Source organism: Pristiophorus japonicus, chromosome 15 (assembly GCF_044704955.1).
Source record: "Pristiophorus japonicus isolate sPriJap1 chromosome 15, sPriJap1.hap1, whole genome shotgun sequence".
NCBI lineage: Eukaryota > Metazoa > Chordata > Chondrichthyes > Pristiophoridae > Pristiophorus > Pristiophorus japonicus.
In genome coordinates, this window is record NC_091991.1 from 166312566 (window position 1) to 166565413 (window position 252848).

The 252848-nt window shown below is 45.8% G+C and overlaps 1 protein-coding gene and 2 pseudogenes across 2 annotated transcripts; 1 reads left to right on the plus strand and 2 right to left on the minus strand.

The window, feature by feature from the left end:
- Nucleotides 1-4613: 4613 nt before the first annotated feature.
- On the minus strand, nucleotides 4614-231785 carry rnf216 (ring finger protein 216). Of its 2 annotated transcripts, XM_070901275.1 has the most exons (18): nucleotides 231624-231785; nucleotides 204189-204512; nucleotides 194625-194737; nucleotides 190286-190407; nucleotides 186707-187315; nucleotides 176972-177048; nucleotides 169897-169987; nucleotides 169320-169484; nucleotides 166256-166370; nucleotides 165227-165366; nucleotides 159502-159552; nucleotides 157412-157549; nucleotides 155153-155301; nucleotides 149512-149590; nucleotides 54683-54780; nucleotides 41425-41647; nucleotides 15602-15671; nucleotides 4614-7516 (listed from the first exon to the last, which is right to left on the minus strand). In XM_070901275.1, the coding sequence occupies exons 3-18, from the start codon at nucleotides 194689-194691 to the stop codon at nucleotides 6981-6983; spliced, it is 2730 nt and encodes a 909-aa protein (XP_070757376.1). In that variant the 5' UTR covers nucleotides 194692-194737; nucleotides 204189-204512; nucleotides 231624-231785; the 3' UTR covers nucleotides 4614-6980. The 2 variants fall into 2 exon arrangements, with proteins under 2 accessions (XP_070757376.1, XP_070757375.1); XM_070901274.1 differs by lacking the exon at nucleotides 204189-204512.
- Nucleotides 101957-102158, plus strand: LOC139226095 (U2 spliceosomal RNA; annotated as a pseudogene).
- A 12005-nt stretch (nucleotides 231786-243790) lies between the features above and the next one.
- LOC139226100 (U6 spliceosomal RNA) lies at nucleotides 243791-243891 on the minus strand (annotated as a pseudogene).
- Between the last annotated feature and the right edge of the window lie 8957 nt (nucleotides 243892-252848).

The following is a 252848-nucleotide window of genomic DNA, read 5'->3' on the forward strand; positions in this document are numbered from 1 at the left end:
AGGGGGGGAAGAAACACGAGGGGGGATGGGAAGGGGAAGAGGGACACATGGTGGGGGGTGGGGGAGGAGAGAGAGGGGAGGTAGGGGACTCGGGGAAGACGGATCACTTTCTCAGGAAGCTCGGTGCATCAGGGACATCATTGGAGTGGATGAGATCCAGAAGTTACGACATTGTCGCTATTCACTTCATACCCAATAAATCTGTTAACAATCCGTGACCTACTCACTGTCCCATCTACGGTGGGCGGGTAAGGTTATGCACTGGGGTAAGGGACTTTGGCTGGGGGGAGATAGCACTTCCGCTGGGGTAAGGGACTTCAGCTGGAACTTGTGGCTTTTGTTGGGTTGTTCGAGATCTGTCCTCTCTGGCTTCTGAAGTCAGCATGGAGCGAATTACAACTTGGAAAGTCAGTCAGAACTTGGGCTGGGCGGTTCCAGTTACACATTCCAGAAGAGCTTCAGGGTGTGGCTTATCCTCCAAGGGGACCAATCAGCAATAGGTCATATGATAATGGAGAGCCACTCAGAGACACGGTGCCCATTTTATTAGTACAAATAAACACATCCATATAATAGTTTGAATTAGGCACTGAATAGTTACGGTGAAGAATAGTTAAAGGTTTCTACATTGACAGCTGATGGTAGTGTTGTGCTTTGCAGAATGAAGAGTTCAAAGTGTTTCATCACAACTTCTCAGCTGGTTCGGCCTGAGTAGCGTGTCCAATTCTGGGCACCACACTTTAGGAAGGATGTCATGGCCTTGCAGTGGGTGCAGGAAGAGCTTTACCAGAATAGGAGCAGGGATGAGGGACTTCAGTTATGGGGAGAGATTAGAGAAGCTGGAATTGTTCTCCTTAGAGCAGGGGAAATTTAATAGGGGTGTTCAACATTGTTAAGGGTTTTAATAGAGTAAACAGGGAGAAACCGTTTCTATGATTGTCGGTAACCAGAGGTCACAGATTTGAAATCATTGGCAAAAAAATCCAGGGGGAGATGAGGAGAATTTTTTCACACAGTGAGTTATGATCTGGAATGCAATGCCTGAAAGGAGATTCAAAAGGGAATTGAATATATACTTAGAGGAAAAATGTAGGGTTATGGGGAAAGATCGGGGGGGTGGCGGGGCAGGGTGAGACTAATTGGACAGCTCTTTCAAAGAGTCGGCATAGGCATTTCCAGCAAAGATCGATGACTGATGAACCCTGGCCAATTTAATGTAGTAACATGTCCCCAAGATGCTTCACAGGAGCATAAACAGCCAAATCAGACATATTAGGATAGCTGACCAAATGCTTGGTTAAAGAAATAGGTTTTAAACAGCGTCTTAAAGGAGGAGAGAGCGGTGAAGAGGTTTGCATAGGCCAAATGGCCTCCCTCCTGTGCTGCGAGAGTCTATGGTTCGTTAAATCTGTACACTGCCCTATTTTATTAAAAGTCCCTCAGTATTAAGAGCTGCTCTTCAACAGCTGATTGCAGTCGCGTGGGTCTTCCACAGACAGTGCCACATCAACATTAACCTGCCCAATTACTCCAGACCGTCACTGAGGAAGATCAGCCTTGTACCAGGGCCTTCCTGATACTTACTGCGGTGGGGGTTGGCTGGTGAAGTAACTTCGATAACATTTGCACGGAAGGGACCAAGAATACTGGAGTAGAAGAGATGGAGTACTGGGCATGTTTTGCTAATAGATACAGACCAACAATTAAAGTATATATATATATATATATAAATAATCACTGGTTTAGCTAGAATTTCACAGATTACCTGCAAATATATTTAAATCCATTGGCAGACAGCACATAACCTATGGGGAAGTGTCTCTCGTGAAAAGCATCTTATATTGTGGTTAGGTGTACAGCATAATGGGGAGAGCATTCTGCAGAAACACAGCTCTGTTCGTCCTTGATTAGAAACAAGATGGATCAAGGTTTTCAATTCTGTTGCAAACCCTTCCAAATATTCCTGACTTTTTGTGAATGGAATTTTACAAAGGCCCACCTCTACCTTCTGCCCAAGATCCACAAACAGGAACCCTCTCTCGAAAAGCCACCAGTGAAATCTTCATGATTTATGAAGATCAGGAATCAAGAATCTCAATTTTAAAATCATCATCCTCGTGATGAACTCCCTCCATAGCCTTGTCCTTCTGCCTCTGTAACCTTCTCCAACCCTACAACGGACCACGATTTATTCGTTCATCCAACTCAGGCCTCTTGTGCATCCTCGATTTCCTTTGTTCCACCCTTGATGGCCATGCCTTCCGTTCGTTTGGACCCTCTGCAAACCTCTTCACCGCTCTCTCCTCCTTTAAGACGCTGTTTAAAACCTATTTCTTTAACCAAGCATTTGGTCAGCTATCCTAATATGTCTGATTTGGCTGTTTATGCTCCTGTGAAGCATCTTGGGGACATGTTACTACATTACATTGGCCAGGGTTCATCAGTCATCGATCTTTGCTGGAAATGCGCATGTGTGAATCTCAGGGGGGGGACAAGATCAGGCGTGGACATGATGTGCCCCGTGGTCGAAGAGCCTGCTGACATAATTCACACCTACCTACTTGGGTGAGATACTAGAGGGTATCTCGTCTGTGGAACTGCACTGCTCTAAGGATGCAATGGCTTCAGTAGAGCAGGGAGAGAAGATCGCGGGTTCAATCCCTATCCTGCGCGTATTCTAACCAAAGGTATTAAGGGATATGGGCCAAAGGGATGTGGAGTGGATCGCAGATCAGCCACAATCTCATTGAATGGCGGAACAGGCTCGAGGGGCTGATATGGCCTGCTCCTGTTCCTAAAATAGCATCATGCCCCAACCGAAGAGGCCAATTAAGAGCCGGATAATATTTGAAAGAGATAAAGACTCGGGTGGAGTGGAAATCGGAGACAACAGGTACCACAAATAAATGTTTTATGACTTGAAGCAAACTAAACTATCTCAATTGTGTAAACGATCTCATTTACAAGCAATCTAAGGGAAGGGCTATGGCACATTACAAGTGATCCTGCCCTCAACCAGCACAGCGGATTGCCGCAAATGTTTTTCCAACTGGGGAGGGGGGGGGGGGGGGGGAGGGGCGTGTCACTGGATAGTGTTCCTGAGTGGGAACTCTCCCTAATCTGGGTGCAGAGGCTGTTTATCGTGTCCCTACAGCTACTCTGGCTAAAATCAGCAAACATCACACACCAGGGATCAAACCTGGGCCGACTTCATCTGTGCAGCCCAATTATTCATTACATAAACCTCCTAAGCCATTGGAAAAGTCACTTCACTTAAGCTAATGGGAGATGGGGACTGGAGTGATCAGCTGGTTTCAGATAAAGCTACCAGCCACAACGGGTTTCAGAGATAAAGAACTTGTATTTTATATCGCACCTTCCATGACCACAGGAAGTCCCAAAGCACTTTACTGCGTAGTCACTGTTGTAATTTCAGAAATGTGGCAGCCAATTTTAACACAAGCTCCCACAAACAGCAATGAGGTAACGACCAAATAATGTGTTTGCATGATGATTGAGGGATAAATATTAACGAGGATACTGGGGAGAACTCCCCTGTTCTTCTTGGATGTTGGATGTAGTGGTATGGGATCTTTGAAAGTCAAAGGACAGATGGAGCCTTGGAGCAACGTCTCACCTGTAAGACAGCGCCTCCGAAAGTGCAGCACTCGCTCAGTACTGCACCGGAGTGTCAGGTGGAGAAGAAAGGACATGTGCATCCAGATTATAAGCAGCATCAGGCTCAGCCTACAGTCAACTTACTGTGCGACATGGTCGAGGCTTACATAAGAGGAGAAAGTTGACAAGCAAGAATAAATCTGGAACAAGCACTGATTTGGAGCATTCCTGGATGCCTGGTACGTGATCTTTTCAAAATCCAACTACATTTTTCTTCCTCCCCTCATCCACCAATATTGCTGCTTTCCTCCATTTTGCCAATCAGAATAGCTTCTTCAGCGATGGTCCTTTCCCCATTGCTAACTTTTTCAAAGCCATCACCATAATGATCGTGTGTGCAGTCAGTCCAAGGCTAGCTCTCTTGGACAGAGTGGGGCCAAGATAATAGCGAGCCAATTATTAATGGTGATCCATTTAGCAGGTTGGCATTTGAAATATTACACTTAAATCAACGCCACCCATCTTGAGGCACTGACTTCATGGTCGGGCTTGGGTTTTATAAGTGGCGCACATTTCACCGAGACAGTGAGTGTTGTCAGGCTATTCAGCTATAACGGCATAGTGGAAATCAGAGTCAATTCTGATTTCACCAAATGTCCATACACGTCCACACAAACTTGCATTTATATAGCACCTTCAATGTAGTAAAACGTCCCAAAGCACTTCACAAGAGCGTTACCAGACAAAATTTGACACCGAGCCAAATAGGGAGACATTAGGGCAGGCGATCAAAAGCTTGGTCAAAGAGATAGGCCGCATCCAACAGTGGCCAGAGGATAGTAATCAAGAAGGTAAATTCTGAATGATATTCCTTGCCTTAACCCAGAGGTACTGAAAGGAGATTGTACGACTTCTACTGTCACCTCAGCCAAGATCACGTAATTCGGCAGAGAACCTTATGTTACTCATTGAGTGAACTGGTCAAGCCATCAGGAATCGCACTAAATTTATTTAAAAAAAATCATGTATTGAGAAACCCAAGTGAAGCCACCAAAACCCTGTTACAGAAAACCAAAGCTGAAGAATAGAAGTTAATACAATTACCGTAAAGGAGTCAAGGGTTATGGGGAGTAGGCAGGGAAGTGGAGTTGAGGCCATGATCAGATCAGCCATGATCTTATTGAATGGCGGAGCAGGCTCGAGGGGCCAAATGGCCTACTCCTGCTCCTATTTCTTGTGTTCTTATGTAAGCAGAAATCTTGCTGATTTAATTTTTTTTAAACAGCTTTCAAAATTTAATACTTTTAAAAGATAATGCTGCACATAATGCTACCAGATAATTTTGTTGTGAATAATAATGATTTGTATTTTATTACAACTCAAAAGGAGCCCCTTATTTTTGTGGCCTCAAAATATTCTTGCGGCTGAGCCTGGCTGTTACACGTAGTTAGTTTCAAACTGCTGATGGTCATAATTTAAACATCATCGATCCCCAGAATAAAGAACGGCAAGTGAGAGGGTGCAGGACTCTTATATTATTGAAGGCCTCCAGTACAGTAAATCACCTCCGTCCCATGAGAAATTACCGTGACTCCTTTCAGTAATGACTGTTGACAAACTGCTGTGACTTGAAGATCAGAATAGATTGTATGGGAACCAGGAGAACGTGTTTATATCACTATTAAACCCAAGGGAACTCCACAAACAATTCTGCTCCGCGCAATTAACTCTCAAAGTAATAAATTTTAGGTTAGAGTAACGAGTCTGGGCTTTCCTGGTGACTCAGTTGGCTAGTTGACCGTGTGGTGTGGCACGAAGCCACAGGAGGGGCCCCAAGCTTGATCTCCCTGCAAAAGAGAACCTGATCTCAGCTCATCATAGGCAGTCCCTCAAAACGAGGCTGACTTGCTTCCACGCCGAGAACGGATGAGTTCACAGGTGTTTCAATGATATTCCGGATCCCGAACTACATGCTGAAGGGTGGAAGAAACCTGTGTGGGGATTTTTTTTTTTAACGTGGGGTGGCCGTTGCACACCAGCCACCACACAGGCTTGACAGAGTTAGGCCTTGGTCCAGTGGCAAGGATTAACCAAGACGATGAGAGACCAGCTCTGCTGCACGGACCGAGTGCGCACACATATCGCAGTGTGGGCTGGCCCGTGCTGCCCCTGGGCCCCGAACTCTCGCCTCTCCTGGGCCCCGGTCACATCCCTTTATGAACTCTTGCCGCTCCTGCCCGCACTGCAATCAGCGACCTGGCTTCGCAGCCGTGGCCCTCCTGCCGCAGTACGCTGCTCCCTGTAATGGCCCCGGCCTGCTGATGGTCTTGCAGGCCGGGACCATGCCGATTTCTGGGCCGGGCCGCTGCACGCTGCTCCCTCTAGCTGCTCTCAGCTAGAATGGTGGCAGGGACACAATTGCTCTGGGTGAAGGGGGGGGAAATTAGTAAGACTTCCCGCTCTGATCGCGATCCAGGGATCTAATGCAGGAAGGTGCAGGTTTGTCAATGTTGGGTGAGGAAACGATCATGCTGGACTGTCGTGACTTCCTACACAATCCTACTCAGACGAGATGTTAAACTGAGGCCCCGTCTCTCTCTCTCTCTCCTTTCAGACGGACATTAAAGAGCCCATGGCACTATTAAAAGAGCAGGGGAGTTCTCCCCGGTGTCTTGGCCTAATATTTAACCCTCGACCAATATCACTTAAAAAAAACAAGATGATCTGGTCATTGCAGAAATGTTGGGATTAAAAATGCATATTTTCATTTTCTTCAATGTAAATAGCCAACTAGCACACTGCCCGAGTTATAACGCAGAAAGAACTTGCATTTAGATAGCATCTTTCACCACCTCAGAACATCCCCAAGTACTTTACAGTCAATGAAGTGTTTTTGAAGTAGTCACAGTTGTAATCTAGGAAACGTGGCAGCCAATTTGCACACAGCAAGCGCCCACAAACAGCAATGAGACAATCTGATTTAGTGATGCTGGTTAAGGGACAAATATTAGTCAGGGGTCACCAACCAACAATGGCTACGCGAGCCTGAGTACCGTAAGTACAACTGCAATGTCCCATCGTGTGTTTGCTAAAATCGCCTAACCCAGCACAGAGTAGGGATGGAACCAAAGATGACCTTTTATTCTTTGTCAATATGCCGCTTAGTAAAATTTTGTTCATTTTTTTTTTAAAACCAGAACAAAATCTTTTGTCTTTTGCAAGTGGAAAAAAAGCATTGTTTATTTGATCAGTATTTACAGTAAATCTATCTGTGGCCTTTCATTTAAACATTCACCAAACAACAAACACCAAAGATCTCTTTGGCTCAAAATAAAGTCTAGGGAGGGGGTGGGAATTTACAGTCACCGGAGGTTATGCTGCTCTGGTGGCGGTCCAAAGTTGAACAAAACACGGTCCTGTGGCGGCTGATAAACTGGCGGCACGTTTGGGTGTCCATGGGGACCGTCGTGGTGGTGGTGGTGAGGAGGGTGGTGGTGAGGAGGGTGGTGGTGATGGGGGTGGGGGTGGGGAGGGTGGTGATGGGGAGGGTGGTGATGATGCGGAGGCTCAGGAGGAGGGTGGTGATGGCGGTTGTGCGGATGGCGATGACGGCGGTGATAGGGCTGCGGACCAAAGTGCATGGGGTATTCGTGCTCAAAGTTGATGTGCTGCAAAGCATCGAAATTGAAGTGAAAGATGGGCGCAGGGGGAAAGGCGACCTGCAGGTGAGGGGGCACCGGCGGGATAGGGGGGAATTCAGGAATCATTGGCGCTGGTCGAGGAAGGTCATTGCGATTGAAATTCACTCCAGGATGCATTGCTTGGCCTCTCTCTTCAATTCTTGCATTCTTGGGAGAAGGATGCTCTGACGGAGGCCCAATCCTTTTCACAGCTTGCTCTAAAGTAGGTGTGAACAAAGAAAAAAACGTGTTACTGCATAAGAACACGGATATCCACCGAGAATATATGATTCGCCACGTCAGAGTTAGAGTTTTCACACTAGATCATTTCTCAGACTCAGCTCCCCTCAAGTGGACCTTGGGTTCCATGCTATCCAAGTGCATAGACCCGGAGGGATTATTTGCAACAGTTTTGTGTGTCCTTCTGCGAATGCGTGCCCTGGGCTCCGCCCCCTTTTTGTGCAAGCGCGCATAATTCGGTTGCTCGCGCGCGGTCAATCCGGGCGAGCAAGAGCGGTGCGACATACGGGGAAGCCGGCAGGGGGGGGCTCAACCAAGAACAGCTCACTGCCGCTGGAGATGCTTCTCGGGCTTTTGGATTACTTCCAGGACTTTTGCCTAAAATATCGCTGTGATTATCGACAAGTACATTTTCGCGGCCTCCTCAGAGAGAGAGAGAGAGAGAGAGAGAGAGAGAGAGAGAGAGAGAGAGAGAGAGAGAGCGCAAGAGAGACGACGGGGTGGGGGGGGGGATGGAGGGGGAGGGAGAGCGAGACACACGACTGGGGAGGGGCAGAGAGACTGGGGAGGGGAAGGGAGAGCGAGAGAGACTGGGGGGGGGGAGGGAGAGCGAGAGAGACTGGGGAGGGGAAGGGAGAGCGAGAGAGACTGGGGGGGGGAGGGGGAGGGAGAGCGAGAGAGACTGGGGGGGGGGAGGGAGAGCGAGAGAGACTGGGGGGGGAGGGGAAGGGATAGCGAGAGAGACTGGGGGGGGGAGGGGAAGGGAGAGCGAGAGAGACTGGGGGGGGGAGGGGGAGGGAGAGCGAGAGAGACTGGGGAGGGGGGGAAAGGGAGAGCGAGAGAGACTGGGGAGGGGGGGGGGATAGGGAGAGCGAGAGAGACTGGGGGGAAGGGAGAACGAGAGAGACTGGGGGGAAGGGAGAACGAGAGAGACTGGGGGGAAGGGAGAACGAGAGAGACTGGGGGGAAGGGAGAACGAGAGAGACTGGGGGGAAGGGGAGGGAGAGAGACTGGGGGGAAGGGGAGGGAGAGAGACTGGGGGGAAGGGAGAACGAGAGAGACTGGGGGGAGGGGGAGGGAGAGAGACTGGGGGGAGGGAGAGCGAGAGACTGGGGGGAGGGAGAGCGAGAGAGACTGTGGGGGAAGGGAGAGCGAGAGAGACTGGGGGGGAAGGGAGAACGAGAGAGACTGGGGGGAAGGGAGAACGAGAGAGACTGGGGGGAAGGGAGAACGAGAGAGACTGGGGGGAAGGGAGAACGAGAGAGACTGGGGGGGAAGGGAGAACGAGAGAGACTGGGGGGAAGGGAGAACGAGAGAGACTGGGGGGAAGGGAGAACGAGAGACTGGGGGGAAGGGAGAACGAGAGAGACTGGGGGGAAGGGAGAACGAGAGAGACTGGGGGGAGGGAGAGCGAGAGACTGGGGGGAGGGAGAGCGAGAGACTGGGGGGAAGGGAGAACGAGAGAGACTGGGGGGAGGGAGAGCGAGAGACTGGGGGGAGGGAGAGCGAGAGAGACTGTGGGGGAAGGGAGAGCGAGAGAGACTGGGGGGGAAGGGAGAACGAGAGAGACTGGGGGGGAAGGGAGAACGAGAGAGACTGGGGGGGAAGGGAGAGCGAGAGACTGGGGGGGAAGGGAGAACGAGAGAGACTGGGGGGAAGGGAGAACGAGAGAGACTGGGGGGAAGGGAGAACGAGAGAGACTGGGGGGAAGGGAGAACGAGAGAGACTGGGGGGGAAGGGAGAACGAGAGAGACTGGGGGGAGGGAGAGCGAGAGACTGGGGGGAAGGGAGAACGAGAGAGACTGGGGGGAGGGAGAGCGAGAGACTGGGGGGAGGGGGAGGGAGAGAGACTGGGGGAGGGGGGGAGAGCGAGAGTGGGAGAGGGGCAGAGAGAGAGAGAGGGAGAGGGGCCGAGGGAGAGGGGCCGAGAGAGAGGGAGAGAGAGAGAGAGCGAGCGCGAGAGTGGGTCAGAGAGAGATAGAGGGAACTCAGGGAAGCCGGTTCACATTCTTCCAACCCGCCCCCTTTATACCCACACCCGATTTATCGGAAAGCTCAGTGTGTGTGTGAGACAAATGACATTGGAGTGGATGAAACCTGAAAGTGACAACACTGTCACTATTCACTTCATATCCAATAAACCTGTTAACACTCCGTGACCCCCACACAATGCCCCATCTATGGCGCGGCTGCGGGGGGGGTGGGGGCAGGAACTTGGGTTGGGATGGGGGGAGGAGTGGTAGAGGAAGATCTTAACCTGAGAGTGAGTTCTCTCCTGTCTGGAGTCGGCAGTCAGAATGGCTCAAATTATACTTTGCAAAATCACTGATTACGTAGGCAGGACGGTTGTAATTACACATTCCAGAGAAACTGCTGGGTGTGTCTTGTCCTCCAAGGTGACCAATCAGGTCTTGTGATTAAAGGGGACCCAATCAAAGCATTTTTCTGTTGCAAATAAGCAGATCCATATTGTCCTGCCCACTATCTCGATAAACAGCAGCATGTCCCAGGGATCGTAACAAAGGAAGAGAAAGAAACCGCTTGCATTTATACGGCGCCTTTTATGACCTCAGAACATCTCAAAGCGCTTTACAGTGACCGAAAGTGCAGTACATTTTTGTTTTGGGGGGAGGATGGAGAGGAGAACAGCCAGAAGTCGTGGTCCATGCAGGAACCAATTACACAGGAAGAAAAGGGTTGAGGTCCTGGAATCAGTGTCAGGAGCTGGAGGGCAAGTTTAAAAGCGGGACCTCAAAGGCTGTAATCTCTGGATTACTCGCATTGTCACACGCTAGTGAATATAGGAATAGTGGGATAAAATAGGGTAATGCGTGGCTGGAGAAATGGTGCAGGAGGAAGGACTTTGGATTTCTGGGGCATTGGGACTAGCTCTGTGGCAGGAGGGATCTGTTCAAGGTGGATGGGCTGCACCTCAACCGAGCTGGGACCAATGTCCTTACGGGAAAGTTAACTACTACTGTAGGCGGGGAGGGTTTAAACTAATTTGGCAGGGGGATGGGCATCAGGGTGAAATATTAGTGAGGAGAAGCAAGGTGCACAGAGGACTGGGAGAGGCAACTAGCACTAGAGTAAAGAATAGTTCAGAAATAGAAGGGATCAGACAGGGGGAAAATGCGAGGCAGGATAAGATGGGTTTGGAGTGCCTGTACGTAAATACACAGAGCGCGGTAAATAGGGTCGGTGAGCTGCAGACACAAGTCGCCACATGGGACTATGATATCGTAGCAATAACAGAGACCTGGCTCAAAGGAGGAGAGGATTGGGAAATTAATAACACTCCTGGCTACAATGTACCCAGGGAAGGGAGAAAAGGAGGGGGGGGGGGAGGGGGGCAGTGACAGTATTGATAAAATAAACTGTTATAGCACTGGAGAGGGATGATATAGTTGAGGCGCCAAAAATAAAGTCTATTTGGTTAGAATTAAGGAACAGAGAAGCTATTACACTGCTGGGTGTACACGATAGGCCACCAAATAGTGGGGAGGAGAGAGAAGAGCAAATTTGCAGGAAAATTACAGAAAGATGCAAGAACTACAGAATAGTGATAACGGGGGACTTCAATTATCTTAGTATTGACTGGAATAAAGGGCAAAGAGGGGGAGGAAGTCCTGAAATGTGTACAAGAGAACTTTCTTAATCAGTGTTTTTCCAGCCCAACGAAGAAGCAAAGCCTGATATAGTTTGGGGGAAATGAAGTGGGGCAAGTGGGAGAGCATTTGGGGACCAGTGATCATATCATCAGGTTTAGAATAGTTATGGAAAAGGACAAGGTACAATCAAGTGTAAAAATACTTAACGGGACAAAGGCTGACTTTAGTGAGTTGAAAAGATATCTGGCCCCAAGTGGAATGGAATCAAAGGTTGGGAGGCAAAACAGTAACTGAACAATGGGAGGCCTTCAAAGAGGCGATGGTTAGGATATAGAGCAGACACAAATCCATGAGGGGGAAAAGGAAAGGCATCCAAATCTACAGCTCCCTGGATGACTAAAGATATAGGGGCCGAAATTAGTGAAAACCGATGGGTCCGCCCATTTCTCGGCGGTATGCCGGTGGTATGCCGTTTCATACCGCCAGGTACCGCTGGGTGCTGTGTGCAAAGTTCGTCACTTTTTTCTCGGTGGTATGCCGAGCAGAGTGCAGAGGGTGGTGTGCGGGCGGTGAGTCCTTTTCACTCGGGAATCTTCGGGTCCCGAGTTGTGCACACGCGATGCTGCCGTCAAACTCCCCCCCCCCCCGCCCCCCAAGAGACACCGACCAGAATCGACAGAGACTGCCGGCCTGAGCGTACTGTGCAGGTATGTGGTGGTGGTGGGAGGAGGAGGGTTGGGTGGAATTTGCTGCTGTTGTGTTGGGGGGTGCCGAGAGGTAAAAACATTTTCACAGGTAAAGATGTATACCGCCAACTGAAGATCGACTTAAAACCACCTTTTCCAGGGCGGTCTGCAGTATGTCGGTAGTAAGTGATCAATTTGGCAATTTTGGGCAGTATGTCAGCGGTGTGCTTGGGCCGACTGTATGCCCGACGGTATGTCACTGATGAATTTCCCGCCGGGCGGTACGTAGGTATTTTTTGATCAATTCCGCGATTTTGGGCGGCATGTTGGTGGTCTGCATGCGGCAGTATGCCCACCAATTTCAGCCCCATAGATGTTAAACTTTCTTTTCCTGTCTCATTTTATGACAATTGTCAGGTCCATAATACAGTAGAGAACCAAGTTGAATACAGAAAGGAGATCTTAAAAACAGGGGAAGCAGGGGAAGAGGGATAAACCCGACAACTACATGCCAGTCAGCTGGTGGCGAAGACATTTTCAGACAATAATCTGGGACAAAATTAATTGGTATTTGGAAAAGTACGTGCTAATAAATTTAATTCAGCACGGATTTGTCAAAGGCAAATCGTGTTTGCCTAACTTGATCCGAGTTCTTTGACGAAGCAGAGGGGGTAGATGAGGGTAGTGTGGTTAATGTTGTGCACATGGAATTTCAAAAGGCATTTGACAATATATTACTTAATAGACTTGTTCGCAAAATTAAAGCCCATGGGAGTAAAGGGACAGTGGCAGCGTGGATACGAAATTAGCGATGGGACAGAAAGCAGTGTGTAGTGGAGAACGAGACTGGAGGGAGGTATAGAGTGGTGTCTCCCAGGGGTTGGTATTAGGTCCACTGCTCTTTGTTATACATTAATGACCTGGACTTTGGTATACGGGCATAACATCAAAGTTTGCAGATGACACGAAACTCGGAACTGTAGCAAACAATGAGGGGGGGGGGGGGGGGGGATAGCACCATATATCAGGAGGCCACAGACAGAAGTATGAAGTGATACATTTTGGAAGGAAGAATGAGGGGTGCAGGAACAGAGACACCTGGGGGTGTATGTACACAAACGTTTGAAGGTTGCAGGACAAGTTGAGAAGGCTGTTAAAAAAGCATACAGGATCCTTGGCTTTATTAATGAGAGGAATAGAGTACAAAAGCAAGGAAGCTATGTTAAACTTTTCTAAAACACTGGTTAGGCCTCTGCTGGAGTAGTGTGTTCAATTCTGGGCACCACACTTTAGGAAGGATGTCAAGGCCTTGGAGAGGATGCAGAGAGATTTATTAGAATGGTACCAGGGATGAGGAACTTCAGTTATGCAGAGAAGCTGGGGTTGTTTGCCTTAGAACTGAGAAGATCTAATAGAAGTGTTCAAAATCATGAATGGTTTTGAGAGAGTAAATAATGCTTCTAGTGTTAAGAGGGTCGGTAACCAGAAGAAACATTTTTTTTACACTGCGAGTTGCTGAGGTCTGGAATGCACTGCTGGAAGGTCGGAAGGCCTCCTCGTAGGACTGCTCCTGGGCATGACCAAGGGGGCCATTAACCAGTCCAGACAGCGGGTGGCCGAGGGGGGTCGTTCAGCCCAACTGCCTGCCTCTCTTCCACAGTTACGTTCAAGCCAGGGTGTCCCTGGAGATGGTGCGCGCGGTGTCCACTGGTACGCTCACAGGCTTCCACGAGAGGTGGGCACCGGAGGGACTGGAGTGCATCTTCATCCCTAGCAACCAAATTTTAATTTGACCATTTTAAGTTAAAAGTTTAATTTGTCGGTTTTAATGCCCCTTTAATAAGGGGGCATTTGATTTATTGTTTTACTAAAATAGTTGAAAGGGTGATGGAAACAGATTCAATAGTAACTTTCAAAAGACAATTGGATAAATACTCGAAGCAAAAACATTTACAGGGCTCTGGAGAGTCATCGTTGTAATGTAGAAAACGTGGCAGCCAATTTGCACACAGTAAGGCCCCACAAACAGCAACGCTGTGACCAGATCATCTGTTTTTTTAAGTGCTGTTGGTTGAGGGATAAATATTGGCCAGAACACCGGGAGTACTCCCTGCTATTCTTCAAAGTTGCGCCATGGGAACTTGAATGTCACCTGAGGGGGCAGACGGAGTCTTGGTCCAAGTCTAACTTGAAAGTTGGCTCCTCTGCCAGTGCAGCACTCCCTCATTACTGCACTGAAATGCCTGGTTCCCTCCCTACAGCTCCCACTCCCCCCTTCCCCCTTTCCCCCGCCACATTGTGTAAACTGAATAGAACATCTTATGAAAGAAGGCAACTGATTCCTGTCGAACAATGGATTTATCTTTAACAAAGCAAGGGGTTTTGGATTATAAATGAAAGCTCTTTTGGGATGATTAATTAATACCTCAGACCCTCCCTTCCCTCAAAACAAACTGCGAGAGCCAGAACAAACTGTATTTTGTGCCGATAGCAGCTTGCCTGCAGAAGCTTCGGGAGTTAAGCTGATTCTAGCAGCACAGAAATACGTTAAAAAAATTCAACACAGGCAAAGATCCATTTTGCCACAACGTTTAATGTTGAACCAAACTAATTCTTATGGCAAATAAGTGCATCATTGCCTGCACAAGGTGATGGGGCCAGTCACCAACTCTCAAAGACTACAATAGAAACTTTGTACTCTGTGTTGGGGTGACTGTCCTGTTATTCCCCCGCTTCCAATGGGGAAACCATCTAGCCTGCAGTTATCCTCACTACCCAAGATCAGGAAGGCATTATGCAGTGGACTGCAATGCCCATCCTTTCAACAATGAATACAAAATCAAGAAAAGTGACCATTTCTGCACAACACAGTCATTTGAATAAATCACATCAATGGCGGAATGGTATTTTGAGACGGTGTGGTCCTCGAGAATGAGTTGAATAACATCCGTCCTCCAATAGAGACAAATGACAGGACAAAACCCACAATCTTCCAAATGATTTTCATTGTGGACCCAAAATGCTCAAGCAGTTGACTTTGGATTTGCAGAGAGCACCAGCAGTAATTAGATGGAGCAGACAGACTCATGGTATTCATGCGTTGAAGTGGAGTGTTCGCCAGCACTGCTCATACAACCAGTGCGATGACAGTGAGTTTATTTGTGACAGATTCAACTTTTAGGGTAAAGTGTGCCACTGATATACTTTAAGTAAAGGTGTGAAAGGAAAAAAAACAATTTCCTTTTACTTTCTGCAACTACCCTAGATGCAACTTATTTGTTCAAAGGGATTTTGTTGAAATGGAAAATGGATGGAAAAGTTAAATTCTGTCTGAACTTTGGGGAAGCGCTTGTTGGTGTTTAACTTAAATTTTGGCAATTTCGTCAGTAATAGTGAAACTTCATTTTTAAATACTGTGCTTGGTCAGTAAATCAAACCCATTTATATTTCTCACAAGCCAGGCAGCCTGACAGAGACTGCCAATGTCGTGTAACGTTATATGATTCAAACACCTATGAATCTGCTGTAATTCTAGCCTTGTAGCTACTGAGATATCAAATTTCATCAAGAATCAATACAATCCAAAGACCCAACACAAGGGAGATGGGAATAGAAGGCGATGCAGATAGGGAGATATGAAGTAGAGTGGAAGGAGGTTCGCGTGGAACTTAAACGCGAGCACCAGTTGGGCCAAATGGTCGGTTTCTGTGCAGTAACTTCTACGTAATGCGACCATGTAATGTGGCTCTTTAATTAGGTGACTCACCGCCAATCCTTTTCTTTTGTTCATTTTCAGCTTCACTTTGAATCTCTCTGATGAGTCTCTCGTCATCTTCCTGTCAGAAAATTACGAGGTCATTATCGACAGTGACAGGATCAAGATACTCAACACATTCAAGATTATGGTAGCAGTTTTCCCCGATTGATCAGTTAGTACAGGCAGCACAGGTCAGAGGGTCGATACCTGTCTGTTTGAAACTGGACATCGCGTTCTCTCTGAGCTACAGTGAGAGTTGCTGTCAAGCTCTTTGTTAAAGCTATCATTCCTTGTGTGTACAACCAGACAGTCGATACCGGGAGACTATTTGATCCTTAGAGACACGACAAACAAACCCGACTCTGTTCTCAATTTTTACAGATGTCAATCAGCACTAGGCTTGTTTAAAATTAGATAGAAATATAGATCGAAAGAAGGAAATAGATAGATCACAAGAAAGAAAGAACTTGCACTCGTACAACGCGTTTCACAACTTCAGGACGTCCCAAAGTGCTTCACAGCCAGTAAAGTACTTTTGAAGTCTAGCCAGGATTATAATGTTGCAAACGGGGCAACAAATTTGCGCACAGCAAGCTCCACAAACTCCTCAGCAATGAAACAAATGACGAGAGATCAGCCCTGATCTTATTGAATGGTGGAGCAAGCTCGAATGGGCCAAATGGCCTACTCCTGTTCTTATTTTTTATGTTTCATTGTCGTAGATGCTGATTTTCAGACGCGACGTTAAAGCGATGCCCAGTCTGCCATTCTCAGGTGATGTAAAATATCCCAAGGCACTATTCGAAGAGTGGAAAGGCAGGTTCTCTCAGTATCCTGGACAACATTTATCCTCCAACCAACACCACCAAAAAATGATTATCTGGTCATTATCTTATTGCTGTTTGTGGGAACGTGCTGTGTGCAAAATTATCTGCCTCTTCACCCAACATTACAATCGTGACTACTCTTCAAAAACACTTCATCGGCTGTGATGCCCTTTGGGACGTCCTAAGGTACAAGTTATTTCTTTCTTTGACTTACGGAACCGGAGAATATTACAAGCATATCATCTTCCAGCTAAATAATGGAATAAATTGTAAAATAACCAAGAGCATGTGCAGTCAAGTTCTGCGGAAGTATTTCATAAAGGAATGTTTTTGCTTCGCTATTAATTCTTGTTGTCAGTGTCAATTATCAGCTGCATGTTTTATAACCCCTACAGCCCAAATGACAGCACAATGCGCAATAGGACTGGACGGTCTCCAGAAAATACAGCCACTTGAACACAAGATACTGCTATGAAACAAGAAGTGTTTGATAATGTTAACTGCTTTTAATAATACGCCAGACATTTCTCAAAGACATGTTTTCCCATGGGGAGTGGGAGAAGAAAAGGTGGTGGTGAACAATGTGTCTATTTAGTAATCGCAGGATCAGTCATTTTTGGTACGATTGTTCCTTTGCACGGAGAAGCAGCAGGCAGAAGGTCTGTTTATTTTGCCGCCAATGGGTCATTTGATCCGCCGGTTCAGAGGTGCTGAGGAAGCCCAGGTAAAAGTAGGCTTGCGCTGTGGATGGAGTGAATCTGGCAAGTTTACATTGCGGTGGCTGTTAGCAGAGTGAGTTCAGTGCTTTTGAAACTGGCAATGGAAACACCTTACTCAGGTTCTGCTTTCTAACTGCTTTAACTATAGAACATACAATTAACAGTTAAGGTGGTAACCAAAGTTACTTGTCACACTCTGAGATCCCTTCTCAAACAGTCCCCCGGAGTCGACAATGACTTGCTTCCACACTAATGAGTTCCAAGGTACTCGACGCTCCAGGTCCCGAACTTCATTCTAGAGGGTGGAAGATGCCTGTGCGTGAATTCTTTTAACTTGGGGTGGCCATTGCACACCAGCTACCACACGAACTTGATAGAGCGAGGTCTTGGTCCAATAGCAAGGGGACCCAAGACAATTGGAGACCAGGCTCTGCTGCATAGGCCTAACACACACACACATTCCCACACACACACATTCCCACTAACTCCTTCCCTCCCTCCCTCCCTCAGGTCCTCTCACCCTGATTTTCAGGGAGCGCAGTGTAGGTGAGCACCCTGAGCTTGGAGCAGCCCGTGAATGTGTCCAGCTTAAGCTCGCTGCTCTCCATTCGCAGGCTCTGCTGCGAATTCTGAGAGATGTATAACAATTGACTACCTGGTGGCTGCAAGAAAGCAGGAAACAAATCCTGAACTTGTGTGTGACAGAACCAGTCAGTCTCGAGCAGTGACTGTCGCTGCATAGCGGCTATAGTTAGCTAGAACATTGCAGTACTCTATTCGGTTGGAATTAGGGTTTGAGTTGAAGGCCGATACCCAGCTCTATCTCGCCACCTCCTCTCTCGACTCCTCTACTGCCTCTGTGTTATCAGACTGCTCGTCTAACCTTCAGCCTTGGATGAGTCACAATTTCCTCCAGTTAAACAGTGGGAAGGCCGAAGCTATTGTCTTCAGCCAGCGCCACAAACTCCATACCCTTGCCACCGATTCCATCCCCCTCCCCAGCTAGTGTCTCAGATCGAACCACACTGTGCACAAGCTATTTTGACGCCATCATCATCACAGGCAGTCCCCCAAAATTGAGGAAGACTTGCTTTCACTCTAAAAGTGAGTTCTTAGGTGACTGTACAGTCCAATACGGGAATTACAGTCTGTCACAGGTGGGACAGACAGTGGTTGAAGGAAAGGGTGGGTGGGACTGGTTTGCCGCATGCTCCTTCCGCTGCCTGCGCTTGTTTTCTGCATGCTCTCGAGCTCAGCGCCCTCCCCCGATGCTCTTCCTCCACTTAGGGCAGTCTTTGGCCAGGGACTCCCAGGTGTCGGTGGGGATGTTGCATTTTTATCAAGGAGGCTTTGAGGGTGTCCTTGAAACATTTCCTCTGCCCAGCTGGGGCTCTCTTGCCTTGTAGGAGTTCAGAGTAGAGCGCTTGCTTTGGGAGTCTTGTGTCAGGCATGCGAACAATGTGGCCTGCCCAACGGAGCTGGTTGAGTGTGGTCAGTGCTTCGATGCTGGCCTGATCGAGGACGATAAAGTTGGTGCGTCTGTCCTCCCAGGGGATTTGCAGGATCTTGCGGAGACATCATTGGCGGTATTTCGCCAGTGATTTGAGGTGTCCACTGTCTATAGTCCAGGTGACTTTATATAGTCTGAGCCATATAGGAGGGCCTGTCGACCATGAACTTGGTGCCAGATTTGAGGGCCTGATCTTCGAACACTTCCTTTCTCAGGCGGCCGAAGGCTGCGCTGGCGCACTGGAGGCGGTGTTGAACCTCGTCGGTGATGTCTGCCCTTGCTGATAATAGGCTCCCGAGGTATGGAAAGTGGTCCACGTTGTCCAGGGCCGCGCCGTGGATCACGATGACTGGGGGCAGTGCTGTATGGCGGGGTCAGGTTGGTGGAGGATCTTTATCTTATGGCTGTTTTGTTTAAGGCCTATGCTTTCGTACGCCTCAGTGAAGATGTTTGACCCCAAGCTGATCTTCTGATCCCATACCTCTCCATTACATAGACCGCTTGCATAAAATTTACAGCACAGAAACAGGCCTTTCGGCCAACTGGTCTATGGCCAACATTCCCCATAAGGTGCACGGCTCGGTCTCGCGCAGTCCAGGACCGGCTTTTTCACGGTCACGATGAGGCAGCGCACCCAAAAAATCAAGAGGGAACTGCTGCTGAATCCGTCATCCGTGCGTTGCCTCCCTCCAGACCCGAGGACATCGCTCCCCTCAACCATCTGATTTCCCTCCTTCCTCTTGATGTGCCTTTGTAAAATGCAACTGCTCCCTCCTACTTTTTTAGTACAATGGGATGTCTGAGGCACACAAGAGGGAGCAGAATAATGACTCACCATCATCATTTCCCAATAATTCAAATGGAACCTCCCGTTACTATCTCTGGAGAGACACATAGAATCATAGAAATTTACAGCACGGAAGGAGGCCATTTCGGCCCACCGTATCCGCGCCGGCTGACAAAGAGCTACCCAGCCTAATCCCACTTTCCAGCTCTTGGTCCGTTGCCTTGTAGGTTACGGTACTTCAAGTGCACATCCAAGTACTTTTAAAAATGTGGTGAGGGTTTCTGCCTCTACCACTCTTTCAGGCAGTGAATTCCAGACCCCACAACCCTCTGGGTGGTGAAGACATTTTCCCTCAAATCCCCTCCAAACCTCCTACCAATGATTTTAAATCTATGCCCCCTGGTTATTGACCCCTCTGCTAAGGGAAATAGGTCTTTCCTATCCACCCTATCTAGGCCCCTCATAATTTTATACATCTCAATAAGGTCTCCCCTCAGCTTCCTCTGTTCCAAAGAAAACAAACCCAGCCTATCCAATCTTTCCTCAAAGCTAAAAGTCCAGGCAACATCCTCGTAAACCTCGTCTGTACCCTCTCTGGTGCAATCACATCTTTCCTGTAGTGTGGTGACCAGAATTGCACGCAGTACTCCAGCTGTGGCCTAACCAGTGTTTTATACAGTTCAAGCATAACCTTCCTGCTCTTGTATTCTGTGCCTCGGCTAATAAAGGCAAGCATTTCGTACGCCTTCTTAACCACCTTATCTACCTTCAGGGGTCTGTGGTCATATACCGATGATCGGGCAAAAGATAACAAATGGCTGTGAAACAGTCAAATTAATGCGGAGCCCCAACCTGGTAACTGTATGAGAAGGCAGAGGCCGATTATGCTCCCCCCCACCAATTCTCCCTTTCCGTCACTGTGGACACACCTTTGCCTCTGCTTGGAGGGAATTACAGGGTAGAACTCATGGCACACGATGCCACACTGAAGCGCCAAAACGTTTACTGAGGGAGGCAGAGGGAACAAAAGAAATCTATTTGCTTTCAAACCACCGTCAGTGAAACTGGAAATCAGCTCGCCTGTGAGCAGCAGCTCCGTGGAGGTGACAAGGCCATTGCTGTCACAGCAGCTCAGCGTTGTGTGAACAGGACATTCTGTTGCAGCCGCTCCTATCAACAGGAGCAGATTGCAATCAGGCACCGAGTGCTGCTGCTGCCCACAGCCAGTATTTCAGTAATTATGTGTTGACACTTTAATAACCGACGACCACATCCTCGGAGATGGGAGATTGGAGCATTAAAATAGCACACACCACTTCATGCGGATTATTTAGCTCCACTCGGTTTGGAGCTTAAAATTATCAGCCACTCGAACAGCAGGGTATGTTCTTACATCCTCTCGTGACAATACACTCAGTCAAACTTGCCACTGCACTAGAGCTGGTATTTTAAAATTACAGGCGTAGGCCAGTTGTAACAGGATTGCATTTCTTTTATTAACAATTTACTTCCACGTTTCACACAACTGTGCCCAAGGAAAATAAAGTAATCCTGGATTCACTGGCTCCCAGTTGGTTACTTGAAAGAAGCTACAGATGGCACAGCATACTTAAAAAAAAAATTGTTCTTGGGGTGTGCGTAATGCTGGTAAAGCTTAATTTAGAATCTCATCCCAAGTTTTCCTGAGATGGTGGTGGATGGGCCTTCTCCTTGAACTACTGCTGCTCTTGTGGTAGTAATGCTCCCTCAATCTTCTTCGGTACGGATTTCCAGGCTACTGACTAACTGGCAACAGAGGGATGGTGATTATGTCCAAGTCAGGGTGGCATCAAATACTCATGGGGAGGTGACCCAAAGGAAAGATTGGAAAGACTGGCTAATCAATTTGGTTGACTCTTTCATATCTCCATGTGTCTGGCCAAAGAATAAGCTATTTGTGGAGGGCAGTTGGGAAGGTGCATTGTATAGGAAGGTTTTGGAAGTGGTGGGGAAAGCTATAAGTAAACTTAATGAACCTTACAGCGATGAACTATCATTTTCTAAAGGACAACGGATCAGGATTATGTGCACTGATCTGAGTGCACCTATTCTTTGAAAGGCAGCCATTGCAAAAACGCAGACCAACTCTGAATTTTAAATCAACAAAGTGATACAAGGCTATCCTTCGATCAACAGCATTTTAACAAACTTGCTTCCTCCTCACATTACCCAACTAAATCAGGTCATTTCTGATTTCACATTTATATTTCCATAAAATAGGAACCTTATAGAATTAAATCCTGGATTGCAGAAATTTTCCATAAGGTCAGTTAGGAACCTTTGTATTACTGACCTGTGCACAATATAAACTTGAAATGATAAATATAGGGATGTTGAATAGAAACCAGACTTCTATTGCAACTTTCCTAAATCAACAGTTAAAATTGTCTTCCAACCTAAAATTAGATGCTGGTTGAATGAGAGGCACGGAGTAGGAAAGGCTAGAGATTAAAGGATACGGATGACTCGGGATGCATTGACATCAGGTGCCAGGCATCTGGGACATAACCAAAGTTGCAGACGGCCAACCACGAGGCACACACTGGATACATTTAAAAAGCGCTACTCAGATCACTGATGAATGATCTGCTAGCTTCGATGGTGGATAAGGCTGGGAGCAAATTTATTTTGAGGTCCCAGTGATTGCAAGCTGTGTATTGTGGTTGGAGCCCTAGGCCTATAGACTTTCTTGCTGTGACTTAGATGAAGGAGTAACCAATTTAGCTTCTGCTTCAGATGTGGTGGCACAATAAAGGGCGATACTTGTCCTGGAGGATTTCTGGAGTAGTAATATGTTACAAAACTGTACTTCGAGCTTCCAATAGATGATATATTCTTGCATTCACTGACTGTCCCATAGGATATAGGGCTTTCTGCAGTGTGGTTTTGATCAACAAAGCTGCTTTTCTGTTATTCTGCAGAACCGTGGATGTTTTCAGCACAGAGGGAGAGCATTTGACGCACAGTTTCTATGCCAGCTCTTTGCAAAAGCAACTCAAAGTAATGACTTTCTGGTGCTCTCTCTCCCCATATACTTCTGCCACTTCAAATGTTTGGACAGATCCCAGGCCACTCACACAGCTGAAATTAAACCATTCAAAAAACCGGCACTCTGTTCAACCTATCTCTGAGCTTCAAATGCCACATCCAATTCATCACCAGACCCATCTCAACTTCTCTGTCCTTGAAACTTTTAGTTTGGTATTGAACTTTAGTTCAGTCACGATACATAAACGATTGAAAGATATAAAAACACAGAAAATAGGAGCAGTAGTAGGCCATTCGGCCTTTTGAGCCTGCACCTCCATTCAATGGGCCCAAGTTTCCCCCCCTGTAAAAACGGTGTACCGACTTTCTAGACTAAAAAGGGCGGCAAAAAGTTACCTTCCCTTCTCCCCGCTCCTCAGGACATCTTCGGCCTCGGCGTGGGGGGGCAGAACCAGGTCCCGGCGCTGAAAACAGTGCCGGGACCTCTGCACATGCGCGTTAGAGCGTGCGCGCTGTGCAGTAACTCCTCGCAGCCTGAATCTCTGCAACGCTATGCAGGCTGTGTGGGAGGGGCCCGAAGCACGCCGCCCCTAGCCCTGGCCGAATGGGCTCCCTCACTGGCGGCCCGCTGCGTTCCCTAACACTGCCGTGGCTGTGGAGTTGCGTGTTTTGAACTACCCAGGAATATCCGACATATCTCTCTGCCCAAGCAGAGCCTGCAAAGGGGCTGACTTTTTGCGTGTCATATCTGAGCTGCCGACAGCCTTCATCACTTGGATGGCTTTGCCAATGGCAGTCAGGCTCATCGCAGCTCTGATGTGCCTCGGCCTAGTTCCCAAGCTGCAACAAGTCAGTTCATAGAGACGTGAAGTGCGTTACTGGTGTGAATGGGGCTGAAGCGGAGGATGGCCACTGAGACGAGCAACTTCATCACTTTCCCCCTGAAAAGCCAGCAGCAGAATGAAAGGGCACAGCGTTTATTTTTCCTCTCTGGCCACCGACAGCTTCGGGACGTGGACTGGCGAGGGGCAGAGCCACCAACTCGACCCACATCCAGGCAGCCTTTAGTTGGTTTGACAGAGTCGGAGAGCCTCGATGTGCTGCAGCAGTAACGAGCCTCCCGCCCCTAGCCCTGGCCGAAGGGCTTGCCGGTGGCACTCAGTCGGCAAGGTAAGACTTTTTATTTTTTAGCAATTGATTTATTTTTCATTTATTATTGATGATGTTGTGAAGGTGTTTAGTGCTTTGCAGAATCCTCTCACTTCCCTCCACCCCCCCACCCGCATCTCTGGCTACCTGCGCTGATTTCTTAATTCACCGCAAGGTTTTTCTGAGCGGACACAAGTGGCCTCATACGCTGGCTTAAGTTAGTTTGGAGTAATTTTTAGCTGGCTAAACTTGCTTAAATGGCCAAAACAGGCATAAGTGGCTGGTAACACCCCCTTTTGAAAAAAAAACTAAACTAAAAAAAAAACCTAACTAACTCACTTACACTGGAGCAAGTCAGATGGGGAGAATTGAGATTTTTAAATTATTCCAAAAAAAATCTTGTTCCAAAAAAAAAGAGTAACTCCTGGAGAAATTTGGGCCCAATATGATCATGGCTGATCCTCTCTCTCAACATCATATTCCCGCTTTCTCCCCATACCCCTTGATGCCTTTTGTGTCGAGAAATCTATCTATCTCCTTCTTAAATATATTCATTGGCCTCCACAGCCTTCTGTGGGAGATAATTCCACAGGTTCACCACCCTCTGAGTGAAGAAATTTCTCCTCTTCTCAGTCCTAAATTTCCTATCTCATATCCTGAGACTGTGACCCCTTGTTCTAGACTTCCCAGCGAGGGGGAACATCCTCCCCGCATCCAAATTTGAAAGTCAGTTTTATTCACAAAAATCATGTCCCAGCTGAAATCAGTATACTGTTGCAACAATCAATTGCCACTCAATTCAAATACAAACATGCTGTGTAATTTGTTCAAGTGTGTGGTTGATTGGCAGCTTTTTGAATGAACAGCTATTTAAATTCTGCTTGGCCTGAGTGACTATCTAGTAGGGTGCTTATCAGTCTAAGTATTAAAATTAAGAGTTTTACCTGGAATCTGTCTGACTGCAATCTCTCAGCAGAATACGAGAAGCCAGACAACTTACACAGTAAGGAAGAGATTTTTTTTAAAAAGCATTAAAAAAATTCTAGTTTTAGCATTTGAGTTGCAAACCATTTATTATAGCCCACTACACAAAGAGCTAGAAAGTTCAACAATTACTGTAAATATGCGAGATATGTTTCTGCTATAAATTGCTGACTCCTTTATATGTTTGATACCTAAAGCATGATCTAGTGTTAATGCAACTCCACTACCTTTTGCAGCAAAAGCAAAATATTGTGGATGCTGGAAATCTGAAATAAAAACTGAAAATGCTGGAAATACTCAGGTTTCTCTCTCCACAGAAGCTGCCTGACCTGCTGAGTATTTCTACCTTTTGTAGCAAATTTCCTGGCTGCAGAAAAAAAGGATTAAAAAAAAATTGAAAGATCTAACACTTCTCGGACTTTTCTTTTTGAGAGGGGGGGGGGGGGGGAAAGAGAAGAGAGGGGGGCAGGGGAAACTTGAAGGTTGCAAATCACTAAGATTTTAACAACCAATCCTTAATTATTATGCATGTTTTCAAAAACATTATGTAGGTGTACGTAAGATCCAACACTAAATTTCTAAACATTCATCTCTATGCGCAATTCCTTGTATATTGTGGGTGAAATTGGATCGGAGTCCATTTTGGTCCTCACGCAGTGCCCGCACGCCTGGTCCCTCCTGCTGTAAGGTTGGAGAACGGCTTTACTTCCCCCCCCACCTTAGTCAGGAATGCTACCAGAGGTCATCGAACTCAGTGGAGACCAGGGGTCTGACAGTAGGCATGTGGTGTAATGCCAGATCTCTTTGGTTTGTATGGATCAGTGCCGTGTCATGTTGTCCATTTGTGCACAGAGGCACCATGGGAGACATGCAATACAGTCTGAAGTGTCCGTAATGACTTAGCAGCTTAGATTTTCCGATTGGTTTGCCCAATTTGCAGACATAAATTAGACAAGTCCAATTAAAACTGCGTGGAAGATCTGGTGTTACATCACAGACCTATTTTTGCAGTAGGCCGGGGCCATTGGACGGTGCAACTTGCAGCGGCCCGGCCCGGAAACTGGCTCGGTCCCAACCTACAAGACCATCAGCAGGCCAGGGCCATTACAGGGAGCAATGTGCTGTGGCGTACCACCGCAGGGAGCAGCGCGTGCTGCTGCAGGACGGCGATGGCTACAAAGCCAGGACGCCGATTGCAGTGCGGGTAGGCACAGCAGGAGTGGCGGCAAAAGTCCGGAGAGGGAAGTGACCGGGGCCCAGGAGAGGCGTGAATCTGGGGCCCAAGAGCAGTACGGGCCAGCCCACACTGCGATGTGTGCGCATGCTTGGTCTGTGCAGCAGAGCTGGTCTCCAGTTAGTCTTGGATAACCCTTGCCACTGGACCAAAACCTAGCTCTGTCAAGTCCGTGTGGTGGCTGGTGTGCAACAGCCACCATACGTTAAAAAAATCCACGCACAGGCATCTTCCACCCTTCACGAGGTAGTTCGGAATGTGGAATATTCGGTCCTTCATTGAAACACCTGTGAACTCATCCCTTTTTGGCGTGGAAGCAAGTGATCCTCGCTTCGAAGGACCGACTATGGTGATGATTTTTTGCAATGCAAGAGATCAGGGGCAGGATATGCAGATCAGGAATGATATGCAAATGTTAAATTAGCCCCCCTTTCAACTTCCCAACTTTCAGATGTAATATTTTCATTCATAACTACATCCATGTAAAGTGGGTGCCCAGGTAATGGTACGTATAAAGAACCTCATGTAAACGGCACAGTAGTGTGGAGGAAGTGCATCAATTTCATAGACTCATAGAATGATACAGTAGAGTAGGAGGCTATTCGGCCCATCGTGCTCATGCCAGTTCTTTGAAAGAGCCATCAAATTAGTCGTATTCCCCACAGCTCTGCAAATTTTTCCCCATCAAATATATATCCAATTCCCTTCTGAAAGTTATTAGATCTGCTTTCACCCGCTTTCAGGCAGAGCATTCCAGATCATAGCTCGCTATACAAATAAAATTCTCATCTCACCTCTGGTTCTTTTGCCAATTATTTTAAATCGGTGTCCACTGAAAACAGTTTCTCATTTACTCTATCAACACCCTTCATGATTTTGAACGCCTCTATTAAATCTCCTTTTAACCAGCTCTGCTCGAAGGAGGATTTATTGACAGTTTGTCATCGGCAAAAACTCACGAACTCCAGTGTCAGTTGTGCGAGATCTTTACCATTACTGCCACCAATGAATTTCCCTAATGAGAATCCCCCTATCCGATCTATGTGAAGGATGCAGAGGAATCAATGGAGGGCTGCGGCAGGTACAGGATTTCTGTACTCACCCACCCAGAACTCTCATGTATGGAACTACACAGGACACACACCTTGCAGAGGATCAGCATCTGTCGAGGCTCCTATTACCAATCGAAGCTGGGGCAACAAACTGAATGTCATGAAGAAGATACGTGGAAGACACGCAAGATGCCATCAAGCACTATGTACAGGTATTGTCACATTTACCTCGAAACGACCGTGGGGATCTGTCTTCACAGGACCAGATCAGTCGACAGCTAGATGCGGAGATGTGCCATCTGTTACTATGATACCTGCAGCTATCATGGAGCAGAGGACACCCAATGATAGTACTGTCCAGCTGCAAGCTGAAACCTGCTGCCATCTCCTTCTAGGCATGCTACAATACTGACCTATGGTGATGGTGGCAGTCATCCATTTTGCAACAACCTTGTGTAGCATCACTTTTCCTTCAGCAGCCAAACAGGGGATCGGTTGATGGACATTTACCTGCAACTCGTGCCTGCACTTTGACTTTGCTTTCATTTCATTCTTTCCCCCATCAGTCAGTCAGGGTAGGAAATTTAGGACCGAGATGAGGAGAAATGTTTTCACTCGGAGGGTGGTGAGCCTGTGGAATTCTCTACCACAGAAGGCTGTGGAGGCCAAGTCACTGAATATATTTAAAAGGGAAATAAATAGATTTCTAGAAACAAAGGGGATCAAGGGGTATGGGGAAAAACCGGGATTATGGTGTTGAGAGAGGATCAGCCATGATCATATTGAATGGCGGTGCAGACTCGAAGGGCTGAATGGCCTACTACTGCTCCTATTTTCTATGTTTCTATGTCTCAGTCGTGCTAAGACCGACATTGGATTGAACCCTGCCTCTTTCCGTAAAGACTGCTGTCCCCTAATCTAACACTAGCTATTTGCTGCATGCATCCCGTGACATTTTACCTGCAATTCAATTTTCTACTACCATCACCTAGTGTGATCACTGCAAGTATACAAATCTTTGCCAGAAGCTATGCATAATTACAATAATTAACTGTCAAGCAAAATTGGGTGCAAGCGCACTTTAAGCCCCTGTTTCAAACTGCATCCAGACTGGGAAACCTACCCTCAGAGCTTCCCCTGCAACCAGGAATGAAGAAGCTGCAGAAATGATTTAAAAAGTGGACAAGACATAATGGGAAGAGCATGCAGGTACATGTGGAAGTAGAGCTTGTCATTTTTTTTAAGCAGCATTTTTCATCAGCTTTTTAGCTTGAAAATTATTTTTAGTTCATTTTGCACTAACACGAGGTAATTTAAATATGGTGGTTTGTTTAATTTGTTCAGTTACTGAGTTATTGCTCTTGGTTTGACAAATTTTTACCTCATTAAAGAAATTCTCTTTTTTTTTAACATTTTCGGAGAATTTCTTTGCGTCGGTCTTTGAGACCTGATAACAACTGACATACATGGCCAGCAGGTTGGCGCACAGCGAGTCTCCCCAGAATTGAATGTCATCACAATGTTCACAGACACCTGACTGAAGCAACAACAATGTTTTCTCGACAGCGACACAAACATAATAAAATAATACATGGCTGCGTGGAAGAGCCTTTCCGTCTCGCGCGAGGAATGAGGTGGAGAAACATTTGATCTTGTGCGGCATGATTAAAGGGTTTCAGGACAGGATTTCAGGCAAATTACCGTGCATATAAAACAACGCAAGAATAAACCTGCATCAATTGACAGCACGAAAAGATCACAGGAAGTGACTCAATCTTGCATCCGGGGAGTTTTTAAAATGGAATTTAATTTTCACAAGGTCCGAAAGCACCTGCTTTCTGTCATTCGCTCTAAACGATGACGACATATAAAAATAAGTCATTTCACATCGACACCATTGTGCACGACAACTGTTGATGTTTATTTAAAGGAGGTCTTTCGGGACATTTCTATTGACCTCATGTTAGATGGGATGTACAGCACTCAACATATGTAGTGGTCTCTCTTGTTCAAGATTAGGTAGCAGCACAGATAAAAGTATCCATGACATTACTGAACTCCTTAGCTTGTTTGTTTTGTGGTGTCAGTCACACTTCTGTACCTTACCCAATTGACCAACCTGCATTTTGAAGTCTGCACACGAATGTCGTCAGGCCTTTGGGTGTGGGAAGTATCACAGTCAAATCTAATCTTGTCCTCACGCAATTCATTGGTCTGAAAATTGTGGCCTCGCCGGGTGCGTACAAAGTGAGCATGAACCCAGTGAGGCCTAGCAAATGCTGCTTCTTGGCATGCGATGCGCATGTGCCGATTACCGGCTTTTCTGATCTGTCAAAATTTCTTTTGACAGATCCAACACACCCCGCAGGTAGGACAGCTGCGGGCGGGGCAGAGATTGGGCTATTTGCCCAACTCTTGCCCAGCAAATGTCCTTCAAACTCTTACACTTGATAAAAGCAGGCTTGTAGCCTACTCTTACCAGCGTAAGAGTTTTAAAACAGAGAAACATTAAATTTAATCACTCATTTTAATATCAAAAACCCCGTCCATTAAGGCAAGTTTATATTTAACCATATTTTTAAAAAATCAATTTTTTTTTTCGAAAACATTTAATTGCAATTCATTTTAAATATGAGGTGCTTTAAAAAAAATTAATTGTGCTGTATTTCTTGTTTTAAGGGGGTATTCTCATTGATAGTAATGGGAGCTCTGAAAAGCAGAGCTCCCACTATTGATGAGAATACGACAGTGATTGGTGATCCTGGCCCATGTGATTCCAGGATACACATCGGTATTTGGAGGACATGTTCCCGTACGTTGCACAGTGCATGCAAACCTCCGACCGGAATCCTACGTTCCTTCGGGACCACTAGGAATTTTCGTAGATTTTTTTCAGTTCGGAAGTGTTCGTCCGAAGGAAGCCTCCCGACCGCAATTTTCCCCCCATCGAGTCCCTTAACCCAATTGCTCGCCTACTTAAGATCAGCGAGCTCAGCACACTCCCAGGATCAAACCCAAGATCTCCCTGGGCTGTATTGTAGCACCTCTACTACTGCCTCAACAAAAGTGAGTTAAGTTCAACACAAACTGGAGGCTGAACCCACAACCTTCCAGTCTAAGGTTCAGCTACTCACTGCTTAACCAAATGTGCCATCAGGGGAGTCCCATTTGTTTCTCATTTTCAGTTTTCTGTCTACATTCTTTCTGGACTATTTCCCTGATATCTATGCTGTATATCTCTAATCTAGTTCAGCCTCACAACCCCCCGAAATATCTGCGCTCCTCAAATTTTCCTCAGATGCTGCTCTTGAGCATCCCTGATTAAAATCGCTCAACCGTGCCTTCAGCTGCCTGGGCCCTAAGTTCTGGATCTCCCTCCCTAAACCTCTCCCCCTCTCTATCCTCCTGTACGACGTTCCTTAAAACCTACCTCTTTGATCAATGCCATCATTTCTTATGTGGCTCGGTGTCAAATTTATTTGTTTTGTCTTATAAACACTCCTGTGAAGTCTCTTGGGATGTTTTACTGCCTTAAATACAAGTTGTTGTACAATGGATTTTCTCTTCCCTGAATGAAGGGACTCATTCTAATTGTGGAGGAAGGGGCTATCCAATGACTTTTTAAAAATAAAACTAACTGATTTTAGAAACCATCAACAAGCAAATTATTAATGCAAAAATCTATAGTCCTGTGAATACGACGACATTTGATGCTAATTGTTTTTTTTTAAAAAATGGGTATTGGCAATTTCCGAATTAGTACTGAAACACCATGTTAAAGCTGACTGGATAACCCCAGCACAACTGCTTAAAATCACTGCTGTGGGGGAGACCAAGGAACTCAAGACACGCTTAAAAAAAAAAGAAAAAGACAACCTGCAGAGATGTTCTTGTTCATATTAGCTTTTGATATAGTTTTTAATTCTTCACCAAATAGCACAAAGCTGTGACAAAGTTAAAGAGCATCTAACTTTCCCAGGGAAATATCTTTCTGGACGTGTGATATTATTAGAACAAATGCACCATTATGCCTGAGATTAATGGAAAAAAAAAAAATCGGATTTTAAGAGAAAGGTGGCCTCAGACACAATATTGTAATTGGGCCCACTGTCCAGACCCACTGGTTTGCCCAGAAATGATTTGGAATCTGTTTTGTAGCACACCGGAATGATCTGAAAGGAACACCTGCCAAAATGTGTAAGCTTTGATTTATCTTGCTGTTTGGAGCCTCTGAACTTGGAACCTGTTCAAAGAGGCAATACTCAATTACTAGAGCTCCTGCCATCATCATTCTCAAACGAACGCAGATTCCACGCGTCAGCTCATGAGTAAGTCACCGATGTTGACTGCCCAACAGTCGACTGGCAAAGTGCCAAGGCACCTGCAGCGAGTGCCATTAGCAACCTGGGGCTGAAGAGGGATTATCTCCATTGGCTTTAATGTCAGAATGAGTGAACGCTTTCAGCGAAAAGATCAACACAAATTGGCTAAAAGAACACAAGACACCAGCTTGCAATAGTGAGCGTTGGTAACTGCAGAGGTGCATTTTTAATAATTATGCATAGCACATTTATGTACAGACAAAGATTTAAGTCTAGTTTTTCTGATCAGACTTTAAATACTCAAATTAAAATGTTAAAATAATGCCAAATCTCGGCGTTAGTCCCTACAGAATCTTGGTAACTAAGATTGGTGGTCAATACAGAAGGGACAAGCACATCAACACAGGCTATGATTTGAGTTCAATTAGTGCCATCAGTTTATACATTTTGCACTTTCAAAGCTGTAGGAAGAAAAAAATGTGGCGAAATGTGAACAGTTAGAAAATACACCGCACGAAATATAAGAACATATGAAATAGGAGCAGGAATAGGCCATATGGCCCCTCGATCCTGCTCTGCCATTTAATACGATCAGGGCTGATCTGATCATGGAATCAGGTCCACTCCCCTGCCCGCTCCCCATAACCCCTTATTCCCTTATCGGTTAAGAAACTGTCCATCTGTGTCTTAAATTTGTTCAATGACCCAGCTTTCACAGCTCTCTGAGGCAGCAAATTCCACAGATTTACACCCCTCAGAGAAGAAATTCCTCATCTCAATTTGGTGGCCCCTTATTCTAAGATTATGCCCCCTAGTTCTAGTCTCCCCCATCAGTGGAAACATCCTCTCTGCATCCACCTTGTCAAGCCCCCTCATAATCTTATATGTTTCGATAAGATCACCAGTGAGTTCCAGTGAGTAGAGGCCCAACCTACTCAACCTTTCCTCATAAGTCAACCCCCTCATCTCCGGAATCAACCTAGTGAACCTTCCCTGAACTGCCTCCAATGCAAGTATATTCTTTCTTAAATATGGAAACCAAAACTGTATGCAGTATTCCAGGTGTGGCCTCACCAGTACCCTGTATAACTGTAGCAAGACTTCCCTGCTTTTATACTCCATCCGCTTTGCAATAAAGGCTAAGATTCCATTGACCTTCCTGATCACTTGCTGTACCTGCATACTATCCTTTTGTGTTTCATGCACCAGGACCCCCAGGTCCCGCTGTACTGCAGCACTTTGATAGAGATGGCAAGTCAAATAGTAGTCAAAACGCCACCGGTATGCACAAATGGAAAAACAAACCCGGAGATTAAAGGGGCATTTATACTGTAAGTACTGGTTTGAGACGGGTAGTTGCTGGAGGGGTTATAGTCAGGCAGTAACCTACATCAGATTATTGTCTGAGAGATGTCTGTCTTACTGGACAGGACAGCCATGTGCGGGTGTGCTGACGCAGAGCTCCTCTTTCGGCAGTCACAGAATGAGGTGGGCAGGTATGTTTGAAAAAGTACCGACAGCATCCAGGGCACCTACCCTGGACAGTTAGTCAACAACATACTGGAGTTGCAGTACATGCCACATCAATCACGCAGCGATACGAGACTCCCACCTTGGGAGCTTCGCCCCGATTCTCCCTGAATTCGGAAATACTGGTTTGGCTGAGGAAACTGGCCATAGCACACACAGTGCATGCTGTCGTCAGTCGCGAACCAATTGCTTAGGCACTAGGCCCGACGCCAGTGCCAGGCGGGCACCCTGGACGACGAGAGGACATCCCAAGCAATATGGTGTGCGCGCACTTCCGCCATGGACTGAGAGTGCACATGCCACACTGGACGCTTCTCACCAGCTTTTCACCTGAAAAGACTGGGTGGCTGCGCAAACTAATTTCTACGTCTAGAGGCCAAAGTTTGAGGAATCTGCTCAATATCTTGGCCAAAACATATTTTCCACTCTTAATTGAAAACAAATGATGGCACAAGGGAAAACCTGGGAAGTATTAGCAAACATATCAAGAGGGGAAAATACATCCTGGAAGATCCGAATGAAGTGTTTCCAATTTGTCCTCAAAAGCAAGTCAATTATAAGTAAATCTCTCTTTCCATCACAGCCTTTCTTGTCTATTTTAATCACTACTACTATGGTAAATACGCTTGTAAACTTTCTTGTCCTTTGTTTAGCTACAAAAGTCAAATTTGCCTGTCAAAAAAATGTTTACGAGTAGAAATTATTCAAGGTGGACAACAGGGACCGGTGCAGATCAGTCGGAGGCCCATGTTATTTTAAATTTTTCTCAGCGAACCTGACAAGGGGAAGACTAAATTGTGTGGGAAAGTAAGGTGCACTGAGAAGGCGGAAACTGTCCAAAAAGGATTTAGAGAAGCTTAACCAAGGAAAGGTGAGCGAAAAATAGGAGTAAATATTTATAAAAGTAAGGTAATGTACAAAGCCCCTCTAAATAAGAATTGCACCGACAGTGAGGGGTATAACCTTGCAAAACATGCAACAGTAGAAAGATGTTGCAGCAATAGTAAAGCAATTAAAAATGTCTCCCATGAGTAGTGATTGGTCAAAGGCAGGGCACTGGCATGGCACATACACTTCTAGGCTCACGTGTAGAGAATGTGAATGAAGGCGAACGATTAGACGATTTGTAGCATACCAGTACCATACCCCAGCATGAGTCACTGTCTTCAGAAGATGGGGAAAACATCAAGGAAGAATTGCATTACCTTCCACAGGACCTGCAATGTGTCCGTGAGATTATATGGAGTTGGCTGATGGTATTGTTGCAAAAAGTATCGTTACCAGTTATGATCTGCAAGAAAAACTTCACAGTATGCAGTAGATTGTTGGAGCATGAAATGCTTTGTGACGGAGTAGCTCAGGGAGAGCCCATTGCCTCTTTTAAGGGTGAGGTGGATAAATATTTGAAGCAGTGGTAGATACAGGACGACAGGGAAAAAGAGCAGGGCGCTAGGATTAGTTTTGGATTGCTCTAGTAAAAAGCTGGCATAGACACACAGGCTAGGCCAAACTTCTATGACTCTATAATCATGAAGAACAGGCCCCATGGCAATAAGTAAAGCTGAGCTTTTTAGTGTGTAGATGGGGACAGCCCTAAAATGGATACCAACACCACCAGACAAAAGCCATTGCTGGTTTCATTTTTTGTGACCATTTAATGCATCAAGCTCATGTGAAAATTAAGCAAAGGTGTAAAAATAGCAGTCAGCGCAACCACCAACAACGTCTGGGTTATTTTTCACAGAGGAAAGTTCTTAGCTGCATTTCAATAGAAATGTTCCCATATGTCCTCAATTAGTTCCTTCTAAAGCAATATGTTAGCACATGATCAGTGTAAGAAGCTTTTGAGTAAGGTCATCAGTTACCAAACAATAAGATCAGTCATGCGAACGCTGCACCATTATGTTTTCAAAGGTCTAAAGACTGATTCTGTCATTTAAGAAAAAATGGATGAACCCATCTGTGTGGGAACCAATTGCTTGGGTTTGAAATATCCAAATCGATTAGCTGAATTCTCTTCCCTTTTATACCATGTCAGACTGGGCTGAAAATTTACAGAAATTTTACTTCCCAGACACAGTAGGGACATTGTAGCACTCTCAATCATCTGTTACTCCTTGTTATATATATTATTTGGTATCATATACACCAAAACATTCTCAATTATGGTCCTTCCCAATTGCGAGTTTTCACAGGCACAGTTTGAGCAAGGTCTTGCTTCAATGCACAGTTTGTGAATGTCTGTCTTCAAATTTTATCTGCTTTTCTTGGTGAATAAAACAATATACATGTTATTTGTATCATATCTGTCCACATTCATATGTCTCTAATACTGCTGTACATGCAAGATCATTATGGGAGAAACCAAAGGATTCACTGTACAGAATATCCAATCTGATTTCGGTCTAAACTGATAAAATGCATAAATGTTAACATGGGTCCACTCAACCAACAGTTCACCTCAGCTCACCTGCCACTGAAACCCTCATTTACATAAGAAATAGGAGCAGGAGAAGGCCATACAGCCCCTCGAGCCTGCTCCGCCATTCAATAAGATCATGGCTGATCTGATCATGGACTCAGCTCCACTTCTCCGCCCGCTCCCCATAACCCCTTATCATTTAAGAAACTGTCTATTTCTGTCTTAAATTTATTTAATGTCCCAGCTTCCACAGTTCTCTGAGACAGCGAATTCCATAGATTTACAACCCAGAGGGAAAAAATTTCTCCTCATCTCTGTTTTAAATGGGCGGCCCCTTATTCTAAGATTATGCCCTCTAGTTCGAGTCTCCCCCATCAGTGGAAACATCCTCTCTGCATCCACCTTGTCAAGCCCCCTCATAATCTTATATGTTTCGATAAGATCACCTCTCATTCTTCTGAATTCCAATGAGTAGAAGCCCAACCTACTCAACCTTTCCTCATAAGTCAACCCCCTCATCCTCGGAATCAACCTAGTGAACCTTCTCTGAACTGACTCCAAAGCAAGTATATCCTTTTGTAAATATGGAAACCAAAACTGCACGCAATATTCCAGGTGTGGCCTCACCAATACCTTGTATAGCTGTAGCAAGACTTCCCTGCTTTTATATTCCATCCCCTTTGCCATAAAGGCCAAGATTCCATTGGCCATCCTGATCACTTGCTGTACCTGCATACTATCCTTTTGTGTTTCATGCCCCTAACCCCAGGTCCCGCTGTATTGCGGTACTTTGCAATCTTTCTCCATTTAAATAATAACTTGCTCTTTGATTTTTTTTGCCAAAATGCATGACCTCACACTTTCCAACATTATACTCCATCTGCCAAATTTTTGCCTACTCACTTAGCCTGTCTATGTCCTTTTGCAGGTTACATAGAAACCTAGGTGCAGGAGTAGGCCATTCGGCCCTTCGAGCCTGCAATGCCATTCAATAAGATCATGGCTGATCATTCCTTCAGTATCCCTTTTCCTGCTTTCTCTCCATACCCCTTGATCCCCTTAACCGTAAGAGCCATATCTAACTCCCTCTTGAATACATCCAGTGAACTGGCATCAACAACTCTCTGCGGCAGGGAATTCCACAGGTTAACAACTCTCTGGCTGAAGAAGTTTCTCCTCATCTCAGTCCTAAATGGCCTATCCCTTATCCTAATACTATGTCCCCTGGTTCTGGACTTCCCCAACATCGGGAACATTCTTCCAGCATCTAACCTGTCCAGTCCTGTCAAAATCTTATATGTTTCTATGAGATCCCCTCTCATCCTTCTAAACTCCAGTGAATAAAGGTCCAGTTGATCCAGTCTGTCCTCATATGACAGCCCAACCATCCCTGGATTCAGTCTGGTGAACCTTCGCTGCATTCCCTCAATAGCAAGACTAGATCATCAAAACTGAACACAATATTCCAGGTGAGGCCTCACTAAGGCCCTGCACAACTGCAGTAAGGCCTCCCTGCTTCTATATTCAAATCCCCTAGCTATGAAGGCCAACATACCATTTGCCTTCTTTACCGCCTGCTGTACCTGCGTGCCCACTTTCAGTGACTGATGAACCATGACACCCAGGTCTCGTTGCACCTCCCCTTTTCCTAGTCTGCCGCCATTCAGATAATATTCTACCTTCGTGTTTTTGCCCCCAAAATGGATAACCTCACATTTATCCACATTATACTGCATCTGCCATGCATTTGCCCACTCACCTAACCTGTCCAAGTCACCCTGCAGCCTCTTAGCGTCCTCCTCACAGCTCACTCCGCCACCCAGTTTAGAGTCATCTACAAACTTGGAGATATTACACTCGATTCCTTCATCCAAATCGTTAATGTATATTGTAGAGCTGAGGTCCCAGCACTGAGCCCTGCAGCACTCCACTAGTCACTGTCTGCCATTCTGAAAAGGACCCACTTATCCCGACTCTCTGCTTCCTGTCTGCCAACCAGTTCTCTATCCACGTCAGTATATTACCCCCAATACCATGTGCTTTGATTTTGCACAACAATCTCTTGTGTGGGGCCTTGTCAAAAGCCTTCTGAAAGTCAAAATACATCACATCCACGAGTTCTCCCTTGTCCACTCTGCTAGTTACATCCTCAAAAAATTCCAGAAGATTCGTCAAGCATGATTTGCCTTTCATAAATCCATGCTGACTTGATCCGATCCTGTCACCGTTTTCCAAATGTGCTGCTATTTCGTCCTTCACGATTGATTCCAACATTTTCCCCACTACTGATGTCAAGCTAACTGGTCTATTATTACCTATTTTCTCTCTCCCTCCTTTTTTAAAAAGTGGTGTTACATTAGCTATCCTCCAGTCCATAGGAACTGATCCAGAGTTGATAGACTGTTGGAAAATGATCACCAATGCTAGGGCCACTTCCTTGAGCAATCTGGGATGCAGAGTATCAGGACCCGGGGATTTATCGGCCTTCAATCCCATCAATTTCCCTAACACAATTTCCCGCCTAATAAGGATATCCTTCAGTTCCTCCTTCTCACTAGACCCACTGTCCCCTAGTACCGAGAAGGTTAGTTGTATCTTCCTTCGTGAAGGCAGAACCGAAGTACTGGTTCAATTGGTCTGCCATTTCTTTGTTCCCCATTGTAATTTCACCTGAATCTGACTGCAAGGGACCTACGTTTGTCTTTACTAATCTTTTTCTCTTCACATATTTATAGAAGCTTTTGCAGTCAGTTTTTATATTCCCTGCAAGCTTCCTCTCGTCCTCTATTTCCCCCCTTCTTAAACCCTTAGTCCTCCTCTGTTGAATTCTAAATTTCTCCCAGTCCTCAGGTTTGTTGCTTTTTCTAGCCAATTTATATGACTCTTCCTTGGCTTTAACACTACCTTAATTTCCTTTGTTAGCTATGGTTGAGCCACCTTCCCAGTGTTATTTTTACTCCAGACAGGATGTACATTTGCTGAAGTTCATCCATGTGATCCTTAAATGTTTGCCATTGTTTATCCACCGTCAACCCTTTTTTTATCGTTGGCCAGTCTATTCTAGCCAATTCACACCTCATACCATCGAAGTTACCTTTCCTTAAGTTCAGGGCTCTAGTTTCCGAATTAACTTTTCTGCTCACACATTTCTTTTCCTCCCACCTTTGTATCGTCAGCAAACTTATCCATGCTAATATATTACCCCCAACCCCGTGAACTTTTATCTTGTGCAGATGTGCCTTCGTCGTCTCCAAACTCAATTTTTCCATTGCTTCCTTGGCCGGCCATCTGGATATTTCATTCAGAACTCTCTGCCAATATCCGAGTCAACACCAAGTCCTACTTCCCAACACTCCTTTCTTTGCTGACCGGTCCCCAGGCAACTCAAATCTTAAAATTCTCATCCTTGTATTTAAATCCTTCCATGGCCTCGACCCACAGTGTCAGCTGTGGCTCCGTGGGTAGCGCACTCTTGCCTGAGTCAGAAGGTTGTCGGTTCAAGTCGCACTCCAGGGATTTGTGCACCAAATATCTAGGCTGACACCCCAGTGCAGTGCTGAGGGACGCTGCACTGTCGGCGGTGCCATCTTTTGGATGAGACGTTAAACTGAGGCCCCATCTGCCCTCTCAGGTGGGCATAAAAGATCCCATGGCACTATTTCGAAGAAGAGCAGGGGAGTTATCTCCAGTGTCCTGGTCAATATTTATCCCTCAATCAACATAACAAAAACAGATTATCCTGCCGTCATCATTTTGCTGTTTGAGGGATTTTGCTGTGTGGTAATTGGCAGCCACGTTTTCTACATTACAACAGTGACCACACTCCAAAAGTACCTGTAAAGGCTCAAAGGCTGTAAAGCACTTTGAGACGTCCAGTGGTCGTGAAAGGCGCTATATAAACACAAGTCTGTCTGTCTTTCTTTTTTTTATCTCTAATAGCTTGAGCCCTACAATCGTCCCACCCCGAAATCTCTGTTCCTCAGACTGCAGTTTATTGCACATCTCCCCACTTCACTCCAACATTATTGCTGGCTGCACTTTCTGATACCTCGGCTTCTCACTCCAGAATACCCCCACCTTTTCCACTCCCTTTCTTCTTCAAGACCCTCCTTAAAACTCACTCTCTGACCAAGCTTTTGGTACCCATCCTAATATCGCCTCCTTTGGCTCAATGGTCATTCTTTTAGTTAAGCCTCTGAAGTGCACTGGGACCTTTTACTACATTAATGGTGCTGTACAAATGCAAGCTGTGGTTGTTGCTGCGAAAAGAGAAGACAAAGATCCCAATTGCCACAACAAAACTTTACGATCCGGTTTTGAACCACACGAGGACCCCGGTGCTTGCTTGACAAAACACCAAAAGTAGCATTGAGTTTACAGTGAACAATCATCTTAATTATACAGAATGTACAACAGAGGAACAGGCCATTCGGCCCAAACCAGTGTTTGTGGTCCATACGGGTCTCCTGCACCCCTCTTCATCTAACTCGAGCAGCATATCCTTCTGCTACGAAATGTGAAATGGCTGCATCCTGAAAGGTTGATTCAAACACCAATGCGTAGAATGTGTATTTCAGTTTTAGAACCTGACCTGAAACGGACTGCATACTTTGCAGCAATAAAAAGATTCCAGCTATTGTAGATTTCTGATTGAAAACACAGATATTTATCGACAGGAGGAGCGAGTTCCATTGCTATTGTTGCACAAACAATGGAATATTAACTTTCTTTGGGCTGTCATTTGCGGCCCCTACATGCACCTACGAGCTCGTAGGGTCTGTGCAAGTTCCGGATTTTCGCATGCAAAGCGCAGGCACAAAAACCCGGAACTTGTGATCTGTCAAGAAAATTCATCCATCTCTCCGGGAATAGAGCACCTGCGGATGGAGAGTTGGGCTTTTTGCACAATTACTGCCCAGAAAATGCCCGTGAAATTCTTACGTCTGGGAAAAGCAGGCGTACGGCCTGCTTTTACCAGCGTAAGAGTTTGGAAATACCAAAATAAAAATTTAGAATTTATACATTAAAAACCTTGTGCAATAAGGTAACGTTTATTTTTGGCCCCTTTAATACGTGTACATTTATTTTTCAAAAAATGTATTTTTTGTTTTAAATATTTAATTAAATGGCATTTTAATTTTAAATAGGTCATTAAAAAAATGTCTTTTAAGTGTAGATGTATTTTTGAGTTATTCCCATTCACACTTGCGGGGTTTCCGTACGTACGGAATCACTATAAGCATGAATGGGGATTCCATTGTGTCATTGGTTTGTCCGGCCCACGTGATCCCAGGGGAGCTTATGAACTAACTGCACCCGAGATACGTGGGCCTCTACCCGCGGGTACCGAGAGGACAAAGACCGCGAATCTCCGCACCTCCGGGACCACCAGGTACACAGGCATTTTATTTGCGGATCGGAGGCATTTTCCCGCTTCCGCAAATTCAGGGCCATTATAATTAGACACTCATCCCACTCTAACAAGGATGCCATCACGTTTATTAACATAGCTAGGTGAACCGACACTTTGAAATTATTTTATTACAGGTACTTGAGTTTATTTTAAGCAATTCCACAGGAGCATGACTAGCTGTCGGTGTTTCGATGGATCATTCAAGCCCAAATGTCAGACCTGCTAAACTTTCTGTGCGTGAAATACTTTTTGAAACCCTTGTAATACAACTGAAATTTTCTATTTTCGTACAATGGGCCCAGCTCTGGAGAATCTATAAACAAGGCTAGTTCTGACTTTGTCTGTGCTACATTAGAATGTTAATGCTAAAACATTAACGGCCACATTGTCCGCATGCCCAACACAAGACTCCCAAAGCAAGTGCTCTACTCGGAACTCCTACAAGCGAGCCCCATGTGGGCAGAGCAAACGATTCAAGGACCCTCCAAGCCTCCTTGATTAAGTGCAACATCCCCACCGGCATCTCGGAATCCCTGGCCCAGGACCGCCCCAAATGGAGGAAGAGCATCCGGGAGGGCGCTGAGCACCTCGAGTCTCATCGCTGAGAGCATGCAGAAACCAAGCGCAGAGAGCAGAAGGAACTTGTGGCAAACCAGACTCCCCACCCACCCTTTCCTTCAACCACTGTCTGTCCCACCTGAGATAGAGACTGTAATTCCCGTATTGGACTGTACAGCCGCCTGAGAACTCACTTTTAGAGCGGAAGCAAGTCTTCCTCGATTGAGAGATTGCCTATGATGATGATGATGATGAATGCTAAAATTAACGATATTGTTTGAAATGCACAGAACCTTACCTTGGGGTCTGTCCATAAGGAGCATCTCTTGCACAAATGACAAGGTGCTCCTGGAGACCGTGGGTGTTGGCAGAAGTGGTCGTACCCATTGATTGGAGCCCGGCAGAGATAGCAGATCTGCGCCCCACAGCGACAGGACATCCTGTTGCAGCCTTCCGATTTAATGAGGCCCATTGTGCATTTGTGACATTTCCTGATTGCTGCTGCTGTCATTTTCTCCTCACTGTAACACAAGAGCACGATGGGTAAAAAAAAAAGCAGCGATTTGCAAAACCAACATGCGAGAATTCTGAATTCATCCGATTTGGCCAACACTGACCATCTTGATTCCCTTCTTTTTAATGTTCACCTCCACTTAGCAGAACACTTAGCTAGTAGCTTGCCTAAATGACCTTCCTTCAAAGGTGCACAAAGATATTATAGAATGGGGGAAGGCGATCATCGCAGCTAAGAGTGACATCCACAAGTGTACCCTTAAGCCAAGTATCACTAGCTCGGAATCAGAGCGAGAACCCTGGTTAATGTTCCCCATCCCAGCCAAGGGAACAGAGGCTTATTCTTACAGAACTATAAGGAAGTAGAAAATCAGAGTTTGCAAAACAAAAGCTGCCGCCAAATGCATCAATTGTTCATCTTCCTTCAGTCATTAAAGAAAACTCGCTGGACTCAATATACAAATAGCTTCTGCAATATTTTGTTCAACGTTTATTGTGGCAACAGCTGCATTTATACCACCAACAAATGCAGAGCTGCACACGCTACAAGGAGAGGAAAAACAAACTGCAAGTGCTGGAGATCTGAAAATGCTGGAAATGCACAGCAGGTCGGTCAGCGTCTAGAGAGAGCAGTGTACATTGGCAGTTTGTTACTTTACGCACAGTAACATGGAGACCATTACCTGGAATATCAGAGGAGGTTCGCCTCATCTCTTCCGTAACTTCAGCAGATGACCAGTGGAGGCCTTGGAAAAATGGTCTGGGGATCCAGCCCAAGTTACAGTGGAAGGTCTGGAGAACCCGTTGGACACTTTACCCCCCATCTGTTGGTATGTTAGCCACATTAACCGTGGCTCAGTGGGTAGCACGCTCGCCTTTCAGTCAGAAGGCTGTGGGTTCAAGTCTCAACCCAGAGACTTGAACCCAAAAGCTAGGCTAACACTTCTGTCCAGTACTGAGGGAGCTGCACTGTCTTTCGGATGAGACATTAAACCGAGGCCTCGCCTGTTCTCCTCTGTGCATGCACGAGATCCCATAGCACAATTTCGAAGAGCAGGGATGTTCTTCCCAGTGTCCTGGCCAATATCTTTCCCTCAATTATCAATAAAACAGATTATCTGGTCATCATCATGACTGTTTGTGGCAGCTTGCTGTGCACAAATTGGCTGCCATATTTCTTACACTAGAACAGTGAATACACTTCAAAAGTACTTCATTGGCTGTAAAATGCTTTGGGATGTCCTGATGTTGTGAAAGGCGCTATATAAATGCAAGTCTTTCTTTCCATAAAGTCCAACATGAAGCTGACAATACATCTGCACAACAAATTTCAATGACCGCATTCTTTTCTGTCTGGGATAAGGGAGTTAAGTGAAAAAGATCCTCACAGCCATTCAAACCAGGAAGGCATAATCTTTGATCGGTGTTGAGCTGATGTCAGCAGGGACAGCACTTTGGCTTCAGCATCTTGATCTGGGGAGGGCTACTGGAGAGGGGGCATCATGGGGGTCAGCGAGAAGGCCGGGTCAAGCTTCGCCGTGATGCTCCCGACATTCACTGTTGAAGTCTAGCAGTGAAGAGTGGCCACTTGCACAAGGTACAGTTGGCTGCCAGTGCCTGTGGAACCATTCCTCAGTCAGTCAGTGTCTTCAGAAGAGGGGAAAGGGAGAACATAACGTAAGAAATAGGAGCAGTAGTAGGCCATTTGGCCCCTCGAGCCTGTTCCACCATTCAATATCATGACTGATCTAATCCTGGCCTCAACTCCACTTTCCTGCCTGTTCCCCATAACCCAAGACTCCCCTGTACTTCAAAAATATGTCCATCTCCGCCTTGAATATATTCAATGACAGCTCCACAGCTCTCTGAGGTAGAGAATTCCAAAGATTCACGACCCTCAGAAGAAATTCCTCCTCATCTCCGTCTTAAATAGGCGATCCCTTATTCTGAAACTATACCCCCAAGTCACCTGGGAATCCCTGGCCCAAGACCGACCAAAGCGGAGGAAGAGCATCCGGGAGGGCGCTGAGCACCTCGAGTCTCGTTGCCGAGAGCAAGAAACCACCAAGCCCAGACAGCGGAAAGAGCGTGTGGCAAACCAGGCCCCCCCAACCACCCTTTCCTTCAACCACTGTCTGCCCCATCTGTGACAGAGACTAATTCCCGCATCGGACTGTACAGCCACCTGAGAACTCTCTTTTAGAGTGGAAGCAAGTTTCCTCGATTTCGAGGGACTGCTTATGAGACGAGACCCCTTTGTTCTAGATTCCCCACAAGGGGAAACATCGTCTCAGCATCTACCCGGCCAACTCCCCTCAGAATATGATAGGTTTCAATAAGATCACCTCACATTCTTCTAAACCCCAATGAGTATAGGCCCAATCTAAAGATTAAGACCACCCGCCTGTCCCCAAGAATGATTTGCAAGTTGAGAAATTAGCTTGAGGCATTTTTAATATATTTTTCACATTTCTTCTAACAAAGGGCAAAGTCTCCTTCACATTTGAGAACAGATATCCTGTTTTGTGGGAATCACTACACTGTAGTAATGGTGTATTTTTAGACTCAACTAGGAAAGTTCAATTAAATTGGGCTACACAGAGGCCCACAAAAAAAAGGAATTAAGTAATGACTGTTTTTACATTAGTATCACGTTACACCACCAGTCTGGAACAGCGCTGAGAAATTTTACATTTTTCCCAATAAAGGTTTTTCTTCGCTTTGTTGAGGTTGCCAAGATCATGCTAAGAACACTTTTTATTGGTGTGTTCTGAGACGCCAGTGCCCCAGTCCTTGCTTGCAATTGTTTGGATGTATTTACAATTTCTAATTGGTGCATTTGTGAGTAGAATCATTTTCTTGCAATGAAGGTCTAAATGATTCAGTTTTGATGCACGCTGTGAAGGATTTATATCCTTGATAAAAAAAGTTAATCTATCACTACGAAGGCTAATGTGAGGGTCATCCTTTCTGTACAATCTGGAGCTCTCATTGAGCCACGCTGCACCTTCTTGCTACCGGCTGTAGCTCTTCCTGCTTGTATGCAGCAGGATGCATTAGAAGCTTAAAAGGAAACCACATATGACACACACTGCATTCGGTGTTTAACGTCCTCAGGAAGATGGTAAATATATCCCCCATTTCCTAAATTGCTATCGCATCTGCGCAGCTAGAAAACAATATTTTCAAACGGCCGTGAACAATTCTAAACAAAGATACAATGAATTTCCTGACCACAGTGACTCTTAAACAGTGTCTGAACATACTGTACAGGTTTCAATTGGTGGCCTGAATTGTAGTTCAATTTAGTACCATGACATGTAAATGGAAATATCTTCATTACGAAAATAAAGCTAAGGAACAGCACAAGGCTGCTTTTGTTATGAGCTGGCACTGCATTCTGCTCTTTCCCTCCCGCTCACAAAGTTAGCACTTGTTTTGTGACATTTGCCTTCAGGACACTGAAGATTTGTTTTTAGAAATAATGAAAGACTTGCATTTATATAGCAGAGTGATTATTTGCACTAGTTTTTTTTGAGCGTCCTTCTTGCCTTCGCGCCCTGGACTCCGCCCCCGACACCTACGCATGTGCAGACTCCTCGAGCCTGACACCGGAAGTGGGGCCTGTATTGTGAGGAGCTGTGCTGCATGTGTCCAGCTTTTGGATTATCTTCAGGACTCTTGCCTAGAATATCGCTGTGATCAGAGCATTGTGTTAGTGCAAATAAGCACAACCTCTATATAGAGCCTTTCATGATCTCAGGGAATCCCCTGACTTTACAACAAGTACTTTTGAAGTGTAATGTGGGAAATGCAGCAGTCAATTTGCATACAGCAAACTCCCACAAACAGCAATGTGACTGTCACTGGCATGTTGCCACCATGCAATTAAAAACCTTCAGAGGATTAGCTGAGAATTCTGCACCATTTCATTGAGGGATTAGTCCAATTTATTCAACTCCTTCAATAACATAAAAGGAGTCTCAAAGAATTACACTAGAGAGAAAAACCATCATTATCTTTAGACAGCAACATGTAAAATATCATCCTCCCCTTTACCATCGTGCTTATCCTACACTGAATTTCTCCCTAACTGACTGGCTATATACACTTGCTAAAGTTACTCAGACACCAATTGTAGATATTGTCAAGGGAGATTCTGTACATCTACTGATGTCCATCACCCCTTATTACTTTTTCTCTGCTTTAAAACATTGCAGTGAGTCACATTGGGACATGACTCATTCCCCCCGACCCCACTGAACACCATGAATGCTTCAACATCCTAGACATTTTCTTGCTTTGAAAACTGCACAAAATCACATTAATTTTGACACTTAAGCCTGACATTAAGTATCTTTTAAATAAGCATCAAACTGATCTACTTTCCATGGGCTCATGCTTGGCTCAGCCTCATGTTTATTTCAATGTTTATTAGGTAAGAATTAAAATTGATCGACAGATTGGACCTCAATGAGAGGCTCCAGTAACAGTCAGTCCACATTTCAGAAGTTCATTTATGGTTGATGTGGAAAAGCCAGACAACAGTTTTTTGGCAACCATAAACTTGTGTTTTTGGGTGTGTGGTGAAAGCAGTAACTTTCAGTATGGCTGCTCGCAGAAAGTGTGATCTGTAACTGGACACAATCAAAACATGAAGTCCAGTTTCGTTACTTAAATTGGATTTCAGATGAGACGTTAAACCGAGGTCCCGTCTGCCGTCCCAGGTGGATGTAAAAGATCCCATGGCACTATTTCGAGGAGGAACAGGGAAGTTATCCTCAGTGTCCTGGCCAATATTTACCCCTCGATCAACATCTAAAAAACAGATTATCTGGCCATTATCACAGTGCTGCTTGTGGGAGCTTGCTGTGAGCAAATTGGCTGCTGTGTTTCCTACATTACAAGAGTGTCTACACTCCAAAAGTACTTCATTGGATGTAAAGCGCTTTGGGATGTCTTGCTTTTAAAAATGGCACAGCATGCAAAATCCACAGCGATAAAGAGCATGCCCAGGAGTCTGTTGATGCCGCTTTTAACATGCTTGTGTCTGATATCAAATGTACACACAGCTGAGTGGTCTGATCCCACACAAGATGTTCTCGACAATCTACTGCTCACCAGCGTGCATCTCTTTGTTAAAGAAAGTGTCTATCCAATTAAATCACAGCATTTTGCCTCCCTGATGGCTCAGTTGGTAACTGCACTGCCAATGTGGAACTGAGATCAACAAACCAAGGTGGTCCACATTTCATTGCTGTTTCAAGGCCTCCTTGGTAAGGTGCAATATCCCCACTGACATCTGGGGGTCCCTGGTCAAAGACCGCCCGAAGTGGAAAACGAGCATCCGGGAGGGCGCTGAGCACCTCGAATCTTGTCGCCGAGAGCATGCAGAAAACAAGCGCAGGCAGCGGAAAGAGCATGCGGCAAACCAGACACCCCACCCACCCTTTCCTTCAACCACTGTCTGTCCCACCTGGGACAGAGACTGTAATTCCCATATTGGACAGTTCAGTCACCTGAGAACTCTATTTCGAGGGACTACCTATGATGATAAGATGCTGATCTGGACTGAGTAAGCTGATCATTGAGGGTAGATGCTTCTGATTATGATCCAATAACTACTCGGGAAAATACAAGTTTGTGAGCATTGGAGGAGGCCAGGCGTGGGTGAGGGAAGGGCAGGAGAGGGTATGGCTGTGGTGATCCCCTGTTATAGTTCAATAGCCTGTTGTTCATGAAAGACTCCTGTTATATATGTAAACCTGTATATACCTTTTATAGCCACCAGAGTGCTCATCCCCTGGAGTCCCAAGGGATCCCACAATCCTTTGGGAGCACAGGTACTTAAGGAGGCCTCACAGGCTGGAGAGGCACTCTGGAGACCTGCAATAAAAGACTAAGGTCACACTTTATTTTGAACTCTCAGTATCCAGAAAGACTCTTTATTCATACACAACACCCAATTGGACAAGCTACCAAAGGACTGCTTCTGTAAACATGCCTGAATATGAAATATCAGGAGAGAAAGGGGATAAAAGAGGATATTTTACGTTTAAACGTTGCAATCAGACAGCTGTTACCTTTGATAGGTTTGAGATGCGTTAAAAAGAGGAGGGGATGAGAATGACAAAGTGGAAATTTTAAATAGAAAAAAATGGTTTCCTGCAATAATCAATCCCTTTGGGATACACGTACAGCACAAAGAGGAAATGTTGAGCAGGGTGAGTGGGCAAGTGGAAATTTCAAACCCTCATGATTAATGACTTGCCTGACATGTTTTTTAAATACTCTATATAGCTGCGTTACACTAAAGCACTGACTTTGGACAGACAACATCTAAATTAGGCTCCCACAGCTCATCCAAAACTCTGTTGCCCGTTTCCTAATTCGCACCGAATTATTGTCTCAATCACATATTTGCTCCACTGTGAGTTGTCAAGCTGCTTGTTCAACATCCAATCCTGAAAGAGCCAAAACTTTCTCCAATTAAACATTGGGAAGACTGAAGCCATTGACTCCGGCCCGTCACAAGCTCTGTTCCCTCGCCACAGATTCCATCTCCCTCCTTGACCACTGTCGCAGGCTGAACCAGAACAAGCTCAGCATACTATTTGACCCCGAGTTGAGCTTCCGACCCCAAATCCTCTCCACCGCAAAGACCGCCTACTTCCATCTCCTGAATATTGCCCGTCTCCGTCCCTGCTTCAACCCATTTGCTGCTGAAATGCTCACCCATACTTTTGTTACCTTCAGACTCGACTAGTCCAAAGCTCACCTGGCCGGCCTCCCATCTTTCACCCTCCATTAACTTGAGCTCATCCAAAACTCTGCCTAATTCGCACCAAATCCCATTCCCCCATCATCCCAGTGCTCACTGATCAACATCGACTCTTGGTCAACCAATGGCTCTCGTACTCATTGTTCAATTCCCTCCGTGGTCTCTCCCCTCTCTATTTCTGTAATTTCCTCCAGCCCGACAAAGCTTAGAGATCTGTGTCTTGCCAACTCTGGGCTCTTGTGCATCACCCACTTCTGTGACCCAATCATTGGCGATCCGGTATTCAGCCGTCTAGACCCCAAGCTCTGGAAATCCCTCCCCTAAACCTCTCCGCCTTTCCAACGTTCTCTCATCCTTTTAAGATGCTCCTTAAAACCTCCCTCTTTGCCTGTGCCAACGTTGTCCTCTTTGGCTCGGTGTTGTTTTATTGTCTGATTTCGTTCCTGTGAAGCACCATGGGACGTTTTACTGCATTAAAGGTGCTATACAAATGCAAGTTGTTGTTATTTGACTACAGAATGGCCAATGGCAGGGTCTATAAATTTGTGAGAATGATGAAACTGTGCTGTGATAGCTTAAACAATGAATTGTGCCAAGAATACATTAGGAGATAGGAATCAATGTTTATTTTTTAAACATTTTCTCTTCCCTTTTGATCATATCGCTATTGCTTCTTAGTTTCACCCCCCCACCCACTTAGCCAAGGTCAGATTTCTGTAACGCAGGCATTTTTGACTTGAGCACACAATCTAGGCTGACACTCCAGTGTCTGTCCGCCTTCTCAGGTTGATGTACAAGATTCCATGGCACTATTTTGAACAGGGACAGGAGAGTTCTCTCTGGTAATCTGGCCAATATTTACCCTTCAAACAATGACTTAAAAATACAACAAATGTCAGGCCATTATCACATTTGTTTATGGGATCTTGCTGTGTTCAAATCAATTGCTACATTTCCTACAGTACAACAGTGATTAACTTCTAAAGTATTTCAGTGGCTGCAAAGTGCTTTGGGGCATCTTGAGGTTGTGAAAGGTGCTATATATAAATGCAAGTCTTCCTATACTGTACTACATTAACCTGGAGCTCTGGGTTCCCAGTGACTGCGAGACAGCTCTCAATGTTTATGCTGCTAAATCAATTTTGCATTGCCTGGTGTCAGACTGGTAAATGACTGAACAGGGAATACTGCTCAAACGAGGATAAGCAGAGCAGCGATTCAAAGTCTACCTGGGAATCCAATGGTTTATAATTACACTTACAACCTGCCCAGTGTTGCATATTTATCCTTTCAGAATTAGGTACATATTGAACCTCCCTTATCCAGCACTCTCGGGACCTGGCCTGTGCCGAACGAGGGATTTTGCCAGATGAGGGGAGGTTAGCGGCCCGAGGTCAGGGGGGGAGGGAGGAAGGAACAGATCGGCACCCCAGGCAGGCCCGAAGTGTCGGCGCGGCCCCAGTGGGCCGGGTGTCGGCGCGGCCCCAAAGTCGGGGTGGAGATCGGCCACGTACTGCGCATGCGTCCCCAGAATCACAGCGAAGTGTAGTGCCGGATGAGGCAGTCCAACCTGTACCACCCATCAGAAATGTTCCCACAGAAAGTTCATCAGAACAGAGGTAAGCCATTGGAGCCCCCATGAGCCTGTTCCACCATTTCATTATATGATGGTTGATCTATACCTCAATGTCATGTGCCCGCCGCTGACCCATATCCCTCGCTGTCCTTACCCAACAAAGATCTCTCAATCTCAGTCCTAAAAGTTTCAATTGACCCAGCATCCACCGCCTTCTGGACTGGCCGGGGGGGGGGGGGGCGCGGAGAAGGCGACTTCCCGATTTCTACTACCCATTGTGTGAAGAAGTGCTTCGTGAATGGCTTGGCTTGAAATTTTAAGCCCTCCTGTTCTGGATTCAGTTTCCTGTAGTATATTCTCCCTATCTACCTCATCAAATCAATTAATTGTTTTAAACACCTTGATTAGATCACCCCTTAATCTTCACACCTCACCCCTCCACCTTCCAGCTCAGATGACAAGTGCAAATTCGAGGAGAGGACAGGACAGGAATGCCTCGTTTCAATAGCAGGTTTGCGCTGAACTCTACCTGGATGGCAGTTGGGTCAATACAGTTGGCCTCAATACTCCTGGGCTCTGAGGGAAAGGTAGAAATTCATCCTATAGCGTCTCCTCTTGGAAGGTGGCCGTGTGTTGGCACTGGGTAAAGACCAGGTTACGATATCCTGTTGCTGAATAACCTACCGCTTTAACAAGACGGCAGAAATCAGCTGTTGCCCTTCTAACTGTACCACTGCTTTCATCAACACTTTTGGGAGAGATGGGGAAATAATCAAAAAATAATGTTGTCAAGCTGGGACACAGATTGCATCCCTGACTCATTCCTTTAGACAACACTACTTAGCTCTCCAGGGACAGAATCATCACCCAATGCATGCCTGGACCATATAGAGCAGACGGTTCAAGCTCAATTCCTGGCCTGTGCCGAGTGAGCTGCTCTTAAACAGGGCAACAGGTTGGATGGAGTAAAAATCAAGAAATAATGGAGGCTTGTAATAAAGGAACAGCAATAAGAAGAAAATAAGAACATGAGAAATAGGAACAGGAGTAGGCCATACGGCCCCTCGAGCCTGCTCCGCCATTCAATATCATGGCTGATCTGATCATGGACTCAGCTCCACTTCCCTGCCCACGCCCCATAACCCCTTATCCCCTTATCATTTAAGAAACTGTCTATTTCTGTTTTAAATTTATTCAATGTCCCAGCTTCCACAGCTCTCTGAGGCAGCGAATTCCACAGATTTACAACCCTCAGAAGAAATTTCTCCTCATCTCTGTTTTAAATGGGCGGCCCCTTATTCTAAGATCATGCCCTCTAGTTCTAGTCTCCCCCATCAGTGGAAACATCCTCTCTGCATCCACCTTGTCAAGCCCCCTCATAATCTTATACATTTCGATAAGATCACCTCTCATTCTTCTGAATTCCAATGAGGCCCAACCTACTCAACCTTTCCTCATAAGTCAACCCCCTCATCCACGGAATCAACCTAGTGAGCCTTCTCTGATCTGCCTCCCAAGCAAGTATATCCTTTTGTAAATATGGAAACCAAAACTGCACGCAGTATTCCAGGTGTGGCCTCATCAATACCTTATAAAATCATGGGCGATTTTAACCTTCATATTGATTGGATAAAGCAAATAGGCCAGGGTAGCCTTGAGGATAGTGTATCCAGGATAGTTTCCTTGAACAGTATGCTGTGGAACCAACCAGGGAGCAGTCTATCTTAGATCTGGTACTGTGTAATGAGACAGGATTAATAAATGATCTCGTAGTAAAAGATCCTCTAGGAATGAGTGACCATAACATGGTTGAATTTCAAATTCAGTGGGAGGGTGAAGAAGTTGAATCTCAACACAATGACCTAAGCTTAAATAAAGGAGACTACAAAGATATGAGGGAAGAGTTAGCTAAAGTGAACTGGAAAATAGATTAAATTATGAGACGGTTGATGAGCAGTGGCAGACATTTAAGGAGATATTTCATAACTCGCAACAAAAATATATCCCAATGAGAAGGAAAGACTAAGAGAAGGGATAATCATCCGTGGCTAAATAAGAAAATAAGGGAGGATATCAAATTGATCAATCAAGTGCTGCAGTACAGAGGGACCTGGGGGTCCTTGTGCATGAAACACAAAAAGTTAGTATGCAGGTACAGCAAGTAATCAGGAAGGCAAGTGGAATTTTGGCCTTTATTGCAAAGGGGATAGAGTATAAAAGCAGAGAAGTCCTGCTACAACTGTACAGGGTATTGGTGAGGCCACACCGAGAGTACTGTGTACAGTTTTGGTCTCCGTATTTAAGGAAGGATATATTTGCATTGGAGGCTGTTCAGAGAAGGCAAGTAATCAGGAAGGCAAGTGGAATTTTGGCCTTTATTGCAAAGGGGATAGAGTATAAAAGCAGAGAAGTCCTGCTACAACTGTACAGGGTATTGGTGAGGCCACACCTCGAGTACTGTGTACAGTTTTGGTCTCCGTATTTAAGGAAGGATATATTTGCATTGGAGGCTGTTCAGAGAAGGTTCACTATGTTGATTCCAGAGATGAAGTGGTTGATTTATGAAGATAGGTTGAGTAGGTTGGGACTATACTCATTGGTGTTCAGAAGAACAAGAGGCTTCCTCTGCTATCTTGCCTATGTGGCCATGCTTCATATATGAGCCCAGACTGCATCTCACAGCAGGCTATTTGAAAGGGAGGCTTCTGAACTAAGCCTGGAGCCTCCTTCCCCGCAACATCCACACACAATTCCAGCAGGAATTGCTGGATATCAGTCATGAGTTGGAACCCAGACTGACTAATTTTTCCTTCTCTGGCTGCGGCCTATTTCCACTTATACGGGAAACTAGAATTAGGGGACATAGTCTCAGAATAAGGGGCCGCCCATTTAAAACTGAGATGAGGAGGAGTTTCTTCTCTGAGGGTTGTAAATCTATAGCACATAAGAAATAGGAGGAGTCGGCCACCTGGCCCCTCGAGCCTGCTCCGCCATTCAATAAGATCATGGCTGATTTAATCATGGACTCAGCTCCACTTCCCTGCCTGCGCCCCATAACCCTTTACTCCCTTATTGCTCAAAAATCTGTCTATCTCCACCTTAAATATATTCAATGACCCAGCCTCCACAGCTCTCTGAGGCAGAGAATTCTATAGATTTACAACCCTCAGAGAAGAAACTCCTCCTCATCTCAGTTTTAAATGGGCGGCCCCTTATTCTGAGACTATGTCCCCTAATTCTAGTTTCCCCCATGAGTGGAAATATCCTCCTTGTCGAGCCCCCTCATTGGGCCCAAGTTTCCACATGATTCGCGCCTGATTTTTAGGAGCAACTGGTGGAGAACGGACTATTTTAGAAATCGCAATTCTCCACATTTTTTTTTCTGCAGTTCTAGTCAGGTAGAACAGTTCTAGTTTAGAACAGAATTTTTTCTTCAAAAGGGGGCGTGTCCGGCCACTGACGCCTGATTTGAAAGTTTCCACAGTGAAAATGTACTCCAAACTAAAGTAGAATGGAGCCAGTGAAGATTTTCACTGTGGGTGTCGGGTCTGGTCCGGAGGCAGGGGGGAGCGGGTGTCGGGTCCAGTCGGGGGCAGGGGGTGGGGGGAAGAGCAGGAGCTGGCCGTGGGAGGAGCCTTATTCACGCAGCCCCAGTGAGACCATTCAGCCAGGGATGGGGCAGCGTGCTTCGGGCCCCTCCCACACAGTTCGACGCCTGGAGCTACTGCACTTGCGTGCCGATTGTAGCGCGCATGTGCAGAGGTCCCAGCACTGTTTTCAGCGCAGGGACCTGGCTCCGCGCCCCCCACAGCTCGTGCCGGCTGCGCCGAGGGCCAGAGGACCTGTAAGTAGGTGGAGAATACCCCTACTCCCAGCTTGGAGGGGCGCCCGTTTTTTTTCTTGTGGAAACTTGGGCCCAATGTATTACCAGTTAGCACCTTCAAGAGAGGAGAACACTGCAAAATACACTTAAGTAATTCAAATAAGTTAAACACATATACAAACAACACTGATTAATGGATCATTCACCTCACTGAGATTGTGCCACTATTTCTCAGTGCAGTTGCTGGAGTGGGTCTACTTAATTTATTTTAAAGCAGAATCCTCATGTTTTGGAGCAAAAATATATTTCATTTTCCAAGTTTGCAAAATATTGTTATAACCAATATAACCAAAACCATCTTGTGACAAAGAATACATGCACTGCTCATTCTGAACTCTGTCCCTGGTGTGTGTCTCTCTCTACATCCCTTCTCTCCATCTCTCTATTCATCCTGCCTCTCACCGCCTATACGAGGCTCTCACTCATTCCCGTGTCTCTCTTCTCATTCCTTTCTCTCCTCTGTCCCTTCTACAGGGCGTCTCTCCTCCATTGGCTCGAGATGCCTCTCTCACTACTGCCCTTCTGTCCCTTTTCCCTTTCCCCTATTTGCCACCTCAGAGTTCTCAGAGTCCTTTTCTGGATTGTGCACTCTCAGCTGCAATTTGCTAACTGTTAAAGGGACTCTCATATCAGAAATTCACATTTCAAAATTTGTTAAAAGAAAAAAAAAAAGCAAATTTCCGATCGATTTCCACTCCTACAATGTCACTCCATGGGAAAAGGACCAAAATCTTCAATTTAGGTGATGCGACCGCCACAATATTAAACCTTTTTACAGACTGGCCGTACAATCAGATACTTACAACGTAGTTCTGAACTTGATCTCATCTTTCTCGACCACCTGATCACACGACAGCCCAGCATGGTCCTTCCACAATACCTGGCACTTCCTGCAGCTTTCCTGCAAAGAGCAGAAGAAACGATTAATGAGACACAGTAAATTGCATTCACCTGGGTAGGAAACAACAACTTGTATTTATATAGTGCCTTTAACGTAGTAAAACGTCCCATGACACTTCACCGGCATATTATAAAAGAAAAAAAACTCGACACCGAGCCACATAAGGAAAATTGCAGGTGGACAAAAGCTTAGTCAAAGAGGTAGATTTTAAGGAGCATCTTAAAGGAGGAGAGAGAGATAGAGAGGTGGAGAGGTTTAGGCAGGGAGTTTCGGAGCTTAAACAGTAACATATCATGTACTTCATACAGTATACATCCTGTTACAGTTTGGATTCTGCCATTCTGGGAGTTAGTTTTATCTTTTCCCAGGGGTGGGACGGATCTCTAGAGACTAAAACTGTTTTTGTTAATACACAAGCACGTTTACACAGATTAAAGGGGCAGAAATGGAATTAGCATCTCTTAAAGCAAGCTTAGAAATGATTATTAATGGACACACTTTGCATGTCTTTCACATTTTAACAGAAGAATTACCCATTTTAAAATGGATATGCTAACGTCCCTAGTACAATAGTATGACAGGCCTTGGTTGCCCTCTGCTCCCTCACCCAAGTCGTCCTTACTCAAACACAAGCCTCGACCGAGTGGAGCAGGCTATTCACTCGCAGGGAGCATCACACCCACAACAACCTCTTGCATTTACATAGTGCCTTGAACTTAGAAAAATGACCCAAGGTGATGCACATCGGTGTAATCAGGCTAAAATGGACACCAAGCCAAACATGGAGATATTAGGAAGGGTGACCAAAAGCCTGATCAAAGATGCAGCTTTCAAGGAGGGCCTTGGAAGAAGACAGGGAGGTGGAACAGGCCTAGATGGCTGAAGGCACGGCCACCAATGGTGTGGCCAAATGAGGGAGGGACATACGAGAGGCCAGAGTCAGAGGAATGGAGAAGCCTGGGAGGATTGGAACCGAGCGTGGTCTGATCCAGTCCATGCCCAATGCACGCCTCCAGGAATCGCTATCAGAATCTGAGTTTAGCTAACTCAGCATAGATTGGGATCAGACCTGGGACTGTCACAGTGTGTACGGCCGAGCTGCTCACAGGACAAACTCGCTGGGACAGCACGCAGTGCTTCGGCCAGCAGGCAGTCAAAAGCAGCAGTTGACAAACAGCGAACAGCCTAAGTGTCTTCACCTCCCTCTCCTCTTCCAAGACCCTCCTTGAAAACTAGCTTTTTGATCAGGATTTTGATCACCCTTCCTAATATCTCTCACTTTAGCTTGCTGTCCATTTGTGCCTGATGATGATTCTAAGCACAGTGAACTGCAGCACCAATGTACTTGTTTTCTACTAGGCACAAAATAGTTTAAAGTATTAAGTGAAAACAAGATATACACTTTGCTGAAAGGCAATGAATTTATTATGGCAGAGGGCAAGGTTAGCATATCAGGAGAGAGGCGCGCTGGTCGGTGCAAATAAAGCAACTGATTTCAGCTTGAAGTCATGAGGGGTAAATATTCATTCATTTTACAAATACTGAATGCATGCTTTAAAATATATATATATCACACACACACACACACACACATACACACACACAGGCTGAACCTCCCTTATCCGGAACCTGGCCAGTTTTGGATCAGGGATTTTTCCGGATGTGGGGTGGTCATGTTAAATTGGATGGTACAGGTACTAAGCAAGGGGATATTGGGGCTGACTGGCTTGGGGCTGGGAGTGCGGCAGAGAGATCATTGGGGCTGGGGGGGGGGCGGCTAGTGGATCGCGGGGTCAGGCCAGCCATTGCGGGAGCAAGAAAGGACTTCGATTTGTTCATGTCGGAGTCCTGCGCATGCGCCACCCGGTGGTCGGGAATGGTTCTGGACAAGGAATGGGGAATGGTTCTGGACGATGAATGGGGAATGGTTCTGGACGATGAATGGGGAATGGTTCTGGACGAGGGGTGGTTCTGGATAAGGGAGGTTCAACCTATATATATTATCTTTTTTACTTTTTACGTGGATAGAATTAAGATTAATTTCAGCTTCCCTTAAAAAGCAAATCTTCATGCAAGGCTGACCCAAGGGAACACGCCCGATCCAAGTGAATGTGACCAACAGTTGGAAATCTGTGACACATAATATGTTTAAATGAATAGCCAGTCTGGATGGATAATCACATTAATAGAGTGCAGCCACTATTATGGGTGATCTGTTAGTGAAGCGATGGTACATTTTATTAATTGTCTCCAGTAGACAGTATTTTAAATTTACAGTAAATATTGTACCTTTCAACAACACTAGACAGCTATTTTCTGGATGGAATACCAAACATGAGAAACTGGAATCATTAACCTAAATATATTCTACTTTGTACATGCTCGTCTGTATTACCAGCACTTCAGCTGTATCGGTTAGGCTCAGCAGGCTGAAAACGACACCATGCTTTCGACACACCATGACTCAACCAGTAATCACCAAAACCTGAACATGTTCCTGATGAACATTGGTCACTCGCACCCCTATTGACAGGAGGCATTTCTTCGTCTTTGGGCTAAGCGCAATGAGATCTCCTATAGGCTGTTAGGTAGACCTGAACCACATCACGCACAATGCATCAGCAAAACTATATGGAGTGAAAGGTGCACAGAAGGAACAGAAAGGCATTTGTAGATGGTAAAAATAATTTCAAGACAAGTGAACAATCTTCCGGAGGCTTTGCTTCTAAAAGGGCAACGTACATTGTGCAATCAGAGTCTGAGGAGAACAGTGAAGGCCGACAAAGCACATTTGTGGCTTCAGCTGGCTATGCAGCAGCCCTCTATTTCAGGGGTATCCATACTGTGGTCTGCGAACCATACTTGGTCCTGAAATGCCGCTAATCTCATGTATGATATACACGAAACTTTCATATCTATTTAAGTTTGCGCTTCATACGCACTGGTTTGTTTTTTTTACAACTGGAGACATATGCAAACTAATGGGAACACCGATGAAAACTTTGAAGTATCAGGTTGGTGGCAATCTCACCTGCGAGATTGAGTCCAGTGCCATTCTCGGACTCGAGCATGTAAGCTAATCTCAATACTGCATAGTCAGAGTTGCTGTTTCGCAGACAAGATGCTAAACGAGGCCCCATCCACTTGTGCAGGTGGATGGAAAATAAATGATCCCACAGCACTATTTGAATAAGAGAGGGGAGCTCTCCCAGCGTCCTGGGAATATAGGAACAGGCGTAGGCCAGTCAGCTTTTCCGCCATTCAATTAGATCATGGCTGATCTGCATCTTAACTCTATTCACCTGCCTTGGTTCTGTAACCCTTAATACCTTGGCCGAACAAAAATGATTCAATCTCAGTTTTGACATTTTTAATTGACCCCAAGCCTCAACAGCTTATTGGGGGAGAGTTCCACTACCCTTTGTGTGACGATCACCCCTGAACGGCCGAGCTCTAATTTTAAGGTTATGCCCCTTTATCCTGGATTCGTCCACTGGAGGAAATAGTTGCTCTCCATCATCCTGGCCAACATTCATCCTTCAACTACTAAAGCAGATTGACTGGTCATTCATCGAATTTGTTGTGTATGGGACTTTGCTGTGCAGCAAATTGGCTGTTGTGTTTTACCTATAAAACAGCCACGACACTTCAAAAGGTAATTAACTGGAGCTGCAGTGCTTCTGGACATGCTGAGGACAAGCAAGGCATTATGTAAATACAAGTTTCTTCTTTCCTCAACGTATGTGACCCACATGGCCCCATGGTATGCAGCAAAGTGGTCCACAATGACGGAAAGGATTGAACAGTTCAGCTCTATTTTATCCAGAAAACCTACTATTCCCAGCATGGTCATTTTATCCTACGACACTCTTTGAAAAGTGCCATGGGATCTTTTCTTTGTCCGGCTGAATGAGCGGACAAGGTTTTACTTCACACCTCGCCTGAAGGACAGCACCCACAGCAGCCGAGTGATGTGGAGATGCGGAATTTTACGGTTATGCTGTGAGGCTCAGAGTCATAGTTAGTCTATTGCAAAAATGATACCCACTTGATATTGTGCTATATCGTCCACTTAGTCTATTCTTTGGTCATTGAGATAGAAGTGATGGGAGTATTTTCCGAATCTGGGAGGGGTAGATGCACTTCAATGATGCTCTCGGGTCCTTCATATTCCTATGCGATACTCTACTACTACGATTCGTCACCAGATTACAGAAATTCATTGCATTGAAAATAAATATTTAATTTGACATCAATTGGCAGCCTTGCTCAGAGAGGACGACAGATGGCTAGTGGGAATAACAAAGAAAGATGCGCCTTTCATGACCACTTGAACGTCCCAAAACGCTTTGAACATAAGAACATAAGAAATAGGAGCAGGAGTAGGCCATACAGCCCTTCGAGCCTGCTCAGTCATTCAACACGATCATGGACGATCCGATCATGGACTCAGCTCCACTTCCCCGCCCGCTCCCCATAACCCCTTATCGGTGAAGAAACTGTTTATCTCTGTCTTAAATTTATTCAATGGCCCAGCTTCCATAGCTCTCTGAGGCAGCGAATTCCACAGATTTACAACCCTCAGAAAAAATTCCTCCTCATCTCTGTTTTAAATGGGTGGCCTCTTATTCTAAGATTATGCCCTCAAGTTCTCATCTCCCCTATCAGTGGAAACATCCTCTCTGCATCCACCCTGTCAAGCCCCCTCATAATTTTATACATTTCGATAAGATCACCTCTCATTCTTCTGAATTCCAATGAGTACAGGCCCAACCTCTTCAACCTTTCCTCATAAGTCAACCCCCTCATCTCCGGAATCAACCGAGTGAACCTTCTCTGAACTGACTCCAAAGTATATCCTTTCGTAAATATGGAAACCAAAACTGCACACAGTATTCCAGGTGTGGCCTCACCAATACCTTATATAACTGTAGCAAGACTTCCCTGCTTTTATACTCCATCCCCTTTGCAATAAAGGCCAAGATTCTATTGGCCTTCCTGATCACTTGCTGTACCTGCATACTATCCTTTTGTGTTTCATGCACAAGTACCCCCAGGTCCCGCTGTACTGCAACACTTTGCAATCTTTCTCCATTTAAATAATAACTTGCTCTGATTTTTTTTCTGCCAAAGTGCATGAGCTCACACTTTCCAACATTGTACTCCATCTGCCAATTTTTGCCCACTCACTTAACCTGTATGTTCTTTTGCAGATTTATTGTGCCCGCCTCACAAATTGCTTTTCCTCCCATCTTCGTATTGTCAGCAAACTTGGCTATGCTACACTTTGCAGCCAATGAAGTACTTTTCTGAAATGTAGTCACTGTTATAACACAGGAAACGCGGCAGCCAATATGCGCACAGCAAGCTCCCACCAACAGCAATGTGATAACGAGTAGATAATCTGTTTTAGTGATGTTGATTGAGGGATAAATATTGGCCAGGACACCAGAAATAACCTCGATGATCGTCTTATATATAGTGCCATGGGATCTTTTACATCCATCTGATGAAGCAGACGGAGCCTCGGTTTAACGTTTCATGCGAAAGACGGCACCTCTGATTGTGCAGCATTGCACTGGAATGTCAGCCTAGATATTTATGGTCAAGTCTTTGGAGTGGGTCTTGAACCCACAACCTTCTGACTAAGAGGCAAGTGTGCTACCCACTGAGCCACGGCTGAATGGAAAAAATATCAGACTTGTACAGTATGTGGTGCTCTTCTGATGAGTATGCCTGACATGGGCATGAAGGCATATTATTGGGGTAAAATAAAGGGAGCTATGCCCGACTTGGCAGAGCTCAATGCTGATGACGACACAGGGTGCCTGGAATGAAGAGTTCCATTTTCAGCACTATGATCCCGAATCGCAATAATGGAAACATAATTCCAGGTCAGTCCATGTTAGTGATGTGACTGGGAGGAATTCATCATCACAGGCAGTCCCTCAAAATCGAGGAAGACTTGCTTCTACTCTAAAAGTGAGTTCTCCGGTGACTGAACAGTCCAATACAGGAATTACAGTCTCTGTCACAGGTGGGACAGACAGTGGTTGAAGGAAAGGGCGAGTGGGACAGGTTTGCCGCACGCTCTTTCCGCTGCCTGCGCTTGCTTTCTGCATGCTCTCGGCGACGAGACTCGAGGTGCTCAGCGCCCACCCAGCTGCACTTCCTCCACTTAGGGCGGTCTTTGGCCAGGGACTCCCAGGTGTCAGTGGGGATGTTGCATTTTATCAAGGAGGCTTTGAGGGTGTCCTTGAAACGTTTCCTCTGTCCACCCTGGGCGCGCCTGATGGGTAGGAGTTGCGAGTGGAGCGCTTGCTTTGGGAGTCTTGTTAAGCAACAGGCGACAGGAAAGGGGGTGAGGGGTTATTGGGTTAGGATATATCAGGGTTGTAGATGACTCCAACTGTGTTTGCTGATGTTTAAATAAATAGTAAATGTGACTAAATAAATAGTACGATTTGTAACGGAGTCTCTTCTAAACTCAGCTTTCGTTTATTTTGTATACTGGGTGGCACAGTAACAAGCAGAGAGGGCATAGATTTGACCCTGGCAGTTGTGGAGAAAAACTTTATGAGAAACGGAGGTCCCAATGGGCAAACGTTTCATGGTTTTAATGCAACCCTGGTTCAGTGACTGATTGCCTGTTATAGGCAGGGAGTCGGATACAGAGTTAATAAAGGTTCCATTGTCTGGGAGAAAGCATAGGCAAGGTGTGATGCATAAATTTTTGACCTAGATACATGTACTAAGATCGGAGATAAACTTTGGTGCTGCTTTGCATATAATGTTGTGGTTGGGATCAATCCTCTATAATCGTCTCCGATGTAGATTAAAGTTTGGTGAACAATCCAGACCACTGGTCTGGCTGGCTTCAGAGTCCAGGAAGGTTTTCACTGGATCTCTGCCAAATGGGGCTGCAATATTTCATCACCGAGCAGACACAGGCTGCGTAGAACATTGCAATCGTTGATTGTGATAAACAGGGGCAGACACAGTTACATACATGGACGCTGTGGCCCTTAATCTTTGTGGATTTTTTTAATTACAAGTCAAAATTGTTGATATCCAGAATAGCAGAGATGATCTTTGAATTATACAGATGTTGACTTTTGTTGGCATTTACTAGGGAGGGAAAATATATTGGCCAGACTTCCACTGCTCATCACTATCCAGTGACTGCTCCTGGAACAGAACACACAGGATCATGCTCCCTTGGGCAAACAGCCTGCCAGCACTCATTGTGAAAGCTCGCATGTGAATAATGGTCAACCTGCTTGAGGAAAACAAAAAATATATATTTTTTTTTAAAAAGGAAAAACTAAAAAGGACGTAACCACCGTTCCCTCGAAGGTGCCCAACAAACACCAATGACTTCACGGCCCTCAGCACATGCGCGGCATTGCGGATCCGCACCCGATCCCCTTTTGCACATGTATTGTTTTGTCGAAGCAGTACATGCCACGGTTTGCAATGAGATGTCTGGGTGATAGGGAGAAGAGCGAGGGGGCGGGAGAGCGAGCGCGAGCGAGGGGGCGGGAGAGCGAGCGCGAGCGAGGGGGCGGGAGAGCGAGCGCGAGCGAGGGGGCGGGAGAGCGAGCGCGAGCGAGGGGGCGGGAGAGCGAGCGCGAGCGAGGGGGCGGGAGAGCGAGCGCGAGCGAGGGGGCGGGAGAGCGAGCGCGAGCGAGGGGGCGGGAGAGCGAGCGCGAGCGAGGGGGCGGGAGAGCGAGCGCGAGCGAGGGGGCGGGAGAGCGAGCGCGAGCGAGGGGGCGGGAGAGCGAGCGCGAGCGAGGGGGCGGGAGAGCGAGCGCGAGCGAGGGGGCGGGAGAGCGAGCGCGAGCGAGGGGGCGGGAGAGCGAGCGCGAGCGAGGGGGCGGGAGAGCGAGCGCGGGGAAGGGGGAGAGCGCGAGCGGGGAAGGGGGAGAGGGCGAGCGGGGAAGGGGGAGAGTGGAGAGGTATTGGGACTATTATCACTATAACCAAAAAAGCTGGAGATTTAAGAGCTTTTTAAAATGATGAATAGTTTTGATGGCGTGAGTCGGGAGAGACTCTGGATGATGTTAGTAATAAGGGGGCATCAATATAAAATTGTCACTCTCAGTGAGGAGAGACAGGAGAAATTTTGTTTTGAGTTTTTAGTGCACAGAATGGTTTGCCTTGGGCAGTTGAGGCAGAGAAAGGGATATATATTTGAACCAGAGATAAATACAGGTCTGTAGGGAGACAGCTGGGCAGTGGGGTTAGTTTTGGCATGCTTTAGCAAAGAGCTCTCTTTCTTTTATCGTGTGAGCCCAGACAGCGACCGATAGCAGGCTCGTCAACTGGGCAGCATCACAGCTAATCACGGTCTGGTGCTCAACATCTACACGTCAACATGGGTCAGTGAATGGTGGACGGGAGTAGACGGATTTCCACTTCTTGCCCACACTCCTTAGCCCAGGGTTGCTGAAGCTAGCTGTAGTAATTGTACCGCTGTCCCACTCAGCATAACCTGGGACCTTCCCGGTCTGTACCGCACAGTTCGATAATTACTGTGACTACTCGAGCGGGTCAGAGGCTGGGTATTCTGTGGCGAGTGTCTCACCTCCTGACTCCCCAAAGCCTTTCCCCCATCTACAAGGCACAAGTCAGGAGTGTGATGGAATACTCACCACTTGTTTGGATGAGTGCAGCTCCCACAACACTCAAAAAGCTCGACACCATCTAGGACAAAGCAGCCCGCTTGATTGGCACCCCGTCCACTACCTTAAACATTCACTCCCTCCACCACCGGCGCACTGTGGCTGCAGTGTGTACCAGCTACAAGATGCACTGCAGTAACTCACCACGGCTTCTTCAACAGCAGACCTATACCGCCTAGAAGGACAAGGGCAGCAGGCGCGCGGGATCAGCACCACCTCCAAGTTCCTCTCCAAGTCACACACCATCCTGACTTGGAAATGATATTGCCATTCCTTCATTGTCACTGGGTCAAAATCCTGGAATTCCCTCCCTAACAGCACTGTTGGAGCACCTTCACCACATGGACTGCAGAGGTTCAAGGCAGCAGCTCACCACCATCTTCTCAAGGGCAATTAGGGATGGGTAATAAATGCTGGCCTTGCCAACGACGCCCAGATCCTGCAAATGAATTTTTTTTTTTAAAAGTGCTTGTACTAAATAACAACCATTTTATACTTGGTGGGTTTAACTATTAGGCAGACTGCACAATGCATTCCTACGAGGGGAGGGGAATGGGGGAAAATGTCAGCTCTAGTTTGATCAAAATGAATTTGAACGCACAGCAGAATTCCATCAGCAGGCTGCTGAATTAAGATACATATCCATCAGTGACCAGGTCCTTCCTGCACCAGTGCGATGGTGCTAAATAAGCAAGCTGAACTGCCCTACACGTTTCCTGGCCTTTCCTGCTGTTCTGTATTGTGAGCAAAATAACCAAACAGCATGCAAACTATGTGCTGTTAGTATATTACACCTTATAAAAGGCTTTGCATTCACTTTAATAAAACTTGTATTTTTTGTGGGATGGGGGGGCGGGGGGAAGACAGAGTGCAATTAATGAAGAAAACTTTTATTCAGAGAACAATGAGGATTGATACGTGTCTGATGGTCCTGTGTCTAATTCCAGTTAAGTATCAAGCATCAGGAATTCGCACATTATTTTACAACGGCCGTAGTCAACTGGCTCTGTGAATGCAAACACTGTGACATGTATTTTTGCAAAATTTATTACAAATCATCTGTGCAATACTCAAAATAGGGATTTAATGGCACAGTGGGGAACCAGTGACTGCTTTCATTACAAGGAAAGCTGTGATGGAAAGTGTATTATATAAAAAACAGATTTTCATGAAACTCCTGTTAATGTTCTTAAGGTCGTGGTGTCCATTTTGAAAAAAGGTGGCACGCGAGTTTCAGATTGAAACTCAGGCAGAAACCCCTCCATACCAGCCATTTGCTTTTAAATGTCTAAGTTCCTGGTTTGCTGAATTGTAAAAGTACTTAGCAACAACTTGCGATTATATAAGCACCTTTATTGTAGTGAAATGTCCCAAGGTGCTTCATTAGAGTGTTATAAGACAAAATTTGACACCGAGCCACATAAGGAGAAATTAGGGCAGAATGAGAGAGGTTTTAAGGAGCGTCCTGAAGGAGGAGCGAGGTAGAGTGGCGGAGGTTTAAACAGGGAGTTCCAGAGCTTAGGTCCGAGGCAGCTGAAGGTACAGCCGCCAAAGGTTGAGCAATTAAAAATCGGGGATGCTCAAGTGGCTAGAATTATTGCACAGACATCTCAGGGGGTTGTGTGGTTGGAGGAGATTACAGGGATAGGGAGGGGCGAGGCCAAGGAGGGATCTGAAAACAAGGATGAAAATTTTAAATTGAGGCAGTGCTTAACCGGGAGCCAATGTAGGTCAGCGAGCACAGGGGTGATGGGTGAGCGAGACTTGGTGCGAATTAGGGCACGGGCTGCCGAGGTTTTGATGACTTCAAGTTTACAGAGGGTAGAATGTGGGAGGTTGGCCAGGAGCGCATTGAAATAGTCAAGTCTAGAGATAACAAAGGCATGGATGAGGGATTCAGCAGCAGATGAGCGGAGGCAGGGGCGGAGACGGGCGATGTTACGGAGGTGGAAATAGGCGGTTTTAGTAATGCTGCGGAGATGTAGTCGGAAGCTCATTTCAGGGTCAAATACGACACCAAGGTTGCAAAGTGTCTGGTTCAGACAATTGCCAAGTAGAGGGAGAGTCGGTGGCTAGGGAATGGAGTGTGTGGTGGGGACCAAAGACAATGGTTTAGTTTGAACACAGATTCAGCAGAGTATGAATTAAATCCTGGAAAAAAAAAGTGAACGTCTTGTAAAAGCAGCGTACATAGCCACGCCTGCTCAGTGCAGCACTGCAGTAAACACTGCTTTTCAGTAGTGACTGAGCAAACCCTAGTGGTGAAAGAGGATTCACATTTCTGACACACACTGCTTCAGCTGGCCATTGCCAACTCCAAAATTGATATAAAATGACAAATATTTTTGAAGTCCAAAATCCAACTTGGACGGGGTGGGTGGAAACAGAGTGTGTTTTGGCCCATTTTCTCTAATCTTTTACTCATCACCTTTACTGAAGTCATTAAACGTGGACACACCTGTACAATGCTGCTGTCTGGTCTTACTATTTTGCTCGAACAATGGTACAGAAAACAACAATGAATCAGCACCGAGGCTTATTCCCTAAATAGATGTTAGCTGACCTGTTTATGCAAGCTTTCAACTCCTCAAATCTCATCGTCAGAAGAGTGCAGTAAAAATTTATCGGCTTTCTTGGAGATCCTTGGCTCCATTTCCATCTTCTCTTCTTCACTCTCCGCAATGAATATAAACCATCTTTAATAGCATATGCTACAAGCTGTGTGTTCACTTGTCTTCCTCCTTATTGCAACTCTGTCCCCGCCTCAGCTGAAGGCACAGGTTGTTATATAGGTCGATGGGCGTCAGGGGCTCTCTGGTACTTTGCCCAAGTAACGTTCTTCACGTGCCAGTCGACACAGCTGGTCTTCAGAAGCGATTCAACTGCAAAGGGTTTCCTAGCCCAGCTCAATCCTGTCCTCATCTGATGCCTACAATCAGGCACTTTACAACAGAGGTCAAACAAATGGCAATTCGGAAGGGAACCCTGGATGATCTCTCCCGCCGGCCCCCCCCGCCTAGCTCAAGTGTGTGGCAATTGCTGTCCCAGCTGATTTAGCACATGGGGATTGAACCTGGGACCATCTAATCTGTATGGTTCAATACTGTAGCACACGTCCCTCCCCCAGCTGAAGTCCCGTACCCCAGCACAAGTGCATCCTCCCCCAGCACAAGTGCATCCTCCCCCAGCCGAAGTGCCTTACCCCAGCGCAAGTGCTGCATCCCTCAGCCAAAGTCCCTCCTTATACCAGCACAAGTGCACGACCGTACCCCCCACCCCCACCTCCATAGATGGGGCATTGTGTACGGATTAACAAGTTTATTGGGTATGAAGCGATTAGTGACAGTGTAGTGAATTCTGGATATCATCCATTCCAACGCAGCCCCAACCCCCAGTCTCTCTTCTCCTTCCCTCCCGCACCCCACCACCACCCCCCCACTCTCTCCTCCTTCTTCTTGGCTGCCCGCAGGATAGGGGCCACTAGATGCTACAGGTGAGCAACTACAAAGACAGATTAATATCTCTGCTAAACGTATTGTTCAGCTACTACCTGCAGCATCAGGGGGTGGGAGGATCGGATCGGGGGCAGGGGCTCGACCGGGGCGGGGACCGGGCCGGGCGGGAGGGCCGGGGATGCCACAGATCCTCCACAGTACAAATAGTCACATCGGCAGGAAATCCACTGAACCACTGTGGAGCACCAGTTCAAATCATGTCACAAGACACCCTGTGTCTGTATGTACAGCTTGGCCCATGGCGCCAAATGCTATATTGCCATACTTGTCGAGTGAGATTTACACAATTCAGTTTAAAATACTCAAATGCGTGTCACTTTTATCAGTAAGCAGAGCTACATATATTTAAACAAAATATGTAATCTGTTTCACTCATTATAAATCTCATTCCCAACACCTCTGCATTATGCACCTTCAACTCTCAGGCAAGTAACCTGACCTTTAGGCCATTTCAATTCTGAATTACTGTGTGAGAGAGTATTAGGCTGTGGCTCAGTGGGTAGCACACTCACCTCTGAGTGAGAAAGTTATGGGTTCAAGTCTCACACCAGGGACTTGAGCACATAAATCTCGGCTGACACTCCAGTGCAATGCTGAGGGAATGCTGCACTGTCGGAGATGCCGTCTTTCAGATGAGGCATTAAACCAAGGCCCCGTCTGCCCTCTCAGGTAAAAGTTTCCATGGCACTATTTAGAAGAGCAGGGGAGTTATCCTTGCTGTCCTGGCCAATATTTATCCCTCAATCGACATAACAAAAACAGATTATATGGTCATTATCACTTTGCTGTTTGTGGGAGCTTGCTGTGTGCAAGTTGGCTGCCACATTACAACAGTGACTACACTCCAAAACTACTTCATTGGCTGTAAAGCGCTTTGGTCATGAAAGGCGCTATATAAATGCAAGTCTTTCTTTTTATGTTACTGTTTGGCACCATTCGACCAGTAAAATAATACCTGATCAATATTTGGACCAAACTGAATACCCTAAATAAAAAAAACACCAGAAACACACAACTAGGGTACCAGATAACTAAATACTGTGTTGCTCTTGTAACCTTTAGATCCTGGATTCAAACCCAGTCCTGCCAGAAGAGACAAAGGTCTCCTCTGGTGCTAACTGTTAAATCCTCAGTGCCAGTCATAGCACTTGCAGCAATAACCATATGGAGTTCTCCTTTAGTTAGCGGGTTAAAAGGTCAAGAGTTGCATGAACAGTTTAAGTCCATATCTTAAAAACCCCTCTCAAGATACGTGAGGAAAAGCAGCCCACATCTGAATAAAAGTACACACAAGAACTACATCACATGCAAGGCAAGTCAGGCACACATCCTATCTCAGAGAACAGTCCTCAATAAAAATGCAGAAGTGAGCACAAATCTCTTGGGCGTGTTGCAGAAAATGAGTAACCAAGTTCTAGTCGGTGACTGACTTTGGATTGAGCCACCATTCTAAAATTTAAAAATCAACTCCAGTTGCTGAAGAAGGGGGTCAAGATTCTTGCAGTCGAAAGTAATGTTTGTTGTGGGAAGTGAGAAGCAGCGAGTGCCATCAACACATCAAGCCGCTCTGGCAACTGGGGAAAGACTGCAAGCACTTTATATACAGGTGCTAAAAATAGCCCGCAAGATCAGCGTGATGTGGCTCTAACCTCACCCACAAGTTCTGTGACCTTTGACTGTGGGTAGGAACTGCAATGAGTTACACACCTATGCTTCAAAACTGTATAAAAATTATTTTGACTTCCTATCAGCCAGACTGACTGAAAAAGTCTCTCTGACCAGCTGACTCTTTGAAGGAACGGACAGCACCACATGCAGTGCAGTCTTAAGGAGGTGTGCCTGTTTAAATTTTTAGATGACGGAGTCTTTATACGATGCAATTTGCCTGACCTCGGTCATAAAGGGGATGGAACGTTATGTATATCCAAATAAGGACATATGTGCAACAGCACAGATTAGAATAGAATAGGATAGAATAAAAGGAAAAGGAGGTGGGGTAGCATTGCTGGTTAAGGAGGAGATTAAGGCAATAGTTAGGAAGGACATTAGCTTGGATGATGTGGAATCTATGTGGGTAGAGCTACAGAACACCAAAGGGCAAAAAACGTTAGTGGGAGTTGTGTACAGACCTCCAAACAGTAGTAGTGATGTTCGGGAGGGCATCAAACAGGAAATTAGGGGTGCATGCAATAAAGGTGCAGCAGTTATAATGGGTGACTTTAATATGCACATAGATTGGGCTAACCAAACTGGAAGCAATACGGTGGAGGAGGATTTCCTGGAGTGCATAAGGGATGGTTTTTTAGACCAATATGTCGAGGAACCAACTAGGGGGGAGGCCATCTTAGACTGGGTGTTATGTAGTGAGAGAGGATTAATTAGCAATCTCGTTGTGCGAGGCCCCTTGGGGAAGTGACCATAATATGGTGGAATTCTGCATTAGGATGGAGAATGAAACAGTTAATTCAGAGACCATGGTCCAGAACTTAAAGAAGGCTAACTTTGAAGGTTTGAGGCGTGAATTGGCTGGGATGGATTGGCGAATGATACTGAAGGGGTTGACTGTGGATGGGCAATGGCAGACATTTAGAGACCGCATGGATGAACTACAACAATTGTACATTCCTGTCTGGCATAAAAATAAAAAAGGGAAGGTGGCTCAACCGTGGCTATCAAAGGAAATCAGGGATAGTATTAAAGCCAAGGAAGTGGCATACAAATTGGCCAGAAATAGCAGCGAACCTGGGGACTGGGAGAAATTTAGAACTCAGCAGAGGAGGACAAAGGGTTTGATTAGGGCAGGGAAAATGGAGTATGAGAAGAAGCTTGCAGGGAACATTAAGACGGATTGCAAAAGTTTCTATAGATATGTAAAGAGAAAAAGGTTAGTAAAAACAAACGTAGGTCCCCTGCAGTCAGAATCAGGGGAAGTCATAACGGGGAATAAAGAAATGGCGGACCAATTGAACAAGTACTTTGGTTCGGTATTCACGAAGGAGGACACAAACAACCTTCCGGTTATAAAAGGGGTCGGGGGGTCTAGTAAGGAGGAGGAACTGGGGGAAATCCTTATTAGCCGGGAAATTGTGTTGGGGAAATTGATGGGATTGAAGGCCGATAAATCCCCAGGGCCTGATGGACTGCATCCCAGAGTACTTAAGGAGGTGGCCTTGGAAATAGTGGATGCATTGACAGTCATTTTCCAACATTCCATTGACTCTGGATCAGTTCCTATGGAGTGGAGGGTAGCCAATGTAACCCCACTTTTTAAAAAAGGAGGGAGAGAGAAAACAGGGAATTATAGACCGGTCAGCCTGACATCGGTAGTGGGTAAAATGATGGAATCAATTATTAAGGATGTCATAGCAGTGCATTTGGAAAGAGGTGACATGATAGGTCCAAGTCAGCATGGATTTGTGAAAGGGAAATCATGCTTGACAAATCTTCTGGAATTTTTTGAGGATGTTTCCAGTAGAGTGGACAAGGGAGAACCAGTTGATGTGGTATATTTGGACTTTCAGAAGGCGTTCGACAAGGTCCCACACAAGAGATTGATGTGCAAAGTTAGAGCACATGGGATTGGGGGTAGTGTGCTGACATGGATTGAGAACTGGTTGTCAGACAGGAAGCAAAGAGTAGGAGTAAATGGGGACTTTTCAGAATGGCAGGCAGTGACTAGTGGGGTACCGCAAGGTTCTGTGCTGGGGCCCCAGCTGTTTACACTGTACATTAATGATTTAGATGACGGGATTAAATGTAGTATCTCCAAATTTGCGGATGACACTAAGTTGGGTGGCAGTGTGAGCTGCGAGGAGGATGCTGTGAGGCTGCAGAGTGACTTGGATAGGTTAGGTGAGTGGGCAAATGCATGGCAGATGAAGTATAATGTGGATAAATGTGAGGTTATCCACTTTGGTGGTAAAAACAGAGAGACAGACTATTATCTGAATGGTGACAGATTAGGAAAAGGGGAGGTGCAAAGAGACCTGGGTGTCGTGGTACATCAGTCATTGAAGGTTGGCATGCAGGTGCAGCAGGCGGTTAAGAAAGCAAATGGCATGTTGGCCTTCATAGCAAGGGGATTTGAGTACAGGGGCAGGGAGGTGTTGCTACAGTTGTACAGGGCATTGGTGAGGCCACACCTGGAGTATTGTGTACAGTTTTGGTCTCCTAACCCCTGAGGAAGGACATTCTTGCTATTGAGGGAGTGCAGCGAAGGTTCACCAGACTGATTCCCGGGATGGCGGGACTGACCTATCAAGAAAGACTGGATCAACTGGGCTTGTATTCACTGGAGTTCAGAAGAATGAGAGGGGACCTCATAGAAACATTTAAAATTCTGACGGGTTTAGACAGGTTAGATGCAGGAAGAATGTTCCCAATGTTGGGGAAGTTCAGAACCAGAGGTCACAGTCTAAGGATAAGGGGTAAGCCATTTAGGACCGAGATGCGGAGGAACTTCTTCACCCAGAGAGTGGTGAACCTGTGGAATTCTCTACCACAGAAAGTTGTTGAGGCCAATTCACTAAATATATTCAAAAAGGAGTTAGATGAGGTCCTTACTACTAGGGGGATCAAGGGGTATGGCGAGAAAGCAGGAATGGGGTACTGAAGTTGAATGTTCAGCCATGAACTCATTGAATGGCGGTGCAGGCTAGAAGGGCCGAATGGCCTACTCCTGCACCTATTTTCTATGTTTCTATTAGGCATAGCTATAGACAAAGACATAGGTGCAACAGTATCTGTGAGGTACAGCCATATACAGGACATGGATGAGGCAATGCACATTAAGTACAGCCATCGATACCTCCTTTAGGACTCTCGTTAAAATCCACCTCTTGGACTAAGTTTTTGGACACCCTGCCTAATGGTGCCTTCTTTGGTTGGGTGTCCATTTTTAACATGATGCTTCTGAAGCATCTTGGTACATTTTTCCACATTTAAAGCACTATATGAATGCAAGTTGCTGGTCTCCTTGTATACAATAGCATGTGTGCGCACACACAAGACAGATGACATCCTTCACATTGCTGTTTGTGGGACCTTGCTGTGCACAGATTGGCTGCCCCATTTCCTATGCTGCAATAGTGACGACGCTCACTAGCTGGAAAGCGCTCTGGGATGTTGAGGTCGTAAAAGGTGCTATGTAAATGCAAGGCTTCCTATTTTTCTTTCACATATCTAAACATGAATCACACAGTATATTACTTAGAGGTGCAGCCACTGTTGCGTAGACAAGCATGGTAGTACAGACCCATGAACTGCAATCAGAGATACGCTGGCAGAGCGAGTAATGTTCAGCAGAATTTTGGAAGAACACCTTCAATCTTCTTTGAGCAGTGACACGGGGTTTCTAGCATCCACCTGAACCACTGAAACAGACTGATAAATAGATGGAGCCTCTGTTTAGTGACTCAGCAGATGGACAGCATCACAGGCAATGCAGCACTCAGTAATGCACTGAACTGTCAGCCTGGATTATGCGCTCAAGTCCTGGAGCGGGGAGTCAACCCATGACCTTTGTACGGAGAGGGGACAAACTGAGCCAAGCGGTATTGTAAACAAAGTGAAACTGGACGAGACAGAACTAGTTTTCAGTCAGCGCAACCTCTTGGTGGATTCCAACGTGAAATCTGAAGCGGCAAAAAGTATATGGCCACTGCCAGCCCATTACCTCTCGATTCAGTCTCAGCTCGCAAATGCAATAATCATGGCGTCTACCTGGACATGCATAAAAAGCAGAGTTAAATGGAGAATGAGATCCTGCAACCGATTAAACACATTACTTATCATATTTGGAGGTTACATTTGAATTAAATGGACAGATAGGATTGAAGTCACTCCCTCTGCCAGCTACATGGAAAGTCCAAGCAGTCTTCGCTCACTTCTTAATTGTGTGTTCGGAGCATAAAATTTTCCATATTTTTGCATTTATATAATGCCTTTAATGTAGTAAAAACACCTAAAGTGTTTCATAATTGGGCATCAAGATTTAATGTCACAAACTGGCACTAAATGTACAATCTCACCCTGAAAGTCCTTAGGAATAGTTGTGTGGGAAGCAGAAATAGTCCCATTGGCACTGTGTGTTTGTGAGAGTGTAAGTTATGTGCACAAGGTGCAGCACAGACAAGGGAGAGAAAGTCATTCATCTGAAGCTGGGGTTGATCAGGCAGTGTTAAAGAAAGCTTCATTCTGTTCTTGGACCTGGCACGGATACAGTCGGCCAAATTGCCTTCTATAATTCGATGTACCCGACACGCTGAAAGCTAAAGCTGGGTGCCCAAAGTGCATTGTCCAACAGTAGGATCCCATTTTGCCGGATAGATTACCGAGAAAACGATGTTCGGTTCAGACCTGACAAAAGATCATGGACCTGAAACATTAACTCTGTTTCTGTCTCCACTGGTGCTGCCTGGCCCACTGAGTATTTCCAGCATTTGCTGTTTCCGTATTATAAAAAAGGACACTCACTTTGTTGCCAGTGAGTTTTTAAAAAAAAGTGTCTGTTGGACCCAATCAAGAGTAGTTCTTTCTGCCCTATTAAAACCCTCCGACAGTTCAAGCAAAGTGGGACACAAGACGTTTGCTGTGAATTCTCGCTGCCGTTGTTCTTCTTCCATATTAAATGAAGCTACCCCGCAATACAATAGTGGCATTCTGCCAAACAGGGAGACAATCTGAATGACCAGAGAGGCATTTAAAAGCAGTTCTGCGCCAATAAATCAGGCACAAGACACTCAGCAGTTAAAGACTCTATGTACAAACTCCAACAAAACAGGAGTTTTTGTCCAGTTTAAAAAGCTACTACCGATGCCTTATTGGGCAGTATTTACTGACTGAGACACTTCACAGAAGTTGGGTCTCCTTTACCTTTGATTTTCAGTCGGTGGACTGGATCACAATTTTGCATCACAAAAGGGCAGATCGCTGGCTACAGGGCTGCTCCTGACAAGATTTATGCCACAATTAAGGGACATCCTGGTGCGAAGACAAAAGGTTCTACTTAATGAAAGGCGGCTTTTCGGTTGGGGGGTGGGGGGAGGGTGGAGCGAGGGGGTTTGCATTGCGTTCTGTGCCTCGAGAAAGCAAGATTAGCGATAATCCAAGCTTTCAAAGTGCCATGCAATTCAACTTCTTTTAACAACGTGCTATTTTAAAATTTTGTCAAGAAAAAGTATCAGACACTCGTTTTCTTGACGAGAATGTAAATGCTTCCTTTTGTGCTGGTTTTTTGTCAGTGGCTCTGCTTGCATGGGTTTTGTGTAACCAGCTGCAACCATAAAGTAAACTTGCTGGATTTGCCACCAGGGTGGGTGGGGTGAAGGCGGCTGGAATTGCAGTCGACGACAGGACCCATACGCTGTGATGTGCCAGTGCCAACACTGACAAAAATCAACCCTGAACGCAGCTTGTGATGTTCTTCATGGGTGTGGGAAGATGATTTTTTTCCCCCCCCTCCCCAGTCTTCCTTCATTGAAAACAGAGTTCTACTGTGCATGTGAATGCTGGACAGTCTGAGGCGGTGCATTGTGTTACAGCCTTCTCACACGCTCATTATTTTCAGGGGGAGAGGCTGATCCAAGTGGTAGAATTGAGTTACTGTATGCCAAACCCAAAGATCGAGTGAGAGCTTTTCAGGACTAATTCCATTCCATGCCTATTAGTTTAAAAATGGCGAACAGACACAAAGGAGTCACTGCAGCTTAACTTCAGCTCGATACCAGACAAAGCAGCGTGCTAAATGAGGTTTGCTATTTGATTTTTTTTTTTAAAAAAAGGTACATTCTTACACTTTCTTTCAGATTCGTTTGGTTTGCACAGATGTGAAATGTTATTGATTACATAAAGTGCAGCAGTGCAAATCTAAATATAGGTTTATAGCTCTCCACTCTAATACCTCTCTCTGAAGGGTTGCAGCTGTAAAAGGGCCCACGCTACATATACGGCAACTGCCGGAGAAATACAAGTCATGAGGTGGGAAGTAACACAAGTCACATCAACCAGTTAGGGCCACGCAGTTAACAGGGAGCGTTCCCTTAACTATGCCAGACAAGAAAAGATTTAGGTGCAACATTGGCTCTGTGGGTTTATCCAGTTGCTAGTTCAGCTACACAGACCAAGTCTGCTCCAGGTTCAAAGCCCTGTTTTATGTTGAGTCAGCCCTTGGTCAAGGCAGCAGTAAGCTGCAACAATTAACACGGTCTGGATTCTCTGGTCCTGATTGTATTCAACAGCCTGTGCTGGCACTGCCTGGGTGGGCGGCAGATGAGGAGAGGAGCAAGTGTGGCTGTGATGGCCCCTGTGGTTGATGAGCACAGGGGACACTTGCTGACAAGGTGCATACACGAGCGGTGGCCACAGAGCACCCGGAGCTACTGGGTCATTGCAGGGAAAAGGACTCAACATCGAGGAGGGGGCTGAAAAAGTACATGTTTAAAAAAGGAACCTATGTGTAAGTATGTCATGTCCAACCGCTCGTGTCCACCCAAAAATATCAGCTGACCAAAGGAATACTGCTGAGAGCCGCTTTCCATGGACAATGATCAGCTGCTTCAGATTCATTTATCAAACTGCGTAAATGCACTTGCATTTCTTCTCTTCCCCGACACCTCCTGCCCAATTGTTCATTCTTTCTGCCGAGAAAAGACAACCCTGAGAATTTTAATTTGATAAAATACAAACAACATAAGGACAATTTCACACTTGTGACCAAGGATTAGAGTTTTGAATATAATATGAAATAGGCCTCAGTTAATGCTGCCCAGTAAAAGGAAGAAAATGGTTCGTGAGGTCAACCAATGTTGGTGCGGGTTAGGATACAGGCAGCAGAGTATTGGATGAGCTCAAGTATATGGAGGAAGAGGGGTCGGGCCGGAGAGCATTGGAATCGTCGAGTCTGGATGGGACAAAAGCATGGATGAGGGTTTCAGCAGCGGAGGTAGGGGCAGAGATGGTTGATGATGGAAAGAATATGGGGTCAGAATTTCAGCTCGGGGTCAAATAGGACACAGGTTGCGAACAGTTGGTTTAGCCTGAAGCAGTAGGTGGGGGAAGGGGTGGAATTGGTGATGAGGGTTGTGATGGACACCAAAGACAATGGCTTCGGTCTTCCCATATGTTTAACTGGAGGAGATTTTGGCTAAGCTAGGACTTTGTCGGACAAGCAGTCTGACGACACAGGTGGTGGAAGGGTCGAGAGAGATGGTGGTGAGATCGAGCTGGATGTCATCAGCGTACATGTGGCACGTGACGTCATATATTCGGATGATGTCACCAAGTAGATATTGTCACCAAGCATGCAGCTGAAGATAAGGAAGGGGCCAAAGATGTATCCTTATGAGACCAGAGACAATAGTGCAGGAGTGAGGAAAAAAAGCGATTGGCTATGACTGGATACGTATGCGAGGGCAGTCCCACTCAGCGGAACAGGAGTGGGATTGGAGGAAGGTGGTGTGGTTGACCGTGTCAAAGGCTGCAGACAGGTCGAGAAGGACGAGGACAGAGAGTGCACCACATCACAGTTACACAGGATGTCATTTGTAACTTTTGATTTCAGTGCTGTGGCCAGGTCAGAAACATCACGAGAGGTTCAAACATGGAATGGTGGGGGAAAAGGAGCAGAGATTTGGAAGGCGACAGCATGTGCAAGGACTTGAGTGGAAAGAAGGTTGGAGACGGGGTGGTAATTTTCCGGGTTAGAGGGATTGAGGGTTGGTCTTTTGAGGGGGATGCCAGCAGCAGATCTGAAAGGGTATGTGAGGGAAGGGAAACACTTGCAAAGTCAACTGGCATGGGGAAGATAGGAGAGAAGCCAAAGAAAGATGTCGGTTCAGAGCGAGGATGGCGAGGGGAAGGGAGGATGCACCAAAGGCAGCTGAACAGACAGTCTCAATTTTAGTGACAAAGCACCTCGCACGTTGTTGGAGGGGGCAAAGGAAAGTGGTTTAAGGAGATGGACAGAAGCGTAGAAAAGAAGCCGGAGGTTAACTCTGCATTCTGGAATTATCCTAGAATAGTGAGTTTTGGCAGGAGAGCAGGGCCGGGTCATGCTCGATATCATCCAGTCAGATCTGGCTAGGACGGGCTGAAACCAGCTGCGAGCTGGATACATTCAAGTCAAAGATGGATTCTCTACACATGTTCAATACCAGCCCCAGCCTCATTCCTTTCCCATTTAGCTAATCCTTCCAGAAACCAAGATAAAGCAATTCCTAGCCCTCCACAGATCTCTGAAACAAGCCTGAAGCTGAGAAACCTTTGTAGTGTTTACAGCAATCAGTTACTGAATATACAGCAGGTTAAGCATTGTTCTTTAGATATGTCATTCGGCAGTATGTAAGAGGCACGCATTGAATATATATAATTGTCAAAGAGATCCTGTAGAAAGAGTGCGTTGCAAAGGTAAAGGAAGAGCATCAGTCAGAGATCACCCCAAATATAGGAAGTTAAAAAAAGGTTAAAAATTAAATGAATCACAGGCATTTTTTTCTAGTTACTGTCTGTGGTCATTGTTCCAAATAAAGCATGATTCGATCTTCGATCTCAACAGCACGGACTTGGCTGATGAAATGTGTCAGTTGTCCCGTAAATTACAAAGATCTACAATCAGCTGAACTCTTAGTACTCAGGAGAAATGGCCATAATCCTTTTTGGTGCTCCACCTCTGGCTCAAGCCCATTCACTACATCCCTCTGGACTGAAGTTCACAGAATCTGCTTTGCACCGGAGGAGACCTTTCCAAACCAATAAAGCAAGAGTGATGGCGAAACTGCACTTGTACCACATTTAACTCTTTCAAAAAATGGCTGCGTATATTCGCTGTTTTATCCTGAACCTGGTAAAATCCCCCCCTTCTTCATCAGTCAACATTGTCATCTCGAGTCTGTTTCTACCCATATCACAACTGAAACGGTTCAGGCAGCACTGAACAGCACCACATCTCTGCTACATAATGAGTAACACTGACCCAGTCTCGCACCGTATTAGAGAGGTATTAGGGCGTCCCATCAAAACATGCATTGTGTTTTACAGTTGCACACAAAGCTGCCAAACTGTAGCTCATTTGGCTTCCTAGTCACTCTGGCTTTAGACCGGACTTGCATTAACATGGTCACAAATCTACGTTGAGAAGCAGAGCATGTGGACTAGAGGACAGTGTTGCAGTGCTGAGGCAGCCGACAGTCCACACTGCGTTCATTCGCTTGGTAAAGTCAAAGGGGTTTTCGATTAAACCAAAAGGGTTTTTCCATGTGTTCATGGCACTCATTCTGAAACCAAGTGTCCACATAAAGAAAAGTACCATAATCCAGACTCAGCATGGAGTTAGTACAGGCAGATCTCACTTGCCCTGATTATACAAGTGCTATTTAAAAAATTCTTTTTGGCAATTTTCTCTGCTGTGCTCTTCCCTTGAAGGCATCAACACCTCCTGGAGCATGATCCCACTGGCATTGTGTGCTGTCTCTATGTTGTTCAAGTGCTCATCATTTATATACGAGGGTGGACTGTGAGCGCCACCGAGCAATCCATCATAACATGTCCTCAGCCCAATGGCCACATATGTTCAATTTAGGAGGGGTCGCTGGACAGAAAATTAGGAGCGGGAACCCGGATCAATTTTTCCTCCCTGAGCCAGGGTCACAGAGACTAACTGCAGCCCCTCTCGCTAATCCAGAACTGAACCTGAAAATCTCCCTGGTTTGGCTTGAACACTCACTGAATAAATGTATTTAACCATATGCTTAGATTTACATTTTTTTTTTAAGCTGTCCTCCATATGTGGGCACATTAGATGTACACATTTATAGTACACACACACACACACACACACACAGCTAATCTGTAAGGTCTTAGGTCACAAGTGCATTGCCAGTTTATAACCCAGATCTGCAACACAAGTGACAATGTCTGCCGTTCGCTCCCCTCTCTAGCGTTGTGCAATTTTGTACATTTTTATTTTTGCACAAATACTGGTGCACTCTAACACACTGAAATCCCAGCCTAATTTATTTTTGCAGTACATGGTGAATTGCTTCCTGATTCAATGTACTTGACAGTTCTCGGGGTCAGAAGCAACTGAAAGCGACAGAGATATGCACAAAACAGAAGAGGTGGGGGGGGGGGGGGGGGGGGGAAACAAGACCAGCACTCGGGACCGGAGAGACTGAGCTTCGTGTTCATTAAAGATGCAGAGGGACCAACTTAGAACCACAGCCTGCTTTCTGGCTGCAAAGCAAAGAAAAGGTGTAATTTATTTAGCCGTTACATAGTGCCGCACTGCTTTTTCAGACCCCACCTTCTTATGGTCTCCCCTCCCACAGCCCATACTGATAACCCCCAGCAGATTTGCAATAAATATACTCAACGAGCAAAATAATATATCCTCTCCTCTCTATTTGATTTTCTAGTTCTATTTCAGAGTAATCATCTGTGTTTAAGTAGATTAATATATCTCAATCGCGCTGCATCAATCAATCTAACGGTTCTGCTCCTAACTCATCTGGAATCCACGATAAGCTGCTGGCTGGCTTCACTGCACAAAAAAACCGAATAACTGAAATTGACAAGAAAATGATTAGAAAATGGTGAAAGTCTGTTGTGTTGGAACAAAGGTTAGCTCACTCACACAGTTAAAAACACTTCATTTTCTGCTGGCTAACGTTTCACAGCACAACTGCACGCTGCTGGTGACAGCTGGTGTTTTCTGATTGGACATAGTTAATGTGCTGGGTCATGTGGCAGGGGAGCTCATCTCAAGGGCAAAGGTCAAACTGCTCCTCACACAACCCAAGCATAACTAGAAACATGTGGAGGGTTGCCATAGCAAACATAACTGCCAATAACACAAGACTGCTGCTAAATTCATTTATTCTCTTAAAGGCTAGTGTTTTATTATTGGATGCCATACCAGCGTTGGCATAAACAGCTTTTATTCATATAATTCCCAACAAAGTGTCCATATCTCTTTAGTAAAGCAATGGCAAGAGCATTCTCACAATTATTCTACTTCGCCCCTCATTGAATCCCAAACAGTAAGATTTAAACACTTCATTTTGCTGACTGACTTAACACTGCCAGATAGCAGTCACATGCAAGTTTCAACAATCAGGAGGCCATTTTTAATACGAAAGATATCGAACCCAAAACGGACTCTTCCCTCGCCCAACATCCACCCACGTGTTTTCCAGCTGTGGTCACTGGACAGTGATCGGTGCGAACCACGACTCATTTTCCCCTCCTTCGATTTTGGGCCAAGAGTTGGGTTGACAACACTTCCCTGGAGACTCCGGGACTTAAAGATTCATCTCCAGGACACTGCTGCAATCAACCCAGGAGAAAAATCGCAGGGGCATTAAAAGTGTTTTTCTCCCCTCCATTTTCTTTGGAAAAAGTTATAAAAGCGCTGGACATGGGAGAATGATTGCTTGATTGGTGATCAAGAATCACCCAATCGAAGAGTCTGATCACTTTGCAATTGGGGTGGTGCGACACAAGGCTGGACATTGGGAAACCAATGGCGGGAGTGAGAGGATGGGGAGGCAGGAGGCGCGAGGTAATGTGATGAAACTGCCAGGAATATGTCTGTAATGTACGCACCTGTGAGTATGCTCACAAGTTTGTGGAGCTGTTGAGCTGGGAGTGGCTTAGCCAGTCACGCGATGTTCACAAGACTCAATAAAACCCCAGCCAGTTGGATTCGGGGCATCCATGAGGCGGCATGTGGTCATGAGCCTGGTGGATGAACTGGCAATGTGTAGTGTGGTTGTTAAACCTTTGCTATTCGGAACTGGTTGGTTTATTAGCAATGTGTTGCTATGAATTTTTAAGCAAAGAGCCCATGAAACAAATACATTACAATGTCCAACCAGAATTGGCAACCTTAACAGAAGGCGGCTCGGAGGCCAATTGCTGCCCTGGCTGTGATCAGCGAAGCACAGACTGAGGATCAGAGGATTTTCTGCTGTGTACGGCTCTGTACTGTACCGCTGCAGGCTGATTATCCACAAAATAATTAACTTACGATGAAGTGTTCATAGATAGGGGAAACAGTGGTTAACCAGACTCGGTTTATAATCTATATTCGGTTTAGTCAGAGCTCCCGAATTCCAATGAACCTGCTCACAGAATAAAGAGCATGCCAACAAACACGTATTTTGATTTTCAAATCATATATGGAAATTGTTTGAGGAAAATCAGCCATGAGCAGCTGAACAGAAGCGTACTACAGCTGACTGTTTCAGAAAGTGCACACCTGAACAAGAAAAGGAGACACAAGAAAAGGAATCACACTCTGTGCATTTAAGGAGGATATATTCTCGTTACTCCCATGCCATTCACTATTCTGTCTCAAAGGGTAGGCAGATGGCCTACTCTGATCGTCTACTTAATAAAGCCGCTGGGAATCCAGAGACCCCTCCCCACCCACTTTCCTGTGGGAAAGAACCTCCCCAGCTGCAATAAGAACTATTGCGAAATGATGGGCAAGGACCCCAATGGAGCTACGTGCTCCGATACTTTGGCCAAATGGTAAATATGACAACACGCCAAATGCATTTTTTGAAAGACAGCCAAATGCTGCTAAAAGGCTGGAAAATAATTTAGATATGTTTCTAGCACCGTTATCTACAGTACTCAGCACTGTAGGGCAGATTCCTGAGGTAACCTTGATGTTGATATCTGGACTGGGAAATCATGTTGACTTCCAATCAGCTGCACTTACCTGGTCAGCAATAGGCAACAGGCTGATATCAATCAAATGAATCACAAATAATATACGTTGTTGGGTAACATACCTTCAGACATAGAGGTATTTGTCCCTGAGAGTAATGAAGCTTGTGTGTGATTTGCACACCAACACATTTGATGTGGTAATTAGAGAGCCGCAATGAAACATTTGACACATACTATTGGACAATCAGTAAAAGTAAAATACTTTTAATGTAAGCAAGATCAACGAGGGATTATACTTTGCATTAAGTAAAGCAACTTTTGGCCCATTTTAAGAAATGGGAAAAAGAAAAAGAAACACTACAAAAGATTCTGGGATCTTATTTAACATTTCCCTCAGGTCTGCATTGAGGCTCCTTGATACTGTTATCATTTTCAACTGTCTTGAACCGTTGTGTACATGAGCTGAGGGCTAGAGAGTGGATTTGAATTAAACTTATTTTAAAATCAAACAGTACAGGGAGGCGCGTGCTTTTCATTCCCTTTAATTTGAAACAGCTGTATGTCCAGAATCAACTTTAGAGCTGTGGTGTAAACAGCATGCTTGATGCACAACCACACGCACACAAAAAAAAATCAGACCTTTCTGCAATACGTCTTCATAAAATAGGCGAGGCAGATTTAGTACCGAACAGAACTAGCTGATTGGGACACATTCCGACTGAAAATGACCGATCGGCGCAGCTTACATTGCTGTGTAAACCCAAGATAATGGCGATAAGAGTTTTGCATTCTTCCCCCGTGCTGCACAGCAGACTTCATGCAATGCCACACAAATCAGTTCCATGTTGCTCGAGCTGACTCATGCACTTCCTCCCTTCCCCCTACAGCTTCAGCTCTCAGCCACTCCTCTCCTGCCCTGCTTTCTCAACCCCAGTCGTGCCCTCAGTCAGCAGCACCAGGCCATATAAGGAAGAAATTATTTGCCGCAATTTTGGTGAGGGGCGGAGTCCGATTTTGCAATCGAAAGGCTTTTTTCATTGTGCAGATCTCTACAGCTCCCTTCACAATAGAAACCACCGCTCCTGTTTCATTTTTACTACTGTTTAACTCATGCAGCATAAATATAACGCTGGTTCGCAAAGGACCAGTGTAGTCATGTTAAAACAGCACGAATCTAATGTTTGACATTTCATATTATAGGTATTTGGTTATCTTTTACTAACGTATGTGTGAATGCTGGTGTTGCCAGTCTGAAGTTGAGAAGGCTCACAGTTTAGGGGAGAAGCAAATATCCTAATGCTCACAAGTTAATATTTATAAGGAAATATTTGTTGTACTATTTAGATTATTTGGGGAGTTTTAGCTACAATTGATACAGTATCACCAAAGTTGGCTGGTAGCCTGAGCTAATGAATTGATTCGCAGTGCTTTCCTTGCGCAAACACATGACTGTACACTGTGGTCACAGTTACACAGTTTCAAAGGTCAAAAGGGAAACCTGTTCCTAATGCAATGGCACTAAAGGGGCAGAGGACTGAAAACTGATTCTTTGGTACCACTGTGCTCCGATCAGTTTAAAAAAAACAGAAGCCATCACTTCTCGGACACATGGCTAAATGAGGCACTCCCACCAACAACGATTCACTAAATACTGCAAAAGGGAGAACTGAAATTTGCCTTGGCAGAGTACAGAGTGGATCTACACATTGCGGTGAAACCCGTTCGCTGAAAGATACAAGTACAAAGATGACAATGGCACAACTTGGAACCAAGGCAGGTAAATGGAGTTAAGATACAGATCAGCCATGATCTAACTGAATGGCAGAACAGGCGTGAGGGGCTGAATGGCCTCATGTTCCTAAGTGCCAGAGATTAAGAAACTATTTTTCTTTCCTGAACACTCAGCGTGACTTGCATCAAATACACCAATCCTGCGGTATTTCTCCTCACCTCAAGTGTGAAAATATAAAGGGGATGGTAAAAATGAAAATCCCTTGAACAGTCTGGTTAAAATCTATAAGTCAGGTTGGAATGCAACAGGAAACAATTACCTTTCCCACTTCTATGCTAACAGGCATGTTGTAGATGTTACACACAACTGGAACGAACAAAGAATTATTGGAAAGAAAAGGAGTCCAGATAATTTCAATATCATACATGGAAGACTGTACTATTATCAGCTATCTTCAGTTTTTAAAACCCTCTCCAACTTCACCAGACAAGGCGCCCTTGTAATCTTTTAGTTTACTTTACTGGTCACTTAACCCACCTCAATGTCCAGGGATCTGAATTGCTCTGGTTGACAACAGACTTGTGTCAAAGAGCAGAGGATTTCAGACTGACCCTGTATGTTTCCAACACCCACCTGCATTCCAGTTAGTTAAGACAACAAAGTCAGGCACTTTCGGATAGTTGGGGTTTAGTCATATCGTCTCTCCCTGTGCTTTATTTACAATCAGGGCATGTCTCCCCAAATCTCTGCCATAGCAATGCAAACTCTGTCTATTCACATGTGTCTTGTGGCTGCCGCTCCCAACCCAACCCAGCTACTTCCATCTCCCGTTATTTTCTCTCGGGCCCTTTTAGGCCTTTCTCTCCCAACTTTGCTGTCATTTTTCATTTCTGCCCTCAGGTACTTTGCCCCACCTAATACCTACCCAACCCATTACTACTCTTCCACCATCATTCCAGGCTTAAACTTCAGCCGCAGCTACCCTTTGCGCCTTTTGTGACATTCTCCAAAGGGCTGATGGAGGCACCCGTCACTCCCCTATCCCTCCCCCACTAATGAGCAGCAACCCCAAATGCCCCATCCTCCTCTCACCAACTGACCCACCCAGCAGACCAACTGAGGGCTAGCCTGGTCAATAATTTTCTCACCCCGCTCACTCCACCCATCACTGCCCCCTTGGATTCTGACAAACAAGCGAAAGGAGGACAGCGGAAACGTTACAAGGACACCCTCAAAGCCTCCCTGGTAAAAGTGCGACATCACCACTGGCACCTGGGAGACCCTGGCTGCAGACCCGAGGTGGAGAAAGTGCACCCGGGAGGGTGTTGAGCTCTTTGAGTCTCGACGCAAGGAGCATGAAGAGGTCAGGCGCAGGCAGTGGAAGGAGCGCACGGCAAACCAGCCCGACTGACCCCTTCCCCCGACGAATGTCTGTCCCACCTGCAACAGGGTCTGGCTCCCGCATCGGACTGTTCAGCCATCAAAGAACTCACTTAGGGAGTGGAAGCAAGTCCTCCTCGATTCCGAGGGACTGCCTATGATGATGATGAATTCTGACACTGGATCAACAATCACCCCTGCCCACATTCCCTTCCAGCATGCTTATTCACTTGCAAAGGTCCTCGCCACCCACAACCTTACTGTGAGTGACTGCACTGACATCCTGGCCTCGACGGAAACTTGGCTCACCGAAGCCTCGCCCCAGCCCCCTCTCAAACTCCGCTTGAATCTCTCCACTCAGGTTTCTGCCCCTCCCCAGCATTGATCCAGCCTCAGCTGAAGTCACAAATAACATTCTCTGCGCCTGCTACAACAGTGCTGTCTGCAGCCGTTGCCACGGTTAACCATACCATCCTCTTCGAAAGTTTCTTGGCCGCTGACCGGCTCGGCGAGACTTTCCTGGCTTGATTATATTATTTCGCGGATCGTAGCCAGAGCACCTCCAGCAATGGCTTTGCCTCCAGCCCTTGCACCATTACCTCTGGAGACCCTAAAAATCTATCCATGGCCCCTTCCTCTTCATCATCTACATCCTGCCCCTCGATGGCAACATCCGTAGACATGGGATCAACTTGTGTGCATGTTGACAACACCCACCTCTAAACCTCCATCGTCTCTCAACCAATGTTTCCTCCTGTTCTGGTGCTGTGCAGCCCCATCAGAGCACCGTGCACATGCATGGTTTTTGCATTGAAAGGCCAGCAAGCCTGGCGTGCAGGGTCCCCGGAGTACGAGAAGGGACCGTTGCTCTCAACCCCTCCACTTGTGGATAAGCCCCAATTTTCTCCAGCTAAACACTGAGACTGAAACCATCGTCATTCTCGGGTCACGATCTCAGGCTGGATCAGACGATCCATCCACTTCTGCTCCTACCCTAGCCCATTTCCCAATGTTTAATTCATTAAAAGAAAGGGAACAAAACCTATTTACATCTAGGGCAGAATCTACTCGTACCCCAAACTGGGACTTTTACAGCTACAGTCCCTGTCATGAATGTAGCCCTCAAATGGTCAAGTTCAGCACTAATGTGCTAACCACTATCCCCATTTATTCAGAATGATCATTTTGGCATGGGGCATAAATTGTTGATTTCCTTTATAGAATCTTACTTTGTTAATATGATTGCTTTATCTACAGTGAACCTTTCATTCATATATCAGCTGCAGTGGGGGCCACATCTCCTTTTGTAGTTAGGTTTCAAAATTAGGAGATGTAGCAGTTGCAATGCAGCAAGGACACCAACTCTAAACGTAGCTTTTATCACCAGACTTCCTGTCAATTTCTTCAGGTAGATAACAAGTATGGATGAATGAGAATTACAGGCAGGGGAGTAAGCAAAAAGGCTTGTGTCTTTTCAGACATTTTCAATTTTAAATAATTTAAGCAAGAGTCAAATTCCTACCTTAACCTGAAATATTTGACATTACACGACAGACTTCCCCCCCAATTGGTCATTTTGTAATTGCACCAGCCATTGTGGAACTAAACAATCCTGTTTCATTCCTCAGTCTGCACTGGGTAATCTGATCTTAGGTGGGACAACAGAGTGGTTCAGTTGGAGTCAGTATATTTGTGCTTGGGACTCCAGTCCAGAGCACTGAGCACAAAAATCTAGACTGACAAGCCAGTGCAGTAATGAGGCTGCACTGTCGGAGGTGCTGTCTTTCGGATGAGATGTTAAACCGGAGGCTGTCTCAAGTGGACGTAAAAGATCCCATGGCACCATTCGAATAGCAGCAGGGGAATTATCTCCGGCGTCCTGGCCAATATTTATCTCTCAATCAACATCACTAAAAACAGATGATCTGGTCATTATCACATTGCTGTTTGTGGGAGTGTGATGTATGTAAATTGGCTGCCGCGTTTTCTACACTGCAACAGTGACTACACTTCAAAAAGTACTTCATTGGCTATAAAGCTCTTTGGGACATCCGGTGGTCATGAAAGGTGCTATATAAATGCAAGTCTTTCTTTTATCATCCATTTTTCTTTGGAGTTGAGTTTGAGTTGCTGTGTTGTTTCCTCATATACATAACCTAAAGTTTATACCATGAAGTGCGTGGGTTAGAAGTCGAGGCAAAGGCAACTCATCTGGATTCTTCCCATGAGGATTATTCCAACCTCTCGAGTACTTATGAGCCCTCTGAAACCTCCTCCCGACAGGAAAGTCAAACAGTTGTCCTTTTATCTGAAAACTCAGGCAATATTGCCCAAAGTGAAAGCAGACAATGTGGCATATCTAATTGTAGATGCCTTGCTTTAGCAGTAATCATGTTCGCTGCAGTTTATGAATGCCTCAGGATAAAGATGCAGATTCAGTGACTGCTCTCCCTGAGCACGTGGTTTGCGAGAGAACAGAGTTGCCCCTTTTGTTCAGCATCTGCCGACGTCCAAGGATCAAAGAGTCAATAATCTAACAGAGACGACATTATATTTTAGTCTGCAAGTTAGGCTGCCTGCTGAGTGAGACTGGTGTGTGTTCCTAGTCGGTCCTATCCCTTCATCAGTGCTCTCTTCCAAGTACGTCAAGTGCAGATGGCTAGTAAAGAATTATACATGATAAGGCGATGGTCAATTTCTTGCTAAACATTATTTCATAGGTTTGTACCTTTTTCAGCAGGAATTCCCCCTCCTCCAAAGCTGCTTGCAATTCAGCCTCTATTAGCTGATATTATGGGTAAGCAAACTGCCGACTTCCCCCATTACTTCATGGGAGCTTCCTGAGAAGCCAGCAGAAAATAACCCTGCTATAAGCAAAGAGTAAATGATCCACTAGCCAACATACAATCCAGCCAAAAATGGGCAAAACTCAAGTGTGGCTAATTTTACAACAGGTCTGGTTGGAAATCTCCAAATTTGGCTAAAACCCAGTAACAAAATGCGCCACTCCCGAATGGCATGGCACAAAAACTAAGCACACTAGCACAATGTGTCAGCTTTATTCCAGTGCAGGATGGCTCCAGTCACAGGAGCAGTGATCCTCACTTTGATAGAAAAACAGAGAATGCTGGAAATCTCAGCGGGTCAGGCAGTATGTGGAGAGAAACAGATTCAACGTTTCGGGTCTGTGACCCTTCCTCAGAAATTCACAGACCCGAAATGTTGACTCTGTTTCTCTCTCCACAGATGCTGCCTGACCCCGCTGAGATTTTCAGCGTTTTCTGGTTTTAGTTCAGATTCCAGCATCCGCAGTATTTTGCTCTCCCTCAGTTTGATAGCTGGATTGCTTAGCCGATACAATGCATTGTCTAATTCTGATCTGTTGTGTCACGACATTTTACAGAGCAATCTGTTCAGGTGCCCTGAAACTTGCATTGCAAAGGGCGGGCGGGCTTTGTGTAAACTGACCAGACGTGCACGTCAGTGCCTGGAGTTACCAGAACCCATCCTAGACTGGCAACAGCTGAGGTACCAGCCAGTAATGAACTCGGATCTTAGCTGTTACGCAATTGAATATCTTGCCAGGAGAGTTTTATTTTGCAGGCCACCCAACTGAAATACTAAATGAGAAATGCATGGGTCACCACTGAAGGGAAAACTGACAGTACGCCCGTCAGTTGACTGACGATTAACGACTGCCGACTGGAAAGCAAGATAATAACGAGAATTTAATACACGAAGTGGGAAACTATTTTAATACCGTATCCTTTTTAACTGTGGTATTTAACATCTAGCTTTCACTGAGCTGCCAGCCGATCAGAGCCGGGCTGCTGGTGCATCAGCACACTTCCCGACATCATACGGATGCTGTTTCCATGACTACGTCTCCCAGCTGATTGAACAATTGTACCGGTGGCATGGAGAGCCAGCGGGTTGCCGCAGGCTTTTTTTTTTAAAAAAAAAAGCTCACATGTACAGCTCATTTTAATCCAGAACAAAATCGGAATTTAAAAATTACGAAAGCAAAGCGGGGGGGGAAGCAGTTAATGTGCTTAACTGGAATGTTGCGCAGTCACCCAATTGCCATTCTCGGCATGCAGAGATATTGAGGAGCAACTCATCCAGTCTTATCTTGATCTCAAACAGCACAACACGCAAAAAAAACCCACTCCCACTTTAATCAGTGACAAGATGATGAATCTGAAATACTCAGAATACAGATGTTTCCACTGATGGGGGAGACTAGAACTAGAGGGCACGATCTTAGAATAAGGGATCACCTATTTAAAACAGAGATGAGGAGAAATTTCTTCTCTTAGGGTTGTGGATCTGTGGAATTCGCTGCCTCAGAGAGCTGTGGAAGCTGGGACATTGAATAAATTTAAGACAGAAAGAGACCGTTTCTTAAACGATAAGGGGTTATGGGGAGCGGGTGGGGAAGTGGACCCGAGTCCATGATCAGATCAGCCATGATCGTATTAAATGGCGGAGCAGGCTCGAGGGGCCGTATGGCCTACTCCTGCTCCTATTTCTTATGTTCTTATATGAAAATGGTAAGACCCCATACTGAATTGCAAGCTTCATTGTGACCTTTGCTGTACACCACATTGCTTGATCATCTACAAATTCCAAGACTGTAAAATTATATTATGCACTGTTTGAAAGGATCGTCAACATGGAAGTGGAAGAGATCCGACGACATTTTTATCGATTGCAAGCAGAATGCAACCTGAATCATTTCAGTGCTATCCAGATTTTTTTCTTATCCTATGAATCCTTTCAAACCAAAATTTTACTTTACATACAGATCCATTTCTTCTAAAGAATTAAAATTGGACTTAAAAAAAAAAGCCATCTTTCTCCATTCATGGCTACTTCTAATGATTACTATCTATTCATTGCTAATAACAGTGGCAGCTTCATAGTGGTGATGCCATGCTGTCTGCATAGAGGGCAAGTTTCCCAGAACTATCTGATGCCCGATTACCCAAACCAACACTGAAACTAGTTCAGAAGAATTTACCAAGATTTATCGTAAAGATTGCAGAAAGGCTCAAAACTGAAATCAAGATATCGATCACGCATAAAATTACATTAATCTTCAGAACAGCCACCTCATGCCATCGAGGCTGCACACTGATGTAATATAGACTAGCTGGCAAATATGTTCCACTTTACTACTTAGTAAAGCAATGAATGGTTCAAATCAGGAGCCAGTAAGGATCAGGATAGCATCAAACACTGTGCCAGAACCATCCTTCTCAAAGGATTAAGCCATCTTGGTTTCTTACTAGATATTCAATTTTCTTTTCATGGCAAGTTATAATCACTGCACTCTTACTCCTGGGCCCTACAATATAGTGCATTGATTTCAGGTTAGACTTGAAAGTGAATTATCCCCAGTTCATTGAATTTATGTTGTGTCTTATTTATTGCACATTTATTTAAATGATGCTTCACCAAATGCTGAACGCAATGGAATTTGTTCTGACTGGAAGTTCAGCTTCAACTGAACAAGTAGATTGTGTGTAACTTTAACAGAGGGAGCTTGACAATGACATCATTTTGTGAATTACTTACTATCCATCCCTAGGATTGTCGAGCAGTATTTTGTACTCCCTTGGACCTCAGACAATCTGTTAACGAAGTCTGCTGTTTTGTAGCAGAGTTGTGGGTGTGACTGCAAGCCATTTGCTATGCCACCGTCTCCCCCTGGTGGCCACTCCTGTACCAGCACAGAGCATGCAATGAATTCAACTTTAAAAAAATGCTAAGTAAAACTAGATGAGTCTCTCATTTCCACCATTCATAAATTTCATTTTTGTGAAAGCTTGTTTTAAACCATATGGATTTTCTCAGCGTTTATACACTTCATGGTGGGTTGCACAGCAATTGGTATCTTTTAGATTAGAATTTAGGGAAAATTCTACATTCATACACCTACATGGAGAAATAGAAAAAAAAAAATCACTGGAAAAAACGTGCATCTTGTATCTGAAGTATTCACGGATTGTGCACCACTAGTGTACATCAATTAGTACATGCATCTGAAGTGGGTATTTATAATACACCAGGGATTTGAAATTTAGCTTGTCCATATGTGAACCCAGACACAAAGTGCTGGTAGGCCCAAATACAGCTGAGACCAATCGCCCAAACTCACTCAACGTCCACTCCTAGCAAGGGACACTAAATAGTAATCAGGAGCAGGAAATAGTGGGCAATCTCTTCCCTTCGCTAGCCCAGGGAGACTGAAGCTGCTTGCTTTGCCTTCACCATCAGCCATCAGTGAATTCAGTAGAGAAGAGGAGTTGGAACTGGAATCTTACTGCATGACATGGCTCAGTGTCACACCATTCAGTGCATTTGCCCACAATGAGGCTTTGTGGGACCACTTTTACATGGTAATCCACACCAACAGGGTTACACCATATTGGCTGTGATGCTTATTCACTAAGCCAACAAATTTAATGGATAAATATCAACACCCAGTATGTGTGCTCACTAAGCGATCAGACTTGGTTCAGTGATACTATTCTCATCCGAGTCAGAATCATGGGTTTTCACCACATATGGGGCCCAAGTTTCCACATGATTCGCGCCCGATTTTTAGGAGCAACTGGTGGAGAACGGACTATTTTAGAAATCGCAATTCTCCACATTTTGTTTTCTGCAGTCCTAGTCAGGTAGAACAGTTCTAGTTTAGAACAGAATTTTTTCTTCAAAAGGGGGCGTGTCCGGCCACTGACGCCTGATTTGAAAGTTTCCACAGTGAAAATGTACTCCAAACTAAAGTAGAATGGCGCCAGTGAAGATTTTTGTAGAACTGAAAAAACCTGTTCTACACATTAAAAAATCAGGCGCAGGTTACAAATTAGGCGTCCAGAACGAGGGGGGAGGGAGGGAACTCATTAAATTCGACAATAAATCCTTATTTATACTTCTACAAATATTATACAAATAAATCCAACCTAAATAAACATTTATAAGCCAAGAAAAGATTAAATAAACCATCTTCCTACCTGTGTGAAAGTGCTTCAGCCAGGGAGAATTCTGCAGCCGTTCGTGCCGCTGAGCGGGAGGGAGGGGGAGAGAGAGGGGGAGGGAGGGAGAGAGAGAGGGGAGGGAGGGAGAGGGAGAGGGAGAGAGAGAGAGGGGGAGGGAGGGAGGGAGAGAGAGGGGAAGGGGAGGGAGAGAGAGGGGAGGGAGAGGGAGAGAGAGAGGAGGGGGGGGGAGAGAGAGAGAGAGCGAGAGCGCGGGGGGGGGGAAGAGAGAGAGCGGGGGGGGGGGGGAAAGAGAGAGAGAGAGCGGGGGGGGGGGAGAGAGAGCGGGGGGGGGGGGGAAGAGAGAGCGGGGGGGGGGGGGAAAGAGGGGTCGGGGAACAGGAGCGCGGGTCGGGTCGGGTCAGTCGGGTGGGGGGAGCGGGTCTCGGGTCTCGGGTCGGGAGCGGGTGTCGGGTCGGGGAGGAGAGCGGGTGTTGGGTCGGGTCTGGTCGGCGGGGGTGGAGTGTCGGGTCTGGTCGGCGGGTGTCGGATCGGGTCTGGTTGGCGGGGGGGGGGGGGGGGGGGGGGGGAGAGCGGGTGTCGGGTCTTGTCGGGGGCGGGGAGCAGGAGCTGGCCATGGGAGGAGCCTTATTCACACAGCCCCAGTAAGGCCATTCAGCCAGGGCTAGGGGCTGCGTGCTTCGGGCCCCTCCCACACAGTTCGGCGCCTGGAGCTACTGCACTTGCGTGCCGACTGTAGCGCGCATGTGCAGAGGTCCCGGCACTGTTTTCAGCGCCGGGACCTGGCTCCGCCCCCCCCCCCCACAGCTCGTGCTGGCTGTGCCGAGGGCCAGAGGACCTGTAAGTAGGTGGAGAATACCGAGGATTTTTTTTAGGCGCCGTTTTAGGCGCGAAAAACGGGCGCCCAGCTCGGAGGGGCGCCAGTTTTTTTTCTTGTGGAAACTTGGGCCCTCAGAGACTTGAGCACATAACCAAGGCTAACATTGTGCAGTATTGCGAGAGTGCTGCACTGTCGGGGGTGCCCGCTTTTGGATGAGACGTTCAACCGAGGCCCGAAATGCTGTGTCAGGTGGATGTAAAAATTGCCATGGCACTATTCTTAGAAGAGCAGGGCGGTTCTCCCAGCGTCCTGGCCAATATTGATTCCTCAACCGACATTCATGAAAAGAAAGATTATCTGGCCATTATCACACTGCCGTTTGTGGGAGCTTGCTGGGCGCAAATTGGCTGCCACTTTTCCTACATTACAACGGTGACTACACTTCAAAAAAATACTTGATTGTCTATAAAGCGCTTTGGGACATGTTGAGGTAGTGAAAGGCACTATATAAATGCAAGTATTTTCTTAAACAAATACATAAGCAATACAAAAGCCAGTCTGCACAGTGTTCAGCGTGTCTTATGCCAGAGTTATTACCAAAGAACAACAAATAATTCTCGTCTTTTATTTGTGGCAGTTGGTGGAAAATTTCCCATGTGCTTTTTTCTAGTGTTTAAGAATGTCAAGTACTACTAAAACCGGTTGCATGGTGTAAAAATATGGAGTGAAAAAGTCTACCTCGCTGAATGTTATCTATTGGATTAAACAACACAGTCTGCGACATTTTCTGTGCAGATGCTAGATTAATGTACAAGGAATTTTGAAGTCTTTATACAATACAATGAACTCCAATCTTTATTGCATCCTGTTTCTGCATCATCAAACTGCAATGTATTTCGCAGCTCCACCTCTGCATCAGTCATCTTGTGCAATTGAAGTTCTCACCTCCAGCTTTTTCTTCGAAATCAAGAGTATTCTTTTTAAAACAGTTCTTCTCAGAAATGTCCTTAATGGGGACCCAAGAGACAGAGGTTGGGAATTCAAGCACTCTCTTCCCCACAAGCCGTTATAACAGTGACTACACTTCAAAAAGTGCTGCCTTGGTTGTAAAGTGCATTGAGACGCCAATGGTCGTGAAAATGGCGGTATATAAATGCAAGTTTTTCTATCAAGGACAGAGTCTTACATACACACGTGTGTATGGAGATGGCCGAGAAAGGAATCAGGCAAAAAGCATTGCTGCTTCACAGATGATCTTTTAAATAAGCATAGAATTTTACAGCATAGAAACCAGCCATTTGGACCGACTAATCTCTGCCAGTGTTTATGCTCAGCCTCTTCCCACCTTACTTCATCTCACCCTATTAACATATCCTTCTATTCCTTTCTCCCGTGGCAATTGATGCCAGCACATGGAAAATTTTCCTCCAACTGCCACAAATAAAAGACGAGAATTGTTTGTTGTTCTTTGGTAATAACTAGCATGTGTAAATCGGAGATTGACAGCTTTTTGTTAATCAAAGGTATTGAGGGATATGGGCCAAAGGCGAGTTATGAGTTAGATCGCAAATCAGCCATGATCTCATTGAATGGTGGAACAGGTTTGAGGAGCTGAATGGCCTACGCATATGAAATAGGCACAGGAGTAGGCCATACAGCCCCTCGAGCCTGCTCCGCCATTTTCCCCTTGCATTGAAGGCGCAAGTATTTTTTTTTTAAGCTGATCAGACAGTCTCCTAACCATCTAGTCCGGGTGTTTTTTCTCATTTCTAACCGGCCATGTGTCCTTCTCCCTTCCCCGCACCCACCCCACAAGATAGTCAGATCATGGACTCAGCTCCACTTCCCCGCCTGCTCCCCATAACCCCTTATCTTTTAAGAAACTGTCTATTTCTGTCTTAAATGATTTCAATGTCCCAGCTTCCACAGCTCTCTGAGGCAGCGAATTCCAGAGATTTACAACCTTCTGAGAGAAGAAATTTCTCCTCAACTCTGTTTTAAATGGGCGGCCCCTTATTCTAAGGTTATGCCCTCTAGTTCTAGTCTCACCCACCTGTTCTGATGTTCCCTCATGTACTTATTTGGCTTCTCCTTAAATGCATCTATGCTATTTGCTTCAACCACTCCATGAGGAAGCGCGTTCCAGTCTCACCACTCTGAATAAAGATTGTCCTGAATTTCTTACTGGATGTATTAGTGACTATCTTGTATTCATGGCACCTAGTTTTGGATGCCCCGACAAGTGGAAACATCAGTATATTAATTATCTTCAGACTTGGGTTTTCAGCTAGATCACTAAATGGATCACCAGTGATTGTGGGGGGGGGGGGGGGGGAAGGACACATGGCCGGTTAGAAATGAGAAAAAATACCCGGACTAGATGGTTAGGAGACTGTCTGATCAGCTAAAAAAAAATACTTGCGCCTTCAATGCAAGGGAAAATGAATGAACTGTAAGGAGAGGAGAAATATTAATATTGAAAAAACCGAAAGGAACTGCTCAATATGTGTCGAGCTTTTGGCTATGCAAGTCCACTTTGGAAAACTTCCTTTAAATAATAAAAGGGAAATAAACCTCAACTGAGTCTATTCAAGTCAAACCCCACATCTGACACGACCAATAATATGGAAAGTAGATTATGTTGAGCAGTCCGAATTATTCTCTAGATTTCGGGGGCATTCCTGTTAAATTTTCAGAACTCAGCAAGTGCGGCGAGAGAGAAAGCTGAGCGCATCGAGTAGTGTGTGTTCGGTGCTTTCAAAAAAAAATTGAGGGACAAAGTCTTCCTCAATTGTGCCTGCACCATCTGACACAACACTTTGAAGATAGTAAGTAAATCCTTGTTTTACTGGATACACAATACAACAAAAATGCCACTTTGACCCTCAAAGAGTTAGCTTAACAATGCTGTCACAGCTTGCCAGACTGAACAAATGCTGCAGGAAGTCTCCTGCAGCCTCCTGGGTAATATATCATTCCGGGCATGTGTTTTAACACACACTCGCCTCTCTTCCTGAAGTAAAGCACTGCAGTGCAAAACATTGAGGGGAAAAGAAGTGTTACTGGGTCACAGCTGTAGAACGCCTGCAAAAACCACATGCACACAGCAGTAAGTGCCTGGCCTAATTTCACTGAAGGTAGAGGGTTGGATCCAAGTTGGAGGACTGGTGGGGGGTGGCAGAAGAGAAAAGCTTAAAATAAAATCTTCTCTTGAAGGAAACTGAGTCATGCTGTGCAGCCGATTTCACAGAATCTGCTTCTAAAAACTGCTGTTATGGTCTCAAGACGCATTTTCTTCCACCAATGATTCCACCACAGCCCTGAGACAAGTTTGTTGGAAGATGCCCTCAGCTGTGATTGACAACCGAGTAGCATTAATCTCTCGTTTTCCCATCAAGGTACTCTGTTTATACCAGATGCACCCGAATTGAATGTTTTTAACATTATGCCTTTGCACAGATCCAGTTGACATGCAATACGGTGGTAAATTATTGGCTGCTGTAGGTTCGAAGGGGCGAGATTGGAGCTAGGATTTAAAATGAGATGATATGGTCCCGGTCAATATACATCATCAGTGTGAGGATTTACTCTCAAACCAAACTAACTCAGCATTTAGCATGAGCTGTCAACTTTCAACGAGCTGCAGGTTACAATGACAGGATAGGAATTTGAGTGGCAGCTTGATCAGAAAACTGGCCAAGTAAAATGGAGGTTGAAAGGCATTTTCTGGTGGGGGGCCAGCATGATAACAGCAGGGATCCCCAGGTGTAATTTCAGAACAAAGCCTTTGATGCCGGGGGAGATCCCATCTTGCATGGCCACAGCAATGATGTAAAAGAATGAGCAGGGGTGGGGTGGGGGGGTTGCTGCATAACAACATAAGAATTAGGACCAGGAGTCGGCCATCTAGCCCCTCGAGCCTGCTCCGCCATTCAACAAGATCATGGCTGATCTGGACTCAGCTCCACTTACCCGCCCGCTCCCCGTAACCCTTAATTCCCTTATTGGTTAAAAATCTATCTGTGATTTGAATACATTTAATGAGCCAGCCTCAACTGCTTCCTTGGGCAGAGAATTCCACAGATTCACAACCCTCTGGGAGAAGAAATTCCTTCTCAACTCGGTTTTAAATTGGCTTCCCCGTATTTTGAGGCTGTGCCCACTAGTTCTAGTCTCCCCGACCAGTGGAAACAACCTCTCTTCCTCTTTCTTGTCTATCCCTTTCATTATTTTAAATGTTTCTATAAGATCACCCCTCAGCCTTCTGAACTCCAACGAGTAAAGACCCAGTCTACTCAATCTATCATCATAAGGTAACCCCCTCATCTCCGGAATCAGTCGAGTGAATCGTCTCTGTACCCCCTCCAAAGCTAGTATATCCTTCCTTAAGTAAGGTGACCAAAACTGCACGCAGTACTCCAGGTGCGGCCTCACCAATACCCTATACAGTTGCAGCAGGACATCCCTGCTTTTGTACTCCATCCCTCTTGCAATGAATGCACTGCTATAATTTCTACTATTTGGGCAACTGTTGGTGATGGATGAACAAATGAGGAAGACAATTTATTTTCTCAAAAGAAATTCCAACTTGATAGTCAAAGTATTGCAGGAAAGCCACAGTTATCCAATTTATTTCTCTCTTAATTTCCTAAGTTTTTTTCTTCAACATAAAATTCTCCTGGTTGCTGTCCAGTGACCCCTGCTGCAAAGTGCATGGATATGGACATCAGGAGGAAGGATCAGGTTTTGCTAAGACTAATTATCCAGGTTAATACCTGAAGAATGGATACTTGAGTGAATACTACCGGTCAGTCACTGCTCTTGGACCAGCACTTCCTGAAAAAAAGGGGGGGGGGTGGGGGGTGAATGGAGAGAGAAAGAGAGTCTTGTCACCGTATCTCACATTATGCTTTTCCCACTTAAAACACATCATTTACCTTTGTGCAGATTTCTTTGCTTTGGTTGGGGACGGGGGGGGGGGGGGGGGGGGAAGACATCTCTGCTGTGGTAAACTGATTGCATCGTAGCACAAACAACTGCTGGAAGTGATGGAGACTGGTCTGATTTTTGTACACAGAACCTCCCATTGGCTTGAAGAAAGTGGAGTACGGTTTCAAACATCACAATTTTTAAATGTGGAGAGCTGGGCCAGATGAGATTTCAACAAACTTGAGTTCCTTAGTTTTATGAGCGACTATTCTCATTGAATATGGCATACTTTTTTCTTTGAGAAGCCTTACCTAGAATAAATGTTACCAAATAAAAGGTTGAAACTGTATCAAAACATCAGATTCCACTGATTAAATTTTTTTTGGTTAATAAAGTAACATTTCAGCTTGTTTAAAGATAGCAGACTGTGATTTTGTATTATTGGCTTCTTCACTGCAGAATCTGTACCTTCATTGTTCATTACTTTGTAACACATCCATTTATCACTTTTCACTCGAAGTTGAAATTAGAAACTTTCAGGTAGTGTTGCTCATTTCTGCAACTGAACCAAAATAACCTTATGATTAAATTACCCACCATATAGTAAAAGTACAGATTTGTAATGCATGCACGGTATCTTATTCTTTCTTCTGGCATCCAACAGTCCTTTTGTACTGGAGTAGGTCTCGAGTGTCAGCTCCCAGCCTCACTTGTTCAAACTGGCTGGTTTATATTGCAGTTTTACAGCACCCAGTTTGGAAGAGGTGACAACAAATAATATGGCTATTGCCAGGCTAAGCAACTGGGAACGCTCTTGTGAAGTACATTGGGACGTTTTTCTACATTTAAGGAGTTATATAAATGCAAGTTGTTGTTGCCTGCCTCTGCAGAGAGTTTCAAACCACTATTGGAATTTTCTTCTCTGCTAGTTATCGTCCCTTCGCCTCTCCTGAAGACACGGACTAGTGTTAGGCTTATGGCTTCCTCTGGGAACTCGCGCTATTCATGCGCGAGTCTCGACAGGAAGTGCGTGCGGTCTAGTCAATCGTGGAGGGGGTATCAGAGCCGGGCCTGATCCTGTCCACCTTCACCGTCCATGCACAAGCAACTTCCAGAGGTCACTGCACAGCAATCAGGAGCAGGAATCCTGGCTGATTTCTCCCTTTTCCAAACCCAGGGTGGTGAGACGAGCTAGCTCAACACAAGTCAGATACCAAACCTGCGACCTTTTGGTCTGTACGGTTTAGTACACCAAATGGCGCCTTTACCTGCTATGCTATCGGAGAAGCAAATATTTTCTTCAGTGCCAATTCCTACATCAGTGGCAGGGGAGGAGGAGGACAAGTAGAAGGTGAAGTCCAGGTTTTTAAAGTGTCCCCAGGACACAGAAAGAGTACTGACGAAAGGTTATCGACCAGAAACGTTAACTCTGCTTCCTCTCCACAGATGCTGCCTGACCTGCTGAGATTTCCAGCATTTTCTGTTTTGATTCCAGCATCCGCAGTGTTTTGCCTTTGTGTTGAAGAAGTTACCACCTTTAGGAGAAGCGAGGTATTGCGGGGGGAGGAGAGAAGAGAGAACAATTGGGAAAAGAAAGAATTCACCATGTGCTCAGGTGATCAACTTTAATTCAAGAAATGAAGGAGTTCATAGCAAATTAATGAATGTGCTACATTTAAAAAAATATTTTCACAATCAGCAGGACCTAGAATACACTCCAATCTTCTTTTACACTGACGTAAAACTCATAAGCTTGCTACATATTTGTGCTTCGCTTTTCAGTATGTGCTTTGACTAATGTCTTATATAAGTCCAACTTCAATTGTCACAGGGGCATGCGCATACAGTCACATGAAAGTGAATCACTTTAGCTCACAATTTCAGCTCACCGTGTAGTTACATTAGATCGTCATACCATATATCAAAAATACTCAATGAAAAACAAAGCCTATACTTGTTCTGGTATCAGGAGGTTCAGGACTTGAGAAACCTATCTCAGTTCTGAGTTCACAAGTTCTTCCACAACAACACGAGACAGAGCAGAGCTCCAGTGAACAGCGGGAGGCAATACAGTGCAGCAGTACCCCAACTCCATCCTCTTAATGGCAGAGAGAGATCAGAAATATAATCAAGTGTGTGCAGAAGCCTAAAACTGAGTTTTTAATTTTTCTAATTTTCTCTATTGCTCTTTAGATTGCTGCTCTTGCTGGGCACAAGTTTATAGGTGTTCAGAGAGAATTGGGTGTCCTTATGCAAGATACACAGAAAGCTAGCATGTCAGTACAGCAAGGAATAAGGCAGGCAAATGGCATGTTGTCCTTTATTACGAGGGGGTTGGAGTATGAGTAAGGAAGTCTTGCTACAATTGTACAGGGCCTTGCTGAGACCACACCCGGAGTACTGTGCACAGTTTTGGTCTCCTTATCTAATATACTTGCCTTGGAGGTGGTACAACGGAAGTTCACTGGATTGATTCCTGGGATGAGAGATTGTGCAGAATGGGCCTGGACTCTCTGGAGTTTAGAAGAATGAAAGGTGATCTCATTGAAGCATACAAGATTCTGAAGGGGATTGACAGGGTAGATGCTGAGAGGTCGTTTCCCCTGGCTGAAGTGTTTAGAGCTCGGGGGCACAGTCTCAGGATAAGGGGAAGGTCATTTCAGACCGAGATGAGGAGGAATTTCTTCACAGAGGGTTTTGAATCTTTGGAATTCTCTGCCCCAGAGAGCTGTGGATGCCGAGTCTCTGAATATATTCAAGGCTGAGATCGATAGATTTTTGGAGTCCAGGGGAATCAAGGGATATGGAGATCGGCCGGGAAAGTGGAGTTGAGGTCGATGATCAGCAATGATCTTAGTGAATGGCGGAGCAGGCTTGAAGGGCTGTCGGGCCCACTCCTGCTCTTATTTCTTATGTGCCGCCATTTTCTGACAGTTCACCCACTTGGCCATTCTTTACGTGAGAGCCTAGATGAAGAACACTGGCAAGATATTCCAATATGTCGATGATCACAACCAAACCTAATTCTACAATGATGCAATATCTACCTACATGCATGTCCAAGCAGCAGTTCCTTGCTAGTAATTTGGTGCAGGATTCCAGTCTGATTTTTTTTTTTAAAACCTCTCCTATCACAGCCTTGGCTGAAGTCAGCTAACTCAGCACGGCCCAAGGACTGAACCTGCATTCTTCTAGTCTGTGTGGCTCAGTACCCTACTAAACAATATACTGAACCACTAAGTCAGTGGAGGAGTTCAACTACAATTCATTGATACCAATTTTAAACGTGGCAATAATGGAGAAAAGATTTAGGGCCTCATTGGGTGCTCAGGTGGACTGATATTTCTCTGTGGCGTTAGTGGGCTGTAGCATTATTCCATTGCATATGATGACTTGCACAGACTAAATAAGAGAATGCAGTTGGATCGGACGACTCCTTGCAAGTATACTTTGCTTCCACAGGTGCTGTGTGTGCTGGCTTAACCAATTCCACTCTGCATTGTGCCAGAATCGCAAACCTCTCGTTAAATGTACCTGCTCTGTAGCCTGCATTCTTTTCTCCCCTCAGCCAGGTAATTACAGTCCCAAGCTCTTCAAGTCAACCAGCTACAATTAGAACAGTTCTCAGAAGGGCCAGCTGGCAGATTACCATGTAAAACCAGAGCGTTTCACCACATCCTGTTGTATGTACACAATTTACCAATCATGAATCTACTGAGGACAAGCCTATAAGCCAGGACTTTGTCTCTCCTTGCCTTTCAAGGGAGGGAGCAGGGAAAGAATGACCGCACAAATACAAAATGGCCTTAAGGACAAAGGTAGCCAAATACCAAATTCATCTTCAAAATATAACTTTCTAACAATATTAGAGGGAAGAGGAGACCTATGCTAGTATATTTTGTATTAGATTAAGTAAATACAAGTAGTCCAGTTAGTGATCTGAGGTGCAACTTATTATTGCAGCTATCAACAGGTTAAATGTCTGCATGAACTTGGATACCACTTCCTGTGGTCAATGGACTACTCATTATTTTTACCATATAAAGCTTTCTTTGTCTGCTGAAGGAGAGGAAGGATGTGAGTTGAACCAAATAACAGCAAAATAAGAAGCTGAGCTAACATAGCATGAGCAAATGAGAAAGAATTCAGTGTACATAAAAGGCTTCATCATTTGAGGTTACTTTGCAAATGTGTAGAGATATGTAACTATGCACCCTCTTTTTGCATATTCAATGAATAATGCATTTTTGTCGTTTTCCTGTATGAGTGTACAGAATATCATCACCGAAAAAAGTAGGAGTAAAAATAGATCCATTTGTTTAAAGGGAAGGAAAATCATTCTCCAAAGTGCGATCTTCACCAGCGAAATGCGATCTTGTCTCATCTGGCCATAAGTTTATTCATTCACATCAAGATTCTGTCATCAGTGTCCATAAGAACGTGCCCCTCAGCATTTTGGCTAAGATCATGCGTAACTGACCTGACAGGGGAGTAACCACCATAACCCCAAGGTGGTTCTCCCTGGATCAGGAAGGTATATGCTTGCTTTTTTGGAAATAGGTGGTGTGTGGGGGACCTGACCCATGCACCTCCATGGCACGAACCTGGTATTGCAGTACTTCCAGGAACGGTGCAGTGGCTCTAGGCCTTTTGGCTAAGAGCATTGGCGCAGAGTGATCCTTGGCGTGTGCAAGGTGACCTCTGGCGTTTGTGATTTGACAAAGAATTGGAACGATTGGCTACGAATTTCAAAAAAAAAAAAAAAAATTAACCCCTCCCACAATTTTCAACCACTCGGAGAAGCCAACACCATTTTGTTTTTACTGACAACTGTGTGAAATCCCCCACAATACTCTTGGAAGCTGTTTATGCTCCAACACAAATCTAATACCGACCACCAAAACAAAAGCAATTTTTAAAGCAACATTCAAAGACTTCAGTGAAGCTGTAACAGTAGCTCGGAAGAAAATACAGATTTTCAGGGTCATGATTTTCCACAAAGTGTTTATTTAGAACCTGCACGGTTTAAAAATGCTTCAAAAAATTGCAACTGTGGGTGTGGACAGTCAGCCTACTGACACGAGTTTCTGTTCTGCTGAACTGAAACTTCCTTGTAAGGCATCTGAAAATCATGAGGACAAAGCCAGGTGACGATGCAGTTACGATCTTGCAGGGACAGAAAAAGTGTGGAGGGGGAAGTACCAAAACTTGGTCGCAAAGGATTGAACGTACTTTTACACTGACCTATTGCAGTTGAGCCAACTACTATTCAAAATGTGGGGAACTGGCTACTGTGTGTACTTGGCAGGAAAATGCTTCTTTAACCTTCCTACAGACTGATAGTATCATTAAACCCTTGAAAATCTTGCTCGATGGGTTTCCTGTCACACTGTTTACACCAAGCAATGCAACCAATAGAATCCCAGGCTCTGCTCGTGGTTAAAATGATATAATGTAAAAATGCCCGAAGAGTGGAACAAACAAGAATGACAGACTTGCATTTATATAGCGCCTTTCATGACCACTTGACGTCTCAAAGCATTTTATAGCCAATGAAGTACCTTTTGGAGTGCAGCCACAGTTGTAATGTAATGCGGCAGCCAAATTGCGCACAGCAAGCTCCCACAAACAGCAATGTGACAATGACCAGATAATCTGTTTTTTTTTTAAATGTTATGTTGATTGAGGGATAAATATTGACCAGGAAACCGGGGATAACCCTCCTGCTCTTCTTCGAAATAGTGCCATGGGATTTTTTACGTCCACTTGAGGGGGCAGACGTGGCCTCAGCTTAATATCTCATTCGAAAGACGGGGAAGCACACAGACACCCATCACTCTGCAGTGTGCTATGTTAATACACCAACATGGAATAGCACTGCACCGCCCACAAATCAAACACTTTAGTCCATAAATATTACCCGACTCATTGTTATATTTAAACATTACTAAGTTGATTTGATGCTGCTCTATTTCCCTTAAGAAACAAAATGGCCCCCTAAGAAATAACAATCCAGACTGAGCAACAGGGAAGTGAAATTAAAGAGATCACTGCAAAGTGCAGTATTTCTGGAGAGGAATTGGGGAGAATAGACGATGGTTGCTTAAAGCAAAATGCTTCTTAAAATTTGCTCAAAAGGCCTTTTCAATTTCAATTCTGGGGGACTGGCATCTTGTGTAAGCTCTCAGTGTTTGCATTATTGAATCTGTTTTACAAAGGCCAGGAGCAGATATAACTGGGTCCACAAGTATGCTGCTGGTCTACAGAAACAAGATGCAGCAGCGTAAATGCTGGCTCACACACTGAACATATGGAATTTAAATTAAAATACCAATGTAAAAGCAGCTACAAAGATTGTATTACACCTAAACATCAGTGACTTAATAATTTGGCAATTCGCCCTGGAGTTTATTAGCAACTGGTAATTAAACTCAAATGTATTTAAAAGCTCTTCAAAACCTATAGTTTTAACAGCGCACTCTATCAAGATTCTCATTATTCATCCGGTAATGAGGGTCAGCATCAGAAAAGCTCATTCAAAATACCGCCGTGGGATTTTTTTTTTACATCCACCAGGGCAGGCAAGACTCGGCTGAACATCTCATCTGAAAGCCCTGGTTGCTGGAACTGACCTGCATCGCAGATCCACACAAAATGTGGGTCTAAGATCGCGGTCGGGATAAGGGAACCCTATAGAAGTTGGGCACATGGAGGTCACTACTCCAAATGCAAAACTGCTAGAGTGGTGAACTGACTGCCCTTCCCTAAAACTGTCTGGCAAACATAATGCACCTGTATGATTTTAAAAGACTGCTATAGTATTTTAACTTTGCAGTGTGCCTGGATAAGAGGATGGAGCAAATGGTTAATTTAACAAGAAATTCATTCCTGGGTTGTGGGCGCCACTGGCAAGGCCAGCATTTATTGCCCATCCCTAATTGTCCGAGAAGATGGTGGTGAGCCGGCTTCTTGAACCGCTGATTCACATTTACATTGTGGGGTGTCCAAAAAGAATATTGCTCCTTTGTACATTGAAGCAAAACCACATAACCTGCAAGAATGGTCGATATAATGCACTCTCACAAAGCCCAAGTCTAAGATTAAATACAATTTATGCGATACAAACGGAAATGCCTTCGATCAATAAATAACACCGGCATAAATTCATTCGGCCAATCAACTGCCTTAACAGCATTTAAAAACCTTAAATGGACTAAAATCTGTTCAGAGAGTGACCTCTGTTGGTAACCTTTAGAAAACCACATCCAGAACTTAACAGCAGTAGCTGGAGAAAAATGTGCTTATTCTTTTCAACTGTCAGTCAATCCAGAGTAGGCCAAATCACAGCACAGATTTTCGAACGAGGGTCACAAAAACCCCAAGGGATTCATGAGGCGATCCTATGCAGTGCCTGAAGTCATCGTTTTCCATCATTCTCCTATCAGATTTCTGTACTTGTTGACTATCTAATATTATTCCTGTTATACGCTAATAAAAACCATTTTCAGCATTGATTGTACTAGATAGGGGTCATTATCTTTCACAAGTTAAAACCGGGAATGCGTCAATATTTGCAAGCACCCACTGCACAGAAAGATTGGAAAACCATTGTTTAACAAACACTAGCAAACCACAGGCCAGCATCATTCATTCTCTTCCCATGAAAATCAACTGATCTTCAATCTAAAGTTCCGAGCTTATCGTCACCCATGAACGATTATTGGATTACTATGGCTGGGAATTCCCTCGGAGCTGCTCCCGCTCCACTACTGTAATTTAGCCGGGAGTGGAGCAGAAACCTTGTTTATTACCAGTGAAGTTACGGCGCCAGTGAGAGCAGTTCCCAGGAAATTACTGGCCTATGTATTAGTTATTAAAAATTAAGGGTGCATACAGGAGCTCCTACAAAGGATTCGTGGATAAAAGGAACTTCACGGATCACACTAACCCATCTCGGTCTTTCAGATACTGACTGACCTGTTGTGTATAACAGCATATTTTGGATTTCCCACATTCGCAAATACAACAACAACTTGAATTTATATAGCGCCTTTAACATAATAAAACGTCCCAAGGTGCTTCACAGGAGGGTTATAAAACAAACTTTGACACCTGGCCACATGAGAGATGTATTAGGGCAGATGACCAAAAGCTAGATCAAGGGTAGGTTTTCAGGAGCTTCTTAAAGGAGGAGGAGAGAGAGGTGGAGAGGCGGCGAGGTTTAAGGAGGGAGTTCCAGAGCTTAGGGCTCAGGCAACAGAAGGTACGGCCACCAATGGTGGAGTGATTAAAATCAGGGATGCTCAAGGGGCCAGAATTAGAGGAGCGCAGACGTCTCTGGGGGTTGTGGGGCTGGAGGAGATAACAGAGATAAGGAGGGGCGAGGCCATGGAGAGATTTGAAAGCAAGGATGAGAATTTTAAAATCGAGACATTGTTTAACCTGGAGCTAATGTAAGTCAGCGAGCACAGGGGAGATGGGTGAATGGGATTGGACACTGAGCGTTACCATTTCAATTTTGTTTTCAAAAATAGTTTAGATTTTTTTTTAAACACAGGTTGTATCTCTTTTGAAGTTAACCTCCTATAGAATCTGAACAAGGCAATGTCCGAAACGGTGAAATCTGCACATGGCAAGAAGCTGGTTCGGTGGGATAAATGAGCATGTCCCCTTCTATACTTCAGTTCCTACATCTCTCTACTCAGCCTTTTTGTAATATACCAGATGTGCAACGTACGCAACTCAAAAGCGAGAAGATTATGACTATGCATCATTGATATACATCCGAGTGCTGCCCATGGTGAAACCTTAGGGAAATGAAATCTGTCGTCTCTGACTCGGGACACAAAAATGCAATTCAAAAAATCTAAAAGCATTCCAACATTAACACACAACATGATGCAATCAATGGCTGCTGAAAGGGGACACTGCAATTGAGGCCAGCTCTGAGCCGCAGTGTTGGGGCTGTTGTATGGCGAGGAATCTTAGGCACAGGCTGGGCCCAGAACGGGCAGCACCCTTCGCTTCGGAGCTGCCCGGAAACTTAGAAATGGATTATTCAGATTTTTGACGGTCAACTGCAACAACCAAATGACAAACCAAGAGGAAGGAAGTTAGAACATTCCATCAACAACAACTCTGGTTACATTCAGTCAAAAAGGATACTTGCCCTTATAAAGGAAACAGAATTGATTTTAACCTCTGATAGTTTGTTTTACAGATATTTAAAAGTACAGTTACAACCTCGCTGGCTGACACGGTCTCCTAGTCAGGCAACGACTCAATTTAAAATTCTTATCCTTGATTTCAAATCCCTCCTCCGCCCCCCCCCACCCTCCCAAATCATGTTTATAACCTTCTCCAGCCCGACAACCCAAGATCTCTACACTGTAGTTCTGGCTCTTGCGCATCTCAGATTTTCTTCGCTCTACCATTGGCAGCCGTGCCTTCAGCAGCCAAGACCCTAAGCTCTGGAATTCACTCTCTAAAACACTCTGCCTCTTTCCTCATTAAAACCTACCTCATTGACCAAGCTACTGGTCACCTTTCCTAATATCTCCTATGTGACTCGATGTCAAATTTTGTTTGATATTGCTCCAGTGAAGCGCCTTGGAATGTTTTACAATGATAAAAGGTGCTATATAAATGCAAGTTGCTGTTGGTTCAGTTATTTCATCCTGCCCTCCAGATGCCCCCCTTTCATTCTCCCGAGTCACCAGAGCAGGACGAGTAAAAATGGGCATTTATATTTGTGAGATTAACCAAGTGTGATCTTACCAGCGTCTGAATGCAAGACCCGCAACAGTAGCACAAATTATTTTTGTCACTCAGAGAAACAATATTGGCAATTCAAATCCTAACCTATAAGAAGTGGCAAATTAGCAATTATGACAAATCCTTCAGTTTTCCAACATTCCTTCTCCTGAAGAGGCTGCGTGCTGGGGTAAAGGTGCATTCGGGATTGTGTCTGCAGGACAAGTACACTCGGGCAAAGTTGCAATCGAGTCTGTACGTGCGGCTGTCATAGCGAGGGGATTTGAATACAGGGGCAGGGAGGTGTTGCTACAGTTGTACAGGGCCTTGGTGAGGCCACACCTGGAGTGTTGTGTACAGTTTTGGTCTCCTAACTTGAGGAAGGACATTCTTGCTATTGAGGGAGTGCAGCGAAGGTTCACCAGACTGATTCCCGGGATGGCGGGACTGACCTATCAAGAAAGATTGGATCAATTGGGCTTGTATTCACTGGAGTTCAGAAGAATGAGAGGGGACCTCATAGAAACGTTTAAAATTCTGACGGGTTTAGACAGGTTAGATGCAGAAAGAATGTTCCCAATGTTGGGGAGGTCCAGAACCAGGGGTCACAGTCTGAGGATAAGGGGTAAGCCATTTAGGACCGAGATGAGGAGAAACTTCTTCACCCAGAGAGTGGTGAACCTGTGGAATTCTCTACCACAGAAAGTAGTTGAGGCCAATTCACTAAATATATTCAAAAGGGAGTTAGATGAAGTCCTTACTACTCGGGGGATCAAGGGTTATGGCGAGAAAGCAGGAAGGGGGTACTGAAGTTTCATGTTCAGCCATGAACTCATTGAATGGCGGTGCAGGCTAGAAGGGCTGAATGGCCTGCTCCTGCACCTATTTTCTATGTTTCTATGTTTCTACCCACAGTGCAAGGTTGCCAACACCTCCAACATTGCTCTGGTGTCTCCAAGGATTGAAGATTAATCTACTGGACACTGCTGCCAGCAAACCCATGGAGAAAAATCAAAGCGGCATCAGTATCTGAATCTGTGTCGGCGCTCACTAACATTGAAAACTCTTCTCAAATCTACAGGTGGTTAGGATTTGAAGCCCACTTTTGCTTTTCTCCCCGAGCAACCCTAAAATTTATTACTTATGCTTTAAAAAAAAATATATATATTAATAGGAACTAAAGAAAATGCAGCTTTCAGCTTAAATGTTTCAGTGTTGGCTCTGGAGAATTCAGCATTGGACAGAGTTCAAATTTCTTTTGAAACAGAATTTGAAACTATGAAAACCCAAGCATTTCTCCAAATTTGGGGACACTGTACTCTGCTGCATTGCAACCAATTGTTTCAGCGTAAACATACTAACAATAAACAGATCTGAAAAGTGCCTGGAGTATGTCAAACAAAAGTGATACTTCCTTTTTAACTTTCCTCTCAAAACCTCTCTGCTAAGCAATTTTTTTTTTGTTAGAAGGATAGATATGTTGTGTCGTATTAGAAATAGGTCATAAAAAATGGAACATGTGATAATCTGCTTCCTCATTCAAGAGGAAGTGAGTGTTAATCTGCAACTCCCCTGATAAGAACCATTTCCTCTTGCTCACATGATTCGACCATGCAGGTTAAGTCTCTGCTGTAACTCTGACCAAATTAGGCAACAATTCGAGATCCAAGCTCCAAAGCCTTGCTTAACCCCTTCATGAGATGCAATGGCTGCATTAGTTTAAATTGGTTTTTGGAAGATGTACGCTGCTCTCTGGAAGCCAGAGATTAAACCTTTCAACTGAGAAGGAGCAACAGGTTTTCAATGGACCAGTCACCTCAACACCTGATGTTTCTTGCCATACTTTGGCATATTACTGAAAGACAATTTTTTTGGTGGGAGTCCTGATGGTTCAGCTGGTCACAGATGTGTGTGTGGCTGGCCAGAAGGCCTCAAGTTGGATTCCCAGTCTGAGCCAAGTTTGTTGATCTCAGCCGGGGGCGACGGATTGTCGGGGGCAAAATAAAATGGGAGCCCCCATTCCTAATCCTTACCCAGTGATTGCTGCTGCAAAGTGCATGGTTGTGCTCATTGGGCGAGGAAAGGATTGGGCTCAGTTGTGGCGCCCTCCACAATCTGCCGACAGCAAGCAATTAGGAAAGCAAATGGTATATTAGCCTTTATTAAAAAGGGATTGGTGTACAAAAGTAAAGTCGTCTTACTACAATTATATAGGATCGTAGTGAGACCACATCTGGAGTACTGTGTACAGTTTCGGTCTTCTTACCCCAAAAAATATATACTTGCCTCAGAGGCAGTGCGGTTAAGATTCACTAGACTGATTCCTTAAAAAAGGAGGCAGACAAAAAACATGAAACGAAAGACCAGTTAGCCTAACATCTGTCGCTGAGAAAATGCTGGAGTCCATTATTGAGGAATCAGTAGCAGGGACATTTGGAAAAGCATAATTCAATCAAGCAGAGTCAGCATGGTTTTATGAAAGGGAAATCATGTTTGACAAATTTGCTGGAGTTCTTTGAGGATGTAACGAGCAGGAATGAGGGGGAACCAGTGGATTTGGATTTCCAGAAGGCATTCGATAAGGTGCCACATAAAAGGTTACTGTATAAGATAAGAGCTCACGGGGTTGGGGGTAATATATTAGCACGGATAGAGGATTGGCTAATTAACTGAAAGGAGAGAGTCGGGATAAACTGGTCATTTTCCAGTTGGCAAACTGTAACTAGTGGGGTGCCACAGGGATCGGTGCTGGGTCCTCAACTATTACAATCTATATTAATGACTTGGATGAAGGGACCGAGTGTAATGTAGCCAAGTTTGCTGATGATACAAAGATGGGTGAGAAAGCAAATTGTGAAGAGGACACAAAAAATCTGCAAAAGGATATAGACAAGCTAAGTGAGTGGGCAAAAATTTGACAGATGGAGTATAATATGGGAAAATGTGAGCTTATCCACTTTGGCAGAAAAAAATAGAAAAGCAAATTATAATTTAAATGGAGAAAAATTGCAACGTGCTGCAGTACAGAGGAACCTGGGGGTTCATTGTGCATGAAACACAAAATGAGTATGCAGGTACAGCAAGTAATCAGGAAGGCAAATGGAATATTGGCCTTTATTGCAAGGGGGATAGAGTATAAAAGCAGAAAAGTCCTGCTACAACTGTACAGGGTATCAGTGAGGCCACACCTAGAGTACTGTGTGCAGTTTTGGTCTCCATATTTAAGGAAGGATATACTTGCATTGGAGGCTGTTCAGAGAAGGTTCACTAGGTTGATTCCGGAGATGAGTGTGTTGACTTATGAAGATAGGTGGAGTAGGTTGTGCCTATACTCAGGAGTTCAGAAGAATGAGAGGGGATCTTATCGAAACATAAGATAATGAGGGGGCTCGACAAGGTGGACGCAGAGAGGATACTTCCACTCTCAGGGGAAACTAAAACTCGGGGACATAGAATAAGAGGCCGCCCATTTAAAACCGAGATGAGGAGGAATTTCTTCTCTCAGAGGGTTGTAAAATCTATGGAATTCTCTGCCCCAGAGAGCTGTGGAGGTGGAGTCATTGAATATATTTAAGACGGAGATATTTTTGAGCGATAAGGGAATAAAGGGTTATGGGGAGCGGGTAGGGAAGTGGAGCCGAGTCCATGATCAGATCAGCCATGATCTTATTGAATGGTGGAGCAGGCTCGAGGGGCCAGGTGGTCTACGCGTGCTCCTATTTTTTATGTTCTTATAAGGGGATTGGTCCTCTAAGGAGGGATTGAGTAGACTAGGCCTATATTCCCTCGAGTTCAGAATAATGAGTGGTGATCTCATTGAAACAGATAAAATTCTTAAGGGGCTGGCTGGCGAATCAAGAACCAGGGGTCACAGTCTCAGAATAAGGGGTCGACCATTTAGGACTGAGATGAGGAGAAATATCTTCACTTAATGAGTTATGAATCTTTCTGGATGCTCAGCTGTTGAGTATATACAGTAGACACCTCAAGTCGCTGGAGAAATACCAACGATGTCTCCGCAAGATCCTGCAAATCCCCTGGGGGGACAGATGCACCAACGTTAACGTCCTCGATCAGGCCAACATGCCCAGCATCGAAGCACTGACCACACTCGACCAGCTCCGTTGGGTGGGCCACGTCGTCCGCATGCTCGACACGAGACTCTCTAAGCAAGCGCTCTACTCGGAACTCCTACACGGCAAGCGAGCCCCAGGTGGGCAGAGGAAACGTTTCAGGACACCCTCAAAGCCTCCTTGACAAAATGCAACACCCCACCGACACCTGGGAGTCCTTGGCCAAAGACCACCCTAAGTGGAGGAAGAGCATCCGGGAGAACGCTGAGCACCTCGAGTCTCATCGCCGAGAACATGCAGAAAGCAAGCGGAAGCAGTGGAAGGAGCGTGCGGCAAACCAGACTCCTCACCCACCCTTTCTTTCAAGCACTGTCTGTCCCACCTGTGACAGAGACTGTAATTCCTGTATTGCACTGTCCAGTCACCCAAGAACTCACTTTTAGAGTGGAAGCAAGTCTTCCTCAATTTCGAGGGACTGCTTATGATGATGATATTCAAGACAGAGATAGATAGATTTTTGGATACTAAGAGAGTCAAGGGATACGAGGATAGGGCAGCAAAGTGGAGATGAGGCAGATCAGCCATGATCTTATTGAATGGTGGAGCAGGCTCGAATAGCCTATTTCTGCTCCTATTTCTTATGACACTTCTCCATGAAGGTTGCCACTTGGGAGAGAGTTACAAGACACTCATGTAACCTACTCCAGCAAAGGATTCAGGAAGAGGAGGCAGAGGAAACCATTAATAAAAAACTGCAGCACTGCAAACAAGCGTTGAGCAGCATAACTAACACATGAAAGGAAGTCACCCTATGTGAATTTCTTGTAGCAACGACTTTGATCAAAAACCCTATGCCCAGCACTTACAGGCATTCTGTGTATTCATTCATAGCCAGCGCACTAGATGAGGTTCAGCAGCAGATAATCGTCCCTCGAGCAGCCACTTGCTCACTCTTGCTCTCGCTGATGAATGAATACATGCAGATTAAGCAGCTGTAAAGTTTCAGCATTGTGCAAACTAAATCAAAATTCAGTGGTGGGTTTCACAACCCAGATCCATGCACTGGGCCATTGCAGTGCTCAGCATGATCTGTACTCGGGTTAGACGGATAACGGCATAATTGACCCGCTTTTGAGAGACAATTCTCTTTTGTACGCTGCACAGAATACAGAATCCCACCCTAACCCCTTGCCCCCCCTCAAGCATCTATAGACCCTTCAACACGATATCTAGCGGTTTCTTAAATGATCCCAAGGCAGGCTACGCTCATTACAATTTTCATCGAGTGTAACTGATACCCAGTTCATCATCCCGAACGGACATCCGATTCACATGGCTGTTTCGCCAAATCTAAACCAATGGCTGCTTCAAACACTAAAAATACACTGAACTCAGAATTCTACTAGGACTGAATCGACAAGGACCCATCTCCAATCTGTCAGACACATGGATAAATTCCTTGTTGCTCAATGGGATCAAAGACTGAATCCAATGGACCTAAATATATGACCACTCCTTAATCGGTTCATGAATTAGTCCTTAAAGGTTCCGCAGTGGCTTTTCTCCTACCCATTCTCTCTGCAGCACTGATATGGTCAAGAAGTGTGGCATAAAGGGAAATGGTTCGCATGCAAAATGCATGCATGTTCTTTTTGTCAAAGCCACATTTGTTCAGCCGGTCCCTATGTAGCAAAGTAAGTATGCAAACGGATAACAGGAATGATCAGGCAGACAACAGAATGTTCAATGTTTTTGGTGCCTAACTTCTGAAGTCTCAATCAGATGAAGCAGACAGGAATGCAGATGTTTGATTATTATGCACATTCTACGGAATCAAATATTGTACCTGTTTATATATACACCAAACAGTATCAGACAGTTGGTCTTCCTTCCACCCGCAATTCAGGCACTGTGCTGTCACGTTGGCTGGAAGCACATCAACCTCAACATAGGCAGATCCAAACCTGGAGTGCAGCAAGACTCCCCAGGGGATGTTCCAAATCAAAGCTTCTGAGAAAGACAGCTATCCAGAGAGATACATACGCGCCAACCTAGAAAACTAGCAAAAGCAAACACCTTCAAAAAAAGCTTGCCGTCCTCAAAGAGCTGACTATTTAAGAATTCTCCCGATTAAAAGACCAGTACATGCGAACACAAGTAATTACACAGGGCTTTGGCAGCTTATGGTCTCGATATAACCCCAAACGTTTCTTCACTTGTACTGAAGATAAAAAACAAAAGCAAATATTGAAGTGCAAAAATTGTTAAATTTCTAAGCATGCTCTGCTTGGGAATCTTTGAACTTTTACATGAAAATTATATATTCCTATGAATTTTAAGCACTTTAAAGAAAACAAACTTGAATTTACAGTACTTTTCACATGATCAGGACATCCCAAAGTGCTTCAGTCAAGAATTACTTTTGCAATCACTGTTGCTATGCAGACAAACACGGCAGCCAATCAGCACACAAGAACCACAAACAGCAATGAGATGAATGACCAATGTGTGTTGGAGGTGTTGGTTGAGGATTGGCCACGTCACCGGGAGGATTCCCTTTTCTTTGAAAAGTGCCACGGAATCGTTGGTATCACCTGAGCAGGCTTCAACCAATATACCCGTACTCTGGTTGCACTTCTCCAAAGCTCTCCTTACCAGCTGCTCTAGTACAATGCTCCATCAGCTACAGGTCATTCAGAATGCTACATCATCCACATCCCGGGAATCATCTGAACTCCGTCTCCACACCCTCCATCACCTGAGTCTTGAAGCAGCACTGGCTTCCCATATCCTGGAGAACGGACTTCAAGATTCTCATCCTTGCCTTCAAATCTCACCACCGTGTTACCCCTCCCTGCCTCCACAATCTCCTCCAGCACCATGATCCCATGTGCACCTCCGCTCATCCTACTCCAGTCAACTCCTTGGTCCCTGTTCCCTCCACTATCAGCCACCCCGATACCCTCGCATTCTAACCTCAGTATCTGCGCCTTGGGACTTCCTCACTACCTTCAGAAGCCTCGAGACCCTTTTCTTCGACTGCGCTTTTGCCACCTCCCGAGTCCTGACCCTCCTCCCATTTCTCCCTTCAAGTCCACTAGCTATCCATCCCTGTAGAGAACAGTGATGTTTCCCTGTATGTAACGAGTACTATAGAAATACAATGAACTGTAGTTCCTAAACCCATGCACCTCACTAAAGCTCTCCTTGCTTTCAAAATGCTCCTCAAAACTGCAACTCCATACGTGTTTTGTCACGTCCTTTGGGATATTTTACTAAATTAAAAAGTCCGACAAGTGCAAATTGTTGTACTTCCACTTTTGCTTAAGTCGGTTTTACTATTATTCAATTTATAAATTGTGCTTTTAGGATTAAATTTGTAGGGAACAGGCCAAGTAGGGCAGAAATCCTAACATAGTTAAGAATACAAGAAACATCAGTGCAAGGCATTTCTATGTTAATTCCTGTAATCAGATTGTTGAGACCCCTGCACTGAACGTCAACGACATCAGCAAAAACACAAAGCACTATCTGTACAAATGTCTGCACGGTCACCATTAGAAGTTTATTTAAACGGACATGCACTGTGTGTTAATTCGGGCAATATGTGGACTATATAGTTTTACAATACAGGTGCGACGTCCAAAATCAGGAGTTGTGGAATCCGGACCGATCCGTGGCGGGATCGTCTGGAAATCGGAAAATGTTCCAAAATCCAGACTCCCCCGTCTCGGCGACCTGACCTCGCCTCGTCCCGACCTCCTCTACCCCCAGCCACCCGACCTCACCTGGCCTTTCCCCGGCCCGACCTCCCTTCACCCCTGCCTTGGCCCGACCTCGCCCCGCCTCGAACTCCCCCCAGCCCACCCTCCGGCCGGCCGACCGTGGCCCGTCTCCGTCGCCCCGCCCGACCTCGCCGAACCCTGCCTCAGCTCGACCCCCAGGATGTTGATGGTGGGGGATTCAGTGATGGCAATGCTGTTGATCATGAAGGGGAGTTGGTTAGATTCTCACTTGTTGGAGATGGTCATTGCCTAGCACTTGTGTGGCATGAATGTTACTTGCCACTTATCAGCCCAAGCCTGAATGCCGTCCAGGTCTTGCTGCATGCGGGCATGGACTGCTCCATGCTCTGAGGAGCTGTGAATGGAACTGAATACTGTGCAATCAGCAGTGAACATTCCCACATCTGACCTTATGGAGGGAAGGTCATTCATGAAGCAGCTGAAGATGGTTGGGCCTTGGACACTGCCCTGAGGAACTCCTGCAACGATGTCCTGGGGCTGAGATGATTGATCTCCAACAACCACTACCATCTTGTGTGCTAGGTATGACTCCAGCCAGTGGAGAGTTTCTCTCCCCCCACCCACTTTTCCCATTGACTTCAATTTTACTAGGGCTCCTTTTTTGCCACACTTGGTCAAATGCTGCCTTGATGTCAAGGGCAGTCACTCTCACCTCACCTCGGGAACTCAGCTCTTTTGTCCAGGTTTGTAATGATGTCTGGAGCCAAGTGGTTCTGACGAAACCGAAACTGAGCATCGATGAGCAGGTATTGGTGAGTAAGTGCCACTTGATAGCACTGTCGACGATCGTTTCATCACTTTGCTGGTCATTGAGAGTAGACTTATAGGGTGATAATTGGCCAAATATAGTGTAGTTAGAAGCTAAAGTTTAGCACGTGTTTCAATCCTAACCCTTGACACTTACTATTTAACCACGCATGCACTAAGAAGTCTTTTTTGACTTCCTGTGGCGATGTGTTCGAACTATAGACAAATTCCATTGTCCTTTTTGGTAGCAGTCTGATTTAAGCAACAAGGAAACAAATAGCGTAGGTACATGATCTGTGAAGCAACAATGCAGCATGCTGTAACTCAAAGCGAACAATATCCCTTTAAACTCGTCAAGACTCACCTGCAAATGTTATAAATAAGTCTGCTTCAAGTATGTGGCTGTGGGGGAGGCAGGGTGCCATCAGAGGCAAGCCTGAACCTGTTCGCGTACGGACATACGCACACACGGTCAACCATTACACAGCAAGTTGGAATGGACTGTGGATAATTTTTCCTCTCCCGAGCCTGACAAGGCAAAGGAAATTTCCACACTGCAAGCAAGAATGAGCGTCAATGTTACTTCAGTGGTCGCACTCTTGCCCAAGTCAGGTGGTATTCTCAGGATATGGGCGTCGCTGGCAAGGCCAGCATTTATTGCCCATCCCTAGTTGCCCTTGAGAAGGTGGCGGTGAGCTGCCTTCCCGGCCCATTGCAGTCAGTGAGGTGAAGGTACTCCCAACTATTCTGTAGGGTCAAGAGTTCCAGGATTTTGGCCCAGAGACGATGAAGGAAGGGCGATATACGTCCAAGTCACGATGGTGCATCACTTGGAGGTGGTGGTGGTGGTGTTGTTCCAACGCACCAGCTGTCGGTGTCCTTCTCGGCGGTAGAGGTCGTAGGTTTGGGAGGTGCTGCCGAAGCCTTGGCAAGTTGCTGCAGCTTGTAGATGGTACACACCTACACAGTCATGGTCCGCCAGTGGTGGAGGGAGTGAATGTTGAAGGTGGTGGATGGGGTGCCGATCAAGCGGGCTGCTTTGTCCTGAATGGTGTCAAGCTTTTTGAATGATTGAACTGTTAATTCTAAAATCTGCATCAAACATGATCATTTGAACACCAAATTCAGTCCAAATCACCGAGACACATTCTATGGCAGTGATGTCCAAGCTTTGTGGGCCACGTAGGTGTATATAATGCCGCTTCAGAGCCACACATAGAACTAGATTTTCCCCAACCCCTTTTTTCGGCGCACTCAGCCGAGATGCGCCGACTTTGTGCGATCAAAACGGCGCCAGAAACTTACTGAGTACCGAGTGTCCCGGCGCGACGTCCATGGTGAATTGGGGGCGGAGCTACAGCCCTGAGCCGAAAACACTGCCGGTCGCTGTCCGCATGCGCAGTGGAGTCTGCACGCATGCTCATCGCCCTCCCAGTGTGCCCTGCAAGCTGTCAGCAGGACCCAATGCATGTCGCCCCATCCCTGGCCAAAGGGACACCCCAATGTTCGCCTCCCCTATCCCTGGCCGAATGGTCTCCTGCACCGGCCCGCGAGCAACTTGTTTCTGCCGGTTTGAGCCCCTGAAGAGAGTTGATCCCAAGTTTCTGAGGAACATGCGGTTTGCCAAGAACAAGAAAGGAACAGGGAAGGTTGAAGGCAAAAAATAAAAAGGACCAACTCGCTTGATGAGCTAACATCTACTGTCCTTAAGAATGGCAGCCCTGTGATATATTGTAGTCCAAATTGTTTATTTTGAATAAAACCCAAGTAGTTGGAACTTTAAAAAAAACAACTTGTTTCTAGTAGGACTTCTATTTTTTATGTTATTGATTGATTGCTCATTACTTTTTGTGCTTTGTTTCGTGCTTTGTAAGTTTTGGTGCTTTAAATGTACTAACCTGCGCTGATTTCTTAACTGCCCGCAAGGTTTTTCAGAGCTGGCCACATACGCTGACCTAAGTCGATTTGGAGTAAGTTTTAGCTGGCCAAAGTGGCATAAATGGCCAAAACTGGCCTAAGTGGCTGGGAACGCCCCCTTTTGAAAAAAAACTCAAGTAAAAATAATCGTACCTAACTGAGTTACTCTGGAGCAAGTTGATTGGGGAAAGTGGTGTTTTTTTAAACTTACGCCAGAAAAACCAACTTACTCCAAAAAAATTGGAAGTCATGGCCAAAATTGAGCCTGTAAAGTTTAATTCCTTGTTCACATTAATTTCATATACCTCAACAACAACTTAAATTTACGTAAGATCTTTAACGTAGCAAAACATCCCATGGCGCTTCACAGGAGTATTACAAGACAAACAATTTGACATGTTGTTAATACTAAGATCTGCTAAGATCTTGAAATTCTGATTTACAAGACAGCATTAAGAACAGCCCTCACAAAACCTTTAAGCCAAGATTATTATAACAAACCGGCAAAAAAAAATTGAATTTATATAGCGCCTTTAACATAGTAAAGCGTCCCAAGACTCGTGAGGAAACAAAATCTGACACCGAGCTACATAAGGAGATATTCAGACAGATGTGGGTTTTAAGAAACATCTTAAAGAGGGAAAGAGAGATTGAGAGGCAGAGGGGTTTGGGGGAGAATTTCAGAGTTGAGGACCGAGGCAGCTGAAGGAACGGCCACCAATGGTGGAACAGATGTGCAGGGATGCACAAGAGGCCAAAAGTGGAGGTGTTCAGAAACGTTAAGGGCCGGGGGGGGGGGGGGGGGGGGGTTTAAAGGGAAGTTTACAAACATTAAACACTTCAGTTTTACAAATAAAGAGCCATCATCAATAAAAAATGATAAAAACATCAATAAATCAACCAATAAATGAATCAAAAAAAATTAAGAATTTTTTAAAAAAATCAATAAATAAAAAATTTTCTACTTACCGACTGCAGCACCAGGAGCCCTCCAACAGCGTGCTGGGATACCCCCCCCCCCCCCCCGCAGTATGTCTCTGTCAGTGTCTCTATCTCTCTGTGTGTTTGACAGCGAGGGGAGGGGGAGAAGGGGGCGGGGAAAGGGGAGAAGGGGGCGGGGAAAGGGGAGAAGGGGGCGGGGAAAGGGGAGAAGGGGGCGGGGAAAGGGGAGAAGGGGGCGGGGAAAGGGGAGAAGGGGGCGGGGAAAGGGGAGAAGGGGGCGGGGAAAGGGGAGAAGGGGGCGGGGAAAGGGGAGAAGGGGGCGGGGAAAGGGGAGAAGGGGGCGGGGAAAGGGGAGATGGGGGCGGGGAAAGGGGAGATGGGGGCGGGGAAAGGGGAGATGGGGGCGGGGAAAGGGGAGATGGGGGCGGGGAAAGGGGAGATGGGGGCGGGGAAAGGGGAGAAGGGGGCGGGGAAAGGGGAGAAGGGGGCGGGGAAAGGGGAGAAGGGGGCGGGGAAAGGGGAGAAGGGGGCGGGGAAAGGGGAGAAGGGGGCGGGGAAAGGGGAGAAGGGGGCGGGGAAAGGAGAAGGGGGCGGGGAAAGGGGAGGGGGGAGGAGAAGGGGGGAGGGGGAAAGGGGGGAGGCTGAACGGGCCAGGCCCAAGACTTCGGGCGGGGCCCGTCCCCAGCACCAGATTTACAGGTAGCTGGCGTTCGGTCGGGTCTGGGTCGGGTCAGGGGGAGCGTGGGTCGGGGTCGGGGTCGGGAGCGTGGGTCGGGGTCGGGAGTGCAAGTCGGGTCAGGGGGGCGGAGGGAGGTCGGTTCGGTTCGTGTCGGGAAGAGGAAGGTCAGGTTGGGTCGGGTCCGGATCGGCCGGGGGGGGGGGGCGCGGTCAGGAGCGCGGGTCGGGTCGGGGGGGTGGTGGGAGGGAGGTCGGTTCAGTTTGGGTCGGGGGGGGGGGGCCGGGGGGGGAGGAGGGGGAGGGAGGGAGGTCAGGTCGGGTGGAGGAGCGCGGGTCCGGTCCGGTCCGAGGGTGGGAGTCGGGTCGGTGTTGGGTCGGGTCCGGCAGTGGAGGGGGGGGGGCGGAGCGGGAGTCGAGTCGGTCAGGAGGAAGTAGGAGCTGGGCGTGGGAGGCAGCCTTATGCACGCAGCCCCAGTGAGGCCATTCGGCCAGGGCTAGGGGCTGCGTGTTTCGGGCCCCTCCCACACAATTTTGGGCGCCTGGAGCTACTGCACATGCGCGTCCATGCAGAGGTCCCAGCACTGTTTTCAGCGCAGGGACCTAGCTCCGCCACCCACAGCTCCTGCAGCGCCGCACCCGACTCCAGAGGACCAGCAGGGAGCCGGAGAATCTATACGTTTTTTTTAGGCACACTATGTGGCGCGAAAAACGGGCGTCCAGGTCGGGGCTGCACCGTTCTAGGCGCGGCCCGAAACTTGGGCCCGTAGAGTTTGGACACCCCTATACCAGATCTGGAGAAGCAGCTCGATTTTAAAATCATCCTGGTTTTCAAATCACTCCAAGTCCTCACCCTTCCTTATCTATGGAATCTCCTTCAGCCCGACAACCCTCGAGGTCTCTGCACTCCTCCAAATCTGGCTTCTTGAGCATTTGCGATATTAATGGCTCCATAATTGGCGGCCGTGCCTTCAGTTGCCAAGGCCCAAAAGCTCTGGAAATCTCTCCCTAAACCTCTCCGCCTCTCCTCTTCCCTCCCGCCTTCAAGATACTCCTTGAAACATACCTTTGTCCGCTCTAATATCTCCTATTTGGCACGGTGTCAAATTTGATTGTTAACTTTCCTATTAAGTGATTTGCGATGTTTTACGACATTAAAGACGCTATATAAATACAACATGTGGTATGCACAGTCTGGATGCCATTTTCCAGTACCAAGATGTTTCACCTTAAGGAGCGCACAATTCACCAATTAATTAATTTCATTATTTGAAAACTTCATGTAAAATAGTCTTTTTTTGTTCAGTATTTTACTTTAGAGTAAATTGCGGAAAGATTACATCACAGCTCCCGCAAACCAAAAATTTGCCAACTGCCCATTTTTAATCTGCAGTTTATAGAAACCTTGATCCCAGCAGAATCCTGATAAACATTAGCTCATTCCCAAGAAATGTTATCAGGATTAAGCGACATCACGTTGTACAATACAGACAATTAAGGTCGAACACAACCCATTTGGTTGGATTAGCCTTGGTAAAAGTAAAATGGGTCGATTCTGGTCTTCTTGACCAATCCGGTGCTGATCTATTATTAGCAATGCTTCCAGTAACAGATATCAGATAATGGATTATATAATAATTTCAGATGCACAATATATCCAATGCGGTGTGGTGGTCTGCGGTTTTATCAGTTTATCCCCATTTCTCTTTGAAGGGGGCAACTCATTGGAACATTAGCACTACGAGTTGAAAAAAGACCATGGTCCATCTAGTTTGCCTTCTCCCATCCTGATACCTTTGGGATATCATTCCAAAGGTGCCAGCAGCCCCATGATATCTCACACAAGATAGAAATTCTTCACGTTGAGAGCAAGTCTCAGCAGATTATTCGACAGCGTCGAGCATTACAGGCAATCCCGATCCCTACTTCATCACCCTATGTTTACTGGATGGCGATCAGAAGCAACCAACCTGGCTAATTTCCTCCCCAACGAAGGAGCACCAAAACAAAATTTAGCACCAGCTGATGGTCAGCAATCTCAACACTAATGACGAATCGTGCCTGGAATCTTTTTGTTTTATGCATCTAGCCACGAATTTAATCTCCACTTTTGAAAATATGAAGAACTAAAATATTTCAACATGTTTTGGAGCCACACAGATTAGCAAACTTTGATCCCTGGGCTTTGCTGAATTCACTATCACAACCAGGGCAGCAGTACAGGGACCTCATCCCTCCCTATCTCCGTCACCTCCTCCAGCTCAAGAACCCTCGGAGATCTCTGCGTTCCTCTAACTCTGGCTTCTTGCGGATGCCTGATTTCCATCACAGCAGACCATAAATCAGCCTCCCTGAAAAAGTGCAACATCCCTACTGACACCTAGGAGTCCCTGGCCAAAGACCGTTCTAAGTGGAGGAAGTGCATCCGGGAAGGCGCTGAGCACCTCGAGTCTCATTGCCGAGAGCATGCAGAAATCAAGCGCAGGCAGCGGAAGGAGCGTGCGGCAAACCAGACCCCCCACCCACCCCTTCCCTCAACGACTATCTGTCCCACCTGTGACAGGGACTGTGGTTCTTATATTGGACTGTTCAGCCACCTAGGGACTCATTTTAAGAGTGGAAGCAAGTCTTCCTCGATTCCGAGGGACTGCCTATGATGATGCTTACCTGCGTCGCTGTTTGGACTTGGACTCGTGTCCAGTGGCCAAGCGTCACATTTTGGGATTTTTGACCATTTTGTCACAAAGATCTCGGTATGTATGACTTGGACGAAAATGTTACTTTTCAGTTAACTGTTGCTTTCAAAGGGTTAAATTCTCTAAACAGGAGGGCTGGGCGATGTATACATGAGCCAGATTGAGCAGTTTCTAGAATGCAGTTTCTAGCATGCCACTTTGACTTTGGACAAGAGAATATTCAGCCTATCCATAAACCATCCAGACTCATTAAAAAGAACTTGGATTTATATAGCGCCTTTCACAACCACTGGACATCTCAAAGTGCTTTACAGCCAATGAAGTACTTTTGGAGTGTAATAACTGTTGGAATGTAGGAAACAGTGTCAAGATAGTTCTATTCCTTTTGAGAACAGCAAGCAATAGTTTCTAGGGAGTCCTTCCTTCTGGAGGGAGGAAGAACGGAGCTGGAACAGCAGCTCGTTTGATTGGCAGCCCTACTGGCCAACCCAAGACAGGACGTGGGGTTAGAGGTTAAGCTGCTGGCTTCCTGTCTAGTCTGGAGAACAAAAGACAGAAGCAGAAAAACTAGAGAATCAAAGTCTGTTGCCAGAATGACAGATCAGGGCCAGGGTATTTTCCTTAAGATACAAGCAGTCAGATTCAGAGAAAAGGCTGGGCAGAAAGCGTGAATTTTTAGCACGGTAGCAGGAATAGTGTGGCACGATTTATTTTCTATACTATGAGTAGATTTGTTGAATTAAGGTGAGTGTTACTGTAAATGTTGCTCTGGAGGTTCATTTAAAGAATTGTGAAATAAACCAGTTTGTTCATTTGCATTCAACCATATCTCCAAGTCAATTCACACTTAAGATCGGAGCAGGATATACAAAGGAGCGTGCAAGATTAGTGTGCTGCTCCTATATCAGAGTTTTTCATTGCTATGCCCCAGGTCACCCTATCGAATGACTAGGTATTGGGCAGTGAAGATTAACTCCCGATCGTAAGAGACACAGGATCCACTGATGGGAGAGACTGGTGAACCCAAGAAAATATCTGGGGCAGACCCAACATTTAAAACACAAATCAAATCTTAATATGGCTACTTGAGCAGGCAACTTGAAACAGAGAAACATAAAAAGTTTATGGTTATGTTTCTGGAAATGGGGTTCCACTCTACAGAGATTAATTATACGTCATGGGAGAATAAAACACAAGGAATTCTTTCTCCAGTTAAATAGTCATGATGCTACCATACATGGTAGAACAGATCAAAAGTCACATGAGCAGCAACAGCAGCTTTAAAATCAACATTAAATGCATTTAATGCAATTCCCACAAAGTGAAACAATGAAATATACAAGTCCTACCAATGAATCCGAGAAATTAGAGTCCCCTCCATTTGTGACATTTCACCAGTCCTTTAAGATAAAAGATTTTAGCATCACACTATTTCCTAAGAGAACAACAATTTAAAATAGAAATATCATATTTAGAAATCATTCTCAAGAAATACTTACCAACTATTCTAAAAATGTGTATTCTGTAGATCAGTTAGGATAATGTTTACTGTCCTTTGCCTAATTTAGATTGTCCCATTTCTAGAACAGGATGATCAAGACAAGGCTGGGATACAAGTGAAGGGAGAGCTTTTTTGAAATGTATTCAAAACTATTTATTCGATGTTGGCACTCATGTACAACAAACATAAAATGGTTTCTGTGGTGCTTCCTACATCTGCAATTGGTTAAAGTCCTGGCTGCACACTACCCTATTAGAGGAAGTGAAGATGATTTGAGAGTTCAAAGTACGACTTGCAACTTTATAGCTTCCTTATATGGAAATAATGGTCATCGCAGCTGCAGACTGGTGCAGAAAACAGTACATTTCTAAGGAAACATATGCAGGCATGAGTGTTAAAGTGTACTTCGGCTGTGTGTCTTGTAACATCAGGCAGCCCATTAGAATCAGTGTTAGCACTACTTGACAGACAATTTTATTTTGTCATTTTGACATTACTTTATATAAAGCAGCAAACATACACCGCAAGAACATTTCCTTTTACACTACAAATCTGGGAATGAGGTTTGACAAGACCTCACAGTGGGCATGACATTTAACGAGCAAGTTCACTGCAGGCAGCTCGCTCGCATCCGACTAATGGAGCCGACAAAACTGCACAGCGTTTTTCTAAGTAATAAGGTCTTACAGAGCATGTAAAAACACCGCACCGCCAGCACTCATCCTCTCATCAGGCAGTGCAGGCATGCAAGAATCATAACACGATGAGTCATTCCACAGGGCCTAATTTGATCCTTTTTCGTGTTTTGGCCCCTTCATTTTCCCCCATTCTGGGGAGCGACACTCACGAAACTCCCCATGCCGACTGTCATCGGATGTTTGTGGCAATCATTCCACAAGCAGTCAAGGTGACAGCAAAGGCAGTACACGTACACACACACGCGCGCACACAGACGCACACACACAAAGCATAAATGTCACCGTAAATAACTGAGCCCTCATGTTTCAGCAGCAGCACACGTTTGTACCACAAAGTGTAGGTTTGCCCTTTCACTGTGCCTATCTTTAAATGTACACCTTGTGATGGAATTAAGCCTTTTTCAGTCTCATGGGAATTTAGCACAAGTGCAAAGTGACAAAGTGCCAAATTTCTGTCTCTCCCATTTTCTGACCAACATCGCATTCAAGAAAGCTATTTAGACATTTGGCTAAATCCAATTAAATCTTATTCAGGTTACAGGAAAAGAGTTTGCATGTAGAAAGATGAACAGCTGAAAAAACCTCAAATTGTCTGACCCTACTAAACATCTCTTTCAATTTTCTGTTTTCCCTCCATCTGAAGGCTGGGGTATGGCACTGTAGGTGCCTAAGGGGTCCACTACCTTGGCTAAGTGCCATTATTTGCGAGCATGGACACTGAGTGACTGTCAACAGGTTATTCGGCTGCAGGAGGCAAGTCACAGCCATGTTTAATCTGGCCTTCAACCAAGGTCCACACATGCAGAGTTTTATCTGGGGCTTCCAGACAATTATTCAAAGTCAGAACTCTGGCCAATCTCCGCCTCCCCCCTGGCTAAACCCAGGAGCACTGAGAGCACAGATGACAGCCAACACAGCTTAGACCAGGGTCATACCCGTGACCTTCTTTTGCACCATACGATTCAGTTACTCAGTGTTTTAACAAGCTGAACCAACTGGAGGGGCCAACTGAGCACTTGAACTGACCTTTTCTGTCAATAATGCGGAAAAATTCCCACGCCTCTTTGCTATACAGGTAGAACACAAATGTGAATCACGTATTTTGCACAGAGTGAAACACCAAGTTAAGTGCCCGCCTGTAGGAAGGGGCAACATTTATCCCACCCAAGTTGCACACCTGGAAACCTCGGACAGACAGGGAAAAAAATCAATTGGTCCGGATGGTCAATGACAAAAGCTGCGAGTGGATACAGATTCAATTGTGCCGTATTTCCCAAGTTCTCACAAATGCTTCACATATCAAAATTCCACTCCTTACTGGTTACTTCGCCCTCCCTATTATTCTGTGTGAAAATGCAAGTAAAAAGTTAAGTACAATTTAATCATTTGTCTTGGCTCTCTGGTTGAAACCGGCCAATGACAACAACAGGACAATTTTCACTGTCGAGCTGTATCTATAATTTCAACTGATCACACACAATACCTGAATATTCAAACTATCCAGCAGGGGTCACCGGAGAGCAAACAGGAAAAGGAATCCGAACTGATTTTCCTCGTGTCTTTCAACCGTCTTCCGGATGAGACATTAAGCCGAGGTCCCGCCTATTCTCTCAGGTGGACATAAAAGATCCCATGGCATTACTTCCAACAAGAACTGAGGAATTATCCCCGGTGTCCGAGTCAATATATATTTTTTGATCACTGAAAAAAAACATTACCTGGTCATTCATTATAACACTGCTGTTTGTGGGAGCATGCTGTGCGCAAATTGACTGCCGCGTTTCCTACATTACAACAGTGACTACACTTCAGACAGTATTTTATTGGCTCGAAGTGGCTTTGCGACGTCTGGTGGTCGTGAAAGGCGCTATATAAATGCAAGTCTTTCTTTTTGCCTATTCTCGGTCAACCCAAGCACCTCCACAACTGCCTCAGCTGAGATTTGCTAACTTAAGACCAACAATTAAACCAGGAACCTTCAATTGAAGTTATAAAAATCACAAATGCACATGTGGACTCTGCATCTATTAACAATGGAAGATTAACTAAGATGGAAAATTAACTAATGGAAGATTTGCTTATTTTTCTATTAATCTTTGTTGCTAAATGTTATGCTAAAATTGGTCCTGACTGTGCAATAAACATTCAAACTTTTTCAAACTGCTTAGGAAACAAATCTCTCAAACGTATGAATTAGTACAAACAATATCTAACAAGCAACAATTATTGAACTCCCATAACTTTAAAGCAGAAATAAATGTACTTTTACCAAAGGTCCTTTCAGAATTAAGAGACTTTATTAATTTAGTAAATTTTATAATCAGCTGATTAACAGGAAGCGGTCACTTCCCTCCCATCGTTGCTGCCGCTCTGTGGGTAAAATCGTAAGGTCTCTAACATTGTTGCAGTAATTAAACTTTAGCACGTAACCCCCGCCTCCTCCACAAATAGGAAAGAAGTGGTGGCCAAGGCAATGTAGAAATCAAACCCCAAAGAGACAGCTGCAAGGAAAAGTTGTTCAGACATTCAAGAAAGACATCCATTTATTCCTCGGATGTGAAAAGAAAAAAAAACTTACATTTATATAGCGCCTTTCACGACCTCAGGATGCCCCAAAGCGCTTTACAGACTTTTGAAGTGTAGTCACTGTTGTAATGTAGGAAACGCGGCAGTCAATTTGTGCATAGTCCCACAAGCAGCAATGTTAGAGTGACCAGATAATCATTATTTAGGAGTAGGCCGAGGGATAATATTGGTCAGGACACGGGGGAGAACCCCCCCCTCCCCCCCTGCCACTTACTCTTCAAAATAATGCCTTGGGATCTTATGTCCACTTGAGGAGAAACGGGGTCTCAATTTAACGTCTCATCCGAAAGACGGTACCTCGGGAATTGCAGCACTCCCTCAGCACTTAACTGGGAGTGTCAGCCTAGATTTCGTGCTCAAGTGTCTTGAAAAGGACATGAACCCACAACCTTCTGACAGAGGTGAAAGTGCTACCCACTGAGCCAGCTGATACCATGGTGTATTAAGGGCTTGATAGTTTTGTGGAATGGACTTTGTGGAACTAGATAAACAGCTACAATCTGCACTCTTAGGCCCCAAGCTCTGAAATTCCCTCTCAAAACCTCTTCACCACTTTCCCCCTTTAAGACTCTGCTTAAAACCTACCTCTTGGACCAAGCTCATGGTTACCTGTCCTAATATCACCTTTTGCGGCTCGCTGCCAAATTTTTTATTTGATAACGCTCCTGTGACTTGGACTGTAATACACCATTTGCATTATTCAATTCCAAGAACCAGATGCATAATTGTGTGGGTTCCTTTGCTGCCACATCTATCCTGTTTGCTGCAGGATAAATTCATTAAAAGAACTACAAGGTTTGCACATTCAGAAATCACATATGCACCTTTACAGCAGCTGTGTTCGCAATTCTTGTGCACGCGTCGCTATTTCCAAGTTGCATTTGTAACTTTGACAATCTAGCCTTCCCCAGACTCAAAATGGCACACCCGAACCTCGAGCCATTGAAGGATGCTGTTTAATGTTGCCATCACCAACTCCCTGCAGTTGGAGAAACCTCAGGATGTCCCCTCTATCGAGAGTTTTGGTACCTCACACAGCACTGACAGGTTCTTCATTTAATAGGGTTGCCTCCCATGCTGCTCATGCTCAGGCATTTTTATGAAAATTAAGATTCGGCTAATGAGCTACACCTTCCCAGAGAATATAATAGTGTATTATAAATAGTATTACTCAGCATCTGCAACTGTAAATTCCCCAAATATGGTGAAAAAATACTGAGACAAGTAATGGGAAATGTTCACAATTGTTTCAGCCGGTGCTGAAACACAGTGATGATGAGCAATATAACCATCATTTCTAACTTCTATACAGATGTGAACTTTCCTCTCTGGCTATCTTGAGACTTTGCGTCAGTATTTGGAAACAAAAGACTAGTATTCCCAGAAAGGAAGATAGACTTGCATTTTCATAGGGTCTTGTGACCTCAGGACGTCCCAAAGCGCTTTACAACCAATTCAATACTTTTTGAAGTGTAGTCACTGTTGTAATGTAGGAAAAACGGCCATCAATTTGCGCACAGCAAGCAATGTGATAATGATCAGATAATCTGTTTTTGTAATGTTGATTGAGGGATAAATATTGGCCAAGACACTTGGCCAGGATAACTTCCCTGCTCTTCTTCAAAATAGTGCCATGAGATCTTTTACGCCCACCCGAGGGAGCAGACGGGGCCCTGGTTTAATGTCTCATTCAGCAAGATGGGTCAGTAATGAAGGCTGGTTGTTGCCCATCTTTGGACCTTCGTTCTGTATTTTAGCCCAACATAATGAAGTACCCACTCTGCTGAACATATTTCAGGGTAAATATTTCTTCCCTCCCACCAAGACCCTTTAATGATCTTCTATTACCAAACTTAAAATGCTGATGTGAGAACGAACACTTGATAATTCATTTGTGCCCCTGCCACAGCAGTGAAACAGCCCAAATCAAATTCACAAATGTCTCTGTGACTATGAGCATGGTGCATTGTCTCCTCGTTTCCTCTGCAGCCAGTGACATGGTCAGCCAACCCATTCTCTTTCACCACCTGCCTTAACCTCATCACTCATTCACTCATTCATTCATTGGCGGTCCCTCGAACGAGGATGACTTGCTTCCACGAGTTCACAGATGTTTCAGTGAAGGACCCGATGTTCCAGTCCTGAACTCCAACGGAGAGGGTGGAAACTGCGTGTGCGTGGATTTTTTTTTTTAAAAACATGTGGTGATCGTTGTACACCAGCCACCACACGGGATTGACAAAGCTAGGCCCTTATCCAGTGACAAGGGTTAACCAGGATGACTGGAGACCTGTTCTGCTACACGGATCTAGTGCACACACATATCGCAGTGTGGGCTGGCCCGTGCTACCCCTGGACCCTCGGCTCTTTTGGGCCCCGTACCCACATTCACCTCACCTCCACCATGATCTCTCGCCCCTCCTCCAATGCCGGCGCATTGTCAGACTGCTTGTCCAGTCTTATATGAGCCACAATTTGCTATGGCTAAACATTGGGAAGACCAAAGCCATCGTCTTCATCCCCTGCCAAAAACTCTGTACCCTTGCCTTCGATTCTATCCCTTTTCCTGGCCACATTCTCGGGCTGTACCAGACTATTCAAACCTTTTGGGTGTCCTATTCCATCCCAAACACAGTTTCCAATTCCATATCCTCTCCATCATCAAGTCTGACTATTTCTACCTTTGTAACACTGGCCGATCTGTCCCACCTCAGCTGTTTTGCTGCTGAAACCCTCATCCATGTGTCACCTCCAATCGCGACTATTTCAATGCTCTCCTGACGAGCCTCCCACCCTCCACCCCCGGAGTAAACTTCAGCTCATCCAAAACTCTGCTGCCCCTATCATGACGCATTGAGTCCTGCTTGCCCATCACTCATCCTTGCTGACCTTCACTGGCTCCCGGTACCTCAATATCACGCATTTAAAATTCTCATCCCTGTGCTTAAATCCCTTTAAGGCCACAGTGCTGTAACCTTGCCCTCACACACTGAACTTACCGTGTTCCTCGGACACTGGCTGCTTGTTCATTTCCCCACCCCACAACCCTTTCAGCCACGCATGCCCCACATCCTAAACCCATCTGTCTCTCCATCCCCCTCTCAAACCCTTCCTCTTTGACCAAGCTTTTGGTCACACCTAATATCTCCGTTGTTGGCTCGGCATCCATTTATTTTCACCTGACACATCTGCAAAGTGCTTTGTGTTGGGTTTTTTTCGACATCGCGTGTCAAAGAGAGGTTTTACATTGAGTGCCAATGATGGCAGAAGGATGGCTTTCAAAGTAACGTCTATTCTCGGCATTCTGGTCTCAGCTTCAATCACAATTAGTTTTGTTACTTAACACTTGCTGGTCCTAGAGGAACAGCTTTGCGTCTTTGATGGAACTCCAGCAGCAGCGACCTACATTTTCTCGAATCGCACAAGCAGCTATTGGATTAGTTGCTAGCTACAGCATCCTGCTAATCTTGTGGAGCTGGTTGAGAGTCTTGCATGATGGTGCTATTCGTGTCAGAACCAGCTCCAAGTTAATTTCCAGGTTTGTACTGATCCCCCACTAGCGGGGGTCAGGAGCAATAGGTTTTTTTTTTAAAATGGAGTCTAACTGTGTATAGTATTAAATCACATTTCAAAGGCATACTATGACATTAACAATGTAGTACACACCTACAATTATGTCCAGTGGTTTTACTTTCAAAGTGTGGTGGATACCATTACACGTGTACAGTAAAACAGATATCATACTATCCATCCGGCTCCTCACCCACCGCCACTAATAATCATAATTTATAACATACACAGTACCCCAAGGAGCTTAACAGTTGAACGTTAAGAGTGGCAATGGATTAATGAGCGAGGGAGAGAGAGAGTCCAGCAAAGGAGACAGGTTGAGAACGTTTTTAGTGGCGAGAGAGAGATGGAGAAGTGGACAGGCCTCGATTAAGAGAAGCAGCAGGTTGCAAAATGAATGGAGGGAAGCATCGTGTGGAAATTGCTAGTCTCATTTGTATGGTACTCAATCTGACCCAAATAATGAGGTAAAAGTGCCGAAAAACCAGATCCTGACTAGCCAGATGTGAGACAGCAAAGAGATGGATATTTGCCTTCGATATAAAGATAGGAAAGGCATTGGGGAGAAAAACATTTTGCTTTACTACCCCGGGGAAAGCTGCTGCAAAAGCTTTTGTGCGATTGCCCTACAAAGGAAAGAGTCAATTTTGGAATCGACCAGCATTTATTTATACTGGTGGGAGCTTCAATTTGGGACAAATTAAACTCATGAACACAATGGATGTGGTTTCATCTGAAGAGTCAAATAAGGAGGCGATTCGTTTTGTTGATTTACCTCCAGTTGCTAAGATTAATGACAACACGATATTTGGAACAGCTAGATACATAGTGGAAGAAAAAGAGCTGACTGCAGTCATAAAGAAAAGGAAAAACTTGCATTTACACAGTATCTATTATGATCTCAGGAGTCCCAAAGCGCTCCACAGCGAATTAATTACTTTTGAAGTGTAGTCACCGTTGTAGTGTAGGGAAATCGGCACGGTCCCGGCCTGCAAGACCATCAGCAGGCCGGGGCCATTGGAGGGAGCAGCGTGCAGTGGCATACCACTGCAGGGAGCAGCGCGTGCTGCTGCAGCGGGGGGGGGGGGTAACGTCTGTGAAGCCAGGTCGCTGATCGCAGTGCGGGCAGGCACAGCAGCAGGGACGAAGGAGCAGCAAGAGTTTGTAGAAGGAAGTGACTAGGGCTCAGGAGAGGCGTGAGTTTGGGGCTAAGAGGCGAGGGCCCAGGGCCAGCCCACACTGCGATGTGTGCGCGCACTAGGTCCGTGCAGCAGAGCTGGTCTCCAGTTGTCCTGGTTAATCCTTGCTACTGGACCAAGACCGAGCTCTGTCAAGCCCGTGTGGTGGTTGGTGTGCAACGGTCACCACACGTTAAAAAAATCCACGCACAGGCATCTCGCACCCTTCAAGATGTAGCTCGGGATCTGGAATATTAGTTTGGGATCTGGAACATTTAAACATCTGTGAACTCATCCCTTTTTGGCGTGAAGCAAGTCATCCTCGCTTCGAGGGACTGCCTATGATGATGATGATGATGTAGGCAAGTGCAGCAGGCAATTTGATCACAGCAAGCTCCCACAAACAGCAATGAGATGAATAACCAGTTAAATCTGCTTTGATGGTGTCGTTTGAGGGATGAATGTTGGCCGGGTCATGGGGAAAACTCCTCCCTCTTCTTTCGGAAAAAAAGTGCAGTGGAATGTTTGATGCTCACTCGAAAAGGCTGCTCAGGCCTCGGTTTAAAGTCTGATCCGAATGACAAAAACTCCGAAGATGCAGCACTCCCTCGATACTGCACTCAAATCTCAGCCTAGAGTGTGTGCTCATGTCCCTGGGGGCTTGAATCCACAACTTACGAGTCAGGAGTGCTACTACAACCAAGCCAGCACTTAAAAAAAAAATGCACCATTTCAAAAAAAAAACAGCTTGGTCAATCATGAATTCTGCCCAATTTATTTACAATTCTACTCCATTTATGTAATCGCTCTCCTGAGGCATTGGCCAACCATAGGTAAAGGTTGCCAGATAAAATTCAGTTAATATTTTCCCTGGCCTGCAAGGTCCCAAACGCGCAAGAGCAGGGCGTTCCGCAATCAGCAACATCGAACCGAGTCATCTCCAGTCCTGTTGGCAGCCTTGATCTAACCAGCTCTTAAAAGCATTTCATTTGCAACAGCATCAATTGCATCTGATGGTGCTTTTTCCCCTCCCTCCAGAGTTTTTGAACTGGCATCCTCATTGAAACATACAAAATTCTTACAGGGCTTGACAGGATAGATGCAGGGAGGATGTTCCTTCTGGCTGGGGAATCTGCAACCAGGGGTCACACAGTCTCAGAATAAGGCGTCGACCATTTAAGAGAGATGAGGAGAAATATCTTCGCTGTGGTGAATCTTTGTGATCGTCTACCCCAGAGGGCTGTGGAGGCTCAGTCGTTGAGTATATTCAAGACAGGGATCGATACATTTTTGGATATTAAGGGAACCAAAGGATATGGGGATAGTGCGGGAAAGTGGAGTTGAGGTAGAAGATCAGCCATGATCTCATTGAATGGCGGAGTAGGCTTGAGGGGCCGAATGGTCTACTCCTGCTCCTGTTTATGTTCTTTTCTCCAAAGACAACTGATTTAAGGTCTGTCTTTGGATATTCTGTATTTGCTACCTTACCAGCATGTTATCCCTGTTGCTGCAAACTAATAAACAACTCCCTCTGCAGAGACAGCACTGTACCCTTTGCGAACCTGGCACAGTCTTTCGCAATTATCCCTTGAATGTGTTAGTGCAGGGGTCCTTGGGAGTGGACAATACTTGCGGGATCACTTTATACACAGACCATTATTTCCTTCGCTTCCTTATTACTTCATCAGGCACGGTAAATGGGGAGAAAAACATATCCCATTATTATTGCCCCATTTTCATCGAGGAGTCCATGGAGTAGGTTAGCGGGTGATTTCGTCGAGGCATTCAGAGGGTAAATAAGGAGAAACTGTTTCCACTGGCGTAAGAGCTGGGTAACCAGAGGACACAGATTTAAGGTAAATGGCAAAAGAACCCGAGGGGAGATGAAGAAAAATAATTCTACGCAGTGAGTTATGATCTGGAATGCACTGCCTTAAAGGGGTAGCAGAAGCAGATTCAATAGTAACTTTCAAAATAACTTGTATTTATCTAGCGCCTTTAACATAGTAAAAAATTTGACATCGTGCCGCATAGGTAGAAATTCGTGCAGGTGACCAAAAGCTTGGTCAAAGAGCTATGTTTTGAAGGAGGAAAGAGAGGTAGCGAGGCAGAGAGGATTAGAGAGGGAGTTCCAGAGCTTGGGGCCGAGGCAACAGAAGGCACGGCCACCAATGGTTGAGCGATTATAATCAGGGATGCTCAAGAGGGCTGAATTAGAGGAGTGCAGACATCTCTGGGGGGTAGAGGGGGTGGGGCTGGAGGAGATTATGGAGAAGGGAATCGGATAAATACTTCAAGAGGATAAAATTGCAGGGCTATGGGGAAATAGCAGGGGAGTGGGGCTAAGTGGCTGGCCCTTTCAAAGAGCCGGCATAGGCACTATGGACCTAATGGCCTCCTGCTGTGCTGCAAGCTTCCACGGATTCTATCTCTGCAACTGCACTCAGCAGGGATACCAGTTCCCAGTTATAGATTTTGCGACATCTCCCAGAAATGTTCCTCTGTGTTTGTCCAATCACATCTCAAGAGGCTGTGCTGAGATCAGCGAGAGAACAAAAATGACAAAAATGCTCACCTCGAACGGCTTTTCGTTCGACAAAGAAAAAGGCACCTGATGGTGACACACGACTTGAATGCAATGCACTTTTAGCGTTAGTTAGTTGGGTTGGAGTGATATGCAACCAAAAAAGGGTCAGAAGAGACAACAACTGAGTGCCAGAGGCTCGCTGGTATGCACCATTTTTCAGCCTTGGCCGAAATTTCTTTTCCCTTCTTCTGCCACCCTCGAACTATTGGAAAATGCTCCACCTCGCAGACGAGCTCAGATTGGACAAAGTGGCAAACTGACTCTGGGGCACACCGGCACACGTTACCGAGAAAGCGAGGAAAAGCTGATCAGCTTCAAAATGTTGACTGCCTCCCAGAATACTTGCATCCTACTCCCGACCAAGCCCCAAAAACAGCCCAGAATATATGGCTTTAGTTACAGGCAAGTATGAACAGTCATAAAGTATGCTGCAGATATAGCCAACAGTCATCGGGAAAAAAAATCTAAACTACACAAAGGCACATATGTAGCAGTGGGTGGGTTTAAAAATTACTGAAAGGGATAAAGTGCTGATTGCGCGAGATTTATTTTCTAGGCCATCTGACTAGATGCTTTCTGGGTAATATCACACGATTGATGTCGTGCTTACTGTAACTCTGCCTTTCAAACCAAGAATCATTTATCTCGGAAGGTTTACAGATATTTTAAATTATACAAAAAATAAACGCATGGACTTCAGTTCATGTTTACTGTGTCCAGTTGCATTCATTGGGGATCTAACCGTGGATACGTCAGGTTAATTTGTGAACGGACACCTCTTACAACACACACACACACCCACACACCTATGGTAATCCCAACTGGCGGCGCATTCGACATTAACAAGACAGTCCCCATTCCAGATCTCAAGGCTGATGGGGGATTACTTCAAATCGAAACTAAGCTGATTTCCCTTTTATGAATAAAGAAGGGCCGGGGTGGGTTAAAATCATCAGAACAAACCCGTCAAATCGAATTCTGTCGAATGGTCACATGATGACACGAATTTGTCTTTTTTTTCTCTTTTGTATCAACCCGCTGGGCATTTCAAACATTTTCTGTATTTGAAACCTTGAAACACCAGTAAACACCATCGCCGCCAATAACCCACAAAAGCGGAACAGAAATCTCCTCTGCCTGCTATTTCAATGGAGGCATTAATCCGCCTAAAAAGTAGGTTAACATCTCTGCTAAAACAGCTGGTTTGCTAACATGGCTTACAGTAATTTGTAGCTTAAATGTTCTTTTAACCAACCAAACACAGCACATTCTCTTGTCCAGTTATTCCACAGGGCTTCCACTGCATAAAGCCAAAATGGAAAACAACTTTTAAAGTTACATAACATACCCTGGCGTTGCACTCGCGCAGAAGCATGCCAGCAGGTCTGTTTCACACTACACAAGTGCTACAATTTGGGCTTTTTCTCAATACTTTTTACTCATTATCGCAAAAGTCAGCGTCCAGAATGAAAAAAAAAAGTTAAACCGTTCACCATTGGGACATTCACCAAACTAAATACAATCTACTGGCCCTGTGCTCCAGAAATTGCCTCACTAAAACACGGCTCAGGCTAAAAACAGTGACTACATTTACGGAGTAGTAAGATGATACAGAAGCAAGACTAGATCAGAGGATTATATAGAAACATGTTATTTAACTTTGAGTGTTGCTTTGACAGTTTGAGTCCAACATCATTAGTCATTTCAAGATGCTGAAGTGCCCATTTATCAAAATTGTTACAACTGCATTTGAAAAAGATATTTATGGATGCTTCGGTGTCCATGCAGTTTCCCAGCATGGAGCTCAACAGTGAAATCACAATAACTGAAATAATCATCAACAGCTGTTAACACTTATTCCCAGTCCTTGCTGTCTCTGGAGTGTGAACTATCAACTACCGAACAAAAGGCAGAACAAAGATACAACAGCAGGAGATGGCTTGCATACTCGTTGAGTGGCCCCACATCCTGATTTAACCAGGAGATGCTAATTCTGACACAGTGCACTCGGACAGATTTTAAAAAACAAAGCTTACTTTCTGATGGCTCAATCAATAGGGGCCGAAACTGCCACTTTCTATAAGAGGCAGCCAAGGGTCGGTAAGGATTCACCGCTCGGTTGACGCAAAGGGGCCGCCATTTTGAAAATTGCCCTCCTTTACTTTTGGAGCCATGTACGGGACCACCCAGGCTGTCTTCCCACCCCGCCCGACATGCGGCGATCCTTTACTGACCAGCACCGACTGCCTTTCTGCCCCATGGGAAATTGCCCCGCGGTAGCGGATCAGCCGCCGCTCGGTGCCCCCGACAGCTTTCCCCGGCGGGAAGCCTCGTGGCTGGGCGGCGCATCTGCCCTTAAAAAGAGGTGAGCGCACTGCCTCCATTTTATTTTAATTTTCAGCCAACTGCCAGGTTGGCCGACAGTGGTGGCCACTGGTTCGACCGGGCCACCAACAGACAGTCCAGCACCTCCTCTTGGGTACCGGGCCATTGGCCCGGCCGAAACCCTCCCTGGTGGCCCAATGGGTGCCACTAAGGTGGCTGCAGAGTTCGCGCCCTCGTCTTTAACTGAAGGGGAGGGACATTGTGACGCGTCAGCACGACACGGCACGGCACGTCACGCTGACATAAGAACATAAGAATTAGGAACAGGAGTAGGCCATCTAGCCCCTTGAGCCTGCTCCGCCATTCAACAAGATCATGGCTGATCTGGCCGTGGACTCAGCTCCACTTACCCGCCCGCTCCCCATAACCATTAATTCCCTTATTGGTTAAAAATCTATCTATCTGTGACTTGAATACATTCAATGAGCTAGCCTCAACTGCTTCCTTGGGCAGAGAATTCCACAGATTCACAACCCTCTGGGAGAAGACATTCCTTCTCAACTCGGTTTTAAATTGGCTCCCCCGTATTTTGAGGCTGTGCCCCCTAGTTCTCGTCTCCCCGACCAGTGGAAACAACCTCTCTGCCTCTATCTTGTCTATCCCTTTCATTATTTTAAATGTTTCTCGATGATCACCCCTCATCCTTCTGAACTCTAACGAGTAAAGACCCAGTCTACTCAATCTATCATCATAAGGTAACCCCCTCATCTCCGGAATCAGCCTAGTGAATCGTCTCTGTACCCCTCCAAGGCTAGTATATCCTTCCTTAAGTAAGGTGACCAAAACTGCACGCAGTACTCCAGGTGCGGCCTCACCAATACCCTATACAGTTGCAGCAGGACCTCCCTGCTTTTGTACTCCACCTCTCTCGCAATGAAGGCCAACATTCCATTCGCCTTCCTGATTACCTGCTGCACCTGCAAACTAACTTTTTGGGATTCATGCACAAGGACCCCCAGGTCCCTCTGCACCACAGCACGTTGTAATTTCTCCCCATTCAAATAATATTTCCTTTTACTGTTTTTTTTTCCCCCCAAGGTGGATGACCTCACATTTTCCCGACATTGTATTCCATCTGCCCATTCGCTGAACCTATCTAAATTCCTTTGCAGCCTCTCTGTCCTCTACACAACCCGCTTTCCCACTAATCTTTGTGTCATCTGAAAATTTTGTTAGACTACACTCTGTCCCCTCTTCCAGGTCATCTATGCATATTGTAAACAGTTGTGGTCCCAGCACCAATCCTTGTGGCACACCACTAACTACCGATTTCCAACCCGAAAAGGACCCATTTATCCCGACTCTCTGCTTTCTGTTAGCCAGCCAATTCTCGATCCATGCTAATACATTTCCTCTGACTCCGCGTACCTTTATCTTCTGCAGTAACCTTTTGTGTGGCACCTTATCGAATGCCTTTTGGAAATCTAAATACACCACATCCACCGGTACACCTCTATTCACCATGCTCGTTAAATCCTCAAAGAATTCCAGTAAATTAGTTAAACATGATTTCCCCTTCATGAATCCATGTTGCGTCTGCTTGATTGCACTATTCCTATCTAGATATCCAACTATTTCTTCCTTAATGATAGCTTCAAGCATTTTTCCCAATACAGATGTTAAACTAACCGGCCTATAGTTACCTGCCTTTTGTCTGCCCCCTTTTTTAAACAGAGGCATTACATTAGCTGCTTTCCAATCCACTGGTACCTCCCCAGAGTCCAGAGAATTTTGGTAGATTATAACGAATGCATCTGCTCTAACTTCCACCATCTCTTTTAATACCCTGGGATGCATTTCATCAGGACCAGGGGACTTGTCTACCTTGAGTCCCATTAGCCTGTCCAGCACTACCTCCCTAGTGATAGTGATTGTCTCAAGGTCCTCCCTTCCCACATTCCCGTGACCAGCAATTTTTGGCATGGTTTTTGTGTCTTCCACTGTGAAGACCGAAGCAAAATAATTGTTTAAGGTCTCAGCCATTTCCACATTTCCCATTATTAAATCCCCCTTCTCATCTTCTAAGGGATCAACATTTACTTTAGTCACTCTCTTCCGTTTTATATATCGGTAAAAGCTTTTACTATCTGTTTTTATGTTTTGCGCAAGTTTACTTTCGTAATCTATCTTTCCTTTCTTTATTGCTTTCTTAGTCATTCTTTGCTGTCGTTTAAAATTTTCTCAATCTTCTAGTTTCCCACGAACCTTGGCCACCTTATATGCATTGGTTTTTAATATGATATTCTCCTTTATTTCCTTGGTTATCCACGGCTGGTTATCCCTTCTCTTACCGCCCTTCTTTTTCACTGGAATATATTTTTGTTGAGCACTATGAAAGAGCTCCTTAAAAGTCCTCCACTGTTCCTCAATTGTGCCATCACTTAGTCTGTGTTCCCAGTTTACCTTAGCCAACTTTGCCCTTATCCCACTGTAGTCCCCTTTGTTTAAGCATAGTACACTCGTTTGAGACACGACTTCCTCAGCCTCAATCTGTATTACAAATTCAACTATACTGTGATCACTCATTCTGAGAGGATCTTTTACTAGGAGATCGTTTATTATTCCTGTCTCATTACACAGGACCAGATCTAAGATGGCTTGCTCCCTTGTAGGTTCTGTAACATACTGTTCTAAGAAACAATCCCGTATGCATTCTATGAATTCCTCCTCCAGGCTACCCCGTGCGATTTGATTTGACCAATCGATATGTAGGTTAAACTCCCCCATGATTACTGCCGTTCCTTTTTCACATGCCTCTATTATTCCCTTAATTATTGTCCGCCCCACCGTGAAGTTATTAATTGGGGGCCTGTAAACTACGCCCACCAGTGACTTTTCCCCCTTACTATCTCTAATCTCCACCCACAATGATTCAACATTTTGTTCATTAGAGCCAATATCATCTCTCACAACTGCCCTGATATCTTCCTTTATTAACAGAGCTACCCCACCTCCTTTCCCTTCTTGTCTATCCTTCCAAATTGTCAGATACCCCTGTATGTTTAATTCCCAGTCTTGGCTACCCTGCAACCACGTTTCTGTAATGGCCACCAAATCATACCCATTTGTAATGATTTGTGCCGTCAACTCATTTACTTTATTTCGAATGCTGCGTGCGTTTAGGTAGAGTGTTTTAATACTAGGTGCTGATGAGCGACGGCCGTTCCAACCCGACCGCACATCTGCCCTACTCCAAAAAAAAACCAGAGCTGTATTTCCCCGGATTGTCCGTCCCATGTATTGGGGCAGACAGAACATTTAAAAAACGGAAGGTGCGCCCCGTTTGGGCGGAGGGCAATTTCAGCCCTAAAATGTCACCCCTTGTCATTGCAAATGTAGATATCTTAACACATCACAAACTTGAGGTGTTTGCTCAACCACTCTGGACCTGTTTACAGAAAAAGGGCTCAATCTTCCCCAATGCTGTTTTTTGGTATAATTCAAGAGCTACGCCCTTTTTTTTGTCCCTGAATACTCAAAAAAAACGTACAAGTTTCCCCGTTCTAATTTTTTTAATTGACCCCGCACAGCCCGTCCTTTAGCTTCTGGGGGGGGGGGGGGGGGGAGGGGGGGGACCTCATGTCTGCACCGAAAAAATGATGCCCCCTTTTCTGCGCATGCTATACTGGGCACACGTGACTGCTATAGCTCCCAGTATAGCTCCCTGTCTGCATTCGGCCATTTTTAAAGAGTTAGTTGTGTGTGAGAACTTGGAATTCTCAGTGGAAAATCGGAGCTGCAATGTGCAAAGCGGCTCAAGGACCAAGAGTTTCTCTCAGGATGAAGTGGAAGCACTGGTTACTGTAATTGAGGCCAGATGGCATGAGCTGGACACCAGCAGAGGTCACATAAAAGTTTCACGAAAAGAAAAGAAGAAACGGTGAAACCAACTTGCAGAAGATTACTGTGCAATGGTGACAACCCCAAGGTCTGGAGGCCAGTGCAAAAAGAAGTGGCAGGACCTTGGTCAAGTAGTTAGTGCAGGTAATATTTTCATTTATTCATTAGAATTGCAATTGTAAATGTAAATCTGTATGTTGCCCCTAGCAGAAAAACCTCTAAAAAATCATATTTTCATCTTTGCAGAGGAAGGTGGCACACAACAAAAGGGAAAGAACTCGAACAGGAGGAGGCCCGGCAAATCTGTACCCACTGACACCCTTGGAAGACAGGGTCACTGCTTTGATGGGTCCTGCCTGGAGAAAAGCAACCACCACTGCACAAGCTGGGCCCACACTCGAGGGAGAGGGTAAGTTCTGCAAATTCCATAGTCTGGCTTTGCTAAAAGTCAAGTACTGCGCAGGCCAACCATGCTTCGGTTCATGGGGATTTCTCTTCGGTTGATGCAATGTGCTATCATTCATCGTAGTCCTTCACATGAGCCTTCTGCCTGCGCTGTGAGAGTCGACTCAGGCCACCCTGCCCCCTCCTCTGCTGCTAATCATTTGTCTGTTCTGTTATATTTTGCAAAACTTGAGGCCAACCCTGACAAGGTTGACACCGACGCAGAGGAAGATTGAGACGCGGACGAGCCTGAAGGGGAGAACATTTTCCAATCAAACCTTCCAGACCAGAGCATGGGTTGAGGGTGAGGGGATGATGTAGCCCACATTGTTGTACTCACTCTGGTGGGGGTACAGGTGCCGCCCATTGAAGTGCCAGGCCCTCTCGAGTGGTACGAGTATTGCAACATTCCATAGTTTCGCTCAGTCAGAGACTGCGGGTTCCAGCGAGGCACACCCAGGGCCCCACCGTCCGAGGCTGTGGGTATGAGTGGGAAGCAGCGAGCCACACCCAGGGTGAGGAGGGGAAGGAGAGCTTGACAGCGCTCTCCTGAGGTCCAGAATCTAACAAATGCTGCTCAGATGATGGCACAGTGCGGAGAGAATTCACCTAACGTGATCACTCCTAGACATCATCATCATAGGCAGTCCCTCGAACGAGGATGACTTGCTTCCACACCAGAGGAGATGAGTTCATAGATGTTTCAATGGAGGACCCGATGTTCCAGTCCTGAACTCCAGGGGTTGAAGATGCCTGTGCGTGGATTGTTTTAACGTGTGGTGACCGTTGCACATCAGCCACCACACGGGCTTGACAGAGCTAGGCCTTTTATCCAGTGGCAAGGGTTAACCAGGACAACTGGAGACCTGCTCTGCTGCACAGACCTAGTGCGCGCACAAATCGCAGTGTGGGCTGACCCGTGCTGCCCCTGGGCCCTCGGCTCTTCTGAGCCCCGTACCCTCATTTGCCGCACCTCCGCTACAACCTTCCCGCTCCTCCGCTGTACCTGGGAGCCGTCGATGTTTCAGGCCACGCTCTAGCCGGCAACCTGGACCTTGACGTCACCCAGCACAAAGTCATCGCACACTTGGGATGACTCGCACCGGAAGGCGTAGTGGCATACTCCAGCTCTTATATTCCTGACCTGTGGTGGCGTCCTCTCGCAGGTCAGGGTGGCCCACGGTGTTGCAGGAGCCCGGTGCTCCAGCTCTTATACTCCCGACCTGCGGTGGTGTCCTCTCGCACTCACTGGACAGTCCTGGACACCATCAGTGGGGTGGGTGATGAGGTATCCGGACTGTCGGGAGAAGTAACAACACTCTCACGAGAAATGGGAACACCGTCAGTGAACATGAGGGAGGGAATGTCGGAGTTAGCTGCTGCAAGGGAACACGTCCAGACCCCGCGGCCATTGACAGAATCAACTGCCACTCCCACTCCAATCCCCAGACCAGCCTCTGAAGAGGCCCAAGCAGGGCCCTCCACATTACCACCTGCCCACGCTCCACATCAAGAAGTGCGCATTACCCGAAATGCTCGAAAGAATAAGCTTGGTACTAACCAGAGAAACGCTGCGCCACCGCCTGTGGGCAGGGGTGGAGTCACCAAGACCCACCGCCTGTGGGCAGGGGTGGAGTCACCAAGACCCACCGCCTGTGGGCAGGGGTGGAGTCACCAAGACCCACCGCCTGTGGGCAGGGGTGGAGTCACCAAGACCCACCGCCTGTGGGCAGGGGTGGAGTCACCAAGACCCACCGCCTGTGGGCAGGGGTGGAGTCACCAAGACCCACCGCCTGTGGGCAGGGGTGGAGTCACCAAGACCCACCGCCTGTGGGCAAGGGTGGAGTCACCAAGACCCACCGCCTGTGGGCAAGGGTGGAGTCACCAAGACCCACCGCCTGTGGGCAAGGGTGGAGTCACCAAGACCCACCGCCTGTGGGCAGGGGTGGAGTCACCAAGACCCACCGCCTGTGGGCAGGGGTGGAGTCACCAAGACCCACCGCCTGTGGGCAGGGGTGGAGTCACCAAGACCCACCGCCTGTGGGCAGGGGTGGAGTCACCAAGACCCACCGCCTGTGGGCAGGGGTGGAGTCACCAAGACCCACCGCCTGTGGGCAGGGGTGGAGTCACCAAGACCAAGCGCAGCGGGCGGTCTTAGAATAAGGTGGAGGAGAAATGGGTGTAGCCTTTCTTTGCTGTTGATGTTGCTACTGTTGTAACTGTTATCAAATTAAAAGTTTTTTTGTAAGTGATGTAAATTTACAAGTTTAAAAGTTTGTAAGTGATCTTAACTAAAAACTTTAAAGTTTGATACAAGAATATTTTTATTACAGTTAAGTTGAGTACAAACAAGTGTTTGTTAAACTTTTGAATAAAACATATTTTAAATTATAACTGAATCATTTCCATTATTTGTTCCATTAACACAACATTGCGGAACAGATCCAAACAGTAAACATGGTCCATTTGGAATAGTTGCCGCTGAGCCTTCAGGCAGCATAGCGTTCACGGATGAGCGGCTGGTGCAAGGCTCGAGCAATCGTTAAAGGGGCACGACGGCCCGCCCTCCTCCGCCGTCGTCGTGCTCCGGGTTCAGGTAGTTGCATGGCTTCCTCCTCCTCCTCATCAGCAGCCACTCTCACCTCAGGTGGGTCTTCTACTACTAGCTGCTGCTGCCTCATGATGGCTAAGTTATGCAGCATGCAGCACACAACAGTGAACTGACCGACAATCTCAGGGGAGTATTGCAAGTAGCCTCCGGAATGGTCCAGGCATCGGAAACGCTGCTTCAAGATGCCAATGATCCTCTCTATTATGCTGCCCGTCGCAATGTGTGACATGTTGTATTCCTGGTCAGCTTCCATCTGGGTTTCGTGTCGGGGCGTCATGAGCCAGGTGGCTTTGTCTCCTAGGAGCCAGCTCTGCCCTTCTGGCTGTTGCTAAAACATGGCAGATACAGCGCTCTCACGTAGGATGAATCATCATGGGTGCTCCCAGGGTATCCTGCATCAACTGACATGATGTGATTCATGTCTTCACAGACATTCACGGAGTGGAAGCCTTTTCTGTTCCTGTACATCTCGGAATCCTCCAAAGATGCTCACAAGGCGAGGTAGGTACAATCAATGCAGCTTGATATCTTTGGGAAGCAATCCTGGAGAAGCCCACACATTGCCTGGGTGGTCCTCACACAGTCTGCATCACTCGGGTGCAGGTATGAATGCCTGTCTCGATATACCCGGAGTGGGTAAGGCCTCCTGCCCATCATCCTACGTGCTCTGAGGTTCCTCATGCGATGTCGTCTAATCAATCGTCTCCTCCGCTGCACCATCATGCAGAAAGCTTGCATGAGGTATGGCATTGTCAATTTGCTCCATAATTAAATTGTAACACCGCCCCCCCCTCCCCAGGCTTCTTTTGAAGCTGCTGTATGTATAAGGATTCTCATCCCTTCAGTTCGGCTTCCACCCCACCCCAGGCTTCTTTTGAAGCCGAGCACCAAGCCAGTGTCCGGGAGAGGGAGCGATTCTGCCAGCCGATGCTCCGACCCTCGAGTCTGGTGAGATGATGTTCGGTGGTGGTGTGGAACTTTGGAAAAAAAATATAAAAAATTAAAGAATTGCATTAGACTTGGTTGTTCCAAATATCTCCCTTTTGACTTTGAAAAAATGAAGTTTCATGATGCATTTTCTTTGTCTTCTTGACTCCCTCTCCAAAACTTTGCCTAAAAACAATGGCGTCTTTCTGCGCCAATTTATTAATGTGCACTGCTTTTTCTTAAGTGCCCAGAAGGTTTTTTTGGGGAGTGGGTCACATACACCGTCCTCGGTAAAAATGTAAGTTGGCAAAACTTGCTTAAATGTGAAAAACTTGCGCAGGCATCAGGTTACGCAAAAAAATACTAACCTAAAAAAATCATAACTGAGTTACGCTGGCACAAAAACTTTGGGGAAACTTGGATATTTTAATACACGCCTAAAAAGGCAACGCACGCCAAAAAAACGGCTCGGATAACTGGGGAAAATTGAGCGCAAAAGACTTAAAAAAAAACTGCAGGAAAATCACCATGCCCGCACTCTCGCACTTCAATCGTAGTTTGTGCATTCTACTCAGTTTGTGCATTCTCTTCCTCATGACGATAATCTCTCTCTGATGGTTACAGAAACAATTTGGAACTGTTATTATATTAGTCGGAGCTATAAACTCCTATAAAAATTAAGATTGTTATGATTTGCAATGGGCCGGATCCTTGGCTCCATCACCCGAGTATGTGGTGACAGAATTTTAATCTTGTCAATGTTGGTGTAATTGAATAAATTAAGGAAACTTCATCACTACTTGCCATATTTTACTTACAAACCCTGGCACTTGTACGTGCAGTGACAGCAAGGTTCAAATAGAGCCTGGAATGCATTCCTGCCAGAGAACATCGTTAACATCACAAAACATAACTGCGACTAGAAACAGATCTGCAGACAAGACATGGGCATGCCACGGATGTTCTGTTGAAGTTGTTAAAAGCAGCATTCCATCACCTAATGTATAATCTTTTAACATAATAGGAGCAGGAGTAGGCCATTCGGCCCCTCGAGCCTGCTCCACCATTCAAGATCATGGCTGATCTTCTACCTCAACTCCACTTTCCTGTACGATCCCTTGATTCACTTAATATCCAAAAATCTATCGATCTCCATCTTGAATAAACTCAACAACTGGGCCCCCACAGCCCTCTGGGGTAGAGAATTCAAATTACAACCCTCAGTGAAGGAATTTCTCCTAATCTCAGTCCTAAATGCCAACCCCTTATTCTGAAACTGTGACCCTGGTTCTAGACTCCCCAGCTAAGGGAAACATCCTCCCGGAATCTACTACGTCAAGCCCTGTAAGAACTTTGTATGTTTTAGGGGCACAAACACCAAAATAAATACACCCATAAAACTATTCGCTCATTTCAAAAACTTTTCTGCTTATAGCCAAGTGCAATCACTTTTGATCACCCTGTACCAATTTTGATTTCGGATCTCATTACACCCTGGGACAACTGACATGAACGACTTTGCCCTGTAGAGATGTATTCCTTTCAGAGCAGGAAGCAAGTTTCTTCAGTTCAAAAAAAAAAGCCTATATCTCAGTTTCCGTTTGGCATTCACTCCACAGATTCCAAGATTTAACTTGCACTTGGCAATTTATCTAGGTCAGCACAGCTTCCCTTTCAACTGTTTCCATGGCAACTGCCTTATAAATGAGATGCTTGGCTGCAAGCCAACAACCAACTTTCAGTAACTATTTTTCCCGTTACACATCACACCCAATATAGACTGAGTGCCGCTAGCATCTATAGGAGGCCTTTGAAGGTTTATAATCTTATTTTAATTCTTTTGAGTACAGTCTGCCTGTTCTATATCAAAATGTGCCTTCCATCATATCTGCACAAAAGTGACTAAATATTCAGCACTAAGTTTGCATGCACAATTCTCAGCAGAACATGTTTCTGAGCCCATTGAGGAAAAGCTAGGCAAGGGATTCTGCAGAGACAGGAAAGGCGGGGGTGGGGGGGGTGGGAGGAGAAGAGATAAAATAAAGTGGTCAGAGCACTCTTCTGTACTTTCTGGCTTGGGATACAAGTTCTACGATACGACCAAGTAAAATGGAATCACCCGATAGTTATTCCTAATTTTCTCTGAATAAGCCTGGATGAGTGAAGTTCCAACAACACAAGCAGCTCAACACCATCCAGGACAAAGCAGTCCATTTGATTGGCACCCCATTCACCACCTTCAACATTCACTCCCTCCACCACCGCTGCAGTGTACTCTATCTATAAGGTGCACTGCAGCAACTTGCCAAGGCTTCTTCGGCAGCACCTCTCAAACCTACAACCTCGACCATCTAGAAGGACAAGAGCAGCAGGCACACGGAACACCATAACCTCCACATTCCCCTCCAAGTCACAGACCATCATGATTTGGAAATATATCGTCGTTCCTTCATCGTTGCTGGGTCAAAATCCTGGAAGCCCCTCCCGAACAGCACTGTGGGGAGTACCTTCACCACGCAGAGTGCAGCGTTCAAGAAAGCGGCTCACCACCACCTTAGAGGGCAATTAGGGATGGGCAATAAATGCCAACCTTGCCAGCGACGTCGACATCCCAGAAATGAATTTAAAAAATCTCACAACAAGTCACCTTGAATCTGGTCTCCCTTGCCCAGAGCCGATTTGCCCTCAAAGTATCTCCCAACAGCTTGAACAAAGAGCAACTTGATGTGAGAATGATGCACATTAAGTGGTACTTCACCAGACCTTGGTGTAATATTCTGGAGCACTATCCCAGCCCCCAGTTAAAAGTCTAGTTTAAATACAGGAAAATTAAAGACAAGAAAATTGAAATCGACAGGAGGCAAACCTTTTTAATGCAACGAGTGGTTCGGATTTGAAACGCACTGCCTAATGGGATGGATACAGATTCAATAGTAGCCTTCAAAAGGGAATTGGATAAATACTTTGAGAAAGAATTGCAGGGATATGAGGAAAGAGCCAGGCAGTGGGATTAACTGGATTGCAGACTCGATGGGCTGTATGGTCTCCTTCTGTTTTGCACTATTCTATGATTCTATATCCTCAAAAGGCTAATAAACCATAGTACCCATCAACATGACCATACATAAAACAGATCCCTATTGGCTTGTTCCCTTCACTTCTTATACTGTCGCCATGTTACATCTGTGTTTCATTATGTTACACTCTTGATAATTTGTCCCAAAGAGACGATCTCTTTTGTAAAGGTACCAACTGTACTGTCTCTAACACAAGCGACAAAGAGCACATTTAAGCAGCTCAGAACAGATTTCGCAAACTTACAATTTTTCTGTACTATCAATCTTTTTCCCAACCTGACCGTCAGGAGATTTCTCCGTTCCGGAACCTGGTTTGAATGCATTGCATACATCAATGCACCGTCCTACAGCACCATCTAGTGGGCATTCCATGACACTTTGTCTGTGACACTTCTGAACTGAAGATGAAAAAAGCAACTATTTTGCTGGTCGGAAAATAGTCAAAGGTTCCAAGTGGTGCTGAACTGGTAATCTGATATAGGTCAGCCAGAACAGCTGTAAAAAAAATCTCCATCCAAAATAGGAAGCTATCTTCCACATACTCCTATGTATCCCCAGTATTTCTTTTCACTTCAAGCATCTTTTAATCCAGTATTCCAATGGGCTGTGGACCTTCAGCTATTCAGCTAGGACAGAGTGGCTCAAGATAGGAAGGAAAAGAGGAAAAATACAAAGCAACTTACAAGTAATATGTACTTATTTGGAACAGCCCAGTAACACCTGGCACGCTCACTATGTTAAACTTTAAAATAACTGAAATATTACAGTAAGTGATCGGAATCAGCCTCAAATCGTGGCTTGCACCACTATAGACCCCAACACAAGTGTTACATTTAAATTGCTTATCTCCAACTGTCTCTGTGCATCCAGGAACTGAATCCACACAAACTATGAGGTGGAGAGAAACATGTTGCCAGACTTGCATCATTATTATACTTACAGTCCCATTCTTGCTTCAGGCAATACAACTTTCTGCTTGTGCCAAACTATGTGGATTTCATTCACAGCGCGTTGACACAATCCAGATTTTTGTTTCCAAATATAATGAGACATGCCTGGATACAAAGGAAGTAAACTCAAACGCAATTTCACTGATAGATGCAAAATTCCCGTGTTAGAAAACATGGAGTTTTTGACAGACTGTTCCCAGCAGGTACTCTTTTCACCCTTAACTTTCTGAATCTTTCCTGCACCCTCTTCCCGTCAACAGGTTAACAGTCCAACACGGATGCCTGTACTTAATTTCACCTGCACTGTCCCAACTGCAGTTTTCAACCTTGTTCCTGGACAATGAGACTCCCCACCTTTTTCTCAGAGTTACTAAATCTATCACTCTCCTTGATGGATATCATTTCACTGACATCCTGCATCACATTCACTCACAACACCGAATCTGCTTCAATGAAGTGTTTATTCATTGCATACGATGCATTGTTTAGCTGTAGAAATATTGCCCGCTGCAGTTAAATCACAATATGCATTCAGGAGGTTACCGTTAAAAAGTATGACTTCTTTCTGGCTTTACCTTGACTGAAGTACTGATTCATTCTAGAAAACAGTATATTCGTAACATAATAATCACTGGTGGTGGTGCAGTATTGATCTACAACTATTTTAATGAGAGAGGATAGTTAAGTTATGTCATACATTGGGAACAAGATGACCTTTATCTACTCATTTTCCAAGACAAGGCATTGAAATCTGTAACAACCATACAAGAATCCTTCTTAGAGAAAAGGCACATAGAAGCAATCATCACCATCCCCACGTTTTTATCTGGCCGTATCTGACTTTCAACATTTAGTGCCACCGTTGCATCTAACCTTGGTTGGATATGACACGGTACAAACTCTCAACAGGCGGAGTTGGGCCGACTATGAATGACTGAAACTTGATTAAAAGCATTCAAGCAACCAAATGCAAATGAGGCCAGTTCTCAAAAGGCCACTGTTTTTTTTAAATAAAGAAAGCAGGTTCTTACCTTTCGACAGCGTGGGTTGGGACAGCTGAACATGTTAATATCTTTGTCGAGTAGTGCTGGGAAGTTGCAGAATGGGCACCTGGAGCAAGCAAAGTGAGAGAGAGTCATTTAAATACAGTACATGCAAAAACCCTTCATATATGTCCATCCAATTACCTGGTTCGTAAAGGTAATGCCTAATATAGCACTAAGCCATACAGGTCCAGATTCAATTCCTGCTTTGTGCTGTTAGCAGATCTTAGGCAGGACAGCAGTTAGGGCAATAAAATTGGCCCAGCACGGAGGGAAAAAGATGCAGCAATGAGGGTCCCCATTACTGCCTACGATCCAGAAACTCCTGCTACAAATTGTGTGCATGTGTGGACATCGGCTGAGGCAGGATCGGGCTCACATATTACATAGAACATACAGCACAGAAATAGGCCATTCAGCCTAACTGGTCTATGCCAGCGTTTATGCTCCACATGAGCCTCTTCCTACTCCTCGTTATCAAACCCCATCAGCACAACCCGCTATTCCTTTCTCCTTCATATCTTTATCTAGCTTCCCCTTAAAACGCATCTACGTTGGCTGTAATGCCCTCCATGAGTCGATAGCCTGCAGACCATCACTGTTCAGGCTCATGCATAATAACTGGACACTGAGGCAAGACAACGGAAGGATGTATGCACCCGTGGAATCGTACCCCAGTAAGAGTCAGCGACTTCAGGAGAAAAATACGTTTCACATATTTCAGTTTGTAATACAACATAATAAAGCTTTAATCGCCGTTTAGTTTGGAGTTTGGTTTCTTCTTCCAACTACCTGGGCTGTTATTACCATGACCATATTCTGACTCGAGATTACTTTGCATCACATTAATCAATATACACAGAGGGACAATCCCACTGACAGCAAGTTCAGCCAAATGTGGAATCTGGCCAATGGGTAATAGACAGCAACACACTTGGGGCATTAGAGGACATCAGTACAATTAAAATAAGATTCTAAATAACGGTAACTCAGTCGCTCATGCGGCTGAACACTCAAGTTCAAGTCTCAGCACGATCTGCGACTCAACCCTGCTCGTTTCAGTGGGACAAGCTTGGTCAGCTCTCAAGTCTGACCAGCAGAGGGAGTGCCGCGTTGAAGCAATGCACTGCACCTCGAGACTGACAACAGGCGCAGCCCAGCTTTCCTGTTCTCGGTCTCTCGCTGATGCATCAATCAGCATTAATCATCAACATCATGGAAGGTGTCGGAAGTAAAATACTGCAAATGGGAAAGGAGAAAATTAGGAGATTAAATTATGACTAAATAGTTATTTCTATATAAAGGAAAAGATGAGAATTTGCACTTTATGCAGTGCCTTATGTCCCAAAGCACTTTACAACCAACTTTCAGTCACTGCTGTTAAGTAGGCAGATGTGACAGGCAGCTTGTGTGTAACTAAGTCCCACAGACCAAAATGAAAGGTGTTTTTGGTGGTATTGGTTGCAGGAGGATTGTTTGCTCTTAAAACAGTGCCATGGAATCATTTACATCCTCCTGATCACCCAGGGATTTGGAGGGGAGGGGGAAGGATTTATCACCAAAATGTTAGTGAGAAGGATGCTTGGGCTTACAGTCACCATTTGGAGAAAAACCCACTGGATGTTTCTTCAAGTGGCAAAATTCAACCCGAGGGACTAGAAAATAACAGGTTTCTGTGAATATAAAGAGGATATTTCCTTTCGTGAAGGCAACCTGTGGATCTTTTCAAATAAACTTGAGACTGGGAGAAGGAAAGAGAACAAACTTTAAACAGGTGGCCTGTGTAGATTCAGATTGATAAAGTACTTGAGCCTCACTTCACCATTTGTATCATGAACGTAATGGCCTAGGTTTGAGGGGACAAGGAGGGGGGAGAAGGAGGAATAGCCAGGGGTTTTTGTTCCTAATAATGAGCCAGGGGCCACTGCTGGAAAGTGCACTGGTGAAAATTGTGGTCAAACAGTATGCAATTCAGGAAGGTCACATTGGCCTTGGAGGGACTGCAGTGAGATTCACCAGAATGATACTGGGGCTAAAAGGGTTACATTATGCGGACAGGTTGCATAGACTCGGCTTGTATTCCCGAGTAGAGAAGATCAAGGGGCAAACTAATTGAGGTGTGATTGGATAGGGTAGAGAGAGAGAGAGAGAGAGAGAGAGAGAGAAAGAGAGAGAGAGAGAGACCATTTCCTCTGGTGGGAGAGTCCAGAATAAGAAGGTATAACCTTAAAATGAGAGCTAGGCCAGTCAGGGATGATGTCAGGAAGGACTTCCTCAAACAAAGGATAGTGGAAATCTGGAACACTCTCCCTCAAAAAGATGCTGAGGCTAGGGGTCAATTGAAAATATCAGAACTGAGATTGACAGATTTTTGTTAGGCAAAGGTTTTCAGTGTTACAGAACCAAGGCAAGTAAATAGAGTGAAGATAGAGATCAGCCATGAGCTCATTGAACAGTGGAACAGGCTCAGAGGGCGGAATGACCGACTTCTGTTCCTATGTCGAAACTTGTACATGAAGAATCATTTTTTGGGCAAGGAAGCAGAAGGGTCCATATTTACGAAAGGATATACTTTCTTTGGAGGCTGTTCAGAGAAGGTTCTCTAGGTTGATTCCGGGGATGAGGGGGTTGACTTATGAGGAAAGGTTGAGTAGGTTGGACCCTCTACTCATTGGAATTCAGAAGAATGAGAGGTGATCTTATCGAAACGTATAAAATTATGAGGGGGCTTGTCAAGGTGGATGCAGAGAGGATGTTTCCACTGATGGGGGAAGACTAGAACTAGAGGGCATGATCTTAGAATAAGGGGCTGCCCATTTAAAACAGAGATGAGGAGACATTTCTTCTGTCAGAAGGTTGTAAATCTGTGGAATTCACTGCCTCAGAGAGCTGTGGAAGCCAAGACATTGAATAAATTTAAGACAGAAATAGACAGTTTCTTCAACGATATGGGGATAAGGGGACCGGCGGGGAAGTGGAGCTGAGTCCATGATCAGATCAGCCATGATCGTATTGAATGGCGGAGCAGGCTCGAGGGACCGTATGGCCTACTCCTGTTCCTATTTCTTATGTTCTTATGTAAGAGTCACTGCCTGTGAAACCATATCCCAGCAGGAAACAAATGGACCGGAATTTGCAGTCGGGATGAAAGGCGAACTGGCAGCATCGCTGACATTCCGCATTTGAAACTGACCGCAACTTTTGGGATTTGGCAGATGCGCAGGCGGTCCCGAAGTTGCAGTCGATCATACACTGCTCCGACACAGGCTGGGCTGTGCCTGCCCCCGCACCCCAGCCCACCACACACACACACAGCCTGCAATCGGTGTCATCACCCCAATCAGCGAAACTGACAAAAACTTCAGCTCTTCCGCAATAATTATGCTGTTAAATTCCCCACTACAAATTAGACCCGAAGTGATGAGGTGTAACTGGGGTTTCAACAGCGTATTGGCTGCTAAACAAAGATTATGGACCTGAGACACTAGTTTTAATTTTGTGCGGTGTCAAATGTATCCATTTTAATAAAAATGTCAAACTTTAATTAAAAAAAATATAATTTTTATTTCAGGTTTGCCTTATTCCCATGCGAGAGCCTCAATCTGTGTTCTGTGTCCTCCAACATTTTTAATGTGCCGCTGACTGCAAATTTCAGGCCATTGTCTCCAGGCAAGCAAGAAAAAAAAAACACTGATTGTATGGGACATTTGTTAGTGAATAGATGCACCAACATAATTTATTTTTCAGCTGGTGCAGACAGCTACTTCTTTACGTTTGTCACCAAACCTCAAATACGCTCGTGAAAAGGCCGCAATCTAATCTCTGGGCTCAGATTACAGCTGGAGCTAGATTTTGGGTCCCCGAAGACAAAATCAAAACCGGAACAGCTTTACAACCCGTGCGACTATTCACAGAAGAGCATGGAGTTAAATGATGTTTTGGCAAACATTTTGGTGCTGAAGCTGGGACTTCAGGTTTATACCACAAACACAAAAGCTGCTGCAACTCTCTCTGAACATTCAGTCCCCAACCAAAACACAGATAATAAATGGTAAAACTTCATATTATTTCTGCTGGTAGAACTTTCTCCTCGATCACAGTGCTGTGTGAAACTTAACCTGCACATGTAGAAACAACTTGGATTTATATCGCGCCTTTAACTAGTAAAATGTCCCAAGGTGCTTCAGAAGAGCATTTATTGGAAGAAATTGTGCTTCGGAGGAAAATCATCCACTCTTCCTCAATTATAGTTTTGAGCCTTCCATGGTTTGCATTACCATTGATAAAAAATATTCCTTGCTGATTTGTGATATGCTATTGTCAGCCGTCGCTCAGTGGGTCGCACTCTCGCCTCGGACTCAGAAGGATGTGGGTTCAAGCCCCATTCCAGAGACTTGGGCACAAAAATCTAGGCTGACACTCCAGTGCAGAACTGAGAGCGCGCTGCACTTTGAGGTTGCTGTCTTTCGGATGAGACATTAAACCGAGGCCCCGTCTGCTCTCTCATGTGGATGTAAAAGATCCCACGCCACTATTTCGAAAAGAGCAGGGGGGTTATCTCTAGTGCCCTGGCCAATATTTATTCCTTAATCAACATCTGGTCATTATCACATTGCTGTTTGTGGGAGCTTGCTGTGCACAAAATTGGCTATCTCATTTCCTACATGACAAGAGTGACTACATAAAGTGCTTTGGGACACCCCGAGGTCGTGAAAGGCGCTATATAAATGCAAGTCTTTCTTTCTAATTGCTTAAAAAAAATGGAACAGTATCATGACATCGTGCAGGTATACTATATTTTCAGATCAAACAACTTGCTGAGCATAGTTATAGGCATCAAGTGTGGTTAGTGCTTCAATGCTGGGGATGCTAGCCTGGTCGAGGATGCTAATGTAGGTGCGTCTGTCCTCCCAGGGGATTTGTAAGATCTTGCGGAGACATCGTTGGTGGCATTTCTCCAGCGACTTGGTGTCTCCTGCACATGGTCCATGTCTCTGAGCCATACAGGAGGGCGTTGAACATGTTGAACATACAGCATTGAAGCACTGACCACACTTGATCAGCTCTGCTGGGCAGGCCACATTGTCCGCATGCCAGACACGAGACTCCCAAAGCAAGCGCTCTACTCAACTTCTTCACGGCAAACGAGCCAAAGGTGGGCAGAGGAAACGTTCCAAGAACACCCTCAAAGCCTTCCTGATAAAGTGCAACATTCCCACTGATACCTGGGAGTCCCTGGCCAAAGACCGCCCCTAAGTAGAGGAAGTGCATTCAGGAGGGCGTTGAGCACCTCGAGTCTCATCGCCGAGAGCATACAGAAATCAAGCGCAGGCAACGGAAAGAACGCGCGGCAAACCAGTCCCGCCCACCCCTTCCCTCAACGACTACCTGTCCCACCTGTGACAGAGACTGTGGCTCTCGTATTGGACTGTACCGCCACCTAAGAACTCATTTTAAGAGTGGAAGCAAGTCTTCCTCGATTCAGAGGGACTGCCGATGATGTGAGATAGTCATCAGCCCTAGGATGCAACGCACATCTGTGTCTCATGAGCTAGACGCTGGTCCAACACTGGTCTAGGTTTGTTTAATTAAAGAGAAGTGCAGAAGACAACGTGCGTCAGATACCAACCGTACAAGTTCATCAGCACAGGCTGTAGCAATCGCCTCCTCTGCTTGACGTTCATAGTATTTGCATAGTATGTTCTCTGGCAATACCTTTTCCAGTTCACCATTGAGGAACGTGCAGGTACAGCAGCTATCCATACAGCTCAGCTGGGACTGAAAACAAAGGAAAAACATACACCATGATCCATTGCAACACACATCAGGTCCGTTACCTAACATTTCTGGTTACGGAAATTTGTATTTACTCGCCACCTACATCAGGCGGGAAACTTTTAAAGGGGGCTGTAAAAAAAAATCTTTAATAAATGTAATAATCATTTATCTTCAATTATTTCATCCCCAGTGCAAACCTTGCATTACACTAAAATGCCACAAGAACCACAACCCAGAAAACGACTCACTGCTACCCAAATCCCAGCTCGTCTGTTTTTTTTCCTCTCATTCTATTCTCAGTTCTTCTTTCTCCCTTAAAAATGGTCTCCGCCACTTCATCCCTTGTCCTTCTCACCATTCTGCAGCTCAGATTCTCGACCTGGCTTGGTCTAGGCACTCCATTTAATGAAACTCTGGTGGTGGACTCAGTCGTTGTTTCTCCCATACCAAACCCGTGTGTTACATTTCCCAGAAAGTACCAACTTCATCCTGGGATACGCTTCCACGGGCACTGGGCCACATTCTGATATCTCGAGTTCAGAGAAGATTCACTCGATTGATTCCGGAGATGAAGGGGCTGTTTTATGAAAAAAGGTAGAGCAGGTTGGGCCTACACTCATTGGAGTTTAGAAGAATGAGAGGCGATCTTATTGAAACATGTAAGATTCTGAGGGGGGCTTGACAGGGTAGATGCAGAGAGGATGTTTCCCCTCGTGGGGAGGAATCTAGAACGAAGGGGCATAGTTTCAGAATAAGGGGCCGCCCATTTAAAATGGAGATGAGGAGGAATTTCTTCTCTGAGCACGTCGTGAATCTGTGGAATTCTCTACCCCAGAGAGCTGTGGAGGCTGGGTCATTGAATATATTTAAGGTGGAGATACAGATTTTTTGAGCGATAAGGGAGTGAAAGGATATAGGGAGCAGGCAGGGAAGTGGAGTTGAGGCCAAGATCAGATCAGACATGATCTTATTGAATAGCGGAGCAGGCTCAAGGGGCCAAAGGGCCTACTCCTGCTCCTATTTCTTACCTTCAACCAACTGGCCATTGTTCAGGTTTGAGTCTAGAAAGTGAATGTTAACCGGCTGCTGAAGCATTGATAGAAATGTACCCTTTGATCACCCAAATTCTTCAGACAAACTTGCTAAATGGGATTGTTGGATAGTAATCAGGAGTATTTGCTCGCTGGCTTTTCCCTTTCTCGACCCCATGGGAGCAGGGAGGTGGTGAACTTCATATCCCTTCTACTGCATTCCAGCCTTTCAAATGCCAGCATCGTCATCTTGAATCTGTTCATTATCTTGCTCTTCATCCGCAGTGTACCATGCCGACATAATACTCATCCAAACCATGTTCCTCCAACACCAAAACAGACTTGGTATTAATTGCCATGGTGTAGGATCATTTGCCCCACTAGAAATCCAGAATTAACCTACAGTTCAGCTTCCTCGAATATACCACATTTCAACTAGCCGATGACAATATGTGGTACAATGGCAAGAAGTAGTTTGGCACAGAATAAGCCGACAGACAGCACAATCACTTAGACCTGTAGTCATGCAGTCTACTGCAAAATCTGGTACAGTTTGTACTGTGAAAGGGGAGGTTCGACAAGATAGATGCAGAGAGGATGTTTTCCCTCGTGGGGGAATCTAGAATTAGGGGGCATAGTTTCAGAATAAGGGGTCGCCCATTTAGAACTGAGATGAGGAGGAATTTCTTCTCTCAGAGGATCGTAAATCTCTGGAATTCTATGCCCCAGAGAGCGATGGAGTCAGGGTCATTGAATATATTTAAGGTGGAGATAGACAGATGTTTAAGTGATAAGGGAGTGAAGGGTAATGGGGAGCGGGCAGGGAAGTGGAGCTGAGCCCAAGATCAGATCAGCCATGATCTTATTAAATGGCGGAGCAGGCTCGAGGGGCCAAATGGCATACTCCTGCTCCTATTTCTCATGTTCTTATGAAACAACTAGAATGAAGTAAAATCACAAAAAGGCAGATGACTGAGATCAAGCTCTTTTTATTCCAAGTGCACATTTAGAATCTTGGGGGGCATAAGCCGCCAGTTATTTTTTTTAAAAAAGGGCATTTCTTTTAAACTGATCCTTACCTTGCCAGCTCCAAACACGGCCTCCTGTGCATACCTCACCAGGCATTCTTTACAGAAGAGATGACCGTCGCTGCATTGTGTCAACTCCTCAAAGGCAAATTCCCCGTAACAGCAGCCGCATTCAATCAGCTGTCCATCCTGTAATGAGCAACAGTGGATTAATTACAGATTTTTATTCAAGTGCAATACAGTATCCTCCTGGCAATCTGTCGTTGTTTTTCCTTTTAAATGTTCAATAAATTCAAGTAATCCAGTAATTTTAATGAGGCAACTGGAATCGATTGGATTAAACCACCTTGAATTACGAACATACTGCGGTGATGAAGGATGTCAATTCTGCAAAACAGTGTTTGTTCTGATGTGCAACATTTCCACTGACCGCACCAATCACTCTGGCGTGATGTTGATCACACTCAAGGCACAGCTGTACCAATATACCCAAATTCCAGTATTAAAATATTCCCCCGCCCCAACAAAATACACACAGTTTCTCTATATCCCATGGCTTTCATGAACATAATTACTGAAGCACTTTCACAGAGTATAGAACCGAAATATGTTTTGGAAGCTGCATTAAGGATTCCACTAAAAGCTGGCTTCTCTGGACCAGACAGAAATGCGACAATCAATTTGACTTTGGACATTCAGATGGAGCAGAGTGTGACCTAGATTTAAGCTGAAAAAAATAGTGCTACAATGCACTTTTTTTTGAAGATGCATGCTTTATCGATTGGAGGGAGGTGGGAGACACGCGCATCTGGATTATGAAAGAGATAAATGGTTGGTGACAACAGGATAATACTGAACATCAACTCAGAACAGAAAAACTGCAGAACTGCAGCTCCCCTCCAAGGACAACATTTAAATAAAAATTTGAAAAAAAAAATTGCCATGCAAGAAACACAAATTTTAACACATGTTTTATAAACGCCTTGGCCTGGAAGTTAGGGAGTGCCCATGTTTATTCATGACTAGCTGGATATTGGGTTTCAGGCCTCATCAGAATGGAGATGATGCTGCGGGAGGAGTGGAGAACAGGGGCGAAGATTTTGCCGCAACTAGTGCAGCAGCAGCCCACAGGAAAGCGAAGGCCTGGGTGGGAATTCTTGACTGGGTGGGGGAAAAGGGGGAAAGAGAGTTGGAGGGTTGGCACGCACGCACTTCCTGTCCGCCATTTTGGGGATCTTAGAAATCCGCGAAGTGTCTGAGAAAACGGGTGTTACGTGGCCCAATTTCTGGGTCCTTAAGATTTCCAATAGGCTTGTGCTTTAGAAATGCACACAGTAAATACTTGATTCCATTTTTGCCTGCTGGAATCAGACGACATCAGGCACTCAATACTCTTAATTGACCAGACATATTGTGCAAATCGTTCAGAAGGTTTTTGAAGGAACAGGAAAAGCACAAACATATAAATGCCATTTTAAACTGAAGATAAAAATCCATAAAGGAGCAACATTTTAAAATGCTGGAAATACACAGCAGCTCCACCAGCATCTGGAGAGAGAAAAAAACAGCTTAACATTTTGGGCTTCACCCTTTTGTCATAACTAGATGATAGTGGAGGCCCTTTATAGAACTGGCGCTGAAAATAAAAACATGTTTTTGCTGTTCTTCCGTCCTCTCTCTGATTTAGTCAGTTCTATTTTTTTTTATATAAATGTACCTACCTCTCTCTTTCTGACCAAGGGTTTCTACCCAAAACATAAAGCTTATTATCTCTCTTTTCAAATATCTTGTGAGTTTGCAGCATTTTAAAGTTTTATTTTCGGCAAAAATTTGACACGTTAGCATTTAATTACAGCATTTCAAGATACAATCCCATGCTTGGATGGTTCCTAGCATGCCTACTTTCAAAGTGGAATCTAAAAGGCAGAACAAATCACATCTGTAAAAATCGGATAGCTGCTGAGATGCAGCATCAGTGCTTTAAGATGCATGAATGGAAGATTCAGATGCTTCTCAGCATGGCCACTTCTGAAAGAAAACAAGGTCACTTATAAATGATTTATGAAGTTTGGTGCTACTCCAAAGCTGGAGATTACAAACGGTAATATGCTGGCTTGAAGTGCTTTGTAACTTGTGCTTACCTTCTGATATTGTTCTTCATTCATTTGCATAGCAAACTGAAAATCTGCATACTGCAACAGAAACAGAGGTATAAGTATGGCTCCAACAGTGAATTGCAAACCATCGAGCTTTTTCGATTTTCTCCGCCTGCTGCTCCCAGCCCACCCATCTCCACTCAAGGCATGGACTCCTTTTTGAGGTATGGCTCCACAGGTGCCAGGTACTCTCCAGTATCTCAGCAATTTATTCCTACGTGAGGTTGGACCGTCAACTGCAGGTGCAGCATTTCTGAGCTGCCTGCACATGAAGGGCACTTGCGGCAGGGGTCACGGGATAGCAATGAGGAACGGGAATTACCACCTAAGTTTCCTGCTGCTTAAATATAACATTAAAAAATAGGAGGAGTAGGCCATTTGCTCCCTTGAGCCTGCTCTGCCATTTAATAAGATCATGGCTGATTTGATCTTGGCCTCAACTCCACTTCCCTGCCCTCTTCCCATAACCCTTGACTCCCTTATCGCTCAAAAATCTGTCTATCTTCACCTTAAATATATTCAATGACTCAGCCTCAACAGCTCTCTGGGGAGAGAATGCCAAAGATTCACGACCCTCAGAAAAGAAATTCCTCCTCAAATCCATTTTAAAGGGGCAACCAACCCCTTATTCTGAAACTATGCCCCCTAGTTCTAGATTCCCCCACGAGGGAAAACATCCTCTCTACATCCACCTTGTCAAGCCCCCTCAGTATCTTATAGGTTTCAATAAGATCATCTCTCATTCTTCTAAACTCCAATGAGTATAGGCCCAACCTTTCTTCATAAGCCAACCCCTTCATCTCAGGAATCAACCCCGTGAACCTTCTCTGAACTGCCTCCAATGCAAGCACATCCCTCCTTAAATAAGGAAACCAAAACTGTACGCAGTACTCCAGTAAACTTGAGGCGCTGAGGCTAGTAATTGCACCCCTATTACTGCCCTGGTCGAGATCAACAAAGTCAGCAGGAATGGGGAATTCCGGACTGTATGACAGTTACTCACCGCATGAGCTGACTCAACCATGAGGGAATGTCCAGCTTAAATTTATTTCCCTTGATTTTCTCGCAAGTTTTCTTCCGTTTTGAAATGATTGACTCCCTATTAAATGCAACAGCCTGGTGCATGTGTGACAAATTAAACTTTGAATATTCTAAATGATAGAAATTTACAGCACGGAAGGCAGGTCATTTCGGCCCATCGTGTCCATGCCAGCTGACAAAGAGCTAACCAGCCAAATCCCACTTTCCAGCTCTTGGTCATAGCCCTGTAGATTACGGCTCTTCAAGTGCATCTCCAAGTACCTTTTAAATATGATGAGGGTTTCTGCCTCTGCCACGCTTTCAGGCAGTAAGTTCCAGACCCCCACCACCCTCTGGGTGAAAACATTTCTCCTCAAATCCCCTCTAACCCGACTATCACTTACTTTAAATCTATGCCCCTTGGTTATTGAACCCTCTGCTAAAGGAAATAGGTCCTTCCTATCCACTCCATCTCGGACCCTCAATTATATACACCTCAATTAGGTCTCCCTTCACACTCCTCGGTTCAAAAGAAAACAACCCCAGCCTATCCAATCTTTCCTCAAAGCTATAATTCTCCAGTCCAGGCAACATGCTCGTAAATCTTCTCTGTATCCTCTCGAGTGCAATCACATCTTTCCTGTAATGCAGAGCAGAACTGCATGTAGTACTCTAGCTGGGGCCTAACAACCAGTGTTTTATACAGTTCAAGCATAACCTCCCTGCTCTCAAATTCTATGCCTCGGATAATAAAGGCAAGTACATGCGAACATATGAAAAATGGCGGACAGGTAAAGACCATCTGTACCATCAAGCCTGCCCCACATAATTGTGATAGAAACATAGAAAATAGGTGCAGGAGTAAGCCATTCGGCCCTTCGAGCTTGCACCACCATTCAATATCATGGCTGATCATTCCTTCAGTACCCCTTTCCTGCTTTCTCTCCATACCCCTTGATCCCCTGAACCACAAGGGCCATATCTAACTCCCTCTTGAATATATCTAATGAACTGGCATCAACAACTCTCTGTGGCAGGGAATTCCACAGGTCAACAACTTTGTATACCTTGTGTATCCTATATCCCATGTGCCCTCTTAACCACCTTATCTACCTGTCCTGCTACCTTCATGGATCTTCACAGTAGTGTTGTTTAGAATCATATTTCTGACTTAAACTGCATCATCTTTCATAAACCCACATACAGTTGCATTCTTGTGCACCTTCCATTTTGTGCTGTCGCACAGACCACAATGGTGCCAAGCAGAATTCCTGATGAGTGCTGATACCAACTGGGATCAAGCAGATTCTTGATACTGTAATGCTTCTAAATACTTACACCATTTATTTTATTTATCCTCCGTCCTCAAAATACAATCACTCACATAAACAGAAAGCAAGCTTTGGCAAGACTGTACGACGTTCTGAACCAAAGTCCTGAATTTAAAATGCTTGACCATAACATTCTGCTTAAATACACAAAGCAAGAAAGACTTGCATTTATATAGCGCCTTTCGTGACCACCGGACATCTCAAAGCACTTTTGAAGTGCAGTCACTGTTGTAATGTGGGAAACGCGGCAGCCAATTTGCACACAGCAAGCTCCCACAAACAGTAAAGTGAAAATGGCCTGATAATCTGCTTTTGTTATGTTGATTGAGGGATAAATATTGGCCCAGGACACCAGTGATAACTCCCCTGTTCTTCTAAATAGTGCCATAGGATCTTTTATGTCCACTTGAGAGTAGACGGAGCCTCGGTTTAACATGTCATCTGAAAGACGGCATCTCTGACAGTGCAGCGCTCCCTCAGCACTGCACTGGAGGGTCAGCCTCAATTTTTTTGTGCTCAAGTCTCTGGAATGGGACTTGAACCCACAACCTTCTGACTCAGAGGTGCGTGCTACCCACTGAGCCACAGCTGACACTGTTGTAGATACTTTAGATGAAGCAATGATGCAAATAAGAAAATATTAAACTGGCTTTCACTGTTAAAAAGTCACATCCTAAACTGATGGACAATAAAAATCAAGAGTTACTCCCCTATATTACCTGTGGAGATTTGTTTATACTAATGTGGGAAGTAAGGGAACAAGTTCATTTCTCTAACTACTATTGGCAAAAATATTTATTTATTTTCCAGACACTATTCAAAAATACTTACTTCACTGTCTCTGGGAAGATCCTTCCCAAATTATTTAATAAATATGCAGAGCTCCTCCATTTTCACATCCAACCCTGTCCCCCATCCCAGGCAACATACATCCTCTGACTCACCGTGTGCAATGCCACAAGGGAACAACTAAAATGTATATTTAAAATGTGGGCCAAAATATATAATAGAAAGCAAAACATGAGTTTGAATGAAATGGGCGAGGGGGAGGGGTGTACGTGAAAGGGGAAATAGAATGGGGGAAAAAAACCAGAGAGGAACATTGAGGGTCAATTGACCACGAAATGTATCAGAGCCAAGCCCATCTATTCTCACCTAATGTTCACAGAATCATGGAAATCTATGGCACGGAGGAAGGCCATTTCGGCCCACCGTGTCTGTGCCGGCCGACAAACAGCTATCTAGCCTAATCCCACTTTCCAGCTCTTGGTCCGTAGCCCTGCAGGTTACAGCACTTCAAGTGCACATCCAAGCACCCCTTAATTGTGGTGAGGGTTTCTGCCTCTACCACCCTTTCAGGCACAGAGTTCCAGAGCCCCACCACCCTCTGGGTGAAGAAAGTTTCCCTCATATCTCCTCTAAACCTCTTACCAATTACTTTAAATCGATTTCCCCTGGTTTGTTGAACCCTCTGCCAAGAGAAATAGGTCCTATCCACTCTATCTAGGTCCCTCATCATTTTATACATTTCAATGAGATCACCCCTTCGCCTCCTCTGTTCCAAGGAAAATAAACCCAGCCTATTCAATTTTTCCTGAAAGCTAAAATTTTCTCGACCAGGCAACATCCTCGCAAATCTCCTCTTACCCTCCCCTATGCAATCACATCTTTCCTGTAATGAGGTGGCCAGAACTGCACACAGTACTCTAGCTGTGGCCTTACTAGTGTTTTAGAGTTGAAGTATAACCTCCCTGCTCTTGTATTCTATGCCTCGACTAATAAAGGCAAGTATTCCGTATGCCTTCTTAACCATCTTATCTACCTGGCCTGCTACCTTCAGGGATCTGTGGACCTGCACTCCAAGGTCCCTTTGTTCCTCTACACTTAGAAACATAGAACATAGAAAGATAGTTGCAGGAGTAGGCCATTCGGCCCTTCGAGCCTGCACCGCCATGCAATAAGGTCATGGCTGATCATTCCTTCAGTACCCCTTTCCTCCTTTCTCTCCATACCCCTTGATCCCCTTAACCCTAAGAGCCATATCTAACTCCCTCTTGAATACATCCAGCGAACTGGCATCAACAACTCCCTGCGGCAGGGAATTCCACAGGTTAACAACTCTGAGTGAAGAAGTTTCTCCTCATCTCAGTCCTAAATGGCCTACCCCTTATCCTAAGACTATGTCCCTCAGTGTCCTACCATTTAATGTGCATTCCCTTGCCTTGTTAGCCCTTTCTAAATGTATTAACTCACACTTCTCAGATTGAATTCCATTTGCCACTGTTCTGCCCACCTGACCAGTGCATTGATATCTTCCTGCAGTCCACAGCTTTCTTCATCAACCACCACACAGCTTATTTTAGTGTCATCTGCAAACATCTTAATCATACCCGCTTCATTCAAGTCCAAATCATTGATATATACCACAAAGAGCAAGGGACCTAGTACTGATCCCTGCGGAATCCCATTGGAAACATCCTTCCAGTCACAAAAACACCCATCAACCATTACCCTTTGCTTCCTGCCTCTGAGCCAATTTTGGATCCAACTTGCCGCTTTGCCCTGGATCCCATGGACCAGTCTGCCACGTGGGACCTTATCAAAAGCCTTGCTAAAATCCATATACACAACATCATACGCTCTGCTCTCATCGGCCCTCCTGGTTACCTCCTCGAAAAATTCAATCAAGTTAGTCAGAAACGATCTTGTTGTAACAAATCCATGCTGAATGGCCTTGATTAATCAGTGTCTTTCTAAATGAAGGTTTATCCTGTCCTCCAGAATTTTTTCTAATAATTTTCCCACCAACGAGGTTAGGCTGACTGGCTTGTAATTTTAAACAATGGTACAACATTAGCAGTCCCCAGTCCTCTGGCACCACACCTTGTACCAAGATTAATTGCACCACTCCAATCAATACCCCAGTCAATATCAGCACTGATCAGGGACTCTACCTGGCACCATTGTGGTCTGTATGACAGCACCAAATGGAAGGTTCACATGAATGGAAGGTTCACATGAATGCAACTGTATGCAGGTTTATGAAAGATGATGCAGTTTAAGGCAGAAATATGGTGCTAAGCAGCATTGTACTGCTGCGAAGAACTCGCATTTTATTTGGGAGTTTCGCCACACAAAACAATAAACAGGTGAAGTCTCTCTTCTAGCTGAGAAGATCAGTAGGTTTGCTTCTTCCCATCAGCAGTACAATGCAGGCCAATGCCTTGCGTCTGGGCAAAAGATATTGAAGAAAACATAGACCTGCCCACAAAACTTTATACCAGATCAGATAATCTTTCACAGCAGCCATCTGGGACTTGCTGTTCCCCAGTTCGTACTCTCCTGAACACGTCATTTACCTCTTCCATCTCTTTCATCTTCTGATAGAAGAACTCCTGTTCTTGTCGCACTAGTGGATGAAGGGCATCCTTGTCATACGATCTCCAGTGTCGTCTTTTGTGTTCTAGAAAGCGCATCTGTCTCTCTATTTTCAAGGCACCTAAGAAAAATGCATCGTACAGCTCGAATGACAGGCCTCCAACTTCTACATACACATATATTTTTGGAAAATTCCATGTGTAAATCTAGTCAGGTTTTCAAAATTGTCCTGTTGTTTTGTAGCTAGCCAACACTTGACATTTAAATGGTTGAGTGAATGAGGCACACAGAATGAATGTATTAAAATACTTCAAGGGAGGTACAAGATAATGCTGTACTGAGATATATTATGGTAACACTATCTGGCCTCCATTATAATGGTGTTCTTGGAAGACTTTATCTATTCCCAATGAGTGGGATTAAAACGGAATACACAGCTGCACAAGAGTTGCCAAGCACAATAAAAGGACACATTCCCACACATTAACAGACAGTTTTTCCAAGACAATTAAACAACAGTGTTACCGTCACTTTTCAGCACAAGGGTCATTATGACAACCCCCGCAAGGAAGAGAGAAGATGTAAATAATTTCTGATTACTTTGGCAGTAACATTGAAGAACAGCACAAGTTCCATTCGGAACAATCTCAGTAACAGGCCAAATAGAAAGGTTTTAATTTTTGCTTATGCACGAACAGTACTGGGAGATCCAAGCGCTTTATTGTACATAAACATGCAAGACATTCAGAAGTGCTGTGTATAATACATGCAGTTTATTAACGCTCATCCCCAGCATTCTGCATACTTGTGTCAATTCAATCAGTTAATGGATTTTTTTTTCCTGAATAACTGAAATACAAATAGAATTGGGGCCAACCCCATTCACTTAAATATAACTAGCACTCAAAAATTACAGCCAAATTAGATTTTACTATTTCAAGCGACATTAATCCAAACTGTCAGGACTTACAGCATGGCTGCGCCAGACAGAAGCAGCTTTCATTCCTTACCTTGTTCAAATTTGAAACTGATTGAATTAAATGAGCTCATTTCTTTTCGTCTGCTCTTTTTCTGACTGGATTGTGGTGAGTTTTCCTGCCACTGCTTAATTGCATCCGATAAGGCCTACGAAACAATCAGCAGGACAAGAAAAGCTAAAACGGCAGCCATTGTACACAGTTCATAGAACAAAATCAGTTTGTTATTCGAAAACAAGAGTTTATCAATAAATCACAAACAAAAAGCATGTGCCGCAAAGGTCCTGGCACTACAGCTAACCATAGCTGTAGCGAGGGTCAGCTGTGGCTCAGTGGGTAGCACTCTCGCCTCGGAGTCAGAAGGTTGTGGGTTCAAGTCCCACTGCAGGGATTTGAACACCAAAAAAAAAAATCTATGCTGACGCTCCAGTGCAGTGCTGAGGGAGCACTGCATTGTCGGGGGGTGCCATCTTTCGGATGAGACATTAAACCGAGTCCCTGTCTGCTCTCTCAAGTGGATGTAAAAGATCCCATGGCACTATTACGAAAAAGAGCAGGGGAGCTATCCCCGGTGTTCTGGCCAATTTTTATCCCTCACTCAACAGAACAAAAACAGATTATCTGGTCATTGTCACATTGCTGTTTGTGGGAGTTTGCTGTGTGCAAATTGGCGGCTGCGTTTCCTACATTACAACAGTGATTACACGGCAAAAGTACTTCATTGGCTGTAAAGAGCTTTGAGACATCCGGTGATCACGAAAGGCACGATATAAATCCAAGTCTTTCTTTTTCTAACTATTTACATTTTATAACTGGAGGGAATTCACGAGACTTGGTTTTTACCATGCTGTGGCTGTTGGTGCGTCTGCCTAAATGACTTGCAAATTTTAAAACTGAGCTTACCTGACAATGTACAGCTTAAATCACAAATAGTAGCATTTATTTTAAACTACTGAATGACAGGTTGCAAATCAGGGAAAAAAAATATTGTTTCGGAGCGACAATTAGTTTTTGTTACCTATTCAAATGAAACTAAAAATATAGTTGGAAAAATAAAATCACAAAAGCAAGTTTAAGTCCACAGAGACTAATGCACTATGGGAGACCGATGGACAGCAGCACGACAACCATTTTATTCTACTAATCTCCTCTTGCTATATGTGTATGCGTTAAGACTGTTACTTGAGTTACAGAAGGTTGCTTGGTTAAGTAAGAACAAATCGGCGATATGTTAATCACCATCCCAGCTACATGGCGCTCAGGGTCAAAAATACCACCTCCACTATAGAATCATACAACACAGAAGGCAGCCATTCGGCCCATCATGTCTGTGTCGGCTCTTTGAAAAAGCAATCCAATTATTCCCATTTTTCTCCTCTTCCCCCAGAGCCCTAAACTATACCCTCTGTTCCCTACCCAATGTCCCCTGGTCCCCATCCCATATTTCATTTCCCACACCTTCCATCCCCTCGCTACGCTATCCTATACCCTGTATCAATTATACAGCACAGAAGGAGGCCACCTGACCCAGTTGTGTTGTTTCTTTGAAAAAGCTATGCAATTATTCCCACTCCCCTGCTCTTTCCCCATACCCACTATCCAATGACTCCTTGTCCCATATCCTCGGTCCCCAATACCATTCCTGCTATCTCCGACCTCTATCCCATACTCCCTACTCTCATTTAGAGAGGTTAGTAAAAGTAAGAAGACAATTTTGACTCCAACATTACTTAACCCACTCTTACTTTCACTCAGTTCAATCTCAACCACTAGAGGTCACTATTCAACGATTCAAGCACACAAGTAATATCAACAATAGACTGTTGCATCATTTTGTTGTTACAATACCAAATATTTTTTTCCTCACTCATGAATTTTGTTCCTTGCCTTCCTCTTCTGAAAGTATTAACAACTTGCATTTATATAGCACCTCTAACTCAGTAAAACGTCCCAAAGTGCTTCACAGGAGCATTATCATACAAAATGTATCACTGAGCCACATAAGGAGATAGTGCGACGGGTGACCAAAAGCTTAATCAAAGAGTTAGGTTTTCAGGAGCCTCTTTAAAAGAGAGGTAGAGAGACGGAGAGGTTGAGAGAGGTTGAGAGAGGAAATTCCAAAGCTTAGGGCAAAACAGCCAAAGACACAGTGGCCATTGGTGGAGCGAGGAAAATCAGTGATGCGCAAGAGGTCAGAATTGGAGGAGTGCGGAGATCTCAAAAGGATGTACAACTGGAGGGGTTAGGGACACCTTGCAGGGTTACAATCCCACAGGTGTCAAACATCCTCAAATACGCCACCTGCTCCTGTCTTCATTTGACGACCTTACATATGCCCTTCCAGCACAGATCGCTGGATAGTAATCAAAAGCAGGAAACATGACCGACATTTCCACCACGCTAACCCACGGCCATCGAGACCGATTGCAGCACCTCTTCTACTGCCCGGCTGAGATCCGCTCACTCAGCATGGACTCTGGATATTGTTTCAGGTCTGAATGGCTCACCTACTACCTGGATAAACACACAGCCATGACAGAAGCTTAACTTTTAAGCTAACCAGTCATAGTTCCCAGTAACCCGTATCAAAATTAAGTCATCTTCGACTGCAGTCAGTCATTATTTGAACTGACCTGGGTAATACCAGGGCAACACCCAAATACTACATTACAACAGTGACTACACTCCAAAAAAACTCCATTGGCTGTAAAGCGCTTTGAGAAATCCGGCGGTCGTGAAAGGCGCTATATAAATCCAAGTCTTTTCTTTTTTACTTGAAGGACAGAAAAGGCAGTCAACTCTATTTTTACACTGCATATTGCATGCAGGCTTGGACTATGTGCATGAATAACAAACAAGATATGACCATTTTGAAAAAATACTAAAATAGGAGAAACAAAATCCAATTTCTTCCTGTTCATTTTACGAATGCATTAAATAAAATCGATTTGGCACGCAAAATCAACTTCAGAAAGTTGCTATCCTGAACCTCCAATCTACATCACACCTCAAGCCATACATTTATAGAAGCAATCAATAAAGAAACCAAGTTGAAAAGGAGTAGGAAAAAAAACAAGTAGCACCTGGCAGCACAAACCTTGCGGGTGATTGCATAGTGTCCCTTGAGCTCATGTAAAGCCCATTTGATGTCTTGACTGTTTAACATTTTGAAATCTGCCATAAGGAGGTCAGAAGCCTGAGTAAAACACTGTTGGTTCACAAGAGTGAGCTTTGAAAAGTCAAAAAAATCCATCTTCGGTTTCTATTGAAATAGAAAACACAGGCATGCAGAAACACATTAGGGTGTAGCAATTGTTCACATGACTTTATCTAGTACCTGAAGGAAAATGGACCCAAGCAGCACGTTACTGATGTAGCTAACTTTGTACTCTGGTTTTTCCCATCAACTTGAAACCTATTATTAATAAGAGCAGAATAATAAAGAAAACCTAAAGTAAGCAATGTGTTATATGTAATTCTAGTCCGTGAAAGCTTACCCTAACCCGATACCCATTCCCATAGCCACAACACTGCAAGTTCGGCTCTCTCAATGCCGTGCCCCTCTCTCTCGTGACAGGAGACAAAACTGTTGCACAATAGTCAAACCCAGCTTCGCTACAGCATTTGGAGTAAAAGAATATTCCATATGAAATGGCAAGAATAAGCCAAGTTACCTCTTCATTACTTTCGAGCAAACTGCTGGTGTGTGTGAAAATTACATTTTTCTTCGGATAATCAGGATTTTCCAGGAGGTGGTTGCACAAGCTGAAAACAAGGGCGGAACAAGTGTTGGTACACAATTGATGTAAAGTCACAAGTAGCTTCCGATCTTTGTCAAATGGAAGGGCAAAACCCTCCATTAAGTGTGATTTAGTCAATGCTCGGAGAAGCGATGGAAGGGGAAGATAATGCATTCCATGGAAATCGATGCAAATTTCAGAGAAGGCTATAACCATCCTGAGGATTTGGTACCTTGCAAAATGCCATTTCCTCATTTAAAAAAAAAATCATTCTCTTCAGATCTATACGTCCCTAACCAAAGCTTTAGTCAGTAACAATCTGTAACCAGTCCTTCAAATGACTTTCCATGTCATATCCTTCATTCCCTCCGTGAAGAGCACCCAATTTCTATTTGGTGTCTTACCTCGCCTTCTCTGATTGGATGGCTATGAACAATTCATTATGGTCAAAGATAAGCAGCGTCAGGAAAGGACAGAGAATTTAACGGTCATAGTGCATCAACAAATAAGGCGAAAGCAGGGAATAATAATAAAAAGTTAAAATTAAGGCGCTTCATTGAATGAACGAAGCATTCATAACAAGACAGACGAATTATTGGCACAAAGAGAGATAAATAGCTTTGACCCAGCCATGAGAGATAAGTGGTTGCAAGGTGACCAAGGTTGGGAAATAAATATTCCAGGGCACTTGACATTTCAAAAAGATAGGCAGAATGGAATGAGAAGGCAATGGGGTGGGGGCAAGCACTTATAATGCAGGGAGCAGCGCCAGCCCTTATACACGGCCTTCTTAGATCTTACAAAGGCCTTTGACACTGTCAACCGTGAGGGTCGATGGAGCATCCTCCTCCGTTTCGGATGCCCCCAAAAGTTTGTCAACATCCTTCGCCTGCTTCACAATGACATGTAGGCCGTGATCCTTACCAACGGATCCATTACAGACCCAATCCACGTCCGGACCGGGGTCAAACAGGGCTCCAACCCCCTTCTCAATCTTCCTCGCCGCCATGCTCCATCGTATTGTTACCAGTTTGGTTCGCCCAATCAATCAATATGTAGATTTAAAGTCGCCCATGATAACTGCTGTACCTTTATTGCACACATCCCTTAATTCTTGTTGATGCTGTCCCCAACCTCACTGCTATTGTTTGGTGGTCTGCACACAACTCCCACTAGCGTTTTCTGCCCTTTGGAATTCCGCAGCTCCACCCATACCGATTCCACATTATCCAGGCTAATGTCCCTCCTTACTATTGCATTAATTTTCTCTTTAACCAGCAACAATACCCTGGCCTCCTTTTCCTTTCTGTCGATCCTTCCGAAATGCTGAATACCCTTGGATGTTGAGTTCCCAGCCTTGGTCACCCTGGAGCCATGTCTCCGTGATGCCAATGACATCATATCCATTAACTGCTATCTGCGCAGTTAATTCGTCCATCTTACTCCGAATACTCCTCGCATTGAGGCACAGTGCCTTCAGGCTTGTCTTTCTAACACACTTCGCCCCTTTAGAATTTTGGTGTAATGTGGCCCTTGTTGTTTTTTGCCTTGGGTTTCTCTGCCCTCCACTTTTACTATTCTCCTTTCTATCTTTTGCTTCTGACTCCATTTTCTTTCCCTCTGTCTCCCTGCATAGGTTCCCATCCCCCTGCCATGTTAGTTTAACTCCTCCCCAACAGCACGAGCAAACACTCCCCCTGGGCCATTGGTTCCGGTCCTGCCCAGGTGCAGACCGTCCGATTTGTACTGGTCCCACCTCCCCCAGAACCGGTTCCGATGCCCCAGGAATTTGAATCCCCTCCCTTCGGCACCACTGCTCAAGCCAAGTATTCATCCGAGTTATCCTGCTAGTGAGAGGGAGGTACTGAAGCATGTCCTTGTTGGGCGGGGGGTTGTGTTGGGGAGGTTGATGGGATTGGGGGCTGGTGGATCCCGGGGCCTGGTGGTCGGCGTCCTGGAGTGCTTGAGGGGGTGGCCCTGGAGGTGGTGGGTGCATTGGTGATTGTTTTCCGGCAGTCTGTCGGCTCTGGATCGGTTCCTGTGGACTGGAGGGTGGCTAGTGTGGCACCACTTTTTGGGGGACAAGGGAGGGAGAAAGCAGGTGATTGTAGACCGGTTGGCCTGGCATCAGTGGTGGGGAAAATGTTACTCAATTGTTGGGGGTGAAGTGGTAGCGCGTTTGGGGGGGCGGTGGCAGGGTCGGACCGGGTCGGCGTGGATTTGCGGTGGTGGGGGGGGGAAAGAGGTCGTGTTTGGCGAATCTTCTGGAGTTTTTTGGGGGTGTGGCTGGCGGGGGAGAGTCGGTGGTTGTGGTGTGTTTGGACTTTCGAGGGACTTTTGGCGGGGTCCTGCACGGGAGATTGGTGTGCAGGGTCAGGGCGCATGGTGTTGGGGGTGGTGTGCTGGCGTGGGTGGAGGGCTGGTTGGCAGACGGGAGGCGGAGAGTTGGGATGGGCAGGTCCTTTTCGGGGTGGCGGAGAGTAGCTGGTGAGGTGCCGCGGGGCTCGGTGCTGGGACCCCAGCTCTTCACAATATACATTAACGATTTAGACGAAGGAATCGAGTGTAATAGCTCCAAGTTTACAGATTACACTAAACTGGGTGGCAGTGTGAGCTGTGAGGCGGACGCTAAGAGACTTGGACAGGTTAGGTGAGTGGGCAAATGCATGGCAGATGCAGCATAATGTGGATAAATGTGAGGTTATCCTTTTGGGGGCAAAAACACAAAGGCAGATTATTATCCGGATGGCGGCAGATTAGGAAAAGGGGAGGTGCAACGAGACCTGGGTGTCATGGTTCATCAGTCACTGAAAGTGGGCATGCAGGTACAGCAGGCGGTGAAGGAGGAAACTGGCATGTTGGCCTTCATAGCTAGGGGATTTGAGTATATGAGCAGGGAGATCTTAATGCAGTTGTACAGGGCCTTAAGTGAGGCCTCACCTGGAATATTGTGTACAGTTTTGGTCTCCTAATCTGAAGAAGGACATTCTTGCTATTGAGAGAGTGCAGCGAAGGTTCACCAGACTGATTCCAGGGATGGCTGGACTGTCATATGAGGAGAGACAGGATCAACTGGGCCTTTATTCACTGGAGATCTGGAATATTAGGTTCTTTATTGAAACAACTGTGAACTCATCCCTTTTTGGCGTGGAAGCAAGTCATCCCCGTTTCAAGGGACTGCTTATGATGATGAATTTGAATATGGTAGCATTGCTGGTTAAAGAGGAGATTAATGCAATAGTTAGGAAGAACATTAGCTTGGATGATGTAGAATTTATATGGATAGAGTTGCAGAACACCAAAAGGGAAAAAACATGAGTGGGAGTTGTATACAGACCTTCAAACAGTAGTAGTGATGTTGGGGAGGGCATCAAACAGGAAATTAGGGGTGCATGCAATAAAGGTGCAGCAGTTATCATGGGTGACTTTAATATGCATATAGATTGGGCTAACCAAACTGGAAGCAATACGGTGGAGGAGGATTTCCTGGAGTGCATAAGGGATGGTTTTCTCGACCGATATGTCAAGGAACCAATTAGGGGGGAGGCCATCTTAGACTGGGTGTTGTGTAATGAGAGAGGATTAATTAGCAATCTCATTGTGCGAGGCCCTTTGGGGAAGAGTGACCATAATATGTCGGAATTCTGCATTAGGATGGAGAATGAAACAGTTAATTCAGAGACCATGGTCCAGAACTTAAAGAAGGGTAACTTTGAAGGTATGAGGCGTGAATTGGCTAGGATAGATTGGCGAATGATACTTAAGGGGTTGACAGTGGATGGGCAATGACAGACATTTAGACACCGCATGGATGAACTACAACAAAAATAAAGGGAAGGTGGCTCAACCGTGGCTATCAAGGGAAATCAGGGATAGTATTAAAGCCAAGGAAGTGGCATACAAATTGGCCAAAAATAACAGCGAACCTGGGGACTGGGAGAAATTTAGAACTCAGCAGCGGAGGACAAAGGGTTTGATTAGGGCAGGAAAAATAGAGTACGAGAAGAAGCTTGCAGGGAACATTAAAATGGACTGCAAAAGCTTCTATAGATATGTAAAGAGAAAAAGGTTAGGAAAGACAAACAAAGGTCCCCTGCAGTCAGAATCAGGGGAAGTCATAACGGGGAACAAAGAAATGGCAGACCAATTGAACAAGTACTTTGGTTCGGTATTCACTCAAGAGGACACAAACAACCTTCCGGATATAAAAGGGGTCAGAGGGTCTAGTAAGGAGGAGGAACTGAGGGAAATCCTTATTAGTCGGGAAATTGTGTTGGGGAAATTGATGGGATTGAAGGCCGATAAATCCCCAGGGCCTGATGGACTGCATCCCAGAGTACTTAAGGAGGTGGCCTTGGAAATAGTGGATGCATTGACAGTCATTTTCCAACATTCCATCGACTCTGGATCAGTTCCTATGGAGTGGAGGGTAGCCAATGTAACCCCACTTTTTAAAAAAGGAGGGAGAGAGAAAACAGGGAATTATAGACCGGTCAGCCTGACATACAGTGGGTAAAATGATGGAATCAATTATTAAGGATGTCATAGCAGCGCATTTGGAAAGAGGTGACATGATAGGTCCAAGTCAGCATGGATTTGTGAAAGGGAAATCATGCTTGACAAATCTTCTGGAATTTTTTGAGGATGTTTCCAGTAGAGTGGACAAGGGAGGACCAGTTGATGTGGTGTATTTGGACTTTCAGAAGGCTTTCGACAAGGTCCCACACAAGAGATTAATGTGCAAAGTTAAAGCACATGGGATTGCGGGTAGTGTGCTGACGTGGATTGAGAACTGGTTGTCAGACAGGAAGCAAAGAGTAGGAGTAAATGGGTACTTTTCAGAATGGCAGGCAGTGACTAGTGGGGTACCGCAAGGTTCTGTGCTGGGGCCCCAGCTGTTTACACTGTACATTAATGATTTAGACGACGGGATTAAATGTAGTATCTCCAAATTTGCAGATGACACGAAGTTGGGTTGCAGTGTGAGCTGCGAGGAGGATACTATGAGGCTGCAGAGTGACTTGGATAGTTTAGGTGAGTGGGCAAATGCATCGCAGATGAAGTATAATGTGGATAAATGAGAGGTTATCCACTTTGGTGGTAAAAACAGAGACACAGACCATTATCTGAATGGTGACAGATTAGGAAAAGGGGAGGTGCAACGAGACCTGGGTGTCATGGTACATCAGTCATTGAAGGTTGGCATGCAGGTACAGCAGGCGGTTGAGAAAGCAAATGGCATGTTGGCCTTCATAGCGAGGGGATTTGAGTACAGGGGCAGGGAGGTGTTGCTACAGTTGTACAGGGCCTTGGTGTGGCCACACCTGGAGTATTGTGTACAGTTTTGGTCTCCTAACTTGAGGAAGGACATTCTTGCTATTGAGGGAATGCAGCGAAGGTTCACCAGACTGATTCCCGGGATGGCGGGACTGACCTATCAAGAAAGACTGGATCAACTGGGCTTGTATTCACTGGAGTTCAGAAGAATGAGAGGGGATCTCATAGAAACGTTGAAAATTCTGACGGGTTTAGACAGGTTCGATGCAGGAAGAATGTTCCCAATGTTGGGGAAGTCCAGAACCAGGGGTCACAGTCTAAGGATAAGGGGTAAGCCATTTAGGACCGAGATGAGGAGAAACTTCTTCACCCAGAGAGTGGTGAACCTGTGGAATTCTCTACCACAGAAAGTTGAGGCCAATTCACTAAATATATTCAAAAAGGAGTTATATGTAGTCCTTACTACTAGGGGGATCAAGGGGTATGGCAAGAAAGCAGGAATGGGGTACTGAAGTTGCATGTTCAGCCATGAACTCATTGAATGGTGGTGCAGGCTCGAAGGGCCGAATGGCCTACTCCTGCACCTATTTTCTATGTTTCTATGTTTAATGTCCAAGGTTATGGGTAGATGCAGAATTTTCTTTCCATTCTCACAATCGAATTTTAGATGAACACTATTGTCATACTTTGCAGAAGTAGATTGTGGTTTTACAGTTACGATTCTTTGTAATGCACATTGCTGATCTCAGCCTCACTTGTGTAGAGGCGAGGTGACACCACGCAGAAGCTGGATGTTCCTTCAGAGTCTAGAGAGAAAATGAGATGGAAAGTCACCTTGCCATGCTCTTATGCACTCTCTCATGATTTGGTCAAAGCATGGGTTAGTAATAGAATGATTTCAGCAAGATGAGGAAAATAATATTTTTAAAAAACTAATATTGGTGTACCGTGTTTCATTCTGGCCACCATGCTTTAGGAAGGATGTCAAGGCCTGAGAGAGGTTGCAGAAGAGATTTACTCAAATGGAACCAAGGATGAGGGGCTTCAGTTATGTGGAGAGACTTTAGAAGCTGGGGTTGTTCTCCTCAGAGCAGAGAAGGTTAAGGAGAGATTTGATAGATGTGTTCAAAATCATCGACGGTTTTGGCAGAGTATATAAGGAGAAACTGTTTTCAGTAGCAGAAGGGTCGGTTAACCAGAGGACAGAACTAGGGTGATAAGCAAAAGAACTAGAGGCAACGAGGTTTTTAAAAAAAAAAGTAGTGAGTTGTTGCGATCTGGAACGCACTGTCTGAAAGGGCGGTGGAAGCAGATTCTATATTAACTTGCAATTGGATAAATACTTGAAAGGGAAAAATTTGCAGGAGCTAAGGGGAAAGAGTGGGGAAGCGGGACTAATTGGATAGCTCTTTCAAAGAGCCGGCACAGGCACGATGGGCCGAAAGGCCTCCTTCTGTGTCGCATCATTCCATGATTCTAAGGACTCTAGCTCATCAAATATGGCCCCAAAGTAGTGTTTGGGAAACTCTTTCTGCAGAGGTGCTATTGTATGGAACAATCACTGAATAAAAAGGTCATTCTCAGCAATACAATGCTCATGAATTTCTCTTAAAAGTTATTGGCTAAACGAAGTTGATTATACTTTTAGCATCCAATTACCTCATTTTCCATTAATCACAAAATTATATCATCTTAATTTTGGCTCGTCCCCTTCAAATGATGATATACTTACACATTTAAATCCCAGATTTCTTTCGTCGTTATCAGCTCTTCAATAAACTGTTCTTGTATATCGGGGAACAGATTCACCTGCATGAAAAATAAAGCTAAATTAAAATGTCACGTTAAAAAAAGAAATCTTGGCTAACCGAATATTACAAACTTGAAGAGTTTATCTATTCCAAAAACAGACGGAATTTTTATTGTCTATTTGCGCTGAACAGAGGATTGCTGCATTGATTCGAATCCATGGATTCTTGGAGAATACTCTCAAAAGTTAGAAGAGGGCAGACAATTTCCCCACACTAGTCACCCCTGTGGCTTCCAAGATGGCGACTATGTGAAGTACAGGCATCTTTTGCTGTTGAACTGCATGCAGCTCCCAACAAAATGGGTGAACACTGGCCAAACATATACAGGTACAGCATAGAGAATCCGGAATATTGCAGAATCCGGACCGATCAGTGGCAGGGTCGCACAGAATCCATAAAATGTTCTGGAATCCGGACCAGACAACCCCGCGCCGACCTCAGGGGCCCCAGTGCTGCAGCTCGCCTCGCCCCACAGCCGCTGCTCTTGCCTCTGGGCCTCCATGCCGGCCTGCTCAACTACCTCCTTTGCGGGGTCCGCCCGACAATATCCTCCACAGGACCGGCCGGCCCGACATCCTCGTTGGAGGCAGCCCGACAACATCCTCGGGGGGGGGGGGGGGGGGGGACGGCCCCAACAGCTCTTCGGCGGGAATTCCCCCCCACCCCCCCGCCACCAAAAACACCCTTTCCACCATTCCGAAATCCGCAAAAACCCGAACCTGGGGCTCGGGTGTTTCCAGATTCGGGACGTCAGAAAACAAATCGAAAGACCGGAAAAGCTCGGAATCCGGAACGGCCTCGGTCCCGAAGGTTCCGGATTTTAGGCGCTGCACCTGTACAGCATTGCATTTAATACCTTTACGGTCACCAGAGAGAAAAGAGACTTTCAAACCATTAGTTTGGTGGGTTCAAAGCCCAAACTAGAGGTAAAAGGACAATATTCTAACCTGATGCCTTACCCGTCATTAACTTATCTCCATTTGAGGACACTTTTACCTCTTATGAAGTGGATTTTTTCTTTGCTCACAGTACTCTTATGGGCTGCAAAATTATAAAATGGTCATATTCGAGAAGCTAATTTTCCAATTAGTAGTGCAACCATTTAAGATAATTTTTCACACAACAGAACTGTGCAGTGATTACAATGAATATTGTAATGTAGTCAGATCATTAACACCTTGGTAGGATTTTCCACATTCTTTGAAAGATGAATGAATTCAGTTGTCTAATGGAGGGAGCACCCTGTACCTGCACATTGTACCTGACCCAAGATATCGTGACAATGATGGTGGGTAAAATGCTCCATTCTCCAGCACGAATAGTTTCACCTTAACGAGCATAACAATGCATCAGGAAACAAATGTAATGAGATTGCGGGTATTTTTTCATGAGTTAAGAATGAAATGGCAGCGCAAAATTATACCAAAAATTTAGAATCACATTAAAAAATACAACTTATCTCTGCTTTTTAAAGCCACAAATTGAATTTCCCTTCAAATCTCCAGTCAATAAAGCACAGAACAAGAGGATTCTATGCAGCCAAAGCAACATGATATACAATTTCCATCGCTCTCAAAGATACGAAACTGAGTGTCTCGATTAAGGAAAACAGTCATTTGGAAAACTTCCAAAAGAAACTTTTACAGTCAGATATCCATCCAGTTCCTTTTAAGCTTTTGATAATGGGTTTTCTTCCTTATATAAATTAGAATACTCCAGTGAAGCCAGTTTCCCCAGTGTTAAATTTAAATATCATTTTGTATCTCTTACAAAGTCAGTTTGCTCATGACCTACACCGAAATTTTCTTTCAAACACAGTTGTGTCATTCAATGCCAAACAGTTGCTAAAGCAAGAGAAAACATTGCTATGTTAGAGTACAGGAATTCTCGGTGGTGAAAAAAATGCCACCAATACAGATTTTGGCAAATACTTCAATAAAGCCCTATGACATGCTACAATAACAATACCCACTCTCTTCCAGACACCAAAACTAAATGCCAATACAACAACATGCAATTATATAGCACCTTTAATATAGTAAAACATCCCAAGGTGCTTTCATTGGTGCAATTTGACACCGAATCGCATAAGGAGATATTAGGTGATCAAAGAGGTAGGTTTTATGGAGCATTTTAAAGCAGAGGAGAGAGGTAGAGAGGGCGAGGGGTTTCGGGTGGAGCGATTAAAATCTGGGATGCTCAAGAAGCCAGAGGAGTGGAGATCTCGGTGGGTTGTAGGGCCAGAGGAGATGAGAGAGATAGCGAGGCCATGGAGGGATTGCAAATTGTTCATAGGGTTTATTAAAGAACAAACTTGCATTTATATAGCGCCTTTCACGACCTTAGGATGTGCCAAAGTGCTTTAGAGTCAATTAAGTACTTTGTAACGTAGGAAATGCAACAGCCAATTTGGGCCCAACTCGGTCCCACACCTGGCAAAGTAAATTGACAGGTGATCTGTTTTTTTTTAGGTGTTTGAAGAATAAATGTTGTTCAGGAAAGCAGGAAAATTCCCCTGCTCTTCTTCGAACAATGCCATGGGATCATTTACATCCACCTGAGGGGGCAGATGAGGCCTTGCTTTAACGCCTCATCTGAAAAACAGCTCTCCCTCAGCATTGCACTGGCATGTCAGCTTAGATTGTGCGCCCAAGGGCTCAATTGTCCCCGAGCCCATTTTCTAGCGTACTTACCAGAGTCGCGCTACTTCATTACACCCTACTTTTGCCGCTGTTTCGCTGTTCTCTGCCACCGCGCAGCGTTGCCAGTCGCCTCGGGGAGGGGGGGGGTGCAGCCTGCATTCTGCGCTGGAAATATGCGCCAGGACGTCTGCACACGCGCGATGGTAAAAAGTGACGCTGCTGATGTCTTGGAAATGGCCGCGCATGCGCAGTAGCGCTCCGAGCGTGCCAGAAGGAGTGCTGTATTTCTGTTGGCGGGTAGGAGTAAGATTGTGGGCCGGCATCAAAAGAACGGTCGCTGGCAACAAGGTTAGTCATGGAGTAGCTGTTTCAGGAGGACCCTGTTCATTCCAGCCCCACAAGGAAAATAAAACAAAGTTAAAAAACTTACCTGTTTGGGCTTCTTTGGTTGAATTGCAGCCGTTCTGTGGCCCCCAATGCCGGCCAGTTCACTCCCTCCCGCCCCTTGCCCAGGCCGAGTGGCCTCCCGCACCGGCCCATTGCCTTCCTGGGCCGAGTGCAGAAAGGTGAATTGGAGTTTGATGCTGAAGGTACGACAATTTTTTATTTCTTATAGAACTGCGGTAATGATTATTTCTTGATTATTTTAATTGTGCCAAGGATGGTTTTGCAAGTCTGTTCCCTCTGAGAAGTGGTGTTTCTCTTGAATGGATTTTATTTTTCAATTATCTCGTCCGTAGTTTTTGTTTACAAATGCATTCCGCGTTGATTTATTTAACATTACTAAGGCTTGGTTGGTTTATATAATGTGCATTGGTTTAGTTTGTAGAATGCTACATAGTTTCAGAGTTCCTTTTTTTCCCCAACTGGGTCCCGATATCTCGTTTGAACTGGAATCCTGACCTTTTGAGGGGTCCCTTGTTAAGCTGCATGTTTTTCCTACACGTTTTTTGCTTGATGCATAATCCCTTGGTTTCTTCTTTTTGTAGTTGCGTTGTAGCCTTCTGTCTTCAGCCTCCCGGTCTGTTCTGTCGCCCCTTGCCCAGGCCGACTGGTCTCCTCCCTCCCAGTCAAAGGCTTCCCCCTCACTCCCTCTTCCCCCTGGCCCGACCTCTCTCTCTTCACCACCACACCCACCCTCTCTCTTTCCCCCCACAACCCCTCTTTTCTCCACCCAACACCCCTCTTCTCTCTTCCCCATCCCCCTCTTCCCCTCCCCCCCCACCCTCCCTCTCCCTCCCCCCCACCCCTCCCTCTCTCCCCCCCCAAACCCCCCTCTCTTCCTCCTCCCCCCGCACCCCTCCCTCTCTCCCCCCCTAAACCCCCCTCTCTTCCTCCTCCCCCCCACCCCTCTTCCTCCTCCCCCCCCAAACCCCTCTCTTCCTCCTCCCTCCCAAACCCCTCTCTTCCTCCTCCCTCCAAAACCCCTCTTCCTCCTCCCTCACCCTCCTCCCCCCAAACCTCTCTCTTCCTCCTCCCCCCCCAACCTCTCTCTTCCTCCTTCCCCCCCAACCTCTCTCTTCCTCCTCCCCCCCAACCTCTCTCTTCCTCCTCCCCCCCCCAACCTCTCTCTTCCTCCTCCCCCCCCCCAACCCCTCTCTTCCTCCTCCCCCCCCCAACCCCTCTCTTCCTCCTCCCCCCCCAACCCCTCTCTTCCTCCTCCCCCCACCCCTCTTCCTCCTCCCCCCCCAAACCCCTCTCTTCCTCCTCCCTCCCAAACCCCTCTCTTCCTCCTCCCTCCAAAACCCCTCTTCCTCCTCCCTCCCCCTCCTCCCCCCAAACCTCTCTCTTCCTCCTTCCCCCCCCAACCTCTCTCTTCCTCCTCCCCCCCCAACCTCTCTCTTCCTCCTCCCCCCCCAACCTCTCTCTTCCTCCTCCCCCCCCCAACCTCTCTCTTCCTCCTCCCCCCCCCCCCAAACCTCTCTCTTCCTCCTCCCCCCCCAACCTCTCTCTTCCTCCTCCCCCCCCAACCTCTCTCTTCCTCCTTCCCCCCCCAACCTCTCTCTTCCTCCTTCCCCCCCCAACCTCTCTCTTCCTCCTCCCCCCCAACCCCTCTCTTCCTCCTCCCCCCCCAACCCCTCTCTTCCTCCTCCCCCCCCAACCCCTCTCTTCCTCCTCCCCCCCCCCCAACCCCTCTCTTCCTCCTCCCCCCCCCCCAACCCCTCTCTTCCTCCTCCCCCCCCAACCCCTCTCTTCCTCCTTCCCCCCCCCCCACCGCCAACCCCTCTCTTCCTCCTTCCCCCCCCCCCCCGCCAATCCCTCTCTTCCTCCTCCACCCCCCCCCAACCCCTCTCTTCCTCCTCCCCCCCCCCAACCCCTCTCTTCCTCCTCCCCCCCACCCCCCCAACCCCTCTCTTCTTCCTCCCCTCCCCCCCCCAACCCCTCTCTTCCTCCCGCTGCTGTCCCGGGCATCTGCTGCACTTACCTGCGCCGATTTCTTTAACTGTCTGCAAGGGTTTTCTTGAGTTGCCACATACGCTGGCCCAAGTAGAACTGAAGTAACTATTAGCTGGCCAAAGTTGCCTAAATGGGCAGAATTGGCATAGGTGGCTGGTACCCGCCTTTGAGCAAAAAAAAAAGCTTACCTAAAAAAAACATAACTAAGTCAGTTACGCTACTGCAAATTGATTGGTGAAACTGGGGATTTTTAAGTTAGGCCAGAAAAAGCAGTCTATTCCAAAATGAACGGAGCAAATACGGGGGAAAATTGAGCCCCAAGTCTCTGAGTGGGACATGAACCCACGACCTTCTGACTCAGGCGAGTGTGTGACGCCGAAGGCGGACACCGTCTTATCGTATAAATATTACGCATATGGCTATATCTTCAGCTGGGTCAGAAACTTAAAAGTGACAGCTGGAACCACTTCGAAAAATAAATGCCGTAACATGAATAATTAAAGTTGCAACCTTTCAGTTGGTTGCTTTCCAGGAATGTCTTTCCTGATCTGTATTTCAGCAAATCAGCCCACTTAAAACATCACTTCCACATTCCAGCGGTATTTTTGTGCCCCTCTTGTATAAAAATTGCATTTTATATATTTTAAAACTTTTTTTCTACATTATTGATCATTCACAATACCCTATTCTGCCAGAGGGGTATCAAGATATCGTGGCAACACCCTCGCCCCAAACACTGGCACCTGCTGGACTGTGTCATCGTCCGAGCTCGGGATCGCAAGGATGTGCGCATCACCTGTGCCATGACAGGAGCTGATGACTGCTGGATGGACCACCACCTAATCCGATCCATCATCAATATTAACATAGCCCCAAAGTAGAGGGGACAGCAGAAGCAGTTCCGCAAATAAATTAATGCCGGGGCTCTTAAAGACACAACGAAGAGCCCGATACAGCCAGCGCCTCACAGCCAATCTGGCGTGCCTTGATGACCCGGAGATGCTCAATGCCCACAGCGCTTGGTCTGCCCTCCACGCCTCCATAACCAGTGCCTGTGAAAAGACACTTGCTTACTCAACAGAACACACCAGGACTGGTTTGATGAAAACGATCAGGAGATCCAAGAACTAATAGATCGTAAGCGCAGAGCATTTTTGAGCCTCAAGCAACAACCCAACTCAGGAGCAGCAAAGCAACATTATGGACAGCTCACGGTTGAGGTCCAGAGGGAAGCTGTTTAACCTACGCCACCTCCAGGCCGGGTCCAAGATCACCCAAACCTCTGTCGTTGAACTGCAGTACGCAGCCTGTGCCTGCGCACATTCTGAGGCTGAACTCCAGGATATAGTTGATGTATTCACCGAGGCATATGAAAGCATGGGTCTTACGCTTAACATCCATAAGACAAAGGTCCTCCACCAGCCTGTCTTCACCACACAGCACTGCTCCCTAGTCATCAAGATTCACGGCGCGGTCCTCGACAACGTGGACCACTTCCCATACCTCGGGAGCCTCGTCAACAAAGGCAGACATTGATGTGAAGATTCAACATCGCCTCCAGTGCAGCCTTCGGCCACCTGAGAAAGAGAGTGTTCGAAGACCAGGCCCTCAAACCTACCACCAAGCTTATGGTCTACAGGGCTGTAGTAATACCCATCCTCCTGTATGGATCAGAGGCATGGATGACTTACAGAAGACACATCAAGTCATTGGCGCTATACCACCAATGATGTCTCCGCAAGATCCTGCAAATCCCCTGGGAGGACAGACGCACCAACATCAGTGTCCTCACCCAGGCTAACATCCCCAGTATTGAAGCACTAACCACACTCGATCAGCTTCGCTGGGCAGGCCATTTAGTTCGCATGCCAGACACGAGACTCCATAAGCAACTGCTCGATACGGAGCTCCTTCATGGCAAACGAGCCAAAGGCGGGCAGCGGAAACATCACAAGGACACCCTCAAAGCCTCCCTGACATCACCACTGACGCCTGGAAGACCCTGCCGAAGACCACCCTAGGTGGAGAAAGTGCATCCGGGAGGGCGTTGAACTCTTTGAATCTAAACGCTGCGAGCGTGAAGAGGTCAGGCACAGGCAGTGGAAGGAGCGTGTGGTAAATCAGTGCCACCACCCTTTCCCTCAACGACTGTCACAGGTGGGACAGACAGAGACTGTAATTCCCGTATTGGACTGTTCAGTCACCCAAGAACTCTTTTTTCTTTTAAAAGAGTGGAAGCAAGTCTTCTCGATTCTGAGGGACTGCCTATGATGATGAAACCATCGCAGGATAGTTCAAGGTTAACTGAAAAGTGCTCGGTTCAGACAAGTATTTCAAGATGACTGGTTGCAGCCCAGTATATACTTCAAAGTCTTCTATGCAAGAGGGACTTGGTGGATAAAATGAGGCAGCCTGAACCAGATCAATGAAGAAACACTCAGTAACACACACTACACAATTTGCACCTGAAAGGGTAATCAAAGAAGTATGAAGATGAGTTAAAGTGAACACGACTGTTCAGGATTAGCAGAATCAGGGGTTGCACTTCAAGTCAGAATATAATATATACTAACTGACATGAAAGACACAAATGTATATATATCTATGTCCACCATAAATCAGGAAAGAGGTTTAAAAAAAAACAGATGGTGCCAAATAAATGCTGTAGAGGCATTTATACGACAGATATGTCAGCTGTGGCTCAGTGGGTAGTACACTCGCCTGAGTCAAAAGGTTGTGGGTTTAAGTCCCACTCCAGGGACTCGAGCACATAAATCTAGGCTGACACTCCAGTGCAGTGATGATGGAGAGGATATGCTGTCTTTCAGATGAGATGTTAAACCGAGACCCTGTCTGCTCTCAGGTGGGCGTAAAAGATCCCATGGCACTATTTCAAAGAGTAGGGGAGTTATCCCCGGTGTCCTGGCCAATTTTTAATCTCTCAATCAACATCACAAAAACAGATTATCTGGTCATTATCACATTGTTGTTTGTGGGAGCTTGCTGTGCACAAGTTGGTAGTTGCGGTTCCTACTGGACAACAGTGACTACACTCAAGTAAATAAAAGTCAATTGAATATTTATTCTCTGATGTGACCACATACTAGAAAGCAATATTTGATGAAATGTTAATCTTTCTGTTTCTGTGCTGCGATAATAGATTACCCAAAGTTATCAGTTTAGGTATAAAAACAGTCGCTTAGTCGATAGAATTCTTTCACGAGTCAGAAGTTTGAGGTTCAAGCCCCACTCCAGCAGTTCAGGATATAATCTAGCCCGCCACTTCAGTGGAGGGAGTGCAGCATTGTCAGAGGTTTCACCCTTCAGAGGAGATGCTGACCAAGAGTCCCAACCTTACGGGTTCGGATGGACAAAGACCCCATGACACTTTCTGAAGAGGAGAATGGAACTGACCTAGTGTCCTGCCCAATTATTTTCCCTCAATCAACACTATGAAAAACATTAACTGGTCACCTTAATGTTTTTCTGTTAGTGGGACCTTGCTGTGCGCAAAACAGCTACATCCCTACAGGGCTGCACTTTCAGGTATGTGACGTTTCAGAGATCTGATAGGGCACATTCTAAATGTCAGTTCTATCTATACAACAGAATTTACACTTAGATTGCAAAGTAAAAAGACAACAATTTATAGCAAGGAATTTTTAACCAGATCACTTAGACTTCAAGTAGCCTGCATTCCATGAAGATCGCTACAACTACAGGGAGCTTAAAAAGATATCACCATGACTTTCAGAATGATAGACAGAGGTACAAGAAAAACTCAACCAGCTTCAAGTGGGGATCAGTTTATATTTTTCTGTGGAGAGCTACTGCCAGAATCCCTGGTATAATTCCAATTACACAACAAACAGTAGTCCCTGCAAAAGCTTGGATGAATAGACAACAGATTATAAAACAAAACACTATTTTAATTTTCAACAGGTACCATCCATGAGGCGAGCACAGAAAGCAGAGTAGTGGTGTACGGTTGATTTCAGACTGGCATGACGCGTACGGTGGTGTGCCCAGGGGTCGTCATTAGGACCACTTCTCTTTGATGTATATTAATGACCTGGACTTGGTTTGCCAATGACACGAAACTCAAATGTCATAAACAATGAAGAGGATATTAACAGACTTCAGAAGGACATAGACTGACTGGTGAATGGGCAAACACAAGGCAGATGTAATTTAACACAGAAATGCAAAGTGATACATTTTGGTAGGAAGAATGAGAGGGAATATGAACGAAAAGGTACAATTTTAAAGGGGATGCAGAAATTAAGACCTGGGGGTGTACGTACTCAAGCCTTAAGATGGCAGTAAAGCCTTCTGCTTTGCAATGATGGTTAAAATTTGCTTCACATTTAAATATTTTGTTCAACAACTTTGTGTTTACATTGAAGTTTGGCACATTGGATTGCTCTCGTACTCAGAACGGTGTTAAAAACCTGACAGAAATCAGGAAAGTAATTCCTCGGAGATATAACTTTCAACTACATATAATAGAAATCCATTGGTGATTGTTCAGTAAGTTAGCTTGTTGAATATTCAAACTTAACATTAAATACACTGAGCTAGCAGAGATTCGGAACATATGGTGACAAAAGCACTTACTGTTTCTTTCACGAGTGACTTTAAGATTTCCTTGCCTTCACCATCAGCATCATCGAGCTGCCCCAAGTCCATTATTATATTATCCAACAGGTCTTCCCCTTGGTGCACGTGCCCAACTTGTTCATGGTCAATTAGCTGTATCTCTTCTCTTACAGCTTCCTGTACAATATCTGGCTGAGGCAACACAGGATCTTGCTCCCTCACCAGATTCACCGGTGCTTCTTCTGGCTCCGCTCCCATCGCTTTTGCGTCTGCTGGGAAAAGTGGGAAGGCTAGTAGCTCAATTTCATTCGCTTGGACCACTGGAGCCTGCAGGGCCTCACTGGGACCAGCAGCTGCTCCAGGGTCCACCCGTTGTTGCTCTTCGTTTCTCTGTTCAACTGGGGCAACCTCCTGGTTTCCAGGGGCTGGTTGGGGAGGATCTTGGTCAGGTTCTACCTTTATCTCGACAATATCCAACCTCAGTCTCTGTTGAGCCAAGACGCACCTCCTCCCCTCCTGAAAGTTTCCATTAGCTCCGTGGTTTTCCCTCGGCGGTTCCTGCTGCACGTTTTGCCATCCAGATGCGGGCCGGATGATGATCGGAGGTCGAATTTGTCTCAATGGGGTCTGGAATAGATTTGACAGAAGAGAGGTGGTTAATAAAAGTAGTCTGAAAAAAGGCAATAGTCGAATCGCTGAAGAACTAGAGGGTGAATTTCCTTGGGAACACTCCTGTTGCACAGCCAAAACATCAGAGGGAGTTATGGTGCAAATATTGTTTGCGCGTATTAATGGGGTTCCCGCCGAATTGATGCCCAAAGTTGGGGTGGCGGAGTGGGAGAAGTCCCGAGGAAATCCCAGGCCACGGGCGAGATTTTCAGGTCCTTTGCGTCTGGTCGGGAGCTTCAGGCCGGGTTTAGCGGCGGTGCTTCGGGTGTGCAACACACCTCTCGTTGCAACACCGACGCGAGTTTTGAGTCACACCCGACCCGTATGCTCCAAAGCGCACCCCATGATTACTGCCAGGGAAAACAATGCGGTTGAGCCATGTCGGCAGCAGTGAGGTCGGTAAAGTGCAGAAAAGGTAAGTGCGAATGTTTATTCATTTATTTTTAAAAGCGATGTGTGTTCCCATCCCGCCTCCGTTTTCGCCCTGAAAAAGGCAAAACCAAAAATCCAGTCCCATATATTTATTGTCTTCTCTCAGCCAAAGAACTTTGGCTTCACACAGCATTCTTTAGAAATGCAAGCTGTAAGCCAAATGCATAGGAAAGTGAAATCGGTTCCACTTCATGATGAGTAGACAGAACATTGTCACCTGCATTGCATTTCGTCTGCCGCTATCCTTCTAGTTGACATATTGTCTGGCTCATCCTGTTCCACCTCCTCAGATATAACTGGCCCACCTAATTGAGCTTGTAACTACCACCAGACAAGAATGCACTTGTGCAGCAAGAAGCTTGGCACTGCGATTTCAAAATCCGTCACAAGTATCGTGGAATCAGCTTTGGAGTTCACAGTGGAGACGAGATAATAGCGAAGAGAGAGCAACTGAGCAATCAGCAAGTTATTACTTAAACATCTTCAACATATCAAGTGGATCATGATGCAATGAGCAGAAACAAAGATACGCAAAACAGATTCTGGTGACTTGCAATGAACGGCACCAATTTTATTTGAATTAATTAAATTGTTCATTTTTTGCATCTGAATTAAACAATTAGGTTAGGTGCACTGTATATTTCATCATACTTTCTACTAGGTCACTCTCCCGCCATTTAATAGTTTGTTAACAACTTGTATTTATATAGCGCCTTTAACTTCGTAAAACGTCCCAAGGAGTGTTTTAAGACAAAACATATGACTGTAATCTGATTTTTCGTGCTGTGATGTGAGAAGCAGAAAGTTCATCAAACAACCATAACGATAATATTATAAACAACAGGAACAATCGGCATAGAAACATAGAAACATAGAAAATAGGTGCAGGAGCAGGCCATTCAGCCCTTCTAGCCTGCACCGCCATTCAATGAGTTCATGGCTGAACATGAAACTTCAGTACCCACTTCCTGCTTTCACGCCATACCCCTTGATCCCCCGAGTAGTAAGGACTTCATCTAACTCCCTTTTGAATATATTTAGTGAATTGGCCTCAACTACTTCCTGTGGTAGAGAATTCCACAGGTTCACCACTCTCTGGGTGAAGAAGTTTCTCCTTATCTCGGTCCTAAATGGCTTACCCCTTATCCTTAGACTGTGACCCCTGGTTCTGGACTTCCCCAACATTGGGAACATTCTTCCTGCATCCAACCTGTCCAAACCCGTCAGAATTTTAAACGTTTCTATGAGGTCCCCTCTCACTCTTCTGAACTCCAGTGAATACAAGCCCAGTTGATCCAGTCTTTCTTGATAGGTCAGTCCCACCATCCCGGGAATCAGTCTGGTGAATCTTCGCTGCACTCCCTCAATAGCAAGTATGTCCTTCCTCAAGTTAGGAGACCAAAACTGTACACAATACTCCAGGTGTGGCCTCACCAAGGCCCTGTACAACTGTAGCAACACCTCCCTGCCCCTGTACTCAAATCCCCTCGCTATGAAGGCCAACATGCCATTTGCTTTCTTAACCGCCTGCTGTACCTGCATGCCAACCTTCAATGACTGATGTACCATGACACCCAGGTCTCGTTGCACCTTCCCTTTTCCTAATCTGAGGCATCTTGAGGGAACGCAGGAACAAGAACGGGAGTAGACCATACAGCCCCCTCAAGGCTGTTCCGCCATTCAATTAGATCATGGCTGGTCAGCTGAACCCCATTTACCCACCTTTGACCCATATTCCTTGATACCCATACATAGAATCATAGAAATTTATAGCATGGAAGGGGGCCATTTTGGCGCACAAAAATCTATCAAGCTCGGTCTTGAAAACTTCAATTGAGCCAGCAACCCAACTTTTCGGGGGGTGGGGGGGGGAAAGAGTTCCAGATTTCTACTACCATTGTTGCGAAGAAGTGCTTCCTGATTTCACTCCTGAATGGCCTGGCTCTAATTTTAACATTATGCCCTCTTGTTCTGGATTCACTCACCAGAGAAAATAGATTCTTCTCATCTGCCGTATCGAATCAATTATCATTTTGAATCCCTCGATCAGATCACCCTTAATCTTCCATACCCAAGGGAATATAAACCATAAAGCGATATTAGGACAGAAGAGGTAGGTTTTAAGAAGCGTCTTAAAGGAGCGGAGAGTTTTAGGGAGCGAATGCCAGAGCTTAGGGCCTAGGAAGCTGAAGGGGGGATGGATTAAAGGATTGGGGGGAGGGGGTTGGGGTAGAGAGGAGGAGGAGGGCTGGGCAACTTTCCAAATGAAAGAGGGGACATCAATTTTCTACTTATTTTCAGTCACCCTCCAAAAGTAGACCGTTGATTGCTCCCTTGCTGTGATCAATTGCCGAGTCTCCCCGACTGACGCTGTAAACTCCCAAATGACCCATTTCCTACCACCTTACTGAGGCACCATCGCTCAGCTGCTAATAATGTGCACCTTGTCTAAATCTATGGCCCTACAATAAAAGGGAACGAAACATTGCAGAATACCTCAATGAGTACAACATCTTGATCCTCTGCCAGTCGATTCTCAGTGGCCACAACTGGTTGATCATCTGAGTCGGAATCATCGGAGATGGTGATGACTGGAGTATTGCGAGGGTCTCTCCATACTGAAACAGAGATTGGGGAACTATGACTTGATGCAGAAACACACACACAACCTTTATTGATTACCTTTTAAGTTCTCTTGGAAGTGCTGCCCACAGGCAGTGTGTGATACAGGCTGGGGGCTGGAGCAGTTAGGAGAAAACAGAGGGGGAAACAGCTGGTAAAAGTGGGAGCAGAGCAGGGATGTAGTGTAACATTATGCCAGGGGAAAGCATGAATGGAGTAGGAACACTTCCAAGAGGCTGAAGCTGGGGGCAGCAGAGTTTCCCACAGCAGACGCCTGGAGAAGAGGTTGGTTCTGTATAACAAAGAATGTTTGCACCATTATCTTTTATTGTAAATCACAAATCCATTAGTTATAGTGCATTTACTTTCAAAGTTTAAAAGTTCATGTTTTACTCTGTTCAGTTGCTTCAATACAAAAAAAAATCACAACCGTCAAAGTTATCATGACTTTCCAGGTTTTACTGCCGTCAGTCTTTTCCCATCGATAGACAGGGTGGAAGGAAGGCCGATAAACAGCAAACACTGGCACTTCCAAAGCAAGCACTCTACTCGGAATTCCTTCACGGCAAACGAGCCAAAGGTGGGCAGCGGCAACGCTGCAAGGACACCCTCAAAGCCTCCCTGATAAAGTGCAACATCCCCATTGACACCTGGGAGGCCCTGGCCAACGACCACCCTAAGTGAAGGAAGTGCATCCAGGAGGGCGCTGAGCATCTCAAGTCTCATCGCCAAGAGCATGCAGAAATCAAGCGCAGGCAGCAGAAAGAGCGTGCGGCAAACCAGTCCCACCCAACCTTTCCCTCAACGACTATCTGTCTCACCTGTGACAGAGACTGTGGTTCTCGGATTGGACTGTTCAGCCACCTAAGGACTCATTTCAAGAGTGGAAGCAAGTCTTCCTTGATTCCGAGGGACTGCCTATGATGATGTTGACGACGACGATAATGAATGTCAAGTCTTGCTGCCAATTATTTTTAAAAAACAAGAGATATTCACCCTGCTTTCCACACTACTTCAATGATCAATAGATTTTTGGATATTAAGGGAATCAAGGGATTATGGGCATAGTGCAGGAAAGTGTTGAGGTCGAAGATGGGCTATGATATTGAATGGCGGAGCAGGCTCGAGGGGCCAAGTAGCCTACTCTTGCTCCTAACTCTTATGTTCTTATGTTCAAAATACAACAAGGATAGGCAGTCTTAAATGCATTTGTGCCTGGAGAATGATTGTGCAAAGTGAAACTTGCCCACCGAGAATTATACTCTGCCACCTAGTTGGAGCTCAGTATTCAGGGTAGAAAACAGCTGACACAGATGGCTATGGGAAGCAGGTCACAGCTCACAACTTTGTCTCTCTCTTTTTAAAAAAAAAAGTATTGCAAAGTCACTCAAAATATTCCATTTAGTTTGAATCCAGTGTTGAATGACTACTTTCTCCTAACTTCAGAAGGCCAGTGACTGGAAATATCCCCTCTGGTCTCAATTACATTACAGACACGTGTTCTTGGAGAGCTCCTTCACATTTTCTTTGAAGTGTGACACAAAGTTGAGTATGACAGACAAGTACTACAGGCAACTCTCGATTATCCGGGTCCCTCAGGGATTGGGCTATTCCGGGTAAATGATTTTTCCATTCGGGTGAGTCAACATTTTAAAGTTAAAACTTTAATCAATACAATCAGCTACAAACAGTAACAAAAAATGGACATTACCAGCATGCGTGTGCAGGTTCTGTGCCTGGAACCCGGTTCCGGCACTGCCCCCGCTCCCAACGTCAGCCGCGAGAGACCACAGCTGCAGCAGCGCGCACACACCAGAAAAGCAAGGGCAGAGGAGGGTGATTGTTACGTTGTGAGAGAGAGAGAGAGAGAGAGAGAGAGAGAGAGAGAGAGAGAGAGAGAGAGAGAGAGAGAGAGAATGAGCAAATACACATGAGCACAGTGTTTGGAAGGCGATTTTTCCAAATTATTTGGAGCTGTCTTTTCACTTGTTAGCAACAGAATTTGAAATCCCGTTACAAGGTTTCCCGTTGGATCCATGTACGGATAATTGAGAGTTGTCTGCATTCTATAATACTATAGAGCAAGCATGCATTGGGCTCAACAAGCAACAAGGGGGAAACTGGGTGGCATAGTTTGCACTTCTTTTAACTCTGCCCTAGGATGGAATCAATCCCAGGTTGGCATGCTGAAAGACTCCTCTTTTTGCCAGCAGTAAGAGGTTCTGTGCACAAAGTTTTGGCATGTGCAAACACATTCTTACTGACTGAAGGCCCAAAGAACAAAAAATGCCATCATTTGTAATCTCACCAAGGGGCCTGTTGTATATTGAAAAATCTCATGAGCTCAGCACATCAGCATTCCTTTAAGGTTGGGGTTAGGTCCCGTCACAAAGGTACAATACATGTAGCTTTATTGTCCATTTAGTCCAGGAGACATGTTAACTGGGAGCACTCAACACTGACAATGAGCGCATAAAATGGGGAAAGGTTTAATTCCCAACTCCAGGAGGCATCATCCTGAAGAGAACAAAAATTCACAAAATACAAATTTTAAATGGAGGTACCAAAGTATATTTGTGTCAGCAAGATTGCACAGTAAAGGTAATGTGGTGCTCACATACAAAGGCATGGTGATTGGAAAGGTTAGGGTCAGGTAGAAATATCAATCTGAACAAAAATAGATTCCATTAAAAAGGGTAAAAGCATTTGAGATATACTTGATTTCACCCATTAGATTTCACTCGTCAAGGGAACAACTTGTATTTATATAGCGCCTTTAACGTAGCGTAACATCCCGAGGTGCTGCACAGGAGTATTGAGATAAAAAATATGACAGCCGCATAAGGAGAGATTGGGGCAGAAGACCAAAAGCTTGGTCAAAGAGTTAGGTTTTAAGGAGCAAGATAAAGAGGTGGACAGGTTTAGGGAGGAATTCCAAAGCTTAGGGACTTGTCAACAGAAAGCACAGCCACCAACGATTGAATAATTATAATCAGGGATGCTCAAGAGGGCAGAATTCGAGGAGCACACACATCTCGGGGTTGTGGGACTGGAGGAGATTACAGAGATAGGGAGGGATGAGGCCATGGAGGGATTTGCAAACAAGGACGAGAATTTTGAAATCGAGGCGTTGCTTAACCGGGAGCCAATGTAGGTCAGCGAGCACAGGGGTGATGGGTGATCGGGATTTAGTGCGAGTTAGGACACGGGCAGCCGAGTTTTAGATCACCTCTAGTTTATATAGGGATCACATGGGAATGAAGAAACAATTGTAATGGAAGAGAGAGAGAGATACTTAAAAGGACATTTTAAACAGGTCTCTATAAAGGCTACACTGTCATGTTTTCATCTGAAAAATAGAGCAATGAACTTAAATATAAAAACAAAAAGGTACAAGATTGTAAAGGGGTTGACCTCCCAATTGGGGCCTCCACCAGAATGTTTTCAAGTATGATCCCTCATCAGCTGGGGGCAAAGCTAAACAAATGATTACATTACAGAAACATTCCTATAACATAACCTTAGCTTCTAAGCACTCAACATAAATTGTTACTTTAATAATCTTCAGGGAAATATTGTGTCACTTAAGCCTCCACGTGCACTCACTCATATTACCTGTCCAAGAATACAAAATTTGCCCAAGTTCCAACTTGTCCCTGCTTACAGAACTGCGTCTGGGACACCCAAATCCAGATTCACTTCTTGAGGCTCAAGTGCTGATGCACAGAGCCTTCTATATGAATCTGGTCAATGTACTTGGGTATGAATTAAACCGCAGAGGTTGCAGAGATCTGGATCTCTCTCCCCAAAAAGCTGTTGAGGCTGAGGCAGGTGTCAATTGAAAATTTCAAAACTGAGATTGATACATTTTTGATAGACAAGGGTATTAAAAGTTACGGAACCAAGGAGGATAACTGGTGCTAAGATACACATCAGCCATGATCTATAATTCAATGGTGGAACAGGCTTGAGGAGCTGAACAGCCCTCTCCTGTCTCCATACTCCTTCCTGAAATATTCTCTACACCAAACTGCAGATACACAAAAACTGGACTGGTGGCCACACTGGAGGAATGTTTAAGGAACGTTAATCATTAATCGCGTGGAAAATTTTGTAAATAGATGCTTGCATATCATCTTTGCCATCATTGGACAACGCAGAAAAGTTACAACTGAAGACAAGACGGTGACTACTGCGCTATTACCGTACTTACCACTATGGGAGTCTCGCTGGTAAATGGAAAGGTTGATTACCTCCTCCTCCGCTCCTCCCTCAGCCATTGCCGCACAATCAACTGGAATGCAGCACTCCAAATGTTTCACATACCTGCAAATAAAGCAACACACATTTTAGTCAAACAGACCATCAACACCCACCTGGAGGACTGATGGACCACCAGTGTTCCACCATGTTGGCTACACCAATTACTTAGTTACAATTCATAGCAGGAGGATGATGCAGTTCAAGCTGGGATTAAGTACTTGGCTTCCAATCAACAAAAATTTGGAACATTAAGACTTTCCTTAAACAGAGATATTAAACTACAACTTTTACATCTCATAGAAACATAGAAAATAGGTGCAGGAGTAGGCCATCCGGCCCTTCGAGCCTGCATTGCCATTCGATAAGATCATAGCTGATCATCACCTCAGTATCTCGGAACATACTGGAAGGAGTTTCACCGTATGAATGAGTTGTTAATGTGTAATTAAGCACGGGTTATAGCGGCTGTGTTCTAGTAGAGGTTTGTTCATTCAGCAGGACGAGTTACTTGTGCATTAGGATATCTGAATACAAGGCTCCAATAGCTGTACAAACACACTTGGATCATCAATTTTGGAAGGTCCTAACTCTTTCATTACTGCTGATCGGTAGAGTTTTCAATGATCGCTTTTCAAATCAGATGTAGGGGGAGAAATTCAACACACGGCTGTCCGATTTGCACCTGAAATACAGAGGGCCTGGGGTTGAAAATCATTAGTTGGAGTGGGGTGGAGGGGGGGGGGGGGAAGCGGCGAGAGCAGAGGGTCGCCTCAGCATTGACACAGACGCTCTCGAGGTGTGCCTGATGCCATATTCGCCTGGCGCCCACAGCTGCTCTTCAAACGTGGGCCGGTGCCGAATGTGGCGCAGACCGCAGGCTGGCACAGACTGACAGGTGGAGCAAGCGCACTGCTGACTTGCCACCCGCTGGGGGTACAATTCCAATATCTCCCCGTTGCCTCTTAAACCAATCCCTCCTTGGAATTTTGTATCAGCCAGCAGAAAATATATCGAATCCAAATGGTCATTTCTGACGTGAAACATAATTGGACGCTTGTTCTTCTGTGAATAAACCAATACCATTCTGGTAAGCCTTGTGTAAAAACTGTGCAATGACCTTGGCTTGGAGTATGAGCAATCTCCTGCTTGTTGCACTTGTATAGAATGATATAAAATCCTAACTGAGGTGGTAAGTTAGCCTAAGTGGGATACCAGGTTTCCCATCCCATTTCCCTCAGTTCCCCATCACATCTAAAAGGTCAATCAGTCTGAACTTACACATATACTTAAGATGCAGTTACAAGATCCAGTGTAAATCCATTTGTGTTACGCATGTAGTGCAACTCAACCAGCAACCTGTAAATTGAAACCGAAAACTGGAATCCATAGCACCAAAGCTTATTAACATTGCCCTTCATATGCTATCAAGAATTCGATCTCTATCATTTTAATTACTTTTTTTTTTAAAGAACGGTTTTGAATTTCTTTGAATGACAAGATAGCGAGCTGGGTTCTGCGAGGAGTTATTTGAGGCAGCTAATGAACAATTGGGCACAAAGTGATACTGCCTTTAAGTTGAAAACATAAAGCCCCTGCCACTCCCTCGCCGGTCTGGTTTTTCCTCGCCGTGTTTTCTGACTGGCTGCTCCCAGGCTTTTGTCTGTACCGCTGGGATGTGTGCACAAGACCAGCCCAAAGCCCCACGTCACTCTGAATCACCCACTTGCTCATGAACTAAATTCCCCCACAGTTTAATTTTTTTTAAAACCCACCATTTCCTGTTACATGAAAAAAAGACTGGCAGAGATACAAGGGCAATGGAATTTCAGGCTTTTGATGGCACTGAACACTGTCTCGGCTTCTGTGAAGGGAATCAGAATCCTCAGAACCATCACACCATGGTATTATGGAAGAAACATGAAAGAATTGTATTTATATAGCGCCTTTTTATGACCTCAGGGCATCTCAAAGCACTTTACAGCCAATGAAGTACTTTTGGAGTGTAGTCACTGTTGTAATGTAGGAAATGCAGCAGCCAATTTGCACACAGCAAGCTCCCACAAACAGCAATGTGATAATGACCAGATAATCTGTTTTTTGTGATGTTGATTGAGGGATAAGTGTCAGCCTAGATTTTTGTGCTCAAGTCCCTGAAGTGGGACTTGAACCCACAACCTTCTGACTCAGAGGGGTGTGCTATCCACTGAGCCCAGCTGACACTGCTTTATTTGCATAGTCTCTTATGTTAAAGTTCCCTCCTCTCCAAATATATCGTAATAACCACTAGATGCCAATTTTTGATTTACCCATCGACAGGCTGCAATATAACCATGTTAATAGCCTGCGTCAGGTTTTGGTACTGGTCATGCTGTGGATCGCACTTGAAAATATATTGCTCCTACAATCCAGTACTTTTATTTCATTTCCATAAATTATGTTAAGAGCCCTCTCACCCAGTGCAGGGAGAGTGAAGCAATGTCAAAGTAGACAGCTGCAGTGAGCTGTAACAACATTACAGCGTTTTTCCAAACAATTCAAATCAGCATGCAACAATACAAGCAATATATCAAGAGTTTCAAAACCTGACCACCAAACTGAGTCGAGTGATCCAAGTCAACAACTAAGATCAGAAGTGATTTGCTCATTAGCCGGTAAAATTTCAGTGCTCCTGCTGATTTTCTCTGCGATGCAGACAGGTTTTTCAAGTTAAGAGTGTTTGCTTTACTCCACATCAGACAGCTAAACACAGAGTGCGGCTTTTTAAGCAACAGTTGGAGGAAGAGAATCCAAGCAAGTGTTGAGAGGCTCCCCTTACTCTCGCCTTGAACTGGGGGGAGAGGGAGAGAAAGAGAGAGAGACAGAAGAATGACAGTTTCAACAGAGGGTGAGGAAAGATAAAACTGACAGCCTGAATGGGAGGGTGCCAGATAAGTGCCAGCTTGCACTTGACTGGACAGTGGAGAAGACTGAATGCCATTAAACTGGGGGAGGAAAGGGAGAAGGTGCCACCATGAACTTCAAGGCTTGGAGCTGGAAAGAATGCCTTTGTGAAAGGATGAGTCGTCGTATAGGGTGCCTTGTCTCTGTGAGCGGAGTCTTGGGGGATGGGACAGAGAGCCTGTGAGGGGAGCCTGGGGGGGGGGGGGGGGGGAGGAACAGGGAGCCTTGGGGTGTGGGAGGCAACAGGGAACCTGGGGGGGGAGGGGGGGGAGAAGAGGAGACAGGGAGCCTGTGTGACAGCTGTGGAAGAATTGAACTAACTTTGGTCTGTTGAAAAGCAAATCTTACTTTCTTTTTCTATACAGATTAAAAACCTCAAGTATAAAAGTGCTTAAAATTAACTGAAATATATCATTTTTACATATAGACCGTCAACATTTTTCAGGGGAGTATGTCCCCTCCGGTAACTGCACTCATTTTGTGCCTCTTTAGTTTTTCATGTATTTGTGTTTTTGTCCATCAGTAGTGAAGGAATGCTGTGTATACCCAAGTTACAAAGCCCATTTAACTATTTATGTTTACACATCACAGGTCATTCTTCATGTGACAGAGCAGTGTTCTAGACCAATGTCAGCTTTTTTTCCAAGAGTTTGCGAATTCTCTAGGCCAGCCGGCGATCAGCAGGAAGGCTTCCACAATGGCTGCACAATGGGGCAAAGAGGCACTTGAGGGTGTTACCTCAAGATCCATGTGCCTGTGGAATTGTACGCCTGCAAGGGAGTCAGTACCATGAGAGGAGATGGGAAGGGTGCAAAATTGCCAGGAAAGCTAGAGAAATAAAAAAATAATTTGAAAGAGTTTCTCTTTCAGAGATATTTGAGGAAGACTTAGGCAATGTTTCTCAAAAACAATGTTACAATCGTCGAATCTGTTCATGTTGCAGATTTTCAGAAGGAGCAGCTCATTCATCCACCCACAGACCCACTGTCAAATGCTGACAAGTTTACGAATTTGGGTAGAAAGAGAACAGGTTAGAGAGCACTTCATATTTACAGCACAGAAACAGCCATTCAGCCTTACAGATCGATGCTGGTGTTTATGCTCCACATGAACCTCCTCCCACCCTAGTTCATCTAACCCAGTCAACATATCCTTCAATTCCTCTCTCCCTCATGTGTTTATCTAGCTTCCCCATAAATGCATCTGTGCAATTCGCCTCATCTACTCCCTCTTTACCTTTAATTTAAAAATTATATCAAGGTGAGAAAGTGAGAGAGGATGGTGGCAAAAGACATGACTATGAGGGAATTGAAATATTTTAAAGGTATATCATTTAGATTTATTGCTGACACCATTGGTGAAGTAATGACTTAGTGGTGCAAAAAAAAACTAGCAAGTTTATGTTTGCATGCAGAGGCAGTGGGGAAGGAAGATAGGGAGCTGTATTTAGAAGATCCAGGCCTATGGGAATAGAGCGGGATTGGTGGGATTCATTTTGGATTGCTCGAGTGAAGGGGCAGCACAGTATGGGCTGAGTGCCCCCTCCCATGCCATTAACCTATATGGCTCGATCATTGGTGACTCTAAGGCAGTCTTAATGGAGGAACAGAAACCAGAATCTCTCATTCCTTCTCAGCTAAGAGGTCACCATATGCCCTTCCTACACTGTTGAAGTAGGTTATTCCCTACTTCCAACCCAATTCACTCTTTCCTAGAACCACAAAACTTAACCCCCACTGAAGTGCTTTCTTCCTCATAAAACCGTAAAGCTTTTAAAAGCCAAGGCTGGCATCACCTAGCTACTACTTCTTCATTTAACTGTGTGGGAGCGCATGCCCGCATTTCTGAACTCTGCTTCAGCGCGGTCTGGAGATCGAAAGGGGTGAAGTTGGAAGATTGAAGTTTGGATTAAAAAACAGGAAGATTGGAAGTTTGGATCGAAAGAGGCTGCGAGACGATATGGTGCCTTTTAGCCATTGAAATGAGTTGATGGCATCATCTGTCTGTTAAGCGATGTTAAGTATTTGAGTATCTTGTTACGATGTGAATAATAGTAATTCATGACATGCAAGTATTTGAGTACCTTGAGTAAGTATTAGAGTACAAGGACTCCCTCAAAGCCTCCCTGATAAAGTGCGACATCCCCACTGACACCTGGGAGTCCCTGGCCCAAGGCTGCCCTAAGTGGAGGAAGTGTATCCGGGAGGGCGCTGAGCACCTCGAGACTCAACGGCGAGAGCATGCAGAAATCAAGCACAGACAGCGGAAAGAGCGTGCGGCAAACCAGTCCCACCCACCCCTTCCCTCAACCACTGTCTGTCCCACCTGTGACAGAGTCTGTGGCTCACGTATCGGACTGTTCAGCCACCGAAGAACTCACTTCAGGAGTGGAAGCAAGTCTTCCTCGATTCACAGGGACTGTCTATTATGATGATGACCTTGTTACTAAGCGATGTTAAGATTTGTTGACATCTGTACGTTAAACGATTCAGAAAGCAGTTAGGCGTGATTGTCTAATTGCAAAGAAATAAGAGTCAAAAGGCTTTTTGGGTATAAATGATGGAACTGGCTTTTGGACTGCAGAGACACTAGAATCTCAAAAGGTGTAACTTCTTGAAAACAGAAAGTTGGCCTGTGAATGTCAATGTCTAAATAAAAGACCCGATCCGGCCTTTATTGCAACCGAGTGTGTGTAATTTGACATTTAATGCAACAAAGCGGAAAGAGCAAGTCAGCCATACAACAAACTGCAGTTTTTTTTGCTATTTTCAAACTTGTTGGTGTTGACTGTGTGAACCTTGCTCTTTCACCTTGGTTTCTCAATTAAAAAAAACCCGGAAGAAATCTTCACGGCCAAATATGCTCTCTGAGGAAAGAAAGAAAAAGAAGAGAGACTTGCATTTATATAGCGTCTTTTACAACCACCGGATTTCTCAAAGCGCTTTACAACCAATGAATATATAATGTAGTCACTGTGGTAATGTGGGAAACACCGCAGCCAATTTACACACAGCAAGCTCCCAGAAACAGCAATATGATAATGACCAGATAAAATGTTGTTATGTTATGTTGATTGAGGGATAAATATTGGGCAGGACACCGGGGATAACTATCGTGCTCTTCGAAATAGTGTCATGGGGTCTTTTACGGCAACCTGAGGGGCCAGAAGGGGCCTCGGTTCAACATTTCATCCGAAAGACGGCACCTCCGACAGTGCAACACTCCCTCAGCACTGCACTAGAGTGTCTGCCTTGATCTATGTGCTCAAGAGCCTGGAGTGGGATTTGAAACCACCATGTTCTGACTCAGAGGTGAGCCTCAGCGAGCTGTGGAAGTTGGGACATTAAATAAATTTAAGACAGAAATAGATAGTTTCTTAAACGATAAGGGGATAAGGGGTTATGGGGCATGGGCGGGGAAGTGGAGATGAGTCCATGATCAGATCAGCCATGACCTTACTGAATGGCGGAACAGGCTCGGGGGGCCGCATGGCCTACTCCTGTTCCTATTTCTTATTGTCTTCGGAGTGTGGTACCCACTGAGCTCCAGCTAACAACAACAACTTTTATTTATATAACACCTTTAACATAGCAAAACGTCCCAAGGCGCTTCACAGCAGTGTTATAAAACAAAACAGATAAATTTGACACCGAACCACATAAGAAATTATGGCAGATGACAAAAGCTTGGTTAAAGAGGTAGGTTTTAAGGAGCGTCTTAAAGGAGGAAAGAGAGGTCGAGAGTCAGAGAAGTTTAAGGAGGGAGTTCCAGAGTTTGGGGCCCAGATAGCTGAAGGCATGGCCACCATAGGCAGTCCCTCGAAATCGAGGAAGACTTGCTTCCACTCCAAAAGTGAGTTCTCAAGTGACTGTACAGTCCAATGCGGGAATTACAGTCTCTGTCACAGGTGGGACAGACAGTGATTGAAGGAAAGGGTGGGTGGGGAGTCTGGTTTGTCACACACTCCTTCCACTTGTTTTCTGCATGCTCTTGGCGATGAGACTCGAGGTGCTCAGCGCCCTCCCGGATGCTCTTCCTCCACTTAGGGCGGTCTTTGGCCAGGGACTCCCAGGTGTCGGTGGGGATGTTGCACTTTATCAAGGAGGCTTCGAGGGTGACCTTGAAACGTTTCCTCTGCCCACCTGGGGTTCGCTTGCCGTGTAGGAGTTCCGAGTAGAATGCTTGCTTTGGAAGTCTTGTGTCAGGCGTGTGGACAATGTGGCCCGCCCAACGGAGCTGGTCGAGTATGGTCAGTGCTTCGAGGTTGGAGATGAAGGGGGCAGAATTTGAGGAGCGCAGACATCTCAGGGGGGTTGTGAGGCTTAAAGAAATTACAGAGATCGGGAGGGGCGAAGCCATGGAGGGATTTGTAAACAGGATGAAAATTTTAAAATCGAGGCGTTGCTTAACCAGGAACCAATGTAGGCCAGCGAGCACTGGGGTGATGGATGATTGGTGCAAGTTAGGACACGGGCTGCCGAGTTTAAATGACCTCAAATTTACCTCGGTTAGAATGTGGGAGGCCACCCAGGAGTGCGTTGGAGTAGTCAAGTCTAGAGGTAACAAAGGCATGGATGAGGGTTTCAACAGAAGAGCTGAGGCAGGGGTGGTGACGGGGTAATAGTATGGAGGTGGAAATAGGCGGTTTTAGTTATGCTGTGGATGTGTGGCCGGAAGATAATTTCAGGGTCAAAAATGACGCCAAAGTTGCGAACAGTCCGGTTTCACCTCAGATAGATGCTCAGGAGAGGGAAGGAGTCAGTGACACTATAACCAAAGTCTGGTTGCATTGAAGAGAGCATGATTGTCACTGCCTCCACTATGGTTAAATACAAGACTGGATGTCTTCTGCAAAAATATGAAGGTCAACTTTGCAAACTACGTCAATTCCACAAACACAAGGGAGAAAAACTAAAATTATTCAATTCATTCCAATGCTCTAAATTTAAAACAACTGTCCTGGAAGCAATAAAAGTAGACACGAGCTTTTATGATGCAAACACAAGCATTGTTGAGTACTGTGCGACTAGTGCAAACAAAACTTTTGATGACAAGGCACATTTCACCCACATGCCTGTTGTCAGGTGACCTGTAGCCACCTCAGCTGACGTATTTTATACTTTTAAAAAAAACCAAACGTTACCCAACTCACCAGTTCCCTGAAATACAAAATGTTTACTATTCTGACAAGCACAGTGCAAACACAGTCCTGATGTTATACTGACAGCGAGAGTTCCACATGGACAAGGCTCAACGAATTTGATGACTGGTTGATACAGCAGCGTGCAGTTGCTATTTTTGACACTGACCTGTCTCACACTGGGAAGGCGGAGCTGAAAGGGTGTTGCACAACAACGTCATGCTGCTTGTTCCAGCATTCTTCACTGGATCACACCTGCAGCTTCTTAAGGTTTGTGAATAGACTTTTAAGCAAGAGCTTGTCAAGATCACATCCAGTCAAGTCACACAAGCTATGCCAGAAAGCAAAAATCAGCAAAGATGGTTCTGCTTATTAGGTGCATGCATTTATCACACTTGCTGGCCATGACAGAACTTTTTGGACTTTTTTTTTTGAGTATCAGCCTCACACTGCAGAGCTTATGCAACTGTTACAAATATTAACAGGGAATATTTTACTTGTGTGTGACATCTTGTAGTAGAAAACGAAGCAAATTACAATTCATTCTCATGTGTGTTGTCAGGTGATCTTTAGCCAATGCGTTTGCCTATAACAAGCTAATAGTAATTCACTTTGAGATGATTTGGGGACACGGCAAGGCATTATACAAATGCAAGCTCCATCTTTCTTGCAACTTTCCATTTATTCCCCTTCTCTCCTCAGCATGACATTCAACAGCAACAGTGAACTTCTGGTCACTTCCCTGAATGACCATCCTTCATGTGCATTGAGTAGGAGAAATAGGAACAGCAGCGAGTCGGTTATTCAGCCCCTCAAGCCTATTCTGCCATTCCATTAGAACATGGCTGATCTGCATCTTAGCTTCAGCAACCCACCTTAGTTCCATAACCCTGAATACCCTCGCCTAACAAAAATTTATTAATCTCAGCGTTGAAATTTTCAATTAACCTCAACAGTTTTTGGGGGAGTTCCAGATTTCCACTGCCCTTTGTGTGAAGTGTTTTTTGACATCGCCCCTGAACAGCCTTGCTCTAATTTTAAGGTTATGCCGCCTTGTTTTGGACTCCCCCACCAGAGGATAAAGTTTCTATCTACCCTATCAACTCCTTTAATCAGCTTAAACACATCAATTAGATCACACCTTAATCTTCTGTATTCAAGGAAATGCAAACCGAATCTACACAACCTGTCCTGACAACTTAACCCTTTTAGCCCAGTGTCAATTTAAACACTGGAGCATTATTGGCAAGTCAGTCTACCCTGATCCAAACACGTGCAGTTCCACCAAGGTTTGCCAGGCAACATCAGATTGCCGATCGTTTCGCCTCCATGGACCTGGGGGCAGTGCAAGCTGCTGCCTCAGGCGAGATAAACTCACTCATGACAAACCAGGGTTTGATCCCTGATCTCCCTGATTAGAGCACAGTTACTCACCCAACTATTCCTATAAATTGCAGAATTCTAAAGGTTACAAAGTGATCTCTTCGTAATACGTTGGAGGGAAAATTGTGGTTGGAGGCTTCCTTCGGACGAACGTCCCCGACTTGAAATTTTTTAACGAAAATACCCGGTGGGCCCAGTGGAGCCTTCGATTGCAGTCGGAGGTCTTCATTCGACACACAGCGTACGGGAAGATCACTTCCCTGTACGTACGGAAATTCTGGAGTCACGTGGGCCTGGACCACCAATCACTAGGCAGTATTCTCATTGACAGAAATGTTTGGTACTCATGGGAACTCGTACAATGAGAAAACTTTCCTAAAACAAGAAACAGAATAAATGTTTTAAAAATCACCTCACATTTAAAATTAACTGTAATTAAATGTTTTAGAAAAAATATATATTTTTGGAATTTTTTTTTAATGTGTTTTAATAGGTTTAAAAATGGACTTACCTTAATGGACAGGGCTTTTAAACATAAAAATGGACGATTAAATGTAATTTTTATTTGTTTTAAACCTCTTACGCTCCTAATAGTAAGCTATACGTCTGCTTTTACCAGGTGTAAAAGTTTGAAGGACAGTCACTGGGCACGAGTTGGACAAGTAGCCCAATCTCTCCCGCGCGGATGTCTTTCTCACAGGGATGCGGAGGATCTGTCGAGAAATCCAGATCGGAAAAGCTGGTTTTCGGCGCATGTGCATCGCGCCCCGAAAACCGGCTTTGGCGAGGCCTCGCCGGGACCACGCACACTTCGTTCGAACCCAGCGAGGCCAGAATTTCCGGCCCATTGTTTTCCAAATGAAGTTGTCTCAGAGTTCTGCTGACTCCCAGCCTATCAGTACAAGATACACGGAATAGAAATGTAGAAATGTTGAGCCACAATTTAAGTTTTGGCGTGACCACAGTGCAAGAGCGGCATTGCGTCACTGTTCCTCAAAATTCACACACAACGGATCTGCACCGATTTTACACTGAAGCATTGCTACGCACGAAAATTACATTTTCCTCTACAGTAGTCTAAAGATTACAAAATAATCCCGAGTAATGCATCATTTTCCAAGTGACATTTTCTCCGATGCCGAGATACAACCGCTGAAACCCTCTGCGGCTAATTGACAGAGCTCCAGTCGAATGTAAAAGTCACCCGATATCAGCCTGAGATTTCTGTAGTTTGATGGTGATTGTGGTTGCAATTTTTGGTGGAACTTTTCTTGCTGAGATCTGTACTGCACTTAACCAGATTGCGATTAGTGTCTCAGTGCACTTGACATTTTTCAGCACCGCCACCTACCCACCCCTCCCCGCCCCGCGCCGCCCCGCGCCCGCCCCCCCAAAACATAAAAAAGTGTTCAAGTGCTCCAGGGACTAGAGCACAAGAAAAAAAAAATCTTGGCTGACACTCCAGTGTAGTGCTGAGGGAGTGCTGCACTGTCAGAGGTGCCATCTTTCAGATCAGACGTTTGCTCTCTCAAGTGGACGTAAAAGATCCCGTGGCACGATTTTGAATAAGAGCAGGGGAGTTATCCCCGGTGTCCTGGCCAATATTTATCCCTCAATCAACATAACACAAAAAAAAACAGATTATCTGATCATTATCACATTGCTGTTTGTGGGAGTTTGATGTGCGCAAATTAGCTGCCGTGTTTCCAACATTACAACAGTGACTACACTTCAAAGGTACTTCATTGGCTGTAAAGTGTTTTGAGACGTCCGGTGGCCCTGAAATGTGCTATATAAATCCAAGTCTTTCTTTTTAAAGTTGGATCTTATCTAAATTATTCAAAAACCACGTAACAGTCATTTACCCAGCTTAGTCAAACTCAGAGTACAAGACTTTATTCAACTATCCTATTTTAAAAGATCATATATATTTAATGTACTAAGTGCACGGCATTATTAGAGACATGACATTAATCATAGTTTGATAAGTCTGTGGGGTTATCAGATGCATTCCCAGACAACCACTCAGTTATCATTTCCATGTTCAAAGTGCCAATTCTCATCTTGGATACGACATGCTGATTTACTTGGAGACAAGAAAGGATGCATTCAAAAATAAAATTAGTTATTCCTTTTTCACATATATCTTGCACAGAATTTTCTGGGTGTAAATGTTTCAGCCCGACTGAAAAGCTTAAAAGCAGAGCAGGACTCCTGCCCATCCTATAAATTAAAAATTAAGTACGTTTGCAGGTGGAAACTTGCCCATTTAATTCTCACCTTGTCTTTTCCTTGCCACTATTTTTTTTAAAAAAAAGATGGCATTTGACCAGAACACATTCACAATTACATTTATTGGATGTCACATAATTGCATTTTCAGTTTATAAAATGAAATCTGTTAATTTTTTTCCTGAATTTGGTCCAAAATTGAGCTTGTTAACTTAAACAGCTGCAGGAAGTGTGTGCATAGGACAATAAGTTCTCTCAAAAATTCATATACAGGTACAACATCTGAAATCCGGAATCCTCAGAATCGACTCCGTGCCGGTTTTTGGGTTTTGCCAGATTTCAGACAAGAAAATCAAGTCTGAAATCTGGAATCCTGGGGACCGAATCCATGCCGGATTCTGGGTTTTGACGGATTTCAGAACTAACCCATGCCGAATTTCGGATCTCATGGCGGACCGAATCAATGCCGGATTTTGGGTTTTGCCGGATTTTGCACCTTGCCAGCCACCGATCCTCTGCTCCTCGCCAAAATAGAAACAAAGAAAATAGGTGCAGGAGTAGGCCATTCGGCCCTTCGAGCCTGCACCACTATTCAATAAGATTATGGCTGAACATGCAACTTCAGTACACCATTCCTGCTTTCTCTCCATACCCCTTGATCCCTTTGGCCGTAAGGGCCATATCTAACTCCCTTTTGAATATATCTAACAAACTGGCCTCAACAACTTTCTGTGGTAGAGAATTCCACAGGTTCACAATTCTCTGAGTGAAGAAGTTTCTCCTCATCTCGGTCCTAAATGGCCTACCCCTTATCCTTAGACTGTGACCCCTGGTTCTGGGCTTCCCCAGATTCTTCCTGCATCTAACCTGTCCAATCCCATCAGAATGTTATATGTTTCTATGAGATCTCCTCTCATTCTTCTAAATTCCAGTGAATACAAGCCGAGTCGATCCAGTCTTTCTTCATATGTCAGTCCTGCCATCCCGGGAATCAGTCTGGTGAACCTTCGCTGCACGCCCTCAATAGCAAACAAATCCTTCCTCAGATTAGGAGACCAAAACTCCACACAATATTCAAGGTGTGACCTCACCAGGACCCTGTCCAACTGCAGTAAGACCTCCCTGCTCCTATACTCAAACCCTCTCGCTATGAAGGCCAATATGCCATTTGCCTTCTTCACCGCCTGCTGTACCTGAATGGCAGCTTTCAATGACTGATGTACCATGACACCCAGGTCTCGCTGCACCTCCCCTTTTACTAATCTGTCAACAGTCAGATAATAATTTGCCTTCCTGTTTTTAACCACCAAAGTGGATAACCTCACATTTATCCACATTATACTGCATCTGCCATGTATTTGTCCACTCACCTAACCTATCCAAGTCACCCTGCAGCCTCTTAGCATCCTCCTCACAGCTCACACTGCCACCCAGCTTAGTGTCATCTGCAAACTTGGGAGATATTATATTCAGACAATTCCGATTTTCGGAAGTCCGGATTCGGGACGTTGCACCTGTATTAGAAATTTGAGGCAAATCAGCCTCTTATAGGAAAACTTAGATGGATACAAGCGCAGAAATACTAATGGTAAAGCAACTTTAAGATCGTAAATAAGGCAACGGTAACAGAATAGAAAATAATTTTGATTTGTCAGGACTTGAGCTATGTGACATATATATGTATCAGACTGCAGATGGGTTTAATACCCTTTTCTCATTTCTTATGTCCAAAACCTCCAGTTAACACGTGTGCAAAATGTTCATCGGCTGCACTGTTGCTGAAACTGCTCTGTCCGATCCGTGCGGCGTGTTAGTGCATGAGTTGCTCCACCAAGTGGCAGGATATAGGTTAACACCCTTAATTGCTCTAAAGTCTGCTAGATGTTATGTGGTGGGCAAGACGTTTCCCCATGGGCGCAGGAAAATGGTTGAGTATTTCTTACAGTACAAATCAACATTGGAACTGGTCACCAGCAAACATGTGCACGGAATTCATGTTGGAAAATAAACAATGTAGTCATCAGTACTCACATCTGCTTATACAATGGGTTAGCTAGATACATATAGTAAATTGATGAAACATATTGTAATGTTACATATTCCTGGAGTAAACCGATGAAACATGTGGCAATTTCCTCAGAGATTCAAGTACCCAGTAAGTCAATCTGTGCAAATAACAAAACAAAATGCTTGATAGGCGGTGGCAGCAAATGCCGTTTTCTACAATTCAGCACGTGCAACAGGTCCAGGGCAGAACTAAAAAAGCATTATAAAACTTACTCTTTAGAAACTGAAATTCAACACGTTAACTGAAGTTGCAGTAATCTGACAAATAATCATATTGGGGTCGGGTCTTCAGTTTTCTAACCAGGGGCTTTTATATATTTAAAAGGTTAAAAGTTCTAAACATTTAAGAACGCTCCTTAAAACTCACCTCTCTGCCCTAATGTCTCCTTTGGTTCTGTGTCAATTTTGTTTGCTTACACTCCTGTGAAGCGCCTTGGGACATTTTACCCCATTAAAGATGCCATATAAGTACAAGTTGTTCTTATTGTAATTAACTGTTCAGAGCACCCAGTTACCAAGAAAATCTTTATAAAATGAATTTTATTCTTAAAATGAAAATTTTTTATTCCATACATTGTAGTACCATAGTTTAAAAAGTATTGGTAAAAATAAGTGCGTGACTACATCTACTTTGGCAGTTTAGCTTTCTTCACCGTTAACTGAAGTTACAAATATTCCATCTGCGAGGTCCAGCACCCCTAATGCTGTCATTCTACCCAACGTAAACTAGAGGTGATCCAAAACTCGGCTGCCTGTGTCCTAACACGCACCAAGCCCCGCTCACCCATCACCCCTGTGCTTGCTGACCTATATTGGCTTCCAGTTAAGCAACGCCTCGATTTCAAAATTCTCATCCTTGTTTACAAATCCTTCCATGGCCTCATCCCTCCCTATCTCTAATCACTTCCAGCCCTACAACCCCCCCACCCCCCCCAGAGATACCTGCACTACTATAATTCTGCCCTCCTGAGCATCCCCGATTATAATCGCTCAACCATTGGTGGCCGTACCTTCTGTTGCCTGGGCCCCAAGCTCTGGAACTCCCTGCCTAAACCTCCCCACCTCTCTATTGCTCTTTCCTCCTACAAGCTGCTCCTTAAAATATATCTCTTGCACCAAGATTTTGGTCACCAGCGCTAATTTCTACTTATGTGGCTCGGTGCAAAATTTTTATCGCATAATACTCCTGCGAAGTGCCTTGGAACGTTTCACTACTTTAAAGGCGCTATATAAATACAAGTTGTTCTTGTCAAGACCATTACACTGAGGCCTTGAAACAGCGAAAATTAGTGTGCAAACACCTCGTGTTTTCAGATGAAATCTTTGCCTGCTATTTTAATGGAGTCACTGCGTGGTTTGAAGTAAATGGGTTAAAGCCTCCATTAAAATAGCAGACAAAGGCACTTTGTATGAATGCACCAATGCTTCGAATGCTAATCACACAACGTAATTTCAAAGCTTACATTTGACCCAAAGTTGAAGGGAACAGTCAGCAGATGCATTGCGGAACACACTAACTTCATCTCAGCACAGAGGCAAATGAAGACCTCTCACAGGAACGCTTCTCTGTTTAAGAGGGAGGAAGACACAAGTTCCATAACATTACGAGAGTCATAGCAACTGACAAGCCACAACCACGGGGAATAAAGTAACAGGGCAAGCACTCAGAGTTTCGTGAGCTTCACATTGTGAAATCAGAATCCAATAGTTAGAAGAGAAAAACAGCTTTGGGTTTGGGAGCATCAGCAGTCAATCAAAAGTACTGCAGACAAAATGACAACTAATAAAGACTTGCATTTATATAGCGCCTTTCACGACCACCGCATGTCTCAAAGTGCTTTACAGTGAATAAAGTACAGTACTTTTTTTTGGAAGTGGAATCACTGTTGTAATTAATATGGGAAATGCGGCAGCAAATTTGTGCATAGCAAGCTCCCACAAACAGCAATGTGATAATGACCAGATAATCTGTTTTTGTTATGTTGGTTGAGATATAAATATTAGCCAGGACACCGGGGATAACTCCTCTGCTCTTCTTCGAAATAGTTCCATGGGTTCTTTTACGTCCACCTGAGAGGACAGACACAGCCTCGGTTTAATGTCTCATCCGAAAGACGGCATCTCCGACAGTGCGGCACTCCCTCAGCACTGCACTGGAGTGTCAGCCTAGATTTATGTCCTGGAGTGGGACTTGAACCCACAACCTTCTGACTCAGAGGCGAGTGTGCTACCCACTGAGCCACAGCTGACACAGAGGGCACAATCATCACCATTAGCCACTGGAAGGAAAGAGGCAAAAATCGTCAGGAGTCCCACTTCAGGTCACATCTCAACAACCATTGATGCCAACAGCTGACCACTGCATTAGTACGACTACCCCATCTCCAACCTTCCATCCCAGTGCAAAGTCTTTGAACATGTTGTTACCTCCCAAGTCTCTGGCCAAATTTCCCACAACCTGTTTAAATTTCTCGAGGTTTCCACCCCTCCCACAACACAAACAGACCGAATCTCAGCCACAAACGACAGCTGTGACTATGACTGTGGTGCATCTTCCCTCCTTGACCTCGCTACAGCCTTCGACATAGTCGACCAGACAATTCTCCTCCACTCTTACTTAGCCAATCGTCACCGGAGCATCTCTAGCAACAGCTTTTCTTCCTGCCCCAACAGTTACCTCTGGAGTCGCCCAAAGATTTATCCTTGGCCCACTTTTCGGCCCTCATCTACATTTTGCCCCTTTGCGACATCGTTTGCAGCGGTGAAGTCAGCTTCCACATGTCTGCTGGTGACACTCAGCTCCACTTCTCCAGTAATTCTCTCACCCCTCCAGTCTCTGTGTCCGACATTCAGTTTTGGATGAGCTGCAATTTCCTCCAGGCCAACATTGGAGAGACCAAAGCCATCGTCTTCGGCCACTCCACTAATTAGGTACCGTTGGCACCAATTCCATCCAGCTCCCTGGCCACCATCTCGGGCTGAACCAGATGGTTTGCAACCTCCCTCATTGTCCTATATGACAACAATCGAACCAAGCTTCCGCTCACCGCTCAGCAGATCTCTTTTTTGGCTTCGGATTACACTTCTCTGCAGCTGCTTAGGATATTTTCCTTCGTTCCCCAAATCTTCAATTATCATTGATGGGCGTAGAAGGAATTAAGAAGAGTCTGTATTGTGGCTAATGATTTTATTTCACGTGTTAAAATATCTAGGAAATAGCATGTGGCGAAATGAAGTTATACTCAACCTCCCCCACCTTCCTTTCGTTACAATTCCCCTCATGCAGGCAGTTACTCAGTATTCCATGGATGGTGGCGGTCCCCTGGAGCCTCATTCAAACGGCTATTCTTCAGAACATGGGCAGCAGGAATTGGCAAATGATTCGATGATTATTCACAGCCAAGCTCGATTCTGTACTCAGTCTACACATCATCAGACAGAAACTTTCCAGCAGGATACATAGCAGCAGGTTTTCGCCTCCCTAGCCCAGGGATATAGACACTGCTGCCACAACGGAGATTGGGCGAGAGAGCATGTATGAATCAGCTTTCCCGATCTGTAAGCCACAGTCCATTTACCCACTGAGGCATCATGGTATGCTTGCGCTCTCCGACTAATTTTCTCATTGGGTCAAAATGCAGAGCGCATATTCACCCTTCTCCGTCCAGTGCATTTCCAAAGTTGCACTGCAGGAGGGAAGCGGTCAGTGAAACATAGGGTGCTCCTCCGAGGGAGACAAGGGGAAGGGAATCAGATCGATGGCCTCCATCAGCTTTCTGGTGTCACTGGAAGTGGATGACCTGGCCTTTTGCACCAGTCAGAAAAGAAAAGGTACCTTCGCAGGAGTGCAGTATACACTCGGAATCTCTCTCTCCGCTTCCTGGGTCCTCCTGCACCATGTGCTATCCCCAGACGACAGGCTGGGCATCGTGGCTCACAGGCCTGTACAAATGGCAAGGTGAAGATTTTTGTTGGCAGCTTAGGTGGCCAACACAAACAGCGAGAGCACGAGTGAGTGAGTGAGCACGAGGGCAATCGTGCAGTGATACAGGAGAGACTACGAATACAGCATGTGAAGAATCATTGCGCTGCACGACCTGGGCTACGGCCCAAACACAGGCTCTATCTTTTCTTCCCCAAACATTCATTTACAAAAAAGGACCAAATAAGGCACAGCAAACTTACATTAGTTAAAGTGATGGACAAAATTCTAGAACGTAGAAATTCCTGCCAAAGGAGTTTCCCCAACAAACACCCTCATTGCCACAGACTTGTGAGCTAACCATTTAGATACTTAAAAATGTACACATGCCTCCACAAGTCCATTAGCACAACTTCTTAAGTTTCATAATTTATACTATATTGTAACATACTGGAAATACATCATACACTACCAAATCATTGAAGGACCCACTACTTTCCAGCAGAATAGCTGATATAAAGCATGAGTATTCAAAGCCATTATCTTTAAGGACCACTTAAGTTACTAATATACTGGACGTTTGCAAGGTTGGTGCCACTGGTTCCCAACACATGGGCTCTTGAGCAGCCAGTGGTATCACCATAGCATGCTTGCTTGGTTGTCAGAAAGACGCTTTTAAAGAAAAACACATCATCGTATGAAGAGAGAACAAGTAGAATGGGCCTATATTCTCTGGGGTTTAGAAGAATGGGAGTTTAGGTGATCTCATTTAAACCTATAAAACAGTAGATGCTGAGAGACTGTTTCCCCTGGCTGGAGTGTCTAGAACTAGGGGACAGAGTCTCAGGATAAGGGGTCGGCCATTTAGGTCTGAGATGAGGAGAGATTTCTTCACTCAGAGGGTTGTGAATCTTTGGAATCCTCTACCCCAAAGGGCTGTGGAGGCTCAGTCATTGAGTATATTCAAGAATGAGATTGATAGATTTTTGGTCGCAAAGGGAATCAAGGGACATGGGGATAAAGCAGGTAAGTGGAGTTGACGTAGAAGATCAGCCATCATCTTATTGAATGGCGGAGCAGGCTCGAGGGGCCATAAGGCCTACTCCTGCTTTTCATTCTTGTTATTTGCTCAGTTTTTATTCATCACCTCAGTAAACTAACTTGATTGCTTTAGCATGGCGTCAGCCATAGTAGTTGGTGTGTTAAAACTGTAGAATTGGAATGTTGCCTTTATTACATATAAAAATAAAGCTCCTGAGGGGGATAAAATGCTTTGTTTAGAAGTTTAATGGGAAAAGTAAACTGCATGATGTCAAGGATCAGGCCCATACTGGCAAAATGGAATCTGGAAATAACAGGGCACAGATTTCTCCTCGTGCATTGTGACCAAGAGGGAAGGTTTCATCCAAAAAATGCTTTTGTATTTACGGTAGGGGGTACAACAAATCTTCATCTTGGGCCAAAGCCCTGATGGTCTCCACTGACAGTTGAAACCCACAGGGAAGATGAAAATTGAAACTGGAGGAAGTTAAGATCATAATTGGCGAGGAAGCAGACAGAAATATCCAGTTTGGTGCAGCAAGCTGAGGTTTTGCATGACAATGCTACGAACTCCGACATCAGCTCGACACTAAATCCTCTGCAAGGACACAAGCCGAGGGGATTTTTTTTTTTTAAAGAAATGCGTATGTGCAAACACTATCCACACACAGACTTCTTTTTTATTAACTAGATTGCTTCAGATGGTATTCGCTCCCCACACAGCAGCCAAGTTAACAATGGAGGAAACCAACATTGAGCTTCCCCAAATGCAAATGGCATGTGCTACGAGCAGTAAAGATCCATTAACTGCAATCCTTGGAAGTGGTGGTCTACTTAACGGAGCCATCCTTTTTTCCTGACCAATGAACAGATACCAAAGCTCCATTCCTGAATTTCACAAACCTCAAAGTACCGTTTGCTCTCACAGCCAGGTCATACCCCTGTGCAATGGTTTTCCCAGACGGCGATCGACAGATTTTTATTCAGTAAGGATATCAAGGGATATGTAAACAATGGCGGGTAAATGGATTGGAGGTAGAGATCAGCCATGATACAATGGAAGGGAGGGACAGGCGTGAAGGGCTGAATAGCCTACTCCAGGTGCTATCTTTCTGGTGGTGATTCAGGGAGGAATGTTGGCAGGACTACAGAATTCTCTGCTCCTCTTCATATATTGACGTGGATTCTTTGTTGTCTGACTGAACATTAATGCATCAAAAAGACAGCACCTCAAACAATACAGTGCTCCTTTCGTACTGTACTGCACTGAAGTGACAGCACAGGTTATGTGCCTAGGTCCTGGGGTTGAACCCATAACGTTCTCACTCAGAGATGACATTGCTGCCAATTGAGCCAAGCTGATTCGAAGGGCCGAGACTGATTTGTTAGGGCATGTGATGTGATAAGTTTTACTATTTTCTGTGACAAATTTCATGTCTTCTGTCAAGGAGTACGAGGAACAATTTCCTCCGGTGAGGGAAATCCAGAACAAGAGGACACATCTTAAAATTAGAGCTAGGTCATTTGGGAGTAAAATCGATGGATTTTCGGCTTGTTGTTGACTCGGTTTTTGCCCCGGAGGGGCAGCAAAAAGCTCTTCCAGGCGGGTGGGCGGCCAGTTTCCAGCGCCCCGCCGGAGTTTTCAGGGCTGCTTTCAGCGCGTTGTGGAGCATTACCGCCTGGGTTGCGACTCGATTTTTGGCTCTCACCCGATCTGTAGAACACTGTGCTAGGACCGCCTGTGAAAGCTGGTGGTCCGAGCTGTCGTGGCTGCAGTGAGGTAAGTAATGTCGACCTCAGGTAAGTGTGATTGGGGTTTTTTTGTGATTTATGTTGTGGTGGCGTGAATTGTTTATTGGGAATGTTTTTGGTGTTTTTTTTCCCCCCCACAGACCTCTCGGAGCGCTCCTTGGCCGGCTCTTCAGCTCGGGATTTTCACTTGCTCAGCCGGCCTAGCGCCCCAAGAGAGGTGTTCAACGCCTCCCTTAGAACTTCGCCCCACACTAGGGGCCCAGTTGCCCAATTTTGCGGACTGAGGTGCAAACTGTACTGCCCCACCGCCATTACCACCCCGAAATGAGCAAAGCCAAAAACCCAGTCCCATAAGTAGGTTTTCACACAAAGGGTCGTGGAAATCTGGAACTCTCAGACCCCAAAAAGGCTGTGGATACTTTTGTAAAATGGATGGCTGCAATAAGAGAGAGAGTCCAGACTGGAGCTTCCAAGTGCATTACTGAAGATATTGAGCTCTGTCACTTCACAGCACCTCTGACCCACGAATGACCTTACAAAGAACTTATCAGTTCTCTTATCTAAGCATCCATCATAAAGTGCGGCATTCTTGCATTTCAGTCTGTACAGGAGGGTAAAACAGGAAGACAGACATTGATGCGGAGATTCAACACCACCTCCAGTGCAGCTTTCGGCCGCCTGAGAAAAAGAGTGTTCGCAGACCAGACCTTCAAACCTACCACCAAGCTCATGGTCTACAGGGCTGCAGTAATACCCGCCCTCCTGTATGGATCAGAGGCATGGACAACTTACAGAAGACATATCAAGTCGCTGGAGATATCATCACCAACGATGTCTCCGCAAGATCCTGCAAATCCCCTGGGAGGACAGACGCACCAACATCAGTGTCCTCGCCCAAACTAACATCCTCAGCATTGAAGCACGAACCACACTCGATTAGCTTTGCTGGGCAGGCCACTTGGATCGCATGCCAGACACGAGACTCCCTAAGCAACTGCTCTATGCGGAGTTCCTTCACGGCAAACGAGCCAAAGGTGGGCAGCAGAAACGTTACACCTTCAAAGCCTCCCTAGTGAAGTGCAACATCACCACTGACGCCTGGGAGACCCTGGCCGAAGACCACCCTAGGTGGAGAAAGTGCATCCGTGAGGGCGTTGAGCTCTTTGAATCTCAACGCTTTGAGCGTGAAGAGGTCAGGCGCAGGCAGCGGAAGGAGCGTGTGATAAATCAGTGCCACTCCCGCCTTCCCCCGACGAATATCTGTCCCCCTGTGACAGGGTCTGTGGCTCTCATGTTGGACTGTTCAACCACCAAAGAACTCACTTTAGGAGTGGAAGCAAGTCTTCCTCGATTCTGAGGGACTGCCTATGATGAAAACGATCACTGATGTCACCATACCTGTAAAAGCATTCTCTTCCTAAATACGTTTGAAGAAGCATTATCTGAATGTACCCTGTTTAGATTCTTAAGTTCATTGACAAGGTAGACAGCAAAAAAGCCACACACAGGCTTTTTGCTCCAACAGTTCTGTGGCTTCTCCTCCCACTGGTTCAGTGGATAATGATTGCAGGAAGTCCCTGCGAAAAGGAAAGCCCTGGTGTGCATTAAATTAGCGAGTCTCAGCTAGGGCAACAGTGGGATAGGGGGAGAAGCAGGGGAAGAGGCTCTAGAATTGGTTTCAGTCTCCCTGGGCTAAAGGAGAAGAAAAATATGATCCAGTATTTCCATTCCGGATTGCTATTTAGTGACAGTGATGGAAAGTGGCTGAATGTGGATGTCAAACGAGGACAGTTCAGACGTGACTGGGATTGGGTCCTGCAGTTAAATAAGCTGGCAACGTTTCCTGTCTGGTCTTATACACCAAGAATGTCAAGGCACAGGAGACAGCCGAAGTCCACAGAACTAGATGTGATCAAGCGACTTCAGGGGAGGTGGGCAGTAAAAGTAAGCAAGTTTGACAAGTCAGCGCCCATTTTAAATCAGACTTAAGTCATATGATGCACGAAAAGCAATTTGTACAGCAAACTGCCTCCCTCCCTCCCTCCCATACCTTCAGAGGGAATCATAGACCTTCAAGGCTGGCGTGTTTTACTCCTGAGTCTGCAGCGCATAACAATATTTATTCATGTTGTTGAGGCTTCATTACATGACTTTTGTAAAGGTGTTCATAAAAGTATCCAATCGCAACAAAAGTTAACTTAGCACCGACTGCACAATATTTGTCCAAAATTAAGTCTGGCTCTACTTCAATTGACTTTTACAGCTGGCCCCACTGTATTTAACGAGTTGGGATCGCATATCTGTCGGACACGTCAGCCTCTGCTTCCTTAAAGCAGAAACATTCAATCAGCAGCTCAACATTTTCTAAGAGGCCTCCCTCGTACTGAATATTTGCAACTTCAGTTTACGAGAGATTTTGCAAACATTTTGGTATTATTTTTAGATATACAATAGAAGGCTGCTAAACCCAGTTGGACAAGGGGTCACAGGTTCAAGGTTGGACGGAATAGCTTAGGACTGATGGCAGAAGCAATCCTTTACACAAAGTCGATCAACAACTAGAACAGATCGGCAGGTACAATGGCTGAGTGGTGGCAGCCATGGCTCAGTGGGTAGCACACTCTCAGAATCAGAAGGTTGTGGGTTCAAGCCCCACTCCAGAGACTCGAGCACAAAAATCTGTCGGAGGTGCCGTCTTTCGGATGAGACGTTAAACCTAGGCCCCGCCAACCCTCTCAAATGGGTGTAAAAGATCCCGCGGCACTGTTGCGAAGAAGAGGGGAGATCTCCCCGCTGTCTCTCAATCAACATCACTAAAACAGATTATTTGGCCATTAGCTTATTCCTGATTGTGGGAGCTTGCTGTGCGCAACTTGGCTGCCAACGTTCGCTACATTACAACAGTGACTACACTTCAAAAAAGTACATCATTGGTTGTAAAGTGCTATGGGGTATCCCGAGGTGGTGAAAGGCGCTATATAAATGAGGCCTCACCTGAAATAGTGTGTTCAGTTTTGGTCTCCTAATCTGAGGAAGGACGTTGTTGCTATTGAGGGAGTGCAGCGAAGGTTCACCAGACCGATTCCAGGGATGGCTGGGCTGTCATATGAGGAGAGACTGGATCAACTGAGCCTTTATTCACTGGAATTTAGAAGGATGAGAGGGGATCTCAGAGAAACGTATAAGATTCTGACAGGACTGGACAGGTTAGATGCGGGAAGAATGTTCCTGATGTTGGGGGAAGTCCAGAACCAGGGGACGTCCAGAACCAGGGGACATAGTCTTAGGATAAGGGGGAGGCCATTTAGGATTGAGATGAGGGGAAACTTCTTCACTCAGAGTTGCTAATCTGTGGAATTCCCTGTCGTAGAGATGCCAGTTCATTGGATATATTCAAGGGGGAGTTAGATATGGCCCTTACGACTAAGGGGATCAAGGGGTATGGAGAGAAAGCAGGAAAGGGGTACTAAGGGAATGATCAGCCATGATCTTAGTGAATGGCGGTGCAGGCTCGAAGGGCCGAATGGCCTACTCCTGCATCTATTTTCTATGTTTCTATGTCCAAGTCTTTCTTTGCTGCAAGGACACTGGATTCGTTTCAGCAGCTAAGAGGGGAGAGCTGCTATTCTGGAAGGGCGAGATCAAACATGCTTAAGGGCTTCCAAACTTATCTGATGATTATGTGATGAGGGCTGTGTTCAGATGAGCAACTTATTTGTACCAGTAATTTACTGTTCATGCAGTAAACTCGCTCAAAATATAAAACCGAACTCCTGCTTTCTTTGCCAACACAACTTGTTTACGCACAGTGTACATACACGTTTGTTCATTTTAACCCTTTGTGCCAAGAGGAACTGCTTAGTCCAAGTACAGTCCGCTAACTGCTGTGTTCCCATTCATAAGAACGTAAGAAATAGGAACAAGAGTAGGCCATATGGTCCCTCAAACCTGCTCCGCCATTCAATAAGATCATGGCTGATCTGATCATGGACTCCGCTCCACTTCCCTGCCCACTCCCCATAACCCCTTATTCCCTTATTTGTTTAAGAAACTGTCTATTTCTATCTTAAATTTATTCAATGCCCCAGCTTCCACAGCTCTCTGAGGCAGCGAATTCCACAGATTTACAACCCTCAGAGAAGAAATTTCTCATCTGTTTTAAATGGGCCGCCCCTTATTCTAAGATCATGCCCTCGAGTTCTAGTCTCCCCCATCAGTGGAAACATCCCCTTTGCATCCACCTTGTCAAGACCCCTCATCATCTTATACATTTTGAAAAGATCACCTCTCATTCTTCTGAATTCCAATGAGTAGAGGCACAACCTACTCGACCTTTCCTCAGAAGTCAACCTCCTCAGAAGTCAACCCCCTCATCCCCGGAATCAACCTAGTGAACCTTCTCTGAACTGCCTCCAAAGCAAGTATATCCTTTCGTAAATATAGAAACTAAAACTGCACACAGTATCCAGGTGTGGCCTCACCAATACCTTATATAGCTGTAGCAAGACTTTCCTGCTTTTGTATTCCATCCCCTTTGCAATAAAGCCCAAGATACCATTGGCCTGCTTGTTCACTTGCTGTAATCTGCATACTATCTTTTTGTGTTTCATGCACAAGTATCCCCAGGTCCCGCTGTACTGCGGCACTTTGCAATCTTTCTCCATTTAAATAATAACTTGCTCTTTGATTTTTTTCAGCCGAAGTGCATGACCTCACACTTTTCAACATTATACTCCATCTGACAAATTTCTGCCCACTCACTTGCTCAACCATTGCCTTCTGTTGCTTAGACCCCAAACTCTGGAACTCCCTGCCTAAACCTCTCCGTTGCTCTTCCCTCCTTCAAGATGCTCCTTAAAACATACCTCTTTGACCAAGCTTTTGGTCACCTGCCCTAATTTCTACTTAAACGGCTCGTGCCAAATTTTTATCTCAGTACTCCTGTGAAGCGCCTTGGGGTGTTTCACTACGTTAAAAGGTGCTATATACATACAAGTTGTTGTTGTTGCCTCTACTCCCACTGATTACTGACCCGTAATCACTAGTTTAGGTTGAACCTCCCTTATCCGGAACCCTCGGCACCTGGCCTGTTCTGGATAAGGGATTTTTCATGATGTGGGGTAGTCATGTTAAATTGGATGAAAAAGGTACTGAGCAAGGGGATATCGGGGCTGGCTGGCTTGGGGCTGGGAGTGCAGCATAGAGATTGATGCAGAGAGAGAGCAGGGGTGGATCGCAGGATCAGGCCAGCGATTGCGGGAGTCGGCAGCGAGGAAGGACTTCAATTTGTTCAAGTCGGAGTTCTGCGCATGCGCCACCCGGTGGCCGGGAATGGTTCTGGACGAGGGGTGGTTCTGGATAAGGGAGTTCTGGATAAAGGAGGTTCAACCTGTACTTCACCTAGGCGTTCTGTCCCTCAATATACCCGCCAGATTAAAACTGTACAATTGCACTGAGGGTATAGTTTCTCATAGTTCAAGTGGAGGTGGTAAGAAAATTATATATACAAAAGCAAAATAGTGTGGTTGCTGCAAATCTGAATTAAAACAGAAAATGCTGGGAATATTCAACAGGTCAGGCAGCATCTGTGGAGAGAGAAACAAAGTTAACGTTTCAGGTCGAAGGCCTTGGATCAGCATGAAGCTTTTCCTACCATTAGAGGTTTTAAAAGCTTCAGGGCTTGAGAATCTTCAAGCCCTGACGAAAAGTCATTGACCTGAAACGTTAGCTCTGTTTCTCTCTCCACAGATGCTGCCTGACCTGCTGAGTGTTTCCAAGAGCAATGTTACACGCCCGCCATTCCACTTTATTGAAATTCCGGTGACATATGAAAATGGCCTGTGCTCGCTTTCACTGCAGGGACCCCATTATTTCCATGTGGCTCCACTGAAGTTAGGAAATTGATAAACCCCAACAAACATTTTTTTTTAAAGTTTGCGGTTATAACAAAGGATTCCATTTACACGGTTGACAGGAGCTGCAGCTCAAATTCTAGCTGTCAGCTGCTTTAACAATGGGAAGCAATCTTTTCCTTCTGACCCCGAGGACAGAAATTTGGATGCAGCATTTTATTTCCAAATTTCCTGTAACACCCATACAGTATGTGTTCTGATTCCATCATCACAACCCAGGATAGACAGGTTTTGGATTATGAGCATACTTTGATGCACAGCTAATCGCCTGTTTGATTTTATGTGCGACTCAGTAGCATTAACTTTCTTTCATTTACTATTAAAACACATCTCGCTTTCACAAACACCGTCACAGGGGGAAACAAGTTTTGGTTTCTATTTCGCTAAAACCTGGCACGAAAATATTACACGGTCTTGTTTTTAATAAGCAATTGCAAAACTGTCTGCACATGATCCAACATATGTGGGGGGGAATAGAAAGGGAGACATGCATTTCATAACCTCAGGACGTCTCAAAGCCCTTTACAGGCAAGAAGTACTTTTAAGTGTAGTCACTGTTGTAATGTAGGAAACACAGCGACCAGTTTTCGCACAGCAAGCTCCCACAAACAGCAACATGATAATGACTAGATCATCTGTTTTAGTGATGTTGATTGAGGGATAAATATTGGCCAGGACACTGGGGATAACTCCCCTGCTCTTCTTTGAAATAGAGCTGTGGTGTATGAAATGCGACAATGAACTCCGTACTGTGAGCCAGTGACCAGGTATAACCTGGTCAGTCTTTAATGGCTTCCAGAAGTGAAGATACAAAGGTGAAGTTCAAGTTATATATCGGGCCCAGCACGAGAGTACCTATAACCCGAGGACCTCTAATGTAGTGCCCTCTGTTGGTGGGCAGACCTTATGTACATACATTACAAGAGCCATGGGATCTTTTGTGTTCACCAAGAGAGCAGAGGGGGCCTCGGTTTAACGTCTGATCCGACAGACGGCATCGAGCACTCCCTCAGCACTGCACTGGAGTGTCAGCCTAGATTTGTGCGCTCAAGTCTGTCGTGGGATTTGAACCCACAACCTTCTGAATCAGAGGAGAGGCAGTCAAAACAGAACGGCAAAGGGTCTCACTGTTGTGACGTTAATGGCTGCTTAATTAGGAAGTTATTGAGTTCAGTGTCAAGATTAATATGCACTGTATGTGATAACTCTGCTGGCACAAGGGCGTGGGCCTTCAGAGGGAGTGTCCTTTCTGTTTGGATATGGTTTTGCTTACACCAGTATCTCCCCTCCAAAAAGGCAGCAAGTTACAGGCATGTAACAAATGTACCAAGTAGCCCAACACACCTCAGAGGCAGGCAAGAGACACCAAGTAGAAAACAGTAAAGAATATATGGGAGGTGAGCGGGGGTGCAGTTGAAGAAATGGGCTTTTGATGGGGGGGGGTCAATTTTCAAAATAAAATACTCGTTGTCAATGTTGCGGCTAATTTTTTTCCAGCTGCGCGACCCACTCAAATTACGGCGCACGAGAGTTCTGTTCCATTGGAACGCCGTTGAGTTGGCTGCACGGGACATACAGATCGTCGCGCGACTGCGCAGCTCAATGGGAACATTGGTCGTTGTTGTTTAGTAGACAAGGCGGCGGACAATCAGCACACCAGGATCCCACAAACAGCTAATGCAATAAAGATCATCAGTTTCTGATGGTGTCGCTCAAGGGAGAAATGCTGGCTACAATGCCGGAAGAATTTCCTGCTCTTTTTGAACAAGAACTGTGGGACTCTTCTACGCCTGCCTGAACAGTCAGAGAGGACATTGGTTTTAACTCGCCAAGGCTTCTTCGGCAGCACCTCCCAAACCCGCGGCCTCTACCACCTAGAAGGACAAGGGCAGCAGGCGCATGGGAACACCACCACCTCCAAGTTCCCCTCCAAGGCACACACCAACCTGCCTTGAAAATATATCACAGTTCCTTCATCGTCGCTGGGTCAAAATCTTGGAACTCCCTCCATAACAGCACTGCAGGAGTATCTGCACAGTCGGAGGTGCTGTCTTTTGGATGAGACGTTAAACTAAGGCCCCATCTGCTCTCTCAAAAACAGCTTCTCAGACAGTGCAGCACCTCCTCAGTGCTGCACTGAAACATCAACTTCATTTACGTGGTCAAGTCCTGGAGTGACACTTGAATTCATAACCTTCTGACTCGAGATACTGCCAGTGAACCACAACTGACACTAAAGAGAGAGTTCAGAAAAATTCAAGAGGATTGCAGGCGCATGGTGCATGTAGGCTCTGTCCCGAACCGTGACACGGGGAAGGGAATGTCCTCAACACCCAGTCGACCAGAGACATTAGACTGCTGAGGTACTGGGCTCAAGAAGATTCCAACAGTAGGAAAAGTTTCGCAGGCACTGGGCACCCTCAGGTATCTCATCAAAGTGGCTATTAATGTGTGAACGTTGACAGCGAGTGCCAGGAAGCTATTTAACGTCAAATGGGCAGGAGGCATTCACAGCTGGTACCCAATCTTATTCTCATGATTTCTAGGAACTGAGGGAAATCCTTATTAGTCGGGAAATTGTGTTGGGGAAATTGATAGAGATCGAAGGCAGATAAATCCCCATGGCCTGATGGACTGCATCCCAGAGTACTTAAGGAGGTGGCCTTGGAAATAGCGGATGCATTGACAGTCATTTTCCAACATTCCATCGACTCTGGATCAGTTCCTATGGAGTGGAGGGTAGCCAATGTAACCCCACTTTTTAAAAAAAGGAGGGAGAGAGAAAACAGGGAATTATAGACCGGTCAGCCCGACATCAGTAGTGGGTAAAATCAATTATTAAGGATGTCATAGCAGCGCATTTAGAAAGAGGTGTCATGATAGGTCCAAGTCAGCATGGATTTGTGAAAGGGACATCATGCTTGACAAATCTTCTGGAATTTTTTGAGGATGTTTCCAGTAGAGTGGACAAGGGAGAACCAGTTGATGTGCTGTATTTGGACTTTCAGAAGGCTTTCGACAAGGTCCCACACAAGAGATTAATGTGCAAAGTTAAAGCACATGGGATTGCGGGTAGTGTGCTAACATGGATTGAGAACTGGTTGGCAGACAGGAAGCAAAGAGTAGGAGTAAATGGGGACTTTTCAGAATGGCAGGCAGTGACTAGTGGGGTACTGCAAGGTTCTGTGCTGGGGCCCCAGCTGTTTACATTGTACATTAATGATTTAGACGAGGGGATTAAATGTAGTATCTCCAAATTTGCGGATGACACTAAGTTGGGTGGCAGTGTGAGCTGCGAGGAGGATGCTATGAGGCTGCAGAGTGATTTGGATAGGTTAGGTGAGTGGGCAAATGCATGGCAGATGAAGTATAATGTGGATAAATGAGAGGTTATCCACTTTGGTGGTAAAAACAGAGACACAGACCATTATCTGAATGGTGACAGATTAGGAAAAAGGGAGGTGCAACGAGACCTGGGTGTCATGGTACATTAGTCATTGAAGGTTGGCATGCAGGTACAGCAGGTGGTTAAGAAAGCAAATGGCATGTTGGCCTTCATAGCAAGGGGATTTGAGTACAGGGGCAGGGAGGTGTTACTACAGTTGTACAGGGCCTTGGTGAGGCCACACCTGGAGTATTGTGTACAGTTTTGGTCTCCTAACTTGGGGAAGGACATTCTTGCTATTGAGGGAGTACAGCGAAGGTTCACCAGACTGATTCCTGGGATGGCGGGACTGACATATCAAGAAAGACTGGATCAAATGGGTTTGTATTCACTGGAGTTCAGAAGAATGAGAGGGATCTCTCTGACAGGTTTAGACAGGTTAGATGCAGGAAGAATGTTCCCAATGTTGGGGAAGTCCAGAACCAGGGGTCACAGTCTAAGGATAAGGGGTAAGCCATTTAGGACCGAGATGAGGAGAAACTTCTTTACCCAGAGAGTGGTGAACCTGTGGAATTCTCTACCACAGAAAGTTGTTGAGGCCAATTCACTAAATATATTCAAAAATGAGTTATATGTAGTCCTTACTACTCGGGGGATCAAGGGGTATGGCGAGAAAGCAGGAATGGGGTACTGAAGTTGCATGTTCAGCCATGAACTCATTGAATGGCGGCGCAGGCTCGAAGGGCCGAATGGCCTACTCCTGCACCGAGTTTCTATGTTTCTAGTGTTATCATGCTAACACTAGTTAGTGTCAGCTACGGCCCAGTGAATAACACTCTCGCATCTGCGTCAGAAGGTTGTGGGTTCAAGTCCCACCCCAGGGACTTGAGCACAAAAAAAAAATCTAGGCTGATACTCCAATGCAGTGTTGAGGGAGCACTGCACTGTTAAAGGTGGCGTCTTTCGGATGAGGCATTAAACCGAGGCCATGTATGCTCTCTCAGGTGGACGTAAAAGATTCCATGGCAATATTTTGAAGAGCTCCCTGGTGTCCTGGCCAAAATTTATTCCTCAATCAACATCACGAAAAACAGATTATCTGGTCATTATCACCAACATGCTCAAACTGGCTGCTGTGTTTCCTTCATTACAACAGTGACTACACTTCAAAAAGTACTTCATTAACTGTAAAGTGCTTTGGGAAGTCCTGAGGTTGCGAAAGGCGCTATATAAATGCAAGTCTTTCTTTTTCTACGTGCAGGAACCCTGGCTGATTTTCCCCTTCCAAAGCCCAACGACTAAATGTGGCAATTGTTCCGCTGTCCGACACCGATCGGCTAACTCCGAAAAGGTCAGGGATTAAACCTACAACCCTCCTGTCTGTACAGCTCATAATAAACGGCGAGAAAGCTGTTATAGTCATTGCTGGAGTATTTTAAAGCTATTCGAAACTTTTGCATGTGTTTCGCAGGGCATATTGCAAGCCCAGTCCAGCGAATTTATAAACAGAATGATCAACTGTGACTCAACAGGTCAATTTGAAAATGTGACCTCTTGCGAAGCACGTCAACCAGGTGCACAATGGAAATCCATTTGCACGTAGTTCCAAGCACCTTTATCTTAAATTATCTTCAGGACAAAGCCAGCAGTCTGTGTTGTGACTTGCTTTGCGATGGAAGTGTTCTTGCAGAGTTAGAATGTGCCAACTCCTGCATGACTGAAAGGCAATGGCTGAGATCTGGTGATTGCATGTCGATTCCATGTCTGTTGCAGACTCATAGCCGGCCTGCATTTATTTATGTCCTTGGATCAAACTCACACGACTGTTGAGAGAGCTGACTGAGTGCGACCATATGATTATGGCAAGAAGTGAGCTGGCTCCAGAGGAGAATTTTTAGTTTTTAAAATTTAGAACGGCTGAACTATTTTCCACATGTCGTGCAAGGAACTCGGAATCTGTACAGTTCACAGCCTTTTTTTGGGGGTGGGAAGAAGAACAAACAATAGCAGATTCACTCGACTGTCATAACCACATCAGCTAGAATGGGAATAGAAACTAAAACTGCAGATTGGCCACATGTCTCCAAACATCCAGTCCCCATAGCTCACACGGATACAGATTACATTCTAAAACACAGGCAGCATCCGATCAAAGGGGCTGAAATCAATCCAAGCACAGTTCTTAAAGTAAACAAAAAATACGCCCCTCCTCAATCTGTTCCAAAACGTCTTGATGACCGACTGAACATGAGACAGGCAGGGTGAGATAAAGCTGCTCTGTGGAAGGCCCCTTAAAGTAGTGGCAAACAGGGCGTGAGGGAGGTGGGGGCGAGGAGGGAGGCAGGGAAGGAGGTGGGGGGGGAAGAAGTGGGGAGATAGGAGGGTGGTGAGGGAGGGGACAGGGTGGCGTGAGCTAAAAGGGGTGTAGGGGGTTTGGGAGGAGGGGGGGGCGTGGTGGGGTGAGGGGGGGGCGTGGTGGGGTGAGGGGGGGGCGTGGTGGGGTGAGGGGGGGGCGTGGTGGGGTGAGGGGGGGGCGTGGTGGGGTGAGGGGGGGGCGTGGTGGGGTGAGGGGGGGGCGTGGTGGGGTGAGGGGGGGGCGTGGTGGGGTGAGGGGGGGGCGTGGTGGGGTGAGGGGGGGGCGTGGTGGGGTGAGGGGGGGGCGTGGTGGGGTGAGGGGGGGGCGTGGTGGGGTGAGGGGGGGGCGTGGTGGGGTGAGGGGGGGGCGTGGTGGGGTGAGGGGGGGGCGTGGTGGGGTGAGGGGGGGGCGTGGTGGGGTGAGGGGGGGGCGTGGTGGGGTGAGGGGGGGGCGTGGTGGGGTGAGGGGGGGGCGTGGTGGGGTGAGGGGGGGGCGTGGTGGGGTGAGGGGGGGGCGTGGTGGGGTGAGGGGGGGGCGTGGTGGGGTGAGGGGGGGGCGTGGTGGGGTGAGGGGGGGGCGTGGTGGGGTGAGGGGGGGGCGTGGTGGGGTGAGGGGGGGGCGTGGTGGGGTGAGGGGGGGGCGTGGTGGGGTGAGGGGGGGGCGTGGTGGGGTGAGGGGGGGGCGTGGTGGGGTGAGGGGGGGCGTGGTGGGGTGAGGGGGGGGCGTGGGGGGGGCGTGGTGGGGTGAGGGGGGGGCGTGGTGGGGTGAGGGGGGGGCGTGGTGGGGTAGGGGGGGGCGTGGTGGGGTAGGGGGGGGCGAGGGGGGGGCGTGGTGGGGTGAGGGGGGGGCGTGGTGGGGTGAGGGAGGGGGGGCGTGGTGGGGTGAGGGAGGGGGGGCGTGGTGGGGTGAGGGAGGGGGGGCGTGGTGGGGTGAGGGAGGGGGGGCGTGGTGGGGTGAGGGAGGGGGGGCGTGGTGGGGTGAGGGAGGGGGGGCGTGGTGGGGTGAGGGAGGGGGGGCGTGGTGGGGTGAGGGAGGGGGGGCGTGGTGGGGTGAGGGAGGGGGGGCGTGGTGGGGTGAGGGAGGGGGGGCGTGGTGGGGGGAGGGGGGGCGTGGTGGGGTGAGGGAGGGGGGGCGTGGTGGGGTGAGGGAGGGGGGGCGTGGTGGGGTGAGGGAGGGGGGGCGTGGTGGGGTGAGGGAGGGGGGGGCGTGGTGGGGTGAGGGAGGGGGGCATGGTGGGGTGAGGGAGGGGGGCATGGTGGGGTGAGGGAGGGGGGCATGGTGGGGTGAGGGAGGGGGGCATGGTGGGGTGAGGGAGGGGGGGCATGGTGGGGTGAGGGAGGGGGGGGGGAGGGGGGGGCATGGTGGGGTGAGGGCGGGGGGGGCATGGTGGGGTGAGGGCGGGGGGGGCATGGTGGGGTGAGGGCGGGGGGGGCATGGTGGGGTGAGGGCGGGGGGGGCATGGTGGGGTGAGGGAGGGGGGGCATGGTGGGGTGAGGGAGGGGGGGCATGGTGGGGTGAGGGAGGGGGGCATGGTGGGGTGAGGGAGGGGGGCATGGTGGGGTGAGGGAGGGGGGCATGGTGGGGTGAGGGAGGGGGGCATGGTGGGGTGAGGGAGGGGGGCATGGTGGGGTGAGGGAGGGGGGCATGGTGGGGTGAGGGAGGGGGGCATGGTGGGGTGAGGGAGGGGGGCATGGTGGGGTGAGGGAGGGGGGCATGGTGGGGTGAGGGAGGGGGGCATGGTGGGGTGAGGGAGGGGGGCATGGTGGGGTGAGGGAGGGGGGCATGGTGGGGTGAGGGAGGGGGGCATGGTGGGGTGAGGGAGGGGGGCATGGTGGGGTGAGGGAGGGGGGCATGGTGGGGTGAGGGAGGGGGGCATGGTGGGGTGAGGGAGGGGGGCATGGTGGGGTGAGGGAGGGGGGCATGGTGGGGTGAGGGAGGGGGGCATGGTGGGGTGAGGGAGGGGGGCATGGTGGGGTGAGGGAGGGGGGCATGGTGGGGTGAGGGAGGGGGGCATGGTGGGGTGAGGGAGGGGGGCATGGTGGGGTGAGGGAGGGGGGCATGGTGGGGTGAGGGAGGGGGGCATGGTGGGGTGAGGGAGGGGGGCATGGTGGGGTGAGGGAGGGGGGCATGGTGGGGTGAGGGAGGGGGGCATGGTGGGGTGAGGGAGGGGGGCATGGTGGGGTGAGGGAGGGGGGCATGGTGGGGTGAGGGAGGGGGGCATGGTGGGGTGAGGGAGGGGGGCATGGTGGGGTGAGGGAGGGGGGCATGGTGGGGTGAGGGAGGGGGGCATGGTGGGGTGAGGGAGGGGGGCATGGTGGGGTGAGGGAGGGGGGCATGGTGGGGTGAGGGAGGGGGGCATGGTGGGGTGAGGGAGGGGGGCATGGTGGGGTGAGGGAGGGGGGCATGGTGGGGTGAGGGAGGGGGGCATGGTGGGGTGAGGGAGGGGGGCATGGTGGGGTGAGGGAGGGGGGCATGGTGGGGTGAGGGAGGGGGGCATGGTGGGGTGAGGGAGGGGGGCATGGTGGGGTGAGGGAGGGGGGCATGGTGGGGTGAGGGAGGGGGGCATGGTGGGGTGAGGGAGGGGGGCATGGTGGGGTGAGGGAGGGGGGCATGGTGGGGTGAGGGAGGGGGGCATGGTGGGGTGAGGGAGGGGGGCATGGTGGGGTGAGGGAGGGGGGCATGGTGGGGTGAGGGAGGGGGGCATGGTGGTGTGAGGGAGGGGGGCATGGTGGGGTGAGGGAGGGGGGCATGGTGGGGTGAGGGAGGGGGGCATGGTGGGGTGAGGGAGGGGGCATGGTGGGGTGAGGGAGGGGGGCATGGTGGGGTGAGGGAGGGGGGCATGGTGGGGTGAGGGAGGGGGGCATGGTGGGGTGAGGGAGGGGGGCATGGTGGGGTGAGGGAGGGGGGCATGGTGGGGTGAGGGAGGGGGGCATGGTGGGGTGAGGGAGGGGGGCATGGTGGGGTGAGGGAGGGGGGCATGGTGGGGTGAGGGAGGGGGGCATGGTGGGATGAGGGAGGGGGGGCATGGTGGGGTGAGGGAGGGGGGCATGGTGGGGTGAGGGAGGGGGGAGCATGGTGGGGTGAGGGAGGGGGGAGCATGGTGGGGTGAGGGAGGGGGGAGCATGGTGGGGTGAGGGAGGGGGGAGCATGGTGGGGTGAGGGAGGGGGGAGCATGGTGGGGTGAGGGAGGGGGGAGCATGGTGGGGTGAGGGAGGGGGGCATGGTGGGGTGAGGGAGCGGGGGGTGTGTGTGGGGTGGGGGAGGTGTGTGTGGAGTGGGGGGGGGTGTGTGTGGGGTGGGGGGGGGTGTGTGTGTGGGGGGTGGGGGAGGTGTGTGGGGGGGGGGGTGTGTGTGTGGGGGGGGGGTGTGTGTGTGTGGGGGGGGGGTATGTGTGTGTGTCTGGGGGGGTATGTGTGTGTCTGTGTGTGCGGGGGGGGGGGTATGTGTGTGTCTGTGTGTGGGGGGGGTTATGTGTGTGTGTCTGTGTGTGGGGGTGGGGGGGGTGTCTGTGTGTGGGGGTGGGGGGGGGGTGTCTGTGTGTGGGGGTGGGGGGGGGGGGGTGTCTGTGTGTGTGTGTGGGGGGGTGTGTGTGTGGGGTGTGTGTGTGGGGGGGGGGTATGTGTGTGTGGGGGGTGTATGTGTGTGTGGGGGGGGGTATGTGTGTGTGTGTGGCGGGGGGTTATGTGTGTGGGTGAGGGGGGTATGTGTGTGTGGTGGCGGGGGGGGGTATGTGTGTGTGTGTGTCTGTGTGTGGGTGGGGGGGTATGTGTGTGTGTGTGTGTGGGGGGGGTATGTGTGTGTCTGTGTGTGGGTGGGGGGGTATGTGTGTGTGGGGGGGAGTATGTGTGTGTCTGGGGGGGTATGTGTGTGTGTGTGTGGGGGGGGTATGTGTGTGTCTGTGTGTGGGTGGGGGGGGTATGTGTGTGTGGGGGGGGGTATGTGTGTGTGGGGGGGGGTATGTGTGTGTCTGGGGGGGGGGGGTATGTGTGTGTCTGTGGTGGCGGGGGGGGGGGGTATGTGTGTGTCTGTGTGTGGGGGGGGGGGTATGTGTGTGTCTGTGTGTGGGGGGGGGGGTATGTGTGTGTCTGTGTGTGTGTGTGGGGGGGGGGGTATGTGTGTGTGGGGGGGGGGGTATGTGTGTGTGTCTGTGGGGGGGGGTATGTGTGTGTGGTGGCGGGGGGGGGTATGTGTGTGTCTGTGTGTGGGGGGGGGGGGGGGTAAGTGTGTGTGTGTGTGTGGGGGCGGGGGGGTAAGTGTGTGTGTGTGTGGGGGGGGGGGTAAGTGTGTGTGTGTGTGTGTGGGGGGGGTAAGTGTGTGTGTGTGTGTGGTGGCGGGGGGGGGGGTATGTGTGTGTGTGTGGGGGGGGGGGTATGTGTGTGTGGTGGCGGGGGGGGGGTATGTGTGTGTCTGTGGGGGGGGGGGTATGTGTGTGTGGTGGCGGGGGGGGGTATGTGTGTGTCTGTGTGTGGGGGGGGGGGTAAGTGTGTGTGTGTGTGTGTGGGGGGGGGGGGTAAGTGTGTGTGTGTGTGTGGGGGGGGGGGGTATGTGTGTGTGGGGGGGGGGGTATGTGTGTGTGGTGGCGGGGGGGGGGGGGTATGTGTGTGTGGTGGCGGGGGGGGGGGGTATGTGTGTGTGTGTGTGTGGGGGGGGGGGGGGTATGTGTGTGTGTGGTGGCGGGGGGGGGGGTATGTGTGTGTGTCTGTGGGGGGGGGTATGTGTGTGTGGTGGCGGGGGGGGGGGGTATGTGTGTGTGTCTGTGTGTGGGTGGGTGCGTGTCCCTCCACCCTCGGCCCGGGAAGGAGTTTCTCGGCTTCTCTCACCTACTCTGAGGGGAGGCCGGATCCGGCTGCTGCTCCTTCGCCCCCTTTCGCGCTTTGCTCTGAGACCGGTGCCGCTGAAGTGACGCTCACTCGGGACCCCGCTAACGCATTGTTTCCTCTCAGCCAGACGTCCCAGCTCAGGCCCGACTCCCTCAGCCCGGCGCCTGCAAACACAGGAACTGACGCAACTCGCGTCACCACGCTCGCCCTCGGCCACCAGGTGCCGCCGCGCGGAGGTTTGTGGGGGTTGTAGTCCTGTCCAGACACAACATGCTCAGCAGGTCCAGGCAGCATCTGTGCACAGAGAAACACATTTTGGGCTAGAAATTCGGATTTTGGCGAATGGTTTTTAAGACAGAGATAGACAGTTTCTTAACTGATAAGGGAATATGGGGAGCGGGCAAGGAAGTGGACCTGAGTCCATGATCCGATCAGCCATGGTCATATTAAATGGCGGAGCAGGCTCGAGGGGCCATCTGACCTACTCCTGCTCCTCGTTCTTATGTTCTTATGAATACCCTGTATTTATTCACCAAAAGTACCGCTTTCACTCCGCGACCGCTACAAGGCCTAAAAATCAAGCTTCAATTTGCGCAGCGGTAAAAAAAATCGGCGCTGCACGACGATTCATGGCGCAAACCACGAATTCTCTGCAACTTTACTCCGATGCCAATACTGCTGCGAGAGAGGCCTTAGGAGGGGGAAAAAACACTAAAATTATTGCAAAAATTTTTTTAAATCACATTCGCAAGACACGGAATGAGAGAATCGCTGCAAAAGAATTAAAGAATAAAAACTTTAATTTCCCTTTTTTGCAGGTCTTCATACTGACTGCTGCTCCAAGGGTTGCAACGCAGCTTTTTCCCTGGTGTTTTTTTTCACATAGAATACAGGTGCGCGCTGAGCAAAATTTTTGGTTTGGCGAAAGCGCTATTTCAAGTCTTGCACGGCGGCAGTCCTCTCCCCAGCTATACTTAAAAACCACCGCCGCAAGACTTCTCTGAATTTCCCGCTGCAACATTTTTTGCCAAAAACGGCAAAATATCGCCAAAAAAACGGGTGCAAGGTTGCCGAATTTTTCGCCCAAAGTGTCATCAACCTGAAACGTTAACTCTGTTTCTCTCTCCGCAGATGCTTCCTGACCTGCCAGTATTGCTAGAATTTTCTGCCTTTATTTCAGATTTCCAGCATCCGCAGATTTTGCTTTTTGTAGGTCCTGTTCAGCCTCTGTGCAGGACAGGAAAGACTTACATTTATAGAGTGCTTTTCACAACCAATGAAGTACTTTTGAAGTGCAGTCACTGTTACAATGTAGGAAACACAGCCAATTTGCACACAACAATCTCCCACAACAGCAATGTGATTTTTTTTTATTAGTTCCTGGGATGCTGGCATCGTTGGTGTGGTATATTCTATATGACCTCACAAACACACAGACTCCAAAATGACTCCATTACACAGGAACTTGTCAGGTGACCTGTCACCTGGTGCTTTTATTCTTGTAAACAGCAATGGCTTCATTACCGCAGTAGTCCGCTAGGTGGAGCAGTAGTCCACTAGATGGAACTATATTACACTTCTCCCTCCTTAATGAAGAAGTAATTATAACAAACAATCATCAGACATAACTTGCATGGTTATACATAACAAAAGATATGGACTTATTTTGCCATATTTACAAATCAAATTTAACTACAGGTTTTCTGTTTCGAAGAGGATACCTTCATTCTCGAACAGAACGTTCCAAACATGGTGTCGAACTTGGACTCACTCTAGGCTGATCCTGAGAATAATTTGTCTCCAAGGGATGCCCTTGATCTACATTTGAACTCTCTTCAACTTCAGACCGTTTGTCTGCCTGACTCGGATTCAGACTTAAATTCTGACTTTCTCTTGGATTTGTTTCTAGTACAATTGATGTAGGATATGCTACCGGTACTGTATTTGTAATAAGACTATCTGAGGAGTCAGAAATAATTGAATCATTCCAACTTTCAACTCCTTCCACATGTGCAGGTAAAATATTATCAATGTGAACAACCTTTCTATGATCAAACATCTTGACCAAGTATGTGCGAGGACCACATATCTTCACCACTCTTCCTGCTAACCACTTTAACCATTTATGGTGCTGGTTCTTCACTCTCACCCTCTGATTTAATGTCACACTTCTCACTTACTCTACCTCTATCACGATTCTCTTTAGATACGTCATAGTGAACTAACATGGTGCTCGCCATCAACTGGATTTTACACTCCTTGAATGCTGTGTCGCATTCTTCTGACCACTTCCAATGAACCTGTTTTTTCAACAGTTCATTCAGTGGATGTAACACTGCAGCCAAATTTGGTAGGAACTTCCTATTATAGTTCAAAAGACCCAAAAATGATCGAAGTTCAGTGACATTCTTGGGAGTGGGTGCATTTCTAATTGCATCCAGCTTTCCCTTGGTTGGATGTAAACCATCTTTATCTACTCTGTGCCCTAAGTACTCCATTGAGTTTTGAAATAACTCACACTTTGGAGCAGTCACTCGTACTCTGTGCTTCTCTAGCCATTTGAGCACTTCATTCAATTTGTTATTGTGGATTTGCCTGTTTGTTGTTGAAATTAATTTGTCATCCAAATAACATACGACCCCTTCAATGCCTTGCAAAATCTGGTTTATTACCCCTTGAAATATGGCGGGGGCAGAAGACACTCCAAATGGTAGCCTATTAAATTGATATAGGTCTAGATGAGCATTTATAATCAAGCATGACTTGGACTCCTCATCTAGTTCAAGTTGTAAGTAGGCATTTGTAAGATCCAACTTTGAGAAGATCTGGCCACCTGCCTTCCACATTTGGCAAAGTATGGGGGAGATTACCCTCTAGAACTTGGTTTACGGTTACCTTATAATCACTACACAACTTTACCTTAATATCGGACTTAGGTACAAAACAATGGTTGTAGCCCAATTCCATAGATCTATCTTAGAGATAATGTTCTCAGTCGCTAGGCTTTTGAGTTCTTGCTCAACTTTCTCCTTGAGTGCATATGGGACATGGCTTGCAGTAAACTGGTCTAGCGTCCTTCTGTACTCTGACACTCGCCTTGAAGCCTTGGGTTGGACTGCCTGCTTCGCAGAAAACCTTCGGATAATTCTTGATGACATCATCCTTCAACGCAAATCTCATTTCAACACCAAAAATCTCATTCCAATCCAGAGAAAAAGATTAATGAAGACAAACGTAGGTCCCTTGCAGTCAGATTCAGGTGAATTTACAATGGGGAAGAAAGAAATGGCAGACCAATTGAACAAGTACTTCGATTCTGTCTTCACGAAGGAAGACACAAATAGCCTTCCGAATGTACTAGGGGACAGTGGGTCTAGTGAGAAGGAGGAACTGAAGGATATCCTTATTAGGCGGGAAATTGTGTTAGGGGAATTGATGGGATTGAAGGTCAATAAATCCCCGGGTCCTGATAGTCTGCATCCCAGAATACTTAAGGAAGTGGCCCTAGAAATAGTGGATGCATTGCTGATCATTTTCCAACAGTCTATCGACTCTGGATCAGTTCCTATGGACTGGAGGGTAGCTAATGTAACACCACTTTTTAAAAAAGGAGGGAGAGAGAAAACAGGTAATTATAGACTGGTTAGCCTGACATCAGTAGTGGGGAAAATGATGGAATCAATCATTAAGGATGAAATAGCAGAGCATGTGGGAAGCAGTGACAGGATTGGTCCAAGTCAGCATGGATTTATGAAAGGGAAATCATGCTTGACGAATCTTCTGGAATTTTTTGAGGATGTAACTAGCAGAGTGGACAAGGGAGAACCATGGATGTGGTGTATTTGGACTTTCAAAAGGCTTTTGACAAGGTCCCGCACTCGAGATTGGTGTGCAAAATCAAAGCAGATGGTATTGGGGGTAATGTACTGACGTGGATAGAGAACTGGTTGGCAGACAGGAAGCAGAGAGTCTGGATAAACGGGTCCTTTTCAGAATGACAGGCAGTGACGAGTGGAGTGCCGCAGGGCTCAGTGCTGGGACCCCAGCTCTTTACAATATTCATTAACGATTTAGATGAAGGAATTGAGGGTAATATCTCCAAGTTTGTAGATGACACTAAACTGGTGGCGGTGTGAGCTGTGAGGAGGATGCTAAGAGGCTGCAGGGTGACTTGGATAGGTTAGGTCAGTGGGCAAATGCATGGCAGATGCAGTATAATGTGGATAAATGTGAGGTTATCCACTTTGGGGGCAAAAACATAAAGGCAGAGTATTATCTGAATGGCGGCAGATTAGGAAAAGGGGAGGTGCAAAGAGACCTGGGTGTCATGGTTCATCAGTCATTGAAAGTTGTCATGCAGGTACAGCAGGCGGTGAAGAAGGCAAATGGTATGTTGGCCTTCATAGCTAGGGGATTTGAGTATAGGAGCAGGGAGGTCTTACTGCAGTTGTACAGGGCCTTAGTGAGGCCTCACTTGGAATATTGTGTTCAGTTTTGGTCTCCTAATCTGAGGAAGGACGTTCTTGCTATTGAGCGAGTGCAGCGAAGGTTCAACAGCCTGATTATCGGGATGGCTGGACTGTCATATGAGGAGAGACTGGATCAACTGGGCCTTTAGTCACTGGAGTTTAGAAGGATGAGAGGGGATCTCATAGAAAAGTATACGATTCTGACGGGACTGGACAGGTTAGATGCGGGAAGAATGTTCCCGATGTTGGGGAAGTCCAGAACCAGGGGACATAGTCTTAGGATAAGAGGTAGGCCATTTAGGACTGAGATGAGGAGAAACTTCTTCACTCAGAGAGTTGTTAACCTGTGGAATTCCCTGCTGCAGAGAGTTGTTGATGCCAGTTCATTGGATATATTCAAGAGGGAGTTAGATATGGCCCTTACGGCTAAGGGGATGAAAGGGTATGGAGAGTAAGCAGGAAAGGGGTACTGAGGGAATGATCAGCCATGATCTTATTGAATGGCGGTGCAGGCGTGAAGGGCCGACTGGCCTACTCCTGACCTATTTTCTATGTTTCTATGTTTCAGTGATCCCAACCAATTTCTTCCTTGTAAGGCAGGCTTGCCTCCTGCCACCACTAAGAGAGGCAAGCTCTGAAATTGATCCTTGTATTTCACCGGTACGGTGATACGACCTACCACAGGAATGTTCTCTTCTGAGTAGCCTCGTAGCTCTATCTTGGATTTATCCATTGGGAAATCACGCAATTTGTCGAGATACAGTATAGATATTCCGGTACAACGCTCACGGATGTACCAGTGTCGATTTCCATTGGTATCTTGGTTCCTGCAACATCTACTTGGATGATGATACTTTTTGAATCACTGTTAGATACCCTCGTGCTCCTGAGGACGTATATCTCTTCATCCTGTTGCTTTCCTTCCATGCTATGTACTCTCTGGTGATTTTTACTTATAGCTTTGAAAGTTGTTTTACTCTTCAGTAGGCATGCCTTCGCAAAATGCCCAGTTTTCCTGCAGAAGAAACACTCTGCCTTCACATATGGACAACTGATAGCATGACTTCAATGCTCTGTTACCATTGCAAGTTGCAGAGGTTTTGGGGCTCAACTCCCTTTTAGTTTTAACCTACAGACGATTCACCTCGGTTGTCTGACGACTGGAAAAGATACGAAATTCTCAGGAATATTGGTCGGCCATATCCATTGACATAGCTGTCTGACAAGCTAAATCAAAAGTCATATTAGGGGTTGTCAACAACTTTCTTCATTTTTTATCCCACAAACAAAGCGGTCACGCAATGCTGGGTCCTGAAAGTTTTTGAAATGACAGCTTCTTTAGTGCTACAATGTACTCACTGATTCTCTCAGTAGGTAATTGATTTTGTATATGAAACGATAACGTTCAGCAATTTCCAGGGGCTCAGGACTGTAGTGCTGAGAATCTCCATAAGTGATGTATCCTTTGGCTTGACGGGAACAAGCACATTTTTCAGGGTTTCATACACCTCAGGGCCTGCTTCAGTTCGGAAAATTGCCTGTTTTCTTTGCAACACCATCCAGGCTGAGTGAGTGGGCAAAAATTTGGCAGATCGAGTATAATGTGGGAAAGTGTGAGGTTATGCACTTTGGCAGAAAAAAAATCAAAGAGCAAGTTATTATTTAAATGGAGAAACATTACAAAGTGCTGCAGTACAGCGGGACCTGGGGGTCCTGGTACACGAAACACAAAAGGTAAGTATGCAGGTACAGCAAGTGATCAGGAAGGCCAATGGAATCTTGGCCTTTATTGCAAAGGGGATGGAGTATAAAAGCAGGGAAGTCTTGCTATAGTTGTACAGGGTATTGGTGAGGCCACACCTGGAATACTGCGTACAGTTTTGGTTTCCATATTTACGAAAGGATATACTTGCTTTGGAGGCAGTTCAGAGAAGGTTCACGAGGTTGCTTCCGGGGATGAGGGGGTTCTCTTATGAGGAAAGGTTGAGTAGGTTGGGCCTCTACTCATTTGAATTCAGAAGAATGAGAGGTGATCTTATCGAAACGTGTAAAAAAAAAAGGAGGGAGGGAGAGAGAAAACAGGGAATTATAGACCGGTCAGCCTGACCTCAGTAGTGGGTAAAATGATGGAATCAATTATTAAGGATGTCATAGCAGTGCATCTGGAAAATGGTGACATGATAGGTCCAAGTCAGCATGGATTTGTGAAAGGGAAATCATGCTTGACAAATCTTCTGGAATTTTTTGAGGATGTTTCCAGTAAAGTGGACAAAGGAGAACCAGTTGATGTGGTATATTTGGACTTTCAGAAGGCTTTCGACAAGGTCCCACACAAGAGATTAATGTGCAAAGTTAAAGCACATGGGATTGGGGGTAGTGTGCTGACGTGGATTGAGAACTGGTTGTCAGACAGGAAGCAAAGAGTAGGAGTAAACGGGTACTTTTCAGAATGGCAGGCAGTGACTAGTGGAGTGCCGCAAGGTTCTGTGCTGGGGCCCCAGCTGTTTACATTGTACATTAATGATTTAGACGAGGGGATTAAATGCAGTATCTCCAAATTTGCGGATGATACTAAGTTGGGTGGCAGTGTGAGCTGCGAGGAGGATGCTATTAGGCTGCAGAGTGACTTGGATAGGTTAGGTGAGTGGGCAAATGCATGGCAGATGAAGTATAATGTGGATAAATGTGAGGTTATCCACTTTGGTGGTAAAAACAGAGAGACAGACTATTATCTGAATGGTGACAGATTAGGAAAAGGGAAGGTGCAACGAGACCTGGGTGTCATGGTACATCAGTCATTGAAGGTTGGCATGCAGGTACAGCAGGCGGTTAAGAAAGCAAATGGCATGTTGGCCTTCATAGCGAGGGGATTTGAATACAGGGGCAGGGAGGTGTTGCTACAGTTGTACAGGGCCTTGGTGAGGCCACACCTGGAGTATTGTGTACAGTTTTGGTCTCCTAACTTGAGGAAGGACATTCTTGCTATTGAGGGAGTGCAGCGAAGGTTCACCAGACTGATTCCCGGGATGGCGGGACTGACCTATCAAGAAAGATTGGATCAATTGGGCTTGTATTCACTGGAGTTCAGAAGAATGAGAGGGGACCTCATAGAAACGTTTAAAATTCTGACGGGTTTAGACAGGTTAGATGCAGAAAGAATGTTCCCAATGTTGGGGAAGTCCAGAACCAGGGGTCACAGTCTGAGGATAAGGGGTAAGCCATTTAGGACCGAGATGAGGAGAAACTTCTTCACCCAGAGAGTGGTGAACCTGTGGAATTCTCTACCACAGAAAGTAGTTGAGGCCAATTCACTAAATATATTCAAAAGGGAGTTAGATGAAGTCCTTACTACTCGGGGGATCAAGGGTTATGGCGAGAAAGCAGGAAGGGGGTACTGAAGTTTCATGTTCAGCCATGAACTCATTGAATGGCGGTGCAGGCTAGAAGGGCTGAATGGCCTGCTCCTGCACCTATTTTCTATGTTTCTATGTTTCTATGTTTCTATTATGAGGGGGCTTGACAAGGTGGATGCAGAGAGGATGTTTCCACTGATGGGGGAGACTAGAGCTAGGGGGCATCATTTTAGAATAAGAGGCCGCCCATTTAAAACATCTTTCCTCGGAACGGACCCGCAAAATCAATGTGGATCCTCGACCATGGTTTGGATAGCAATTGTAAAGTTGCAGCAACTCCCTTGCCTGGAGCTGCATGACTCTGGTAGCTGAGCTTACTTTATACTAACCTGGCAGACAGGTGCTTTTGCAGCGTCAGTCTCGCAATGGCTTTTAAAAAAAAAAATGAATCCACATCTATGTCCTTATTATAAGTAAAGGGCTTGAGGAGGGAAGTCGAGCAGACAGGGTCATCCACCTCAAAGAAAACTTAAAGTCACAGACAGAATAAAATAGTTGGAAAGGGTCAATGAGCCACACAATGCAAACACACGGCAAATTCTTACTAATTGATTGGCTTGGCTCACTTCTCTTTAATCAAATACGATAAATCTTGCAGCCTTTCCTCGGCATAAAAAAAGTAATTGTGGGATAATATAATATGAGGCAGTTCCTAATGCCACATAACTCAATAACTTGAAGAAGAGAAATATAACCTGCCTTTATTGTGTTGTCAAATTTTTTTTTAAATAAGACTAAAGTGGAAAAGGCAACTTTTCCTCACAAAGATCGCAGTGTGGGGATTTTATATGGAATAATTTGCACAGTGCAATGAGTCATCACTCAATCATTTTCTTTCCCTGTAATATTATTGCATTTGATACTGTGCTCATCCAAAACAAGGTCTCCGCCACAAGGGGTCTGCAATTTATCACGCCATTATTGTTAATATTTTACATATTTCAGATATACGGCAATAAATGTTTCTGCTGTTGGAAGAATGAGAGGTGATCTCACTGAAACATCCCAGATTCTGAGGGGGATTGATAGGGTAGATGCTGAGAGGTTGTTTCCCCAGGCTGGAGAGTCGAGAACAAGGGAGCCATAGTGTCAGGGTAAGGGGTCGGCCATTTAAGACTGAGATGAGGAGGAATTTCTTCACTCAGAAGGTTGTGAATCTTTAGAATTCTCTACCCCAAAGAGCTGTGGGTGCTCAGGCGTTGAGTAAATTCAAGGCTGAGATAGATAGATTTTTGGACTCTAGGGGAATCAAGGGATATGGAGATCGGGCAGGAAAGTGGACTTGAGGTCGATGGTCAGCCCTGATCTTATTGATGTCCCCTCCTTATCTCTGTAAACTCCTCCAGCCCCACAATGCCCCGAGATCTGTGCTCCTCTAATTCTGTCCTTTTGAGCATTCCTGATTATAATTGCTCAACCATCGGTGGCCGTGCCTTCTGTTGCCTAGACCCCAAGCTCTGGAACTCCCTGCCTAAACCTCTCCGCCTCTCTACCTCTCTTTCCTCCTTCAAGACGCTCATTAAATCCTACCTCACCTACCCTAATTTCTACTTATGCGACTCGGTGTCAAATTATTATCTCATAACACTCCTGTGAAGCGCCTTGGGATGTTTCACTGCATTAAAGGCGCTATATAAATACACGCTGTTGTTGTTATTGTTGCTGAAAACAAGCCATTGCCCCCCAGGTCTCCCACTCTAACTATTGCTTGCCCAGGACCTCATTACTTTGGAACCTGGCTTGTGTGACGTGCCTGTACACTTTCTTCCACTACTTGCGGAAGGCCTTCTGGTTCTTGGAACTTCTCGTGTGACAGCTAATGGCACAAAAAACATGAGCAAAGACACTCAACTACAGGGGACTCAATCCTTACACTAATGTTTGCAAACTGAGGGCAAGTGCCACATGAGCGGACGTCACGTGATCAGATGTCGTGGGAGTTGCGAGCCCGAGCCGTATTTTCAAATTGCTGCTATCTAATATCAGCAAAACAGTGAGGATTTACACAACATACCGCTATCTCTGTTACAGATGGACAACCTTCTGACAAATGCTGGTTGAGTATAGTACTGGGAATGGTAGCCTAGTGGTTATGTTACTGGACTAGTAATCCAAAGATCTGTGATCCAAAAACTCAAGCTCAAACCCTACTCCTGCCAACTGGGGGATTTCAATTCAACTCAATTAAATATATCTGGAACAAAAAGCTAGTTTCTATAATGATGACCATGAAACTACTGCTATATAAATGCAGGTCTTTCTTTGTTGCGTTGAGGAAATTCCAGGCTGAAGTATATTTTAAGGATCCCCGAGCAGAAGAGCATTGAAGGATTTATCATCATAGGCAGTCCCTCGGATCGAGGAAGACTTGCTTCCACTCTAAAAGTGAGTTCTCAGGTGACTGTACAGTCCAGTACGGGAATTACAGTCTCTGTCACAGGTGGGACAGACAGTGGTTGAAGGAAAGGGTGGGTGAGGAGTCTGGTTTGCCGCACGCTCCTTCTGCTGTCTGCGCTTCTTTTCTGCATGCTCTCGGCGACGAGACTCGAGGTGCTCAGCGCCCTCCCGGATACTCTTCCTCCACTTAGGGCGGTCTTTGGCCAGGGATTCCCAGGTGCTAGTCGGGATGTTGCACTTTATCAAGGAGGCTCTGAGGGTGTCCTTGAAGAGTTTCCTCTGCCCACCTGGGGCTCTCTTGCCAAGTAGGAGTTCCGAGTAGAGCACTTGCTTAGGGAGTCTCGTGTTGGGCATGCGGACGATGTGGCCCACCCAACGGAGCTGGTCGAGTGTGGTCAGTGCTTCAATGCTGGGGACTTTGGCCTGATCGAGAACACTGATGTTGGTTCATCTGTCCTCCCAGGGCATTTGCAGGATCTTGCGGAGACATCGTTGGTGGTATTTCTCCAGCGATTTGAGGTGTCTACTGTATATAGTCCACGTCTCTGAGCCATACAGGATTACCATCGACCAGTACAATACTTCTTTTCTTCTGCACGTCGCTTTGGCCTGAAGTTTAACACTCATCTGGAATTCCGCACAATGGAGATTCTTAAGTGGCATTTTGAATTAATGGAATTTTTACTTTATTTTCACTGATGTGAAATGTTTCTATTAGGGACGAGATTTATACTGCTAAATTACACGTCTTATGCATGAATAAAAGATAAATTGGATTCTGCACAGTGTAATGCTTCATACTCAGTTCATATATTATTTCATATAAATGTCAGAAATGTACAATATATCAGCAAATGCCAAAGCTCTAAGACATTGATAAATTACTCGGTACACATTAATAAATATTTGACCTGGTTAGATTTTCCTTACTGGTTTGGAAACTAAAATATGATTTGTCACCATTTATTCAATAGGGATTTGTATTATTATAATTACATTTTGGCTCGTTAGCAAGAAACATTAATTTAGAATCATATATGTCAGTTTTTGGCTATTTTTCTCCCCGGCCTCCTGAATGCACTGACTCATGATGAGATACTGTGCCATGAATACCAGCAGTTATCCAGTACCTTGCTCAAATAGCCGTTCTTTCTGCATGGGCCAAAACAGCAAGTTCTACCAGGCTACTCCTCGCAGACAGGCCCAATTCTGGCTTCACTTGACATTTCACACATGGGCACTTTCCTGCAGTGCCAATGGATGGCGCTCAGGAGCAGGAATCCTGCTTGATTAACAGGCACAACGGGCTGAATGACCTCCTTCTGTGCTTAAAGTTTCTGTGGTTTTCTGATATTTCCCCTCCGCAGGCCAATTGTAAAGCCCGCACAGCTGCCGACCCTGTGGTCAGCTTGAGCACAGACTGGGGTTGGAACCAGCGAACCTTCTAATTTGCACGGCTTAGTACCACATTAAGTGGTGCATCAATCCAGCATGCAGTCTTGGAAAGCATGGGGCTGATAATTCGCACTATCGGTCACTGAGGTCTGAGGCCTGCTGGCTTGTTGTGATCGTGTGGTCCAGAAGCACTTTTCGTCCACAGAGCCTGCGCAGGCACTGTGTGACAGGCTCATTAAAGCTTCCAATGTCATTTAGGAACATAGGAACAGGAGTAGGGCATTCAGCCCCTCAAGTTTGTTCCGCCATTCAATGAGGTCATGGCTGATCTGCAATCTAATTCCATATACATGCCTTTGGCCCTTATGTTTTTTAGGTTAACAAGTGGTCCAAAACTCGAAGAGAGTTCCAAACTTCAACCACCCTTTGTGTGTAGAAGTGTTTCCTAATTGCACTCCTGAAAGGTCTGGCTCTAGACTATGCCCCCTAGTCCTGGAATCCACAACGTTTCACGAATTTGCATGTCATCGTTATGCAGGGGCCATACTAATCTACTCTGTATCGTCCCGAAATTAGGCCGATACCTTTCAGGATTCTTTGGACTACTTGTTCACCAAGAAACATTTCGTAGAACAGTTACATTTAATACTGAAAAGCAGTGTCCAGAAAGAAAGATTTGCATTTATATAGTGCCTTTCACAACCTCAGGATGTCCCAAAGTGTTTTGTAGCCAATGATGTACTACATCTGATATACGGCACAGAAACAGGCCATTCAGCCCAACCAGTCCCTGCTGGCATTTATGCTCCACTCGCGCCTCCTCCCGTCTTTCCTCATCTAACTCTATCAGCATAACCCTCTATTTCCTACTCCCTCAAATGCTTATCTGGCCTCCCCTTAAATGCATCTATACTATTCACTTCAACCACTCCCCGTGGTCGCGAGTTCCACATTCTCACCACTTATTGGGTAAAGAAGTTTCTTCTGAATTCGATATTTGATTTCTTGCTGGCTATCTTATGCTCTTCCCCACAAGTGAAAACATTCTCTCTGTATCCACTCAGTCAAAACCTTTCATAATTTTAAAGATCTCTTTAGGTCACCCCTCACGCTTTTCTTTTCAAGAGAAAAGAGACCCAGCCTGTTCATCCTTTCCTGATATGTATACCCTCGCATTTCTGGTATCATCCTGGCAAATCTTCACTGTACCCTCTCCAGTATCTCTATCTTCTTTTTATAATATAGCGACCAGAACTGTACGCAGTATTCTGTGTGGTCTAACCAAGGTTTGATATACATTTAGCATAACTTCTCTACTTTTCAGTTCAATCCCTCTAGAAATAAACCCAAGTTCTTGGTTTGCTTTTTTGATGGCCTTGTTAACCTGTGTCACTACTTTCAGTGATTTGTGCACTTGTACTCTGAGATCCTTTTGCTCTTCTACACCATTTAGTTTCATATTTTCCAAGCAATATGTGACCTCCCTATTTTTCTTACCAAAATGTAATACCTCACATTTATCCGTTGTATTTAATTTGCCATTCTTCAAGTTTATTAATGTACATCAGTAGTAGGGAAATTGCTAGAATTTATTATGAAGGACGTGGTAATAGGGCACTTAGAAAAAAATAATAGTATTGGGCAGAGTCAACATGGATTTATGAAAGAGAAATCATGTTTGACAAATCTGTTAGAGTTTTTTGAGGTTGTAACTAGCAAAATAGATAAGGGAGAAATAGTGGATGTGGTGTATTTTGATTTTCAGAAGGCATTTGATAAGGTGCCATACAAGAGGTTATTAAACAAAATTAGGGCTGATGGGATTGGGGTAATATATTAGCATGGATTGAGGATTGGTTAATGGACAGAAAATAGAGAGTTGGAATAAATGGGTAATTTTTGGGTTGGCAGGCTGTAACTAGTGGGGTACCGCAAGGATCGATGCTTGGGCCTCAATATTCACAATCTATATCAATGGTTTGGATGAGGGGACTAAATGTAATATATCCAAGTTTACTGATGATACAAAGCTAGATGGGAATGTAAGTTGTGAGGAGGATGCAAAGAGGCTTGAAAGGCATATAGACAGGCTAAGTGAATGGGAAAGAACATGGCAAATGAAATATAATGTGTGAGAAATGTGAAGTTATCCACTTTGGTAGGAAAAATAGAAATGAAGAGTATTTTTAAATTGGTGACAGATTGGGAAATGTTGGCATTGAGAGACCTGAATGACCTTGTACACGAATCACTGAAAGTTAACATGCAGGTATTGCAAGCAACTAAGAAAGCAAATGGTATGTTGGCCTTTACGACAAGAGCACTTGAGTATAAGAGTAGAGCTGTCATACTGCAATTATTATAAGGCACTGGTGAGACCGCACCTGGAGCACTGTGTACAGTTTTGGTCTCCTTACCTAAGGAAGGGTATACTTGCCATAGAGGGAGTGCAACAAAGTGTAATGTTTGCAATAAAGATTCAAACTGAGTACTGTTTAACTGAGCAAGGTACAACCTTGCTTCTGTTTTATTTAGGTTCAAAGTGCCTGACTCACAAAATGGCTGGCCTTTTATACCAGAGCAGCACCATCAGCATGCTGCTCAGTGGCATCCAACAATGACACCATCTGATGGCGACAAACAGCATGTACATTCATGATACAAAGGTTCACCAGACTGATTCCTGGGATGGGGGATTGTCCTATGAGGAGAGAATGAGTAGACGAGGCCTATATTCTCTGGAGTTTAGAAGAATGAGAGGTGATCTCATTGAAACATACAAAATTCTTGCAGGGCTTGACAGGGTAGATGCAGGGAGGATGTTTCCCCTGGCTGGGGAGTCTGGAACCAGAGGTCACAGTATCAGAATAAGGGGTGGGCCATTCAGGACTAAGATGAGGAGAAATTTCTTCACTCAGAGGGTGATGAATCTTTGGAATTCTCTACCCCAGGTGGCTGTGGAGGCTCAGTCGTTGAGTATATTCAAGACAGAGATCGATACATTTTTGGATATCAAGGAAATCGAGGGATATGGGGATAGTGCTGGAAAGTGGAGTTGAGGTCGAAGATCAGCCATGATCTTATTGAATGGTGGGGCAGGCTCGAGGGACCGAATAGTCTACTCCTGCTCCTATTTCTTATGTTCTTATGTAATGTCTTCTTGTAATGTGGTGCAGTTCTCCTCAGTATTGACTGTCCCTCCCAATTTGCTGTCAACTGTGAACTTAGAAGTTGTGTTTTTGATTCCAAAGTCTAAATCGTTAATCTAAATTGTGAACAACAGTGGTCCCAGCACTGATCCTTATGGAACGCCACTTCCCACCTTCTGCCACTCTGAATAGCTACCCTTTACCCCAACTCTCTGCTTTCTGAAGTGTAGTCACTGTTGTAACGTAGGAAATCTGAGCACAGCAAGCTCCCACAAACAATATATTCTCCCAAGTTATTTAAAAAGGGCACCCAGATGATGGGTAGTTAGTATACTAAACAGATGGGGCTGGATTTTCGGTTGCCTGACGCCTCAGTTAGCGGCCAGAGGGGGCGTTACAGGGAGCATAAGAGGCTACCGACCGGGAGTGCAACTTTTAGCACCCCGACCGAAAATTCATAAGAGGCTCACAGTAGCGCCTTGCTGCTGACGATCGCTCCGATCCTGACGTATTCCTGGCGCAATACCCACGCTTGCGCCTCGGTCGGTAAATTCGGTGCGGCGTCTCATTGAGCACCCGTCAGGAACAACGTCTGGAAAAACAGTCGGTACAGGTTTGCAGAGTCGTTGACTGGTGGCTACTTAAAGGGATGAGGAAGCGCTTCCCTCGGAGGTCACAGTCAGTGCAAGGTTTACACACAGCACGGTGTGTGACCTCCGAGTTTGCAGCGGCAGACAGACATAACAGTGCAGGTTGGAAACAAGTGATTTTGAAAACCTTAATGGGTGCACTACTATAAAAGACTCGGCTTTTCCCGGGATCTGATTCGGAGTTCCATGCACGCGCAATAGGTCTGCAAAATGTACCGACCAAACTTTTGTTATCGCCCCCCCCGTCCCCCAGCTCTGGTGTGCAACGGCTGATTTATCGCCCCTGACAGCTCTTTGACCGATTCTGACGAATTTCTGGGCGGGAGGCGCAAACTTTTTCAAGGCGCTCAAAGTACCGCTCCGCCCGGATTAACAGTGGTGCGACGGAATTTGCACCCCGATTTGTTTTTCCCAAATAATAAATGGTGGTTAGCTTGTCTGGGTAATTGGAAAAACACCTCTCACCCATTGAGTTGGACAACACCGTGATCTCTGTCTGTCTGTGAAGCAGGGAACAAAAAGGGAGAGAGAGATACAGACACCGTGAAATCTAGCTTTTGTAGCAAAGCAGCAACTGAGGCAGAAAAGGCCAAAGAAAGACAGGCTCAAAAAGTTCAAATGCAGAAGAGTTAGTCTATTTAAACCAATCAAGACCACACACTGAAGTGGGTAGCATAGCATGTTCATCATTTTTATATTGTCAGACAAAGATAAAAACCCAATGCTCAAGATCAATCAGTCAGGGTTGGTCTGCCGAGAGAAAGGCCTGGAAAACTTATTGCAAGACGAATGATGACCAAGCTCAGGAGCACCTTGGCCTCTTCCAAGGCTGGGCTGATCTAAGAAAGTATAACCTAGCCCGTTAACTCACAGAAAGGCAGCCTGATTTATCATTTTCTTTATTCACAAAGAGGGGTTTGAAGTAAGCGTGTTCTAATTATAATTGTTACTTTGGATGTTCGTTTGTTGTCTGTAAAATATAGCACTTTAACAATTTGTATCTAGCCTCGTCTCAATAAAGTGCTAAAAGACTTGACAGGAGTGCTGTCAAAGTATTTAAATTGATTGACGGTGTATTTTCAGGTCAGTTCAGCCTGTTGCCCTCTAAACCCGTGCAACACCACATGCACGCAGTGCCTCCCAGTGCAGCTTCACTGGGACTGCATTATGGGTTCCCGCATGTACACAGCAACAAGCGGGCAGGTCGGAAGGCCTCCTCGTGGGACTGCTCCTGGGCCTGGCCAAGGTGGCCATTAACCGGTCCAGGCAGCGGGCAGTCGAGGGGGTCGTTTGGCCCAACCGCCTGCCTATCTTCCGCGGCTACATTCGCGGCAGGGTACCCCTGGAGATGGAGCACGCGGCGTCCACCGGTACGCTCGCGGCCTTCCGCGGCCGGTGGGTGCTAGAGGGACTGGAGTGCATCATCACAAACGGAAACAACATTTTAATTTGAACCAGTTGACTGTCTAAAGTTTAATTTGTTTAAGTTTGTCGGTTTTAGTGCCCCCCCTTATAGCCAGGGGGCACTTGATTTAACGTTTTATTGTTTTACAGATACAACAAAATAGTTGTAGTGCTGTTGTCCGCAAGAGGTGGGCGCCGGAGGGACTGGAGTGCATCATTACCCCCGGCAACTAAATTTTAATTTGATCTAAGTTTCCATTAAAGTTTAATTTGGAAATTTGTGGGTTCTAGTGCCAAAAGGACGCACTTGATTTAAAGTTTCTACTTAAAATAGTTGTAGAGCTGTTGCATTGTGAGTGGCTTAGCCAGTCATGTGATGTTCACAAGACTCGATAAAACCCCAGCCAGTTGGGTACAGGGGATCCACGATGAGGCAGGTGGTTGTGAGCCTGGTGGATGAACTGGTAATGTGTAGTGCGATTGTTAAACCTTTGCTAATAAACCAACTAGTTCTTAATAGCAATGTGTTGCTATGAATGCTTAAGCAAAGAACCCTTGAAGCAAATTCATTACACATAGCAACAGATTTTGTTTTCATACCATGTTGATATTTTACCAGCCATCAAATGTTGGCAAGAGCAATGCTTGAAGAATGATTTTAGCTTCTGCGAATCGAGTTCCCATTGATCATTCCCGTTGAATAAAACAGCAAAGCAATAAGTAACAACGACACGGAGCTCATTGCTGAGCTATACATTTATTCAGATAATTGGGGTGTGCAGCCGGGTATTTACACAATCAGCCAGGTTATACACAGCATTGCACGCTCTATCCTTGACTTGAGCGAGCAAACTTCCTCTTTAACTGTCGACGTTACTGATATAGATATCTGCCCACTTCACACAAGATGGAACGCTGTGCAACTGTTCAAATTAGCTCAACAATTCAATAAAAGAGAGCTCTTTTTTCACTTTTGGTAATAAATATTTCAGCATCCTTTGAAAAGGCGGGGAGGTTTTTAGCAGACATCATCTTCAACTGAACGACTTACAGCTGTCGGGGAAGACACGCATAACCCTGAAAGCGAATGAAACACGTTTTAAGTTTGATGGAAATTTCTTCAGTACCACATCCAGCTCGTCACTTTATAATCTCACATCTTGTATTTTGCAGTTCTTCTCTCATTTATGGGCCCTGAACTTTGCGTAGCTTTGAGAGGAACAGAGGAATTGCTCGACGGAAAAAGACCTTCTGCCATCCTGGTCGTCCCATGATACAGCGATAATAGAGTTGTTGACTAATTATAGAAATCAATCTCGATCAATTAGTCTGGAACATGAGGCGAGGAAAGACCCAGTGGTGGAGAGCTTTGGGAACCACAGGTCCAAAGTCACCAGTATCTTCCCAAGCTTGTCACACTTACAATTTAGTGCATGCCATGTTCTTCACCTAGGAAAATTTGCTGCTTTGACATATTTTTTTCTTATTATGTTTTGACCTGATCTGGTCTCCTGAAGGTGGCTGGGTATTGTTCCACAGGTGCTCAGTGAACCACTGGGGAAATCTTTGAACCTTGAGTGACAGAAGGAGCTCCGAGTCCACAGACCCATCACCCCAGGGACATTGTGGGACTGCAACTCCCCAATGCTGACTAGCTTGGCTAACTCAGTACAGACAAGGGAACCAGCCTTTCAGGTATTTATAGCCCAATGCTGCACTATATAGTGCATTTACCCACTGATCTATCTGGGCGTTTCTCCATGACTTCAACATCAATGCTACTACATGTTTAGCTGGCATGAGAAACAGAAACATAGAAAATAGGTGCAGGAGTAGGCCATTCGGCCCTTCGAGCCTGCACCGCCATTCAATGAGTTCATGGCTGAACATGCAACTTCAGTACCCCATTCCTGCTTTCTCACCATACCCCTTGATCCCCCTAGTAGTAAGGACTACATCTAACACCTTTTTGAATATATTTAGTGAATTGGCCTCAATAACTTTTTATGGTAGAGAATTCCACAGGTTCACCACTCTCTGGGTGAAGAAGTTTCTCCTCATCTCGGTCCTAAATGGCTTACTCCATATCCTTAGACTGTGACCCCTGGTTCTGGACTTCCCCAACATTGGGAACATTCTTCCTGTATCTAACCTGTCTAAACCCGTCAGAATTTTAAACGTTTCTATGAGGTCCCCTCTCATTCTTCTGAACTCCAGTGAATACAAACCCAGTTGATCCAGTCTTTCTTGATATGTCAGTCCCGCCATCCCGGGAATCAGTCTGGTGAACCTTTGCTGCACTCACTCAATAGCAAGAATGTCCTTCCTCAAGTTAGGAGACTAAAATTGTACACAATACTCCAGGTGTGGCCTCACCAAGGCCCTGTACAACTGTAGTAACACCTCCCTGCCCCTGTACTCAAATTCCCTTGCTATGAAGGCCAACATGCCATTTGCTTTCTTAACCGCCTGCTGTACCTGCATGCCAACCTTCAATGACTGATGTACCATGACACCCAGGTTTCGTTGCACCTTCCCTTTTCCTAATCTGTCACCATTCAGATAATAGTCTGTCTCTCTGTTTTTACCACCAAAGTGGATGACCTCACATTTATCCACATTATACTTCATCTGCCATGCATTTGCCCACTCACCTAACCTATCCAAGTCACTCTGCAGCCTCATAGCATCCTCCTCGCAGCTCACACTGCCACCCAACTTAGTGTCTTCCGCAAATTTGGAGATACTACATTTAATCCCCTCGTCTAAATTATTAATGTACAATGTAAACAGCTGGGGCCCCAGCACAGAACCTTGCAGTACCCCACTAGTCACTGCCTGCCATTCTGAAAAGTACCCATTTACTCCTACTCTTTGCTTCCTGTCTGCCAAACAGTTCTCAATCCATGTCAGCACACTACCCCCAATCCCATGTGCTTTAACTTTGCACATTAATCTCTTGTGTGGGACCTTGCCGAAAGCCTTCTGAAAGTCCAAATACACCACATCAACTGGTCCTCCCTTGTCCACTCTACTGGAAACATCCTCAAAAAATTCCAGAAGATTTGTCAAGCATGATTTCCCTTTCACAAATCCATGCTGACTTGGACCTATCATGTCACCTCTTTCTAAATGCGCTGCTATGACATCCTTAATAATTGATTCCATCATTTTACCCACTAACGATGTCAGGCTGACCGGTCTATAATTCCATGTTTTCTCTCTCCCTCCTTTTTTAAAAAGTGGTGTTACATTGGCTACCCTCCACTCCATAGGAACTGATCCAGAGTCAATGGAATGTTGGAAAATGACTGTCAATGCATCCGCTATTTCCAAGGACACCTCCTTAAGTACTCTGGGATGCAGACCATCAGGCCCTGGGGATTTATCGGCCTTCAATCCCATCAATTTCCCCAACTCAATTTCCCAACTAATAAGGATTTCACTCAGTTCCTCCTTCTTACTAGACCCTCTGACCCCTTTTATATCCGGAAGGTTGTTTGTGTTCTCCTTAGTGAATACCGAACCAAAGTACTTGTTCAATTGGTCTGCCATTTCTTTGTTCCCCGTTATGACTTCCCCTGATTCTGACTGCAGGGGACCTACGTTTGTCTTTACTAACCTTTTTCTCTTTACATATCTATAGAAGCATTTGCATTCCGTCTTAATGTTCCCTGCAAGTTTCCTCTCGTACTCTATTTTCCCTGCCCTAATCAAATCCTTTGTCCTCCTCTGCTGAGTTCTAAATTTCTCCCAGTCCCCGGGTTCGTTGCTATTTCTGGCCAATTTGTATGCCACTTCCTTGGCTTTAATACTATCCCTGATTTCCCTTGATAGCCACGGTTGAGCCATCTTCCCTTTTTTATTTTTACGCCAATAGTTATATGGTCTGAGATAACTCTTGTCCAATCCCACCACCATGCTCACTGGATGAATGCAGTGAGTTGCAAAGCTTTTTACACCCATTGAAGTACTTTTTGAAGTGTAGGCACTGCTGTAATGTAGGAAACGCAGCAGGTAATTTGTGCGCAGCAAGCTCCCACAAACAGCGATGAGATATACGACCAGATAAACTGTTTTATTGATGTTAATTGAGGGATAAATATTGGGCAGGACACCAGGGATAACTCCCCTGCTCTTCCTTCAAATCATGGGATCCTTTACGTCCACCTGAGAGGGCAGACAGGCCCTAGGTTTAACACCTCCGCTGAAAGACGGCACCTCCCATAGTGCAGCACTCCCTCAGCGCTGCACTGGAGCGTCAACGTGGATTATGTGCTCAAGTCTCTTGAACCTGTGACCTTCTGACTCAGGGAGGGCAGCCAGCTGAACCACGGCTGACACCTAA

Bases quoted from the DNA above. Each gene is read 5' to 3' on its own strand.
- rnf216 (XM_070901274.1), bottom strand. From the start codon at position 194,691: ATGGCTGAGGGAGGAGCGGAGGAGGAGGTAATCAACCTTTCCATTTAC. The intron at 149,591-155,152 runs GTTGGTATCTGA...TGCTTGCTCCAG, and splicing joins TGTGCTGATGAACTTGTACG to GTGCCCATTCTGCAACTTCC. The intron at 7,517-15,601 runs GTGAGTCACCTA...CACCTACTTTAG, and splicing joins ACAAAAGAAAAGGATTGGCG to AGCAAGCTGTGAAAAGGATT.